The sequence below is a fragment of the Miniopterus natalensis genome, chromosome 8 (assembly GCF_054644295.1).
Source record: "Miniopterus natalensis isolate mMinNat1 chromosome 8, mMinNat1.hap1, whole genome shotgun sequence".
Lineage (NCBI taxonomy): Eukaryota > Metazoa > Chordata > Mammalia > Chiroptera > Miniopteridae > Miniopterus > Miniopterus natalensis.
The window spans coordinates 18,275,524-18,563,881 of record NC_142088.1 but is presented as its reverse complement, the minus strand read 5'-3'; the positions used below and the strand labels follow the sequence as shown (position 1 = coordinate 18,563,881).

At 43.0% G+C, this 288,358-nt stretch overlaps 4 protein-coding genes and 2 pseudogenes across 8 annotated transcripts; 3 read left to right on the top strand and 3 right to left on the bottom strand.

The window, feature by feature from the left end:
- Positions 1-1,421: 1,421 nt before the first annotated feature.
- Positions 1,422-8,392, bottom strand: METTL21A (methyltransferase 21A, HSPA lysine). Its single transcript, XM_016196712.2, has 3 exons — positions 7,977-8,392; positions 6,254-6,365; positions 1,422-1,961 (listed from the first exon to the last, which is right to left on the bottom strand). The coding sequence occupies exons 1-3, from the start codon at positions 8,118-8,120 to the stop codon at positions 1,564-1,566; spliced, it is 654 nt and encodes a 217-aa protein (XP_016052198.1). The 5' UTR covers positions 8,121-8,392; the 3' UTR covers positions 1,422-1,563.
- A 33,263-nt stretch (positions 8,393-41,655) lies between these two features.
- CCNYL1 (cyclin Y like 1) lies at positions 41,656-71,533 on the top strand. Of its 3 annotated transcripts, none has more exons than XM_016196714.2 (10): positions 41,656-41,917; positions 49,889-49,963; positions 51,516-51,550; positions 55,612-55,712; positions 58,887-58,922; positions 61,520-61,571; positions 62,365-62,484; positions 66,297-66,367; positions 69,654-69,816; positions 70,973-71,533. In XM_016196714.2, exons 1-10 carry the CDS (start codon positions 41,692-41,694, stop codon positions 71,081-71,083), a joined length of 990 nt encoding a protein of 329 aa, XP_016052200.2. In that variant the 5' UTR covers positions 41,656-41,691; the 3' UTR covers positions 71,084-71,533. The 3 variants fall into 3 exon arrangements, with proteins under 3 accessions (XP_016052200.2, XP_016052199.2, XP_016052201.2); XM_016196713.2 differs by having other exon boundaries at positions 41,659-41,917; positions 66,201-66,367; XM_016196715.2 differs by lacking the exons at positions 55,612-55,712; positions 61,520-61,571 and having other exon boundaries at positions 41,659-41,917; positions 66,201-66,367.
- An 11,540-nt stretch (positions 71,534-83,073) lies between these two features.
- Positions 83,074-86,184, bottom strand: FZD5 (frizzled class receptor 5). The gene is made up of 2 exons (XM_016196716.2): positions 85,792-86,184; positions 83,074-85,533 (listed from the first exon to the last, which is right to left on the bottom strand). Exon 2 carries the CDS (start codon positions 85,279-85,281, stop codon positions 83,521-83,523), a length of 1,761 nt encoding a protein of 586 aa, XP_016052202.2. The 5' UTR covers positions 85,282-85,533; positions 85,792-86,184; the 3' UTR covers positions 83,074-83,520.
- On the top strand, positions 85,935-86,689 carry LOC148092564 (uncharacterized; annotated as a pseudogene).
- A 43,899-nt stretch (positions 86,690-130,588) lies between these two features.
- Positions 130,589-287,334, bottom strand: PLEKHM3 (pleckstrin homology domain containing M3). 3 transcript variants are annotated; one of them, XM_087819620.1, is made up of 8 exons: positions 287,263-287,334; positions 267,198-268,061; positions 254,093-255,028; positions 226,690-226,835; positions 217,912-218,105; positions 205,140-205,203; positions 158,477-158,634; positions 130,589-136,557 (listed from the first exon to the last, which is right to left on the bottom strand). In XM_087819620.1, exons 2-8 carry the CDS (start codon positions 267,802-267,804, stop codon positions 136,380-136,382), a joined length of 2,283 nt encoding a protein of 760 aa, XP_087675746.1. In that variant the 5' UTR covers positions 267,805-268,061; positions 287,263-287,334; the 3' UTR covers positions 130,589-136,379. The 3 variants fall into 3 exon arrangements, with proteins under 3 accessions (XP_087675746.1, XP_016052204.2, XP_016052205.2); XM_016196718.2 differs by lacking the exon at positions 287,263-287,334 and adding an exon at positions 287,070-287,186; XM_016196719.2 differs by lacking the exon at positions 287,263-287,334 and adding an exon at positions 278,985-279,211.
- On the top strand, positions 172,044-173,268 carry LOC107524792 (large ribosomal subunit protein uL4 pseudogene; annotated as a pseudogene).
- Positions 287,335-288,358: the final 1,024 nt, after the last annotated feature.

The window sequence follows — 288,358 nt, the reverse complement described above, 5'->3', positions numbered from 1 at the left end:
GTGCTCTTGCTTTTGCTGTCACTCGCTCATTTACAACTTGAGCCTTAAGCTCCAGACTCAGTTTATCACCTCCACTCAGGTTGTAAAACATGGATCCAAAGCAAAACTTAACTTCTCCTCTACATCTGTCCTTCCTTTACCTGTTTTCCTCCTATCGATGACGCCACTGTCCACTACAGTGCTTAAGCCAGAAACCCAGGAGAGCACTGCCTTGATAGTGTTAGCCTTCGTCCCATTGTGCATTTTAATTTCTCTACATCTTTCTTACGCACATTGACCAAACTGGGACTTAGAATTCTAATGGCCTAACAAGTGAAGAGGAAAGGAAATTTCCAGGAGTTTGAGTGCTATTTTTTTGATTGAGGTACAATTCACATAACAAAATCCACCGTTTTAAAGTGAGCAACTCAGTGGCATTTAGTGCATTCACAATGTATCTAGTTCCAAAACATTTTCATCACTAAAATAAAACCCCATACCCATTAGAGTTACTCTTCATTTCCCCCTCCCTCCAGCCTCTGGCAACCAGCAGTCTCTGTTTCTATAGAAGTTACCTATTCTTTATAATTCATATAAGTAGAATGTTTCTTTCACTTAACATGTTTTTGAGGTCCCTCCACATTATAGCATTAATCAGGACTTCATTCCTGTTTATGACTGAATAGTATTCCATTATATATATGCCATTTTATTCACCTGTTGATGGATATTTGCATTATTTCCACTTTTTGCCGATTGTGAGTAGTGCTGCTAGGAACATTCATGTGCAAGTATTTGAGTCCCTGCTTTCAATTCTTTGGGGTATATACACCAGGAGTGGAATTGCTGGTTCATGTGGTAGTTATTTAACTTTTTGAGGAACTGCCAAACTTCCTCAGCAGCTGTACCATTTTACATTCTTAACAGTGAAGTACGAGGTTTCCAATTTCTCCATGTGCTGGCCAACACTTGGCATTTTACTTTTTAAAATATAACCATACTCATGGGTGTGAAGTATCATCATGGTTTTGATCTACAGTTCCTTAATGATTATGTTTAGCATCTTTTCATGTTTGTTGGCCATTTGTGTATCTTGTTTGGAGAAATGTCTGTTCAAGTCCTTTCCTAATTTTTAATGTTCTTTTTTTTCTGTTGAGTTTCATGAGTTTCTTATATATTCTGGATATTAGACCCTTCCCAGGTAAAATGGTTTGCAAATATTTTCTCCCATTCTCAGTTTTCTTTTCACTTTCATAATAATGTCATTCTTACTATTTTTTAACTCCATTTTTTTTAAGTGATATGTACATTTGGAAAAAAATAAACTACAAATGAACAAGCCACAAGAGGGAGCAGTATGGGATTCAGAAACAACATAAATCAAATCTCAGACTTCGCTTTAATGTTATTGAGTTCCAGAGAGTAAAATGTCTAAAAAGTCACAGCAGTGGGACAAAGTTTGTTCCTCAAGAACCTTTGGTTGGACTTTTTGTACAGTAAGCCATTTATTTCATTAAGCATGCTTAGCTTCCCTGGCTAAGACCTTAATTGACACATAATGACATTCTTATAAATGATAGCCAGCTACAAGCCCTCCCTCTGGTTTCTCTTCTGTGCTTTGTAAACATGTACATCTTTTTCAGGATCATAGTGAACCTTACTCACAGTAAATCGCCTCTCCAGCATCGCTAGGAAGTTGTTATCCCGCTCATAGCGAATTCGACAGGCTAAAAGAATCACGGAGTGGCTGCCACAGAGATGTGCCAACGTTTGAAGAAGGTCTGTGAACGTTTCTTCTAAATATATGATGTCAGCTCCAAGTATCAGGTCAAATTCTCCAGGTGAAAAACTCCCCAAATTCTGTCCCCAGGTCAGCTCCTTAACAACCGCTTTGGGTTGTATGTGGAGAGGTAGGTTGGCTTGAACGTTTGATTTAAGAAATTCTAGTGCTACTTTTCGATCCGTAATAGTCACGCGAGCACCTAGAGTGTGGGGCAGACAGAAAGTAATGGGCACATCAGTGCAACTAATAGGTAGCCAGGTCAAGTTAAATGGCAGGGTGTCTGTAAATATCCCACCTGATACCAGATCATGCCCTTCACGGGTGATTGCAGTTGATTAGAACAATGACCAGTAGCTCCTTCTGTACTGTGTACTAGTAAAAGTGAACCTTATAAAATGCAGGGTCCCCAAGTGACAATAAGCTGAGGTTTCTCAATTCTTTAGGCAGAGCTGGCCCACCCCCAAAAGGTATCTACCACTATGTTTCACTCATTAGATCACAGTCTTCAAGTCAGCAGCCTTCAGGGTAAAATGGAATCCAACAATGAAAAATCTGGGAGCACATGATTATGAAGATGACAAGACACCAAAATCAGGGAAGGGCTTTAAAGCTTTAAAAAGAATCAAGGCATGCTCAACCACCGTGGCTCAGCGGCTGAGCATCGACCTAGGATCCAGGAGATCACGGTTCCATTCCTGGTCAGGGCACATGCCCAGGTTGCGGGCTCCATCCCCACTAGGGGTGTGCAGGAGGCAGCCGATCAATGACTGATCATTGATGTTTCTCTCTCCCTGTCCCTCTCTCTGAAACCAATAAAGATATATTTTTAAAAAAAAGTTAACATGTATATATATATATTTTGAAGAAAAAGAATCGAGATTGGCTACTAAGAAACCCTAGTCTGCTTCTCCTTATGCTGTTATAAAGCAGCCAACCTATATGTATTTATGTTTATACATATAGAGAGGGAGAGAGAGAGAAATGGTAAACTTAGAAGTTACTAGATTGTAGTGTGTTCTCTCAGGAGCACGCCCATGCCTTTCCCTCTCCTCCCCCCCAAGCCTGTTACCTTTGCCTCTTTCTCCCCTAAGCTCCAATGGCCCGCCCTTTTGCCTCTGTTGAGCCTACGCAGCCCAGCTGCTCACTTCTACTACCTCTGTAACTTTCTAAATAAACTTTCTTATAATTTGAAAAAAAAAGAAATACCAGATTGTATTAAAGTACTGTAGGTTAAAATTGAAAGCATGTCCTCCACGTGCTATTTCTACATCGAGTATAAAATTAATGAGGCAATAGTTTATTAATCTCTTACGGGTTTTTACTGTGAGCAAAGGAGTCAATTTTTTGAACCAATATATCTGAGAGAGGCTGAACCCTTAAAATGAAGCAACCACACAAGGTCAGCCCTGAAACAACTTGTCTGCATTATTGTAACAATGTAACATGTATAGTCCCGTTTGATTTGGGCCCTGTAAATTCCAAAATTTAAAATTTCTGTTTCATTATTTCATAAAATTCCCATTCACATCCCCCTTCAGGTTGTGATCTTCCCGGGGAACCCCCACGGGACTCCAGAGGAGCTATGGGAAGCACCATTTCAGAAGCAGCTGACACTTGATGTCCCTTATTTTGACCTGTAACGCTAGGTTAGGGCAGTATGTAATTCAGTCTGACATTTACAGTCCTGACTGTGAGACGGTGAAAGCGTTCCAGTCGTCCGCTGTTACAAGCATGGGCCTACCACTCTGTTCATTGCTGGGCAGCGTGCTACCTGGCGCGGTGAACTCAGTGATCTTTTCATCTCCTGATAATGCAAATCACAGACAGCCTTTTCCTGGTTTGACTCAGAACTTTATCTCTGGATTTCTTAACAGTCACAGAGCACTATGGCAGTATGGAGCGATCTAGTCATTTGCATATCATCTCGGGGTTCGTTTTAATAGTTCATAGAGGTAGACCTCCTCTAATGCCTGTCTCAGACCTGCCCGGTGTTCCAGGAGTCTTACTAGGATGCTGATGTCAGCGGACCATTCCCCTGGGACATCTATCAATTCTACAGACTTATTCGAGTCGCTACAACCAGCCATGGGACAAAAACCCCCATCCTCAGAGACCTTACATTCAAGTGAGGAGACAGACGATCAGAGGTTTTTAAAAAGAATATCCATCCTGAATGTTAGAGATATGCACTAACGAAAGAGAGACATCAGGAGAGAGAGACATGAAATGTCAGAAAGTAAGGGAGGCAGGCGTGAAGCTTTAGACTGGGTAGAGGGGAGGGGAAGGCCCGAAGGGAGAGGGAGTAGTGGGGGGGCATGTGCCTGGGCGACAGGAGAGCGAGTGCAGAGGCCTCGAGGGAAGGGGAGCCTCGGGGGCTGGAATGAGCGCCTGAGGTGCAGATGGTCGGAGGTGAGCCCACAAAAGTAACAGAAAGGAAGCGGGTCATGGAGGGCCTCCTCGGACTTGTTTTGAAAAGGCTTTCTGGATGAAAGGATTAAGAAGCACAAATCGATAGTTACGAAACAGTCACAGGGATGTAAGAACATAGGAAATACAGTCAGTGATACTGTACTGTAGAGAGGAGGCCAACACCATGATCCAGGTGGAGGCTGTAACCACCCAACACCTCCAAACAGCCCAGCCCAAGTAAGCGCTCCCTGGCTCGCGGGAACCACCCCCCACCACTCACTGAGCTTGATCACCCAAATGTCCATGCCTGTGCTGCTGTTTTGGGCTTTTCTTTGTTGGTTTGGGGAGAGGGGTACAGAAGATATCTTAAGTGTCTTTTTTTTATATATGTTTTTATTGATTTCAGAAAGCGGAAGGGACAGGGAGAGATAAAAACATCAATGATAAAGAGTCATTGATCGGCTGCCTCCACCATGCCTCCTACTGGGGACTGAGCCTGAAACCGGGGTACGTGCCCTGACCAGGAATTGAACCGTGACCTCCTGGTTCATAGGCTGACGCTCAACCACTGAGCCATGCAGCCGGGCTGAGTATTTACTTTGTGCCAGTCAATGCACTAACAGATTTCCACACACTCCCATTGGCTCTTCAGTGTGCAATGAATGCAATGATTTATTTTGTAGGGAAACTGCAGTTCAGAAGTTAAGCGACTTACCCAAGGCCACACAGCTAGTAGAAGTTAAAAGACATGTCAAGCCCTGGCCTGTGTCGCTCCGTGGTTAGCGTCGGCCCACGCACCAAAGGGTTGAGGATTTGATTCCGGTCAAGGGCATACACATGGGTGGCAGGTTCAACCCCCCGGCCCTGGTTGGGGCGCGTGCAGCAGGCAACCAATCTGTGTCTCTCTCTCACACTGATGTTTCTCTCTCCCTCTGTCTCTCTCTGCCCCCTTCTCTCCCTCCCTTCCACTCTCTAAAAATCAATAGAAATTGTATCCTCAGTGAGGATTAACCAAAAAAAAAGACATGTCAAAACCAAATATAGCCCGACCGGGCGTGGCTCAGCGGTTGAGCCTCGACCTAGGATCCAGGCAATCAGGGTTTGAGTCCCGGTCAGGGCACATGCCCGGGTTGTGGGCTCGATCAATGACTCTCTCATCATTGATGTTTCTGTCTCTCTCTCTCTCCCTCTCCTTTCCTCTCTTGGAAATCAATAAAGATATATTTTAAAAAAAACAAAAAACAAATATAATTTTAAACCTACGCGCTTTACCACACTAACACGTTGCTGCGCCAGCCAGTGAAGTTTGCATGAAGCCCCTGTTTTCTGAAGAAAACAGAAGAAACCTCATGTCCCCTCCCAGTTAACTCCTCTCTTAACAGCAGAGAGAAGTTGGTGTCGTGGGAAGAAGACAACTTGGGTCGGCAGGGCATGGCTCAGCGGTTGAGCATCGACCTAGGATCCAGGCGACTGCAGTTCGATTCCCGGTCAGGGCACATGCCCCGGTTGCGGGCGTGCAGGAGGCAGCCGATCAACGACTCTCTCATCGTTGATGTTTCTATCTCCCTCCCTCCCTCTCCATTCCTCTTTCTGAAATCAATAAAAATATATTTTAAAAAAAAAAGATGTCAGTACAAACCATAGCAGGGCCAACCCTTCCTAAAAGACAAAAACCATTTTCCTTAGCAATGAAGGAAAAAGACTGCTCTACCTACGTCACAAGGTTAAATCCGATAGTGTATGGGACAGCACCTAAACTATAAAAATAAAACTATGTACCTGAATGAGATAGTTCTCTCTGAAATAAAGTCACCTTCAGGTCATATTATCAGCATCGTAAAATTGAAAGGGGCAAAGCAATCTCCCATGAGAAGTATAAATAACAGGATGAGAGAGAGAGAACTTAGCCTTGCTGGAGTTAAGAGCACCAGCAGCTGGCCCATAACTCATAATAAGTACAGGGGAAAGAAAAATAATCCAGTAGGGAAAACGAGCAATGGGTTTTACATCAAGAAAACAACAAATGCGCCTCTCGATGACCTCCACTCACAAAGGAGTGAGCTAATAATGTGTCACACTCACCCAGCAGGGCGGCCACTATGCCCACCAGCCCCGTGCCAGCACCCAGCTCCACAGCAGAGCAGCCCCGGAGCTCCACAGCTCCCATCTCCAGATACGTGGAAAGGACGACAGCCTGAGTCAAAACACAGTGTTAAGATGAAGGTCAACAAGTGCTCCAGGAGCTGAAGGGTTTCAAGTAGGCTCTGCGCTGGCAGAAGACATCGCACACCCCTCCGCCACTGCAAGGTTCAATTCCCAGGTGAGCAACATACAGAACTCAGCTGCCGCTGGGGTAACCTCCTAGAGCAAGCCTCACACCCTGGCCGAAGAAGAGCTGCCCCAGGCCCTAGCAAAAGCCCTACAGGCCCTAACAGTGGTCCACGACACTGCCCGCACAAGAGAGGGTCCTGCTGAATCTGAGAAGATTCCTTTCTTGTGTCACCGCTTTTCACTCAAGGCTTACAAAACTACTCTGGCAGAACTGACATGGACAGTCTCTGATTTTGCTTAAGGGACTGTCCAGTTTCTAAACCAAGCTCGTCAGCAAGGCCACAGCGTCCCCCAGAGGGAAAAAGCGGAGCAGCACCCAAGGCCCCAAGAGCTGCATTCCTCCCTGTGGCATCCCTGAAAGTCATCACCCCGAAGGAGCCCTCACCATACATTACTGGGCATCCAAAGGTAAGCTTTAACCAAATGTTGGATTCTTGATGCGTGAGTTAGCATTTGCATACAATTCTACAGAAGCACTGTATACTGCTAACGTAATCTTAAAATAGTTTGTTTTCATGGTCACATACTATTACTGTAATTAGCACTTCCTCTTCTTGGTGAGCATTTAGGAGGCTCACCCATTCCTCACTATTATGTATCTTTATTACCTGGTCTAGGAATACTTTTTATGTAGCTACCTTACACTAGATTCCCTGAAGTATAACTGGGTTAGAATACATTGATTTTTATTCCTGAATGTTCTTCCAACTTCCCTAATACAATGCAAAACTGTAAAATTGTATCCATGCAAAGCATTTATCCAACAAATGAGTTCCCACTGAATCCCGGGTGTGGGGCTAGATGCTGAGGGCAAGTCACTGTCACAAGCAGCAGACGACAGTGCTGGGAGAGGAAGAAGTAAAAAAGCAATTATGGTACATTTGGGGACCATTACAACTATGAAAAGAAAACACATGGCTGGCTGGCGTGGCTCAGTGGCTGAGCATCGACCTAGGATCCAGAAGATCAGGGTTCGATTCCCAGTCGGGGCACATGCCCTGGTTGCGGGCTGGATCCCCAGTCGGGGGTGTGCAGGAGGCAGCGGATCAAAACCCTCATCGTTGACGTTGCTCTCTCCCTCTCCCTTCCTCTCTTGGAAATCAATAAAGATGTATTTTAAAAACAAAACATGATCTTCACTTTGGGCATTGCCCTTTTATAATATTCTTTGTACGATATTTTAATTTCCCTCAACTTTCCTTTACTCGCCCTTAAAATGCCATCGACTTCCGGGAACACGAGCAGGAGAGTGACTCCAGTGGGAGGGGCTGGGGTAATGAAAATATTGTACAATTGAGCACGGCGATGGTTTCGCCACTCTGAATTTACTTTTTAAAAAAAAATCACTTGTACGCTTTAGGTGAGATGTACAGTATATGAATTATATCGCAATAAAGCTGTTCTTTTATTTCTGAAAACAGAGACCAGTCCCGCCCCCCTCGCGGGTGCCCCGGAGCCCGCGCGCCCGGCTCACCGCGTCCCAGACCACCGCGGCGACGCCCAGCTGCCGCCAGTCCTGCCGGATCCGGATCGTGTGGTTCGCGAAGCGGAAGGTGGCAAGAGGCCTGTGGAATTTCTGCAGCCCCACTCCGGCCTCCTCATAGGGCACCAGGGCCATTTCGGCTGTGCCAGCTGCCTGCTCCCACACCTGCTGGGCAAAACAATCCTCGCGCTCTGGCCGGAAACGCGCGCTCGTGTGGCCCCGAACGCTCGCTAAGGTCGTTTTATCGGTTTAAAAGCAGCAGCAGACGGGGACAGCGCCCGTCTAATTCCGTTTACGTGGCTCTTCGCCGTGTGGGAGTGAGCGCCGGCCCTGCATTCACGCCGAAGGCTGTCCTCGGGCGCAGCCGCGAGCGGCCCGGCGCCCGCGAGAGGCGCCCGCACTCCCTGAGGTGGGGGCGGCCGCTCCCCGACTCCCGGGCCCGCGGGGCTCGCAGCGCCCGCCCGGCGTCGGGTTGGTTCCGGTTTTGCCGCCACCCCTCCAAAGAGGGGCGCTCGCTGGCGACGGCCCTGGACCCTCGCCTGCGCCTCAACTGTTAACGGCGCGACGGGCCGACTCCGGAGGCCGCCGGATGTGTACGCAGGGCGCCCTGCATCCGAGGCGGCGTGAAAGGCTCCCGAGGCTTCCGCGTCGCTCGCAGGCCTCGCCGGGCCCCCACGCCTGCCGCCGCCCGCCCCTCCACAGCGCGCACCCCGGGGCTCCGGGAACCGGCGGCGTGGGGATGGGCGACGAGGGGGTCCACAGGGCACCTCGGGACCCCCGACCGAGCTGGACGCCCACCCACCCGAGTGCCGGGAGCCGCCTGCAGGAGGGCCGAGGGTGCGCCCGGGACGCCCCGGAGGGCGGCCCCGCCGCTACTTACAGCGCCGGAGGCGGACGCGTGGTGCGCGCCGCGCCTTCCCCGCCCCCGGGCCCGCGGCGGAAACCACCCGCCCCGAGGACTCGCGAGCGGGGCGGGCGGGGCGGCGCGGGGCGGCGCTTCCGGCTCCTCCTCGCAGCCTTGGGGACCGGTGCTGGGGGGGGGGAACCGGTGCTGGGCGGGGGGAACCGGTGCTTGGCTGGGGGGGGCGGCTGTGCCCACGCGCGTGCTACGGGCCCGGGCTGGGGGACGCTCGGGGCGGGCGGCCCTTACCCAGTGCGTCTCCAGGGTATTGGGGCTGCCAGGAGGGTTTCCCCGCGCCCAGGGCAGCGCTGGCGGGGGCACACGGGCCCTGGAGACGGGGTGAGAGAAGCCACCGACCTCCACTTTTCTGTCCACGTGCTCGCTCTCCGTGCTCTTGTTTTATTATTATTAAATATGTTTTTATTGATTTCAGAGAGAGGAAGGGAGAGGGAGAGAGAGAGAAACATCAATGATGAGTCACCGATAGGCTGCCACCTGCGCTGGGGATGGAACCTGAAACCCGGGCATGTCCCAGCGGGAATCCAGCCGCGCTCTCCAGGTCCCGGGTCATAGGTCCGCGCGCAACCACCGAGCCACGCGCCGGCGCTCTTGTTTTTTCGTTTGCGTGCCTGCTTGCTTTAGCTGTGTAGGTGGCGCGTTAGCTGGTGTAGGAGGAAGTGCGCTCCGAAGACTGCGTGGTCACCGGTTCATACGCGAGTCACGAAAGCGAGGTCCAAGGCGGTGGGGTAATGGCCACGCCCTTACCTGGCGCGCGAACGCGTGGCCCGCGCTTGGCGCCCGCGTGCCGGGTGGGGCGCCGCTGGGACCCCGCGCGAGGTCCGCCCCGACCCAGCCCGGCGGTGCCGGCAGACCCGGGCGCAGCGAGCGCCCAGAGTGCGGCCACGTGGGGCAGCGCCCTCCCGCCTTTCGCTTTGACCGGACCCAGCGCCCTCCCCGCCGCGCTGCCGCTCTCGGGGGTCTGCCCGGGCTCGCCCTGGAGGGAAGGGAGCTGAGCGCCCTTCCGCGCCGGACGCTCGGCTCCGGGAAGGCCTCAGTTGGTGTCAGTTGGGGCCCAGCATTGGTATTTTGAAGAGCTTTCCGGGTGATTCCCACGTGCCGCCGCCGTCCCTGGAGGCTCAGGCCAGGCCTGAAGCACCCCCTTTTCCACCCCGCAGGGGGCGTGCCAGGCCTGTCCCCCGACTTCCCCAACCGTCCAACCAAAGGCTGGGCCTGGGGCAGCAAAGGTGACCTGAAGTGAACTTTGAAGGTCTCCAGCCTTTTTTGTTTTGTTTTGTTTTGTGAACTTTACTTTTACTTATTTTTAATTTTTTATGTGATAGAATCTTTTTGAAAGCTGTTTTAAGTTCACAGCAAAATTGGAGAGAAGGCACAGAGATTTCTCACCCTCGCCCTGCTCCCACACATGCATAACCTCCCACGATCAGCATCCCCACCGGAGTGGTACATTTGCTACAAATGACGAACCTGCGCTGACACATCGTTACCACACAAAGGCCAGTTTACATTAGAGGTCATTCTTGGTGGTGTACCCTTAAATGAGTTTGGACAAATGTATGGGGACATGTCTCCGCCATTATGTTACCAGGCACAGCGGTTTCACAGCCCTGAAAATCCTCTGTGCTCCGCCTGTTCATGACTCCCTCCTCCATAACTCCTGGCAACCGCTGATCTTTTTACTCTTTCCATAGTTTTGCCTTTTCCAGAATGTCACACCGTATAGTTGTAATCATACAGTATGTAGCCTCTTCAAATTGTCTTCTTTAACGTAGTAGTATGCATTTAAGGTTCCCCTGTCTTTTCATGTTTGGTAGCTTATTTCTTTTTAGTGCTAAATAGCATTGCGTTGTGTGGATGTACCACACTTTATCTACTCACCTAATTCAGAGCATATTACTTCCAAGTTTTGTCAATTATGAATAAAGTTGCTATAAACATCCATGTGCAGGCTTTTGTGTGCACATAAGTTTTCTTTTGAAAAAAAAAATATATATATATATATTTATTGGTTTCAGGGAGAGGAAGGGAGAGAGAAAGAGAAACATCAATGATGAGAGTCATTGATCAGCTGCCTCCTGCACGCCCCCTGCTGGGAAGGAGGCGAAACCCGGGGAGAATGTGCCCTGACCGAGATCTGGTCAATGCTTGGCCCATTTTAAAATCTGATTGTTTTCATACTATTGGATTTTAAGAGTTCTTTATATATTTTGGATAACAGTCCTTTATCAGATGTGTATTTTGCAGCTATTTCCTCCCAGTCTGTGGAAGGTCTTTCGTCTGTTCTTTCTCCAACATCACACTTGGTTACTGTAGCCACCTAGTAAGCCTGAGGTCAGGCCGTGTCAGTCCTCCAGCTTTATTCTTCTCATTCAGTGTTATCTCTTTCTCTTTGTTGATATTTATTTCTCTTTCCTCCTCTATTTTCTCCTACCTCCCCCGCCCTTCTGTGCTGCTTACCCCTCTCAGCTTCTGTTCTCCTTCTTAGCCTCTCTTCTCCTCTCTGTCTTTTTCCTTTGGGGAGCCAGAGGATCTTAATTCTGCCTCTGGCTTTAATGGGGATGACCTCGACTAACTACTAAACCTTCCTAGATCCCAGGCCCCTCACCACAAAGCCTGGGACAGGGATTCTTCCCCTCCTTCATCCCTTCTCTCCATCTCCATTGCTTCGGTGGAAATCATCCATAGGACTTGACAAAACAAAGCCTTCCCAGCCTCTCCAGCACCCCACAAACACAGGACACTTGCCTCACTATATTTATTTACAGTTGATCTGCAAAGTTATCTACTTTTTCTCAACTGTAATCCTACCCATGTTCTAACTGGTACCAATTGGCTCAGGAAGCACCAAAAAGAATGTTTAGAAATGTATGCAGCTTGTATAGCAGTGTAGACATTCAGTGGAGCTCTGTTTTTACCAAGAGAAACCAAAAACAGCCAGTGGTTCTTTGCGAATACTTGAAAATAAAATTTTAATCCTCAAAAAAAGCTGGGTATGTGGTAGATTATATTATTTAAACACCCAGTCCACCTTCTACATGGGCCTGTCCTTGGTGTCCCTGCCTGAGGAAGGAGTGTCTCTCCATCCTGTTGAGGTCAGGCTTGGCCATATGATTTTCTTTGGGCAGTGGAATGTGAGTGGAAATGGCATTTGTCACCTCCGAGCAGGAACATGGGGTGTCTGGCACAGCTGTGTCATTGTTCCTTTTCCCTGTGCTCAAGAGCCACACGTCCCAGATTGGGGCGTTCCCTAACCCCGGGCCCCCAGCTGGAGCAGAGCCGCAGCTGACCTGTGGAATATGTAAACCATGAGTGACAAGTGAACCTTTGTCGAGGTAACCATTGAGATCTGGGTGTCATCACTACAGGATGACTCGGCAGGACCTGACAGAACACAGGTGTGAGAAATTCAGGGGCGGGGGCAGGAATGGGTGGAGGGGGTCAATGTGAGGAAGAGGGAGACATCTGTAATACTTTCAACAATAAAGATAAATTAATTTAAAAAATAAATTTCAAAAATCAGGTAGAAGTCTTTAAGATGGGTGGCTTCATTTAGCCTCTCAGTGGAGAAGACTCGGTTTTGGAGCTCGGCCTACTCATAATGACTCCTAACTGCCCTACACCTGGGCCCCCAGGGCCAGCGTCCCCCGAGACTACTGACCACCTTTATCCAACTGTGATTCTAAGGCTTGAAGACAGTGCCATTGGCAGTGCTGCTGGGATGTGGGGGGGGGGGGGAGGTATATTTACTCTGCATTATCTGTTATTCCAAAGTGCAGTTTAGTCATAACACCAGTCTATAAATTATGTGCTTTTCCTTCAGCAGGGGAACTGGGTTTCTCTGGTTCTCTCCGGGACCCAGACAACTGAAAAGGGGACATGCGTGGGCATCTCCTCCAGCCCAGTGGGTTCCCTGTGCACCTTCAGGCTGTTGGACTCTTCATACCCACTCAGCCCAGTGTGGGGAGCAGAATTTAGGGTAGGGGTAGGATGTAAATAAGGACACCCAGAACCTTGGTTCATAGCTTTCTATTTTTATCCCTGAGACTAAAATGGCTTTCCCCAATCATATGACACCTCTCCAGAGCATAGCGGTGGAAGGGCGAGAGTTCTCCACTCCCTCTTGGTTTCTGGAACCAGTCCACGTTTGAGGTCACAGGAGAAGCAGCCACCTTGGTACAAGGTGACCCCACCCTTGGCCAAGGGTGGATACGCAACCCAGGCCAGGTAAATAATTTTCTCTGCAGAGCGAGAATTCAGAGTGGCTATTGGACATCTGTTGTTATCTTTATTAGCACAGCATCTATTTCCCATTTGCTGGTAGCAGATCTTTTCTGCTAATGGTCAAGAGCTCAGTTTCTGGGGCCCGAGAGTCTAGGTCACATACTAGCTCTGCAACTTACTAGCTGTGAGGCCTTGTGGATAAGACATATTCACGTGTGCCTCCATGTCCCATCCATAGAAAGGGGGTAATGTGCTGATTACATGAGTAAACAGATAGTAAACTGGCATTAAAATGAGTTAACATAGCTGAAGTACTTAAAACAGTGCCAAGCGAACAGTCAACTTCACGTAGCATCAGCTCTTCCTGTTACGTGTTTAGGTGGGGCTGGCTGGCCTCAGCCTGGCCAATGAGTATTTTCTAGATCTGGCTATGGTGGGTTCAGAAGTGGGCAATGTGGCCAAAGCTGGGCTTACCCGCCATCCATCCTGAGACTCACAGGGGCTCTCAGAGCATCAGTGTTCGGAAAGGATAGGAGCCAGCGTTCCTGGAGGTCACCTTGTCCCAAGGGGGCTGAACCAGCAGAGAATGGAGCCGGCACAGGTGCTAGAGGAGGGAGAGGCGGCCTCCTGCTCTGCTCTGTGACCACCTGGACCCAGCTGGCAGGAAATTTTTAGTTATTTGAACCTTTAAATTCCCTAATTAGCTTAAGCCGGTTTGAGCTGCTTTTATTGTCCCTGCAAAAGAAAGACAATTCTGACTAATTCAATCTGGACTGGTCCCTTGAACGAAGGAGATCGGAAGTGGCACTGTGTGCTGAGTGTGATGGGGAGGCCAGGCTGCACAGAGGAGCTGGAGGCAGAGGGGCCAGGCTCCAGGTGGCTCTCCTGTCCTGAGCCTTTCTTGGCTGCACCTGGGCTCCCAGGACCTATGGGACAGCAGTGTAACCTGATCATAAATTTCGCTTTCTTGCTTAAGTTGGCTTGATGCATGCAACCAGAATTCTAATGGCGGTATGCTTTCTGTTTGTTTTTAGGAGGTAATGTAGACAGAATACAAGTATTCTATAAGGTCCTTATATATAATTTGGTGATGGCTAATTTTCTATCATATTTGCCAAACAACAAATATGATCCTAATAGATGGATGTGTTTGAAGGACAAAAGTCTCCTCTCTACTCTCATTGTCAGCAGATAACTTGAGTTAGCACAGACCTTGATAAATGTTGGCAAAATGAAAGCGTGATCTCTGGCTACACCTTTTCTGCCCGTTCTAGGATGAAGAAGCGGTTCCTCCTCACCACTCCACCCCCAGCACCACCACCCACCCACCCTGGGGGTTCTGTCCCCTCCCCAGTCCTGAAGAGGCTTGATCCCCAACCTGTCCCATCAATGACTTCTTTTTGCCTTCAAGCACGTCAAAGAGTCCTTGTGCAAGTCACTACAACTCCTTGACTATATCTGTTTCCTTATCTGTAAACTGGAGTCAAAGGACTGACTTCACTCCTTTCCTAGCTCTGTGACCTTCACTAATGAATTCATATTTCTGTGTCTCACTTTTGTCGTCTACAAAACAGGGATCTTACTGTCAATGTAAGAAATGTTCAAACCTTAAATAATTTTTTTAATATATCTTTATTAATTTCAGAGAAAAAGTGAGAGAGGGAGATAGAAACATAAATGATGAGAGAGTCGTCATTGATGGGCTATCTCCTGCGCGCCCCCGACTGGGGATCGAGCCCACAACCCGGGCACGTGCCCCGGGCAGGAATCGAACTGCAATCTCCTGGATCCTAGTTCGATGCTCAACCACTGAGTCACACCTGACCAGGCTAAACCTTAAAGAATTTTTATGAGCTTATTTGAGCCAAATTGACGATGATTACAAAGAAGCAAAATCTCAACGGTTTGAGAAAATGGTCTTGAGAATGACAGCCTGGCAGCTTATTTTATACACTAGAATCAAAGGAGGAGATGGAAGGAGGGTTACGTGAAATCTGCTGGTGGTAGATTAAGGAAGGCAGGAGAAAGCAAAAGGGGGGATTTCTGGGACAGGGTAAAGAGTAAAGTGCAGAGACACTTCCTTTGCATTGTGGGCACAGGGTAGTTAATAGCTGACATTTACAGCACACAGAGGTGGTGTTCAGGGAGCAAGGCAGCAATGAGGGTTCTGTGTGGTCTCGTGGTCTCGTGCAGTGGGCGTGGCCCTGACGGGCCTGGCAAAGGAGATGACTCTGACATTTCAAAGGTATATCTTAGATGCAAAAAGACAATAGACAGGTTCCCTTAAGGTAATGATGGCCCTTTGTGGGGGAAAAAAAGAGCTTGACCTTTGTCAAGGAAGCTACAGGCCTGGCACGTGACAGCCCTCCATGAGTCGTGTTTGGTTAGGGATTTTTATGTTCAGGCCGTCCTTTGTGGTTACCTCCGGCCTCTGAGTTTGTAAGGCCACCACGCAGGCCTCCCTGAGCTTGTCAGGTTTAGTAGGTGGCCCCTTCTTCGTCCACACCATGACCCTGGAGGCTCAGTGTCAGGAGGAAGGCGGTCATGGTGCGCTCCTTGCTTCGACCAGTGCCTGGCACGCAGGAAGCATTTACAAACTATTTGCTGTTACTTATTTCCTCATTGTTGTTGGCTGCTCCAGCTTTCTCCTTGTCAACGAGATTTGTAATCTTCCTGCCTTTCCATGCCCATATTTTTCTCTCTGTTTTTTTTATTTTATTATTTTCTAAAATCCTCACTCAAGGATATGTTTTTATTTATATGTTTTACTCAAGAGAGAGAAATGGATCAGTTGCCTTCCATACGTGCCCTGACAGGGATCAAACCCTCCACTAGGTATATGCCCTGACCGGGAATCGAACCTGCCACCTCACGGTTTTTTTTGGTGTATAGGATCCCGCTCCAACCAGTTGAGCCACCCAGCCAGGGCTCAGTGCCCATATTTTTCAATCTGTCCACTCATTGCTCAGGTGGCTGTGGTGACCAAAGTGTCTTCAAGGTTCTGGCCTTGGCGGTCCGTGCACTCCTGGGGAGAAGCCCAGATTTGCCCTCTGCTCAGCCTTCTCCTTGACCTCCTCCCAGCCCGGCTCCTCGCCCTGGGGCCCGCCTCAGACCAGAGGACGCTGTGAAGGACTTACACCGTTTGCCAGCCTTCAGTTTATTCGTCGGCCCATGAAGTCAGTGCATTTGTGTCCTGGGGCTGCCATTGCAAAGTACCACAAACTGGGTGGCCTGTCCGATACAGAAATGCGTTCTCTCACGGTTGTGGGAGCTAGGAGCCTGAAGTCATGGGGAAGGCAGGCCATCCTCCTGCAAACACTCCAGAAAAGAATCCCTCCTTGCCTCTTCCAGCCCTGGTTGTCCTTGGCACTCCTTGGCTTGTGGCAACATAACCCAGTCTCGGCCTCCGTCTTCACAGGGCAGTCTTCTCCCTGTGCGTCTGCGTCTCCAAATCTCCCACCCTTCATTAGAACACAAGTCACTGGGTGGATTTAGGGCTCCTCCTAATCCAGGATGACCTCTTCTCTCCTTGATTGCATCTGCAAAGACGCGATTTCCAGGTGAGGTCACCGTCACAGGTACCAGGTGTTAGGACTTTAACATATCTTTTGAGGGGACACAATTCAGCCCACAACAGTTAGCAACTGAAGCAGAAAGGACAAACAAATGAGGACAACATTTTAATGAAAATATCTTTAAGAAAAACAAACCTGTATGAATTTGCTTTAAATTGACAATTTTACAGTGGGAACCAGTGTAGGATAGTGGACGAGAGCATGGGCCACTGAATCATAGCATATGAGTTTAAATCCTGCGAAGATCAATTTCTTCCCTTTTGTAAAAATAATAGCAATGCCCATGCCACTGGCCAACTGGGGGTGGTGTTAAATGAGCAAGTAGGCAATGCAGAGCTTGTGTTCTGGATGCTGGCGCCCTAGGGTGGGTCACTAGGCCTCACTCGGCCAGTGTCCTATCTGTAAAATGAGCAGGCTCTTGGGATTTACCTCAGAGGCTTGCTGTGAGGATTCATCGAAACAATCTCTGTAAAGGATGACTCTTCCCAGCCCCCTTTCAGGTAACTCAGAGCCATGTGCCTGGGCTCTGGCCAGTGGGGTGGCAGCCATAATGCCCCTGCCCAAAAGCCCTCCACCCTGAGAGGTGGACAACTGGAGGCGCTGGGTCCCTGAGTCGCTGGATTGCGATGTGAGCAAGAAATAACCCTTTACTGGGTTAAAACACTGAGATTTGGAGCTTGTTCCCTGTGGCAGTGTGGCCTGGCCTCTCTCCCCAACACGCAGGGCAGGTCCTTTGAGTGGAGTGGAAGGAGGGGGCTCTAAAGGAGTGGCGCTGGAAAGATTAGAAGCGTAAAAGATGAACAGATTAGAAGTTGGGTAGGGTGGAGAGGGGGAGGCATTCCAAGCAAGGGCATAGAAAATGCAGATACCCGCAGGCAGAGGAGCGAGGCCATCCCGAGATCAGCGCCGAGCAAGGACAAGTGGCATGCAGAGTGAATGCAACCCAGGAGTGAAGCCCTGCAGCACCCGGACTCCACTAACAGCCTGCCTGCAGGAGGGGCGTTTCTGCAGCATCGCCACCAAGAGAATGGAAACCTAGGGGACTCCAGGGGTGAGGCCCGCTGCCCTTGACGACACTGAGTACAGCCAAAGAGTTACTGTCTTCGGGAAATGCAAGAGGCTGAAGGAATAAAACTCAAGCTGGTGCCACAGAAAGGTAACAGTGCACCGATCACATCCTGGCGTCATAACTATTCACCACCGTTTTCTTACCTTCTCCTCCAGCTGCTCAATGCCACAGTTTCCGTAAGACCTCGCTACATGGAGAAAGGGACAGAAGAGCCCCCCAGCACTGCACTGAGGGAATGTGCGGCATAAATAGCAACACTTGGACTTTCCATTTTGCCAGCACAGTCTGCTTGCACAGCTGCCCGGCAGCTGCAGCCGGAGTTTTCCTTCAACAACACAGCAGAAGCAGCAGCTGGGGCAGAAGTTTCCAGGCTCGGGCTCTGGCGGGGTTGCAGCCACAGCTGTGGTTTCCAGAGAAGTGCTGAATAAGTATTTGTTGATGAATATGTGGGGGTTTCGAACCAGTCACCCCAATATATGCTTCAGTGGTCTGCAAATTCCTCTGAGCTAAGGGCAATTGTAGCTTCAGAGGTAAGAGGAACTTCTGCCCTCACTTTAATCACCTGGGAGAAATTAGGCGCCTTGACCACAACAAGAGATTATCAGAGATAACTTTTTCTGACTTGTCTGTAGGGCAGGACAAACTTCTATTTACTAAGCATCTGGGCTTCTTATCAGCCTGCAATGAACCTTTGCAGCCCCCAAGGCACATTGCCTCATCCCTAGCTCAGGATCTCATATACCTCAATCCCCCTTTCTATCTCTGAACCTCTCCTGCATGTGGGGTCTCTGGCTCTCTCTGAATGTGGGGTTCTCATACATATGAATGTGTTAAATTTGGTTATTTGCTCTTGCTAATCTGTCTCATGTCTATTTGATTATCGGACCAGCCAAAAGAGCCTCAAGGGTAAATGAAAATTTGTTACTCCACAAATGCTACGATTCAGTATCATCACACCAAATGATTGCCACCTCACTGTACGAGTTTTAAGGTTCAAATTCCACATATTAGATGCCTTTGAGTCAATGATGCTGAAGAATTAGTGGTCACTTTCACTTTTTTGTATGTGTTTCATTAAGCTGGGCTTCAATAAAATTCACAAGTGTGCTACATATTTGGGTAAGAAGCTATTGGCTGTTCATCTTTTGATGATGCCCAAGAAAAGGGATGTTGCCAGTCCAAAGTCCATGCGCCCAACGCTTCAAAAGGCCAAAACTCAAGATGTCAAAGATTTGGAGTATGGAAAGGGTTATTGATTCTGAAGGCAGCAACCAAGAATATGGGAGCCCTAGTGGTACCTCAAATTCATCTTAAGGAAGCACAGAGTTCAGGCTTCTTTTATGTCAAGGGAAAGGGAAATGGGAGGGGCAAGAGATGTTGACCATAGCAGTCATCTGGGTGCCCCCAGGGTCTGAGGAAGATTGTGCTAATTGATGTGAGTCAGAACAAGGTCCTGTAAATCTTTGATAACCAGTATGTACTTCCTTTATCTCTTCAAGCAACAAGCAGGATTCCTCTAATGATTAGCATGTCTATATGCAAGACAAAGCAGGCTTGAACCAGATGGAGTCAGAGAGGCCAAGCATTTCACTGGTACAGAGCCATTTGCCTTTTCATACTCTGCATGTTAATTTGTGTGCAACTATAAAAGTGTGTTTCATTTTAAGTAAGTCAGACTAAAAGATATCAACAAAAAGAGAGCAGTAAATTATCAATTGAAAATGCTAGCTTTTAGTTCCAAAATAACTCATTTACCTACAGCAGTGGCCCTCAGATGACACGGGGCATTTGGAGTTCATCTTTTCCTGATGGGATGTAAGGACGTTTTCCTGATGGAATGATGGAAGTGGATTTCTATGTAGGTGTGACCTGGAAGGATGCAGCCCTGAGGATCCAGGCAGACAGCCTTGGCCTATAGATAGATTTTGTTTGTTCCACACCAGCTTGGCCCTAATGGTGTTTTGTTTGTTTATTTAGTTTTATTGTCAACCTTTAAAGGTAGGGAGATGTCAGAGAAAAATCAAAATCTCTGACTTTCCTTGAAATTTTGAAATAACTGGGAAGAGTGGGTCCAAATGCCCACAAGATAGCAATGAGCTAAAGCTGAGTTGGCCCTGTCCTCTTTGGATGGTGCACTCTCTCTTCAATTTGCCGGTCTCCTTATTACTTACCCTTAGCCAGCTTCATCCATTGACAATACCACGGGGGCCTTTGAGGAGGCCCCAATAAATGGCACCTCTCTTTTTCCTCTATGGGTTCTGAACAAGTTGAGGAATAAAACAATGAAAGCTGAAGGCAAAATATTCCCTCTTACTTACTAAGAGGGAAGAGGTCAGAGGCGTGGCTTCTATCTTCAGGCAAAACTAAAGGGATGTACCCAGCTGGGTTACGGGAGACTTTGGCTCAAGGCAGGCCTCCCATAGAATTCAACTGTTGCAGAGGAGCGGAGAGCACAGGCCTGCTCCCTGAAGGAAAGGGACAGATCTGAGCCACATGTCAGCAGTTCTGTCTTCCCAAAGTGTGTCAAAGGGCAGAGGGGCCTGGGGTGACAGTCATGGAGCACCCAGACAGCTGAAGGAGCACTCCTCCCCTGACCCTCAGAGGCATGGGGCTGACGAAGGCTGAAGGGAGATTTAACATGCCAAGCAAAGAATACAGGATTCCCTTCCAGGGTTGTGATGATTTTCTTCAAGAGGCTTTTTAGCCCAAGGTAAGTAAATACGGTAACATTTAACAACTATGGAAGCCAAGTTTCTTGAAAGAAAGGAGAATTCACCATCTACTGGGGTAAATTGACTGGAATGAAAAACACTGAAAACAGGCATAAGACTGAAGGACAGAGAACTGAAAGGGGACCTGGGATGTGCTGGTAGGAAACGTCCAAACCTGTAGAGACTTTTTATGAGTGTATTTGAGCCAAACTGAAGACAACTTCAAAGAAGTGAAATCTCAACGGATTGAGAAAATGCTCCAGAGAATGGCAGTTTTGCAGCTTATTTATTTTATTTTTTTAATCTTCACCTGAGGATATTTTTTCCATTGCTTTTCAGAGAGAGTGGAAGAGAGAGAGAGAGAGAGAGAGAGAGGGAGAGGGAAACATCGATGTGCGAGAGACACATCGATTGGTTGCTGCAGCTTATTTTACACATTAGAATCAAAGGAGGAGACGTAGAGACGGTTATGTGAAATCCATTGGTGGTAAGTTCAGGGGACGGGAGAAAGCAAAGCAGAGAAATCTCTAGGACGAGATAAAAAGTAAACGGAGAGACTCTTCTTTTACATACAGGGGTGCAGGGTAGTTAGTAACTAACATTTACAGCACATAGGGACGGTATGGAGGAAATGAGATAGCAACGAGGGGTCCTGTGTTCTGCTCCCGTGCAGGCAGTTGTGCCCTGCAGGGTCTGGAAAAGGAGATCCTCCGACATTTCAAAGGTATGTTATCTTAGATGCAAAAAGACAACAGACAGGCTCACTTGAGGTAAAGGTTGACCTTTGCCAAGGAAGCAGCAGGCCTAAGATACGACTACCTGCCATGACCTGCTTTTAGCTGGGAATTTTATTTGAGACCATCCTGTGTGGCCTCTGAGTTTGTAAGGCCACCATGCTGGCCTCCCCTGAGCTTGTCAGCTTTAGCATGGGGCCTCTTTTTTGTGCAGACTTCCCTGAGAGCAGGAGCACCCCGAGGCCTGTGAGGCGGACAAGGAAGGCCGCTCTTTAAAGAACTGCAGTCTGGAGTCGGGGCCTCTGCTGGGCTGGCAGCTCCTGCCTGTCCTGCCCCTGGGGGGCAGCATCTTGTCTCTTCCTGCCCATAAGTCAGTGGTGGTGTGACCCGACCTTTCCCATCTGGCTGTCCGCACCCGCTGCACAGAGCTGGAAGGACGGGGAAGGAGAGCTGAACTTGAACTCCAGACGCCAGGTTTGACCCTCTCTGGTCATCAGCAAGTTTTCCAGGAAAGTGGGAGAACTATGTAGCAGCAGTTTCTCCAAGGGCCTCCTTGATTCCTGGTTTAGTTGTGACACTACCAGTGGACAAATGTAGCCCAACCCTGCAAAGGGTCATATCACTCAGTACTTCTCTAAGAGACCAGCTATTGGAGACTCCTTAATAGGAAGTGTTTTTAGAAGGGCCTGTGGAGAATCAGGGGCTAAATATAAACCTGTATTTACAGAGCTGCCTAAGGAGCAAAGGAAACCTGAACAGAAAGCGCTGAATGGAGGAACTTTCCCCTAAAACAGTTTTTTTCCAGCAGGTGTGAATGTGCATTTTGCTGTATATGTGAATTTCTGGAACACTAAAGTTACCTGTAATTTTTTAAAAAATCAGCTAATGATGCTAAAAGCAATTCTGATGCCGTCGCATTATGGAAGAACCTGAGACTGTATCCGCTAACTTCCATAAAAGTGAACCCATTTGGCTGCCTCGTAGACTTAGAAATGACCAAATAGAACAGAGGCTTTTTGTAATACAAGTTTTCGATCTAAGACATTTTTTAGGTAGTTAAAACAACTGTGGGAAAACGTTCTACATCATTCACGCGGAAAGGAAAAGGAGGCAGACTTGGGAATTGAGACATAAGCAGGCAAGAAAGACGTTCCCATGGCCTAAAAAGATGGGGAAGGAACGAACAAACATTTCTTGAGCAACCGCCATATGGAAAATGGCTGTTGGGCATTCTCTAGTTTAATTTTCATAATATTGTAAGTAAGGAAATTATTATCCCTTTTTCATAAACCAAAAATCCCAGTATCAGAGGTCACACTGCTAGCACACGGCAAGCTTGGGGTCGAAAGCTGGTTCGAATCCAGGTGAGTGGCCCCAAAGCCCCTTCCCCTTTCAAATACAACAAGTTCCTTCAGGGGCCACCAGCAGGCCCTGGGCCTGACCTTCTCATTCCCCCTCAGGGTTTTCAACTAAACTATACTGAAGGATCTTTCTTCTTTCCTTAAAGAAGCTAATGAGTAAATTAACATATTAGTATAATGTTAGGAAAATGTGATAATTACCTTATGAATTATATGGATGCTTTAGAAAATAAGCTTCAAAGTTTTTCATTGTAAAAGGATTACTAAAGTTTGTATTCTATTTCTTTATTGAGGAATTGTCTCTTTCTTCATTTTACCTTAAGGAACAATGCTAGTTATTAAAATCTCGATCTTTCCCCTTTTCCTTCCTGAGAAACCCCAATAATAGGCAGCTAAGTTTTTAATGCAACAGTAACAAGAAAAGTATCTGCTAAATCAATGGGTTTCAAACGTTTTTACTTCAACCGACATTGAGATATATTTTATTTTGCCTCATAATGCATGCCAATATGTAAGTAACCTAAATAGAAGTTTCATGAATCAATATGTACCCACTACTATACTATGTATAATATTCTCTGATATACCTTTATTTATTCTATTTTATTTAATTTTTGAGAATGCTGGTTGTGACTCAGTAAATTGATTTTTATGAGCCACTAATGGGCCCCCAAAAGTGAGTCTAAATCATAGTCCATCTGCTACCAGAAAGTATGGGGTCAACTTTTTGTTTTAGGTAAAAACAAAAAATATTTGGAAAAATTATCAAAAACAAATGTATACATGTTCATTAACATTTCTGTGGGAAACAATCTGATGGTACGGTGTAGGCCAGCAGAGTAAGTCAAACAATCTAGACATAAAGATAAATAATAAGAAAATGTCCCTGAACGGGGGGAAGGGGGCTCCGTGGGGACCCTTGCTTATTGAGATGGAGGAGAAATAAAATGGGTGAAGGAGGGGAAAGAAGAAGCCCCCCGAGAGGAGATTAAAGAGCCATTCCAGGAAAAGCTGTGCGCCACATTTCTGGTAACCTTATCGCCTTCCTCTTGCTCTTGAGCTTTACACTCTGTCTTCATGCAACACCCAATCCCACTGAATCCCACCGAAGTCTGAGTTGGAGAGATGATGACCCAGCCTTATTTTGTCTTGATCACATTTGGGGAGGAGCTAAGTGTCTCCCTTTTGTATGACTTAGCTCAACCTAAGAAATAATACCAGCATTTTGCAATGAAAGTCTAAGTGGAATATGAACAAAAGTGCTATTGGCCAAGGGCCACTACTTAGGTCTTATTTGAAAATCTGACCCAATTACCTGACAGTCAAAGAGGAATATCTTTCATCTTGTCATTTTGTTCACAGTTATGCCACATGACTCACTTAACCAGAAGAAAACTTGGCACCCATATTCAACCAGAATGACTGTCGGTTCTCAAAACATCTTATTTTCTCTTTGCCAAGAAAAAAGTGACAACGGATTTCAAAGTATAAGTACTTATTAGGTAAAACAAATGACCTGGGGGTGGTATTTTTTTAAGAAAATAAGATTGGAAGAGCGTTTTGGTGTCATCAGATATCTCAAACTATGTTCTCAAGTATAACCTAATTTATGTTGCTTTGTGTCCGTCTCTGAATTTTCAACGTAATTTAACAAATACCCGTAGCGCTCCTGCTGTGTGAAATGGAATGAGTCAGGCACAAAATACTAAGATGCATTAATCAGGAAAATGGCTCGAACTCTGTAAGAAAGAAAATACCAAATTTCGGTATTTTCAATGGAAGTTAAGTTCATGCCTACTTATCAGCTCCACGATGCTGTTCCACCTGGCCATCCAGGGATTTGGGCTCCTTCCTTCTTGAGCTCCTGCCGTGCTCTTTTGCTCAGCGGTCTTCCTCAAGCTGCTGAAGAAGTGGAAGCGTGACGAAGGCAATTCATGCTTCTTAACACGCCCAGACCAAGAGTGACCGACGCCCATCGCTTCCACTTACACGCAGCCGGTAAGAACAGTCCCTCGGGCACACCTGGGTGTATGACATGCTGGCCAATGCCGTCCCCGGCAGGGCAGCGCTTTCCTGAACATCTTTACACCCAGGAAGGGAGGGAACGAACTTGAGGCCTCTGTCCTTTATAGTGTGTGAGGTACGTAGCTTCTGACTTCAAAGAACCTTTGTCACGACAGGAGAGAAAAAAGTTCACAGGAGAGAAATATTATGGAGGGGGCGGCATTCAAGATGATCCTCAACTGACAGAACTGCCAGGCAGGTGGGTAAGAAGGGCATTTCAGACGGCGTGAGGGCACTGACAGGGCAGGGAGGCGGGGGGGAAGGTTCAGTACCTAGCTTTTCTGGAACAAAGCTTTGCACGGGGGAGAGAGCGAGCTTGAAACGTCGGTTAGGTCACTGTTGTCTAAGGCCTTGACTGTCAGGAGAAGCGTTCGAACTCCATGCCTCCATTATCATGACTGTCAAGCATTCTGAGCACAAGGCCCCAGAACAATGACAGCATTAATCACTGACAAGTAACAGCCGAGACACGCAGTGTGAAGGGATTTCATCCTCAATGATGACAGCATCATATTGCGTTCACAGGCTGTAAGAGATCCCAACATTTGGCATTCGTTCCCATGCGTCTTGGTACAATCCAAACATTTCCACTCCAGTCCTTCTCCATCTCCCAGGCTCATCTCACACAGTTTTCTGGAGATGCCAGGGGGAGCCTTACACACTGACAGGAGCCAGCAGCGCTCCCCCGGGGAGGGGCAGGGGACCCCCCAGGGCTGTGACCTCTGAATGCCGACACCATGGGTGCCCATCCCGTGAATGTGGCCCCCCTTCTCCTGCAGCAGGCCTCGTGGTCACAGCATGAGGGTCAACAACGGAATGTGCTTCACACCAGAAACGGAACGGGCGCAAGCATTTGTTTAGAAATATTCAGGCACGAGGGGACGGGACGGGCATGTCCAGGTGCTTGGGGAGCCTCGGGAAGGCAGCGGCTGGCCTAGAAAGCGAACTTTTTCTGGAGGCGTTTAGGTTTCTAACTCCAGTGTCCTCTGACTCATGAATTTGACGCAGATCCCCCCAAATCAGTGGGCGTTTTAAAGCTGGGGGGATGTGGCCACGCCTGCGTTTCAGACCCCAGTCTCTGGGCCAGTATTCCGTGGACTGGCGGTGGGACAGGAGGGAGCCGGAGAGAGCAGCGGGAGGACCTTCGACGGCCAGCCCCGGGCTGCTGAGGGGTGACAGCTCGAGAAACAGGAGACGTGACAGCGCCTAGGAAAGCAGGCGTGGTTCTTTGTTCCTGAGGTGTCTAGCTGTGGACACCGTCCCCTGGGAACCCCGGGCATTTTCCAGCTTGGCTTGTGGTTGATGTTGCCCACGGGATCCTTTGACTCAAGAGGACTCCCCGTCGGGAATCACGTGGACTGCGCGTGATTGTTACTCCCTAGGACTCTGGGACACGGTTCTCTGCCCCTCTGCCCTTCCCTCCTGCTCTTTTATTTCTTTTTCTTTTTCTTCTTCTTCTTTTTTTTTTTTAACAGGAGCATTGATTCCCTTGAATACTGTCATTCATATTCAAAGTTGCAATTCTCCTAAAGCCAATTAGAGAAAGTCCCGACTCAGGGACTATCTCTAGAAACTCAGTATCTTTCTATCTCCATTCCATGAAATTTCCCAGCAATGATGTCATTCTCCTGAAATGCATCCTGGGTGGAACCTTTTTGAATCTCCACAGTTGAGAAAAACAGTTGCAGTGAATGCTTTCTTTGTCTAAATGCCGCTAGCATGTGGCTTCTGGAGAGCGTGTCATAACTGGGTGAAAAGGGCAGGGCTACCCTGAAATTCAGGTGTTGGGGTCAGACAGGGTCCTGTCCAGTGAGGAACTCTGTCAGGTATACCCTGCTCTCAGCAGCATTTCAAATTTTGACTCTACATAGTAACATAGTTCTTTGTGTCCTTGGTTTTAGGGATTGTTTGTGAAATGTGTGTGAAATTGTTTGTGGACATCACTGAATGCCAAAGGCCGAGAATAATTTCTTCTAAATCATGAGTGACCTTTGATAAAATAATGTTGCTTGTGAAAATCATCTTTCATATTATAATTTGCAAGCCACCAGATCCTTTATTTATGTCCTTGGATATTTCATTTACTGCTTCCAAGCTTAGATAAGGTATAAGTCCTCTAAAGATGTCATAACTGCTTGTTTCTGTTTTCTGCTACTTTGCTATGACTTGATTTATATGTTTAATTGTTAAATCTATCCAAAGGGTTTTATGTATAATGTAAACGAAATTGTTTTTCAATATTGCTAGCACCCAGAAATAAATCCAGAAGGGATTTTACTTCTCCATAAAGCAGGTAATTTGCATATTTTTAAAAGTGCTAAATACAGTGTAAATTTTGCTTTTTGGTATCACTTCCAAGTCTTTCTGAAAAACATACTACGTTTCCTTTCTTATTTATTTTTAAGTGACAGATGGTTAGGAAATATCTTCTCTTCTTATCATTATTTCCCAGTTTTTCTCCATTGAACAGCAATTACCCTTACGCATATCTTTCTAAGTAGTTTTCTAGCCCCTGAACGGAAGAATCACAATGAAGGCATTCATCTTACGCATTTCATGGTTTTTCTCAGCACGAAACTTCTGTTGAATATAATGTGTGCCACAGTAACTAAGAGACACTTAAAGGCACTTGGTAGTTAATTTTTTTTAAGTGGACCAAGTTTTCATATGAAACGCTCATCTGTTTTACAAAGGGTAGTTTTCCTGGAATCTATCCAAAAGTACCTTTAAAGAAAATTAGTTATGTGACTACTGTACTTGAAATATTTTCCAAGGCAGAGGTGGAATAAAAATTTTCTTTCCTCTGGCTTACATCGCCTCCCATTTACACTGTGTTTAGCACTTCAAAAATATGTAAATTACCTGCTTTATGGAGAAGTAAAATCCCTTCTGGATTTATTTCTGGGTGCTAGCAATATTGAAAAACAATTTCATTTACATTATACATAAAACCTTTTGGATATATTTAACAATTAAACATATAAATCAAGTCATAGCAAAGTAGCAGAAAACAGAAACAAGCAGTTATGACATCTTCAGAGGAATTATACCTTATCTAAGCTTGGAAGCGGTAAATGAAATATCCAAGGACAAAAACAAGGGATCTGGTGGCTGGCTTGTAAATTGTAATATGAAAGATGATTTTCACAAGCAACATTATTTTATCAAAGGTCACTCGTGATTAATTTAGAAGAAATTATTCTCGGCCTTTGGCATTCAGTGATGTCCACATTTCACAAACAATCCCCAAAACCAAGGCCATAAAGAACTATATTACTTTGTTGAGTCAAAAATAGCAGGGTATTCCAAAGGTGGGATGGGCGGTGTGGAGATAAAAATATTCGAAGTGATTCATGGTGTTATTGGAAAAAATGTGGTCTTTCTCCGTTGCCAAAGGGAGTGGGGTTCCTAGGGTACCACCGGAAGAAGCATCTCTGGAGAACCCCGCGGGAGGATGAGATGTGGCAGGAAGCGTTATTTTCGTGGCATTACATCGCGGTGTCTTTAAAGTCCCATTTCCCTTAATCCAGTCCTAGAAGATGTGCAGCTGGAACTACAAGCAAAGCCAGCGTCCTAAATTTTCATTCCACATTGGAATTGGGTCTGGTACAGCATCCGACTAGTTGCAGGCCATCAGTCCCTTGTGTGGGGTCCGCATCGCCGTGAGCCGCGTGGGCAAATGCAGGGGAGCCAAAAGAGCATGCCCCCTGCAGCAGGAGTCCCAAGAGTCCCCAGAGCACCGGAGCTCGAGCTTCTTCATTTAGGAGATTACAGTGGCCACGCCTACTCTGGCCAATGACATGTTCCCAGGTGTGACCAACAAACAAGTGCCTTCCCTTTGTCACCTAGACGTTACTGGGCCTATGTCCATTCTCCCCTGCCCAGTCCCTTCCCCCAGAGACCCATGGGGAACAGACTGGTAGCCCCCTGGGGAGTGTTAAACTGCAGCTTCCTGGCAAAGCTGCACAAATAACTATAATATTTGGCCTTCCCTTTTCTCCTTTCCAGTTATTTATAACTGGGTTATTTACAATGATATCATTGGGACATTACTGGGTGCGTGGGATAAAGATGGATTTGGATAAGGCCAGCAGTGAGTTGGGATGAGATTTTGGAGATCATGAATGTTAGGCTAAAGAATTTGGCATTTATATTCTGCAGGAAGTGAAACTCCAAGCTTCACATTTGTCCTTAAAAATCTCAGCTTCCGGAACATAGAGACACAATGTCATATTTGAGACTCACTATTTGTTCATTTCCTGTGAGACATTTTTGAATATAAAAGGGGAGGAAAGACTTGTATTTAAGTTCCTTCCTGGGTTTTTTCCCAATGGGAAGAGGGAAAGTTATACATTTATCTTCTACGATTAAACACAATTCCACATCTTTGCCCAACTGTAAAATACAGTCACGGAAACAGCACTGTAACTGTAAACCCAGAAAAAGTTTTATATTGCTAGGAGAGTAAATTTGCAAGCAGTAAAGGTTTTTTGTAATGTTATCTAAAATCTGAGAAGCCTGTAGTTCTGATTGTTCAGTAAGTTGAATGAACTTTTTTTTTTTTTTAAATCTTCGGTTTAGTTTTTCTTGGTCTAAGGCCTGATCCATTGCCAGCAGTGAATCAGAGATCTCTGAACTAGTCCCTGTGCAGTTATCTGTGCTCATGTCTTATCTTTCTTGGATGGCCAGGACTGTTTCTTATTACTTATTTCACAAGAGCCCAGCAAAGTGTTCCTATATAGAATGTCTGCTGAATTACATGAAAAGGTTTCAACTACCTATCAAAAAAGTGAGACAACAAATAGCATTTTGTGATGTGTACATGGACATGAACATTAGGCTGGTAGTTAGAATCACAAGGCCACAAGTAACCCAGGAGTTTCCTTCTCCCTTCTCCACGACTGGGAAGAGGTGTTCAATGGAAGCTATTAGCTGAAGGGGAAAGAAGTTCTGATAAAGATATTTTTTCAAAACAGTAATAGAAAAGTAAGAACATTTACTGACAGAAAGTGATTATCATTAACTAAAAAGACCGAATGACACAAGACATAGTCATACCCATCTTTGGAGGTAAGACTGAATGACAGGAGCAGGATCACTAAGCCCCCTCCCCAAAACCCCCCAAAAAATGGAAAAAAGGAAAGAAAACGAAGCTGGCCAGTAAATAATTTGCCAGCAGAGTGCAAACTGAGGAAGGCTACAGACACATTTTGAAGACTGTCATCCTGGAAGAGAAGGTTTCAGGAGCCTCTCGCTTTTCACTCCTTCCACACCCTCCACAGGCCGCCAGAGTGCTTCTCAGAGGTGCTCTAAGCATTTCTGGAAGCGTTTCTCTTGGCCATGCACATGGGTGCCCAGCAGAGAGAGCGTGACCAGTTGGGCAGGAAGGATCCTTCATGAAAGTTGTCATTGACAGCAGCCCAAAGGGAAGAAAGACCCCTTGTCCTAGGTAGGTTCTGGCCGGCGGTGAGCTGGTGTTGTTCTAAACCAAGAAAACAGCGGGGATTCTGGGAACTCTTCCTCTCTGGCCTGCTGCCCCTTCGTCTTTTCATCATTGTTATATATTCGCTAAACTGCTCTGCGGGGCTGGATTAGGAGGCGTCATAAGACATGGCTCTCAAAGTAGATGGGTGGTGGCCAGGGACTGGGGGGGGGGTTGGGGAGGTGCAGGTCACAGGGTATAAATTTCCTGTGACAAGGTGACCAAGTGCTGCAGGTTTAATGTACAGCATGGTGATTACAGTCAACAATACTGTATTGTATACTTGCCAAGAGAGTAGATATTAAATGTTCTCACCACACACACAAAAATGGTAAACTATTTTGTTTGTCTTTCAGGTTCTGCAACAGCAGAGAAAAGAATTTAAAAGTCATAATGTTAAAATCTGTAAATAAGGTGAAAGATTGTAGATAAATCTGTAGGGGGTGATCAAAGAATGGTAAATTCCTGCTAGTAAATTCTCAGCTCCAGCACTCAGTGCTGGCACCGGGCTCAAACTGCAAGGGCACTGCCCGGGGACGTGCATTTGTGCACTCAGTAATCCTGGGGGACACATTCACGGCGAGCCCTGGTGGAGGACTTGAGCACTGTAAGTCAACTTGTGATTGTATATGTAATACAACAGATTGAGGTGACTTCAGAAGGAAAAATGACAATAGTTTATTGTAAGAAGGGTCTCATTTCTGAAGAAACAGAAAAGTGACAATCGTGTACACAGTTCGGGAAAGTAAAACATCTCTTTGCAGGGGAAATGTCTTTTGCACCAGGCTGGGCTGGCACAACTGCCAAATCCTGTCAAAAGCTGAGGCGAGGAACGTATGTCAGAAAGTAATTGAAGGCGACAGAAGTTTAGGGCACGTAAATATCTAATCACTATGTTGTATCCCTGAAGCTAACATAATGTTGTATGTCAGCTATAAGTGAACAATAAATAACAATAAAGAGTATCCCACCGGAAAAAAAGAAAATAGAAATTACTGCCATTTAGGCCTTAAATAATGTTCTTTAAACAATGTTCAACCGCGAGGAAGAGGAAACTCAAAATGAATCACAGGAAAGTGACAAACAGGTTTTCATTCTGCAAGAATAGTTTCTCTTCTGTTTCCACTGCTGGCCTGTGACTTGAGCTTTCAAGCCACCGGCCTAAACAAATGACTCAAAAATCTACGAACCGGCTGGAATCGGGACCCACGAGGACAGATTCTGACCGTGTCCCGGAGCCTGGGCAGGCCCGCGCCACGTCAGCTGGCGGCAGGTGATGGACGCCTGCCAGGCTGATTCCCGAGGGTGGGAGCTTCTCCACCCCGTTCCGGGGGCCACCACCTGAAGGTGCGGGGGACAAACAGGGCGCATGCCGCCTCCGTCTTAGCGCCTCTGTCTCGTGTGTTTATGGGGCGTTTCCCCTCTCTCAAAACCTGATGAATTGGACTCTCAGTGCGTATACGTTTTCCTTGGAGTCTGTATGCACCTTTCGAACCCATACCCACTTTTACTGTGCAATGAAAGGAAAAGAATATGAGGTTGGGGGCACGCAAGGCCAGGTTTTCGGCCCTGAGCAAGTGGCCTGTGCCTCACTTTCCTCATGTGAAAAATGGCAAAACAGTGAGCTCCTCGAGGAGGGATAATTGCTCATGAAGATCATCTGACATGGTGCCTGGCACACAAAATCGAGCAGCTGCTTAGAAAGAAAGGGACTGAGCTTTGAGCCAGGCTGCCAGAGCCTGCGAGCTGGCTCTGTCACAGTTAGGTGACCTTGGGCAGGCCACTTCCACTCTGCACCTCAATTTCCTCATCCCTAAGATGGGAACAGGAGAGCACCTGCTTTGTGGGGAGTCGTGAAGAAGGAACGTGTCAATACATGTACAGCACTAAGGATGGCGCCTGGCACACAGTAGGTCCTCAATAAAAACCTTAGCCACTCCCCAGAATAGAAATTAGCAAATTATTTTTCCTCTCTCATGAGGTTGTTGGGAGATTTACACAAAATAATCTACAAAAGTACCTAGCAAAGCTTCTTGTTTACATTAAGTACTCAAAGTTAGATATTACTCTGGTGACTATTCTCACTATGATTATTGGTATTTTATTATACTGTATAGCTCTGTAGGATAAGATTGATTTTTTACATTTCTACCAACAATGTGTTATTAATAATTAATTAGATGCTATCATGAGTTGGTATAAACAGTATTTTCACATATTTCTGAGAGAAGATGTGAACTGGAAAGAGTTACAATAACACAAAACTTATTAGCTTTTCTTGAAATGTCCTATTTTACTGCTTCCCGACTCTGATACAGATTTTCCGAGTTTTCAATGTTTTGCCCTTTGCGTGAGTGAAAGATACTTGTTTCCTTCAGTGATTTGAATCAGCCCCTGGTATTCAGCTAAAGTGAGCTCTGGCACTTTGAAACAGCGTCTGTGGACAGAAATATATTTGGCATCACTGGGGAATTTCAAACTACATACAGACAGAGTCATGAGCCCTCAAGCGCAAGATGACAGCATTATTGTGGAGTAAAATATGGCTGGAAAGTTTTCTGCTGTCATTTCTATACTGAACTTAGGGTCATGTTAGTGTCTGGTTCACAGTCGCAGTCAGAAAGATTAAACAGTAGTTCTGCAAGCAGCTGAAAATCAGTCCCCTCCCTTCCTCATCCCAGAGGCACATCTGATTCTCGCTCATCCTGGAAGAAGTGGATTCACACGAGATTATCTTTTGGTCTTGCCTAGGTATTTCCATTGTAGAAAATTTCCTGATGGTAAAATTAAACTACAAATCTAAGAATTCAGAAACTGATTAGCCTGGGAGGAACGTTTGTGGCTCCGGGTCTTCTATAACAACACTTTATTTTTCTAAGTGAGGAAGTAACATGAGGAGGCCCTTAGTGCTGAATAGCTAGACTTTGTCACCTTGCCTGGGTTTCAGGTTTTGAGAGGGCCTTTCCGAGGTCAAGAGAAGCACAGGCCACTTCCATAATAAATCAAACCAATCCCAAAAAAAGAAAGAAAAAATGAGAGAGAAGAAGAAGAAGTCCCAAAATAGGGTTACAAAATTTGTGGTATATTTTTTATTTTTATAAGAGTTTATTTGAGCCAAACTGATGACATATGTTGGGGAGCAAATCTCAAATGCTCCTCTGCGGTATATTTTAAATGTCATTATCTAATAGCTAAACAATTCAACCCATACATGCACACACATACACATTTAGTTTAATGCAATTACACCAGTCCCAAGATAACTAAGGGAAGTTATTAGGGGATTTATTAAACATATTGGTCTATAGTTCATGACAGATGTGATCCAGTAATGAGATAATAAGTCATGAGTTAGGTTGGATGGTGATATTGTCTTTTTTATAAACTGCCAAACGTTCTTTGTAACTGTAGGTACAACCTGGTGCATTGAGGCTTTTTGTGACAGTGAGGACCCAGGCCAGTGGCCCTCCTGTTGTTCCCCTTCTAAGGCCCTGGACATTTGTGCCAGGGAGTATCCATCCAGCTTATAAAAGTACCACTGCCTGACTTGTTTTTTCAATCCTCACCTGAGGATATTTTTTCCAAAAACATCGATATTAGACAGACACATCGATTAGTTGTCTCCCACACGTCCCCTGACAGGGGCCGGGGATCCAGCCTGGAACCGAGGTATGTGCCCTTGGCTGGAATCGAACCTGGAACCCCCTTCTGTCCACAGGCCTATGCTCTAACCACTGAGCCAAACCAGCCAGGGCACTGCCTGACTTTTTAATCTCAACTCTCATCTGTGGTTGAGTGAGAGAGTCTGGGTTGAACTGGCACACTTACTTATGGCACCCATTTTTTTTGTTTCTGGTGTGCTTTTTAATGTTTTTTTTTTATTGATTGATTTTCTTAGAGAGGAAGGGGGGAGAGAGAGAGAAACAGAGAGAGAGAGAAACATCGATTTGTTGTTTCACTTGTTTATGCTTTCATTGCTCTAACTGGGGATCGAACCAGAAACCTTGGGTATGGGGAGGATGCTCTAACCAACTGAGCAACTGGGCCAGGGTCTTTTTTTGTCTGTTTTTATCAGTTTTGTGGGTTTGTTGCTGTTTGAGAAAGAGAACGTTTCGTCTCTGGTTCTCAATGACTGATAATGAAAATGCAGCCTATAGAATGGCGAGGAAATGTCAGCAGAGCCAACAGGTCTTGGGTAGGGAGCTGTGGAGAACGTGGACAAACTAAGTGGGAGGCAAAAATAAGTACATACGTTCTTAAGGGGAGCTACTGACGGGGGCTCTTTCCGTGAGAGGGGACCCCTCAGTCACACAAGAGGGGGTCGGAAACTAACAGAAGCCTCCTGGGAGGAGCATGCTGGTCAAGTTCTGCCCAGCACCGGGCTATGCTATGGCTCGTGCAGCATTACCTCTGACTTGATAGGAAGGCAGGAGGCTTCCAATTTGGGCAGGGTGGCCATTGACTTTGTTCCCATCCTTGACTAATGCTGATTATCCACTTCCCTGAATTTTTATTTGCAGATATCAGAGGAGGCTTTCATTTCTCCATTCCCCAGAGGTCAGGAATGAGGAAATGAGAGAGAAGAAGGGAGAGCAAGGTGGAGTTTGGCAGTTGGAACCAGTGAGTTAGGAAGGCTTCAGGTGCGTGGAGGAGCCTGAAGACTGGGAACTTGGGTCTAAGACGTAGGGAGAGGGAACAGACATGGGGGGGAGGGGCAGCAAGCAGCTGGCCCTAAAATGGGGGAAGAGAGGTCCTGCTGAATGACCCTGTGCAGGACTCATGGAAAATCTGAGGTTTGTTTAAAATGAAAATTGATCAGTTTATCAGATTGGGCAGCAGGATGGCCACGTGGAATGCCAGGGATACCAAGAGGGCTTAGGACTTGGAGCCGACGTCCCTGATGCCCCTCCCCCTCTTCTCACTACAAACTTTTAAGATGCACTACTAAATAATTTAGTTGATTAATAAGAGGGTTACAAATATTTTGATATATCTAGTCTAGGCTTCACACAGGAGCCAAGGACCTCTGTTAAAATGTCAGGTTTTATGGCTCTCCAGTGGTTTCCTGTTTCCCGGAGAATATAATCCGAAGTCCTTTCCAAGGCCTGCAGGGTGCTTTAGGACCCAGTGGTGCCCTGCTTCCTCTTCTGACCTCATCTCCTTCCATTTTCCTCTTAGATACCCTTCCAGAAATCTGGCTCTTCGCTTTCGTTTGTTGCAAAGAACCAAGCTCCATTTTCTGGCTTTTGCACTCACTGTTCTTCAGATACTGCAGGGTGTGCACCCTCTCACTTCGTTCAGACCTCTTTCTCTGCCCCTATATTAGTGTGTAGGGCTGCCTTACAAAGTACCAAATACTGGGTGGCTTAAAGAACAGAAATTAATTTTCTGACAATTCTGGTAGCTGGAAATCTAAGAGCAAGGTGCCAGCAGGATTGTTGTTCCTGAGGGCCATGAGGGAAGGACCTGTTCCAGGTCTCTCTCCTTTGCTTTTAGATGACCTGTCTTCCCTCCGTTGCCTGGGTCTAAACCTCTTCTTAAAAGCACACCAGTTATAATGGATTAGGGATCGCCCTGATGATCTCATTCTAGCTTATTACCACTGTAAAAATCCTATCTCCAAATATGGACACATTTGGAGGTACTGTGGGTTTGGACTTCAACATATGAACTTGGAAGGGAGGGAGTCACAGTTCAGCCCACAACAGCCTCTTATCAGAGAAGACTCCCTGATACATTCAAAATAGTGTTCCTATTAACATATATTCATTTATTTTTTTGAAGCCCCCCCCCTTTACTTAAATATCAACCCCAGAGGGCCCAATTCTTTGTTGTGTTAACTAATGTATCTCCAGTGCCTAGCTCACTGCCTGGAGAGTATTAGGCCTCAGTAAATATTAATGAGCAAATGAATACGTATTATGAAGCCAATATAAATTACTCTGCAAAAAACCAGTAACAGAGAAGGATATTCAAGGTGTATTGTGTTGTTTTTTTTTAAAAAAAAGCACAGTTTAAAAACACTGTGTATAGCATAGTTTCATTTTGAAATCATACACATGTAATTTATCTTTATTAAAATAAAGCTTGGAGAGATATGCAACAAAATGCTAATTGTGGGTGGCTCTTGGGGTAGGGATTTTGATTTAATTTGATTTCTCTCATTTATGTGTATTTTCTAATTTCTCTTCGGTGAATATATATTACTTCCATAAGAGGAAAAAGACAATACAACTTATTAAAAGTTATTAGAAGATATTTTGTCATAACTTTTAACTGGCTATTGAGAAAAAAAATACATGGCTCATCTTTTTCAATGAGGGAGGGTGGGGAACAGAGCAAGTGGGCAATTTCTCACAGCCCAGTGGTTGAGAGCATAACCTGTGGAGTCCACCAGGCTGGATTCAAGGTCTCACTTGCCACGTTCTAGATTTGTCATCTCGGACATATGTGTCATGCACACTGAACCTCAGTTTCTCATCTGTAGAATGGAGTAATAATGGTACACACAAAACTTGGGGCTGTCTCTCATCTCTAGAGCAGACTGTAGTTGGATTCTTTTGATCTCAATGATTTGGAAATTTCAGGACATGAAGAGTGAGAGAGCAGCCCAAGTATTTGGCTCTCCCTTTATTCTTCTTAAAGGGTAGGCCAAGCAATATCCAAACACCCCTTACATTGCTTCTGGGCACAAGCCCTGGACTGACGGGAGGGGAGTATGGCACTTGCTAAAGATGCCAAATTTGAGGGGGCACCAAAAACTCAGTAATCAAGATCAATTTTTTTAAAATAAAAATTATGTTAAAATCTATAATGAACAAAATATCAACTGTGTTAATAAAGACAGGCTAAGCATTACTGATTTCTCCTGTGCCTCGGGCTCCATTTCGGCTCAGCACAGCACCGCAGGCAGCCCACAGCCTGAAGGTAGGAAACCTTCAATTGCTCAAGTCATTATTAATTACTACTTAACTGTCACCAGTTATCCAATTATTCTGAGCCTCAGGACTGGCACGGCTCACTCTGTGACTGTGTGGCCTTCAGCCAAGGCCCTGGAAGGATACCAGTAGGGAATGTGTATTCTTCTAACCCTGTTCCTTCTTTCTCCTCTACAGATACCTAATGACAGTTGCTACCTAATCACAGCCTTCTTACCTTGTTGAGGACTCTGAGGGGCAAGCTTTTCCTGTTCCTTTATAGAAACATAAAATGCCAGCAAAGCATGATTTTTACCCAAAAGAGTGCTGAGCAGACTTTGCAGATGTTACAGTCTCCTCCACTGATACTTCTGGGGAAGGGCACACTGTCCTTGGCATGCCTTGCTTCAAAATCAGGCAACAGCAGACAGCGTGTTCATGTCACGTTCTTCCCAGGAGAAGGGCAAATCCTTATGTGATGAGGTCAGCTGGGTTCCGTGTGGAGCGTTTCCCTGTGGGGCTTTCATATTACTAGATCATGGGATTTTTTTGGTATTTGTTTATGCATGTAAAGCACTTCATGGGGCATGTTCACGTGGAAATTGCTCGTTAAAAGTAGCAAAGAGAACGTTTAAAGTGTGGTTTCGTGCAATGCTTTATTTGACAGGACAACTCATTTGCTGATAACATAGAATCTAAGTTGCTCTATTAAAGTCATCACTAGACAAATATAATGTTCCTAGCATGTAGATTTTAGAAAATTTTTGCCCTTTTCTCAGTTTGATGTAATGTAAATGTTATTTTCAAACATATAAATTGAGATACCATGAAATAAACGTAACCTATGTCAAGTTTGTTTCTGAACGCACCTGCAGAAATCTGTGTTCTTTCTAGCTACTAAAAAACTCAGAGACCAAGGGGGAAGGGAGATCATTTGGATGCCAGGTAGTGTATATGGCATAGATTTGGTTATGGTAAGTTTAGCATAATCCATCATAAGGTGACGTTCTTGATGGACTTCACAACAGTGAACAAACTGGCTTTGAGAGTTTCTTTTCTTTAATTGAAGGGATGTTGCTCACCATACTTTTCCCTGTTTAGATTCATGTGTTTACCAGAGAAGTGAAACACACTCAGATTGTATATCTTATCTGTTCCAGTAAGCAGTCTGACTACTCTGAGACCACCAGGCCGTAAGGGAGGTCCAGCCAGTACCACACGTTCCAGCTTTCATAGGTCGGGCACCTGACATGTGAGTGAAGAAGTCGTCATGGACTCAGGAGACACGACATGGAGAAGACTCGAGGAACCCAGCTGACATCCGGAACTGACACTCCAGATGTATGGCCCCAGGTGAGCCATCTGGGCCATGTCCAGTTGCTAGGTCCATTCTAGCTGAGGCCTCAGTCATCCTGGAGCAGGGATAAATGGTCCCCAGTGTGCCCTGCCTAACGTCTGATCCACAAAATTGTGAGCATTATAAAATAGCTGTTGTTTTTAAAAATGCTATAGGGGCATAGATACCAAAGCGGAGGCACAAACAAGTATAAAGAATACTGAAAAATAAGGAATAGTTATAACAGTTCTTCAATTCTGATTGTTGGTACTCTCAGTTCAACTTTTTATCTATCCATTCATTCAAGAAAAGTGTATTGAGACAGCTGCAAGGCAGACATTACTATACTTAGTGCTGGGGATACAACACACACACAAAACACACAAAACACACAAAACACACACAAAAGGATAAAATAGCTCTGTCCTTGGGGAGTGTCTAACTTAATGGGGGTGCCAAACAAGTAATCAGTTCCTATACAATATGATACAAGGCTGCTCTACTGTAAGGGTTTGCAGATGAACAAATTGCACTGAAGATGCAGAATCTCCCAGCCTTGAGGGACTCAGAGACATATTGCAGAGGAGGCTCTGCTTGAGATAAGCCTCACAGGACAAGTAGAAGTTTACCAGATGGCCAAGGTGCGGTGGCCCTAATGCTGTAGCATCAAAGAACAGGGCAGCATGGATCTGGACGCTACAGTCTCAGTTTTTCTTTGCTTTCCCTGGGCAAAGCATTGATTGCACAATTAATATTTTAGAGAAGTATTCTATCTATGTGGTAAGTACAACTGAGAAGAAACAACTCATGGGATGTGGAGGATTACTCAACAGAGGCTCATCAAATGAGCACCCTACAGAAGCCCGGCCCATTCCGCAGATGCGCCAAGGCCTTAGCTCCCCCACCCCAAGGCAACTAAGTTGTTGGTTTGTTTTTAAAAGCATGTTTTCTGTTCAAATGCGACCTTTTATTTTTCAATTAAAGTTTACATTCAATATTCTGTACTAGTTTCAGGTGTCAAATGTGACTTTTTAAAAAAAATCCTCACTGGAGGATATTTTTTTATTTTTCCATTGCTTTTCTGAGAGGGTGGGGGAGAGGAGAGAGACAGAGAGAGAGACACATTGATTGGTTGCCTCCAGCACATGCCCTGACCGGGCTGGGGGATTGAGCCTGCAACCCATGTACGTGCCCTTGACCAGAATTGAACCTGAGACTCTTCAGTCCTTGGGCCGATGCTCTAACCACTGAGAAACTGGCCAGGGCAAATATGGCTCTTAAGATAGCTTTCCTGGCCCCTACATCCATCCAGTTTACTGTCCTCATCTCTTTTTACAAAAAAATTCTAGGGGTACCTGAGGGTGGATGCTGTGCTCTGAGGATAAAAGCAGATGTCTCCACGGTAGGACAACAGTCATCATGAGGAAGATTGTGTCCTAAAATATATAGGCATTGTTTCTAGGGGACAAACTTGGTTAAAAAAACTTCAAACATTTCCTTGCTTTCAAGTTTAATGAAACTCCCGCAGCGTTTCTAACAACAGCTAGATTGAGGAGGCTTCTGTGAAAGAGGCTCCTAGAAGTAACAGGAGAACACGTCAAATCATTGCAAGAAAAATGGCTCTGACTTCAGTAAGGCAGGGAAGGGGGCGGGGGAAAGCGGGAGTGTCAACAACAAAAATAAAGCTAAACTTTCAAGAAAGTAGAGGATGGAAGGTAATGTTTTCTAGCGAGGGAGAACATTTGTGGAAATCTTATCCTTTGGAAACAATATGGAGCAAGAAGCAATTTGCAACTTACAATGTGTGCCTGGGGTGACACCCTGTAGTCAGGGTTCCCTGGTTCCTTCAGGATCTCTCTGCGGTAAAACTAGCAGCAGAACTTTGAATTACTGTGAGGCCTGGCAGCCCTGAGAGCTGATAAGGGCTAATTCTCCTTGTTGCCACTTACTGCCCATCATTATACAGCATTTATACCAATAATTGAGTTCAATTAGCCTGGGAATGCTCCAGAAACTGATGTCCTGTGAAACGACTAACTCTCAGCTTCATGCATTTACAATCACTTTCCCCCCCTGCTTTCTTTCAGAGGAAGACTGTCTTCAAAAATAGTCATTTCTCTCTGTTTTTAAGTTGTTTTGTGCAAGAATGGACAAATGTAAAAAAAATTATTTTTTTCATAATTCTCCGAGTAACAAGTTGGTTGATGGATTGGTGTTTGGCGTTTGCAGATTTTGTCAAAGAAAAGAGATAAATTGAAAATATTACAAAAAGAAAAGAAAATCTGGAAACTCCTGCCCTGGAAGGGAGAGCCAGAGGCGAGGAAAGCGAATAGGTGACTCCCCGGTGCCCCAGCTGGGAGGGACCAGCTGGGTCCCTATTTTCCTGATGAGGAAGTGGAAGGGCGACGTGTCCGCGAGTCTCTCAAGACACACAGCCATCGCTGTTCTCGGAGTTGGACCCGGGCTCCAGGGCTTGCTATGGCAAGCTGCAGGCGAAAACTATCACTTTTGGAAGGCAGAGTAGGAGCTTTTAGTTAAAAAAACTGTCAACAAATGAGGGTGAACTGAATTCACCCCCTGAGCAATGCATCAAGTTAGTCAGCTCTCAGACTCGGCGAACCCGAGTTGCGGACCCGCTCGCTCGCCGCTGACGGGGGCCCCCATAGAGCCCGGGGCCGCGGGACTTCCTACCGGCACGTGTCCGGGCGCTTCCGCGGGACCGGAGAGCTCCGCGCGGCGCGCGATGAATGGAAACCGCGGTGTGCGGCGCGCCGGCCGGGGGCGGGGCCGCTGAGGAGAGGGGGCGGGGCAGCGCATTGTGAGTCACCACCTTCCCAGTGAGGCGGGACGGGGGAGAGAACTCCGGGCGTGATTGGTCCCTCGTAACCAGGTGATCGCAGAGCGCGTTCCGGTTGGCTGGTGCCGTGCCGGACAACGGCTTTCAGTTGAGAGGCGGTTGCGGGCGGAGGAGGAGCTTCGGCTGCGCTCTCTTCTCGCAGTGGTTGTAGTTTTCAACGCCTGTCTGGTCCCCACCCCTTTTAAATAAGTCGGGCTGGGCGCAGCCCTCACAGACTAGGCAACTCGGGGAAGGCGGTAGCGGCGCGGCGGCGGGGGGTGCGGCCGGGCCCGGAGCCCTGCCCGGGGCCCGGCGGCCCTGCGGCCGGGCGAACAGCGGGCGAGGCCGAGCCTGCTTGCGCGGCGCAGCCCCGGGGCTGCCCGTGCCGGCCGCGCCATTGTTGGGGGAGGGGGGCTGCTGAGCGCGGCGGAGTGCGGGGTCGGACGGAGGCGGCGACCGCGGCGAGGAGTGTAGGCACCCCATGGGGAACACGTTGACCTGTTGCGTGAAGCCCAGTGCCAGCCCCAACATGGGCCGGCGCTCGGGGCCGGCAGAGCCGGACTACGAGTCTGAGGTCTATGAGGCGGCGGCTGGGGACACGGTGGCAGTTGCACCTTCGCCCGCTGCCCTGGAGCCCGCGGAGTTGGATTTCGGAACCGGCGAGGGCCACCACCTGCAGCACATCAGCGACCGGGAGATGCCGGACGGTAAGGAGGCGACAGACGGCGGGTGGTCTGGGGAGTACCTCTGGCCACCGCCGCCCCCCGCGTCCCCGGGGAGAGAGCCACCGCCTCGGGCTCCTTCCTGCCGGGAGCCGGCTTTCCCGGGGCCGGGCACCGGGGAGGAAGGCTGGCTCTGCCTGGCGTCCCCACCCCTTATTCTTTCCCCGTCCTATCGGCCAGTTTATTTCCCTCATCACTACCAAACGCACAGTTCCTTCTGTTCCCATGTCTCAGCCCCGCCTGAGACCCTCCAGCCCTCCGCCCTGCCTGTCTGTGGCTTTATTTAACGTCTGGTGGGACTTTATGAAGACTTTGGGGTAGATTTTCTCCCTTTGCTCAATGAAAACTTTACTACCACAATTCCGGAGTACTCATCCGATCTCCCTCTTTTTACCTATCCGGATGGCGCCCAGGTGAAGGGGCCAGGTAAGGAGGGGCCTGGTGGTACCCTTGCCGCCCCCTCAGTAAGGTAGTTGGTACTCGGGACGGTTGAGACGCAAACATTTTAGGGTTGGTTACTTAAGTTCGCAATAGAGACTGGCAGAGGAGAGTCTGTCTGTCTGTTCTTAAATAGGCAGTTATCAGTTGGATAGAAGCTGCTTTATTTCTTTCAACTATAATTTGAACGCAGAAGGCAAGAAAATGTGGGAGAGGGAACTTAAAATAACTGAAGGATGTGAAATGTTTCTGCCAGTGCTGCAGAGAGCAAGGTCCCCCCCACACACTTTGACACAAACATGCCTTGTCTTACTTCAGCGACTTTGCCTGTTCTAATGGAGAGGTGGGGTGGTTCCTGAGACTATTGGTCAAAAGTTCCAAATGAGAAAAAACAAACGTAAGTTTAGACTTTAATTGTAATATAAAGGTTTGGGAGTTAAAATGCCAGATCCTGCACAAGAATGTTTGTCTCCATGGCTCCCTCTCCTTCCTCTCCCCACCCACCCATAGGATCCTGTTCAACTTTAAGAATGTTGAATAAAAGTTATAAAGACCAAACAGCTGGTTGGGTGCAGGGAGGGTAGTGCGCGGGTGGGGAGGAGGAGAGAGGAAATGCCTGATTTAAAATAATTCTGGGAAGCAACCTGGCTAATGATGACTGTTCTTTGAAGTAGAAAACAATGTATTATGAAGATGTTAAAGGCCCATTTGTTTCGTTTAAATTCGAGAATATTTTATTTCTTAGAGAAAATGTCTTATAGTTCTTACTCTATTTAAACTTTAGTTGAGCTTTTAATTTCTTTAAAAGTTAGAATAATTAAGCCTGTGAATTCACCCAGATAGTGGATGTGGCTTTATAACTGGGAAGTACTCTCTTTTCATAATATTCAAATATTGTAAAAAAAAAAGGAACAAATTATGGGAATTAATTGTACCTTTAAACCCAAGACAAGTAAGTACTTGTGAAAACTTCTGCTGTAGTTTTAGGTGCTGTAGGGTAAGCCTCTCAGTGATTTTACAAACTGGTTATTAGATGGGTGGTGTTGGATGAGAGACCAGAATAGGACTTTTATATATTCTTTTAAGATTTACAATACATTTTCATGTATATCTCATTTGGCCCTAGTAACTACAAATAAGGCTCATGTATATATTCTCCCTATATTGCCAGTGAAGAAACTAAGAGAGACTGAAATGACTGTGTCACAGCTACTTAACAGAAAAGGCTGACACGGAGGTGATAGATATGCCAAATTCAGTTCTGGTGCTTAAAAACCTCTTTAGAATGCAGATTATATTTTATAATTTCTCCATAGAGTGGGCCTATCTTAACTTACTCCAGCCTTGATTATTCCCATCAAAATTATTGTACACAACTCAGAAGGAACACTTACCTCTCCATCCTATATTTCTTTTTTCTTAATGTATTGATTTGAGAGAGAGAAAGAGAGACAATGATTTGTTTTTCTACTTATTTATGCATTCATTGGTTGATTCCTGTATGTGCCCTGATGGGAGATCGAACCCTCAACCGTGGTGTATTTGGGACAACGCTCTAACCAACTGAGCTACCCAGCCAGGGCTCCATCCTATGTTTCTAAATTCCTTATGATGAATAAGAATAAAAGTAGAAGTCATGAAATAGCATGAATTTACCAGGTAAATAAGTTGATATATTTTAAAGAATTTGTTCTGGTGACTTCAGATTGAAGCTAAGAATGCCCTAGGCAGAGGGACTTTCAGAGAAGCTGAAGAGGGCAGGTAAGGTAACAAAGGTTAAGCATAGGACTGTGATCAGGAGTGTTAAATCAGAAGAGTTAAAAAAATAGAGTTCATGATAGAACTTCCTTTTTTATGTTTAACATGATCGTTAAATTTCATTTCAATTTGTTTTTAATTTTGGGAGGAGATTCAATAAAGTGATATAAGAAACCTCAATTTCAGCATTTGCTATATAAGTTTCCATAGAAACAAGGTCAGAACACCAAATATAAAGTACAAGTATATTAAAAGTTTGCTTCTAATGTCTTTATTTCAGACAGTTTTATACCCGTTTCCCTGGAAACTAAGAAATACCTACTTCGATGTAAAACATTTCAGCTTTTCTACAATGGAGAATTGAATTATTTGGTTACTTACACAAAATCATGCATGAATGGTGCTCTACGACACAAGAACATGATTTCTTCAAGCCATTTCAAAGAGATATCCCAAGGACCTAGGATAGATTGCAGAGAAACTTAAAATAATTTTCTACTACCTTGCCTTTATCTAACTATATCTAATGTAACTGATGGTAGTATCAGTAACACACACAAAACACTTAAGGTTCTATTATCCAATTTATTACTCATCAACTTTTTATACAGCCTTTTATGTTCTGACATTGTGAGCTTTGCTAATTTGCTGGCTAAAGGTGCTCTCTCAGGTGACCCCTTCCTCCCCTTCTCCCTAAGGAGTGAGTAGGGAAGGAATATTATGTGGAAAAACCTCTGAGCAACAGATCTTTCCTCTTTCCAGTAGCTATTTTAAACCCTCTTTTGTGTGTGTGTGAGAATATTAATAAGCATTTGATGTAAAAGATTTAGAAAATCCAGAAAAGTCACTTATGCTCCTAATAGCAAGAACATTTATTTATATTTTGGTGTTGATTCTTCTTGAGTCTTTTGTATGCATATAAACATAACATTTTGTTTGTTCTGTGAAAAGGAGGTCACTCTTTATGTGCTACTTTGTAACTTTTTGTTATAAAGAGAGGTTATGACACAAAGCTCCTGGAACTGCTTGACACCAGGAGAGCGCTCCAGGATGTATTTCCATGCAACTGCATGGAGCTCTACTGCAGGCCTTTTAATAACTGTTCAGTGTACCATCAAATGGTTGGAGCATTATTCATTTACTCACCCTTTGTGGTTAGCCATCTTTTAAAGTGAAACCATACACAATCCCATTATAATGCTTTATTCTGGGGACACATAAAAATGGATGCATTGTTGTACCTCCCTGTAGAATTCAGATAGTATACTTTCTTATAACTTAATTAGGATGTCATTTTGTAGTTAAGGTGTTTTAACATTAAATGTTCTTATTCCAAATTAAAGTAACCATTGGTTTTTCACTGCACATTAAAACTCCTTTTTTAGGTTTCTGTGGTTCTTTAATTCTGAATAAGTGCTACTCTAAGATCTGAAAGTAATGCTGATCTTAGATGACAAATCGAAAGATAGCATTTGATGAAAACTTAGAAGATATAGGAAAATTGGGACAAACTTTACTGGTTTGGGTTCACTGAAATGGTTAGATGTCTGTTGGGCACCACTCCAGATGTAGGACAAACAGTGATATATACAAGACAAGCCCCTAGCTTAACTCAGGTCCTTACATTTTAGAGGAGCGCAGGGGCAAACACATGAACAATCAAGGAAGTCGGTGGTGAAAGAGCTGCTCTCCTTAAGTGACACTGAGAGGGAGCCATGTGAGGATGGAGGAGAGGCTTCCATGCAGAATTCTTCAGGTGGCAGTATGCCAAGTGCAGGCAAAGAACTGAAGGACACGTGGATGACTGCAGCAGAGGGAAAATGATGCCAGGAGAATATGGTGGGTTAAGACCTTGTGTGCCTAATGGGCCTTGACAGAAAATATGACTTTTTGTCTAGTTGTAATGGGAAAGCATTGGACTATTATATATGCAGGGAAATGATGTTCTAGAGAGAGAGAAGCCACTGTGTGAGAATAGGGTGGAAGCAGGGAGACCAGGTAAGAGCTAACAGAGGCTTGAACAAAAAACAGGGCCGAAAGGCTGATTTAAAGAAATTGATCCCCAGTGGGGGACATGCAGGAGGCAGCCGATCAGTGACTATCTCTCATCATTGATGTTTCTATCACTCTTTCCCTCTCCTTCCTCTCTCTGAAATCAATAAAAATATTTTTTAAAATAAAATAAAAAAAAAATAGGAACAAAGATCTGAATGGACAAGTCACAGAAAAGAAATGCAGACTATTTCTTTCCTATTGGGAGAAGACCCATAAACTTGTCACTGCATTCTTTGGTAAGGCTGAAGAAACAGTTACCTTCATATGTTGCTGGGGAATGCAAAATGGGGTTTGACCCCATGAAGGTGACGTTGTAATCTCACAACAATGCAAATGCATTAATCAAGAAATCCTACTTCGAGGAATTTATCCTGAAGAGTACCCCACAAATATGAAACCATACATTCACAAAGTTTTTGTTGCATTATTTTCAAAAGAAAAATATTAGAAATAACTCATGTCTAAAAGGGTCTGGTAAAATAAACTAGTACGTCCACACAGGAGAGAACCATGGAGCTATAATAAAGAGTAAGAGCTTTCTTTACTGCTATGTGGTAATCTCTAGGATACGTTACATGAGAAAAAGGAAGGAGAAGATATAAGTAATCTATATGACAGAATCAGGGAAAGTATGTATTTGCTTATTTTGAAAAACCCACTGGGAGAAATTCTTGCTAATTGTGTGACTATATCATTCCTTTCCCTTTAGTGGGCAGCTAAAGCATGTATTTACTTAAGACGATGCTTGGGTATATTTAATGAGTGGACATTTCATACACTCTCCAATGTAATGCTAAACATTCTCATTTTGCTTTTGAGTTAATTTGTGAAAGATTTGTAATTTGTTGTGCTTTATGTGTTACATAGACTGCGCTTGCATTTCATTTGATTCTCACAATGGTTTGAGTATAGGAATTATATCTGTTTTACATATAAGAAGACAGGTTTTGAGTGGTATAAATTTGAGTTGCCCAAGGTTTGAAAAATGATGCTTGCAGGAGCAGGAATGTTAATTCCAGATTTATAGCACATAGGAATAGAGTTTATATAACGACACATCATGTGAGCAGCTTTGGGGATACTACCTTTTTTCCTCACCCCCTTTTTAAAGTGTATTAAAGTAATTAAATGTAGGTTAAAATAGTAACATTGCATAATGTGAAATGAAATTGAGGTAAATTGCAACTCAGAAATGTTCTTAAAGTCTGAGACACTAAGCAAAGTACTTGTGCACTTCTCTATGTGAAGTGTCACATCTTAGTCACAGTCACTAAAAGATGGATTGACAATTAAACCAAGCAAGACTGAGAACCAAGGTAGAGGCAGCTGCAGGAGTAGTTTGGAAGCCAGAGTTAGGATGGTCAGAGGCTAGGAAAGCAGAAGCAAGGCTCAGGAGCAGTAGACTGGGGGGAGCAGGCGCATGCCGTGTGCCCTCTGGTGAGGCAGGCCGGCTCAAGGCCATTGGGTAGGAATTTCCTGACGGGTGACAAATGCGTTCTGAAAGAGATAAAATCATCATTGTATATGGTAATTGTTAGACCCCAAATTTTGTGTTTGGGCCATGAGACTATTATAATGATTAATAAATGCAATGCATAGTATAGGGATGATAGAGCAGTTCAGTAAATGCAGGAAGCCTTGAGTAAACAGGTGCCCATCATTTGGCCAGAAACTGCTGACATTTCTATTTAATTGGAATATATTAACATCATTCTGTCAGATCATTTCTTGGTCACCATCCTCATATTTTGACAAGGAAAAATAATTTATTGACAGTTAACAATTGCATAACTTCAGTATACTTTTAGTCTTTAGTAATGCATTTTATTTATTTTAAGGTTATTTATATTTTCATATTTTTAACATCTGTGCAATTGAGATGGATCTTAGAATTGATAGAATCTTAGATTAGGGGAAAAGCAGTATTTGATGTCAGTGGGGTTTTACACATTTCTCCCTCTTGGGAATATTTACATTGAGACCTTAGTTTAATTTTTTAAAGTCATACTTTCCCTGCATCAACCTATCATGTCAAATTAAGTTGCAATTTAAATTAATAATATAAAAGTGGTAGGTCTTTAAAATGCAATTTTAATCACAACCCCTAAATAATTTTTTAAAACTTTATCATGCCATAGGCATTTATACATAATATGGCTACTTCTGCAAACATTTTTGCTTATTTTTTAGATTAAAAGGCAATATATTTGCTTTACTTTTGGTAGCAAATAGTCTTAAATCCTTTCAGAAGCCTGAGGTTAGAGGCAGCTGTAAAAGTTTCTGCCTGTCACTTTATGCACAACTGAATTAATTTATTTTTCTAAATAACTATCATTGTCTCATTTTTTAAAGTATGTGGGAAAAAACCCTTTAAAATAGTTTTATGGGCCTTTTACATAAGAATGTTGAATACAAGCTCCAAAAGCAGTTTAATGAACTTGAAATTCAGTAAAGGAATTTCCTTAAAAAACAAAGCATTTGGTTTAGCTGTATAAATTTCTAGTGCTGGCAGTTCAGGTTCCTGTTGAACCAGGAAGTCCCAAATTATGTTTGTGCAAGATTCTGTTACTTGGAGGAAAAAAGGATTCCAGGTGGACGAGTTTGTGAAAAGCTGTGAGACATCATTCATTACTGACTGATGAGTTTTTAACAGCAATGTGCATTTCGATTCTCTTAAGTAACGGGATATAGTGTATTTAGATTTGACCACCAAACACCCTTTTAAAAATAGAACCATTATTATGTGGTTTGCGAAATAGTGCCTTAACCATTCCTCTTTGAGGATCTCGGTTCACTTTCTTACAAGGTTGGTTAAGTGGTTTGAGTGGGACATTACTGAGGAGTACCATAGGGTTTTTGTTTGTTTGTTTGTTTGTTTTAATGACAACTTTATTTTGTATTCTTGCTGAAATAGACTATCCCACCTTGGTGCAAGGTGGACTGCAGGCAGACCTTCTGTTACATAGGTACAGAAAATTCTTTTACAAGCAGCCTATGATCAGCTGCAGAAAGAATTCTTATTGAAGCCCCAAAATAATTATGACATGGCAGGAAGAAGAAAGACTTTAGCTTTGGAAATTGAGGGCAAAAAGTTTAAAACTCACTTTTATGGAAGTATTAGAAATCATTATCCCTAAAGTATACCGGTAGATTAGAACATTGAGCTTTTATGCTATCCTTTTCAGTCTGCCACGATGAATAGCCCCCAAGTAAAACACAGCAAACTGAATAAGTTCATTTGTTGAATGGAGTTAAAATTAACCCAAATGTCTAAAGAATATTTGCCAGAAACCACTCATTTGATTTTGGCATATTTAATAAATTAGTTGGTATCTGACAGTAATTGGCCACAGTAGAACTTGCTTCTTGAGACTGTTCCTGGAATGTGCTAGTAGTATTAGCATAAAGGAGGGTGACTATGTATTTTTAATTGATAAATAGAAGGGGGAAAACACATATATTCATCTAAAATTTTCATAGATTATTTAGGTGCAAGTTTTTTAAAAAGCCTAAGACATAGCCTGGTTTTGCATTTTTCCAGCAGAATTTTTATATTGTTGGCTTTACTAAAATTGGCTTGTTATCATTACTAAAAACTCTTCCCAGCACTGTTAAACATGATCAGTATTGATGTATACCTTTTCTTAAAATCATGTTTTTCTACTCAACTAAATTATCACTCCTTTTTCTCTTCTTTTTATACAGAGTTAGCTTTGGAATCAAACCCTTCTGACCATCCAAGGGCAAGCACAATTTTTCTGAATAAATCTCAAACGGATGGTAAGACAATATTTTTTTTCCTCTGAAAAGAAGATTGAAAATTGTTTCTGTTTTATGTATTAGAGAAAGTATTCAGTGAGGAGAATAGGTAGACGATCTGTTTACACATTTTGCCACCTCTTTATGAACAGCCAGTTGGCCGTGTGATGTAGGTGTGGTCTGTTTCTTCACAGACAGCTGGGTCCTTTTCCCCTTGCTCCAAAGAGCACACGTTTTAAAGATGAGTGATAGGATTTAGGTCACAGGTTTTCATTTGAACAAATCAAAAAAATCAGTTTACGTATGAAGATGTAGCCCGCTTTACATAGTGCTCCACCAGATGATCCCATCTCACATCCAGATTGATGCTACTCAGAATTTTTAAGCAATTCAGAACTTTCTCATCTTAATGTGATGCTGTGCCAAAGGTACATCAGGGCAAACACGTCCCTGTGGGGTTGCCCAGGTTAGCCTCAGCGAGTGTAAATTTTCTGTGTTCTGTTCGTTCTAGGATAACAAGCAGAACTGCAGGATTTTAATACTCCTGCTTGCCTGCTTATTTGCCTTAATGTTATGTTAAATCTAGTTTACTTGCTTAAAAAGCCACACATGACCAAGTTTTCCAGTTGATTATGACAGTGGACATACAAGAAGTGAGGGTTCCATAATGTTTGAAGTATTGCAGCACAATAAACAATGGGCGTTTCTAACCTGCCTTTTCATGGTGTATGTGTATTGAGCAGATCATTTTTTGTTAGAATGGCTGTATTTCTCAGTTTCTTCCAGAGCCATGGACTGCTCACATGTAGGGAGAGCTCACATGCAGAAAGAGAGTTATCCCGTGGCTCTCTCCTCAGTTCTAAGGAATGTGTGCTTATGCTCGTCTCACACTGAAGGCGGCAGTGTGGGAAACAAAGTACAGCCCAAGACCCTCTTTGGACCTTTTCTTCTTCTGGCCTTTGTGAGAGCAAATCGATTTAGTGTGCTGTAGATTTTTTTAATTAGGTTAGCACAATCATTTTTAAATTTAAATAGTTACTTTCCAATTGAGTAAAGACATTTATTTTTTTAGTAAGGTATTTTAGTTGATTACCAGTGAGTGGTTCAGGATGCTTCCGGGGATGCTGGTGCATCTAGGGGTTAGTGCCTGGCCAGAAACTGGTTTTTAGAGCTGTCAACTGCTAGATGCTGGGGATTCAAGTGAGGTGGGTATAAATGTAGGATTAGACACTACTACTGGGTAGTCGTTCAGATATGTAACAGGTACAATTTATTAGCTAAGTTTCTCACCTGGCCTAATTTGTTCTGCCTTTTCTTCTGTACATGGAGAGTCTTTCATTTGTACTTAATATAGACTCTATTAGGTCAAAAAGTAAAACCAAATTTTTAGATTTACTTTATGGAGCCCATCCTACCAGGTGATTTAAATTACAAATTTTGTTGGAAATTATCTTTAAAAATGGAATGGAATTTTGTCTCATTTTGTATGTTGGTAATGTCAGATAATCAGCAACTTTTTATTTTTCTATGGCACTTGTATCAGAATTGATCAGTTAATTTTTTTTATTCTTAGTGCGAGAAAAGAGGAAGAACAACTATGTAAACCATGTAAGTAAACAGTTGAAAAGTTAAGAAACTAACAGTTTGAATTAAAAGTTGTCTGCAATGATTCCTAAAAAATATAATGGGTCCAGAACCATTAGCATGGACATCTTGTAGGTTTTCTAAATCTCTTTTGTTTTCCTAATTATCAAATGTGTAGTGAGGAAAGTCTTTGGCTTAGTAATGCCCATTTTTTTAAGGGTTCTGACATTTACGTTAAATTTCAATAACATGGTTGTGGTATAAAGATCTGCCTTATTTTTTTGCCTTAATTTTTAAATCTTATTTTTTAACAAAAGTAATGAAAGTCTAATAGCTAAGTTAATTTTTAGCACTGTTTATTGACCTCCTGTCATAGCAGGTGGAAAGTTTAGTTTTCTCACTCCACCATGACCTTACTTCCCTCCCTCCATTCCCCCAACATGTTACATGGTTTTTCATTAAATCAGAATCAGTGTTTACATTATTATGACTATACAAATATTTTCTACTGTTGAGCCATATATATAGTCCTCTGGCTGTGCCACTTCCTTGTATACCCTTCATTCTTTTTCTCAAGTGTAACTGAGATCTGAGCACTTCTACACTTTCCAGGATAATCTCACCCCCCTCTTCCTAGCCAAGATTTCACATCGTCAAATGCAGTAAGTAGGCTGGTCTCCCTGCTGTAAGAAACGCACGCGTGCACGCGCGCGCGCGCACACACACACACACTTTTTTGTACCTAACAAAACTAATAATTTGACAAATATGACTGTCAAACAGAGATACTACATTTATGCTACATTAACTTAATATCTGATAATTTTTCATTTTTGTGTGTATGGAATTAGTTTCCTGACTATATTTTCTTGCCTGTTCTTTAACAACAATTTCCCTCCAAAATGTTGTAACACTTGTCACATGCCTATCAAAAATATTTTCCATCTACTAAACACATCTGTTCCATTTTTTTCCTTGGAAACAACCTTCCTTAGCCTTTTATCATCCTACTCAAGTATAAACTGGTTTTCCCTAGACCTGCTCTGTGCTTATTTCCCTGGCATATCTCTCTGAAGTCATCTGAGATCTCACATAACTGCTCTCTTGTGTTGGATCCACTATATCCTAGATTCTCTGTTTCCCTCTGTCTTGTTATACTCCCTTGTTTTACTGGAGCACATTTCCCTGGGAAGTAGTACATGGGCAGAAGTTTTTAGAGATCTGGCCTCTCTGAAATGCCTCCTATTTGATCAAGCATAGAATTCTAGGTTGCAGCTAATTTTTGCAGTTCTAAAGACATTTCTACTGTTTTCCCATTTACAGTGTTGCTCTTAAGTCTGTTGATGTTGTGTGATACATTGTATATTACCAGTTTTAGTCATTTTCCCCCATCCCTTCCTTCCCTGGAAGCTTTTAGTATCTTCTCTATTCCTGGAATTCTGAAATTTAATAATATCATTTGGTATGTACCTTTTCATTTTTTTTTATTTTTATTTTTTGGTGGCCCTAAACCTGCAGATCTTCTCTTATTTCAGTGATTTATGTACCTTTGGTTCTGCTGGATAAACTGGCTTTTTTATTCTTGCCCCAGCCACTCTTTGTAGGCACCAAGTTTGTGCTTCTTTTGTTCTGTCATGTCAGTTATTGCTCCTTCGTCTGGTCTTCAGCTTTCTAACATTAACAATTACCTGATGTTTGTCCTATATTGTGTATAACCTTTTTTTATGCCTTTAAGTCCATTGAGATATCTCTATAAGGAAGGGGAAAGAAAGGAAACAGGTTTGTGGTCAATCCAACATGTTTAAGTTAGATTTACACTTCAAGTATAGGTTTAGTTTAAAGTTTTAATTCAGTATAATGATATTAATTTGGAGAATATTTTTGGCTATATCAGTAATTAGCATACTACACTTTTCTTAATTAAGAATTCTATTCAAAGTATGCACCCTGCCATATTGTCCCATTAATGTGCAACATAGATGGAGCAGTTTTCATTAATGCATAAAGTGTTAGAAATTTTTAACTTCATTAAAAGTCATTAATTCTTAATATTCAAAACTTGTAAAAAAGTAGAAAAAACTAAACTTCAGCTTTATTTTTTAATGGGTTAAGATGAGACACTGAGCATAATGGGTGGGGGCAGAATTTCAACAGGTACCTGACCTTTGATAGTAAGGTTTGGGTTGTGACTTACTAGACTTCTAGGTATGATTGTTTTTCTAGTCTTTGCCATTGAACCTTAAGTCTACTTAGCGTACCCCCTTCCCTTTCTTGTAAAGATTGTAAAAGTCCCATCTATTCTGTCATTAGTGCTGAATGAATGAAGATAAAGTGTGATTCTTTGTCCCTGTCTGTTCTAGTGACCAACTTTAATAATATCTGTGAACATTAAACTGTCAGTGGTGTTATGGCTGTTTAATTTTTTTTTTTGGTATTTGCATTTCTTTATGTTTGTCAGTATAGTTTATTGAGATTGTAAGCCAGCAATAGTAAGGCTTTAACCGTAAAGGACATGTGTCTTAAAATTTCAAGCAAGATGAGGAGAAAGTAACCCCCTGGCAGCCAAAATGTCCAGGCTGTGCTCAGAGGCACAATTCTGCCACACTCTAGTGAATACTAGTTACTTGATCCTGAAAGTTTGAACAGTTGGCAGGAGGCCTGGAGTGATGGGCAAGTGTTTATGTTTCTTTGGTTGGATCTATCCAGTAGATTGTAAGTTGCTGATTTACTAAATAAACCCCCATAGGTCTGTAAGCCCATGTCTAATTAAAAATTTTAAATGTTTTAGCACTAATATTTTCAAGACAAACCAATATACATTTATAATAGAAAAAAACTTAAATAGAGGAAAGGGGGAGCAAATATCATCCAAGCTTTACCAACTAGTCTGTATTTTGGTGCATTTTTCCCGTTTTTTTATACTCCCTCAATGTATAGGTTTTTAGTCATAATTAGACTTTATTATGGTGTATTATATGCCACATTACACCTCAATATTAGTGATCTTAAAAGTTAACCGTCCATTTAGAATGAAATTATTTGGATGAATTTTCATTTTTTATGCTCTATTTGTTTTTTGAGATCCCAAAAGTAAATTATACATTAACTACATAGCTTAAGTAACAGAGTTTTAATTATAGTTAAAACAGTTCTAGCTTGAAGGAGAATTTATTCCTCCAGATAGTGGTACTTTTCAAAAATATACTGTCTGGAACTTTTGGTTAATGGCTTTGCAGTAAAACATCTGAAACAAGTGAAATGGTGTTTTATATAATAACATATAGATGATGTTTCCGATTATTTGCTAACTGGCAGTTTTTAAATGCTCTGTATTTTAAAAGGCATCAACTAGCTTTTCTCCCTACCCCATATTTTGTGTACTTGTGGGGGATACTGATGGGGAAAGCATGACAGCATGATAAAAACTTTTATATTAATATGAGGAAGGAAGGCTCATCTGAATTAGTTTTTAAAAATACAGCAAAACCAAGCATAGTAAAATTATTGGTATTCTGTAATACTAAAGAATACTGCTATGACTTTCAATTACTTACAGTGACTGGGAATAGTTATTGGCCTTACTTTAAGGAAGAGAATTGTCCTAACATAGTTTAGGCTATTTCAGTATTTGATTATTGCTGTATTGTTGAGCTTTTTACAAATCAATGGATACTTCTAAAATAAATGGATACTTCTAAAGTGTTTTAAAGATAGTTTATTCTCTAGAGAGTCTCAAAAAGTTCATTGTCACCTCTCCAGTACCACTGCAGATAAATTCTAATTTGTATCTGTAGTAAGATTTACCTTTCCGTTGTGATTAATTTTAAATAATTTGTCAGGCACTAGTTGAACTCCTAATTTTTCCCAAATCTGTGTTCAGCAGTTGGAGGCAGGAGAAGAGTAGGAGTCCTCCCTGTCCATAGAGAAGCTTGCTTTGTTATGAGGAGGGGGATTCCCTGTAAGCAGCTCATGGAGTATAAGAAGAATCTTAATGCTTAATTGTTTGACATTTTAACCAAGGAAAAAACACACTTTTATAGGTTTAACTTACTGTGACATTTTCTTCTATTTCCCTTCCCCTTCAGGTATCTCCAGGGCACCTTACTAAAAAATATAGCTCATGCTCAACTATATTTCTAGATGACAGCACAGTCAGCCAGCCTAATCTTAGAACCACAGTACAATGGTGAGTACAACTAGGCTGCCAAGGGCTGAGTGACAGACCCCGTATGCTAAGAGCATCCTAGCCACACGGAATTGCAGCCATTTGATTGTCCTTTTTAGTGATCAAGTTAAGCAACTGATGCCAATTATATATTGATTTGAAGGACCTAAATATAAATATGAATTTTCAATTTCCGTTTTCACCTTAGAGTGGATGGAAGAAGGGAAGGCCAGTTAGCAAATAAGAAATCCCAGAAAAACCACTTACCTTTTTGATAACATTTCTGTTGTTAAGACATTGTTGAACTATTATAATAAAAAGGAGAGGTGCTTTTTGATTGGATGTTTCTAGAAAAAAAGTATTTCTTTATGAGATATAGACCTAAAACAATGTGTACTGCTTTGGAAGCTACTCTTGGAAGAAGGAACAGCTTGTCCCCTACTGGCACCAGAGTGTATGTGCATTAAATTTAATTGGATTTTGTCACATTTTCCCCATCATACATTTTTCCCCCTGCACTATTTCTGTATAAAATTTCACTTCTCCTTCCATCCCCCAGAGAGGGGGGAATGCATCAAGCCAGTCTTAAGGAACAATTTTTCAAGTTAAATTTCTTTGTAGATATAATTTGTTCAACTCACATTTTAATTTAATAGATACAGTAAATTTCATTTTATATATGCATAGAAACTTAGCTATAGTCAGGTTTATACTTAAGTAAACGTGAACAGTGAGTTGTGATGATGAAAACTATTCATTAATTTCTGGGAGCACCACATAGTCCACAATTGGAGATGCACTTTAAAAACACCCTAATATGAACCTTTCAAGTGCATTTAAAAGAGAAATAAAGCAAAACAGGAAATAGAGCTTCTAATTCCCACTGGGGCTGACAAGGAACATTATCAGTGTCTCCTTGGAGTATGAGTGTTTATTTTCCAGAACAGTGTGGGACATGCTATCTGGAAGTATTGATTTCCTCATCCCAAATTTTACTTTTCAGTCTTTAAAACATAATTACCTTATAAATTTAATTTTGTTTCTAATGTACCAGCTTTTTTGCTGATTAAATTATCAGTAACTTTTACTTTAATTAAAAACAGCAAGTTCACATCATACTAATGTAACTTTATTCTCTCACTTATAACAGTAGCTGAGATCAAATTGTGTTTCAACAAAAACAGCCTCCTCTTTCTCAAGTCCTGAGCTTTGGCACCTATTGAGTAATCACTGAATATTGTCATTCAGCCAAGACAAAAAATCCATGAGTAAAAAACCACTCGACTTTGCATTCTGTAAATTCTTTTGAATTCAAAAGATCCTGATGTGACAGCATATAATTCAAAAGTAGTTTTAAAGATTAACCTTGCTTAGACAAGTAGGTTTCATGCTTATTTCTCCAAATTAGTCTAATTTTTGGAAGTACAGTAAGTTTTAATTTGCTCTCATTAGGTTTTGAAAATGATCATTCAGTACATTCACTATTAGTGAAATAAAGGTTTACTGAGAAAATTAATAGAGCTAATTGGCTTTTAGAAATTATTTTGAAAAACTACTTATCATGGAGTAGTAGTACATTGTTCTCAATGGGGTGGGTGAGCCTTATTAGAATCACTTATGCAACTTTTTTCAAAATATGTGTCTCTGAACACATGCATTCCACCCCTCTCCCCCAACTACTCTCTCACTCTCACAAAGCTTTTGATAAGTTGAGGAAGGATGTGAGGCATGATTATATGGACAAAAGAATCCAGAGTGATTCTGATCTTTTTTAAAAATTTGATTTAATTTTTTCCATCACCATTTATCCCCTCTATGCCCTCTTCCACCTCCACCCACTCCCCTCACCCCTGCCATCAGAAGGATGTGAGGCATGATTATATGAACAAAAGCATCCAGGCGATTCTTATCTTAACCCTAATACATGTGCTCCCAAACTTTGCTGCACATTGTTATCACTAGGGGAGCTTTAAAAACAATCCCATGTCTTCCCAGTGCCATTTAAATCAGAACGTCTAGAGATGAAAGCCAGGCAGTTTCTACAGCTTCTCCGATGATCCCAATGTACAGAAGCTTAGAAACCACTGCCAGGTGAGAGTGTAGGAGAAAGAGAACTATTTCTCACTGTTGGCCGGACCTTAAGGCAGTTTTAAGCCTTGGTTGCCTTCTGTAAAATGGGTTGTTGAATTAAATGTAATCTAAGGTTCAGTGGTCATTTTCAGCTTGGAAATTTTATGCTTTGGATTCTGTGATTTTGAAATCAATTTGATGATGAAACTGTTTGAAGCACTATAGAAGTATCCATCTTTGATGCTAACAATGGTATAGGCCTTTTTACAAGAGCTAATATTCTGTAGACCTAAAAAATTATAAAATTCAGATTTGCCTTCCCTCAATTATTTTGAGCTTCATTTTAGACATTGAGGGCAAAGAGGAGAAGCATATAACTTAACCAAGAGAACCCCTTTGTTGCCTAGTACACAATATCTTTGAATAACTTAGGAATACAGTAACTTACACAGTATCTGAGGACACATCTGCTCATTAATATTTCATTTAGGCTAATTTGGAAGTAACTTATTAAATATTACACTGTGTAGTATTATGCTGCATTGTTAGCACTGCTTATTTAAGGATAGTTAGACCTATTGACTTTGTGGGTTCTTATATTTGCTATTAAATTTTCTGATAATTATATAAAAGTGATCTTAAATTATTTTATCTGGTATAGAGCACTTTATTTACCTTTAGGGAAATGATGGAAAATGGGTGGGTAGGTGGATAGTAAACTAAATCAACTGAAATGCAGGGCCTAACAATCTTTTTCAAAAAGCACAAAAACTACTGTATGGCTTAAATTTAAGCCTGGGTACAAATAAATATAACTTGTACAGGACAAAAAAGTCTGTGGGTGTGAGGGCAAATGACAGGGGAAATATGTAATAACATATAATAATCAACCAAAACATGTCTTCTAACAGCATATTACCTAGCATTTTGGTTCTCCTATTTTTGCTGTAAGTCAAAGAACTAAAACAAGGGGAAAAGTGTCCATATGATAGATACCGTTATGAATGATGATTTCAAGGACACTGGGCAGCTGGGAAGGTCTTCCCCCACCCTAACGCCTTTTTAAAAATGTGTTCAGACCTAACATATTAAAATCAATTGTTATAATTTTTTTTCCCTCTACAGTGTGACCTTAGCGATATATTACCACATAAAGAACAGGTGAGTTTAAAAACCTATCTTGTTGTTCTAGTTAATAAATTTACCAGCTGTCAAGTTTAGTGTTAGGTAATAACTGTAGCCATTATTGGAGTGAGCTGTGGAGTGCTTTTATTATGTTATTGAAGTGAATCATTTGTTTTGGGGTTTTTTTTTGGAGTTTTAATGCTTAAGTTATTGTGGATCCCAAAGAGTATTTGTATTAGAAATTAAAATTGGGAATTTAAAAATAAGACCAGTATGTTAAAACAGGATTTTTATAGCACTCTTGAAGTTTTGAGCTAGATAATTCTTGGTTATGGCGATTGTCTTGTGCATTAGAGGATATTTAGCAGGATCCCTGGCCTATGCTCCCTCTACTCACTAGATGCCAGTAGCACTCCCTCCCCACTTCACATTGTGACAACAAAAAATGTCTCCAACCATGACCAAATGTCCTCTGGGGGACAAAATCATCCCTGATTGAGAACCATACTACTAACATAATTTTTTATGAAAAATAATTGTTTTTCACAACAAAAAAGTTGAATGGAAAGTGTGTCATTTATTTACATTTTTGCAAATCTTCTTAATGTCTGGCTTAGTAGAAGATAGCTGATTTTCATGTATACTCTGTCTTAAGTCATTGGCAATTACATCAGTCATTTCAACCATTAGTTTTGAAAAACTAATATGAAGAAGATCCAGTCTCATGTAGCTATATGGTTAGAAAAAGGTGTATTTCTAAAGTCTTCAGATAATTGTGGATATTCTTTGATACTATACCAAAAGTCCACAAGTGCTGGATTCTTAAATTAGTTACAATGGAATTTTAAATCATATCCATAAACTTGAAGTAGGTAATTTGTTAAATTAATACCCATTGATCTGTCATGTATGCTAAATGGATCTTTTACTTGTACATGATTTTATAATATTATGTATTGGTCATTTGGAAAGTATTGGTTCACATTTCTTTATAAAGTGTCAAAAACTTACTTTTGTTTGTATCACCACCAATCTCATATAACTATTGAAAAGCCATCAAGCTCACTAAAGAAGGTACACATATTCCAAAATCCTGACACTTAGCTTGATAGCTTGAATCGTGTCATTGGCAACAAATATACAAGTTATTTTCCTTGAAATGACAGGCTCACTTTTTGTTTTTGAGAGAATGACAGTTGTACTATCAAATAAAGATGTTATTCTATGAAAAAAGTGGTTTCTTCAGCTCACAGCTAAGTCAGAAGTGCTTTTCCTTAACACAGCCACATATCAAAATACAGAAGTGCTTAGTGCATACTTTATGTTTATTCAGAATATAAGAAGGATCAAAGTTTAATAACGCTATCAGTTTTTACTGCTTTATCAAGGACTTTATTTTCTCTTTTTTTAATTTTAATTTTTTAAAAATATGTCTTTATTGATTTCAGAGAGAAGAAAGGAGAGGGAGAGAGAGAAATAGAAACATAAGTGATGAGAGAATCATTGATCGGCTGCCCCCTGCATGCCCCCAACTAGGGATCGAGCCCACAACTCAGGCATGTGCCCTGACCGGGAATCAAACCCCGATCGCCTGGATCCTAGGTCAGTGCTCAACCGCTGAGCCACACTGGCGGGGCAAGTCTGTTCTTAAGTAAAGCAGATTTCTTTTTTTCAGCTCAAGTGGCAGTGAAAAATAGAATGACTACTACTACAGTTTGGTACCACTGCCTTGATTCATGCTCAGAAATCAGTTTTACTCACTTTTGCTTTTATACAATCTTTGCAAATGTCAGTGTAAAAGCAGGCGCTGCCTTAATATTCCTATAAAAACAGTTTTGACCTCATGGGCCTCCTGAAATGGGTCTAGGGGAACCCCAGAGGCCCACAGAATATACTTGGAGAACCACTGTTTAAATGAGCAGAGTGCCTGGCCGGGCGTGGCTCAGCGGTCGAGCGTTGACCTAGGATCCAGGTGATTGGGGTTCGATTCCTGGTCAGGGCACATGCCCAGCCAGGTTGCGGGCTGCAGCTGATCAATGACTCTCTCTTCATTGATGTTTCTCTCTCTCTCTCCCTCTTCTTTCCTTTCTCTGAAATCAATAAAGATATATTTAAAAAATAAATAAATAAATAAGCAGAGTGTGTTAGTGTGGTGAACTTTTAAATCAAAAGACTGGCTGCTTTTAAAATAAAAACGCAAGTTGTTAACTCAAAACTATTTAAAAGAGAAGAAGAAATACACAATAACAATATAATATAGGAAACTAAGAGAAAAAAAACTCACATGAGCTAAAATTCTAAGGACATTAGTGCTTTATAAATGTTCGTGTGTATTCCAGTGTGCGGTTAGAGTTGAAGTGTATTTGGTTTACTAGCATTGCCTGTTAGGGGGGGTCAGTGCTTATAAAGGCAACTCTGGCTGCTCATCACAGAAAGGATTTAACAGAATTTGATGTGCTGACTAAAACGAGTTCAGGAAACCCTCTTACAGAATCCAAGAGAAGAATTTGTAAAACTGCTCTGTTGAAGGTTAAGCTGCTCCCTCCACTCGCATCTCTACTCCCAGCAGTTGTGTTCCTAAGATGTTAACAGTTTCTGAATTAGTTTTTTAAAAACACATTCTTATTTTTTAGAGATGCAAATAGATCCTTGGATATATTTGATGAGAGATCACATCCACTCACGGTAAGTCAGTTTTATTGAAGTTGTATTTTTCTCTCCTACGGTTATTTCATGTCAATTTGCTTTGAAATTAATTACTAAAAGAAAAGTACTCCTTCCAGCTTGAAGTCAAAATCATCTCCCTTTAAATCCTCTTCCCCACTCCATTTGTATCTAATTATTTACAGGTAATTAGGGTGTTGTATGAGGGATATGTCAGTAGGAACGGAGCTGCAGCTTTGTGTAAGTCGTGAGCTAAGTAAATGTACCCAAAAAACAGAAAATGTATCTTCGTAAAAGATAATTTTCAATAACATCAAACAGTATAAATATTAGAAAATTAAATGACTATTTAAATTTTAAATTAATTAAAATGACAAACATTTTCAAATTCACTTCTTCAGATGCTCTATAGCAATATGTGGCTGGTGGCTACTGTATAAGGCAGCGCAACCTTAGAGCCTCATGGTTGCAGGAAACCGAAAAATGTATTTTCAGAGTTGATTGCAGAGACGCATGACATGGTGATCAAGACTTTTGAGCCTAAAAATAATTTAAATGTACATAGAATTCTGTAGCAGGAAGGTGGAAAGGAACATATATAAATTTTCTGAAGTTGTGCCTATATTTTTCTTTAATGAATGGCGGTAAGTATTGAACCACTATTGTTTTTTAAGATCCCATTGATTTTAACATGTCACCCAATCAAAATTTTATTTTAAGGGGCATGTGAGCACAAGTAGAAACCTGCTATCATAAGAGCACTAAGTATTTTTCTTCACTGGATACTTATATTGCATTTTTTCTCTCCTTTCAGCGAGAAACGGTTCCAGAGGAATACTTTAAGCATGATCCCGAACACAAATTTATTTACAGATTTGTTCGGACTCTCTTCAGTGCCGCACAGCTAACAGCTGAATGTGCAATAGTGACTTTGGTAAGATAGGTCTTCTTTCAGAAAGCACTTTTTCTGTTTTGTACACAGCGTATGGTATTTTTGAAATAAAAGTAGGTTCCTGAAATGATCATCACAATTTTATTAAGAGAAACCTATCAAAGGTAGTAAAATATACAAATTCAAGCTAAATAATCATTATGATTTAAAATGTTGCCATTGCTTTCTCATCACAAGCAGTTGCTGTTAAAGGCAGCAGGAGAGATTTCTGGTTTCTTTCTGCACATCTCAGGAGACACACACACACGTGTAGTATACACACATACACACATACAAGGTGTGCTGGTCGGGTAGGATGGGGCAATAACAAACCATCTGGCCCCCAGGCAGAGACTGAGTCAGTGCAGGTCTAAGCTGACTCCCAGGCTGTATTCCCCACGCAGTTGAAATGTGTGTTCTGCTTGAGAACTATAGCTTTAACTTCTTTGTTCCTTGGATGATGGGTGTTAATCTAGTCCTCTTGTTCCTGTCTGTAAAGTTCCAGTAGTACCTGAAAGTCTTTGCTAGTTGCCTGCAAAGCTACAGCTGTGTAAGGACCTTTGTGTCATCCATACAGAATTCCTATGGTAAGATTTTATCATTTGGAATAAGTCCTAGTGAGAAGTGGCTAGGATTGTATTACCCCTGCCTACAGCAAACCTAAAGGGAAGAGTCAACGGCATAGTCTGGAGGGAAAGAATATTTAGGTCAGGGCCCCCTCCTTTAGTATCCAGTTAAAATTTTAGAGAGGCAGCTGGTGTTTATGAATTAGAGACCCCTCAACAGCACTGGATCAGACACAGGCCTTTTCATGGAGCTACCAGCCATTTGGAGTGCTTAGCATGTGCTGGAGAAAGGCAGGGTGGTACAGGAGGGAGAGCATCTGGGCTGGAAGAAGAAGGGGAGTTCTTTGTAGACATGTTAAGTTTGATGTACCTTTGAGACAGCAGGGTGGCAATGTCCAGTAATTATGTGAATATATGGAATTAAAAGGTGAGTCTGAGCTAAAAGTAGGGAATCGAGAGTAGCTGTTCAAATGCAAAGAAAGCATGTGAATAAAAAGTGGACAGAAGATAAGACTAGTGGCAAGGAGTAGAGGTATTCAGGGGATATTTATGGAATGATTGACTTCTGGGCAGCATTTGGCAATTGACCACACACTATTGAATCTCACTTATCTGGGCTTCTCTTTGATTATTCTCTCCTGGTTTCCCCACCACTCTAGCCCCTCCGGGGAACTTGTCCCTTAAGTGCTGATAGTACTTATAGATCTAAGTGCTGAGGAGAGAAACAAACACAATGTAAGAGAGAAACATCAATTGGTTGCCTCCCATACATGCCCCAACCAGGCATCGAACCCACAGCTTAAGTATGTGCTCCGACCAGGAATTGCACCCACAACCCTTTGGTGTACAGAATGATGTTCCAACCAACTGAGTCATCCCGCCAGGGCAGTATTTTTTTCAATGAGTGTTTTTAAAAAGAAGATAAAGCAGGGTAAAGTGATACAGTGATTAGAGGGGCTTGCTATTTTAGATAGAATGGTCAGGAAGAGCCTCTTTAAAGAGGTAATGTTTGAACCGTGACCCAACTGAACTGAGGAAGATGAGGAGCTCTGGTATTATAGGCAGAGGGGCAAGTGCAAGATTCTGAGACAGAAGCATGCTCTGTGTAGTCAAGGAACAGTGAGGTGTGGCCAGTGTAGTCAGAGTGTAGAATGAGGGAAAGAATTTAGAACATGAGGGCATAGAAGGGCAGTGTTCTATCTTACAGGGCCTTGTAGCTTGCGGCCCATGGGAATAAGTTAAATTTTTGTTGGGAAGTCTTTGGCAGATATTGAGCAGGGGAGTAAAGTGCTGTTAATTAAAGACTATCTTGATTGCTTTCGGGAGAATAGACTGTAGCTGGGAGTCCGAGTGGAGGCAGAGAAGTCAGGAGGCAGTAACAGTGATACAGGTGAGAAGTGACCAATAGAATAGAAAGCTGTCAGATCCCCAGTGATATGTAGAGATAACAAGAATTGTTAATAGGTTAGAGCAGGCTAAGGCAAATGGAGGTTTTTGGTCGCAGCAATTAGGCAAATGGCAGTGCCCTTTATGTTTTTGGGGAAGGCTTGGGGAGTGGAGAGTTGGGATGAAGAGCTCCGGTGTGCATGTGTGAAGGCACATGAGCAGTAGTGGTTTCAGAAGAGTGATAGTGGCAGGGGGAGACTAAAGTGGGTTAAGGAGAGAATGGGAGATGAGAAGCAGTATTAGGGCATTTACTGTGAGCAAAATGACAGGAAGCACTATAGGGGCTATGGAGGGTGGGTGAGGCAATATAAGCACATATTGGGGAAAATCTCTGGCAGACGGAAGATTCTACAAAAGGAGGTAATTGTGGGAATAGTGTTCTGCAGAAGTAGGATGGGATCGACTTCATTGATAGAACAGCTTCAATGAGAAGGGAAATGTCAATTCCACTGACGAAGGAGAGTGAGCGTTATGAATGAGTAATGGCACATACTAAATCTGCCAGTAAAGATGATAGGAAGTTGAGAAAATGCCGGTGTTGTGTAAATAATGCCAATTATTTCTATAAAGTAGAGTTGAACCTTGTAAGGAGATTTGTTCTTAGGATACCTGAAAGTGTTGAGTTTTGGGGATTAGGTGCAAAATTTCACTAAGAACATATAATGTTCAATAACTATTTGTTTTTGAAAACACAGTTGAGTTTGGAGAACATTGGCAAATCTGAGCTGTCAATCTAATAACTTTCAGAGTACACATACTCTTTAAAATTGAACTTACTTCTTTTTGTCAAATGGCATTATATACTCTTCTGCAAAGCATCCTTAGAGGTACTAACGAATCACAGCTTGCCTCTATAGTCTTCACTCAGCTGTTAACTTTACCCAGTTCTTTGTAGAATAGACAATACATGTAAAAGAAATCTTACAAGCCACCTGGCAGGTTTAGAGTACCAGGGGTAGAGACTGGCAGCTCTGTTACCACCTTGAAGCCAACAGAATTGACTGTTTCAGATTATGTAAGACAGATGAATTTCACAAAATGATAATGGAGATGTGAACATTAGGGGATATGAGAAGGACTGTCCTTTGTATGCATTTGTATTCCATACAAAAGCACTAAGACAGGAATACTGACAGTTACAGACCAGCCTCAAGCACACCTGCTTGTCCTGCTGCACCACACAGCAGCCACTGGGAGGCTCCATTGACCACCAGTTTTTACCTTCAGCATGTGCCACAAAAGGACTAGTTACTGTGAAAAGAAAGAAATGTGCTCAGTATTACCAGGAATTTATGTATCCAAGTATTTTGAAAATCACCATATAACTACCAGCCAGGTATGAAACATTGCATGTGGTAGGCACTCAAGTATTTATTGAACAACTCAAATCTATACTGGGCCTGTATATGCTGTCCTTTACAAGGGGAAAGGTAGTAACTGCATTTCTTCAGGATGACCTTTGCTAAGATGCACATTCATTCCTGTGACCAAAAATTGGGCTAGGAAATTTGCATGGGCCTTGTAAGCAACAAAAGTATCTGATTTGCAGCTGTGACTTGGCCTCTGGTTCTGTCTGGCCAAGCAGTGTCTGTAGAACCTAAGAATACAAGGCATGTTAAAAAATAGATGAAATCTGTCATTCCTAAGAGTCCTTATCACAGCACTTAAACTGATCTGAAATCAAAGGCCAGTGTTCTACTTTTGCAGGTTTACTTAGAAAGGCTTTTAACTTATGCGGAAATTGACATTTGTCCCACAAACTGGAAGAGAATTGTTTTGGGAGCCGTTCTTCTTGCCTCCAAGGTTTGGGACGACCAGGCTGTATGGAATGTGGACTACTGCCAGATCCTCAAGGACATTACTGTTGAGGACATGTGAGTTTATAAGGTCTTGGTGAACTTTCTAACCATTTTCCAGTACTTCAGTTGCCCCCATAAAGTTATATGTTAAGAAATGTTCGTAAAGGTTACTTTGTGTAGAGAACTGAAATAGGCATAAATTTAAATACTTCTTTCCATCCATTTCTTTGGTATAACAATTCATATTCCTCATCATTAATTAGGTCTTGATGTGTTGTAATAATCTGCTTCATAGTGATTTCTCTGGTGGTTTTTCACAAGCATTTTACAGGCTCACCACAGAACAACAGTACAGTACATATCTGTGGCTTTCTTAAAGCCACCTACCAGTTCTAGTCCATTTTTAAGGGGCATACATCTGGCCCTTGGAATAAATGTTTGGCCACTGTTACGGTCTTAGGGCTACTAGACTATTGAGAGGTTATTGCTTAAAACTGAGTCACACATTGTATATTTGCTTTTACTGGTCTTTCCCTCCTTTTTATCTCAAGTTCTATTGTTTAAAAAACCATGATAGAACAATGAGCGTCATATGAAGGTTTCATCCCTTTGCTCTCTCCTGCCCTTTTAAGAGGATTGCACGTGTTTAAAAATAGGTCTGATGAGTTAGGAAGCTCCTACCTCTTAGGCAGTTGGCAAAGTATCACTGGGCATCACCTAGTGCCCGTGCCATTTGAGAGTTCCCTGGGGCACTCAGCAACCACAGCAGTGCATTGTGGGGAGCTGTAGGTAACCAGAGGGTGCTCGTCATAGATGGCACTGTAACATGAGAGTGAAACACCAAGCTTAACAAGGGTGTTTGACTGCTGTGAAGGGCCCTGAAGGTGGGAGGCAGGATAAACCAAAAAGGTATTTCCAGCAGACACTCCAGCTGCCCCCCTGACAGTGAAAATGTCTTTGTTGGTGGCATTTAGGAAAATGTGAAAGAACACCCCTTGATAATATTGAACAACACAAGAAGAGCAAGATCATAGTAGGCAGTGGCAAGAGTTTGTTTTTGTTTCTTTTGCTCGTTACTCTAGATAAGACTCATTCAGAATTACCAGAGTGCGTATTTACAACTGAAGTAAAGATACTTGTGACCAAGAGAAGGGACCAGTGATTGTCAGTATCTGTCAAAGTGGCTTTTGGTGCAAATGCCCCCTTTGATAATAGTGTAAACTGAGTAGTCATGGTGATTTTGCTGGTAGCCATCTTAGCAAACAGTGTGACAGCAAATAATGAATTTGAAACAAATGGAAGTACTTTTGAAAGTTGCAGAAGCTAAAGTGACTTTGATCACCACTGTCAAGAGTCTTCAAACTGGTCCCTTGAAGGACAGAAAATTTGTAATCATGAACACTAGCCCTGCCATAATGGCAGCTGAAATTTTCTCAAAACCTGCAACTCAGCTGGCTGGGGCTCTGGTTCTAGTTACAACATCGGAGAACACACAGGGAAATGTGTGGGTTTTCATAGATGTGAGCCCCAGGGGCAATGGTAGCAGTGTCTAGCTACAGGATAACTAGCTGTAAACAGTGCTTTTTGCGCATGAACAGAGTAACTCCGGAGCTGTGTTTATAATAAGCTGCTTTTGTTTATGATCTTTGGAAATTGGAAGGCATTACAACAGTGTTTAGTATACATTAGTTTTATCCCCCTGCTGCTGACTACTATTTGTAATGGTCTCATTTTGAGTCTCAATTGAAAAATTGGCGTCTGTCAGCTTCTTAAAACTTCCCAACATCTATATGTCCGTTTAGAATATACTTCCCTTCAAAAGAATAAGTTAAACTGAACAGCTGCTATTCAGAAAATTTGCTGTGCCTGCAAATGGTATGCTATTCAGCCATCTAGCCATTGAAAAACAACAAAAAACCCAGAAGATGCATATTCTGTAGGCATAATGCTTTTCTTCCATGATTAAACCTCTATTAATAGACATGTTAATCCTATGAAGTACTGTATTTCTACACAATTAAAATGTATTAGTGGAGAAAATATAAAAGGGATAGTGAAGTGCATTTATTCCAGTAGTAAATTAAGTCCCGATTAGCTGATTATCAAAACATTATCTGATTTACATTTCTATAGACTTATGGCCATATGAATAGGAAATTAATTTTGGAATTAGGATCAGTTGGGTTAAAAGTTCAACAAATGAGAAAACCTCATCTCTGCTCATATTCTGACTGCTCTCCATACAGGAGAACATCAGGCTTTTGTTGACCTGTCCAATGAATAAAATAGTAAAGCTTTAAAACTAAAAACCAAATAAGAAAATAAGCCTCTTGTGCTTGTTAAGGTATTTTTTTCTTATATAATTAACTATCAAGGGATTACTGTGAATAATACGATTTACTCTAATTTTATATTTAAACGCTAGGCAGGTGACAGCAGTATGGTCACATAGCACGGAACTGCTCCCAACTTTCCTGTCCCACTTGATTGCATTCCCCCCCACCCCCCATGGCTAGGTTCCCATTTGTCTGGCAAGGGGGGTGGATGCTGGACATCTCGGGACTGCATTCCCAGCATGGGAGAAACGGAGTTTGAGTCTAGTGCTCTGTCAGAGGTCATAGCGTAAAGTGGGCTTAGTCTAGCCAAGACATGTATCTAATCTTTCTGCCTTCCGGTTTAAAAGTGTGCCCTGTCCTGTCATAGTGACAGTTTCTCACCCAGTAAGATGAAGGTGAACAGAAACTTGCTTTGTGCCCTCTGACATTAGCCCACGCACTGGGGCAGGGGAGGGGTTCCCTTTCCTATCGCATGTGGCTTATTTATTTATTTACTTATTTGAGATGAACCCTTGCTGCTTCAAGAGTTTTCCCCCCTCAGGGATAATAGCCTTGGCTCTCGATGCATCCATTTGTTGCCGTGGTGATGTGCCCACTCCTTTTGTTGGTGCGTCTCTACTTCAATAAGTCCCTTCCTGTTATCGGCCTGGTGAAAATGTCTGCAAGTTCTTCAGAGCTAATAGACAGCAGCATCGTTCCTTTCATCTGACACTACAGCGGGGCCTTGTGAGTGCGGAGGAGCAGGACTCGGACAGCTGCACTAATGGGATGCCGGAGCCGGGGCAGCAGCACCAGCGCACAGGGCGGCAACCTCTTCCCTTGTCCCACACTCCCGGCGCTGGGATGCAGGAAGGGCCAAAATAGCTGCACCTTGTTGGAACCTTAGAGTGTTAATACAGCTGGGTAGCCTTTATTTGTTTCAAAACAAAATTTAGAGCCATCCTAGTGGCTAGCCCAGAGTGATATTTTGAAGATAGCGCAGTTGACTAAAATTGTCCTGTTGGTTTTGTCTCCTTCTCCCCCAGGAATGAGATGGAAAGGCATTTTTTAGAGCTACTTCAGTTTAATATTAATGTTCCTGCCAGTGTTTATGCCAAATACTACTTTGACCTGCGTTCCTTGGCCGATGACAATGACCTGCCTTTTGTATTTGCTCCTCTTAGCAGAGAAAGAGCACAGAACCTAGAGGTAAGGCTGTGAAATCAGTAAGTGGGGTTTCTGTCTGTCACCAAAGCTAACATCTGTGGATAAATTGTATTGGAGCAGTGATTAGGAAAATGAAAAGCTTTTTTTAATTAACACATTGAGGAAGAGCTTATTAACCCTTTTGTATCATAAGTCTTTTATGGTTTCTCAAGGATCCCACATTAAAAAATATATAGGTCTCTTCTGTGACCATAATTGAGAATGTTTTAAGTGAATTTTAATCTGTAATGGTTTTCCATTTGAACCTCTACTCTTCGTTATACATGAATAATTTCTTACAACTGAATCACTAATCCTATCTATGTGCTTACCTACCACTCTCAGTTTGCAAATTCATGTCTTTTCTATGTATATCAAGGTTTGGTCCCATGAGTTTATTAGACAAAGTATTAATGGCTAACCTGAGAGACATACACTAAGAACGTATAATGTGTGTTTTAAATCCTGGGTGTAGACAGTACATGGGTTTTTCATGGAAATGGTAGAGTACATGGAGCAAACTATTATTTATGGTTTATGACTTTTGGTAAGTATAGAACAAAATTATTCACAACTGAAATGGATACTTTTAAAATGGACACTTTCTGAGGTACTTTGGTGGTACTTTAGAATAAGACGTTTTTCTACCATAATTAATGTGCAAGTGAAATAGTTCCTCATGGTGCTTCAGTCATTAGGCCTTTCCTACTGTCCAACAAAGTATAGCACACACCTGCCTCATTAAAGTTTGCTTAGAGTATATGATAACTAATGAAGATTGGATAGGATTTGAATAGATGACTAAACACCGGTTTTGCCCAAGTGTACATTATGTTTAAGGAACAGGTTTACAGGCAACAGATGATATTGCTGTTATGTCCTTGACATCTTTGAGAACCCAATTTTTAAATAATTCTAAGTTCCCCTTTGCTCTGACAATCTAACCATAGCCCCTAAAGGATTTACCTTAGTAAATTGGCAGGAAGTAGAAGTAGCATCCCTAGAACCTCGTAGTATAGACTTCAGCTATCCAAAGCAGCAGTAACTATGAACTACAGAAAAGAGTGTGAATGGGTGGCTTATTAGTGATGCTTTCGGTAAAGGTTGGAACCCTTGTTTTTTTAATTGTACCTATGTTCTATTTGATTGCCTTTCCTAGGCCATTTCCAGATTGTGTGAAGACAAAGACCTGTGCAGAGCTGCTCTGAGAAGGTCTCTCAGCGCCGATAACTTCATTGGTATTCAGCGTTCTAAAGCCATCCTCTCTTAAGGGAGAAGTGAGGGGTTGTAATATTATGAGCCCCTCATCTACAAGGACTGGAGAAATATCACCTCTCCTGCTCAAAAACCAGCAAAGTTGGTATTTTCACCTAAAAGACGGACATCAAGTTCTGAAGAGACTCGTGGACAGCAAGGACTGTGCTCGTAGGAAAGAATGGGACCTTGTCAATGCACACACTTTGTCCTTTACTAAACAGTTACAAAAGCCACTCCAAAGCTAACTCCCAACCCACACACAGGTATCTGCCTACGGTGTAGGCTGATAGCTGTGAACTATGAGGTTTTTTTAATTGAAGTTTAAATTTTGAGACTTGAAAGACACTTAAATATATAACTTATGTCTTTCCTATTTTCCTGAACTGCCCCCTCCAAAAAAGAAAGCAACCCTCCCAATACTGCTGCATATTCCCTCACAATCAACGCAGTTTTACCACTAAAACATGGGACTCCTAACAACTCATAAGGCCACAGGAACAGACTGTAGCATTGTTAAGTGTTGAAGGATTCTTCATACTACATCATGGAAGTGGCTAGTCATTATTGGCAATCAGTTTAAACCAAAAAGCTGCTGAAAACACTTCTCATTCACATTCTTTGCAAGCACTACTAATTAGCGTATTAGCATGTTTGGAATAAGGGAAAGTCGTCAATTATCTACTTATATTGGGTCCACACTGCATATATTAAGAACTATAATGGGATTTAAAAAACCTACAATGATGCTTCTCACTTTTCTGATGTTTCTTTGTTAAATAAATGTATCAAAAGATATTTTCATAATTCCAATCAACATGGTGGTCCAGCAGATAATGAAATAGGTGTTCCCCAAGTGCAATTTTAAGCTTAGATATAGTGTGCTTGGGCCCTCCGGGGTACTCCTGCAGATGTATAAATGCTACAGACTTACAAAACATCATTTGAAAGTTTAATTAAATTTCTCATTTGGTTTTTGGAATTTTTTCAACAAATAAGATTATTTTCATTTTTAAAGAAATACAGGAAGCAGAATTGTTATGGCTGTTCCATAAAATCAGCAGAGGCGTATGTTCTGTATTTCTGCTCCACCATCCTTAATACCCATTGTCAAAGTTCCCGTAAAACTGCCAGAGCTGCAGATTCAATGTCCACATTGTAGGCAGAGGGGGAAAAATAGAAAAGATTTTTTTCTTCAATGTCCTTCTCAATTTTAAGTTTGGATATAGTGTGCTTGGGCCCTCCGGGGAACTTAATTTTGTAAATTGTGAAATGACAAAAATTGGCTGAAACAAAAAAGTTTAATATTTAAATTTAATTTTTTTTGTCTCAGCCAATCTTTGCCATCTTCAAGAGGGGGTTGAAACAAAAAATTAAAACAAAAGCTTAATATTTAAAAACTACAAAACTAAGTTTAAGAGACATTTAAACTTTCAAAAGTTTTGTAAGTTCGTAGCATTTATACTACTACAAGTGCCAAAGCTTAAAATTGCCCTAAGACTCTAGGGGGATACCTTGTATCTTCATAGGAATACCCTCCTCTTAAAATAGTTCTTTGCAGGACTGAGATATATACCTGCTTTGACCACCAAAGTTTTTAGATTTGGGTAAAGGACGATTGTGAGGAGCAGTGTTAATTCACATGTAATAAATTGAAAGGAATTGGACCCTAATAGTAGTATTATGAAAGCAGGTGAATGAACCGGCTTTTCTGCCCTACATGTTGACTTGGTTGTAGGTGTCCCATTGAAGTCTTGCTATTTAAGAGGAAGCATACAAATCTTAGGAACCCTTACCTCAGGCTTCAAAGGGCAGGGAGTTAAGTAATCTTCTAGGAGATTGGTAAAATGTTACCTACACTTGAAATACTTTTAAAGATTAATGTTCTCAACTATGAAATCTTTCTCCTACCTTCTCAAATGTATTCCTAGAAATTTACCTATAAAAAAGCATTTCTGGGCCAAGGGACACTTCAGTATAGCAAGGCTTCACATTATATTGAGTGCTGCAGGTTCCATCGTTTTGAAAGGACAGAAACAAAAAATAATGGTATATATTACAATCTACCACCTCAAAAAAACATTGTTTATGGAGTTCAGAGCTTGGAGATTCAAGTATTGATTGCTGTTTTATTTTGAAAAGAATGCTACAACTTACGTGGTTTTTCTTCCTCATGTTTATATTAAAAGAAAAGCTAATAAACCCTATTTTAATTAAAACTTGGCTAGTATGTTTGTAACACTTCCCCCTGTTCACTAAGCATTGTGTCTCAGCCTAACTTACATGTTTTCAATCAGCTCTGAGAGTGAGGTCTTAGTGCATTTTTAAACTGACCATAAGTTGGTTTGACCCTTTGTCTTATGCTCTTTTTTTTTTTTTTTTTTTTTATTGATTTCAGAGAGAGGAAGGGAGAGGGAGAGATGGAAACAGTAATTAGAGAGAATCACTGATTGGCTGCCTCCTGCATGCCCTCCACTGGGGATCGAGCCTGCAACCTGGGCCTGTGCCCTGACCAGGAATCGAACTGTGATCTCCTGGTTCATAGGTCTACACTCAACCACTGAGCCATGCTGGCTGGGCTGTCTTATGCTCTTTCAACCTAAAGATAATTTATTACACTTAAAATATTGGCCACAGTACTCAGTGGCATGGTGCATTAGATGACATCTTTGAATAGTTCATTATTGTGCCAAGAGGAAAAAGTACATTGGAAGATAAAATTAGGTAAAACATACCAGAGAGAAAGGAATTACAGGGAAACTGTAGATCAGAATGTGAGTTATTTGAGGATTTCAAACAGTTTAACGGGTCAGAAAATGGAAGAACAGGAACTAGAACTGTGTCACTGTAAGGAGGGTGACTAAACAAACCACATACTTTGATTTTAACCCTGGCTGGGTGGCTCAGTTGGTTGGAACATTGTCCCATACATCAAAAGGTTGCAGGTTGATCTCAGGGCCCATACAGGAGGTAACCAATTGGTATTTCTCTTTCACGTAGATGTTCCTCTCTCTCGCTTCCATTCTCTTTAAAATCAGTGGACAGATCCTTGGGTCAGGATAAAATTTTTTGATTTAAAATGCTATTTTCAGACTTAAATTTCAGTTAGAAGTATACCAAATTATCTAAGATTTCTTTGCAACTAAGACCTTAGCCACTCAGCTTGAGCATTGAGCAATACTCAGTAAATCCTGATAGTTTTGCTATATTTCCATGCACCTTATTTCATTACCTAAGGTCAAATCTTATCACTTGTTCTTGATAAATTGCTGATTAGAATAAATAACCTGATTTAGTTTAGGACAAATAATATATCACTGTAAGCTAGTTTGCACCCCATAGTAATATGCTAGCTTCTAAGCAGAAATGCTGACATACACGAGTGGTCAAAGGTTAAAAAAAAACACGTTTGGAGAAGGGACATTGGACATGACTCTGGTTTGGGGAACAAGTTGATGGGATAACTAGAATCACTAAAAATTGCACGCTCCCCTTTGGCTTTAATTCTAGAAGGTAGTATGGCCATATTGATAACTGGGAAATGTAGTCCACTTAGGGTAAGAATGTAAACATCACTGAAAGTTAGTAGGTTCTCTAATAGATGTTATGGGGCATGGAAACTACTTACTAGTAGGGTGGTAAATGGCAGTTTTCTCAGGACTTTTTACCTGGGAAGAGTTTGTTCCCTAAAGTAATGACTATGAAAGAATATCTGACTACCCTGACTCAAATTTATTTTCATTCTTAGTTTTTTCCCTATTGGAATGCTGGACCTCAATGAAATTTTAACTCTAGTATATTGTGAACTGAACTTTTGACTTCATTACAAGGAAGAGACAAAGGTCTGAAATACGTTTAAGCCAAATAAAATTGTCATTTTTGTGTGTCAAAAATGGTTTCCTGTCAGCAATCTCATATGGTTCATCCTAAAACAACTTAAGGCCCAATGTTAAAGAGAAATTTCTTCCATGCTGTACCAGATTCCAGCATGGCCCTTCCTTTCATATTTACTCTTATTATATCTCGTGTGCCCACACATTATTAAAATCCAGCAGTACTGAATCCTGGTTTTGTAACAGCTCATCGTTCATTTCTTGGTTTAGTTTTCCTATGTCTATAAATACACTATTCCTTGATTTTTAAAAAAAATGCTGAAGCCAGTATTTACCAGAAAAGAATTCACTCTGTATTCAGGTTGTGCAGTGCTTTTGGAAATGTTTAGCTATGGCATGTAGGTTAGCTAAAATCTTTCATCACCCAAGCCTTCTCCGTGACCACATCTAAAATGACTAGCCTGTTCCCTCTCCCAGACGCTGCATTCTGGAGTACAGAGCTACTTGGAAAAGCACTTGACAGCTGGCAGAGAAATCTCCAGGTAAGTGTTCGTTTCAGTGAAGAACTTGCCGTTTATACCCAGCATCTACCAACAAGCTAAGGATTAGATTACCTAAAGTCTTCATTTAGCCACTCACCATCCTGGTCAGCCTGACACTGCCAGTAAGCAACACAAAACACCGTGCAGCCCTTCAGCACAGGCTCAGTCTGTTTGGTTTCTGAGGCAGTTTCCACTCAACTATTTCAAATGGGTTTGCCAGGTGAGAGACCATGTAATATGAAACAAATTCTAAGAATACCAGTTTGTGGCTTAGCATCTCTAGGGTGCAAAAAGAACTAGGAAAGTGAAATCGTTTAGAAATTAAGAGGAATCCGGAGTCGAATAAAAAAAGGTTAATCGTTTAAAAAGAACACGTTAGGTGATTATTGTAACTGCTGTGAAGGGAGCTAAGTAATTTGAATGGCTAGAGAAATTCTGTGAGAGCATCAGAAGTTATCAATAGTATTTACTTAAAGACCTCAAATGATTCTGCTGGCATTTTCTTGAAACATCTATTTATCTTACTCTTCTCAATTGTACTAACCTTCAGCGCTCTGTCCCCTCCCATCCCACTGCCGTTTAGGGCTCCCCCTCAACTAGATCATCTCAGCCTTTACCCTTTGACCTTCTGCTAATGTCCACTGGGCAACGCATCATGTTGGTTACTATGACCCATTTCCAAAGCATTATCATCAGGTTCCAGGAAATACAAGTTTCATACCGCTTGCAGGTTAACTTGCCCCTTGTAATCCCCTTTAATCCCCTATTTGAGCCCTCCAGGGTTCTCCAAAGCAGCTGTTCCCAGCTCACTGCACTTGCTGTCTCCCCTGACCTGCCCCCAACCCTAGATGCATCTCCTCAGTCTAGGCAGCATCCCCACGTTCCAAACCCCCAAATTCATTTCTACTGGCATTAGGAATAGATCTCGCTTCTTAAAGTGACCCCCTCAACTGACTGAGGGGATTCCATCCCAATTCTAAAATCAACCACCTATAGCCACCCGCTGCACCAACTTACCTCCTTCTGCCTCAAGACATCTCCCCAATGTCGGATGGGGCAATTTGACTTTGCTTAGTCCTTTGCACCTCCTAGTGTTTCTCAAGATGTCCCCAGACCACCTCTCATTACCTGCAAGAGCCTATGGAAAACAAAGTCTCTCTGAATGGAATGTAGAATCCTGGATTGGATCCCGGAACAGATAAAGAACAGTGGTGGAAATTGGTGAAATCCACATGAAGTCTGGGGTTAATAGTGATGAACCACTGTTGACTTGTTAGTTTTGACATACTATGCTAGGTTAACATGAGGAAGAATGGGTAAGGAAGGGCATACAGAAACTCTGAATTACCTTTGCAGCTCTTTTGTAAACCTAAAAAAACCCACAAAAACAAAATAACAAGCAGCAGTTTCTTGGGCTCCAGACCCATCAAATCTCCTCAATTCCTAAGAATAGGCTGCCTTTTCAATAGCCCTAAATATTCTTATGCAGACTCAGATTAGAAAACCTAGGCCCTGCTGGGCGTGGCTCAGTGGTTGTGCATTGACCTGGGATCCAGGTGATCGGGGTTCGATTCCCAGTCAGGGCACATGCCCAGGTTGCTGGCTCGATCAATGACTCTCATCATTGATGTTTCTATCTATCTCTCTCCCTCTCCTTTCCTCTCTCTGAAATCAATAAAGATATGTTAAAAAAAAAAGAAAAGAAAACCTAGTGTTTCAATTCCCTTTTTTTTTTTTTTTTGGTAATCCTCATCTGAGGAGGGCATTTTTTCCATTGATTTTTTAGAGTGGAAGGGTGGGGAGAGGGGAGAGAAACATGGATCTGAGAGACACATTGATTGGTTGCCTTCCACACAGCCTGACCGGGGCGGGGGATTGAACCTGCAACCCAGGTACGTACCCTTGACCAGGAATCAAACCCAAGACCCTTTTGTATGCTGGTCAATGCTCTAACCAATGAGTACACAGGCCAGGGCTCAATTCCTTCCACTCCATGCCTGAACAGCTGCTTCCTCCTCACTTTGCCCCACCTTGCCTCAGCATGATTTAATCCTTCAGATCCTCTGACTCCTAGGATATGAGTATTATTATTATCCCCCTTTCACAGATGAGAAAACTGAAGTACTAACAGGTTAAAGAATATGTCCAGGACCACACAGCCTTTAAATGGTGGAGCTGGGATTAGAATCCCTAGTCTAGCTCCCAAGTCTATGCACATGACGATGCTATTTCCTCTCAGTCATGTTTCCATCCACGACAAACTAAAGAGCTCTGTAATTAAATCACTAAGGGAAGCATTATTACCAGTAAAACTCTGGGCCCACCTGTTTCTCCAACTGCCTAAGTCCCACCATTCCCTTTGCTCCAGCTTGTGACGTTGCCCTTGCCTCCCTTCTCCACTGGGAGTTAATGAGCACTGAGAAAGCACTGGGAAGAGGTGCCAGCTAGAGTCCTGTACAGGTAAGGTACAGATGCTCTTCCGTTAGGATCCAGCTCAACTACTGCATTCACTCTTCTCCCAATTGCCCTCACTTATGAACCAATCTAATCATGTTCCCAGCACTTAGACATTGAATTATATACTCTCATTATTGGATTTGTCTTATCTCCCCCAAACAACATTGTCAGCTCCTAATTACCTGTTTTCTCCCATGCTTATGCCTCAGAGCACTGCTGGGGAACAGATAAACCAGGCATTCACATGGTGGTGGTTGGTAGACTGGTAGCTAACCTGCATCTTGCCAAAACAACGGACAGTAAGAAAGCACCCTGACAACAGCATCTCAGGTTCACTAAGCATCTGCCCACATTATCAGGTAGGTGCCAAATCTAAATCAACTTATATCCTCTTATCTGGGTTCCCTGACTTGTATTTACAGCTTAATATCAAATTGTGGGACTAACTGGTGAATGATGAATAGTTTGGAGTTCCTGTTCCCCAACCAGACACAGAACAACAGCACCGTCTACTCCAATAGGTTCAGTATACAGCAGCGACTCTCAACCAGTGACAACACCTGACCTGTTTAGTCAGGGGCACTAACCTCTTTTCCCTTAGATTGTCAAATAAAAAAATGACAACAGCCAACATAATAGCTGTCTGGTGTGAATGCCCTGTCTTGAGCCATAAATATATAGGTCATATTATAGAGTTGCATTTTATTGGTCACGCTGGATAATCAGGTTGTGTCTGATTGGTTAATTCTTGGTACCAGAAATCCTTCTACAGAAGCATAGGCATCTGATTTTTAAAGAAGTCACTTTGGAGCAAAAAGGGTAGGTTATTATTATTATTACTATTATTTTGGTAAAGCAATCACCGTTATACCTATTTTTTGGTCAGATTGGCAAAAAATATGTTTTTTGGTGCGCCACAGAACTTTAGTCATTTATGTGTGCCGTGAGATAAAAAAGGTTGAAAATTGCTGGCATACAGTCTAGATGGAGGGTTGATAAAACACAACAGTCTCAGGCAATGTCTCTGTTCTTACGTGTATTTCCCCTCAAGTCTTCAAGTCAATCATGAAACAATAAGAGGATCAGCAGGAGAAACCTATGAAGTATATTCAGGTAAAACAAGTTTTCATTAGTTCTGTTTCTGGTGATTGGAATTAGCTTGATTTTCCTATTAATAAAACATTACCATTTATATTTTAAGTACATCTGAGAAATCTGATTAAGAAGTCAGAATCCACGTATCTCCTCAGATACTCTTAGAAAGCAGTGTGTCTCCATAACAGCATGAGGAGAAAAAGACTTGTACAGCAGCTTATTTTCTTTACCATTGCTTTAATGCACTTTAAAATTTATCTACATTAGTTGGGAACAAAGAAACAAAAATAGACATTTCTTTGTTTTTCATAAATAACTACTCTCCATATTTGATAAAAATCTCAAAGCATTATTTTACCTTCCAGCAAATATAATACATACAAAATTTTTCTGAAATAATAAGGTCAGCAAATTATCATGAGACTAACATAACCACATACACAGCTGTTCTATTGAATTCCAGGAAAACAAAAAAACTCAAGATGCTCTGGGTTTCCATTTGTTAATGCTATGGACTCAGAATGATAATCATCTGCCAGTAATAACTTATAGATTCAAGTTGATTGTCTACAAATAAAATATCGCTGGCTCTGATTCGGGAGTTCTGGAGATGTCTTTGTGAAGCTACTGCATGGGGTAGGCACTATACATATATGGAAATCATAAAAAGTATTAAATGCCCTGGACTCGAACTACTGACTCGGTATGTGCCTCATTTGGCTCAGTAATAAATTCACCTGCACCAAACCCGTATCAAAAGTCACTAAATCTCTCATATATATATAATATATATTATGTATATACAGACCCACATCACATACATACTATACATACAGTTTGTAACAACATGAAGTAATATTGTTGTAAAATGATGTACCACAGGCATTATCCTGGCTGAAATCAATCCTGTAATTGTCATCAAGCTGCTAGAAGCTTTGTGAGTTGAGTCAGGTTACTTAGCGACTTACATCCTGCCTGCCCCTCACCCTGCTTTAATGTCTTGGTAGCTTTTTCTTTCAGAACCACCCTCCCCAACTCAGGCATATTTCTTTCCCAAGATCACTTGATTGGACTTAGGAAGCAAGAAAGGACATGCAGAGGGAGCAGGCAAATCTCAGCCACTCTACCTCACACCTGCCTAGATTTGTGATGTGCTCTGTCCTGTTTGCCACATTCGGTGTTAGAAAGCAGTTATTCAAAGCTTTGTCCCTTCTACCCCCCTTGGTCTTTCTGTAGAGCACAAAAGTGAAAGAAGCCTCTTTAGCAGGGGTAGCAGTTCATTAAAATATACAACTACATTTCCTAGCTCTGGGGGTCCCATTCTGTACTTGACAGTGCAGGTCACGGATGCTGTTATTAAGGTTCAGTGTGGGATCCATGAGGTTTTCTCCTGGCAGCCGGTGTCAGGATTAGTGCAGCCCTGGCCCAGGAGGAAACAGCCTAATGAATACCAGTTTGGAAACAGTGCTGTCGGCACATTATTTAAGCTTGTACATGCGCACAATTACACACAACACACACGCACAGGCCCGTCATTAGAAGTGGTCAGGTGAAAATATGACAAAGGTTTGCAAGGATAAATCAATAAGGCACCAAGAAAAATTTTTTCAGCCAATTTAGACAACTTCAAAATGTGAGGAAGAAATAATATAAATTAAAAGCACTTCCTAAGGTCATGGCAACTGATTCACTGAGAGATCACATTAGCTCCTTTAGACCACCTTCTAAATCTTCACCCCCTAATGTAGGAAGTAAGACAATGCTTAAAATTGAACTGTGAAAGGGACAGCCCCAAGGCTGTACATGTGAGACCAAACGGAGTCCCCAAACCCTCTCCCACTTCACAAGCTGGCTGTGAAGGTTGCTAACCGCCCCCCCAACCTTTCAGTTTATCATTGTTTCCATGAGTATGAATGGTTTGCATAATAAAAATGCAAATGGCTGGGGGGGGGTAGTGTTGGGATGGAAATAGGGGATGAGCATAAATAGCTCGGCTTCTCTCCCCTGGGTAGGGGGTGGGGTGGTAGATATTAGGGAGACTTCAGGGAAGCAGGTGGGCTTTATCCTGGAGGGAAAGGAGGAAAGCAGGGTGAAAACAGACTGAAAACAAAAAGGCAGCTCTGAAAGTAGACCCCAAAAAGCATTACCTGTATCACCTCTCCTGGGCCTTGTATCCTTTGTGTTAACTCTAAGTTTGGCATGTGGCCAAAATGAAAAAAATAATTTTAAGTGAAGAATTAAATTATTTTCATCCACTCATCCTACAACTTTTAGATACACTGTGCACCATTTCTAGATTCCTCCACAAAGGAAAAGACAAAGGGGGGGACAATCCAAATCAGGCACAGTGACTGAAGACAGCTGAACCATCTGTGTACTTTCAGGGAAGATATACTAAATGAGGGAAGGTCACGTTGATCAGGAAAGGGCATTTGAAAATAGGAGAGGAACTGCACCCAGACAGGAATCATTTCGAGGGTCTAAGACACTTCTGAGTAAGTAGGGGAGTAAGACACACAAAATGTTCTCTAGGCTGTGTGTACCAGGTTTTGTCAAAGCCACTGAACTTTTCATCGATTCAGAGGATGAATGTGTAAGAGCAGTGCGGTTTTAAAGCTGTGAACAGCTTCTGAGTCGTTAAAACTGTAATACCAGGCTTCCCACACCCCCAGCAAAGCGTTTAAATTCACTATGGGAACTATTCATTTGTTTACTTAATAACCATGAAGTAAAAATTGAACTGGGCTTTAATCTTACTTTTCCAACTTTGGTATAAATGAAGCACAAATTCCCTAGACTTGTTTCCCTAGGGAGGCATTCTCAAATTTTAATTGCTTTGGCCACTTTAGCTTCCTAAATTTAGTACCCACTCAACCCCCGTCACTGGTATTTTGCTGGCCAATGCACTGTCACCCCCTTCCCCAGTCATGGCCTCACACTCTTCATGAATGAATGGTTAAACAGATTAGGAAAGCAAACAGAAGTTTCTAATAGTAAAGAAATCTGTGTGTGTGTGTTCATCATATAGGCTTTCATGTATCAATGGGTTAGACAGGTAAGGAAAGCAAACAGAATCGTCTTACAGCAAAGTGTGTGTATGTGTGCGTGTTCATCAGTACATAGGCTTTCTCAGAAAAAGAGGGAAAGAACAATATACTGAGGTCAGGGTGGGGAAAACAGCTTTCCTCCTTGGTCCACATTTTAAAAAACTAACGCAAGTGTGCTATGGGCCTCATTTGTTTTCAGAGACTGCAGAGAGCAACGTCTTGCTGCTTTTGGAATATCTGGCCATACACTAGTCCAAAGTCCAGGGACACATTTTCTCTCATTGCTGCCAATGTTTGTTCACAGGTAGCCAGCTTCCCTCCCCCAGTTCAAGCACCTCACTGGAGGGTGGGTGTGGTTTCTAATCACAGCTCTCCAGGGGAGAGGAATAAGAAAACCAAAAAGACTGTTTAACATGATAAAGGAGGTGGGATGGGGGTGGAGCAAGTAAATGTTGGAAATTTACTTAATTACTGGAAGTATATCCATTTTAGCCCTTAAATCTACAAAGCAGCCCTCTTTAGCAACTATCACTAAGTAGTTCCAGAAGAAAGGAGTGGGTTTATACTTTTACCAAAATTATAACACAAGTTGTTTTGTAAAAAAAATAAATAAAAAATGGGATCACTGAAGCCTATTAAGAACCACCCACTCCTCTGGTACAGAGCTGCCATCTTATCAGTCTAGAATTCAAGCTCGACCAATTTCCATCCCTTAGGTCTTCACTACTCCAAATATTTATACCGGGCACTACAACGCTCCCTCTAACTTATTCAAAAAGCTGGCGCTGTTAAGAATGAGAATGATTACAAGTACTACAGAAAAGAAACGGAAGCTCACTAAACAAAGCTAGAATGAACACAAAATCGCTAAACACTCCCTAACCTTGTCATTTTGGGGAGGCCCTAACCACACTATGCAGTCCTTGGTATGACCTGGAATTTCATAAACAGGGTCAAGCAGCTCACCTTAAAACATCTTGGACACTTTAAGCAGTGGAAGGAGAAACAAGCTGAAAAAGCACACCCATTGGATTCTCAGTCATAGTAACCCAGACTTTCACTGTTCACATTTTTTTTAAAGACACAAATATAGGAAATATATTTTTCCAATTCAGAACACACAGTTCAAAGCAACCTGAACCAAGTGGAACTTCATTATAATGCCAACGTTAGGATTGTAAAGCCCCCAAAGCAAAGGTAAATTTTGTTGCCAAAATGCAACAAAGTTAAAAATTAAGAAAAATACATATTAAATTAAAAGGGTTCTCTTAAAGAAGGCAGTAAGAAACGCAAAATAGAATACACGTGAGCTGAGCCCCTCTGAGAAGTCCCGGGACAGCTACTCCCTGGGAAGGGCCCTTCCCCCTTCTCTCCAAGTTGCTCCAGGAGGGGGCATCAGCACCAGGAAGGTAAACGGAAGTGACCTTGGCAAAGCTTCCAAACAAAACACCCCTCCCCCTCACTCCGGGCAGAGGACTCCTACACGTGCGACAGGGACACTTGCTTGTGGTAGGCGGCTGCGGCGGGGCCCGGTGGCCCTGTCCTGCCCGTGAGCGCTGCGCTCGCCTCGCCATAGTCCCGGGCAGCAGTGGCGCCTCCACTCTTGTGGCCCCGGCGCCGGCGGCAGCAGCAGCGGCTGGTGAATCGCCGCCAGGACTCCACAGTCTTGCTGGACCAAATCCAGACGCCGGAGGTGATGCCCACCACGAGGCACATGAAGTACTTGAGCATGAGGACCCAGTACTCCGGCTTGGCGCGCGGCTGGCCCGTGTCCGGGCCCGGGCACGCGCAGGTGAGCGCAGCCTCCCAGCTCTCGCGATAGTGCTGCTCGTACAGGTAGCAGGCCACCACGATGCTGGCGGGCACCGTGTAGAGCAGCGTGAAGATGCCAATGCGGATCATGAGCTTCTCCAGCTTGTCCGTCTTGGTGCCGCCCTGCTTGATGACGCTACGGATGCGGAAGAGCGACACGAAGCCCGCCAAGAGGAAGAGCGTGCCCACCAGCAGGTAGAGCACCAGAGGGCCCAGCACGAAGCCGCGCAGCGAGTTCAGGTTCTGGTTGCCCACGTAGCAGATGCCAGCCACTGGATCCCCGTCCACGGAGCTCAGTGCCAGCGCAGTGATGGACTTGACGCTGGGGATGAGCCATGCGGCCAGGTGGAAGTACTGTGCATAGCCTGCGATGGCCTCATTGCCCCACTTCATACCGGCTGCCAAGAACCAGGTGAGCGACAGGATGACCCACCAGATGGAGCTGGCCATGCCGAAGAAGTAGACCAGCAGGAAGACGACAGTGCAGAGCGCAGGGCCCGTCGTCTCGTAGTGAATGTGGCTGTGCTCACGGCTGCAGGCGACACTGGCATGGCCCATGACCAGGCGCACAAGGAAGCCCAGAGACACGCACAAGTAGCAAGCTGACAGAAAGATGATGGGGCGCTCCGGGTAACGGAAGCGCTCCATGTCTATCAGGAAGGTGGCCACAGTGGTGGAGGTGGAGATAAAGCACAGCACGGACCACAGGCCGATCCAGAAGGTGGCGAACGTGCGCTCGTCGGGGCTGAAGGAGGGCTGGTAGCAGGGCACCGCGCAATTGGGTACCTGGCCTGTCCGCACCTTGTTGTAGAGCGGGTGCGACTCCTTCAGAATGGGCACGAAAGGTTCTCGGCACTTGCACACCGACGGGCCCCCAGCGGCGCACTCCCCTCCCGAGGGCAGAGCTCCTGGTGGGCCTGGGACAGTGGGTTTGACCGGGAAGATCCTAGGGGGCACCGTGGTGGCCTCACTACGATTGTAATCCATGCACAGGACCTCGGCGTCGCGCCCCAGCACCGGGAGGCGGTCGCAGCTCATGCGCTCCGGCCAGGCGAAGCCATACTGGCGCATGAGGGGCGAGCAGCCGGCTTTGGCGCGCTCGCACACCGAGCGGCAGGGCGGCAGGGGCTTGTGATAGTCCGGCAGGCAGATGGGCGTGTACATGGAGCACAGGAAGAAGAGCAGGTCCGGAGAGCAGTGGATCTCCACCAGCGGCCAGAATTGGTGCACCTCCAGGCCCGCCTCGTCCTGCGTGTCGTGGTTGAACTGGTTGGGCATGTGCGTCAGGTTGTAGCCTATGCCGCGGCACATGGGTACCGTGATTTCCTGGCACACCGGGGCCTTGGAGGCGGCCACCGCTCGGCCTGCCAGCTGCGCCAGGAGCAGCAGCAGCAGCGAGGGCGGCGCAGAAGGGTCAGGCCGAGCCATAGCCCCCTCCCTCCCCTCGCCTCGCACAGCCCGCGCGGGGCCCACGCCGGCAGGGGAAACCGGGACCGGGGCTTCCCTCTCCGCCGACTGGAGTGTGGCGCCGGGGCTGGCAACCTGTTGGTTCTTTTTCTCTTCAAGAAATCCGCCCCAAGATAAACTGTTTCGGGAAGGCGCTGCCTCCCTCCGCGCTAAGCTCTTCGCCGGATAGGGTTTGGGAGGGGCAGTTCGGGCTCCGATTCCAAGGAAAGTACTCTTTAAAAAAGAAGAAAAATTGCAACCACTCCCAATTAGAGGGGAGTCAACGGCTCAGTCCCCGCAAGCGGTCTCCAAATCTCTAGATTAAACTCTCCCTTCTCCCCCTTCCACCTCCTGAAACCGAACTTCTGACTCCCCGCCTCCCTTTCCACTTGGCCCTCCAGGCTGGACCCCGGGGTCAGAACGATCGGCCCCCTCCAGAAAAGGGCAGAGGGCCAGGGGCAATGGGGAGAAGGGGAAGGCGCGGGCGCTCACCTCCGTGGCTCCGGAGAGAAGCAGATATTCCACAACCAGGCTGGGTCCTCCGTCCCTGGGACAGTCCCCTCAGAAACGCGATTCAGAGCCAAGCTGGCACCTGGAAAGTTTGGCGATAGGCTGGGTGTACGAGGCGGCGGCACATGGCAGCAGGTGGGGGCGTCTCAGAGAGGGGGCTGCCCCCTGAACGCGATCGCCGCAGGCCCGTCACTCGCCCTCTCCTCCTCCGGGGCCCCCCGCATGATCCGGGCGGGGCAGGGGCAGGCCGTGCGTTCCACCGGGGTCCCGAAGCCGCACGAAGGGCGAACGCGCCTGCAGCACCTAGGCGAGAGGAAGGCGGTGTGTGGCGGCCGGGAGGACCCGCCGCCTCACGGCACCGCGAACAGCCGGCGCTGGCCCCGCGGGGACTGCATGGTGCGCGCCCGCCGCCGCGTCCCGCCCGCCGCTCGCCTCCTCCCCTGCAGGGGGCTCCTCGCTCCAGCCGACTCCTGGGGGCGGTGGCGGCGCTCCTGGGACGCGCCCGGCTCGGCTCCTCCCCCGCGCACTCGGACCCGTTCGCCCACCTCCGGCTGGCGCGGAACAGCGCGCGGCGGCCGCGGCGGCGGCGACTGCGGCGGAGGAGTCGCGGCCGCAGGCTGACTAGCCTCTCCCACTCCGCCCGGTCACCTGCTTCTAATGCCCGCCGGGAGGCCCCGCCCCGGCCCCGCCCCCTCGAGCTGGGGCTCGGTTGGTGGGCCGCCCCGCCACGCTCTCCGCGGGTCCCCGCCCCCTGTTCCTCGAGCGGGGCCTCCCCTCCCGCGCCCTGCGGCCCCGCCCAGAGCGGGCAGCCGAGCAGCGCGGGCCAATCGCCGGCCGGGAAGCGGCGGGGGCGGAGCGAATGCTAATCACGCCTTCTTGAGACCCGGGGCGGGAAACCCTAGCTCGAAGTTCCGAGGAGTGCTCGGCGCGGCGCGCGGCGCGGCTCCTTTCCTGGAATGCTCGAGCTTAGGCGCCTTGGCTCCGGGGCCCTGCCTGTCCCTCTGCGGCGGGGCCTTCGCGCAGAGGCCGGCGCGTGTAAAAGGGCCGCTCAGAGAACCGCTCTCCACCGCGGCGCCGGGCTCCCCTCTGCGCTGTCCTCGTGCCAGGTGAGCTCACGTCGAGAGAGCAGCGACTGAGCCCCTGCTGTGCCCGGGACAGCGCGTTCATCTTTTACATCTTAATGCAAGAGGCCAGATTCCTTGCAACAATTCTCTGGGGCACGTACTTCTTCCAGGTGAAGAAGCAGAGGTTTAGAAACTCAAGCAAGGCACTAACTTGGCCCATCTCGTTCCCTGCGGCATCCCGAGCGCCTGGCCCCTGGGAGACGCTCAAATGGCACACCCGAATTCGAACCCAGGTAGCTGGGCTGCGGCTTCCACGATTTTAACTACTCCCCTGTGTACAATAGGTAGCTGCATGCCTTCAACCTTGACTCTTCCATTTCGTAGCAAAATCTTACGGTTGCGACAAGACAGTGATTTTTTCTGTCTTTGCAAGACTCGAGAGACGTTAATCCTTCATTAGCCGAGGTCTGAAATCCCAGGCAGTTCCCCGCCGAGCGAAGTAACGCCGCCTCCCGGCTCTGCGACGCGCAGGGCGCTGGCCCCCTGGGGGCTGCGGCTGCTCAGCTGCCCGCTGCGGCCGCGGGCCGGGGGCGCCGGGGGCTGGGGCCCCCCGCGGGAAGACCTGCTGGGCGCCCCAACTGCGGGGCGCACAGCGGCGCTCTCTAGATGGGTTTTTATGCTACAAGTTTCAAATGTCCTAAAAATGCCTCTTTTTCTACGTGTTCTAATTAGGTTGGAAGACTGAGGTGTTTAGCATACTTGAAATTCATTCACACGCTTACAAAGAGGCCCTGAATTGTTTCCCACCCCCCCACTCCTTCCTCCTGGGAAGGGGGTGAAAAAAGACTGGAGGGCCCGGGGACGTGAAGGACGCAGGGCCGGACTGAAGGGGTGAGACAGGCCGCGGTTATTGTTCCTGTGTCCTGGATTCCATTTTGCACAGCTTGAGAGACTAACTGGCAGAATAACCCTCTCCCTTCCGTGTCTCAACAAGGCTTTTTGGGAAATAATGAAAAACGCGTGTATTAATCCCAGCCTTAGAGTTAAAAACAATAGATACCAATAGCTTCACAAACATCAGAACTATTAATAAGTATGTTTTACATGAACCTTACATCTCTTTCATTCCCTGGAATTCTACAGGTGCTCATATTTTATCTCTTTTGGTTTTTGGAAATACTTGGCACTCTCAGTGGGCAAATTTGCCAGGGTTGAAAATAGTGGGAGTTGAAAAACCGTGGAATACAGTCAAAAAGAAAGGGAAACCCTCATTGGAAAGTATGTGCAGACTGGGAACATGCCAGGGGAGGGCTGTCTCATTTGGTGCCCTTTGTGCAACGTGTGTATTATTGGGGATGGACAAGTGTTGGCTAATAATAAAAATTATTTGAAGTTGGAGAATGTTAATCACTCCCACTGGAATTTAGCCAGAATACTTGTGTTATTTCACATGGTTCTGACTCAAACGATATTATCTACTGGTTTGTAAACCTCTCTCTGCTTAATCAATAATAGCGAAATGTTATTTTTGCTTATAGATCTCTAATAATGGTAGTAATAACAGCAGAAAACGTTGCCAAAAGAGAATTATTTTGCATTGCATAGCTTCTTGTACCATTTGAATTTTTGCTTTTTTAAAAATCATTCTTCAATTTAAAATATGCTGACTGTTTAACATGTATTAGGCAGGGTGCTAAATAATTCATTTATGTTAGCTCATTTAATCCTTACAACAATCAGATAAAACTGGCACCATAATGACTTGCCTGAAGTTACTTATTCAGTCATTGGAAAGCATAGAAATCAAAATTTTCTCCTGAGTCATAATTTATTATTCAACAAGCTAGATAACACTAAATCATTTTTTAAAAGTATATCTTTATTGATTTCAGAGAGAAGAAGGGAGAGGGAAAGAAACAGAAACATCAATGACGAGAGAGTCATTGATCGGCTGCTGCCTGCACGCCCCCCACTGGGGGTCCAGCTGGCCACCTGGGCACGTGCACTGACCGGGAATCAAACCTCCATCTCCTGGATCATAGGTCTATGCTCAACCACTGAGCCACGCCGGCCAGGCAACATTAAATTATTTTTAAGATGCATTTGTAAGCACCCAGAACATTGTCAAACATTCTAGTCTATTAGTTTACTCATATACCTTCCATCCATCCATCTATCCAAAAAACACCAATTTCTGAGTCGAAGACACTACTGCTATATTAAACATGTTTCTACAAAGCCAAGTTCATGAAATTCAACTTAAATTATTGTCCATGGTGTGTTTATTAATTGATGAAAATGCAGACGATGATGCTAACTAACCATCCCATCTAGTAAGTGAGTGACATTCCAAAAGTTTTAAAGTGTTGGTTTTGGATTCTGTCATCAGGGAATAGTTACAGCATTTTTAATCTTACTAAACTTGTGTTGATTATACATGTATTATTCTGTTGAGACACTTGAGAGTTTAATGCTATAGGAATGAATAGACAGTAGTCTTAGTATACTCTTCAATATCTTGATAATCAAGCCAGGAACAGTCTTGATTAGATGCCTTCAATTAAGCTGTGAGACAAATGGATGAATTAATGACAACTGAAATTAACTCTTTAAACTTAAGCAACTGGCATTGAATCCTTGAATACAGCTTACCTTATGAGAGCTGTATCTAAGGTTGACCATGCCCTGTTAAATGCAGCATGAGTCAGGACCTTGGCTCTGCCTTTAATAGCTGTGCCACCTTGGACAAGTCACCTAACAGCTCCAGGTCCTCTTTCCTCTAAAATGGAGTAACAAATAGTTATCTACCTCATAGTGTTGTATTGAGGGGTAAATGAATCTATATGGTAAAAGGCTTAGAGCCTTGTCTAGCACCTGGTAAGTCTATACAGGTCTTGGTTGTTATTATCTACTATGGTTTATTCTATTTTTCTGTTTTCCCAATCTTGTATATTTCCTTTTGTATATTATTGTATTTTTGTGTGTTAATCTTCACCTGTGGATATTTTTTCCATCGACTTTTAGAGAGAGTGGAAGGGAGGGAGGGGGAGAGAGAGAGAGAGAAACATCGATGTGAGGGAGACACATCAGTTGGTTGCCTTCCACACTCCCCCTGACCAGGCCCGTGGATTGAACCTGCAACCCAGGTATGCGCCCTTGACCTGGAATCAAACCCGAGACCCTTGGGTTGGTGGACTGACACCCTAACCACTGAGCCAAACCGGCCAGGGCTCCTTTTGTATATTACTTTAATAATGAAAAAAAAATTTACATTTTTTTAGATGTACTTTGTGTCTGAGCACACTCTCAGCTGTCACCAGCTATCTCTAGCATTTAGATCCCAGCTAAATCTGATGCCAAAGCAGGGATCAGTTCACTTGCCATGGATCAAAGTGCAAACACCTGACATCAACCACCAGCCGAGAGCGTGCAGTGTTGGCACAGGATAGACACCTGTGAGCCAACACGAAGCCCTCACAGGTATTTTCACGCCAGCTCCTTACATGTCCTCGAGCATTTCTGATTAGTTCTCATCAAATCAAACACCTCTAGACAAGAAACCAAGACACTCACCAGAGGATTAACATAGTGAGTCATTTGTACAAGTTCATAATGAGAGTGTCTTACTCACGTTAGAAGCGGAGTAATTCAACTCTAATCTTCAGTCTTCTCCCTTCCTCCGTGGTGGTGGAGATTACAGAAACTCAAAGCCTGTGTCTTTTCCCTCGGAGTAATGAATGTACTAATCTTTCCCATATTGAGCAGTGGCTCCTGGCTGCACATTATAGTCACCTTGGGAACTTTAAGAAACGCTGGTGCTTGGGACCTGTTAAATCAGAATCTGGGGGTTTGGGCCCCAGACATTGTTTTTTCGTTTCGTTTGTTAGTTTGCTTTTGGTGCCGTTTTGTTTTTAACTGTCCTGGTGATGCTGATATTCAGCTAGTGCTGAGAACCACTGACATAGATTGTTTTATTGCCTCGGAATAGCCCCAAACTCGGGCCTGGCTGAATCTTCTGCAAAAAGGGTTAATCACGCCAATATATAATATGGAATACCTCAGGAGAAGGTGTTAGAAAAATGCATTCTAGTCTAATTGCATAGGAGTCTGGGCTGCAGAAAAAATTTTGTAGCAACAGAATTGTGGTACAGTGATGCTTAAGTTAACAACGACAACCACAATAACAGCAACTGATGTGTGTGAAGCATTTCCAATAATGCACATACTGTGCTAAGCATGTTACACATATAACCTCTTTTACCCCCAAGAATCCTGTAAGGTTGATGTGATTATCCCCATTTTATAGATGAATAAACTGAGGTTCAGACAAATTAAATAACTTGTTACCCAAGGTTACACACCTTCCGACTTGGGTTTTCCTGACTCCAAAACCTATGTTGTCATTGATTGCAAGTCTTATTGTAGTTCCAGCAAGTAGAGAGTCCTGAGAACCACCAGATAATAAATCTGAAGATAAACAACTTAGCATCCCTTTCCTGGGGTCCAGGGCAAATCTTCAATTCTAGTGTCTGTGGGGGATAATGTGTGGAAAAACTACAGGCTCTGGATTCATCTGGAATTCGGTAAGTCTAGAGCCAACTTATTCTTTGGGATTTGCAGACCAGGCATGAAGTAGGACGCTCCTTAGATTAGATTTCAGAACCTTCCTGGTATCTTGGCAGAGGAAGTTTCAGTTCAGTGAATATTGACACTGTACATACCATGAGCCAAGCGCTGGTGCCAAGGGTGCAAACATGATGAGGCATGGACTTACAGGGCAGGGCATCGTGGAGGTGCAGAGGAGGCACCTAGCCCAGCCTCTTGGCTCAGGGAGGACCCTGGCTGTGTTTCAAAGACTGAATATGAGTAGGTGATCTATCAGTCAGGGTTTAGTATAGGAAACAGAAACCACTCTAGGTATTTTAAGCAGAGAAAGATTTAATACTGAGGATCAAGCAGGTGCTTACAAAATTGTTGGACTAGCTGGAGGCACAAAAGTCATGAAGCTCTCCCTGGACTCTTGAGTTCAAGGGCCCACTGTAGGAGCTACGTTCCAGAAGCCAGGCTGCTGCCGCCTCTGCTCTTCATACCTATGAAACTGGTCATCAGACGCTGAGACAGGACACGGGGTCCAACAACATTAAATGCCTATTAACATTACTTCCCTAATCTGGCTTGCCAGTAACAATAACAACAGAATGGTGCCTCCTCCTTGCAAATCTTACAGGAGTGCACCTGGTTGACTGAATGTATTTCAGATTCAGACCATAGCTGCAAGGGAGTCTGAGAAATGTGGTTTTGAGGTTTCCGGTCTCTCCAACTAGATTACTAGGAGGATAGAACTGAGGCCTGGAGAGGCAATCCTCCGTATCTGCTACATGTGAAAAAACAGTGAGGACTTCCTGTACAGAGGAATAAGTACAAGTAAAAGGCAGAAGTCCATGAGAGAGCACAGTACAAGTGACAGACAGCTGGCCATGACTAGGCTATCAGGGAGCAGCAGAAGCATTGAATCAACGTTTTTACCGGAAAGTATACTCTGTCTAATCAATGTTTTTTTAGTTTTTGGGGGGATTGTGTCTTTTTAAAAAAAATTTATCTTTATTGTTGAAAGTATTACAAATATCCCCCCTTTTCCCCCACTGATCCTCTCCCCTGTACCCCTCCCTCCAAGCCTTCACCTCACTATTGTCTGTGTCCTTGGGTTATGCGTATATGCATATAAATTCTTATGTTAATCTCTCCCCACCCACCCACTCATTCCTGTCTTCCCTCTGAGATTTGTCAGTCTCTTTCATGTTTCTATGTCTCTGGATCTATTTTGTTCATCTGTTTATTTTGTTCATTAGATTCCGCATATGAGTAAGATCATGTGACACTTGTCTTTCTCTGACTGGCTTATTTCGCTTAGCATAATACTCTCCATGCTGTCTCAAAGGGTAAGGATCCTTCGTTTTTACAGCTGCATAGTATTCCATTGTGTAAATGTCTGAGAAGATGCTTGATATGATTTCAATTTTTTTGAACTTGGAGAGACTTGTTTTGTGTCCTAACATGTGGTATATCTTTGACAATGTCCCATGTGTACTTGAGGACAATGCCTATTCTGCAGCCTTGGAGTGGAATCTTCTGTAAATGTCAATTAAATCCATCTAATCTAGTGTATCATTTAGAGTCACTGTTTCCTTGTTGATTTTTTGTCTGGAAGATTTATCCAGTAATGTCAGTGGGGTGTTCAAGTCCCCTACTATAACTGTATTGCTGTCAATCTCTCTTTTAAAGTCCTCTAGAAGTTGTGGGGTTTTTTTCCAGCCTGTGTGAGTCTTTTGTTCTGAGGTGGGTCTCTTGTAGACAGCAGCCCCTTCAACATTTCCTGCAATGCTAGTTTTGTGGTGATAAACTCCTTTAGCTCTTTTTTGTCTGATAAGCTCTTTATTTCACCATCTATTTTGAATGATAGCCTTGCTGGATAGAGTAGTCTTGGTTTCAGATCCTTGTTTTGAATTACCTTGAATACTTTATTCCATTCCCTTCTGGCCTGTAGAGTTTCTGATGAGAAATCAGCTGACAGCCTTATGTGAGTTCCTTTGTAGGTAACAGCTTGCTTTACTCTTGCTGCCTTTAAGGTCCTCTCTTTGTCTTGAATTTTTGGCATTTTAATTATGATGTGTCTGGGTATGGACCTCTTTGGGTTCTTCTTGCTTGGGACTCTCTGTGCTTCCTGAACTTGTGTGACTCTTTTCTTCACCAGGTTAGGGAAGTTTTCTGCCATTATTTCTTCAAACAGATTCTCTAACCCTTGCTTACTTTCTACATCTTCTGGCACTCCTATGATGTGAATATTGTTACATTTCATGTTGTCTCACAGCTCCCTTAAACTGTTCTGTTTTTTAATTGTTTTTTCTTTTTGGATCTCTGATTGAGTGATTTTTTTTTCTACCCTCTCTTTTAATTCACTGAGCCGATCCTCAGCTTCCCTTAATCTGCTGGGTTTTTTTATTTCTACTGTCATTCTTAATTTCCTTCATAGTTTCTATATGCTTTTTCATGTTGTGCATCCTTATGATCAGTATTCTAAACTCTGTATCTGATAGATTGCTTATCTCCATTTCATTTAGCTCTTCTGGAGAATTCTTTTGTTCTTTCACTTAGGGCTTTTTGGTTGGTTTGTTTCCCCATTTTTGCTGCTTATTTGTATTTGTTTCTATTATATTAGGTAGATCTGCTAGAACTCTCAGTCTTTTGAATGGTCCCTGGTTCAGGCCAATGTCAGACACTGTTTATGACTGGCCTTAAGTACCCTGTTTGAAGTTTTCCGCACTCCACAGCTTGTGGTTTCCTCTGCTGGGGCTGTGTGTGTTTGGACAGGACCAAGATGTGCACTAAGGTCTGCTTTTCCAGGCCCTGGGTCCAGAAGCAAATCAGGCAGACTCAAAGCACCCAGAGGCTGTTATTTAGTCTCTTAATGAGCCTCAGGCTTTAGAAACTCCACAGGGTGGAGTGTCTGATTGTTATCAGTCTCTTAAGGAGCCTCAGGCTGTAGAAACCACACAGGGTGGGCCAGAGGTTTTCCAGCAGGGTGGGGCAATTGCTTTCCCCCCCAGGCAAAAACTGCTTGGAAGGTAAATGTCTGCCTGAGAAAATATGTTCTGTCATATGGAGGAATGACTCAGCACCAGAGTCCAGATGGGTGCTTTCTGAGATCTATTCTCCCAGCCATCCCCCCCCCCCCCCCCCCCCCGGATTCTCCTCGCACAGCTCTGATCCACTCTGTCTCCACTGGAGTCCAAGATGAGTGGCTGCATACTAATCTTTGTGTGTTGGCCCTTTAAGAGGGTGCCTGCATTTCCAGCCGTCTCTCCCTGGCAGACAGAAACCCTGCTGCTTTTCATAGCCAGATGTTAGGTGGGCACCTTTTTTTGTTCTGGTGCTCTGGGCTGGGGAGCCCAGCTTGGGGTTTAGGCCCTAGAGTTCTCAATGGGACCCCCAACAGCTGAGATCTCCCTCTGGACTTCAGCTGCTGCCTGTGGGAGCCCAGTCAGCCCTCTTGCTCCTCCCCACTTCCTGCCAGTCTCTATGCAGTCTCTGCTTTAGATCTTTGGTTATGAGGGTGCTCCCCAGCTGGTCTTCAGTTGCAGTTGATTATTCAGGGTGGTTTTTCTGTATTTTAGTTGTAATTACAGTTTGGTCCTGGGAGAATGTCAATGTAGTTTCTGCTCAAACTGACGCCATCTTGAACCTCGTAATCAATGTATTTTTTAATTAACTCGATTCAAACTACACTCCACATATCACACTTTTTCATTTATACAGTATTGGATTTATTCAACTAATAAATCTACTAAGGCAGAAGGAGAAAGGAAATGAGCAAAAAACACCAAAGTTAAGAGACAAAAGTGCTAGGTGATATTTATCTACAAAGAAAACAGAATACTAACCTTCTCCAAGCTTAATGTTATGAATATTGTTCATTACCTACCCAAGAGTCATCTCCCCTTTCTCCTTCCTAACAGAACTCAAGTTTTTTGTTTTGTTTGGGAATCTACTATTTTCTGTATAGCCATGTGCTTCAGGAGAGGCAGGAGCTATAGTCTAAGTCCCAAGAAGTAACACATGACTGCTCCCTATGATCACATTGCTCCCCTTCTTAACAGTATCTAGGTTACACATGTGCATGGGACACAGTTCTGGCCAATAAGAGGGTGGGCCAATGTGAGGTAAGTGTGTCAGGGGCTTATGGGAAAGATTTTACTCAAAAGGAAAAACAGTGGTCTTCCCTATTAGGTATTATTTTGTCTGCATGTGATGCCTACCACGTGCCATCTTGCAACCATAAAAGACCTAAGCTGACACTGAGAAAGGATGGCAAGAGGCTGCCTGATCTGCCTGCCTCCAGACTTCTTCTTGTATGATATAATACATTGCTTATTGAGAAGCCAATTGAGTCAGTGTTTTCTGTCACATCGTAACTACTATGTGCAATCTGTACACTTAGGGTGAGGATATGCCCACTTGAACTTAGCTAATGGAAGTCTCTGGAGGAGATTTAAGGACAAACATGTATTCCCCCTTTTTCACCAGAAATATTGTTATTCATCCTTCAGAATCATTCAAGACCCAGTTAAATATCACTTCTGTCAAGCTGTTATTTGTTACTGCCTGTATACTCCCACAGCCCTTCTGCCACTCCTCTATCACAGCATTTTACTCAGCCCCTCTTTCAGCAAATATTTATTGAGTACCTGTTGTGGGCTTGGTAGTATTTTAGGCACAAGGAACTAGACACAGAGAGATTCCAATCTAGTGAGAAGACAGAAAATAAATGAAAAAATTTAAATGTGTTGACTCTTATTAAAGGGCAAAAATTCTTATGAGAGCATTTAAAAGAGGGGAAAATAACTACTTCAAAATTTATTTTATTGTCATGTGATTTTCTGTTCATGTGTCATTGTGTTTTTCTCCCCACTAGATTGTGTGTTCATGCAATCTCACATCCCCCACCCCTTCCCTGGGAGACTGTATTTTCCAAAGATGGTTGCAAATGCTTCTCGCATCCCACGTGTTCTGCCACATGACCTTGCCATACCCCTTGGGGGAGAGAAGGTAGGAGGTCCTACGTCCCTTCCCTTTAAATCTCGGTGAGCTTGTGGTGCTTTTGACCAATAAAATATGTTGGAAGTGACGCTATGGGACTTCCACAGAGAGGTCACAAAAGACAAGGCAGCTTCCATCTGGTTCTCTTGCAACACTTGTTTTCTTGAAATGCTCCTTCCTGTGATACTCCTTGGAACCTACATGTAGATACTCCGGTTGATAGTCCCAGCAGAGTGAGCCTTCAAGTCATCCCAGACTAGGTGTCTGACATATGAGTATAAAAGCTTCCAGGTGATTCCAGTCCCTGGCCTCAAGTCACCCCCAGATATTCAAGTCTTCCCAGCTGAAGCTCCAGGCATCAGGAAGCAGAAACAAGCCATCCCTGCTGTGCCCTCTCCAAACTGCTGATCCACAGCATCCATGAGCACAACGTAATGCCTGGTGATTTACACCATTAGTTTAGAGTGGTTCGTTACATGGTAGTGATGACTGGAATATCCCAAATCTGCCTTCCTGTGAAATCTGAGATGACCAAGCAGAGAATTTTTTTTTCCTTTTTACCTGACCCAGTTGGTGATCAACTTAAGCACTGAAGCTTGAGAACTTTCATCCATCCTACTTTTATCCCATCGAGTTCTCGCTGTTGATGATATGCATGTGAAATGTCTAATCTTTTAAAACACAAATCTTCACCATTGATCTTAATATCCTGCTGCAGTGAGTTCCCCAGGTCAATTGTGTGTAGTGGGGAAAAAAGTACTTCCTTTCATCCATTTTAAACATGGTTCCTTTTTATCTCATCTTGTCCTCTTGTCCTTCCCCAAGTAAAATGATTTCCATTTTGTGGGTACCTAGACACAGAGAACTGAGTTGAGACAATAATCTTTCTGTGAGGTGGTCACCCAGAAGCCTTCTCGTGCTGGGACACAGAGCAGTGGGTTTTAGCTGGCGACTTACAGGTGATGAAGCACGGCATTCTAATTAGTCGTAAGTTTAGTTCCAAGCTTGTAAAAATAGTTTCTAAATTCTGCAAGAGGCAATGAATGTCTTCTTGTGATGCTGATACATGGAGCACAGTGTAGTGGAAAGAACACTGGCAAGTTCACGGATGGTCTGGATTCAAGTCTTATCTTGTGAGCCTGCTGTGTACCGTTGGGCATAACACTTAAACTCTCTGGACTTCGTTTTCCTCAATTGTAGAATGAGAAATTCAACCAGACGGTCCTGTGGTACCCATTTGCCTTTAACATTTTGTGAATTCTGTGTATTTGCCAGTTATTTTGAAACTTCTACTACATGAATTTATGGGAAGAAACAATTTGTATCTAAAGAGTGCCTTTAGCTCTAAAGGGGGGGCTGGAGAGAAAACACTCCCCCTAAAAAATGTTCTCTAGTTTTTAGAAAACAAATGTTATCTTTCCCCCCAAACAGAGTCCACATTAGGCTTTAATTACCAAAAATATATTCCTGCTGTAAATAACTGTTAACTCACATTTCTTGCAACCTGAGTCCTTTTTGTTTGGGGGTGCATTCCCAGAGCTCCATTCGGTCTTGCTTTCTATCAATTCTCAAAGCTGCATTGCTGAACACTGGTGCTGGGACAGTTTCATACCGAGATGAGACTGAATGGGTGGGGTGACAGCTTCTGCTGCAGGGCCACCTTGGGGAGGAAAAAGAATATTGTCACAGAGAGTAATGCAGTAGGAACTATTCAAAGTGAATCTCAACCTGAAATGTCTTCCTAACCCCTTTTCTCCATGCAGAAGGAAAAAGCAGTCATTATTTGGGGCTTAGGGAGAGCATTCAGTCTCTGTCAGCCTGGGCTCATTTCACTTGTTTTCTGGTCTGCTAAATATTTCCCCAACAGATGTGATTCTTAGAACTTTGTGGACTCAAACTCATTTTTTTCAGCTCTGCATCTTATTTTCTCCTGCTGAATTTTCACTTTCCAATCCCAAGTGGGAGAAATGCCTCTCATGTCTGATTTTAAAATTCAATACAGAAGCACCATTATTGAAAGGCTGCCATGTATCAGGGGGACAGGTTGCTTTTCACTGGTGGATTGACAAACTCTATCAATAGCAACAAGTAGCGCAACAGGGCCTGTTCAGCAGAACTTATTTGCAAGGTTAAAAAACAAGCACCACCCTTGAGGTCCATATACTTCATGGAAGGTATAAAATCTTAGACAAAATTTCAGGCAAGTAGGGGAATAAGAGCAGTGAAATTAATAAAATAGTATGTCTAATGCCTAGAAGAGCTTTTGAAAATAAGTATTCTAAAGAAAATGCCTCCCCCATCTTTCTTAATAACATGTCATAGACAATCCTGCACATCTTTCTAATAGTAAATGAGAATGTTTTGATGTCTTTGTTAAGGCTTTCAAGGAAACCTTGAAAACATCACAGCAACATTTATAAGAAATACTATGCTCAGTTATACCAGTGGGAAAACTGAAGCTCATGTAGGACAAATTACTTAGTTATTATTTAGGATAAATGGTTAAAACAGAGGAAAACAAATCTCCAGTGTGGTTTGTTTCTCAGAGCAGTGCTGCCCTCCCTGGGCTGGCTGCCTGGGCTCAGGGACCCCTTGGTTGTCGCTACAGAGGGGAGCCCAGTGCAGCAAACACCACGCCTGTTCCCCTCCATCACTCCTACTCGCGCTCTGGCTGGGGGATCACTTTGCTGCATCATTGCCTGTGCCCAAAGGGACTCTGCAGGGACAGGTTACTGTTTAAGTGTGTCATGAACCGGTCAAACAGTGGGCTGCACTTTTTTAATTCTTAGACTTTGTCCTTTAGAACAGTCTTAGGTTTTCAGAAAAGTGAGCAGATAGCACAGAGTCCCCATTGATCCCTTTGTCCTCCCACTCAGTTTCCTGTTATGAACATCTCACATCGGTGTGGTACGTTCGTTGCAATGGATGAACTGATATAAATGTTATTATTAACGAAAGTCCAAAGTTTACATTAGGATTCACTCTTTGTGTTGTACAGTCCTATAGGTTTTGACAGATATTGCCGTGCATCCGCGTTACCGTATCACACAGAATAGCTTCCTGCCCTAAAAACCCCCTGGGCTTCACCAAATCATCCGTTCCCCGCCCCCGCCCCCACCCCTGGCAATCCCTGGTCTTTTTATTCTGCAATTGTGCCTTTTCCAGAATGTTACATAGTCAGAATCATATAACTCGTGGCCTCTCAGACTGGCTTCTTTCACTTAGCAATATGCAGTTCAGGTTCCTTCGTGTCTTTTTGTGGCTTGGTACCACATTTTTTTCTTTTTTAATATAATTTATTTTTTAGTAAAATTTTAGGTTTATAGCAAAAATGAGCAGGAAGTACAGAGTCCCCACACCCCCCCGCCCCCCTGCACAGCTTTCCCCACACCACAATGGCACATTGGCTACATCCTTGATGACCTATGATGTACAGCATGTTTTCATACACTATTTGCCATCTGTGTATCTTCATTGGGGAGGTGTCTGTTCAGATCTTTTGACCATTTTTTAAGTGAGTTGGGTTTTTTATTGCTGTTATAAGAGCTCTCTGTATATTTGGATGTGTCTTTTATCGGATATGTGTTTTACAAATCTTTTCTCCAAGTTTTATTCTCTAACATTGTCTTTCACAGAGCAGACATTTCTAATTTTAATGAAGTCCAACTTACCAATTTTTCTTTCATGCATCATGCTTTTGGTATTGTATCTAAAAGGGTGTTTAAACATCTGGGAAGCAAGACTTGAAGAGATCATTGGACTCCAGAAAGAAGTTTGAAAAATCCTGGGGAGATGCCCTGAGTGGTACTTTTAGCATTTGAAGGTGACTGCTGGCTCTGTGTCAGCCCAAACCATCGGCACCAAATATCTGCAGACCTTTCCTGCCTCTCTATCAGTTCCCTTGGCATTACTTCCACCTTTGTGAGAAGAAAAGATTTAGATGTACTTTTTGGATATATCATTGCTTCTTAATCCTTGATGATATATTAAATAAGTGATTTTTTTAAGGCTAGCAAAGTATTCAAGTCTTTCTAACAAAATTATGCAACCAATCCAGTCTTTCTAACACAGAAGCAGAGATGAACAACTCTGGTTTATTTTTTAAAGATAGTAAATTATATACGTTTTTAAAAAGTTCTTTGACACTAACATAAGAAACTTCGAATTGGCAATGGCATTTGTAAGGAAGAATAAAAGAAAAACAAGTTATAACTGTTTGTGGACATGGAGATGATCCCAATTTCCCAGGTACCCTTTTCAACTAGGGACCCAGTTTTTTTATACCAAGCAACTCTGGTGATTTTCACTTACAGGAGTTACCTTCTTGACCTCATGCTGCCTTGGCTGGCTTGTTTGTAACTATATCACAGAACATCTGACAGCCCATCATGTGCTCACGTTATTTTTTAATCTACCTCAATGTGGGCTCCTTTAAGGCAAGAATCAATGGTTTCCATGACCCAGCCCAGAATCTTCTATGCAGCAAATCTCACTAAGTGCTGTTGAGTTCATTTGTTAAATCTTTATCCCATAATATTTACTGAGTGCTCAAGAGAAGTATGTTTCTGAGGAGCCACATTTATGAAAAGAATATAGGGAAATGAAGAATGTTCAGGGAAGCCATCCAAAATTCCTCAAATTTTGAAATGTGGGACAAAGGAGGAAAAAAGAAAGAGCATATTAATGATACTCAACTGTATGAAGGAGTTACACTGCGCAGGACTGTTCTTCATTTCCCCAAAGATTAAGAGAAGAAGGAAATGTAGGTAAAATAAAGATCTGGGAAGCATATAAGGAAGAATTTTTTTGACTTTAGGAATCTTGGTGGAGGTAAGCAGAAGGCAGGGACAAAAGAAACTGGTTTTCTCTGAAAGGGTGCAAAGCTAGGTTGACTTAATGAAGGCCCACCAAAGGGAACACCCAGATGCTGAAGACGGGGTAGCCACATGGTGGCCAGTTTTCCATCCACATACTCTTGGGTCAAATTAATGTGCAGTGAGCAAGTCATTGATTGCAAGAGAAACTCAAATCAGTGCCTCTTCCTTCCTTAGTGGTTTGGTGCAAGAGAGTGGTAGGTGCAATAGTGGTGAAAATGTCACAACACTGCCTAGCCTCTCTGCTGGAAATCAGAGGCAAGGACAAAAGGCTTTTTTGCAGGGGTCTCTTGAAAATTTGCAACATCTTATAATAATAGCTCACGTCTGGAGCCCCTGATATGTGGGAAGGGATATATGGGACCCAATGAGGAGCCGGTGTGAGCCCCAGTTAACAGTTGAGGAAGTAGCAGCTCTGTGAGGCTACCTACATGACTAGCCAGGTCTCTCAGCTGATGAGTGAGAGGCCCAAACACTGATCCCAGATTTCTATCCAGGTCCCGAGCTCTTGCCCCCACTATCTTGCCCAGGAGCCTTTGGACTTGAGCCCTGCCTAAACAAATCCTAGGTCAACCCCACTGACTCCTGGCTTTCTACGACTGGCTTGAAAGGCAATTCCAAGATCTGGGCTCACAGTGGCCTGAAGAACCTCGGCAGCTGCTCCCAATCTTGGCTGCACATGAAAATCACCTGGGAAGCTTTTCAAAAATGTTGACACCAGGGTCCCGCCCCTGAAGATTTTGATTGAATTGATTTTCAGTGCAACTTCAGCATAGACATTTGCGTTTAACTTTTTACTGAAGTATACTATGCATGTAGAAACGTGCTCATGATGTAAATATACATTGCAATGAATTTTTACAAACCAAAGGTACCTGTGTAACCACCACCCAGCTCAAGAATTAGAAATCACGAGCAGCCCAGAGGCACGCATCAGGCTCCCTTCCAGTCTCGCCTCCTCCCCCGCCCCCCCCCCCGTCCCCCCACTACCCAGACTTCTGACAGCAGAGACAGTTGGGGCATAGAGATTTTTAAAGCTCCCCAATGATTCCAATGTGCAGCTACCATTGACAGCAATTGTTTCACTGGTTGAAGGTATAATGAACTGAACCAGATGCGTAGAGATATAAGTAAACCAACACGAAAGCAAAGAAGAAACCCAAGCTACTCTTTCACATTAGCTAGCCAACAAGGATTAAAAAATAATAATAAAAAGGTGGTTGTTTTTTAAAACAAGATCTTTCATTTATTAACAGCTTTTCTCAGCACTCACCTCTCAGAAAAAACCTGCCATCCTCAGAATTGCCAAAATCACATTTGCAGATAATAATGATGAATAAACATATGGGATGCTTTCTAGGCACCCAGTCTCTGTTTAAATGCTTCACTCATTGTCTCATTCAATCCTCACAACACCCAATGATAACAGGTTCTCTTATTTCCCCATTTTACAGGTGAGAAACCTCGGCATAAAGAGATGAGGTAACTTGCCCAAGGGCACGCAGTTTGTACCTGGCAAAGCTCACCTTGCAGATTGAGATTCTTCTTGCTGTATCTCTGTTGTGCTTTGTATTTTAAATACCTATGCCAGCCAACCTCTGCTATGAAATACCTGAACAAAGATTAATGCCACCCTGATTTCCCTCGTTCCTCAGTGGGATGAGCTGGGAAAGTAGCAGAGAAAAAGTAGAGAATTACCTGTGTGAGCTGGAGTGGACCTTGATGACCATGCAGTTTTACTTCTTTCTTTTATAGATGAGAAAATGAGCCAAGAAAGAAAATTTTGGATGCCTTACTTAACAAGCTGGTTGAAGAAAATTAGAGAAAGTCCAAACCTGGGGGTGGTAAGGTCTTCACTTGGCAGGAAGGGGCTTTGGCCTATGACCTCCAAACCTCAGATGTACAAGTCTGTGGCCTTTCTTAGTACAACTTGCGGCCAGTGGTGTTACTATTATTACTTAATTTAACCTTCATAGCATATTCACATGTGAATGTGGTTATTCGTATAATTATAAAAGTCTCTGCAAGTACAGTGAGCTTCTAATCTAAAGCAGATAGAGAACTGACGGTCACGAAGTTATCTGAGTTGGAAACGGGGTCCTCTCGGGTTTCCCTGAGTTCGTTCAGTTGTTTGGATTTCATGTCATATGTGATCAGCCTTCTAGCATATTTATTCTGGCAATGGAAGGGGTAGGGTGTGAGAGAAATCTCTTGGAGAAGCCTTCATTGAAAACTTGGTGTAAGTCTTATTTCTTAAGCACTTTCAGAGAGCAAAGCGAATCTCGGAAAATGTGAGGCTTATTGCTGTTCCATTTCCCCCCCAAGATTATTTTGGAGTTTCTTGTTATTGTTCATTCCCCCCCCCCCCCATTTTTAGATCCCCCCCCCAGTTGATATCTATCTGCTTTCAGGCCCCCACGTCCTTTTACTTACTTCGTTCAGTCGCCCTGGCCTTTTGCTATGAAACTCCCTTCGAGCCAGAGTGTTGGGTCTTTTGCTCTCTAATTTTTTTCAGAGCAATTTTCCCAATATAAATTATACCCTCAATTACTTTTCTCTCCCTAGAGCAGTGAATCACATTCTAAGAAGCCGTTAGGGTGGGGGCAGCTGGATTCGGAGCCCGGAGGTTTGAGCCAGTGCCGGCTTGTCACCCTCCCTCTGTTTACCCTGCCAGGCAGCCCCAGCGCAGCCTTGGGCTGAAGTCACCAGCGAGGGGAGGCCCTGCGCGCTCCGGCTCACTTCAGCATGTGCTCTGGTACTTGTGCTTTAAGCACCGCCCGTGCTCGGAGGCGAGAAGACAAATTAGCTGAATCTAAGAAGGCTTGACGTGTGAACACCGGGTGGACTGCACAAGTGCCCCGGGTCTCATCCCTCCCTGCGTCGCTACCCTCTGCCATGTGACTCTGCAGTTCTTTCTGTATAGAGATGATCCACCCATTCTGACTGGGACGTCTGCAGATGTGATACAAGCAGAGGTTTGGAAGCATGCTTGCATCACTGGATTTCTTTTGCATCTCTACGGTTTTCATGAGAAGAGCACGCCTGGGCTGGCCCACGGTCCCAGGATGGGAACAAGAGATATGTAAGGCAGAGCTGCCCCAAGGAAGCTGCCCCAGCCCAGCCCAGCCCAGCCCAGCCCAGCCTAGAACAGAACCAGAGATGCACGAACAAACCCAGCCATGATGGGCAGGCCTGCCCAGCCAACCTTCACGTGAACTGCAGGGCCAGGAGCTGGAGTAGGAAGCGATGGTTGTTTTAAGCCTCTGAATTTTGAGGTGGTTTGCTCCCCAGCAACTGTGTTGAGGTCATGCCCTCTGAGAGTATTATGATTATATGAGCAACTAGAAACATAAGCACTTTGCAAATGTCAAATTGTGATGAGTGAGCATAGGGAATGGACTGCTGAACAAGCTCTGGACCTGGAACCTGAAGACCTGAGTTCAAATCCACTCATGCCCCTAATTACTCTCTAAATTTGGGCAGATAATTTCAAATTTCTGGGTCTTATCATAAAATTACAGAGCTGACTTACAAACTCAAAACCATGAGAGCTTGAGAGGATGTAGGAAAATTAATATGAGTCCTAGAACTTCATTGGTAAAGAGTTAAGAAAGAGATGGGAGAGAAGTCAGAGGATATTTTATTGGGTATAAATGAAATGTGATACCCATAAAAGGGACAGAAGCATGGAGTGAGGAATTGCATGATTTTGAAGAATATGTTTGATTGAGAGCTGAGAGGTAGACTTGGAGGCCAGATATAAAGTCTCATTTCTTCAGAGACCTGAAAGTGTGGGATCCATGGATAAGTAAGGGAGGGATAAAACCTCGAAGATGGATTACAGGAGACACCTCCCTGACATCCCTCCACTTGGAGTGAAGCAAAGCTGGAGACAATTACGAAGTGTTCGGTCAGATGGAGAGCAAATAGTTCAGACTGGCCGTTCAGTGCACCTGTCTGACCTCCCTCTTGGCTACCTTTAACTTTTCTTGGTTGTGTATTGCCTGGCCTTGGACAAGTCACCTATCCTGTGGACAAGTGGATGCAATATGATTCATCTCTTCATTACGTATTGGTTACACGCTGCATTCCAGGAACTATCTGGATACTGGGGCTGAAACAGTATGCAGACCTGGTTCCTGGGCTGGCTACCAACTGAGGTAGATGAATTTTTCATACATGTGTACTCATGTCAAAACATATACTACTAGATTCTTTTTCAGAGGGGAAAATTATAGCTCAGGGAGGTTAAGCGGTTTGTCCAAAGTCACACAGCTTATAAGAGAGTGATGAAAAATTATACCTTTTGACCCTTAAAATCTGTCTCGTTTCTACTGAACTATGCTGTGTCTTCTTGTTAGCTGTTTGTTTACATTTACAGAAATGTTATTTTTATACATTTTTTGGAGTGCATTCCTGTACATAGAGTTAGGTGCTTGAGTTTCTTTTGTTCCAGGGAGAAGCTGTGTGATTTATAAGTCAAAGGATCAAGTTCTCGGTTTCTAGAACTTTGGAAGTTGGTTTTTCTATTGAATGGGGACTGAGCTTAAATGTACAAAAATAAGGGAATGCTTTGACCAACATGGTTCTTCTGTTCAGTGGAATACTTTGAAAACATTAAATATAATGACTATCAAACTTTACAGGTGAGAGTGTAAATTGTTATAGCTCCTTGGGGAAGGCAACTTGAAAATACATATTAAAACTACAAATGAACATGCCTTTTGTTCTAACCATTTTAGCTTGAGGAACTTATCCTATGGAAATATTCACAGACATACAAAATTATTCAGAGCAGCATTTTTTTTTTCTGGTAGGGTATTGGCAATAACCCAAATGACCTTCCCTAGGGAAGAGTTGAATAAATTATGGCACCTCCTTAGGATGAAATAGCATGCAACTATGACAAAGCAAGAGAAGAAGTGGGGGGGGCGGGGCTTGAGCATTCACGTGGAGCATTTCCAAGTCCCTGTTAACTGAAGATGGTGTGATAGTGCCCAAGGGAGAAGGCAGATGGGGTCTGGGATTCCGGAAAGAGATCACCATGACGTACTGGATCACAGGTGTCAGGTTCTGCGCATTCTGTGCCAACACTTAACGACTAAGTATTATATGAAGGTGCTCAGGTGCGTTTTGTAGAATGCATAAAATGATACGAGAGAAGGTCCCTCTCGCTTTCTCCAGTCTAGCTGAGGCTGTAAAGAATCCTTATATGCAAAGATCACATCCAAACCATCACATGCTCAGGGGGTGAACGTGGAAACAACCTGATGCTGGGATGAAGGCCAAGTCTGAGCTTGAGGGAACCAGGAGTCTCCGGATGGATTTCACCTGAGGGAGGGAAGGATCTGAATGGGACAGAAGCCTGTGGGAGCCAGGAAGGGCCTGCCGGGCAGGGGCTCTCTTCAGAGGCTGGATTCAGAGTGAGCAAGGTGAGCTGGGGCAAATAGGGCCACTGTGGCTGGAGACGGGAGACGAGCCTATGGAGCAACTCAGCGATAAGGACAGGACGGTCGGCTGGAGCAGTGCTGAGGAGGACCTGGGACGCCCAGATAAAGATCTGGAATTTTGTTCAGGTATTTAAACCAGGGGCAACAGGCAGAAAACAATGATTTGGGAAGTGTAAGCTGGACAAGGCGTGGAGGCCCAAGCTAGGTCGGTGGCTGGAAAAGTGGAAAAAGAGAAACACACTAAGGCTTTCCTCCCCAGCCTGCCCTGCCTGGACACGACTTCACATTCTCCGGACAAGTCATAATTGCCTTGGGTTTTATTATCGTGGGTTTTACAGGTGCGTAACACTGCTGTTGAGCAAGTACATGGGGGCCAAAGACAACCTCGTCCAGGTGTGTCTCTGGCTGTTTGTCTGCAGACTGTTACAGACTGAGAGCTGGCGGGAAACATGCTCCCAGCACATCCAGAGCTGCACGCGGCCTGCTGCTGTGCCCACAGAGAAATCATTAATGCAAATCCACTTCCCGAAAGCAAAGCCGAAGGGGTAAAAGTGGTTCTTAAAAGTTATTTTTCTAGTATCGATCAGAACTTCAATTGATGTTTTCATTTTAAAAGGGAGGTTACTAAAATAATAACAGGCGGGTTATTTTAAACTCATTAAAAAATTAAGTAGATTGGGAGTGCTGTCACGTAGAGAAGTCTGTGCTCTGTTGTTAAGTGGTAAGAGTAAGTCTCCTGACAATAGCATCATGTGCTGCTTCTGCTAAAAGCATTACATGTGTTTTAGGTATGAAGTCGGGGAGGCCACCTTCCAGCTGGGGCACAGAGAGTGTGGGGGAAGGAAGGTGCAGAACGGGAAAGTGATTTTTTGCTTCTGAATGGTTGTAGTATTTTATGAGCAGGTTAATGCTCATAATGAAGAGAGTCTTAAAGGCATTTAATATATTCCAAAAAATAACAGCCCCACAGTATCTTCCTCAGGCTCAAGCCTATTACAGGAAAATAAGATGAAAATGCTAGCGAGGAAAACAGAGGCAGGGAGGTGATAGTAAAAGTCTTCCTCGATTCCACAAGCTGCTTCTCCAGGCTAAGTCCCCAGTAGAGCCTAGCGTGGTGAAGAGCTTGGACTCGTCTCGTTGGGCAAGTTACTTATGTCGCTGGCTCCAGTTTCCTCAATGGTAACGTGAGGATGCTATGGTAGAATGAAATAAGGTACAGAAAACACATCTTCGCACAGGGTGACCAACACCTAGTAGGCCTTCAGTTATTACTGGCTGCTATTATCAGTGTCTACCTGACATTTCTAAACACCTGCCAATGACCTTGTACTTTTCCTTGACACTTTAATCATTTACCAGCTTGATCCCCTGCTAGTATGTAAGACCCTTAAAAGCAGGTTTGTAACTTCTTTTAATTGTTTTTCTTCTTTGCTGACAAAAATAATACATCCTTACTCCCCTGCGCCCCCCCCCAAAAAAAGGAAAGCCAAAAAATCTGCTTTCATCTCAACCCCTAAAGATAATCTTTGTAGATTGTGGTTTCTATGGATTAGGAGTTGGGGCCACACTGTGGCCCCTTTTTTGTAAAGGGAAGGATAGTAAATATTTTTGGCTTTGCAGCTACTCAGCTTTGTCCTTACAGCAGGGAAGTGGTCGTACACATTACCTAAACTAATGGTATGGCCGTGGTCCAGTAACACTTTCTTTACAAAAACAGGCTTTAGCCCATTTTGGCTGCCTCCTGTTCTAGAACAGTACCAGCTGTTTAATAGAAATACAATGTGAACCACATATGTCATTTTATATTTTCTTCTAGACATACTAAAAAAAAAGGTTTTTCAAAAAGTGGAATCAATTGCAATAACATGTTTTATTTAACCTGATATATCCAAAATGTTATTTCAACATATAATCAAAAGAAATAATTATTGAAACATTTTACATTCTTGTTTTCCTACTAAGTCTTCAAAATTTGCTGTGAATTTTATACTTACGGTATGTCTCAATTCAGACCAGCTGCATTTCAGGTGTTCAGTAGCCACACATGGCTAGTGGCTACCACCTTGGACAGCTTATCTGTAGAAGCTAGAGAGTCTTTGTATGCATATAATTACGTACATATTTTAAAAACAAAAGTAATATACATGCTTTTTTTTTTCTTTGCATATTCTTTCTTGGAGATCTTTCCCTATCTTCCCATAAGGATCAAACATTTTCTGGACAGTGACAGTATTCACTGTTTAGATTTATCACAATCTATTGTATCAGCTTCCTATTGGTGGGCATTTGTATTGTTCCTAATTTTGAATTGTTATTTAAAATAGTTCAGGGATTGTCCTTCTACACATAAGTCTTGGCACCTGTGGGAGTATATATTTAGAATAAATTCTTGGGAGTTGAATTGCTGAGTCAAAGGCTGTGATGACATTGAACTTTGTAACAACTCCGGCCAAGCTGGAGCTAGAATTCTATCTTGTTTTTCTTTGCATCTCCAGCATATTTGCTCTCAATAGATAATTGTTAAATGAATGGATAGATAAAAATCTCCCACCATTGAGAGAGAAATATTATGGAATAAAGTGGGGACAGTTAACTGCATGTTAAGGAGACACAAACTGAAACACCCTGGGCTGGTATAAGTGGACACTGTTTGTTTAATATTCAGTTAAGCTCCTCTGGGCTTAGCCCAACCCCAATTTTCATTTTTCTCAGAAGGTCTCTGGGCCTCGGGTCTCGGGCTGTGGCATTTTGTGTTGCACTGGGAAACTGTTCTCGGAGTCTGAAGGCCAGCTGAGCCCCAGGCTCCCCTGTGGTGGGCAGGACAGAGTTTCTAGTTAAGGGTGGAGGGTAGGTGTTGGAGGTTGTTAAAGGGGCTGCCTTCCCCCAGGAGCAGTGGGAAAACCCCTGCTCCCCAGGGATCAGACAAACTCCGGGATTCCCGAGTCCCACCTGGGAGTGTCTCTGATGTGAAACCTGCTGCCCTTTTGGAATGAGAGGAAGCATCTTCCTCTGGGCCCTGCAACCTGTCACCACCACGGCAAAGAAGTTTCCACTCTCCAGTGGCCAAGCACACAGATAGGAAATCTGACTATAAAAACCTGAATTTATCTTAAGGCCTTCCCCATCCCCCTACCTGCTGAGAGTTATCCCCTGGCCTGTCTCTCACACCAGCGGCTCTGGCCACACTCCCAGCCCTGCCTGACACTCCTGCCACCAGCCTCCCTCATTGATCCTTCTCCCGCTCATCCAACCCTCCTGCCAGCTCAGCCCTACAAGCCAGCTTTTCTGCAGCTCTCTGAAAGGCAGGGCCGGGCTTCTTTACCCCCAGAGGTTGCCATAGTGCCTGGCACATAGTTGGCACTTAATAGATGAGTAATAGGACAAAATAATTGCCAGACTTTTTAGTTTGCCCTCTAAACTTCTCTATGGAATAACTCACTGGACAAGCATCGATCGAGTGCCAGTTATATGCCAGGCACTGTGTCAGGTAAACAGAACAGACAGGGTCCCTAAATTCATGGAGCTCATGATCTCAGATCATTTTCTGACAATATCTACACTTCATGGCTCCCCAGACACCGTGGATCATTCTGTACTTTTATTCACTCAAATATGTATTTGGGCACCTATCATGTGCTAGCATTAGCTAAACACATACTCTCTAATGTAGTCCTCCCAGCAACCCTCCAACAAAGGTAATGCGGGCCCCACTTTACACGTGGGGAAGTAGGATTAAGTAACTCACCAAATCCACATATGCCCAGGAGCGTGGGGCCAGGATGCCAGCTGCAGAGTTCCTGGAATTGCTTTTCTCTGTATCCTGAACCTTAGTTCTCAGCACCTCTCACTGTAACATCTAAATACCTCACTGCTTTACATGCGTTTCTGAATGGAAGCTCCCTGCGGTGCCCAGAAGTGGCTTGTCCAAGCTACCGTGGTTCGTGGTGGGCCAGGACTAGACTCTAAAGAATCTGGGCTTACTTGCCAGGTTACATTGCTTTTTATATTTGGAAATAAAGTAGAAGTCAGCGGTGTTATTGGTCCTTGGGTGCTATAATCCAAGGAGATTCTGCAGCATTCGTAAAGACAGCCTCCCTATTCGGGCCTTTGCCATAAATTCAAGCCCAGAGTCTCCACTTCCTCCCGCTCCTACGCTTCCCCCAGCTGCCAAACCCTCTCCCTCCCAAGGCCATGCCTCCGGGAGCAAGGAAAGAAAAACAGAAGTAAGTCGTTTTGATTAAATAAGAACTAATGGACCCAGGCAAAGTGATTGTAATCAGAGCCACAGACACTCTGCGGGCCAGGAGGGGAAATTCTGTGAAATAATAATGCTCACAGTCTCCTCTCTTTTTCTTCCCACTCTGAGCGGTGGGCTTTTCTGCCCTGACGATGTTTAAAATCCTGCCAGAGGCAGGAGCACAGAGGGAAAGTATTCCTGCCTATAAACAAGGAAAAGTTTCATGGAAGGGCCTTCGAAGTTTGAGCCTCTTATTGGAATTGGCAGCAGGAAAATCCAGCGCTCTGGAAAGAATGACCCAGCATTAGGTCACTTGGGCAGCACAGCCATCCACCCTGCGCAGGCTCAAAACCGTTGCCTCAGCCTCTTTCCTCCCCAGCTGAAGCCGCAAGGACGGTTCAGGCATTTATTCGCTATTCAGTGATCCTTACTAGTTACAGGGAATCGAAGAGATGCAGAGTGAGAACACAGTCTCTTCTAGATTACCGGGAATAACACCGGTGCCGGAGCAGCTGTGGGCCGCGTGCATGGTGATCGGTGACCCTCAGGGCCAGGCTGCTCTCTGCCCGGGCCCAGGCTGAAGTCTCACTGGCCAAGCCCCCCTCTACAGATGCTCAAGGGCCCCCCTGTGCCTTCTGTGAGCTTTCACATGGTTGGCTCCACTCCCACCAGTGAATTTTTAAAATTTTATTTTTCAATTACAGTTTACATTCCGTACTATTCTGTATTGGTTCAGGTGTACGGCACAGCGGGTAGACAGTCATGCACTTGGCAGAGTGATAGTTCCAGCACCTGCCTGGCCCCACGCAGACTTATTACCATGTTATTACCTATGTTCCCTGTGCTGTACTTCATGCCCGGGTCGCCTGGAGAATTTAAACAGCATCGTCACGTGAAAGTGGGACCTGGATCCCCTGCCCTGTTGGATCGTGGAGGGAGGAAGAATAGGTGCAGAAGATGGGAAACCGGCCCCAGTAAACTGTGAGCTGGAGACGACTCGGGGGAGCTTTCTGGGTCTAGACTAGTCACTTATTCATTCTTCCCTGGCCACACCCAGAAGGTCACGGTGAGCATCGTGTTTCCCTCATTTACGCTCAGTGATGGGGATGCTGACCATGTTTTCCCACCTCGGAGTCAGGGCAAGAGATCTGCCAATGAGCCGTGCACATTTTTGGTGTGTGTACCTGAAAATATCGGCTCCCACCGTCCTTGTCTCTGTCATCACAGGCACACCTCGGAGACAGTGCGGGTTCTAGGCCAGACCACTACAGTAAAGCCAATTACAGCAATCACACACAGGTTTTGGTTTCCCAGTGCACAAAAAAGTTATGTTTACACTATATTGCCATCTATTAAGTGTGCAATAGCCCCGTGGCTAAAAAACAATGGACACACCTTAATTGAAAAATACCTGATTGCTAAAAAATGCTAACCATCAGCTGAGTCTGTTGGGAAATGGCACTAATAAGGCTTGCTTGACACGGGGTTGCCACAAACCTTCAATTTGTAAAAAACACAGTATCTCTGGAGGGCAATAAAGCGAGGTGTGCCTGTATTGCTCCTCTTTTCCAGATGAAGAAGCTAGGGCCTGAGGGCTTGATTTACCCCAAACAAAGAGCCAGTGTGAGGAGAAGCCTGGGCTGGGCGAGGTCTTCCAAACCACAGCTCACGGCTTCTTCTGCCTTGAAATGCTGCCTCCTGCTCGATCCAGCTTTAATTTTTCCCCAGTTCTCTTTGCCTCCATTTCATCCTGCCAGTGGGTCATGAAGCCTTGAGCAAGAATGCAGAAAACAGTTCGTTTTAGCCCAGCAATTTCACTTCCAGATATTTACCGCAGGGAAAACATATGCCCTCAAAAAAGGCTTGGACATGGAATTTCCCCCCCATCTTTATTTATAAGAATGGAAAACCGAAGCCAGCCCAGGTGTCCATGGACAGATGGCTACACAAACTGGTAAGTCCATGCAATGGAATATTACTCATTAATAAAAAGGAACAAATGACTGACCCATGTGACAACATGGATGAATCTCACAGGTGCTATGCTGAGTGAAACAGGCCAGACGCAAGAATATGTATCCTGTGGTTGTGCTTATGTGATGTTCTAGAATAGGCAAAATAGAAACCAGATCAGCATTTGCCTGCGGGATGGGCAGGGTCCGGGGGAAGGGGCGGGAAGGAACGTGGGTGACAGAAATGTTCCGCTTCTTGATGGGGTGGGGTTACCGGGTGTATGCATTTGTTAGAACTGATCAGTCTGTGTGCTTAAGAGCTGTTCCTGTCAGTATTGTAAGTTACTCTAAATTTTAAAAACGGGAAAAAAGGTAGTACATGACTGTCGCAACACTCCATATACAGAGGTAATGAAGTGAGCAAAAGTTATTTTCCCACATCAAAATTTCACATCTCTGTGCTAACTGCTATTTGTTATTTTATGCAAATAGCCTCCCAGAGACTCTTCTGGGCACATACTTCCACATAAGTGGGCGCACGCTGCCCACTGGGCTGGAACCTGCCCCCCGATAACACGCAGAGCTAAGGGAAGGCTTTGCATGAGATAAGCAACCAGATGGAAATGGCTATTTCTGAGTGTCAACAATTTCCTATTTTCATGTTAAATATTGTTCTTCTGTGTTAGCTTGCTCAGAAAGATTTCTGGGGATGCCACTAAGAAGCAAAAGAATGTTCTGGTGACATCGTATTTTTCTAAATGGTTTTTCTTTTAAAGGATCCATATCCTCCCACCCACCTCACCCCAGGTTTCTTCTCCTCATTCCTGCCCCTCTCTTCTTGACACCTCAGGTGACGCTGTTCGATCCCCAGCATGCCTTTTCCCCACTTCAACTGTGCAAGACACTTCCATGGGCTTGGGCCCTCCTGAGGTGTGTGGAGAAAGTGCTGGTCTCTCATAGGCTAGATCAGTGGTTCCCCAAGAATGAGAACCCCTTCTTAAGGTCTAAACGCCCCATGGACATTCCCTATGACCCCTGTAATATCTGTGGATGAGAAAATGCATGGAAAGGAAAAGCTACTATTGATGAAATGTAATGTCTTTAACTGGATTGGCATTTTACTAACTATGACAGCATCTGCAGCATTAAAGTATTACGAAAATATTACTAACAACTACTATTATCATGTATTATTATATGCCAAATATTTTGCTAATCCTCTACACGCATTGTCCATAATTCACCCACAACCCTACAGGACGGGTGGAGACCTCTATTATCCCTATTGTACAGATGAGGAAACTGAGGCCCAGAGAGAGTAAGTAGCTTGCCCAAGCTCACAGGTGGGAAGAGGTGGCCTGAGACTTCTAAGTCTGACAGGCATAAAGGATTCAATGCCACTCGATCCTGCTTCCCTTATTTACTTACTCTGTGGACAGTGTTTGGCGTGCCTATGAATTCTCTGGCCCCTGGCTTAACCTCAGGGCCCCCTAGGAGTCTGAGACCACCAGGAGTTGAGCCAGGAGTTGAGCTTCAACTTGTTCACTAGCACAGGACCCTCCTAAATCCAGCCTCATGCTTGTGGCATCTTTCAAACCCCCGAGCTCCCGGTGTTTGAGTTTGCCTCTGCCTTGTCCACGTGTCCCCAGAGGCCGAAGGGATTAACAGTTGAGAACCTGTTTGCAGACCATTAGAAACAATAATCACCTTGCCCAGTAACCTGATCTACCTCAAAAGAAGGGTCTTGATTTTAGCAAACAGTTTAAGTGGCCTCTCTGTAAAGTGGAGGGGTGGAGCAGGACCGAGGCAGCTCGCTGAACTGGCGTTTCTTCTGGGAAGCTGGAATTTGTGTGGTGATCGAGCCAGGCCCAGTTTCTGGGCCTAGGGGTGCTGAGCTCACACCCTCCTGGCTGTTTCTTCCTCGGGAATTCTGAACCCCTTCCCCCTGTGTGTAGAGATCTGACACACACTCCCAGATGGCTGCTTTCCCTGCCCAGCCGGGGGGAGCAAGCAACTCTCCACTCAGTGTCCAGTTGGCCACGTACCATCATGGAATCTCTATTGTGTGCTCCAGCGCCTGGTCTTCCTTCCTTCTCACCAGGAAGTGTTATTCTATCATGCCCCCATTTCACAGGTGAGAAAGGTAAGGCTTAGACACGGCTGTGTGCAGAAGCTAGGGGTCAGACACAACCATTATTAAAAATTAGATTACATAAATGTATAACTACATAAAGTATATTAAAAGCAAAGGTAATAAATACTCAAAGCTCATCACTTCCGAATGACTTACCTGCATTTCACTGGTGTCTGTATTTCGGGGTAATTGACGCCCATCAGGCCTGAACGGTGGAAACACTGTCGGCATCTGCTGCTGAGCTTGTCTTCCCAGCTCTCCATTTTTGGCGTCACGTTGGCAGTTTGAAATCCGCCACGGTGGGAGTTTTTACGCCGCAGAAATTGATAAATGTACAAATCAGGGCTTGTGTTTTGTTTTCCCCCAGAGAGCCGGTGGTTAAACATTCACCAGTACCCCTGTGCTGAGAGAGGTGAACTCACGGAACAAGGTCACAAGGCCGGTGGTGGGGCCGGGCGTGCAGCTGGACTCTGGAGAGCTTGCCACTACGCTGGCCTACCTCTTAAAAATAATACAGGTTCTTCAACAGGTCAATTGCAAGGAAATAAAGGCATTGAAGGAGGGTTAAAGATTAAAAGAGACTTAAAGACATATTATGTGATCACAGTACGTACACTTTATTTGGATTCTGATTAAAATAAACTGTAAAAAATAACTTTCATGAGGCATGTGGAAATGTGAGCACTTACTAGCTATTTGATTATTTTAATGAATTATTATTTTTTAGGTGTAATCATGGTTTTTTATTTCAGATGAAATGATATGATGGCTAAGATTAGATTTAATAATAATGCCAGAAGGAAAAAGAGTGGGTGTGAAGATCAGGGGAGTTCTCAGAGTGGGGATGCCTGACCAGCAGCATCAGCATTACCTGGGAACTTGAAAGTGCAAAGTCTCAGGTCCCACCTCACACCTACTGAATCAGAAATTCTGAGGAGAGGCCCATTAATCTGTTTTAACCCCCCACTCCGCCCCCCGTGACTCTGACGCCCACTCAAGTTTCAGAATCATGGGGTTTAGATGAAACAAGATTCACCATGAGTTGACTGTTGAGGCTGGGGTGAAGGGGTTCATAAGTATGTTTGAAATTTTCTGTAATAGTTAAGAGAATAATTAAGCCCACTGGAGGAGGGGAGTGTAGGTGTGATGGGGGAGGGGTCATAGCTGGATGGCCTCTGGATCTAGAGGTGGACAAATGGATTCTCTTGAATGTGGTTCATGTGTCTTTATTGTCTTTTGAATAAAAAGTCCAGGCTAATGGGTGCATTAGCAACAGACTCTAACAGGCAGCTCTAACCCCTCTGGGCCAACCTCAACTCAAGTTTTTCTGATCAACTTCACTGCTTCCTTTGAGGCCCTAGTTTTAATAAGGTTCAATCCTGGAACCTCAGATCTCTTGGAGAAGCAACTATTTTAATTTTCAACTGCCAACTAAAGCTGTGAGACTTGAAAACAGCCACCCACTAGACCTGCTTTATCAGCTACAGACGTGACGCAATTAATTAACTGTACGCAGCCTCTTGCCACACAAGCTGCTTAACTTATAGCCCATTGTGGTTCTGGTTTACTTAGCAGATATGGCCTAAGAGCCTGTAACTGTTTACCTCCCTCTGGAGGGGCTGTCCTGGGCAGACGAATTCATTAGCTGGTGTTTGCAGAGAGGCAGGAATCCAAAGAAAGCATTAGGTAAGTTTTTATTTTTATTTATTTATTTATTTTGTGTAAAAGGTACTGCAAAAGGGGCCCTTTGTCTTGGCCTGAACTCCCATCCAAGTTATGTCGTTACATCCTGTGTGGGGTTGTCCGATTGCCTCCCTCTTTGTTCCCCACCTTCCTTTTCTCCAGCCCATTTCTCTCTCTCTCTCTCATTTCCGCTGTTTCTCCCAACTGGAAAACTCTTTGGGTTTCATCCCAGAGGATGGAAAAGTTCTGTGTGCCCATCACGAGGGACTCAAGGATTTTTCGTCTTTTTAGTTCAAACGCCAGACGCTTGGAAGCCCTCTGCCTGCCTAGTATCCTGCGCCCTCTCCAAGCAGCCGTCTTCCCTTTCTTCCTCCCCCCACTTCTCTCTTAAAAACAGTCCCATTGAGACTTTGTCCAGAAATAGCAAGGGCATCCTTTCTAGAAGCTGTACTTCCCAAAACTCTGGAGGAAGGAGGAGAAAAGGAGAGGTCATTTTCTTGTAGAGAAGGAAGGGAGAGCAGAGTAGGAAAAAGAACATTTGTTTTGGTGGGGGAGGACAGTTGAACTTGGCCCCCTCTTTTTCAAACGTTACTCCTAGGGCTCCTTCAGTGCCCTCCATACAGAGCTGGAGGTAAAATGCAGGTTTGGGGGCCACATTCCAACCCAACTGGATCCCAGTCTAGGGGCCAACTGGGAATCTGTATTTGTAACGAGCCCCTCAGATGATTTGGATGCCTCTAGGTCTTACTCAATTCCAGGGACTGCAAGGGAGAGAAATAGCTTTGGCTTTGGTTTGTGAAAAGCCTCACTTCCAGGTACCTTTTTAAGGAAACGAGACTTTATTTTATATTAGTGGTATTTGTTTGGTGTTTGGTGTTTGCCAGACATTTTATGATCCTCAGACTTCCCCACGCCCACCCAAAGCTGTATTCTTGTATGTCCATTTTACATGCATGTACCATGTTTTATTTGTCCATTCATCTGTTGATGGGCACTCGGGTTGTTTCCACCCTCTGGCTATTGTGACTACTGTTGCTGTGAACAGGGTTGCAAATGGGTTGCGACCTGCTTTCAGTTCTTTTGGGTATATACCCAGAAGTGGAATTGCTGGATCATATGGTAATTCTATGTTAACTCATTCTTTTTTAACTACTGCATAATATTCCATTGTATTTGTATGTGTTTATTGGCTAATTTCAGTTCTCTTTTCTGTGAATTGCTCATTGTCAGGTATGGCATGATTTTTAATGGGATTTTAGACGATCTTTATGTACTCTGGAAAGGTTTCTTTCTTTTTTTCTGTTATATACATGACAAATTATACACATTTAAAAATAAGTTTCTACATCATTCCAGATCCAAGTGCTGGTCATGATCTTTTTGATTATTTAAGGAATATTTCTTGATGAGAATTTTTATTATGCAAAGAGAACACACAAGCAGGCAGCCATCTGTGTTCAGTGCAGGACCTGCTTATAGTAGGCGCTTCATAAACGTTTACTGAATGACGAAGTTATTTTGGATAGCACATGTTTCATTAGTGTTTCCTTTTTAGGATTTACTGGGATGGGTCACATCCAGAAACTAATTAAATTTTCCCTAAGCTTAACCTGTTCTACCAGTCTCAGAAAAGAAAAAAAATTAAGCCAAACGGTTATGAAAATAATAGATAATCAAGTTTCTGCTGTTTGAAAAGCACTGTAGTGAACCTGTGCTGCAACGGGCATTGTCAAAATGAGAATAGTTAATGATTCAATAATCCACAGGTTAGAAAAGAGTGGACAAGGGACAGTGATTCTTAACTCAATCTTCCCACCTCTTCTCTGGGAAAGATAACATCAAGAGTAACAGCTACCACTTATTATGGGCTTTTATGTACCAAATAATTTGCTGAGTGCTGTACATGTGTTATCTGATCATATTTAATCTTCATAATCGTCCCGCAAGGGAACCATTATCCCCCTTTGGCAGATGTGGAGGGCCCAGGAAGGCTAAGTCACTCGCTGAAGGCCACACAGCTCATGGTAAATGGAACTGGGAATTCATCCCTGCCCCTGTGGGCGCAGTCACTGAAATCTTGCTGATCATGCTGTTCTGTGTCCTTGGTTCCCCAACACTGGACCAGGGTGACTAAGAGGGGCCAAGGCCAGGAGTGGGTGTCTTTGCCTGTGTATGTGGTGGGAGGGGAGCAGGATGGGAACCTCTGGCTTTGCTCTGGGCCCATGTTCGGCTGTGGGAACACAGGCTGGAGGAACTGTGTGTCCTTGACCCTCGGACGTCCACAGCCTCACTGGCCGAGTCCCTCCTCCTCCTGGATTGAGTCCCTGAGGCGGTGCGGGTTCCTGGGACTAGATGAGCCTCGTCATGCCAGGGTGGTGGCTCCAAGCTGCCCTCCCTGGGGAATGGCCCTGCTCACCTCCTCGGTGACACCACCTCTGGACTGTAGCCCACAGAGCTCTGTGCCTTCCCACTCTGACCGTGCAGGGAGTTGGCAGCTCAGAACCGCAGCCAGGCTCCGGGCTTCTCTTAGTTTTTGTATTGCTCTCTAAACTTTGTTCCTTGTCACACCAGACAAATAGTGACGCCTCCGGGGCCAAAGGCCTGGGCTACATTGTTTTGTACACCACACCTCTTAAAAATAGCACTGGACCCAAATATTGACTGATAAAGTATATTTTTAGTGGACAACCATTTCGGCACCTCTGTAAACTTAGAGTCAGCTGAGAATAATTAGTATGAACAGCTGTTCTCAGAGAGGGGAAGAAAGATTAATTGAATTGTATGATTCTGGAAGGAATGCTGTGTACCTGTTTTTAAATGCAATCAGAAATTGAAGGGAACCCCCCCCTAGTTTCAACTATCACTTCCCTCCTTCTCATCCTAACTTTCCAGTCTTAGACGGAGCTAATTTCCTAGAATATTCTGTTTCAGGACCTGTGAAAATGGAGTGCCCCTGGCTACCTGCAGGCCCTGGTGACGTGAGTGGTGGAGGCAAAGGTGAGGGGAAGGACCCACATTTTACTTGGGGGCCCGAAAATTAATCTATCCTTTTGATGATCATGATTTAAAATAGCATTTGAAATTATAATTCAAATCCTAGAGGGGTCTTCTCTTTTCTGCAAGTTTATGGATCATTTTAAATACAAAGGGCCCGAGGGGCTCATTCTTCCGATTCGCATGCGCAGTCCTGATTCCCCGCAATCTAGATTTGCTGTCATTCCTACTCACCCAGCTGCTCTCATCTTTGAAAGTGTCCCCAGGTGAGCTTCTGTTACCTGTATCAGTTACAGAAGTCCTTGCTGAAAGAAACAGTGCACCTTGAAAATAAAATCTCTCCTCTCTCCCTGTCTCCCTCTCTGTCTCTGCTTTACTCAACGTCTTTGACAACCCAGCACTGGATGACTCTCCACTGGTGTCATGCCCAGAACCAGGGTCCGGCCCCGCGGGCCCAGGGGAGCCACAGTGAACGTTAGTAGGGATCCTTTGACCACACTGGAGGAAAGGAATGTGCGCTGGTCTCACTGCCCTTGGTTACCATTATAGAAACACTTGACTCCAACAGGTATTTCCCTCCCAGGTGTAGAAGGCTTTTTCCCTCTCTCTCTCATTTCACAGGTAGGACCAAGTGTGTCCACACCAGGGAGCCCCAGACGGTGGTTGTCAGCAGAACCCGTGTAGAGAGGCTGCTGGTTTCAATCAAGACCGAAGAGATTGTTTTCTCTTTAATTGAAAATCTTTCTCCTCAGGAGGTGGTGAAAGGCTTGTGATTTGCATGGAAGTCTTTCTGAAGCAGGAAGGTTTGTGAGCAGAGCTGCCCCTGGCCCATGGCTAGGATCAGTAATGCCATGGAAGGCTGTGCTGTTAGCGTGGGGGCCTCTGGCCACGTGTGGCTATGAAATTTAAATTAATTAAAATAAAATTAAATCAACCATTCAGTTCCTTGGTTGCATTAGCTACAACTCTACAGGACACTTCTGCCATTGCAGGCAGTCCTATTGGGCAGCATTGTTTAAGGCTCACCATTGGCAGAGGCCACTGTACTGGTGCAGGTCACCATGGCCCCAGGGGACACACTGAGGCCAGAGTGAAGATACAGAGTTGTCATAAATCTGTACACATAGCATGGGCATGGGCATTGGAGTGAAACGTAATGAAAATTTCAGTAAGCACTTATTTCTTAAATAAAGCACTTGGTTCCATGTCACTCAGACAAGCATTTGAAATCCTGGTACTTGATTAACCACTACCCTGTATACACCTGAAATTAATACAAAATTATATTGAATGTAAACTGAAATTGAAAAACTTTTTAAGTATTTTTAACGTAAAGATAAAAAAGCAATCCTGGCTGTGCAAGACACAATTTCTGCTGTGCTGGAGTTCATGACCTATCCCTCGAGGCAGGGATTAACTAATAACAAGCCGTGGCAGCTGAAGAGTGGACGTTTGCAAAGGGGCCATGCATTACTTGGACGGGAATCGGGAGACTCTCAGAGAAGGCGACAGACATGAGGGCAAAGCTTTGATGGGTGATGAGAAGCTTAGCAAATAGGGAGAGCATTCAAAGTAGAAGGAGCTACAAAAAACTCTGGAGAACTGAACTGGGAGACATTTGGCGTTAGAGGAATGAGAAGTGGCAGGAGGGCTAGAAGCAAGACCAGTCACCACTTTGGGGGACCCCATTACATCAAGCACGGGGCCCTGGCACATGCACAGGTTGCATGCCCATGAGACCATCCTGCGGGCAGGAGAGGGAGTTAAAGATCAAGGTAGGGTCCTGGCATCGGGGGCTTTCCAGTCATGCTTTGGAGCAAGGACTCTGTCCTGAAGGTGACAGAGACAGGAGAGATTTTTAAGCTGGGGTGAGGCAAGATCAGGCTTGCATTTGACGAAGACCATGTTGGAGGCAGCACTGAAGGGCCTGGAAGGAAGCGATTGAAATGGACTGGAGAGAGGACAGGGGCAGGAGAAGTGACAGTGGGACAGAGAGGACGGGACTCTGAAAGCTAGGTAGGCGGTGAGCTTGGTGATAGGACACTGTTTGGACAGTGTATGGAGGTGGGGTGGGACTTGTGGGCGTGAACTCCAGGGCTCACTGCCTTCGGGCTTGAAGTCCTGCTTGCTGTGGGGGCTGTCAGCCAGGTCGGGCGTCCCCCACTGAGATAGAGCTCTGGCGTTTCCTCCTTTGCAGGCTCAGCCCAGAGCAAAAGGCTGAGGGCGGAGGGACAGTGGGAGGTGCCGACCTTGTACCTGACCAGCACCCCTAACCTAGATCTGGAACAGAATCAGTCCCGCTCGCCTTGTCCTAGAAACACTGCCTCCAAAGGAAGTCAGCCTTCAGTGTTTCAGTGCCTCCCTCGATTTGCATTTCCTGACGCGGGTATTTGTGACATTCCATGGCCCCGTTCAGAGGGTTTCACTTTTCATTTCCTGACTGAACCAGACTGCCCTTCTTTTGGGGGGGTGCTGGGGCGAGGGAGCCAGTGTGTGACAAGGGATCCAGCAAGAGCACAGAACAGTCCCACGGCGCAGCAGGGAGGGAATAAAAACCGACCGCAGAGGGGGCACCTCCAGAGCCCTCCTGACAGCAGCCAGAGGGAGGGGAACCGGTGTGTATGGGTGCCAGCAGGGGGGGTGCCAGCGAGGGGGGGGGTGCCAGGACGCCTCCCTTTTCACAGGATCTCTCTTGTGATCCTCGTGATAATGCCCAAGGGCGGCACAGTGACCCCCCCCCCCCCTTTGTACAAGAACACGGTGAACCTCACCGAAGTCTAGAGCCACCTGCCCATTGTCAGGCTGGCGGGATGTGGATCAGAACTCGGGTCTTCACATTCCTGGATGCCCCACCCCCAGCAAAGGCCAGGAAACAGCCCCCACTTTCCTTTGCTTATACGTTACAGTGAGACAGTCCTGGGTAAATTCTGGGGGCGATTTTATTTAAACTGTGCATGGACTGATGTTTCCATTTATTTGTTTAAAAAAAAATCAGGATTTGGTCTGAGCCAGAGAGAGGGAAAGGAGAGGCATATTTAATGCATTTGAAGGGAAATAAAAAAATACCAGCCAAGTAGTGAAGTAGGCACAAGTAATAAATGGGCTGCTGGGCTACATTGTTATAAGAAACATACCACTGTCCTTGTCTGGTGGTGTCTGACTTGGTGAGTCCGCACTTTCTAGAAACTGCAGGGTGCGGGGGGAGCCAGGTGGGAGAAGGGGGGCAGCCTGAGTTCCCAGGGGTGTTTGCCCAGAGCCCTTTCCTGGGCAGAGCTCTAACAGGCCCGGAGCACATCCGATGGTTCAGGAACGGGGGGGGGGGGGGGGGGGGGGGGGGGGGGGGGGGGGGAGCAGCACCAACCCGAGAGCTACCTGGCAGGTGCTCTGAATGAACAGCTCAGAAGCCCAGGCTGCCTTTTCAGGTCTGCCGTGCGTTTAAACTGGAATATTAAGTTTACAAGCAGAAAAAAGCTCTCCTGGACATAAAAGTTTTGCTGACAGAAAAAATCCACAGCCCATGGGCTCTGGATGAAAGGGCTGGGCCTCTGGGGGCATCTTCCGGGCTGCAAAAAGGGCCAGGCCGCTCGAAAGGTACTTGAAACAAATACAACAGTGACTCTAAAACGCACCCATATGTCACGTTCTTGCAGAAAAATACTCTCTGTAATTAGTTACAAGCTTTAGAGAATAAAATCCAATTTACCTGTCAAAGAAAAAGGCTGACCGGCCCCCACCCCAGACTGCTGCTGGGTGCAGGGGGGTAGGCGGGGAGATGTGGCTGGCAGGCCCCCCACCTCCCCAGCCCCGACCTTTCTCCTCCCACCCCTTTTATTTGTGAAGACTGAAAAAAAAATAGAAAAGTTGGAAAAACCCTCTAAAGACACACAGTGTTCCTAGCACAATCAGAGCACTAATTACTGTTAAGCTCGAGCCCTTTTTGTGTCCTGAGGGGGGACTTCAGCGAGCAGCGAGCCCTCGGCTCCTTTCATGGGTTCGGGGAACTCCTGAATAGCAGAGTTTTCCCTCTTCTTTCAACATGCGCCGCCTGCCTTTCTTTCCCTTCATCTTCATCTTCACCTTCTTTCTCCTTCTTTCTCTCTTTGTTTTTTTCTTTTTGCTTTTCTGATAGCGTTTTTCTCCTGGCCTTGTGTTTTAAGTCTCTAAATGAAACTTGACTGCCCCCACGGCCGGCTGGAGAAGCACAAAGGCCTCCCATTCCACTGGCTACAGTAACGCCATTGTGTGGCCTAACAATGCACTAATTGGCGGTGACAATTGTGGAGTTGGGGGGATGAGGGGGGCCGCTCTTTTCCAATCAGCGGGCCACTGAAATAAAAGAGGAGGGGACGGGGGAGGAGCTGGAGCGGAGGCCCAGGTTCCTGCTGGACAGAGGGGGCTAGGCCCTTGGAGGGGGTTTGTGCTGGGCTTTCTAAATGAATAATAAAAGTGAAGGAGAAAGTTATTTTGGAAAAAATACAGGGTGTCCACCCCATAATGTATACACACTTTAATAGCTGATAGCTCAACTTTGAAAATGAAATGTATTTTGATAAACACTGCCTTTATAGTTATTCGAAGAGTGTGTATGCATTTTGGGGGGACACCCTATATATAGACTTTGCTGCAGACAACTTCAGGGTCTTGGGGGTGGGGGTGAGCACCCCTCCAGGACGACTCTGTGGGCAGGGAAACTTGAGCCAACTTGCACCTCCATTTCTTGATTCTGTAAACCCCTGGGAACGTGGGAGAGGTGGTGAGAAGGCTCAGAGGAAAGGGAAGGTTGAAGGCCGGCACTGAGGTTCACGAGGCCCCATTTCAGCCACGTTTCCCAGCGAGGGGGCAAGGAAGTCAGGAAGGGAGAAGGTTAGCCTTTTTGTTACGTGGTGTATTAGACCTTCAGAAAGCCCCGGAGCCTCAGAAAGTGACTCTGACCTTTACAATGGCCTTGAAGGGGACTTGGGCAGGACATCGGACAAGAACAACATGGTAGCCAGCTAATGCTGGGCTCTCAGGGCCACTGGATGATGCCTGAGATGCCACTGGAGCCTGCAGGGAGCCCAGAGCTATCCCTTCCTTGTAGGGAGTAACCCACCTTCCCAGACCAACCCCAAATGAGCCCTTTCCCAGAAGCCTCTCCTGGCCAGGTGAGAGGGCCACCCCCTCTTTCATGTCTTCCCTCCGAACCCTGCAAACCGCAGGACCTGTCACCTGCTTCCTTCCTGTGGGCCCGGCCTGGTGCTCACTGCCCGGTGCACATCATTCCACTGAAGTCACACCAGTCCCATAACCTGCCGTCTATCACCATCCCCACAGAGAAAACAAAGGGGGAAACTGAGCCTCTTCACTTCCTGAGAGGTTCAGTAACTTGCCCAAGGTCACCCAGCATGAAGGGGGGAGTGGGGCAGGGGAGTCGGGAATTGGCGTTTGCAGCAGCGCTGGTTACATGGTCCTGTTTGTTCCCCTGCGCGCCTCTCCCTGTTCTTTCTGCATTTCTGGAGGGGCTGCGTCTTTGCACCCCCAGTGCCTGAGAGTACTTAGTGTACAGGAGGCCTCCAAAAACATTTGCTGACTAAAGGGGGAGTCAGGGAGGGCTGAACTACTGGCAGACCGCTCCTGTGACCATGGGACCCAGACTTCAGCCTGCATCTGAATTCCCTGGGGTGGGGGAGGGAGGAGTTGGTACGACACAGAACCCCTGGGCCCCTTCCCTGGGGTCTAGGTGGGACCCGAGAATGTGCGCCCAGCACCTTACCAGCTGCTGCTGGTGGTCCAGGGACCACAGTTTGAGAACAGCTGCTCTAGGGTAATGTTGACAGAGTGGCAGGGAATTAAGTCCATTCCTTCCATGATCTGTTTCTTTGTGCCCTGAGACCAGAAGTTTTATTAAGGAGAAATTAAAGTTGAAAAGTTTTGACCATAATGATAGATAATCTTAGGCTCCTGCCTGCATTAAATAACAGTCTTAATCAAACATTTAGATCTGATTAAAAAAAAGGGTGATCCACGATGTGCCCAGCTAACCGCACTGCAAACAATGGCATTTTCTAGAAACTCTCTAGACTCTTTCATTTGGAAGGACTTGTATGCAGAGCCCTTCTCTCTCACAGAATTTTGTGCTTTTAAGTTTTATTTTATAACTATCTTAGACTTTAAAGTAAAATAGTCATCCCATGAAAGAACTGAATCAAGATTTCTAGTCTTTGGTTAGAGCATCTCGGGGGATGGCTGAGGAATTGAGGAGTCTGCCCACAAGGATCAGGGTACCGGCTCAGGAACACGAATCCCCAGGGAACAGACAGGACCGTCTGCACCTTGGGGGCACCTGCTGTCCCTGCAGGAAGCAATTCTGTTTCTGGAGCAAGTTGTTTCAATTAGTCAAGTATTGAGCACCCTTTGGAAAGTCACCATCCTCGTGTCGGGTGTAGCAAGCTCCTGAAGAAGCATCTCTTCTCAGTTAAAGAAAACTTTCCTCCTGGCCGTGGTACAGCTTCCTGAGCGCAGAGGCCAGAGCGGTGCCCCCGGCAGGGCTCACACGTGTGTTCACGCTGCTGTGCCTGTTGGGTGCGTAGGTCAGGACGAAGTGGCAAATGTGGAGAAATCAGAGAAATTGTGGTGAGACACTGCATGGGAGAGACATGGTGTCAGAAAGCAGCTCTTAACTTAAAGAGAGAAGCCATTTGTTGCCCAGTTCATAGAATTTAAGCAACAAAAAAGCAGGGTTCAGGGCAGTTTCCAGGGAGAAAGCTCTGATGGACAGCCCCTTCAGATGCGGCCATCCCATGTGTGAGCTCCCCTCAAGATTCAAATTCCCGCTGGCCTAGCTTGGGCGGTGGGTCCAAAAAGAAAGGGGACTTCGATTGACAGCCTACCAGCACCACCTGGAATGGGGGGGTACTGACCTCTGAAGGAAAAGTGGGCACCTGTATATTAAAGATGGGGGTGGGGGCGGGGAGCTGGGGAGGCACCATAGTCCTCTACAATTTTAAAGCCTCACTGCGTGAACAAACAAACAAAAAAAATGTTTTTAAGACAATGAGATAAACTTAATTTGGAAATGAGCATCAGATGATAACAAGGAATGACTTAATTCTGTTAGGTCTGTAACGGCATTGTGACTATGTACAAAGAAGAAAACATACTTTTTAGCTGCATACTAAAGTGCGTGGGCATAAATGTCATTATGTCTGGGATTTGCTTTGCGATATTTCTTCAAAGTGAAAAAATGAAAAACAAGCGCCGGTGACACAAACCAGGCAAAATCGAATAATCCTCATTACAAGCGCCCTGGGGTGGACTGTATGAGCTGACGCATTCAGGTGGGGTGCTGGGGGGCAGGTCTGGGGGCAATCTGAGCAGGGCTGATGTCGAACCACATGACACGTGTTCCCTACAAGCACTGGCACTTAGCGAGGCCTATCGGCCAGTGCTGCCCACTGCTTTCCCCATTTCACCTGGCGTGACATTGAGCATGCACGAGTGGGAGTTTCTTCCAGACAGTCTCCCCTGGGCGCTGGGGCTGCGATGCTGCTTCCCCAGGTCCCTTACTCCTAGGCCGCAGTGAGAAAGCCCTTTGGGGAGGTTGACCCAGTTTAGAATTCAAATTCACTTCCCTGCCTGAGCAATTGGAATTTATTTCCTCTGCAAAAAGCTTGAATCTCAGAGCAAAATACCTCTGGCTGGGCTTGAGCACGCGTGTGGTGATCCTCGCAGAGAGGGCTGCTGGTTTATTTTCCTAACAGCGTGCACCTTGTGGTGTCCTCGGAACCTGACCTTATTAAGAGTGTGTCATCGCGATACAGCATGGAAGCTGAGGCAATTTGGATGTCCTTGGGCCCCAAATTAATGTGCTTTGTATAGTCTTGTAATTTGGAAGGCAATTTTCCATAACACAGTGAGAGATGTTCCTTTATACATTTGAGATAATTTAGCTCAATGTTCATTTGATAAAATTACTGTGCTAATAGCAGCTTTTCAGCTGCAGAACAACAGACCGCACTGGGAGAACATGGGAGTCGCTGAACGTGGCTCTTGTATCAGTCTGTCTTGGAGCCTCTGGACAAAAGCTGGAGGAATTTCCCCCGACCAACAGCTGCCTGAGGTTGTATGGCAGGATCTGAAATATTGCATGAACTCGTGAACTCTAGCTGATTTGCTTAAAACCGAAAGCCCTTAATGGAGGGATATGAAATAAAGGTGGAGGAACAGTGAATTTCCCTATTGTCCAGGTAAATTGGAAGTCAGTGCACATAAATCAGAATCTCTGGACACTCAGGTATGGGGACAGTGTGTTCTTCCTGCGAGACTTCCCTGCCCAGGCTCTGAAGCAATGGATGCAAGCAGGGCAGAATGAACGGTCTCTCTCTGCTGGATGTGCTGGCCTCAGGCTTCCTGGGTAGTACGGGCCAGGGATCTTTGTTCTTCTCAGGGAGGAACCTCTACCCCAGTCAGAATCCAGTGTAATAATAAAAATAAATGCACCCCCCCCCCCCAATCAGGAATGTCATTTCTGATGCTGCTGCTTTAGAACAAGTTCCAGGTGAGACCCTGGTTGATCCAAGTTCATTTCCAGTGCTTTCCTGCCCCTTAGCACTGCTAGCTTCCTACAGTGATTTTGAATAAATTCTTGGCTGCCGGGGGAGTTCCCATGCGGTGAGCATTGTGAGCATGGAGGAGATCACATCTTTTCTAAGACTCTGAACCTTTGGAAAAGTGTCCCATCAGCGAGGAATATTGTCATCCTTACAGTATTGACTTCACTAAGGGAGGTGAGGGTGAGAACCGACTTTCTCCATTTCCATTCACCTGTAACTGGCAATTGAGGTAGAAAATCATCAGTTCAATAGGTGCCTGAGTCTGGAATGACTCTGGTTCATTGTAAATTCATTTTTCTGCTGAACCGAAGCAAATCTGGACTCAGCTCAAGATTTCCTGAATTTCTCAGGCCTTTCTGGGCAAGAAGCACCTAGGGATTCTCCGTTTGAAACACCACTCTCCAGAGTGATGGGGTTCATGTTCACTGGTTGGGCCTGAACTAGGAGCGGACTCAGACTCACATGCATGCATTTGAGGACAATTGCAGCATAACCAGGAAGAATGAAAAAATGAAACGGAGCGTATAAGGCTCCATTCGTAGGCCAGCTCAGTCACCTGTGGCCGTGACCTGGCCATTTCTATTTACCAGGCTGTCTGGCGATGGTATATGCCGAATGAATGGAAGCTAACCACACCCTGGAAGAAAATAACAAGGGTATAAAAGTAAGGTTCTATGAAAACGATTGCAGTCTGTGAGCAGCAAGTTCCAAAGTACTGTTCTGCTGGGAGGCAGGGAAGCAAGAGCGTTAGCTGGGGGGAATCAGAGCCATTCATCCCTCCACATCCCTTTGACATCCTTCCCACCGTGGACCACCAGTACGCCGAACAAATGTTTATTTTAGAGCAACGCGCTTCATTTAATCTAGTGGTTCTTAACTTTCAGAGCACATGGGAATCACCCAGGGAGCTGTCAAGAAATGCAAATACTCAGGCCCCACCCAGAGAGATTCGGATACAATTCTCTGTGATGGGGTCCTGACATTTTGCTTTTTTTTCTTGTTTCTAATGTGGGAACCACTGGTTTAATCCACCATCTTGAGCCATCGCCGAAAGGACAGGTGTGGGGTGGGACAATGACGGGAGATTGAAATCACCACCTCTCAGGGTGGGGAGAGAGGATGGTGTCGCTTTCCACCCTCTGAGGACACCTCTGCGTGTCTTCTCTGTGACGATGCCCAGACTTGCTGGATGGCCCAGCCACTCCTTCCCCACAACCGGGGCAAAGCGGACTCGTCCTGTGAATCAGACGAGCTGGGCTCTGACTACGCCGAGTGTCTAGTTTGGTTCAGTGAAACATTAACTCACTTCTCTTTATTGTGGGTTAGGTCAGGTTTCTTGCGAGGATGAAGTCCAGTTGCTCCTTGGACAGCCCGGGTGTGAGCCCCGGGTGGTTTCCGGAGGCTGGAGGAGGGGAGCCGGGCATGAACTCGTTTAGGTGTGTCTTGGGGAGCGAGGCTCAGGGTTCACCTCTGGTAAATGGTTAACCAGAAGCACCTTTTCTAGCCTCTTCAGTGTCTTTCTTTGAGAAAGTGTGTTAGTTTAAAGGGTGCTTTTGCGGGAGTCCACGCGGACGGTTGTTGCACCTCATGGCCTTTTTGGTGGAAGGGTGAGGGCCAGTCTACGCAAGGGGGTGCGGACATTTCCAACCCCTTCTTGCCTCCCAGAGGGCTGCCACCTCTCAGTGAGCGCCCACCCTCTGCTCTTCACTCTGCTTCCCAAACAGGGTCTGCAGGAGGGACTAGGCTCTTGCCTAGCAGCCTCCTGCCCAGCACTTACCGGTCTAATTTGGAGAGTACAGAGCTGAGATGAAACCAGGGCAGGGAAGCTGGGGGACAAGCTTTGGCAGAAGGACATTCCATGCATGAGCTTTGGCAGGTGTGTCTCAGAGCTGAAAAAAATCATGCCCTGATTTGGCAAGTAAGGCCCATAGCACACTGTCTGCATTTAAACAAATGCTATGCTATGCTTTTCACAAACATTGAAAGGGCTGTTGAGAATAGTATAGATTGATGGATTTGGAAAAAAACAAAAATCTATCTATAGGATTAATATTAAGAGGTATTTTACAGTCCTAGTAGCTCACTTTCTATAAAACACAAATCTTGACTGAATTAACACCTAGGGCTCATCTTGGGCTTCCACGCCCCCAACACCCCTCCCCACCCCCCCAAAACAGTAACTTAATGAAGTCATGAGAAGAGAAAGTACTTTCTGCATTGTTTATTGAGGGCGAGATAACTTTATACATTAGGAACTGGTACGCTTAAATTATATAACCATAAAAATTAGGGGCCTCGTCAACAATACAACTTCATTTCATATTATTACAGTTTGCCGATATTTTAAAAATGATGTAAACAAAAATATGGATGAATGGTGCCAAAACAAAAGGCAATAAAATCCAGAAAACAGGAACAACACATATATAAGTTAGCACATCGGCTATTAAAAATCGCTCAACACAGAGCAATATAGTAGCCCAAACCCAAAATGTTAGTCAGTTCTGCAGTGCATGAGCAGAAATAAGGGAAATGACAGTGCCCTGACCCAGGAGCGGAAGGACAAGCTGTGCAGCGTCTTCGCAGCGCCGCGCTCAATGCTCTTCATCTGCAGCCTCAGCATTTCCCCTTTTTACCGTTCCTTAGACAGACTTTTTTTTCCTTAAATTTTCTGCAGTAGGTTACTGGCTGTTCACAATAGGATTCTGATAGATGACCAAAATCAGAACCTAGGCCTCCAGCGGTGAAAGCCTAATTTAACAATAGCTCAGTGGACTGACGGCCTAACCCACACAGACACATTTTTATCACAATTTACCCAAGAGGCTTCCCACTTCCCACTGGAAAACGGGTGGCAAAATACAAAACCTAAAGAAAAAAAAACCCCTTATGTTTATGTAACTTCTTAGCCTGAAAAAGGCTAAGTTCACTGACTTTACAGATTCAGATCAGGATAACTGGTTTAATCTCTCTACCCATTGGCCTTGGTGACATCATGACATTCCCCTGAGTTTGGTTAATGAGAGCAAACAAACAAACAGAAAGTGATTTAAGAAACGGCATAAAACAAAGTGAAAGCATTATGTGGTTTGCATCTTTTGTATATCCTGGTAAGAGTGCCAATGGAGCTAAGAAGCCAATGTTTCTGCATTCCCCTTCAATGTTTCCCAAAGGAATCCTTTTCACTCGTGAGCGTAAGGCACCGGGTTAAACGAGGGTGGAAGGCTGACATGCTATGGAGTACGCAGGCTCCGAGTGATCTGTGTAGAGCAGCCAGCAGGGCAGAAGCGAAGTGGCCCGTGTTCGGGCGAAGGGCCCTGCAGGCTTCGCGTGGGTCAGAGACTAGCTCTAGGCGGTACTATAAGGCACTCCTACGGGGAGAGACACAAGTGGCAGGGCCGGCGTGGAGGAGCCCCGGGCCCCAGCTGTCTGCTGGCCGGGCTACTAGCCACGGGCCCAGGGGAGGGGCTGGCGGGCAGCTCTGCGGCCCGGGAGGAGGGGAGCTTCGCTGTGCAGAGTTGCTGTGGGTGCCTGGATCTTCTACCTGCAACAACCCGCTTCACTCCAGACCTTTCTAACAAGGTGGCTTCTCTTTCCACAGGGAGGAACCAAAGCAGAACAGTTGTCGCCTCACTGAGTTCAACGGGAGTGTCACAGGGCCTTCCATCATACCGGAGGCCACGTTATGAGGAAAGTGCCACGAAACGTGGTCACTTGGAACCCATTTAAAAGAAAACCTGACAACTACAGGTGTGCTGAGGGGGTGATCCACATTTTTCTCTTGACTTTTACCTCGAGTTTAACGACGACTTGGATTTTACCTGCTAAGGTAGAGTCGCACTAACACACACTAAACCCCTCAAGTCAGAGGTTGTCGAATACAATGAAATTAGAATTGTTTACCAGTAAAAAGGCTGCTGGGTGCTGGGCTGAACTGTCCACGCTGGCCCACATGAGAGCATCATCACATGAACGGCTCAGCTTGTTCGCCCATCACTGGGTTCAGCCCGGGACAGTGAGTTCCCTGTGACTCGGGTGCGAATGGCGAGGCACACACACAAAGCTCCTAAGGCCCAGCAGTTACAAGGAAGGAAACAGTGCTGCCAAAGGCCCAACTCACGCCAAGGAGGGAGGTGTTCGTGTCTCTCAGTCTTGCCCCCAATTCTCCGAGTAAGAAAAGCAGTGAGACAGAAAACTCAAGAAATAAAGGGGGAAACTGCATGCATCTTTCTTTCCTGGGAGAAGTAAAAATATAAAATAAAAGAGCCTTTTGTGTTGACTCCAGGCAGCATTAGAATCAGGAGTTGAAGGTTTACTTCATAATCCAGTTATTTCAATAAAGTGCAGCAGCTCAGTGAGGATGAGTAATTCTGCCCAGACGTGAACAGCAGCACTGGCTTCACCCGAAATTAGGGGCAGAATGTACCTGGGCTTCCTCAGATAATGCTCCGCTGCGGTGGCCAGGGTGGCCTCACGGGGTTCCCGCCCTGACACAGTAACTCACACAGGGCCCTTTTGGCCAATGGGTAGAGAACACACCCATGGGTTTGGAAGCCAAGCCTTTTCCAGGAGGCACAGGAAGAACCTCTCCAGTGTCAACGTTCAGTGTGGAACCTATGTAGAGACAAAACCAGAGGCCGGGCCCCATCCAGGGGACTCCCTCCACTTAGCAAAGGCTGTCTGAGACAGCTAGTGATGTAAACACCTCGGCTCTCACTGCAGCAAGAGGAAATTGGGGCACAGTCCCTTTGCCGGAGGCTGAAGGATACCACTGAGTTGGTTGGAGCCACAAATCCCAAGTGCCAGCAATGTGCCCTTTTCGGTGGAGGCCTGGTCTAAAACAATCAAAGAGTATTGCCCTCTCAGCTAATCAAATATTACACCTCCTCAGATGATTAGCCTTCAGCACGACAGACATGAAAACGACTGTAATGCAGTCCCCCGAAAAGGCAGTGAAGCAAACGGGGAGACGGGTGTTTACATGGTTTTCATATAAAGAGGCTTTGAAATGTGGGAAAAAGCAGCCCTGGAAAGAACACGCGTCGCATTCCAGTTGACTGCTTTTTAAGTACTTTGTGGCCTTCCTGCAGCAGTGCAAAGTGAGGTCTATTTTAGGAACTGGCTTCTTTACTGCAGGGGTAGGTGCCAGGGCTTCACCAGGGCTGGACGGTCTCACACGCGTTCCTGGCGCTGAGTGGAGGGAGTTCCTCGGGCGATACGGCAGGAACAGGCCTTTCAAGTGAGAAGAGGTTCCCCTGGGTCGGCTGCCAGCTCTGGGAGAGTAATTGGCCATCTTCTCGTGGGCTTTATGTTGAATATGGGATGAGAAACGGAACATGAGGGAAAGCAGGCATTGGCTCGGTCTTACGGAGGTGGTAATCCACAGATCTGCTTTTGTTTCGACAGTTTCTAAGCAGTGGAACAATTACCTAACCATCCACCAAGTAATTTGTTAGAGTTGAAAACAGTAAGGGCGTTCATGAGCTCTAAGGCGTTCTGGGCTGAAAACAGCAATTTTGAATGTTCATGGCAGACCCAGCTCCCAGGCGGGCTCCGCTCCGTCCTATCGGGTTTTGGTGGTGGTGGCTGCGAGCGCGGTGTAGGCCTGCGGCTGGCACTGACCAGGCTGTCAGAAACGTACAGAAAGGAGAGAAAACAGAAGCCGCTGGGATACACTGCCAGTTCTGGGTGGCTGATGGGGAGAGCACATCTATTTTTTTCCCTTTTGAAAATAAGCAGAAAATGTGAGTGGAAAGCTCCCCTCAGGAGTTCACAGGGACTGCAGATATTTAGCAGGGCCCTCTGAACGGCCCGGGTGACAACAAAGGCCTTTGGAACAGGGATCCAGAATTTTACCCCCACTCCCCGCAGGTCTGACCCTGGGTGCCTGGGAGGTGGAACAGGAAATTCTGTACACAGGGCAAACATGCTAGGAGGGGAGGAGACGGCCCTGCACTCAGGTCTCCAAATGCAGTGTGCTGGGGACGGCCTCGCTGACAGTCGGAATCACAGATACATTAATTATAGCAAAGGCAGAAGTAAGCTGCAGTGACAGGGAGCCGGGCGTGAGGGAAAAGGCACTTTGCCATGGGAGCACATCTGTTTTATAATAAGCAGGTCCATAATTCTCTTGTGAAAGATCCTGTTCTATCTTCTTTGAGGCTGAAAAAATATAAATACTGTATTTCACGAAGGGGAGGAGAGAGGAGGTGATCAAATTTGTTTGCCTGTTTGCCAAGCGTTTGCTTGAGATTTTCCACCCTTTTTCTTTTGTGTGCAACATTCTCTGTAACTACAGTGGGGGTGAGTCAAGCTGTTTTTCCAAGAGTTAAAAGGCACCGTAAGGCGTCTGGTGAATGGGGCCCTGGCCTCTTAACAAGTCTTCATGCCTTGGATACAGCTACTGTATAATCAGAAAATAAATGCGTGCGTGATGCTGAGCTATTAAGTGGAAATGTGTGGTCTGGGGCCAAAGGACTGGCACGGCTGAGAGGTGAAATGCTTACACCTAACCGTCTGCACAAGAGTCTGAAACATCACGGCTCCAAATGGACAGAAGTATCGCGAGTTGGATCTGGAGGGAGCAAGGCGTGGGGAAAGGAGCAATGGGGTTAAATGTACCGTTGCTTCAATATAAGCTTAGTTTTTTGTTCTGGGGAGAGGTGAGTGAGGTGGAAGGAACGGGAGCCATGACTTCCAGTGCCATCGTACCTGCCACTCCGCCACAGCGATCCCTACAATGGCTCCCTAGAGGGCACTGCAGTGGGAGAACTCGTGGCTGAGCGATTTGTTATATTTCTTCTTCCTATGATTTTATTTTAGCATTTTTTGTTACCCTTTAAGGTGGCAATTATATACATGTATATATTTATTTAAACAATATTAGATGTCATTCATTAATTATATTTGTAAGTTTGGTATTTTCTTAATAGTCTAATGTTGGTATTCTGACGTTCCAGGTTACTCTGATTTTTTTAAAAAAGGTTTTAAAAATATGAAAGTAGAAGTAGTTAAACTGACAGAGGTCAAAATGAAAGTGCAATGAAGAACAATGAGAAATAAAGCATTTACAGTGGCCAGCCCGTTGGGATGTATGCCCTGACTACCTACCAGCCTACACACCGGTGTGGCTAACCACCACCCTCGGACATTTCCTCAGGCAGCACCATTAACATATCGTAAGTATCACCCACGAAGCCCCCGGAGAACTGCTCATAGGAGCAGTTTACAACCCGGCGGAGGTGGGGTTCACACCTGCAAACAGAGTGACAACATGCAGCAACTGGTCGCAGAGGTCTCTTCTTTGTCAAGAAAAAAACTTTTCTCACAGGGACCAGAACTGGCTCTCCTGATAAATTAGGGGTGCATGCTTTCTGTCGGGGGGAGCTCACACTCCTGATTTCCAAGCCACTGGGCTCAGCTTAGCTGATCCCCACCTCTGTGGGAGAAACTGAGGTGAGAGGGCCAGGGACACCGGATCCTGGAAGCATCCAAAAGTCACTCCCATGTTTGAAGATTTTCTTAGGAAACATGGTGATGGGTGCTTGCCTCAGTTATCTCATCAGTTATGAACCCTAAAAATAAATAACCCCAAAATAACCCAAAGCTGTTGTTCTGTTGGAAATGCTTCCTCCCGTGTCCTGTGTAATAAAGTGGCCCCTGAGAGCCAAAAAACAAACAAAAACAAAAAGCCTGAAGCATAAAGCATTGTGTGTAAACCACGTTTTGCTTGGGAGCAGGCGGCTGAAGTTCATGGCTAAGTGTAATCCAGCTATTGGTAGCTTTCGAGCCACAGAGGCTCCACGGACCTTTTAGACATGGACTCATACAGAACATACGTACAGCTATGTATGTGTACACATATGTGTATAAATATATATCTATGTCTAGCTGAGGATGAGACGCACTCTTCTCCCGAAGGGGGTGAACTGGCTGCCGAGGAAGCCGCTGGGGTGACGGGTCACTGGGAGGCCAGCGCCGGCTGGGCTCCCGCCCCGTCAGGTGTTGTGGTAGGACAGCTCGAACATGGTGCAAGCCTCCTCCAGGCTCTCGTCCACGTTCAGCCTCCGCCAGAAAGACTTCTGCTTCTTCTGCAGCTCCCGGCGGACACAGCGCGGGCAGGGGACAGACTTTTCTTTGCACTCGGAATGGAAGACGGCTCCACAACTTTCACACCTGTAAAAGCCAACCAGGGATGTGGTGAGCAAGGCAGAGACGAGCAAGACTCAGACGCCGGAAGGCCCGTGGCCTCTGCAACTTGGGACACCACGGCTAATTCCGGACGGCCCTGCCACCGGGAAGAGAAATGACTCATAGGAATGAGCGCTTCTGTTTTCCAAATGTTCAAGGTTGAACTGCACTTGAAAATTTTTATGTGCGATTAGAATTAGCTGGGGAAGAGGCTTCGGGCTTACTGGGGGAGCGCAGCCAGCAGTCAGCTAGCAACTCAGCGACCCTTGTGACAATGGACAGAGCTCTGGGAGCTCAGTGTTAGTTTCATCTCCGCAGAGAAGGAAGGGTGTTGTTAGTAACTCTTGGGCGAAGTGACAGAAAACGAGAGGAAAGGGCCTCCGCAACTGAAAACGTTCCCGACGTCAGTGACAACCCCAGTTACAGCTGTGGAAACGTAGCTTTCCACCTCGGTGACCATGAGCTGAGCGCTTCCCCACGGACCCCTCGCCTTTATTTGACAATAAGGGGAGGTAAAATGACACATTTTCTTTTTTTGAATGCTATCCTGTGGTCTGCTGTTCTTCTGAGGTTTTTTAAATTAGGAACCCTCCCCACCCTTTTAAAACTACCTACATAAAACAAGTGGGAACAGTCACACATGAGAGAGTGAGGGAGAGAATACAGTTTTCTCAGACGGCACACAGATACTGTGATTTGTAAGAGGAGACATTCCAGGTGGATGACTAGTTTGTTGTTTGGCTTGGTGTGGAAGCCTGTGCAGGAGTCTGAACGGCTTGTTTTTACTGCAAAGTCTTTAATAATGAGGAACTGACAAGCGCAACTAGAGCTGCTTCGGTGGGTGGCTTGCCAATGCGGATTAATTTCTCATCCCTCCACACATGAGCGACAAGCGACTATTACCTTGGCCCTGGAGCCCAGAGAATTGGGCCCACGAGATTTTTTTCAGCCAGCAACCTCAGGGAGGGGTTGGCACCGGGCCGGGTACAAAGCGGCTGTGGCTACAAAGGAACCAGTGCTCAGGGCTCAGCCTCACGCCGCTTTTGCTTTTCCTATAGTATCCTGAGTTTTGTTCCTGGGCTCAGGATGGTCTTTGGAGCACCATTCCCTAGCCTGCCACTGACTTACGCCTGACACCAATCAGGATTCAGAAAGTTTTGTTAAGGGCTTGTACCCAGGAGGGAAGGCAGTGCCTTGGAGGGAGGGACACTGGGGAGAGCTGGCGCTGGCGATAGCAAGAAGCTCCACCGCAGCCCGCAGTGTCTGCCCCAGCTCAGCTCTCCCGGCCCAGCGGCCGCAGCGGTTAGGAGAGGAAGCAATGAGGGAGGGGCTGACTTCAAACCCCACCTTTAAATCACTTGTTGACTATATGACTGCTATGGACTGACTTGTGTCTCCTCCCCCCATGCCTATGTTGATACCCTACCCCTCAATGTCACTGTGACTGGAGGTACGGCCTTTAGGAAGTAATTAAAGTTAAACAAGTCATAAGGGTGGGCCCTGAGCTGACAGGATTAGTGTCCTTACAGGAAGGGACAGGGAGCTCGGGGGACTGCAACGAGGTGGCCATCTACAAGCCAGGAACACAGCTCTACCAGAAACCAAGCCCTGCTGGACCCTGATCCGGGGCTCCCAGCCGCCAGATGGAGAGAAATAGATACTGTTGTTGAGCCGCCCATGACGCGGGTCTGTGTGTGACAGCGGAGCGGACGAGACAATGCCCGCGAGCCAGTTGTTTCACCTCTCTGAGCGGCACTGTTTCCCCATCTGCTGGGCCCAGTTCCCAAGACCATACACCTCCTAGAGGTGCTGCGAGGCTCAGCTGATTAATGAAGAAAGCACTGAGCACAGTTCCTGGCCTACAGTAAGTGCCTGATACTGCGAAGACTGCCCCTTTCCCGTAAGCAGCGGCCTGCTGCCTCGGCCCGAGGACATCTTAATCAACCCTTCCACCCCCAGTTCACAGATAAAACTAAGATTCTAAGAGGACAAGTGATTAGCTCCTGAGGACACAGTGGGTTAAAGAGAGTTGGCCCTGGAACCCAGGACCCCTGGTGGCTCGGCCATGACCCTTACTGAGGCCTGGCCATCTGAGCGAGAGCAGTGAGCCATCGGGCAGGGAAATGCAGCGCTTTGAGTCAGAATACACGCGTGCAAGTCGGAATCTTTCTCTGAGTGATTGCAGCAAGTGGTTTACTTCCTTGGTGCTCTGGCTTCCTCATTTGTAAAAGGCTGCTCGCCATGACCTCCTTCCTACCCGCTGGGGTCTGCGAGACTGAAAGGATGAAGGTGTGAGGAAGGACCGTTCAAACGGCAAGGGCTCTAAGGAGCAGCTGAGCATGACACCAGCCCTCACGGTGACTCCAGTCTTCTCGACACGGGTGCTATACCCACCAGGGCAGCCGACAAGCGGGGGCATCCCAGCATCTCCCTGCCCCAGGCCCTCCGTCCTTCCGGTGGGGATGAAGGTCAGGCCCAGGTCTGCCTAGAGCCTCTCCCGTCTGGGCCGGCTCCTCCCGTGGCAGTGGCTCTGTCCCCGCTGGGTTATACCTCTGTGTAACCTCCTATCAGTGAAGTGACACTAATGGTAGCTTTATCAAATAAATTTCCTCCTTCCTGCCCCCTTTGCCCTGCTGAGTTAGTCAGCAATTTATACACACAGGGATGTTGCCCCAGGGCAGTGATTGATAAGGAGAAGCCACTGGGTTCCTTCAGTGCCACCCCCTTATCTCTGCTGATACCAGTCCTCCGCCCCCACCCCTGGCAGAGGCTGAGTCTTATCGGATGTTTGTGGTGCAGCAAACACCCACGGGTGATGGAGGAACCGAGTGCACCTGCTCCTTCTAGCCAAAGGTCAGTAACCGAAAAAAAAAAAGTGAGATAAAAAATTAATGATTTCAAAATAGAACCAAGTCCTATTTTCTAACAATTTGTAACCCAGCAGGCATCTTTTGAACCGTCTAATGGAGAGACTGATCAATGACCTTCCTAAATTCAGAGACTCTATTGTTAATTTCCCCGATTTTTTTTTTCTTTAAAGGAAAAGATAAAGGCAGGAAAAGGGAGGAAGAAGAGAAGCTGTTCTCCATCCGCTTCATGGAGCTCTGCAACGGAAACGCGATGCACAGCAGAAAGAAGCATTTGCATTTAAGATGCGGAATAGAGCCATGCTCCTCTTCGAGAGCAGGACTTTACTAAAAATGGCCTTCACTTTGAAAAGTCACTGGCTCCTGAGTATTTACTGAATGTCCTGACTGTATTTAAAACATGATTTAACAAACACAACTTTTCAGGAACATGTCTTTCGGATAAGGCAAACCTACTAGTGTAATCATCTGTGCAGAAAATTGCCACAGATAATGAAAGAGAAATGTCCCTCTGGAGTCCTGAGTGATAAATCAAAGGGAAGCCAGCACCTTCGTGTCTGAGTCACCCGGTCCCAGCCGTCAGCTGTTTCCTTGCTGTCGCTTGTTGCTGTACAGCACAGAGAACAAAGACCCAGGTCCTCCCTCTCCAGTGCCACAGAGAATACCACTGCAGGGAGACATGCTGGCTGTGGACCACAGCCATCCAGTAGGTTTTTCCTGAAAGTATCCATTGCTTCACTTAATCTAAGATCTCGGCCTCAGCACTACTGACATTTTGGGCCAGATAGTTCTATGTTGCGGGGAGGCTGTTCTGTGCATAGTGGGATGTTTAGCAGCATCCCCGGCTTCTACCCACTGGATGCTAGTACCACCCCTCCTCCACTCCCTCCATTTGTGACAACCAGTAGTGTCTCCAGACACTGCCAATAGTCTAAATGTCTCCTGGGGTGGAGGTCATCCCAGCTGAGAACCACTGACCCAATCTATCTGGAGGGGGCGTCGCAGAGAAGTACCCAGGGGGTAAAACAGCCCTCCGCCAGGCTTATTCTCAGACTAATCAATAAGGCCCAGTGTAGTATATACTTACGTCACTTTCACAAATACACATTTTTAATACATCATCTGATTAAGATAGCTGAAGCTCACTGGCATCAACCATCTTGTGGTTTCTGAAAATAATTTAGAATATAGTTTAAGAAGTGAAGACCCACGACAATTCTCTGCGTTGCTCAGTCCCCCTTAGCTGTCTTTCAGCTCACTCTGATTTTTCAGTCCTCTCCGAAAGCCATCTTGGTGGCTGGCCCTCCGTCGCATTTGTTGGCTCTTTGGCCCAGAACCTTTGGGCGGTTTCTCTGCGGTATCCTTTGCTTCTTCAGGCCCTGTCTGGTCCATCTAGCGAATCAAAACCAAAAAGTTTTGCATTTGCTTCATAGAATGAGTTGCTTTTATGTAACCGAAGCAGTTAGGCTTTGGCAGCCACAGTGAAGAGGGACCGGTAAGTATCAGTGAGACCCCTGACTGCGGTGGGGAGAGCTTGGCTGGGGTGAGGAGCCCACAGCTCCTGGCCCAGGCTGGCCTACATCACTGGGATCTTGGGTAACTTACTTTGTCTCTGAACCTCGCTCTCCACAAAAGCAAAAGAGAAGGCTGGGTTAGAGACAGTCCAAGTTTCCCTCCGACTTGTAGATTTTGTGCAGGAGGGCAAAGGCTACTCTAGGCTGTGGCCTCTTCTTCCCAAATTTCCTTGCCCCAGAGTCTGGGGTGAATGAGTGGGAATGTGGCCTCACTGGCCGCTCCTGGGAGGGCCCCGAACCGACATGCTGGGACTGGATGCGATGAGCCTTCAAGCGAAAAGCATTACTTTAAATTTTACTTATTTGCATTGACTAAGCAAAAGCTATGAAATAGCTTATATAAATTAGCACATGCTGCTCTGACTATCAGGAATCTGGCCCCAAGGAGCTGACTCTGCCCCCATCTCATAAAATTACGATTAAATATTAAGGATTTCTTTCTAAGCCTTCTCCCACCCTCAACAGCACCAACTGTCTCCAAGAAAAATAAAAAAGAATGGAGGCTCTTACTTGAGAGTGAGGGCGGGAGCTGGCTAGAGGCAGCAGTCATTTACACCCTCTGTGGCAGCAGCTTTGTGTTTTAACCATTAGGGCAGCCCCAGCGGCGTGAACCGGGTGCACGTCAGCCCTGGATAACGCAGGGATGTGGGACAAGGAAGGAGGAACCTGAGTCGGCTTTGGGGGAAGCTCGGTGGGACAATGGCACCCATTATCCACACCAGTGCCTGGCACACCGGTCCCTTTTCTTGGGATAAGGGCAGAACGTCTCTACCATTCTGGGGCAACACAAATCTCATTCTATGTCTTAGTAGAGGCGCCATGGAATGAGACTCTATATGTTATGAACAGTCATTGACCTAAAAATTAGCTTAGTGACTGACCTATGGCAAGTGAGGGACAAGTTCATAACCTAGAAATCTACTAGTCAATTGCCAAGAGATGGGACAGACACTATGTTCTTATTATGGCTATCAAAACCAAGAAAAACAACCTGCTACGAACTAACAGAACTAGATATGTGCAGAGGGAAAGGTTTGCTATTCAAATATTATGGCAAAGAAGCAAGAATTCCCGGCTGCAGACAGTTTCCTGTTCTGGAATGCTGATGATGTGAGACCAATTAGAGACAGGCTCATGGCTTTGTCTGCGCCCTTGCGGATTCTAGCTGCACACAGGGAGGTCACAGGAAACTACTAAAGGCCCCAGCCCCAAGCTGAGGTCACTGAAATGCTTCTGCTCTGTGGATGTTGGGTCCTACTCCTGCTGCATTTTTATTTTTGGCTCAGGCAGTGAACTCAGATATTTCACTAGGATTCAGATTCAGGCTTGAGTTTGGTTGGATCTCCGACAAGTGAAAGGACAGGCCCATAGAGCAGGGTAGAGCTTTGGCTGATTTCCACACGGCAGAGCCCACAACGAGCAGGGCGGGGTGCAGAAGTCAGTGCACATTATTAGGAAAGCCAGTGTGGTTTGGTAGATAGCTACTATGTAAGGCGCCCCATAGGACCAACCACTACGCATTACTGGGTTTTCCAAGAAACCAAGATGATTATTTAAATCTCTTAGCTAAGCGAGGTAGTTATCAGGACCTGGTTATTTTAATGTTTGGGGTCAGTGTTTTCTTCTGTTACTGGGTAAGTAAATGAACATAAGCAAACAATTTATAATTTGCTCGACGAGGAAATCAGCCAATATTATCTACAGTATATACCTACAGTATCTACAGTGTGGGTGCGTATATGCTATATATGTGCTTACATATATATGTATGCTGTTTAGAAGAATACATAGACATATTACTAAATATTCTAAGATAAAATGAATTTGATATGATTTAAACCAACAGTATGATGTAACAGATTGGCTCTACTGGGGGAAATAGCAGGGTTAAAATAAAGAAAGGTTCACACACAATTTCAGTAAGAAACTAATTATGGTTGGTGCTGATGGCTAAGGAAAGTCCAAGTTTCACAGCCTCCCCCCTGGAGCACCACCTGCAGTCACGCCTCGGGCCAGGATGACTAGAAATTCACTCGGTCCACACTCTCCAGGCCCCTTTACTCTGATGCACAAGCAAGCGAGGTGGGGGAAAAGAGCAGAGTCCAGAAACCTTGGATTCCAGAACCATCGTGGCTCCTTGTAGAGTAAGAAATAGACTACATTTGGGCCTATCACGTTTAGGAGTGTTCATTGTAATTTCTTCTCTTTTTTTTGGCTGAGGATAGGGATATGGGGGCTAAAAAGGTATCCATCTGGTTTGACTAGAATTGTAAGAGACTGGAAAAGATCCAGCTCCTTTGGCCAAACGTCTGGCAGATTAAGTCGTATATGCGCTAGCTTACACAGCTCTTCCAATAGTTCTGCGTGGTAAATGCAAATACAGTGAGATCAAAATTAGACATCTAAATCAGGCAGCATCTGTATGGGCCCTTTGCCCCTGTTTTTAACTAATTATCCTTACATTAGCTCTCTGAGTGAGGTATTATTTGTTTTCCTATTTTAATAAGTTAGTCAGTAAACAGATAAAATAAAATGAAAGAATAAAATAATTGGTGGCTTATCTGGTCCCAGGACTAGTGAGTGATCAACTGTGGACTTGATTCCAGTCTTCTGACTTGAAACCTGGCCCTTTTCCTGTTACTGGCCACATGTTCCTTTAAGTTATTCAAAACATCCCTAAATACCTGCTAAGACTCAAATCTGGGAAGAACAATTGGTATGTCCTGCAATGATCTTTTTATTTACCTCTTAATCCCCGGAGTTAATTAAGGAAGGCTTTTCCCCTGATTGCACCCCACAAAGCATCTGGCTTTCACAGGTCTTGCACTTTTAGTTTGTAAACCAAGCTCAGCTAATACCTTTGACAAAAGCTTTACTTAAAATCTTGGCTTTGGAATAGAATGTAAACAAGGGTTAATTAATTCATTTGTTAATGTTGCTACCCTACTGGGGGCAGTAACTCCTTGTTACCTTTAGTGCAAATGCCTGATAAATGCTTCTTGATGAAATGTAGATGGTGACAGAACTCAGCAACAGTCTCTGTGGCTGTATAAAACCATAATAGATTTGACCTGAATGAAATAGTTTTTTGGGGACAGGGAAAAACTGGTATTTCTGACACTTCTAAGTTTTTTTTTATGATTCACTTGGCAGTTACTACAATTCTCAATAATCAAATGTCCATCTCTTTTGGGATTACTTTAGGAAAAGCTTATTTAATATTAGAAAAGTAAAGAAACTGCAGGAGGACTAAAAAATGTTCTACAATTTCTGGAAAAAAACTAGACTATATTATAATTGTAGCCATAGAGAACCACAAATAAGAACAATGGCTTTCTGTAGGAATTTCTTAGGTAGCTCAAAACACCTAAGAGCCCAAGAGGTGTTCAGAAATGTCTTGCTACATCTAAGACAAAGGAAGTGAATATGAGAGTATTATTAGGCTAATGTAGATTAAAAAAACAATAATCTTGAATAATCTTGGCTTATATATGGATTCCATTGATTCACCAGTCTACCTTTTACCTTTTTTATGTAAAAATGAAAAATTTAACTGTCAAATTTTGAAGTAAGCCTCCTTAAAAGAAATAATAATATATATGAATGATAGGCATCTAAGACTCTGAATAAGATTTACTTCTATTTAACATATTACATTTCAATTCCTCAAAGTATTAAGACACTTAATGGAGCCAAAATGAGATTTTTAAGCATGGGTACATTGGAAAAATGAAAAAAGTTGAGAACCATCTCTAACTTTATGAGTAGCATGGTTAGTTGCTCAGGAATAAGTTAGTGATGTAAATTTAGAAGGAGAAATGCTTTCACAGAAATGACCCAAAGTGTTTTGTCATAATTTCACACTAATCTCCTGTTTGTCTCTTCTCACCAATGCAATTCTCTTAACAAGACAGTATTATATAACTTCCTAACACTCAATGTGTTCTAAGCCAGTGACTCTCAAAGTGTGGTCCCTGGACCAGCCAAACCAGCATCACCAGGGAATTTGTTAGAAATGCAAAATATTGGGTCCCAATCCAGACTTACTGAATCATAAACTCTAGGGTGGGGCCCAGCAGTCTGTTTTAACAAGCCCTCCAGAGAATTTTATGAACGTGAAAGTTTGAAAACCACCGTTCTAGGCCAATCATTTCCAAAGACAGCAGGCTAATATTAGACAGGGCTGTTCTAAATATTTAAAACAAAAATATGGACTTTACAAAGCGAAATTAGGAAGTTATTATTAATGTTTTTATAATAGGGCTTTATATGTTGTATCTATTATTTTCTCAAAGCTAATAGGTAAATATCATTTTACTTAATTCCAAATAATACGTAGTGGTTCATGTATTTATTGGCTACTTGCACATTTTTTCCAGAATTAGTTTATGCTCCGTGCCTGTTTTTTTAAAAAAAAAAATCTTTATTGATTTCAGGGAAAGGAAGGGAGAGGAAGGGAGAGGGAGAGCTGGAAACATCAATGATGAGAGTCATTGATTGGCTGCCTCCTGCACGCCCCCTACTGGGGATCGAGCCTGCAACCCGGGCGTGTGCCCTGACCAGGAATCGAGCCTCGATCTCCTGGATCCTAGGCCAATGCTCAATCGCCAAGCCACGAAGGCTGGGCCCCCTTGCCTGTTTTATATTGACTTTTACAGATTTTTTATATTCAGGACATTAGTACTTTGTCACATGTGTTGAAAATATTTCTCCAACTTTACTGTTTAGCTTTGTCTTTATAGAATTTAATATTTTTTATGTTTTTAAAAGTGTTCTGCTTTCATGGCTTCTGGGTTTGTGTTAGGCTTAGAAAGACCTCCCCGCTTTAAGATTATAAAAATATCACCCATCTTTTATTTTAGGACTTCGTGAATTTAACTTTTTTTCATTGAATCATTTGATCCATCTAGAATTTATCTTGATGTAAGGAGCATGGTAAAACCCAGCACTGCTTTTCTTTCTACAGAAGGCTACCTGGTTCCCAGCTCCTTTTATGGGATGATGCATATTTTGTTTCACTAATTTGCTGTGACACCTTTATCATGCACTGAATTCCCATATTACTTGGGTCTGTTTCTGTACTTCTGAAGTCAAGTTCCATTGATCTGTGTGTTCCTAGGCCAGCATTATGCTGTGTATTTTATGATATATTTTTGTATCTGGTAAAAACGGTCTCCTTTTATGTAAACAACTTTAGAGGTCAAATTCTATACTGAATATAACAGGAAAGTTTACTGCTGCCCATGTTTACATTAAGTGAAAATAAATTTGGAATGTATATAATCAATCAACTATTTAAAAATTATATTATAGTTTTATTTATAAGGTTTATTTATACAAGATGCAGATGCACTTGTATAAACATCTCAGGTGGTCCAGGACTAATCCTCGCTTAGATATTTGACCTTTTTGAACATCATATATTTTTTTCATCTTTATACAGTGATAAAGGTATTGTGCAAATTTGGTGAGTTCAATTAATAGACTGTTTACATGTTTATGAAATTAAGAAACATGATTCTATTGTGTAATGTATACATGTTCAGTAGTTAACATTATCCCACTTTGCATGAACCAAGCATGCATTATCTTGGAAAAATATTGCTATAATGCTTAAACCTGGTATATACTAACACTGAGTGAGGGAAGTAGACGTGAACCACAACGCTTGCTCTAGCAGTCCCTTTCACTAGTGAGAACATTCTTTGGAACTTTTGTTTCTGCTCTGCATATTAGAAGTTGGATGGAAGTGATAAACACAGTAACAAAAATAGTTATGCCATAGAAAGCAATAAACAGAGGTAATTTTCTTTCTTTCCACACTGCATTTCTTCATAAGACAGGAATAGGGTGGAGAAGGCTGGATGCTAGTATATCAGCAAAGGAAAGTCCAAAGCAACATCACAGTCACTCACGGAGGGAATCCAAAGGGAGCCCTCAGCTTAGGCCTGGTCAGCAATGTGCTGTGCTAACAGTAACTCAGCCTTTTCTCTTTCATGGTCTCTGGGTGGCAGCTGGGCAAACTCTCTAGATCTTTCGGTGAAAAATACTGAGGTAAGAAGCTTTCGGGTGGAGTCAGGCGTGCGGAAGAAGGGCTAAGGACTGCTCGTGGGTGCCTTCTCAGTACTAAGGCTCGTCTGAGCAGGGCTTGCTTTTAAACAGTGCACCTCACGCATGCTCTCAGGGAAGCCAGAGGAAGGGGAAAGCCATCTTTCTTGCTTGCTGCGTCGACATTCGCATCATTCCTGCCCCTAGATCCTATTTCAGGCGTTGCATGAGCCCCCTCCCCACACAGTTCGCTTAGGCCTCGCTGCCCGCCTCCCCCCTGCCCAATCCTCCCCCGTCTGCCCTACGCCCAGTGAAATTTTGCTTCTCATTCTCGATTCTGAATTTTTTCTTTCAGATCATTGATGTGTGCTGCTTTCTGGCTACGTCTTTTAATTTAAACTTTCTTTCCCTCCATCATCAAGGATTCTCTTTCTAGCAAAAAAGTGTTAACACCCCTTTTGAAGAAAGGCTCTAAGATCCTTCAGCCTCCTGACTGTCAAGGCCAAACCGGTCTTTCAGTTTAAGTTAAATCAGTTCCAGTTAGTGGCTGCCAGCGTTTCCAATGCAGTCTTTGGAAACCTTCAACTGTCACCAGAAGTACCCGAGGCTCGTGAAGGGTAGGTGGTGGAGTCTTTTGCCCTCCTAAGATGGTTCGTAGGACCCTGAAATGTCAGGCTAGTGTTCTGACAAAGAGAGTGAGGCAGAAAGGGTACTGCACTGGATTCAACAGCCCCAGTCTTCCTCTAGCTCTGGCTGTGGTTTGGGGTGGGGACGCTGATCTCGATGGGAGTTAGGGGGTTAAGAGGTTGCAGGTAGGGTTGGCAGGTAGGATTGCTAAGTTCCCTCTGACTCTACAAAGGTTCTCTGCTCTGATATAAATTCAGTCCAAATGGAAACTTTCATACAGAGCGTGGACATCTATGGGCTCTCTCAAGTGTTTTGAAGGCATCCCGACCTGCACAGCTGATTATTAATGGTAGCTGTAGACAGCACATGCAGATGCTTCCTGAAGCAGCATTGAGTAGTTTAATATTCAGAATGCTAAAGGGGTTTAATAAAATTATGATAATGCACATTAGATACTGAAATAAAACCAAAAAGGATTTAAAAAAACAACTTTAACAACATATTATTACCTGTACTCCCATGATTAGTTGGATGAAACCAAGACAAAACCAAGATACTATTGTACCTTTTGTAATTTTAAAGCATAAAACAGTTCATTTCAGAACATACTGCTTAGTCTGAAAAGTCAACATTTTTTGTATGGAAAAGTAAATACTCCTTCTCTTGCCTATTGTGTATTTCAGGTTACTTATTTACAGTCCCAAAGGGAAGGAGAAAGCACACACTAAAAAATGACCCAAGAGATGTTCTGAAAATTAAATTATCTGAGTAGCTTAGCAAAGCTCATATTTTTGACATTAAAGTTTCCATTGGGCCAGTAAAACATACCTGTCCCTAACATGTTATCACTCATTCAATAAAGTCACATTACCTTGGTAATGTCTACGCTGAAGTAGACAATTTCCTTGGAACAAGTTTAAAAGCTATTTAAAATAATATAAAACATGTTAAGGACAGATTTGAAAAACTAAAATGAAGCAAATTCTTCATTTGTTCATGGATTGTTTATTGAGCATTTACTGTGTGGCGTTCTAGATGAAAAGGATGGGGCAGCGAGCAAAGCAGAAAAAGTCCATTTCCTCATGAAGCGGACATGATTTCCAAAAGGTGGACTGAATCACAATTTGAATGTGTATCTTAATCCCTCTGGGTGAATTCTGGCAAAATCAATCAACTTTATTGAAAATATCATGACAAACTACCAAGGAGGCTAATACAAAATGCTAAGCAATAAAGCTGAAGGAAAGCTCTTACTTCTTTTGTCAATAAGAGCTTAAATCAGTGCCATGTACCTGGAATGTAGATCCAGAGAGGGGCGGTGGTTTGTCAAAGGTCACACAGCAAATTAGTGGCAGTTAGGAATGACACATAGACCTTTTTATTCCGAGGCCAGTGATCTTTCTGTGGTCTAGCCCACCTCTATTTATTAAAAGGATCTTAATAATTATAGAGACAATTAAATTTATTTTTTCCTGTACCCATCAATAAGAGTTTATAAATTAAATGTGATTATTTTCCTGGATCTGATATGATGTAACAAAAAAGCTGGATGTACAATTATGTACTCAAAACAATCTCGTTTACTAAAAAATACATATATGCATATGTATGTTAGAGAAACTTTCTTTATTCTCTTGTGTACTTTTCAAATTTTCTATAATGAACATCAATCAATTTTAGAGTTAGAAAGTTAAAATATGAGTTAAACAATGATGAACATTTCCCCCTCCAGTCAACAAAAAATTCAGCTGTCTAAAATGTTTAGAGGTAAGATGATTAGCACAATATTAAGCAGACACCTAATTAGAAGCTTGGTAAGAAATGTGTCTAGGTGGAGATGACAGCCATCTATTCAAGTGACCAAATGGCTTCAAAAAACAATGGTGGCCTCACCAGCTAAGACTGTGTTTATAATGCACCGTATTTATCAAGGGGCTTAATGGCATAAAGGGTCAGGTCAGTCCTGAGGATTTCACAAAAGTCTTGTCTGGGTTAGACATTCTGAGACATTTTGACATGTGAATATGGGAGCCACCAGGCCAGGGTGAAATGTTATTTACCAAGTTACTCTTTGACCAAAGTTTAAAAAGCCAAAAAAACTAGCATTGTGCTACAGTGGTTTTTTTTGTAATCAAAGAAAACCTTCACCAACACAAGTCCACTCAAGAGAGGGCAGTCGTAGAGCCTGAGAGTAGAATTCCATCTTGGTAAGTCACCCCCTTCTGCCACTCACACCCTCTGTGAGCTCTCTGGGCTTCAGTGTTTCTCCTCCCCCAATGTCTGCACGCTCTCCACACTCCTCTCCATCTCTGTTAGTTTCTGATTCTAGAACACAGGCAGGAGTCTTGTCTTCTACCATTGGTGATAGACGACCATGGAGAAATTTCCTCAATGTGTCAGAGTGAGGAAAGCGCAAGGAGATAGAAACTCATGGTTCCTCCGCAAAGGTACCTATGAAGAGGGGTCCAAATTTCCTCAAGCTGTTTCGAGGATCCCACACCTCATTACGATACTCACTGAGTGGCTGCTTCCCAAGAAAAGCCACAGAAAGGAAATATCATTAAAAAAGTGTATATGCTTAAGGGAAGCTGCTCCCTCCCTCAAGCCAACCTCGCCAAGGCGGCTGTTCTCTATTGTTGAACAGGATGTAACAGGACTGCCAAGCACTGCCCACAAACCTGCTAATTAGATGCACTGACAGTGTTTGCTTTGGAACCTTTCCCAACAAAGGAATGTGTCAGGCTGATTAGTGAGAAAAGGGTATGTAATGTATGTGTATTCTTGTCCAGATGAGGGCATAATCCAGGTATTCAGCCTGTTTGTGCAAGGACTCACAAAAAAGGAAGGCTGAGCAAATAGGAAGCCGCAAGGAAAGGCCGGCTTCTGGGCAATGCTTCTCTCTCCTCCTCTGGAGTTTTGTTTGACTCCCCTTGCCCCCACCAAAAAAATTCCTGCCTAAACATGAAACTTTTCAAAAAATGACAAAACATAACTGGCTCCCCCGAAAAATGGAAGAACCTTTGTAAGGTGCTGGCAAATCTGGGGTTTGATGATTTTCTAGGCACGTAAATAAGGGACTTTAGGCAAAGCCATCTCCACATTTACCTTCCATGGACAAATCAAAAGGAACTAGGGCAACAGAAAACAACTCTTAATGGACTGTTCAAGTTGTGCTGAGAAAAACTGTGCACCTCAGCATCTTCTACGGGGAGAAGTAATTCTATACTTTATAATAAAGCATTTCTTTCTCTTTTTAAACAAACCTTTACAAGGTTTCACTACAATGAGCTGTCGGAAGCTTCATGTGTACATGAAGCTTAAAGAAGTGCAGAAAGTGCCAAGGCAAAGAACGAAGTCTGTGCCCCAACAAGTTTAGGTCCTTAAGGGCAGGAGGTATGGATTGCAATGAAATGCAAAATGACAAAGACCAATTCATAAGGTCAAGTGTGTTGGGAGGAGTCCCCACGTTCTTCAGTACAAGGTGGACGTTTCTGGACTTGGCCAGATGGATGACAGCAAGTTCTTTGGGAGGCCTTCTTTTTCTGTAAAGCTAACTTGACAACAAAGGTTTTAAAAATAAAAAACAGGATAAGTCCTGTTAGAAACTCACTTGCTATGGACTTTTCCAAGAGGCCAATGTTCGTGCTCACTAGAGAGGTGTAGGAAATGTTCTTGAACTGTGTGCAGATTTGATGTGGTGTCATGTTAACTCGACTGGGAAGAGTTTGGTGTCAATAAGTTCAAGGTCCTGTGAGTAATCGCTATTTCTTGGAGGAAGGGAGGGCGTGGTGAAATACTGGGCACAAAGAAAAACTGGCAAGTAATGCTCCATCTGCTCTCTAAAACCCAGTGCTTCAAAAACTACACAATCCTTTTAGAAGAGCAACCTCTGGGCTGAAGGTGTCTCCCCCCAGCGCAGGAAGAACACCTCCCTGGATGCTTTCCCTGGGCAGCTGATGCTCATGCCAGAGAAATACGTTAATGGTAGATTAGTTATATTGAGAAAAAATTGCCATATAGCATTGTACTAGTTTCAGGTATACAACGTGATGATTGGATATATGCATATATTTTGAAATGATCACAATAAGTTTAGTTAACATCCATCACCTCACATAGCTACAAATTTTTCTTTCTTATGATGAGAACTTTTAAAACCTACTCTCTTAGCAACTTTCAAATATCTGGTACAATACTGTTATCTGTAGTCACCATGCTGTACCTTACATCCCCGGCACTTACTTATCTTACAACTGGAAGTTTGTGCCTTTTGACCACCTACACCCATTTTGCCCACCCCCTACCTCTGGCAACCACCAATCTTTTTTCTATATCTGAGTTCTGGGGCGTTGTTGGTTTTTTTTTTTTAGATTTCACATATAAGCAAGATCCTACAATATTTGTCTTTCTCTGTCTGATTTACTTCACTTAGTGCAAGCATTTTAAATGCTAACTAATCAGTTTATTTAAAAAGTTTTGCCAATGTTCTTAATGAATGCTCATAATATATTTGGGAGAGCTGAATCAAACAGTAAATATCTATGGAACACCTACCATATATGTAACACACCAGTCAGTGTTAAGGATACCCACATCCAAATACAGCCAACAGTGGCACAGGGCTCAGAAAGTGTTGAAGGGTAGTGTTGTCCATACTGGAAAACCCGGGGGGATGATTTATATGTCACATGAAAAAATCAGCAAAGCCAATGGGTCAGGGAGAAAGGATGGCGCCGATTCACGGTAGCTGGCGCATTCTGTAAGTCCCGTGTTAAAATGCACGCTGTTTTTAGGTTGAAGTCTATGTACTTGGGATCTGCAAGCATTTCAAGATTCAGGAAAGGCATCTTCACAGAAATGTGTGAAGCAGGATGGTCTCCTTAGCAGCGTTATGTTCCTAATAACAAGAGAGGATTGGTGATCTGTAAGATGTCAGAAAGAAAGCTGCTGGACGGGAGGCAATTTAAGGATTAAAAAAAAAATCTATGTTCTGGGTCATTTTTGGGGATTTATGTGACTTTTTTTGCTTTTCATTGTTTCCCTTAAATCTTAGAGCAGTATCAGTCTAACCTTCTGATTCAGAATTCTGAAAAGTTAGAGGCCTGATTTCTTATCCTCAGTCAAGGAGGGTACCTGTTGTCATTTCCGTTTCTTTAGGACGTGGAATTTTCTGTGTGAACAATGTTTCTCTCTCCTAATCCTGGACTTTTGGTTTGTTCTCAAGGAGCTTAAATGCTGTATCAGTCTGAAGTAAAGCAGTCTTGCCACTCTGGATCTTCCTATTGTATTTAAAACCTTGCAATTTGGATTAGAGATTTCCTCTTTAAATCGAGAGAGGTGTGCATTTAACTTAGACTTGAGAAGACCTGGTATCTCACGGTAAAACTGTCAACATTATCTTCTGAGCGGGGGGGGGGGGGGGGGGGGGGGGAGGGTGGTAGCACTGATTAAGGCAGCTCTACCGCTCACAGGTTCACCTTCACCGACAGAGCTGCCCAGGGATGCGGGGAGGTGGGTGCTCCGCTGTGATCTCTTTCCCCAGTCCCCTTACAACGGCTCCCCTGGCCCCCCAATCTTATTCTGGCTCATGGCCCTAAGTGTAAAAACGTCCACAGTGGCAAATAAAAGGGAAAATTCAAAATAACAGTTTGGGGGAGGCTTCTTTAATGACAGAGGTACACGATTTTTTCCAATTTCTTTAGGGGGTATGCTTGCAAAAATGGGTTGAAGATGACAGGCACAGCAGAAACGGTGATGTGCAATGAAAAGAGCCCGGATTTTAAAGTTAGATATGTTTGGGTTCAAGTTTTGGTCTTATCTCTTGGGCTAAGGTAATTTCCTTCTCTGAACCTGCGTTTCCTGATTATTAAATGAGGGTAACAAACCTCCCTCAGACGACTGGCATAAAATTGAGTGACGAGATATGTAAATCGCTAGCATTAGTCCTAGTAAATACTAGTGCCATTCCCCCTACAATCCCAGAACATTCTTTGTTTGCCAGAGATGGTGTTCTAAAAATTAATACTAAGGCTATATTTTTAAATTACACATTTATGAAGCTCCCTCCTGTATAACAATTAATTTAACAAGGAAAAAAAGTCTGAAGAGTTGACCAGTGTTTGATATGTGGCCTTCATCGAACAGGCATATTAACGCCAAGTACAGTCTAATACTAAATGAGCTAAGTCAGCGCTTTAGGGTCCAATACAGAGCTCTCTAACAGTTTCAGAATCTGTGGGCCTCCTTTTTCATCTGCAACATATATCACTCTATGGATGACACACCTTGTTGGAGCTTCAGGTTCACACCCTTTACCATGGCTTCTCTCACAATTAATACAACCTCCTACTGGCTCGGTGAGCGTCTCTTTTACCAGAGACTGCCAACTGTTTGTGAGCGAGGAGCATGCCATGTGCTCTGTGTCTACAGAATCTGGCCCACTGCACAAACACACTTTAAGTCATTTACTGAAAGAATCAAATAGTTCTAATGTCATTCAATGATATTTGGATCTCAAAGGATGTTAAGTATATTTCTGAGGACACAGAGGGGCTGAATTTAGCAAGCTGGTCAAGGATATGAGGTAACAAATTCCCTGAATACTTCATTTATAAGATTTTTACATATAGACGTTTAACTATGTTTTATTATGGAGAATTTCAAACATACTCAGAAGTAGAGAGAAGAGAATAATAAACCTTTGTGTACCTACCACTGAGCTTCAACAAGGATCGATCTTTCATCTATATCTGTCCCCTCTCTCCCACTGTCAGATTATTATGAAGCAAATCCCAGATATCATACTGTTTCATCCATAAAGATTTCAGTCACATGTAGATTTAAAATTTTACCCCCCTCTCAAATTTATTTTTATTTATCACATTTATTAACTCAGCACATCTTTATGGACATGTTTTATATCTGCAACTCTATTTCTGGTTAAAGTTTCTTTTATTAAATCTTTTATTAGTGTTTCTTTTTGTCCTTTCCTATAGACTTATATAAGTCACTCCCAGTGTTTAACTGGAAATGGAACATCAAGAAACAGCTCAACAGGTTCCTGAAAGGCGTTATTGTCCTGGATGTCCAGGAAGGCTGATCAGGGCTCCTCTGGACTCAGACAATTGTGTAACTGCATCTGAGAACTGCATGTGAGTAAGGGAGAAACAGAGGATCCCAAACAGCTATGAATTCTTTCCCCCTGAGTAAAGGCCCTCATGAGCCCACAGGGGTAGTTAATGTCATTTGGGTTGTGAGAAACCAACAATCCTATGACCACAGCTATCTTAGAGGAGTGAAGGCTGTGCTGCAGAATCACCTGAGAGCCTTTGAAGGTCTAGGTTCTCAGGGTAAAAAAGCCCAAAAGTCTCACAGGAGATTCTGAAGTGCAGCCAGAGGGGCTCACCTCTGCCCCAATCAAGGGCTGAGTCCTCGGACTGAGGGCTTTAAGAATGTGTGTGCCACCCAGTGCTCTGATCTTGGTTCCTAATATTCTCCAATAAAAGGACTGGGACTCTTCTAGGATTAAAGCAGGAAATATTAAAGCCTGGAACATCTGGTAGTGCCAGAAAGTAAGGAAATGTTCAAAAACAAAACCCCCACCATGATGGGGGTTTGCCAAAGGGACAGAGGAGCCACATGAAAGAGCTGAATGGGCAAAGGTAGAGCAGTTTGAGCAACAGAATAAAGTAGTATTGGATTATAACCGAAGGTATAAACTAAATACGAACTATTTATTCATGCTGACATGAATAAATAAATGGGGAGGAAAAGACAGATCCTTCGTGCAGAAGAATTCCAGGGTAAAGGGAGTCAAATATATGATGACAGGAGATTTGACTTTGGGTGGTAAATACACAATGCAGCATACAGATGATATATTATACATACAGATGATGTATTCCTGAAACCTATATAATTTTATTAACCAACGTCACCCCAATAAAAATCAATAAAAAAGGAAAAACAGTGGGGGTATATATATACACACACACATATATATGATTGGTATATGTCTCCTCGCAGTTCTATCAGTTTTTGACTCATTTGTTTTGATTCTCTGTCCATACACGTTAAGGATTGTTACGTCTTTTTGGAAAACTGTCCCCTTTATCATTATGTAACGTCCCTCTTTATGTTTGTATGAGGGATTAATATTCTTTCTTTAAATCTTCAACAAAATTCACCGGTAAAACCATTTGCCTTTTTTACGGGAAGATTTAAAAATTACTAATTCAATTTGTTTACTTGTTATAGGTCTATAACATATTTCTAATTTTTCTTGAGTCACTTTTGGTAATTTGTCTTTTTAGAAATTTATCCATTTGATCTAAGTTGTACAACTTATTGGTATGAAGTTGTTTATATAGTACCTCCTTATAATTCTTCTAATTTCTGTACCCTTTTTAATTCCTGATTTTGGCAATTTGTGTTTTTTTCTTTTAATTTCTTGGTCATTCTACCTAAAAGGTTGTCAATTTTATTGAACTTTTCAAAGAGCCAACTTGTAGTTTCACTGATCTATTGTTTTTCTGTTTTCTATTTCACTAATATCTGCTCTAATCTTTATTCTTTCCTTCCTTCTGCTTGCTTTGGATTTAGTTTCCTCATTAATATCTAGTTTCTCATGGTGAAATTTTAGGTTATTAATTTGAGACCTTCTTTTTTCTTTTCTGATATACCTGTTTACAGTTATAAATTTCACTCTAAGCATTGCTTTAGCTGTATTCCATACATTTTGAAACTTTGTATTTCATTTTTATTCACTTAAAAATATTTTAAAATTTCTCTTGTGATTGAGATCTTCTTTGACACATGAGTTCTTATTTATTTATTTATTTTTCTAATCCTCACCTGAGGGCATGCTTTTAATGATTTGAGAGAGAGGAAGGAAGAAACAGATGTGGGGAGAAAGAGAAACATTGATGTGAGAAACACCTATCACACACCCTGACTGGGGATCGAACCTGCAACCTGGGTATGTGTCCTGACCAGGAATCGAACCCATCACCTCTTGGTGTATAGACGATGCTCCAACCAACTGAGCCACACTGTCCAGGGCTGACACATAAGTTTTTAGACACATGTATTGTTTAATTTCCAAATATTGTGGAGTTTCTCAGGTGTTTTTTTTTAACTGGGGATCTTAATTCTGTCAGAGAACATACTTGGTATGATTTCAGTCTTTTAAAATCTCCTGAGACTTGTTTAGTGGCCCAGCAATGGTTTATTCAGTTTAAAGCATTTTTTAATTTAATTTTTATTTTTATTAAACATTTCTTATTGTTATATAATTCACATAACATAAAATTCACTCTTTTAAAGTATACAATTCACTGATTTTTAGTGTATTCACAAGACCATGTAACTATCACCATAATCTAACTGCAAAACATTTTCATCATCTCCCAAAATATCTGTATCCACTGGTAGTCCCTAGACCCCTTGCCCCAAGCTCTATCAGCCACCAACCTAATTTGTCTCTACGGATTGCTTATTTGGGATATTTCATATAATTAGAACATAAAATATATGGTCTTCTGTATCTGGCTTCTTTCACTTAGACGATGTTTTCAAGGTTCATCCCCAAGGCAGCAGGTATCAGTACTTCATTCCCTTTTAGGCTGAATAATATTCCATTATGCGGACATACCACATTTTGTTTATCCCCTCATCAGTTGATGGACATTTATGTTGCTTCCACTTTTTGGCTATTATGAACATTTGTGTATAAGTTTTGGTCTGGTGCACCTTTTTAATTAGTTTGTAATCTCTAGGATATGAGCTTAAGTACCTGTCCACTCAAGAAACTAGAGGCTGGAGAGTGTTTTTGTCTGTGTGTTTATGTGTCTGTCTTTCTATGTGCAGGAACAACCAAAGTTCCTGGATGTTTACAAAGAGTCTTCAGGTTTAAGAAGAAGCCAGAGGGCTGAGTCAACTCTTAATATTTCAACTCTCCCTGCGTTCATGCCTTACCTTCTGTTCTGAACCACAGTGTAAGTGAGTCCTGAAGAGTAGGAAATGGGCCACGACATTCATGCCCCCAAAAGCCACTGTACACACACACACACACACACACACACACACACACACACACACACACAATGTATATTCTATCATGCTTTTCATATAAATGGAAAAGTGATATGTATCATTTTGTGATTCAAGAAAAGCAATGTTAAAAACCCTGCTCTCAAGTTAGTGGCGGGGAAAAAAATCATCCATCAATCTATGGATGTGATGATGCCCAACTATTACTTTGGTTAGAAAAATAATTCCACATTAACTCTCACTTTTCTCTCCTTTGGTCCTAAAACTTTCATCGCTACACTGCAGTGCATCTGTGGACAAAAGCCTGTGGTGAGCCAGACAGCTGTTCACCAGTGTCCTCTAGCTTTATTCCTTAGTAATCCATCCAGTTTTGGCCTTCCTCCGAGACTCTGATTTCCCATCGTCTATCACTTGTCCCTGAAATGGTTGTGAGGATTCTTCCTCCCCAGTCTTCAATTCTAAAAATGAATCTGAACACTCTTTGTTACCTAATAAGGCAGAGCTAGGCAATGTTTCCTTGCAACTCTGTTATCTCATTCTGGATAGAGGTAGTGAGGTGGGTTGCAAATAAATATAGAAAAGCAAAGAGTAAACAATGTTCTCCAAGAATAAGGGAAAATCTGATACAAGGTAAGAGAGAGATACAGTACTTGACTAAAAGTTGGCCTGATCTGGCCAAATAAAACCGCATGTGACACATTCAGGTGTACGTTTATAAAACAAGAGAGTCTTCTGTACCTGCTTGTTGAAATATCCTCAAAAGGATAGAGGATCTCTCCATTGTTGCAGATTTCACAGATGAACCCCTTCTGGCTGCAGAGACTGCAGCTGTACACGTGTGAGCTGGCAAATTTAATGACCTTGCCCAGGAATGGAGCCAGCTTTCCCTCTATTACCTGCAGAAAGAGAAGTGGGACAGGGAAGCAAGTCATTGCAAACAGAAATCTTGCAGATGAGGAGAACTGGAATTCCTTTCCTTTACACAACAGGAAAACCTCTAATTATAATTTCTCAGCAACTCTGAGAAAGAAAAGACAGTATTTTTGCTCCAAAAGAACCCTCTGGTTTAAACCACTGGGGGTTGGAAAATGAAGACGTTGAAACTTCTTCTGTATCTTTCTTTCTCTGTAGTGTGGTGCAGGGGACTGAAGACCAACAAGTGGGGAGCCCTGCTTCCACAGACTGCTATGGCGTGGTCAGTAAGGGGCATGTGGCGGCGTTCCCAAAACAGACAGAAACACACCGGGTAAGGACGAATGCCGAACTTCATACTTTATGTTGTCGACTCAATAATCCCCTTTCTCTGGTGAGTTAATAGGATAGTCTTTTACTATCTTCCCCAATAACACATAACAAATGTGGAAAAATAGGGTGTTTTTCCTGCTGACAAGTATATTAACATAAAGAAGTTGTAAATTTGGCAGTCTGAGTGCTATATTCAGCCTGAAGAGCTAAAAAAAAAAAATATCTTAGTGTTTCAAAAAATGAGCCATTTTAATAATTGGGAGATGTCACATAAAAATGCAGGTTTGGTGGCTTCTTTTGAAAATCATTAGATCTAGCATAACTGGGCCTGAATTCTAGCATGATGATAGGGGGTGCTTGCTCCCACCAGGGCAAGTGTCTTCTGTTGATAGCTGTCCCCACCAGGCCCTCGGGTCTTGTGCCTGCCTCCCCGTTACCGCACCTGTTGGCCTGCAAATATCCAGGCATTTGGAACCAATGGTTAGTCCCATCCCTCCTCACTTAACTAAAATGCATGAGCTTCAAAGAGTTCAGCAGTTCATGCACTAACAAGACAAAATCTGCCTTTATTTCTCTCTATTAGTACAAATGTATATACATGCTGATTTTGATAGAAGAGAAAAATAAAAATAAAATTCAATTGGAAAGTAATTGAAAATAGCTGAATAATTTCAAATGAATACATAGTTTAAATGACAGTTTTACATAAAAATAACATTTGAGGGCGATATAAATCATACCTAAAGAGAAATTGCAATGCGAAGCTGAATAAATTAGTAGTAACTAGCATTACAGAAATAAAATACTACAAGGAATGTAATAATGTGTTTTGCAAAAAATGAAGCTATGCATAATACTGGAGATAAAAACTAAAGTGGTTTTAAAGATCACAGTATAATCTCATGATGCTTTAAAAATTAATATAAAAATAATAAAATAAAAATGAATATAATAGTGAACTCTAGAGAAGGGAACAAGTGGGAAAAGCAAGTCTTTCACTTTGTATACAGTTGACTTTTTGCATTTTTTAAAACAATGTTGATTATTTTTGCATCAAGATGCAGAAAGTGAATTTAAAAAATCAGGTTTACTACTTTATAAGAGTGGGGTTTTTTCCTTAATAAAGAGGGTACAAATTATGCTGGCTGTTTTTTGAGTCAAGCAAGTCTGTTTCCCACCATTCTTTAACTTATTTTCCTCTCCATTATCTTTAGAAAGCTATAGATAGAGCTATTTTTATTTTCTTGAGGACCATTAACTTCGATAAACCCCAGTAGAGCATACTCCTAATACTAACACAGGATACACTTTCTAAGAAATAACCACTACCAAATCATATACCCAACCACTAGTAAACACTTTCCAATGTGTCATAGGGTTATTTCTAAATTGTGGTAACAATACTTCAGCTCTATTTGGCTTTACTTACATTACTCTTTCCTAAACAACCAATGTTAATGACACATTTAAAGAGAGGCACAAACTATAGTCCATTCAGGGGAAAACATCAGGATATAGAACAGTTCTGGAAACCAGGTGAGTAAAGGTTGCACGAAGGAACTGAGGATGAGAAGAGAAGACCTTGAGGAAAGCCTGACAGTTATCATCTAGGACCTAAGGGAGCAGATCGGGCATCTTGTGCATAAAGTTTTCCCCATTCTAGATGATTTCCTTGAGACAAAGGGTATGAACATTTAGAAGGCTTTTGCAATATTTCACCAAACTTATTTAATAAGCTTTAAAAAATTAATTTGGGGACTGATATCTTTATAATATTTAGCCCCCCTATCAAATAATCTGATCTATACCTCCATTTTATTAAATCTTCACTTATTATAGCTTAAATTTTTTTTCACTTGTATAAACCACTCACATTTATTATATTTAGGTTATTTCAAAGTTGAATGTTTATGTACTATTTTTTTCTTATTAGCTATTGCTGGTATATTAGAATATATTGACATTTGTGTACATCTTATATGTGGCTATATATTACTGAATTTTCAGGAATGCAAATCATTTCGAGGTGATTCTTTTGAGTTTTCTGAAAGTAATAACCTTGTCCCTTCCTTTCTAATATTATACCTCTCATTTATGTTTCATGTCTTATTGCATCACCCAGCACTCCTAAAACAATGTTAAGTAATAATGATGTTAGAATCAAACTGGAAATTATGGAGTCTAGTGAGTGGCTGATTTTCTCCATCAGAAGCGTATATATTGTCATGCATCACATTTTATTGATTCCCTCTCTTTAAATTACAGCTTTACTGAGATATAATTCACATACCATGTAATTCACCTATTTAAAGTCTGCAATTAAATAGCTTTTAGTTTATTCGCAGAGTTGTATACCATCACCACCATCAATTTTTGAACATTTCTTTAACTGTTCCAAAAAACCTTATACCCATTTGCAATTACTCCCTTACCCCCTCTAAACAGCTCCTCAAGCTCTAAGCAACCAATAATCTAATTTCTGTCTCTATAGATTTACCTATTTTGGACATTTTGCATAAATGGAATCATACAATATGTGGTCTTTAGTGGCTGGCTTCTTTCACTTAGCTTAAAGTTTTCAAGGTTGATGTTGATTCTCTCTCTTTTTTTTTTAAAATATGTATAATTTTTATTTTTGTTTAAAGTATTACAGATGTCCCTTTTTCTCCCCAATGACCCGTTCCCCCCCGTTCCTTCCCCCTCCCCAGACACTCTCTCCAACACTGTCCGTGTCCTTGGGTTGATTCTCTTTTAAATATCTCTAGTGTAAGTCTTCTTTTTCCATCTTGCCCCACACTCTTATCACTCCTTTCAATTTTCTAGTTTTATTTCCATATGCCAGTCTTTTTCCTTTGATCCAACCAACTAATCAGTTTTAGATACCATTTTCATCATGTATCATCTCCTCCCTCAAACCTTAGTGAATTCTTATTTTATCATTAATAAAGACTCTTCACTCATTCATTTCATAGAATTATATTAAATTACTCTGTGCCATATACTTGATACAAGAGTAAACTTGGCAAAACTGGAGCTTACATTTTGCCTGGTGTGCAGGTGTCTCCATAAGCTGATTCCACACTATCTATCCAAACTCATTTCCCATTTCTTAATATGTATCTTCTGTTGTGAGCAAACTTTTCCTTATGTAGAGATGCTTACTCTTGCTCTTATGCCTTTACCCATGTCATTTCCTCTATTTGAAGTTTTGTTTCTTTTCTTAAACACTTATTTAAATTTCACCTAGGCTTCATGGCTCAGATCTATTCTAGCTTGATCTGGAAAGCCATCTTTGGCAACTTCACTGTTTGGATCTCTTTTACTTCACATAAATTACTTTTACATCATGTACACCATGTAATTTAATATAAAACTTGATGCTGTTTTGTACTCTTTGCTAATGTTTAACATGTGATTGTTTTGCTTATCCAACTGTTGATTGAATATATCGAAATGGTGATACTAACTATAAAATGGTGATTTTACTTAAAAAAATGGCAATTTTATATGGAGCAACCTAAAAGAATGTAAATTGCTTGGAGACAAAGGCTGAATCTCATACTTGTCTTAAATATCCCCTCTCTGCGAGGCACCTAAATTCTTGTTGACTGACCAAGGATGCTTTCTCGTCTTTTTCCTTGGCTGCAGCAGAAATATCTTAGTGTCATAAACATTTTTAATCATTCTGCTGTGTGATTTAGGGAGGAGCATAAAAAGTGCAAGGCCCTGGTGGCAGCTCAGCTATTCAGGGACTCTTTTGGCTTCTTTACACTTGATTAATTGCTCTTCCTATTTGTCAGCTTAGGTTCATGGCCATGTTCCAAAGGGCTAAAGCTGCTGAAAGTTTTCCCTCCAGAAAATGAGGTAATAGTCTGTGAGTATATTTTAGAATTTACAAACATTTCTTTAATATTTCAGAAAGGAAAACTTTATACTTATAATTTTCCAGGGATAAAGATATATTTAGAAGGTTTAAATCATATCTTTGACTACAACTACTTGCAGCACTGGGAACAGGATCTAACTATTCTGGCTTCTGGTCTAGAGGTTTCATCACTACAAAGAAGTAGGCTCCAAGTGTGACATCTCCTAGGGTTCTTTAAAAAAAAATCAGATACATTAATTAAAGAATAAATAATCAATAAAAATCAGATATATCTTTACTTTGGATAATTGCTTAAAAACAAATCAAGTATCCTGCCTCCCTCCACCTCCTCCTGCCCCCAAGAGTTACAACTTCCACTTCCTAGCCATCTTGGTGGGGGCTTAAGGTTAGGGCCATATTCCACCTCCACAAGCGACACACTCAAGGGGTAGACTCAGTGGGCACCAGAGCCCTGCTGAAGTATGTCCTGCTCTGTGGGGTGGGCCCCTGCACAGCTGATCCTCCACAGAGGTCAGAGGTTGGTGGTTGCAGCCAATTCTTACAGCTGATAAACTGGGGTTAAATCCCTCCTATTGACGTGCCAATAGCAAATGAGGTTCAACTACAAGAGGAGGGTGTACAGAGCCCACATGGTGGGGAGGGGGGTGCACCTCAAGTGCACAGCTTGGGTGATTGGGGAGGCTGTGTCACTATACCCTACAGAACCCTACTACATTAGGCCACTCACCAAACCTAGGAGAGGTAGCAGCTCTACCAAATACATAAAACAAACACAGGGAGGATGCCAAAATGAGGAGACATAGAAACATGTACCAAATGAAAGAACAGAACAAAACTCCAGAAAAAGAACTGAACAAAATGGTGACAAGCAATCTACTAGATGCAGAGTTCAAAACACTGGTTATAAGGATGCTCAATTAACTTAGTGAGAACTTCAATGGCATAAAAAAAGGACCAGTCAGAAATGAAGAGTACACCAACTGAAATGAAGAATAATTTACAGGGCATCAACAGTAGAGTAGATGAAGGTGAGAATCAAATCAGCAATTTGGAACATAAGGAAGCAAAAACCACCCAATCAGAACAGCAAAAAGAAAAAGAAATCCAAAAGAAATTAGGATAGTGTAAGGAGCCTCTGGAACAACTTCAAGTATACCAACATTTGTATCATGGGGGAACCAGAAGGAGAAGAGAGCAAGAAGTTGAAAATCTATTTGAAAAAATAATGAGAGAAAACTTCCCTAACTTGTTGAAGGAAATAGATGTACAAGTCCAGGAAGTACAGAGAGTCCCAAACAAGATGAATCCAAAGAGGCCCACACCAAGACACAACATAATTAAAATGCAAAAGGTTAAAGACAAAGAGAAAGTCTTAGAAGCAGTATGAGAAAAGCAGTTAGTGACCTACAAGGGAGCTCCCATAAGACTGTCAACTGATTTCTCAACAGAAACTTTGCAGACCAGAAGGGATTGGCAAGAAATATTTAAAGTGATGAAAAGCAATGACCTACAACTAAGATTACTCTACCCAGCAAAGCTATCATTTAGAATGGAAGGACAGATAAAGAGCTTTCCAGATAAGAAAAAGCTAAAGGAGTTTATCACCACCAAACCAATATTATATGAAATGTTAAAGGGTCTTCTTTAAAAAAAAGATAAAAAAAAATAGGAACAATAAAATGGCAATAGATACATATGCATCAACAATTGAATCTAAAAAACAAAATAGCCCTGCAGGTGTGGCTCAGTTGGTTGGAGCGTCATCCTGTACACTGAGAAGTTGTGAGTTTGATCCCCAGTCAGGGCACGTGCAGGAGGCAACCAGCTGATGTTTCTCACACCAATGTCTCTCTCTCTCTCTCTCCCCGTTCCTCTCTCTCTAAAATCAATAAAAACATATATATCCTCCAGTGAGGATTTAAAAACATGATAAAATAAAAAAAACAAAATAAACAAACAAGCAGAACAGAAAAAGACTCAGATACAGAGAACATTTTAGTTATCCCTCTATTTTTCCCCCCAAAGTGCCTGCCTATGTGACCAAAATCATGACAGAGTAGTTAGAAGAAAGCATATGTAGTACTCCCTCCATCTCCTCAACCCCCTGCACTCAACCTTCACTTTCTCCGTATACCAAATTGCCCCATCTTCTTGAGAAAAGGCAGATGTCTGAAACAGGGTAAAAGAGTTAGCCTGTTTTCCATTCAACTTAATTTCTTGTACTAAGTAAGGTACTAGTCTGATTTCATTTACTTGGAGAGCATGCATATATGACTATTTCAGAGGCATTTTACTCACTGGGTAGTCAGAGAACACACACTTCCATTTGTAACTTAAAATGATGTGTCGTCTCATCTTACTGCAAGTGGGATAAGGACAGATTGCAGCACCACGCTGCTCTCCTCTTCCTGATTTTGCTACTTTTTCACGTTTGTGGTCTCTCCACAAATTCTTTTCACTCTATCATTTCAGGTACTTCTACAACTCAAGGAGCCATCAAATATTACTTTCCATGATCCGGCTAGCTGACCAATACACCAAATATGCTTACGCCACGAAAGCTGCCTGGTTGAACTTCCAGTTCAGGGATACACACATATCCCCCCCCCCCCCTTCTATTCTGGTCGAGATGGTCAGCATTGGAATTTGAGGCCTATGGCTTTCTTGCAGACTAAGACAACAGACTTTATTTGATTTACTTTCTTGCAGACCAATCAAAAATTACAATTAAGTTAAAAAATAACCTAGTGCTGCCTTCTCCAAACCACAGTTTCAGAAACAGCTGCTTATTACTCATGTGTGGCACCAGGAAATTGCAGTGTCATGTTCAAGGTCTGCAGCCAATAGAGATCTGTGGGATTGGGAAATGGGCACAAATGATTCTTTTATGTCCGTTACCTTCACTCCCTTGGCACCACCACAAAATTCAAAATCTACAGGGGGAGAGGGACAGAGCACTAGTAACTTGGACAAGGGAAAACAAAAAAAAAGCTCTTTCTCATTGCATTTCTGTATGCATCGGCTAACTCCTTCCCCCTGATTTGTCAAGTTACCTTCCATTCGAAAACAAGCATTCCTCAGCCATTGTGCAGCGTTTAGTTTCTCGACAACTGTTGGGAATACTTTGATGAAGAGGGCTGCTGCACTTGACAAATGGCCCCTCCTCTAAAAGTCTAACCAAAAGACCCCATTCACAATAAACAAAGCCACCTGCCACTCACTAGTAACAAGCTAGCTTGATGAAATGGAAGAATCAAAATTGTCACACATTGTAAAATGATTTCCAATATAATTTAGTTTGCATTTGCTTGGCCAAAAGTCCGTGAAAGTTGGCACTCACTATTTTCTCTGAGTGCCATTTCTTCGCATTAACAGGTGGGTACAGTGAAATCTAGGCCGTCTGAGTTCGTAGAAAGTTAAGAAAAAACAGCCTGTGAATTCTACTCAAGTTTGAAAACCCTAACACACAGTGAGAATATTCTGACTTATTCAATTCTGAATTTCACTCATCTTAATCATAAGGCCTTAAAATTGGAAACTAAAAAACATAGGGGATTTTCCTATTTCAAAAGTTTGCTAAAACCTCATTTTCCCATAATTAACCTTTGAGCTCCTTATCTTGGCTCAATGCTGGGATGTTTGTATATAAACAGAAAACTGTGTCTTCTCTAATTAGCTGCTCCCCACCCCTCTTTACCCAGTATGGAACTGCTCTAACACCAGTGGGCTTTTGGCTAATCGAGCACTTCTCTGAGGGTGGATTATGATGTCACCAATTAGCTCTTATCTGATCCTTTCCGAAAGGTGACAATTTCTACTTAGACTTAGGAAACTATGTGATAATTGAATCTGAGTTGATGTAATTGGGTATATTTGTGAGCGGTCATCATTGTTCCTATCAAATTACATTTCACCTCCTGCTGAAAACTAAGTCTTAGGGAATAAAAGATAAAGGAATTTCAATTTCCATTTTCTTCAGTTGTTGAATGGCAAAGATGAACCCAAGACCATAAATTTCTTGTTTTAAAGCCTCACCCAAGGATGTTTATTGAGTTTAGAGAGAAAGGAAGGAAGGGGGAAGGGGGAGAGAGAAACACTGATGCAAGAGAGAAACACCAATTGGTTGCCTCCCATATGCCCCTGACCAGGGATCGAACCTGTAACCCAGGTATGTGCCCTGACCAGTAACTGAATTCTCAACCTTTTGGAGTATGGGACGACACTCCAACCAACTGAGCCACCCTGTGAGGGTGAACATAAATTTCTAATTCAGAAAAATATATGGGATGGAGGCTACTTCAGGCAGTTTTTCTGTACTATAGAAAGTGCCTCAAGGGGTATGGCCTTGTCAAGACACAGCCTCATGGAACTTTGGTGGAAGCATTTGCAAAGAGGTCCACATGGTCTGAGCCCCAAAGCAGGCCACATAGTCTGATATAAGTAAAAATGGATTATTTGTGAAGAAAAATGATTAAAACATTTTAAATTGAGACAGTTCCAGAAAATTCTCATGGTATGGTTAGCAGAATTTTACTTCTCTGTTGAGTTAATTGGTTATATGCTTGAAATGTCTGATTTAGATCTCTACTATTCGTTTTGGTCCTAGTTATTACATTACTGACTCATTAAATAGTAAACAAGGAAAGGCCCTGAGTGGTCTTTTAAACTCAGCTTCCTTACTTAATACGTGTATGAGAAATCTGAGGCCCAGAGAGGTAATGTGAGCTGCCTAAGGTCACTCAGTGGATTAGACCCTGACTCCCCTCTTAAACATCCTTCACTACTCCAGGAAAAGGACTTTCTGAGGGCACCTGGGGTCAGAGGCAGCCTTAGGATTTGGTTCAGCCTGAGAATTCTGAGGTCACTGGGTTCCTATTGACCCACCATGTAGAAATGAAAGATTCCTAAAATGGACTCAGTCCCTGCATGGAAGCAAAGTGCACAGTCTAGATTGATCCAGGTTTAACCCACAGTTTCTATCTGAAACAGATCTGCCTTTGGCTTACAGGAAGACTTATTGTCCAACCTCTTTACTTGTACAAAAATTCACTTAAATGGTCACATCTTGTGTAAATTTCTGAGTATAGAGTGTGCTTTTGAATAGCATCTTATTATTGGTCAAACTACTGGGAAATTCATAAAGTAACAAAAAACTCTGCAACAAAAATGGACTTAACATCAATATGAACCCTATTCACCCAAGCTAGAGAAATTATTTTATTAAAGGGAAAAGCAACTACAACTAAAAACAACAACAACAAAGCAAAATAAACAATTCCCTGTATGTGTGTTCGTGGGAGAAATGGAAGAAATATGGCTTTTCAGAGAGGGCCTGAGTAGAGGCCAATGTAAGACACCTTAACAGAAAAACAACAAAGACCTCATGCTTAAAGGGACAAAGAAATAGAAGAGAAATAAAAGCAACATTCCCTGATCATGTCAGATGACCTATTAGGAGTTAGGAGAGACATAAAGTGCAGAAAGCAAAGAAGGGAAGGAGAAGTACAAAAAAGATGGAAGTAAAACAGAACCAAAAGGTTAAGAAAAATGAGAAAGGCAAGTCAGAAGCTCACAAAGAGGAAAAGGCCAGGATGAAGCTGACTGAGTCTGAAACGGCAGTTAGAAACCTAGGGTTCTATCTAGTTATGTTCCCTGAAAGCTGTATGACCATTCTGTAAGTCACTTAACTTCTCCAGGCCTCAGTTTCCTCATCTATGAAGTAAAGTGATTGTACTAGGTCATTCAGAACTACATGATCAGTAAGGATTCCTCTCAGTTAGAAGTGTCTATGTATGATTTTGTGATTAACGAACAGGGGAAACATCAAAAGTAGCTTGTTGGATACCCCCAGGCATGCAGAAAGGGAATATCTGGGGAGACAGATAAATGGTGAGTTTAGCCAGACTAATTAGAAGATACCCAAGGAAATTTTCAAAAGAAGTGAAATAATGTCACCAGCTTTTTATTCCTCTGCTTGCTGAGCGCCATTCAAAGGGGAATAAATGCTTTTTAGGAATCATCTCCTCACAGGTGTGCAACCATATAACAGTCTTCCTGACGAAGGCTGGAAATCCCTCCTTTCACCAATGCATTTAATCAGTTATAATGTTTAGATAGCACTTGGGGATGAAAAGAACAATATAAGTGCTCAACATTATTATTACTTAATAGCTTTTATGAGACTAGCAATGCCTAAGATTAAATGAGAAAACAAAATAAGTCCCCGGCTAGAATGCTGTGATCTAATAAAGAGCTGGGTCACTGATGTGAGAAAAAAAGGAATCCTGCATATAAATGGAAATAGGTGCTCTTTATTAGCTTGCATGTCATTGTGTTAAGATTGTCGGTAATTTTTATTCTTTGCCTCTAGGTATCAACAAGTAGTAAACCGCCGCTCATACACAGCAATGATTATGATTTCACACGCCCTGTTTTTCAAGAATATCACCTGCTGTCTATGCTGGGCATCTGTATACCCAGGAGACGAACTGAAACACACGTGGGAATTTAGTACTGTATACAATGAAAGTGGGAGGGAATAAGTTATTTAATAAGTAATGGTGGGGCAGCTGGTTTGCCATCAGGGATAGAAAATAAAGCTGAATCTCCAACTCATTTCATAAAAAATGTAATTCCAGATAAATCAAAGATTTAAATATAGAAAGAAAACCACTTAAGAAGTATTTTTAAAACTATAAAAAGTCTTAGAGAAAAATGTTAGAAAAATATTTACATGGGAGTAAATATTTTATAATCCTAGAAACCATAAAAGAGTGATAAATCTCAATATTTAAAATTTAAAAATTAGTACAGTACAAAATACCATTTACAAAGTCATATGACAGAAAACTAGGAAAAATATTTCCTATTTATATGAAAAAGTGCTAACTTCCTTAATATAGAGAGAGCTCTTTCAAATTAATAAGAAAAAGGCCAACAATATAATTTTAAGACCGGTTAATCAAATTAACAGGCAATTCGCAAAAACTACAAATGGCCAATAACATATAAAAAAGATGCTCAACCTTATTTACAATGGAAAAAATACAAATGAAAGTAACTGTGAGGTTATATTTTATTTTTTAGATGGTCTAGGATTAAAAATATTGTTAACATGGAAAGTTAATGTGGGTGTAGGAAAACAGGCATTCTCAAGACACTAACTGGACACTAAATTGGTTCCACCGTTTTGGAAGGCAAGTGGCAATAGTTACCAAACTACAAAGCATGCATGCCCTTTGACCTGGCATTCTCATGGTAATGATTTTACACTACAGATAAACTTACACAAGTAGACAGGGAAATGTTTGAGGGTATTCACTGCAAGACTGGTTCTAATAGAGAAAACTGCACAGGTTAAACATTAAGGGAACTCTCAACTCTGCAGCTGATAAAAGAAAGAAGTCTTTATGTGTACTGAACATGCACATATGCCCAGATGTCCACAGTATACTGTTGTTCACTGGAAAAGGCATGATGCAGAAAGATAGTATAGTTTGATCCTATCTGCAAAGAAAAAATAAAAAAGTAAAAAAAAATAACATTTGTAAATGTGTAGAAATGTATGGAAGAAGACAGCAGACTGACTAGTTAACAGAAGCTACCTCTGCAGAGTGGAATGTGAGGGAGAGAAGGGCAGACTCTAAAAATAGAATTCTGTAATGAACTATCAGAATAAGAAATTAAGAAAACAATTCAATTTACAATTGCATAAAAAAAATTCCTAGGAATAAATTTAACCAAGGAGGTTAAAGACCTATACACTGAAAACTCTAAGACATTAATGAATAAAACTGAAGACTACACAAATAAATGGAAAAGATATTCCATGCTCATGGACTGGAAGAATTAATATTATTAAAATGTCCATAGTATGCAAAGCAATCTACAGATTTTTTTTTCTTTATTTTTTTTTATATATCTTTATTGATTTCAGAGAGAGGAAAGGAGAGGGAGAGAGAGATAGAAACATCAATGATGAGAGAGTCATTGATCGGCAGCCCGCAACCCAGGCATGTGCCCTGACCGAGAATCGAACCCCGATCGCCTGGATCCTAGGTCGATGCTTAACCGCTGAGCCACGCCCGGCTGGGCGCAATCTATAGGTTTAATGTAATCCCTATCAAAATAGCAAAACCAACAAATAAAAATAACCAAAACAAACCCTAAAAGCAATTCAATTAAAAAATACGCAAAGGATCTAGATAGACATTTTTCCCAAAAAAGACATACAGATGGCCAACAGGTACATAAAAAGGGGCTCAACATCACCAAGCATCAGGGAGATGCAAATCAAAACCACAATGAGCTATCACCTTGCACCTGTTGGAATGGCAATTATCAAAAAGATAAGAAATAAGTGTTGGTGAGGGTGTGGAGAAAAGGAAACCCTGTGCACTGTTGGTGGGAATGTAAACTTGCTATGAAAAACAGTAGCAAGTTTCCGCAAAATATCAAAAATAGAACTACCATATGGTCCAGCAATTCCACTTCTGGGTATTTATCTGAAGAAAATGAAAACACTAACTCAAAAAGACTTATGCATCCCCATGTCCATTACAGTATTATTTACAGCATCCAAGATATGGGAACAATCTAATGTCCATCGTCGGATAATGGATGGAGACAATGTGGTATATATACACAGTGGAATATTATTCAGCCATAAAAAGAAGAAAATCTTGCCATTTGTGACAACATACGGATCTTGAGGGCATGATGCTAAGTGGAATAAATCAGACCGAGAAAGACAAATACTGCATGCTCTCGCTTATATGTGGAATTTAAACACACACACACACACACACCCCACCAAGCTCATACATACAAGAGAACAGATTGGTGGCTGCCAGAGGTGGGCGGTGGGGGAGAAAGGGTTTGAATTGGGTGAGGGTGATCAAAAGATGTAAACTTCCAGCTATAAAATAGATAAGTCATAGGGATATAATATACAGCATGGTGGCTATAGTTAATATTGTACTGCATATTTAAAAATTCCTAAGGGAGCTCTTAAAAGTTCTCATCATAAGAAAAAAAATTCTTGTAGCTATGTATGGTGATGGATGTTAACAAGACATGGTGGTGATCATTTTGCAATATATACAAATACTGAATCAGCTTATTCCTGTGGGAGCCACAGGGTTGAAAGGAGTGTGGCCTTCTCCTCTCCACGCCATGGAATGTGCTCATCCACTGACATCAGTGTACTCCAAAAGGGGGAGTCACCTGGCAAAATGTGACTTTGCCTGCTGTGTTCAAGGCTCCCTTTCAACCAGATATTGGGAACTTTGTTCACACCAACTTGCACAAAAAACAATAGGCAGCCTTGTGCTGTCAGTGAATTGGCAGGTCATCACACCAGAGCTGAGTTGTGGGGTGCTGGTAGAGCTGTGTCTCAAATTCCCAGAGTTCGAGGTGGTGGGACTCACCATTCTCGCCAGGGTGCTTCTGGAAATACGTGTCTTGGGGGCAACATGTTTGAACCAACCAAAACCTGGCGCCATTGGCACTGCCGAGTGAGCACAACACAGCAGCGATATGCCATCGGCTCTGCCCTGGCTGCCTCAGCCTCACCAGTGTGATCATGTCTAAAGTCATTGCATTGAAGAAGTTCCTGAACTTCCTTTGGTGGATGAAGACAAAGTTGAAGGCTACAAGGATACCAATGCCGTTTTGCTTCTTAAGAAACTTAAGGCCTGGAATGATAGCAAAAAGACCTATGCCTCTCAGCCAATGAGAGATGGCAAGGGCAAAATGAGAAACTGTCACTGTATCCAGCACAGGAACCTTGCATCATCTATAATGAGGACACCGGTATCATCAAAGCCTTCAGAAACATCCCTGGAATTACTCAGCTCCTGGTGGGCATGCGGGCCGTGTCTGCACTTGGACTGAAGGTGCCTTCCCCAAGTTAGATGATCTGTATGGCACTTGGCATAAAGCTACCTCCCTCAAGAGTAACTATAGCCTTCCCATGCACAATATGCTCAATACAGACCCGAGAAGAATCTTGAAAAGCCCAGAGAACAAAGAGCCCTCTGAGCACAGCACAAGAAGATTCATGGCAGAGACCTGAAGAAGAATCCACTGAGAAACCCGAGAATCATGTTGAAACTAAACCCGTATGTGAAGACCATGCGCCGGAGCACAGTCCTCCTCCAGGCCGAGAACCACCAGCTCCGAGTGGATAAAGCTGCTGCAGCGCCAGAAGCCAAATCAGATGAGAAGGGGGCTCCAGGCAAGGAGCCCGTGGTAGGGATGGAAGGAAAGAAGGCTGTTGGCATTACGAAGCAGAAGCCTCCGTGGGAAAAAAGGCTGCCGCTACCAAGAACCCAGCAGCTGAGAAGAAGCCCACAGGGGAAAAAAATCCACCACAGAAGAAAAGAAGCCTGCAGTATAAACTTAAATTTGTTTATTCAATAAAGGTCAAATCACTTTGGACAGCTAATTTTAAATAAAAACCTGATCAAAGGCAGTGAGAAACATAAAAAAATATATTGAATCAGGATGTTGTACACCTGAAACTAATATAATGTTATATGTCAATTTCACCTCAATTTAAAAAAAAATCATTCACAGGGATTCAAAGATGATAAGTTCTTAAATGAAAACGGGATAGCGAGAGTGGAGAGGGAAGAAAAATTGGGGTGGTAACACTGGAAGAACACGTTGGTGATTGTGTGGATAATGTTTGTAATAGAGTTAAACTCTATTTTGATGTCTGACTGCGAACAGCTTTGAAGGCTCATACCTGCCTCTCCCTCCCCCACTCCTGGGCAAGCTGATAGGAAGCCCAAGTGTTCCCCCTTTAGCACTTCAAGGAGATTCAAACCACCCAGTCCCCTGTCCACCTGTGGGAATCCTCACTCAGAAACCCCGCGACAACCACATAAAGGCCCAAGCCAGTCTGCTTTCCTCGCTCTCTCCAGCCATTTTGGACCTCCTGGGAAGCTCAACTCATCCCAGAGACCTCAATTATGTTAGCAATAAACTTCTTGTACCTTCAAAAAATTCTGTACTTTTGGATGTTTAAATAATGAATACAAATTGCCCATTTTATAATAAACGTTTAAATTGTTTTTAAAAAACCAATGACAGCTCTATAAAGAATGGCTTTAGAAATATATACATTAATTTGCATGTGTATATATGTAAGCATTATAAAAATATAGAAGAACTTCATTTTTTGGTTTAATATGACTTGTGCTTTCACTTGTCCCCGATATGTTTATTTTCACAAAAGTTCTTGAAAGTTGCCTATCAGTGAACATATCGTGACTGCATCAGCCTCAATGTTTATATCCAAAGAGACCTGTCTGTCTAATCAGAATGTTTCCTGACTTATGGGTTTTTCAGGTTTGGGAAGGTAACATTGCCCCAATTAGAATGACTTATAAGATATGCAGAGTGTCAACAGCCATATCTAATACCAGGCAACTTAAGGTGGTTTTTGTTTACATAATTATCACTGAATTCTAGACATTTAATCTTATCTCTTTAAATACCTAACTGGGAGTTAGTAAGTAAGCAATCAGTCAGAATGCACATTTCATTCTCTAGAATCTCACCTAAATGTTTTCAATGCCTCCTTTGCAGCCAGGGCTTTCTCCTTCCTGCCCTATCAGAAGTGACCTACCCTCACCCGCTTCATCCCCAGAGGCACATTACTTGATCTCCATCACCTGATTGGTCTAGAAATTCCAAGTTTTAGACTGTGTTTTGTAGTCAACAGGAGGAGAAAGGTACTAGTATCAGATTTGTAAAAATCCCTTCCCCTCTATTCAAAGGTCACGATAATTTCACATCACCCCAGGCACTGCGCAGAGGAAGTATGTTACCCAACCCGAATGTTTTTAACCACTTAGTTTGGTGTCAGTCCAAAGAAAAGTCAATGAACTGACTGACCTGCCTTAGACTTGGCCTTAAGAAAGAAATGAAAGCTGTGGTTTTAAATAGGACATTCAAATATAATCAGAGAAAAGCATTGTGAATATTATGTCCACCTGTGTGTGACATGTTCAGAGGTTTTGTAAAATCTAAATGGAAAAGTGCCCTAAGAAAGGAAGCCCAGTAAACAGCTTCCAGAGGGCTGAGGACAGAGGGTGTGGGATCTGGTCCAACATCTAACATCCTTCTCTGTGCCACCCCGACAGTCTGCCTTTCTCAGTTCTAGCGTGTCTGTACCACGAGGCCAGAAGAAGAGACTCCTCTACATTCATTCACCACTCCTGGGAGCTCTAGGCAAAGGGAAAGCTTTCAAACAGGTCAGAGTTTTGTATAAGTTGTAGAGATTTCAGTTGTCTTTGGGCTCCCTGTCCTTCAGGAGTATGGTTAACTGAAAAGGACTTTACTCAGTCCCTCACAGTCCTCTCTCCCTCTCCCTCTCTCTCTCTCTCTCTCTCTCTGTGTGTAGAAAGAGAGAGCTCAGCTAACTGAAACTCCAAGTAGGTGTAGAGTAGCTTACGAAAACTGGGAGAAGAGGTTTCATTGGTTATCTCTTTTATTATATTTCCTTAAATTGCGGTATAACATAGGGTAAGATACATAGGGTAAAGTGCACAGATTTTAAGTACACAACTCAATGAATTTTTAAACATGTATGTGAAACGACTATTATCCTATCTGTTCTCTTGGGCTCCAGCTCCAACCACTCCAACCCATTCTCTGTGTTACTGCCAAAGGACCTTATAAAACAGATTTGACCAAACAATAAGAATAACGACTTCAGCTGTTGCACCACCCGCACAGCAGTGACTGACTGTTTAATACATGCCAGTTGCTGCCCTGAGCTCTTTAATTCATTATCTCCTTTAAGATAATACAAGTCAAGCACTTAGAACATTGTCAGCCACAGTGGGCATTAAATAATTATTACTATTATTATTTATAAGAGCCTTAAAAGGTCAGTATTTTTATCATTACCAATTTATAGGTGATAAAACAGGCTTAGAAGGCTTAAGTTATTTGTCCAAGGTTGCTCTGCTTAAATGTGTAGAGTAGGGAGCTGGACTCCCACAGCCCAGGGCTAACGATTATGCTTTAGTGCCTTCTCTGAGCTGGCATTTCTTTAATGAAACCCCCTGAAGCCTCTTCAGCTGCTACAGGAGAAGGTCTCAACTTGTGAGTGTGCCCTGCCCTACAAGGGCTTCCCCCAAGCCTGGCTTTCCACACTTGCTTCTAGGTTTTATCTACCATCCCTTCACCTCCTGCTCTCGTGATGCCTGTCTACTCATTATTCCCTGAAAAACTTTTGATCCTAGTAAATACCATTTGTTGTCATCATCATGTATGAGTTTTGGAAGCTTTCTGTATTCATTTCCAATTCTTACTGCAATTACCCAAAATAAGTAGTACATAGTCATTTTACAGATAAATAAACTGAGACACAGAAAGATGAAAGTCTTGCTTATGGTCAGAGAGCCAATACACATAGAAGCTGGAGTTTGGACCCAGGACATCTGATTCCAGGGCTCGGTCCTTCTCACTCCACCACAATTCCTCTCATATCACATGCTCTCACTCCTGCCTCAAATGCCACTTAGTTTCAAAGGCATTTTTGACTTGGCCACCAATTTGTCCCCTCTTGCTCTGCTGCCTTCCACAGGTATAAACAGGTCACTAATTAAGGAGGAATGGCTCTTGCTCCATTTCTACTGCAGGCCCTAGAACCAAACACTTAAACTGCAACTTGGTCCAAGCAAAATGGCAAATCTTTGACTAGATGGGGTTATGGTCTAATGACAAGAACACAGAGGGCAAATGGAGAAGTTGCTGCCGGTTAAACACCACATGTACTTGAGCAGACCCTCTAGGGGATGTGTGATCCATGAGCTCCTGGGACATGAGCAATTGCTAAGGATGAGCCAGACAGCTCTCCAAACATGAGGACAATGGAGGATGACTTCTGTGGGCAGCCAGAAAGGCTATACTGGGCAATTTTTGAACAGATCTTGCAAAGCATTTTATTATTGGAATAGCTAACATTCTTGTTGATGATGTAGAATTAAAAAAACACACCAAAGCATCTGAACATTTGGTACATGTTCAGCTCATCTGTACCTCAAAAGTGAATATTAATGTGCAATCTGTAAAGTCTCACAACTCGACAGGAAGTGGCTGGCTCGGCAATGGCCTCCTGACAGGAGCTGGCAGCCTTGGTTGTGATTACTCAATCATACTTGTATTTAAGATGGTTAAATAAGTTACTTAATTCTCTAGCTTATTATTTTTGCATACATCTAAACTACATATGTATATTTTCAAGTCCCAAGCTAAAAAGTCTCATTGTTGAGAAAAAAGTACAAATATCCAACTTGGAATGGCACAATTATTAAAATAATTTAAAAAGTAAATTGGGTTGACAAGGTGATTCCAAAGTCGATCTGAAGGAATAAAAGAGCAGGCATAAGTAAGACAATTTTGTAAAACAATAATATGAGGATGTATTTGTGCTACCAGACATCAAAATGTACCATAAAATTTAAATAAGTGGAACTGGCACTGGGATTGGGACTGAGGAAATAGAAGTGATTGCTCAGAAACAGACTCCAGGACACACATGTAATTAGATTATGATGAATTTGAAATCAGAAGTCAACACAGAAAGAATGGATTATTAAAAAGTGGAGGGGCCCTGGCCAGTGTGGCTCAGTTGGTTGGAGCATTGACCCGTACACCAAAGGGTGGCAGGTTCGATTCCTGGTCAGGGCACATATCCAAATTGTGGGTTCAATCCCCAGTTGGGGTGTGTGCGAGAGGCAACTGATCGATGTTTCTCTCTCTCTCTCTCTCTCTCTTTCTGAAATTAGTTTTAAAAAATAACGAAAAATAACTCAGCTCACTTAAAAAAAAAAGTGGAGCAAAAATGACTGCTTAACCATTTGGGGGATAAAAATCAAGCTATATCCTCACTTTATACTACAAAGTAAAATAAATCCCAGAAATTTATTACATGTATAAAATAAACTTTTTAAAAAGACAAGAAAGTGCAAAATATCATTTATCTGATCTGAGTGAGTGGAAAGGCTTTGCAGGTTTTAAAGCCACAGGAAAAAAATCACACAGGGAAAAAGTGAACAGATCTGAAATTCTGTTTATCAAAAAACGTCATATATAAAATCCAAGGGCAAACAACAAAACTAGGGAAAATATCACATAAAGTGTTGATAGCCTAATACGTAAGGAACTCATATAAATCTACTGAAAAGACAGCCTGCCCTCAAATCAGCAAAAGATGTGATCAAATAATTTAGTAACAAAATTGAAGTAGTAAAACATATAAACAATGAGAAATCCTTTTTTTGCCTCTAAAATTACCAAAACTTTGTGTTTTTGTAAATGACGATGGCCAAAGGCCCAAGTGACATGAGGGAGAACATGCTTATACTGTTGGTGGGTATAAATATAGTAAATTGTACCCAGAGTTTTTAAAAAATTCAAATCCTGACTACAGCAGTTCCTCTTCTGAATTTATCTTAATCAGAAACTAAATTTTGTACAAGGATGTATATTATCATAGTATTTCTAATACAAAATCGAAAACCCCTAAATGTCCAACAAAAAGAAAGTATTTAACTATAGCCGATGAGATCTTATACAGTAATTCAAAATAGCTAGTGCTTCTGAAGATTACTTAATACGTTAAAATAAAGCAAGATAAAAATTTATATATTGTGAAGGAGCCACATTTTATACCTGTACATGCACAGAAAAGAGCTGTCGATGTGCATCCAAACGTTAGCTGTGGTGGGCTAGTAACACTGATCGCAGCAGCAGCAGCGGCAGCTAACGTGAGCCGGGGATTCGACCTCACTCAGTCCTCCTGTCATCATGATAAGGATCTTCCTACCCTCGCTCTGCAGACAGCACTCTGGGAAGCAGAGCTGGGACTCAGGCTCGGGTCCACCACAGGTTGGGATCTGAACCTCTCTGCCACGCTGCCTGATGACTATTTTCTCTTTAGCAATTGTCTGTGCTTTCCCAATTCCCTGCAATGAGTATACATTTATAAAAACACAAAACTTTAAAAGTGATTTGGGGCCAAGAGGCCTGTGACAGCCTGTGGTAGGGCCCTCTCATTCTGCCCCTTGGAAGCGGGTGGCTCTTTAATTTTCTTGCCCATTCTCCTCCTCTCTCCAGTGTAAACCAGGAGTCAGTCGGCCTGGTGAGGGGGAAGCCTCTGGTGCATGGCGGCGCCATCCGATGGCCAAGGGCCGGTCAGGCCTACTCATTTTTCTTTCCTCTGCCTCCCTCTTTTCCTTCCCTCCCACCGACCCCTAGGCTTTCTAGCAACCCCTGGGAATAAGCCTGGTTCAAGGTTCTGGTTTAACAAAACAAAACAGGGCATCCTGGGGTTAACTCTGGGCTGGCCTTTCACAGTTCTATGATTAAATTGCATTTTTCAGTGGTTCTGCCTTTAAACTCAAACCCTTTTAAAGAGAAATTTAAGGAGAGCAAAACATAGGAAATGGTGCCAAATGCCAATAACATATTTTAGTCGTTTGGGGAATGGGCAGCTTTAGAAACCACAAATTCCCACTTATGCAAGGGCGACTCGAGCTTTTTGCTTTATTGCTTAGTGACAGAAGCCTGGCTTTAGACCATGGTCAGAGTTGTTCTATCTTGTTTTCCTTCTCTGTCTCAGAAAACAGTTATAAAAGGTCTGAGTTATCACAGTAAGAGTTAGCTAATCAAATAACAAAAATCATTTTCTACTGATGATGTGGTTAGTTCAGGCTAAAAGGAAGATCCAAGTCTGTCTGGGTACCTGTTATACCTGCTCAACAAGCTCAGTTATGCTGAACCATGTGCTGTAAACCTGGGAGGCTCCGCACATGTGACTTCACCACCAGCTGGCAAGGCTTTGGGACCATGTGCTCAACTAGGTATTCTGTGTCCTTTCTCTCAAAGAAAGTGACTGAAAGGGGAAGATAAGATGTGAGTACTGTTTCGTGAGTATGCTTTCCAAAACCATGGCTGACACAATAGAAAATGGAAAGAATCCCAGAGAGCTCTTTTCTGTAGCCTTAGATCTATTCTATCAGGGATTATAAACCCAAATACCAGAGTCCAATGATGACATTCTTCTCAGTTCCTCACCATCAGAGTTAGATTAAAGTGTGGCCCAAGCAGACCCAGGGCATGAATTAATAAACTATATTACATTATAACCAAATAAACTGGAAATAAGGTGCCAGTAAGCTCAGGTTTCCACAGCCACTCCTGAAATTACTGGCAAGTGAACTAGTCCCACTTGAGAATAAGTAGATAGCAGTGAAAAATTTTTTAAAGGCCAACTTATTTACATAGCATTTTGGTGGTAAGCATGTGTAAGGTGTATACAACAACTCCAGGCCAGGGAAATAGTCCTGGAATGAAGCAGCCGACAATCATCAGAGTTAGCAATCAACTAACACTGGGGCAGGAGATTAATTTTATTGTGTAAAGGTTAAAGTTAACTGATTTGGTAAAAATTGCAAATAAAAAAGCTAGAGAAAATAAGAACTATAGAAAACCTGGAAAAAGACACAAATATCCTCAACAAAATACTAGCAAGCTGAATCCAGAAACCTATAAAAGAATTATACACTATGACCAATTGGGATTTATCCCAGGAATGCAAGGTTGGTTTAACATCTGAAAATCAGTGTAATAGACCATATGAATAGAATAAAGGTCAGAAACCACACGATCATCTCGATAAATGCATAAAAAGCGTTTGATGAAATTCAATACCTCTTTGTGATAAAAACATTCAGACTATGAAAAGAAGGTAACTTCCTGAACCTATATGGGCTTTCTATGAAAAACTCAGTTAACATCATACTTAATGGTGAAAGACTAAATGTTTTCCCCACTAATATTAGGGATAAACTAGGTGTCTGTCCTCACCACTTGTATTTAACATTGTGCTAGAGATTCAGGGCAATCAGGCAAAAAAAAAGAAAAGAAAAACTCCAGACTCGAAAAGAAGTAGTAAAACCACCTCTGCTCTCAGATGACAAGATCTGGTATATAGGAAAGCTGGAAACATTCTGCTGACATGAAAGTCTGAAAACAACCACCCCTTTTAAATATATCTTCGAACAAGACTTTGTAACTATATCCTTGTAAGTTGCTTGGAAAGTCTGACTAACAATATCCAGTTCAGAGTTACGGAAACACTTATTAGGAATCTCGTTCCAACTAAGCTAAAAAGGTGGTATTACTGCTAAAGCATGTAATACATTCCTAATTTTCAACACCAAGAAAGAGGTATATGTATTTTTATTAATAGATAGTTTCCCTTCCCCTATCTACTAAACCTATTACAAACCATTTGAGTACATATTGAAAATATGTTTAAAGAGTGTCAGTAAGTAGGATGCCAATTAGCCTGCCTGGTGTCCACGTATTTTATCTGGCCCTGCCTCCTGCAAGTACTCTGGGTCATGGCTACTCCCAAAAAAAACAAAGATGACATTAGTCTGATAAGCCTGTTCCAGGTCCCCCTTGTACTGAGTCATGATAGACCCCATGTGGACATGGGACTTAGAGTTAGACCAGAAGTAAGTCATTGCCATCTGCTATTGAAACTGAGGTCACTGGGTAGAAGGAGATGAGAACTTTTACGGTACAAAGGAAAGCCATGTAAAAGACAAGGCTGCTCAATGTCCTAGGGTTAGTAAAATAAAAGCTCCATGCAAACCAGTAATATCCACTGAAACTACAGAGTGACCCAGGTGCTTGGGAATGTCTCGGTCTGAGAGCTCTTTAACTAGTGTCTACTTTCTTCTGTAGAGCAGTGACTATGGCTCTGGGTTTGCTGGCCTTGAACTTGCCAGATCTTTTATAGCTAACTCAGACATATCCTGACAAACCACCTTAAAACTTGCTGGAGTCTTTGAACTTTGCTTCTTGTTTGTGTTTTGGCCCTACAGTTAACCCTTCCAACTTTAGTTTCCTTGACATTGGGCATTGGGGCCTCCTGCTCTCCCTTTTATAAATCTTTTTACATCTCCAAATGGCCTCTTTCTAGACCAACTCTGAAATCTTATGTAAAATAATGCTAGTCAAAGCAATGAAGAACAGAAAAATGACCTCCTACAATCTTTTAAAATATGTCCAAGATTTTTAGCTTCTCTATTCTCCAGAGTCCCAGTAACAACAGCAGCAACGTTAAAAGGGGAGAGGGGAGTGACTATTTAAGTATTTCTAAATTGTGCTCTGAACTTTCCATATTGGAAGTGAACATGAAATAAACATATCTTAGCAAGTGTAAGTAGGTATTCCAATGGATCGGTTGCAATACCTAGGTATTTCAGAGATACTTCATCTTTCAAAAATTATTTCACTAATAATTAGCATTGCAGTCCTGATAGGAAAACTATAAACACAGAGAACAGACATAAGAGAATTTCACAAGCAGGAACTATTTAATAACTTCCCTGAAGAAAATGCTTGAATGCACTTTAGAAAGAAAGATTGGCGTGGTTCCATATCACCCTTCCTGAAGTACTCAGGACTGCTAGGCAACTGAAAGGCCTCATACCATGAGCAGGGAGTGACTGAGCAATGGCACCCAAACTTCACATTTTCTGGGTCAGTACAACTTTTTTAAAGTTTACAGTTTTTAACTTTGTCAAACCAGGACACTAAAAACAAAATCTATCATCCTCATTTCACAAGAAAAGGAGACTTTAACACCAAAAAAGTAGAAACGATATGCTTTCAGAAAAAAAAAAATATTTTAAACTGAATATATGTGGTGTTACTGAAAATTCAGCACATTATATTATTTTTCTCCCTTCCGTATGACCTGGAGAAAACCCCATCCCGGATGAGCCTTCAGCCCACGGAGGGAAGCTGGGAACGTTTATGATAAGAGGACAAGGGATCTTACTATTCGCCTAAACCACGGCTTTAAAGTGAATGTCAGAAGAGAAGAGTGAGGACAGTGTTTCCTGAACCTCAGTCATGTGAAAACACCTTCACAAGTGTCAGAGCTGCATTCCAGCGGTGTCATTATTTACTTAACTTCAATGGAGTCATTTGTTTACCTAAATAAGTTTATTTAAAAATGAAAGTCTTAACGACTACCGTAAGTGGAAAGCCAGTCTCTCTTGCCATAGTATCAAGATAACACAACTGTGGGGAGGCGCCGAGCCTGTAGCCAACTCTCCCTTGGAAAGGAAGATTAGCAGGTTTTCGGGGCTCAAGTCATACCAGCAGCAGGATGAAACTTTCTGTTTGATTTAACCTGAAGGGCAGAAAGAGGGCTGAAGGGAATAACTTGCTCATTATGTAATTAAATGTTATTTAGTGCCATGACCAGGTACTGCCTCAAAGCATCTCTTGTACAAACTAATATCATTTTGGTAGACATTTATGGAATGAGGGGTGTCCTCGAATAGTAATTAAGAGCCCTGGCTAAATCAGCCTTCCTGAGTTCACCTTCTGAGACTTCTCCATGTATCAGAGGGTGACTGTTAGCACGTTATTTACCTTCTCTGCCTAAGGTTTTCATCTATGAAACGGGCATAACTAATACCCACTGCACGGGCTGGCTGTGAGGACCAAATGAGTGGATACACGTAAAGCTCTTAGAACAGTAAGCGACACCTTAAGAGCTCAACAATGTTAGTTATGCTTATTGTATCATACTTTGAGGAACACCAAAAGGTCTAGGCTTATGTTCAGACTATAACAGGCATATAGTAAGATAGTAATGCATTTCTGGAAAGAACATACAGCTCGGGGATAAGAGTGACAATTCCTTTGCTCATTTGAATTAAAATAATTTGGTCCACGTGCATCTAAGGCAATTTACTGTTCATTTGGTTTAAGTTTCCTTCCATGCCCCATTTCCTTGGTCAAGGGCAAATCTGAATGATATGTTTTTGTTTTTATGGCACAGTAAACAATGCGTTTGACACAAAAAGGTCATACTGTGGAGAACAGCTTTCAGAATCTTAACTGCAAATCCCTCTTTAGGTAAGCAAGGCGGTCCAAATACATTAGGTTTTTAATCATGAAATCAATGTTCCCTCTATTTAGTGTAAACAGTAGAATCAATGTCAGATTTAACCCTCAGAGTTGCTACACATGTTAGGATTTAATTCATGTTATGAAATACAGTAAGGGAGGACTTATCACTAAACCATCAAATAAATAAGCTAACATCAAAAAGCAGTAGTTCTAGGGGCTCCTGAGATGGATTAGTTGGTCTTGAACAAGAAAGACGCATATTAACATATCCTAAGCTGCTGCCTTTCATGTGTCTCATCCCTTTTGTCCCTGGAACTATATTTAGTACAGAGAACGACAGTGCTGCCAGGGCAGTCAAGTAGAAAGAGAGGGTATTCATTTAGTAGGTCTTGGTCAAGGTTAGGGCAAGGGAGAGTGGACAAGTACATATTTCGTTTATTAAAATACAAGATAAAGTCATACTGGAAACAATCTCTAGAGCCAGCACTGAGTTTTCCTTGAGGGTGGCCTGATCCACAAGGATCTGCAGTTTGAGTATCTGTCCCCTTCAGCCCCTGTCCATTTACTGTAGGACAGGACAGTCCCCCCTCCTTACAACATGCTTCTTGCTAACACCTTCATCGCCTTCCTTTCCTTTCGGTCAACTTTGGTTGTCTCTTCCCCCAGCGCATCAGGTTGAGCACTTCAGCTTCTCACTTTTGCTGTCAAGAATACCCCGTTTGTACCTTGCCTCCCTTTTCTCTACCGACCTCGTCATTGCCAGGCATCTTCTCTTCTGATTAGGCCAAGCTCTCATCCTCATTTGCTTTGCTCTTTCAGGTGGGTCTCTCAGCTTTTCTATTGGATTCTGCATCAAACGTTATTCTTTCTTAAAAATGGCACCTGTCCTTTCCTACTTCTCTTCTCCCTCCTACACTGTCAAGGACATCAAAAAAAATTCCTTCACTCTACTCTTATTATGTCTATAAGCAATAGAATGTTCCAGATCCTGAAAGTAGAATTAGGTCACATCTTTCAGTTTTCCTCTGCACCTTTTCCCCAGGACCTACTTCTTTTAAAAGGCTTGCTTGAGTACTTTAAGAGACCAAAAAGAGCATGTAAGAGCAGATGCAATGCAGTAAAAACTCCTTTCCCCTTCCTTTACTAAGTTTGCATCTGGCCTGGGTATCTAATCAAAAAGAGTACCCAAGGTTGGTGTTCAATAAATCTTAACTTCTAGCAGTGGCTCTAGCTCCTAGTGAGTTCTACACCCTACCTATAAATGGCCTGTATGTTTTGGGGTAAATGAACTCTTCTGCATCTGTCTGATTACTTTACAATGATCTGAACGGGTCATTTACGAAGGTATAATAGTGTCCTAAAAATGTCACTTTACCACCAGAATAAGGAAAAAAATCTCATACAGTCACGGGGTCTGCAGTATGTGTGGCACTGTTCCAGGTGCTGGGGATATGGGCGGACCACTCAGGCGAGGCCCCCCTCTCCTGGAGCGATGACTCCTGAGAGTTTTTAAAGGCCAAGGAAAATGATCCCAGTCATGCTGGTCAAGGAAACCAAGTTAAAGCCATCCTAGTAAGGAAGGGGGGGATCAATTTGTTGGTGGATGGGGCGCTACGCTAACCAATGCTCCACCTCCCTGAACTAGGATACACATTTAAGAGTGGGCAGGAGGTTTAAAAAAATAATCCTAACCCAACCCAAAAGATAATGGGAATCATCTGTGCTGCTCTCATGTGCAAACCTATAATTTATGGGAAGATGGGAAAGAGAAAGTCCCTGAGGAGGCCTAGCCAAGTTTTGTGGTGAAAACTCAACTGTACTCCAAGCTCAGACTGGAAGAGGTGGGGGTGGAGGAGAGCAAGAAGCCACAGCAAAAATAACACATCTTGAGGCAGCCAGCTCCCTCTCTCCTCCCCAGTTCCAATGCCATTCCCAGGCCAGTGCCGCCCTCCCTTCCTCCTGCCACCCCAGCCCTCCCCCACTCACAGATTACAGCTTTTCCCTCTTTGTTTTTCATTCATTATTCAAGAATCTCAAACGGGCTGAGGTCCTCATAATCCCTGCCACAAGGTAGTGGCCACAGTATAAATTATAAGGCACCCTAGGAAGCAGGTAATTAGGATCAAGTGAGAATGTGTGCTTAATAAAATAAAACGGAGTTACTGGGAATTTTCAAATTATGGAAAGGAGACAATTGTCTTAAATATATGACTACAAATAACATATATTTGCATTGCTCGTGCACACTTACATACAATTTAATACTAGGAATATGCTATGAGACCTGATAATAGAAAAGACCATCATTCTTAAATGCAGTGTTACTTAGCAATATCAACCCCACCAGATTCTGATTTTTGGGTTTCAGCTTTATCTCATGATGACTACATATGACTACATATTGTCTTTTTTGTTTCTCCTACTGGGCTATTGTCACTTAACTTTATAATATGGCTTTTAAAGGGTATGGTTACTAACAAGTCAACTATTGTTTTCAAAGTATTTTTTAAAATTTCCAGTATCAGTGATTGCTGGGCCACTTCTGTTACACACTTTAATCATTTGCTAACATACTTCAATAAAACTTCAGTATGGATTTTATTCATTTCCTTACTAGTTATATAAAGTGAATGTCAGAGATAGAGAAGTTGAGGCTATCTACACTAGAAGAGATCGGTGGTAATGGCAGAAATAGAATATGAAATAAATGTCAAACTGTCCAGGCAGGGAATCCCCTTTGTAACATTTCTGAATTTCTAACGTCAGTTAAGGTATTCTTGCTATTCATGGGTAGCTTTAATTGCTAGTCAGTAAAAAGATAAAGAAAAAGGAAGCACCTGTGATCATAGGGTGTGTGATAAGGCCACACTATAGTGTCATAAATCAGCTGCACCTTGTTGATATGACCGTGAGGGGCTTTCAACCACAGCACTCACAGAGCATTCACTGTGTGCCTGGCATTCTTCTAAGCACTTCACATATTTCTAACAGCCTCACAACCTTGTGGGATATGTGCTTTATCCTCATTTCACAGATAAGGAAACTGAGGCACAACAAGTGTAAGTAACCTGCTCAAGGTCAAGAGGGCTGCGGCTAATATGCAAACCCAGGCTGCCTGGCTCTAGACACTCTGCCCTCAACCATTACGCTCGCCTGCCTTTCAGAGGGCATGCCATAGCTAAGCAACAGGCTGCGGTTAATTAGAGGGTTACTGGAAAGGTGGTTGTTTGAACTAGGGACCCAACAGGCCTACAGAGGAAACGAGATAAACGTTGGTGAAGTCTTCAGTTCACAAATGCTCACCTACACAGTAACAGCATCTTCTGAGTTCATTCCTCACCCTTACTTTCCTCTTCCTATAACTGACACACCCACTGACCTCACACTTCCTCTGGCCCAGGCCCTGTTCTCAGCAGGGACCCGGATGGATAAGATAAAGACTTGCATTCAAGGTTGAATCTCTCACTTACGGGCTATTTTAAAGGGCTCTTGGGGGCAGACCTAAGTAACACAGGTGACATTTTATTTTGGGAATGTGTAACACAGTCCTGGCAAGGACCATGAAATCGTCCCCCTTCTGCTCCCAGCCTGGGAACTGAGGACAGCCCACTAGGAGGGCTTTTGCAGCACAATGCCCACCTAGGATATGCGTCTTGTCTTACACACATTTGGAATTCACAGCATCACAGTGCGGGATACCTAGCACTTAACAAGTACTTAAAAGGCTGTAAAATACAGTCCGTAGGTCAAGGAGTGCCGGTAATTTCCTGAGGTGCTCATAACCATTTTTTAAGGTGATACTGCCTTTTTTACTGTGGCAAATATACATAAAATTTACTATTTTTACCATTTTTAGGTATATCTCATAATCACTTTTGGTTACACTTCATTGATTACTTTTCTAAATACTACAGCTTCTTCTCCACTTCTAACCACTTCATGGGTAATAAAAGTGTAATTCAAACAATAAGTTGGTTTTCCCAACTAGCACGCCTGGCCGTATTAGTATCTCAGAGAGGCCAGCTTCTCTCCTAGACTGGGATGACTTCAATCCTGTGGTGCCCCTTCCCTCCTCACCCTTGATACATTCAGAAGCTACCCAGAGGTCTAAGGTTTCTTTGCCTCCCTCATCCTAAGCAGCTGAATCAACTTCTCTCTCCACCTCTTTCATTATCCCATTCCACCCACCCCATTGCCATCAGTGGGGTGGAGACTCATTGCTTATAAGTGTGCTGAAGAAAACCCCAGAAGCAAGAAACTAGAATAACTTGCTCCTGCTAACAAAACAAACCAGAAAACACAGTAGGGGCCAAGACCTCACAGTAGCTGAGTTCCAAATCCTTCCTTATCCCAAGGAGACAGACTGCCTGCCTCTCTATTCTGAGCTCAGGCACTGTGGCTTAAGCAAACTCATAGAAGGAATTCAAGCCTCAAGATCCATTTTCAGCTTTCCCCAGATCCCATGTGCTTTTTGCCCATACTCCATCCTGCCTGGCCAAATGTGAAAGCCCACGCAAAGACCATTACATCTCCCTTTGAAAGGACTCGAATGTCCTTATGAACTAACTCCTGGCTGAAAATTCTGGACCCGTGGAGACAGAGAAAGTGGCAGCCAGTTGGAAAACAAAAAAAGAGTTGTTATCTCTATGTTAAATTAAACTCAGATCTGCTTAATATCTTGGCCAACTTATGCCACAACTATTTTGGCTCTCTCCACCACCCCACAGACTTTTGTGGCCAGCATGTACCGCTGTGCTGCTGTTTGACACTGTGTGCCAGCAGGCCTCTGTGCCAGAGCCAAGTGACACCCTTCCTCCTTTGGGTTGTGGGGTAGCAGGGGAGGACTGCTAATTCCTTTTGTGACCACTGCCTAAGAGCTGAGTGGCCAACAGTTTGGTAAATTATATACACACCTAAAATGTCAGCTGCATCAGAGATTTTTGCCCTGTCCAGCCAGGAGCTGAGGAGAACCTTCAGGCTGAATGCAGTTCCAGAAGAGTTGGGTTTGCTAACTACATTCTGTGGGCGGGATGCTAGCAGAACTCCAGGCATGCAGGATGCTAGGCACAAAGAATCATCTCTGATAAGTGCATATGCCAGTGATTGGAGCCAATGGAAAAGGGGGAGAATTAAAAATAGTCACAGTTATGAACACAGACACGTGCGCACACGAGCACACACACAAGGAGGGAGAGAGAAACTCTACTGTAAAGGTCCGCTTGGGACTCAGATTAGCTATAAATACACAGACACATGGACACAGGTCAGCCTTAGCTATGAACAGAGAATGTGCTCACTCTAAACTTTTGAAAACAAAACAAAAAGCAAACTCATGGTATCATAAGTCCATATGCCATAGCTTGCTTTTCCATTTGGACTATAAATTAACATATTCTATGGGGCATCTAGTTCTTTCTTCTAGGATTCTGCTGTTGTTGACGACTATAGGGCACTCACTGGGTTGGGCAGAATGGAACTACTCTGCCCGCCGTGGCAGTGGTTATAACTGACCGGTAAAATTTTAGAGCTATGGTCTACTCAGGAGAAGGTGGCCCTGGTCACATCTGCGCCGAGTCTCCTGGGCACTGAGACTTCTGCCACATGTGGTGCTGACACTCTGGGGCTGGTGATGGGGGCATTTACCTGGTTCTCTTCCCCACTTTAGCTTCAATTCCCTCCTCCCACCCAGTGCAAAGATTTGTTGGGACTTTAGCAATAGTAGGGCCTGGCCCTGCTGCTTCCTGGATCTTGGTACCAGTTTGCTTCTAGAAATGGGGAATGTTGGTGCTGGAAGGAAATGGTGCAAGGTAGCGGGTTCAGACCATGTGCCCCTGGAGAAGGGGACCCTTTAACCACTGGGGGACTGTGCAGGTGGCTGTATCCCTTATTCTTTATGTCTCAAGTCTGAAACATTTAATACTAACTTGAAACGAAACAAAACAGGGTGTGTGTAGAACAAGATAGCCTGGGTTGAAATACCAGCTCCTCCACTGCTAGCTAGCTAGATGACTTTGGGCAAGTTCATCTCATTTGTAAAGATGGATAATAATAGTATCTATCTCAGAGGGCTATTGTCAGGATTAAATGAGGTCATCTGTGTCCATTTCAAACAGGATCTGGCCTAAAGTTAAGCACTCAATAATAAAAGTAGCTAACACTTTGGAGGCATATAATAAAAAGCAGGCATTGATAATCTAATAATTTAGTACACTTTTCTATTTTACAAAGATTTTAAGCACCAGAGAGATTATGTAACTTGCTAAAGGATAAATTATTGTTGTCACCTGGGGTAGTGGGTTTTCTAAATGTCCCTTTCTCTCTCTTTCCTTGACTAAGTGATATGAAATGACAGCGAAATGAGCAAGCCCCTTGCCTTCAGCGAGACTGTGCCTTAACTCGGGGACTGAAGAAAACAGACTGAAAACCCTGGCCCTTTTTAGCTCCTGCCTGTCAGATGCTCAGTCCCTGCCCCCAGCAGGCAGTAAGCAGAGAAAGGAAAAAAAGATGAAACTCAAATCGGTAGTTTTATTACCTGCGATTGCCTAGCCTACTTTCTCTCTGCACCCTTGACCTCTGCTCCAGCCAAGAATCCATTCACAATACCCTTCCCCTGACTCCCTTTTTTCCTCAGCTCTAAACCTTCCCTTATAATGCCCCATCCTTTTATTGTCCCTTAAGCACACCTGCGCTGCAAACGGGCTCTCGCTGTTAGCCCAATACAAACACCAGCGCCTAGTTCACCAGATAGCCTGATAGCTGTGGCGAACCCACTAGATGGCATATTATCTTCTGCACATTTTTATGGGCCAGCTTGTCTGTGCTGGGTATTATTCTAACTGCCACTGGGTAATAAGATATTAAGGAGATAATTTATCTATCTTTAAGGAATATGTAAAATAAAAATATTTAACTTGTTTATATGAGCTGCCCTTCACATCATATTTGTGAAAATGCTTGAAATAGCTATTTAATGACAAAAAAGCAAATCACCAGTTGACCTTCGGCAAATGAAAACCTTCACATTTGTCACTTGGAACTGAAGGGACTGAGATCTGGCTCTAGCTCCAAGTTCCTTGTTGTGCCCACAGCCTGGCTGCTTTATGCAAACTGGCTGGGGAACCCCAGAAAGTAGATATAAGTAGAGTGGCTTCCGCGATTTAATTGCTTCTCAAGTATCATAAAGTCATGGAACCCAGGTCCTAAAGCTGGAAGGGGCTGTAAAAATTGCCAATTCAACCTTTCACCTCACAAAGGAGGAAACTCAAGACTCAAGAGGTAAAGTGATGAAGGTGGTTTCTGTCCAAATGTGACTTTTGGGAACAGATACAGTACAAAGCGAAAGCCTAAAAAAAAAAAAAAAAAAAACTGGCCCAAATTTGGATGTACTGTATAAAATTGTCATTTAAAGATGCCATATGTCTTTAACACACTGGTTAACAGGGCTGAGAATAATCCCTATGAGGGTTAAGTTAAAATCTGTTTGAAAAGGAAAGAAACTCAGTTTTATAAAGCCCTGAGAAGTGACAGGGATGGGGATATTTTCAGAGGCAAGCCTTGTTTCCACTCCTGAGTAAGACTTGCTGGAACACATACATTCGGAGAGATGCGTGGAATTTAAACACAATTCAACATCGCATCGGTTAATTCTAAGAGTAAAGGCCCTCCAGTCCAAGCTGCCCTCTGCCTCAGCCTTAAAGGAAGCTAGAAAGCCAATTACACTCACAGCAGGGCCTCTCCCCTACTGCAAGGAAAGAATGTACTGCAAATTCCGTGTGTGCTTTACAAGCTAGTAAAACTGTAATTGCAGGTGGGAAGAAACATGGATTCTCTTTGTTTCTGCCAACATTTCAGGTCTGGGAAGCTCCTCCCTTCTCTACCTGCAGAAACAGGGTGGGCTCAATATTTTTTTAAGCACAGAAAATAGTCTATGATTCTACAAAATTGAAAAGGTATTTGTGCACAACCCACCAAAAGGGTATGCACTCTTCAAAGAGACAGGTGCTAAAGGTGCCTACCGTTTTGAGGAAGCCAAAACCAACCTCTGGTTCAAATTCTGAAGGCCTCTCAGCAAGACCAAAGAAAGGTGGTGAGGCTCAGGGGGCTCTGCCTGACTGCTCTAGCATAACCTTAGGGATATCTCATTGCCTGGAGGTGGGCTCTCCAGGTGCAATTCCTCTGGGGGAAGGCTAGCCTAGGACTGCCCTGGAGGGAGGGGAAGCTTTCCCTACCAAGGTGCTGGTCTATATGGCAACTGCATAGCTCCTGCTACAGCAAAATCCTGTGGCCTGGACACCCCTGCAGAATCTGAGGGGCAAAACTGGGTGTAGAAAACATTCCTTCTGTGGTGACAGCTGGAGCCTAGTGTCTACAGATGCAGTCTTGGTAATGTTGAAGAAAGCTACAGGGAGCCATTTATGAAAGGTCCATGTCTCACAACAATACTAATACCAGTAGTTATACCACTAGAAAAGCTCCTATCTCCTCAGCCCTGTGTCAAGCAGTTTTTTTTCAATGATCTCTGAACTTTTTATTGGCCTCCTGCCCCCCCACGGGTGCCCCAGTTCTGCTGCCTTAATGCCTCAGAACTTTGGTGTCATTGACCTCAGACACCACTTTGCCATCCACAATCCTGCAGGTGGTGGTCTTTTGGATGGGTTGTATGGAGTGGCTGTTGTCCAGGGCATCACCAAGATTGAAGTCCTCCCCTTTTTCCAAAAGGCAGTGGTGGTTTCTGTCTCTAGCTTGACCTTGATATTCAGCAGGGCTTCATACTCCTGGGCCTGGTAATACCCCTCTGTTTGGGTCTGGGCTGGCTCTGACTCCAGGTGCAGCAGGATCCCATGAGCTATTCCATCTACACGGCACAGAGCATCTCCACCTCCCTCAGGCTGTTCTCCAAGATGGCTTTCAGATTTTTCATTGAGTCTAGGTCTATCTCCAAGAACTTGATCGTACATCTCAGCTCTGTGTCATTTCAGCACCTCCTATCTAAGTGGTCTGTGAGGTGACCACTGTGGTGTTCTCAATCTGCTGGGACCAGTACTTATCTAGCTCCTCTTGGTTTTTCTGAGCCAGCTAGTCAGACTGGGTCTAGATGTTCCCCGAGGTCCTGAGATTTGGGGGCATCCAACTCCACAGTCAAGCCAGAGCTGGCAGTCTGGCTTTGTAGGCCATTTACTTCCTCCTCACAGTCTTTCTTCATGAAGAACAGCTCCTCCTTGAGAGCCTCCCTCTCTGTCTCCAGCTGCAGATGAGTGATATTGGTGTCATCAATGACCTTTTGGAGACCACTGATGTCGCTCTCCACAGACTGACATGGCCAGCTCCATCTCATACTTGACTCTGAAGTCAGCAGCAGCAAGATGGGCATTGTCAATCTGCAGAATGATGCAGGCATTGTCCACAGAACTTGCAAATATCTGAGTCCTCAGGTCCTTGATGGTCTTGAAATAATGTCCCTAGTCTCTAACCTGGGATCCCTTCTTCTCCAGGTGTCGCCGGATTTTGCTCTCCAGTCTCTGATATCCACCTCCAGGCTCCTCAACCTCTCAAGGTAGGAGGTCAACTGGTCATTCAGGCATTGCATAGTTTCCCTCTTGCTCTGGATACTCCCTATGCCCACCAGACCCCCCACCATCCCCACACTCTGGTGGAGTGGGACACAGAGATCCAGTAGCCCAAGCCCTCAATGCCTGCATAAACACTGGACATGCTACTGGCCAGTTGCATGGAGCCCAGGGCTGCTGGGAAGCTGGAGTGGGTGCTAAAGTTCATGTTGTTCGGGGAAGAAGGTGAGAGGCCAAGGCTCAGGTTCAAGCCCCTCAACAAAGTTCTAAGTGCCTGATACATAATAGCTCCTCTAAACCTCACAAAAACCTTTTGGGGAAAGTACTATTATTCCCCACTTCAGAGATGAAGTGCCTCTTGAGGTAAGGAAGAAAAGTGACTTGCCCAAGGTCACTTAGTGAGTGTGGCATGAGCTGGCATTCAAGTGTGGGCAGTCAGGCTCCAAGGCCCCAGCGCATAATCACTGTACCATCTGGCCTCTCTAGGATGCCCAAGGGCAGGTATCATTACCCCTTTGGAGACCTTTGCTCCAGGCAGAAACTCCATCCCATGTTGGCCTCACACTGGCCCGCTGGTCTCCTGACAGCCATCTTAATTTTGATTTCTATTTAATTTTCCACCTCACAAAGCAGTGCCAGGGAGAGGGAACCTGGTGATACCGTTTGAATATGATTTATTAACCGACAGCTCGAGGAAGTGGAGGGCTTCCTTGCTGCCACCTGACCTTTGTCTTGGGCCTTCCGAATGTTTGCACTGCTGCCCTGACCTTGCAGAGTGACCTGGAATAGCTTGCCTGCTTCCTTGTGCGTGTCCACTTTCAGAGCCCAGCTGTCAGCCTGCGCACGTCTGTCAATTAGGACCTCAAGGGTTTGGGATGGGGTCTGCAGGCTTTAGAGGAGCACAATCTAACCCTAACCTCCACATTCCTTCTCGTAATTGAGCATTCATTAGTTTGACGGAACAAAAGCAGGCATTCTCTAGTATAAAGCAGAGGTCAGAACCAGTGGCTGTGTTTTGTTTGGCCTTCAGAGTGTTTAAATATTGAGAAATTTCACATAAAAATACGGATTTCCGGCTTCTCTTGAAAAACGGGAAGGGATGACAACTCTGGGGCTACTGAGTAACAGCTGTTCCCTGCAGAGGGGGGCGCTCTCTCTGGTTTCTTACCACGGCTATAAGTCTCACCGTGGCCCTGCTTCGGGCACAGATGCCACCTGCATGGCCTCTGTAGGAATCTAAGTCAACTAAACCGTGTTCTAAAGCTCTATTTCCCCCTTTAAAATGAGAACTGCAGTGGTTAGGCAGCCCCGCCCGACGTTCCTGGCACACCAGTACAGTTGTACCTTTCTATCCTGTCCCCAGCACCTGACACAAAAAGTGGCCCATAAGAGATGTTTATCACTTTCTTATCTTGGTGAATAAATGAATGACTAGCTCTCAGGAAGAAAGTGAGTTTGAGTGACAAGAAACCTGTTCGACAGCTACTGAAGCCCAGGCTTCTTAATGCTCTGGCAGCCTTCTGAGTGCCCGAGGCTGCTGCCTACGCCTCTTCTTTATTCGCCGTGCTATAAAGATCTTCCCTGCTGTCACAGAGGATTCTGAATCTTGTTTAACATTCCAGGAGCAAATGTGTTGATGGTTTGATAGGATGTAGCCAGAAATGAAAAAAACAAAACACACCCACAAATAATAATAGGAAGAGCTGCCCCAGTTAATCTGTTTTTCCCTCAGAAAGATGAGGGTGATGTTGCTGGAAAGTAGCAAGTTCCAAATGTAGATGGAATTGCAGGCTACTACCACAGCCAGCAGCTTTAGCTAAGACACATGTGCTAATGCTCTCTTATGAGGCAGCCACACTTCCTAGTTCCATTTCTGGAGCATCATCAAGTGAATGGACTTTGTGAAAGTGCTAGAACCTCCTAAGCCCTCAACGCCTAACTAGACAGAGACTTCTCATGATCCCTCTGGCCGCCTGAGGACCAGCAGCAAGTGTAGGAGAATGGTTGACATGAGGCACCAAGGGGTAAATTCCCACTGGAAGTCACTAGGTTGAGCAGAATCATGGGCAGCCTCATACTAGAAGTTCTCGGCACACAGGCAGAGTATAGGAGTTTGACCACAATCAGTAAGCATCACCAGCTCTTTTCTGAGAAAATGAGCTCTCTCAGCTTCAAGGTCACCATGGCTCTGGGCACACAGTATGTGCATAATAAACGTTTGCTAAATGAATGACTGAACAGGGAGAAAACACCCAGCGGGGGGTTGGTGACAGAAAACTGGGTTCATGTTTCAGGTACACAGGTGGGATGGAAAGGTTATAAACTCTACACTCTGCAGCTCTAGGCTGGAGACTCTGCAACGAACTTTCATTTCTGAGGAAAGTGAAGTGATCCCATCATACTCATTCCATGGATATTTGTTGAGACAATTTATCAAAATAATCCTGAAGCATGCAGACAAAATGTTCTTCAGAAATGTCAAAGTCAGTGATGATGATTTTCCTACTCCCCTCCGCCTGGCTCACATCTACAGGCCCTCACATCTCAATTTAGGATCACAGCTTCTGGGAAGCCTTCCCTCATGGCTGAGTTACCTGGTGTTCTGGTTACTATTGCTGAAAACAAATTACCCCAACACCTAGTGTTGTAAGACAATAGTTTTATTATGCTTAGATTCTGTAGGTCAGAGTTCAGGCAGAACACCGTGGAGATGGCTTGTCTGTGCTCCATGTCTGTAGCCTTGTCTGTAGCCTCCTTGAAAGTGAGGGGTGAGAATCATTTGGAAGCATTTTCACTCACACATTTGGTGGTTGATAATGGTTGTCAGCCAGGACTCCTCACGGCCTAGTTAACACAGTGGCTGGTTAACAAGTGAGCGTCCCCATAGAGCACCAGGCTGAAGCTGTATCATTCTATGACCTAGCCCTGGAAGTCACACAGCATCACCTCCATGGTCCCAGGCCCATCCAAAGCCAGGGAAAGGGAACACAGACCCTGCCCCCTCACCTCTTGATGGGAGGCACGTCAAAGCCACAGTATACAAAGGGCGTGTGGGATAAAAGATACTGTCATGGCCATCTTCATAAAATATAATCAGCCACACTTGGTTAGATACGTTTCCCTGGTACTTGTGTTCAAATCCATTGACTTAAACAATGCATGCCTGCCTCTTTCATTAGACTGCAAACTCAGTGAGGAAAGGGACTGTGACTTACTCACCTCTGTGTCCTCTGTTCGCAGCACCGTGCCTGGCACACAGAAGGCATTCAACATATATTTGTTGAATTGAACCAAACAGAAAGGAAGAACTAGAAGGGCTCTTGGGGCCCCCTTTCATGTTGGCTGTTGGTGGCATTAGGGAAGTTTGACCAGGGAAACAGAGTGTGAGGGGGAAGTACTTAAACGCCTTTCTGGGGCTAAGGCTGTTCTCTGTGAATATATTATACATGAGAAGGGAGCCCTTGCTTCCTAGGAAGTAACTATTAGAATCATAACTGACTTCAGATTTCTCTTTTCTTGAGCTTTTTGAAAATATTTTTCCCCTTTGTATCTCTGTGCCACAAAGCATGGCAAGTATGAGATTACCCAAGAGGCTGCCTGTTTTTCACACTCAGACACTCACTCATGTCATACAGAGACGGAACTCTGGACAAGGAGTCCGAAAACCTCAGCTTTGGTCTTGGTTCAGTCACTTAGTAGAAGCTGTGTAGTTTTGGCCAGACGGCTAACTTTTCCAAGTCTTGGTTTTCTTGCCTATAAATGGGATGTAAAGAAGGCAGACCTGCCTCTCTCACAGAGTTGTTTGGAAAAATGCTTTTTAAATGGTAAAGCAAAATACAAATACAAAATGTGATCATTACAGGATATGGTGGTTTTAAAACAGTCACATATTCTTTGACAAGCCTCCTTTTAGAAGGTGGAGCCTGATTCTCTTTTCCATAAATGCAGGCCCAACTTTGTGGTTTATTTCAAGTGGATAGAATGTGGCAGAAGTGATGCTATCTGACTTCTGAAGCAAGGTCCTGAGAATGGAAAGCTTCACCTGCTTCCATGCTCCAGGTTGCCCTCCAGCCAGCCGTCACATCATGAGGACATGGAGCAGAGGCTCCATGGGAGGAGCCGAGGCTCCTCACCAGTAACCAGCACCAACTAGCCAGCTGTGGAAGTCGCCCACCTTGGAAGGCAAAGGCTTCTTCAGGTGACTGCAGTCCTGACAAACATCTGGACTGCAACCTCCTAACAGACTCCACACCCAAACTGCCTAACTAAACTGATCTGAATTCCTTACCCACAGGAACTGCGGGAGACAATGAAGGTTGATTTTTAAGTTACTAAGTTTCGGGGTAATTTGTTATGGGGCAATCGATAACTAGTGCTAACTAACCAGTGGCATGGCGGGCATTTCTGTTTCTCTGACCATGTGATGGGTTAGTTATGATCCAAATCCTTCCATGCCTGTTCCTAGTGACACATAACATTCATGTGTGAAGCACAGGCCAAGGGCTCAGGCAGGGGAGAGTCCAATTCCACCTCGGGTTTGAGCCAGATGGTTGGATGCCAAAGTAGAAATGGGGACCGTGAAACTGGACCCCCCGGAGAGCGATTTCAGCAATGACTAAACACTACTCAATTCTGTGGTTGTACCCTCATCTACTACAATGTTGTTTATACTTGAAGGGCTCTGGGTGGGCTTTTGGAATCTTGATCTCAACCGAGCTCCTTCTGACCTGGAGGACAAGGCTCTCTATCCAACGCTCACAATGCAGTCATCTTTCCGACCAGGTTTCCCCAAAGAGCAGCCACATTCTCTGCCACAGCTCTTGCCCGCCTTCCCCAGTGCTTCACTGCTTTGTGGACCATGTGTGTGGACATAGTTGGGTGTGGTGCCTGGCTCTGCAGACAAAGTTTTCTCTGGGCAAAGACTAACCAGCTGGTATAAGAATCTATCTGTATCACCACCTTGTTAACTACTTTAACTCATCCAGCGAATTGGTCCCATCACCAAATCACCAAAAACCATAGTCATGATCAGCAGGATTCCAAAGACTGAAGGCCTCAGGGAGCAGTCAGGAGACCCAGGCTCCAGCCCTGGCACTGAGCAGCGGCTGTCACTCCTCCCTCCACCCAAGATCTGAAACTCCCTGGGAGACCGAACATGAGGCATGAACTGCTCAGCACCTACCTGCTCTCCTGAGAAACAGTGACTTTCTATTTGCTCTTCTGCCAACCTGCCCATCCTTCCAAGAATAACATTCAATCTCTTCCTTCCCTCTTGAAAGATCTTCAAGGGAAACACACACATTCACTTGCTAAAGATCCACTTTAACAGGATTGGTTAGGACAATCCTGGCTAAAGTAGCTAAAAGAGATTTAGTGATGTTTTTTACTGGAAGTCTTATTCCTGTCTCACCCAGGTTATGCTTGGGGGGGGGCGGGGGGGGCGGGGTTGAAGGCAGTGACACAGGCCTGGCCACAAAACATAGGCGAGCTGTCATGCTTTGTTTTTCTGCTCATTAAATCCAAATGCTCCTAATTAGTTATCCTGCCCGCTGGGTGGACAATGGTGTGGGGACCAGGGGTGCTGTGAGGCTATGAATACAAGTTCCTTGGGCTCCTGAGGCTTGGGGACTGGTGACTTGGTTGTGGTACTGAGGTGCTGTGTTCCTGTGGGCTGTGAACTCAAAGACATCAGCCCCCATGTGAATAAAGGTCATCACCTGTTACTTCTCCGGTGAAAGGGCAGCTGCGCTGGGTGCCCACGTGGGCTCGGATCTTTGTCTGCTGACTCTGAATAGCGCCCACAGACAGTAACATTCTCTGAGCCTGTGTCTGCCTGGCGGGGCAGGGCCATGCAAAATAACTCGCATAACTTCCTTGGAGAAGAATTTGGTAAAGTATGTTTTTAAGAAGTGGCTTTGAAATGCCTTTAGCATCGCCTTTTGGTGATCATACTCACTAGCTAGAAAACGCTAGAAAATCTTCAAGGGAGGACCGCTGTTTGCATTCTGGGGCCAATTCTGACAAATGTTCAGGTCATACAGATAACAGTTTCTAAGCTCCATGGGTATGGAAGACTAGCAAAAAACTTAACTGAAAAAGTAGCTAGCTGTTCAGGAATGTTTAATGTTTAGGAAGTTCGCCACATTGAACAACTCACCATGATTCTGACATAAAAAGCAAGAGATTTTTATTTGGTTTTAGAATTCTGTGTAGTTATTTTATAGATTAGCATTTCTAATATTGTTTTGTTTAGGGGCTAACATAATTAGTTTGGTTTTCTTCTGAGAAGAGAGCTAGTGAGTTTAGGATAGAGTGTGTGTGTGTGTGTGTGTGTGTGTAGCCATCCATCCATCCATCCATCCATCCATTGAAAGCATATGCCCAGCTGCTCAGTATAAGTGTTTATTGTGTTAGCATAAAACAAACAGTTCAGACATTGTAGGCAACTCCAGAAAGGTACTCTGCACTTCATTTACTCCCCTCTCTTTTCATGGCTCTTGAGAACTATGGGTCCCCCTCTCTGGCATTCTGCCCACTTCACATCTCTTTAGTAAGTACTCCAAATTCCAGACTTCTCCATCTTTTTTTTTTCATCATTAAAGCTTATCTGTTGAAATCTCTCTCCCCTCAAATATCATGCTATGTTTTCAACTTATTTATAAGACAAATGAATTGGTGCCAAAATAATAATTTAGTCATCTCATGTAATATACTTTATATTAATTAGAATCTAAACTGCCTTAATCTGCAGGTACAGTCTAGTTTAGAAATTTAGGGAAGGTGAACAAGGGGGAAGTCAGTTCTTCAGATTGTCCCACAAGAGGAGTGTGTGTGTTGGGAGGTGAAGTGGTAGGCGGTGCAGGGAATGGGTGGGGAGGGGCTACTCTAACTGGCTGCCTCACCCATGGGATCATCCAGTATCCTTTCTCATGAATCACGTACAAACAGAATCATTCAGTGCTTAACTTACATATGCCCCAAAGGTGAGTAACACCAGAAGCGTTAGTCATTAATATACATTTTAGGTTTTTGTCACAAGAGAATGAGTAGCCAAAATTTAGACGTTAAATCTGACCTTTCCTTTTAGCAAGTAGCAGGAACTTTAGATGAATTCTCCTATCACTTACACAGTCCGAGGAATGACATATTAAACCAGGGTTCTGATTTGCTCCTTACGAGCAACTACAATCTCTTGAACATTAACTTACATATACTAATGTATTCTACTGGTAAAGTGTGGAACTTTCTCATCAGTGCTGAAACAGCTAAGGGGACGCGAGTAAGGAGAAGGCTTGTCCCGCAGTTTGCAGGGAAGGAGAGCTATGCATGGGAGTTAGGGCGCCTCTTCCTGCTTCTCTCACAGGGCTTCTCTCTTTCTGCACTCCCACCTTAAAGCTTTTCCATGGATTGGGATAACGGTGGAGAGACTGAAAATAACAAAACACAAATTCTATTCTGCTTTCTATCCCCTAAGTATTAAACCAGGAGAAAGCCCTTAAAAAGTAGTACCTCAGTTTCAAAACATGCAACCACAGTACTGGAAATATTGGGGGAACACATTATAAAGTAACCACTATGCAGTACACCTGAAGCGAATACAAAATAATACTGAAAGTAAACAGTAATTGAAATATACAAATAAAAATAAAAATAAAAATAAATCTTGAGATTTATAGATTAAAAAATGCATCAATACATGTCCATTTGCTCACATATACTTAGTCATTGCCTGCCAAATCCTTTATAAGAACCACCTGTCAGTTCCAAAACCCACTATGCATCGTCACCTCCTGAAAGGAAATTTCTGTTTATGAGATTTTATTTTCTGTAGATTTACATTCAAAGAGCGCAGATTTAATAGGATTTTCTAGCAGTTTTTACTTTGCTGAACAGGAATTCATCTGAAATTCCAAACTTAAGATACAAATAACTTAAGCTGGTAGACCCCCAAGCTCCTGGGATTTGAAGCCTCTGCCCTCATCTTTCACTCCCTCCCTTAGCCCTGCCACTAGACCAGGAGGAGCCCTTGGCTCTTATCTCATATGTCACCACGTTGCCATCGATTACAGCTGGGTAATGACTTGTGTTGTTCAACTGTTGCTTCCATGTGTGCTAGTAAAATCCAGTGAGCAACTTAATCACTGGGGAAATACATAGACAATTAGGGACTCAGTACTAGCATAAGCTATAAATTTGGCCAATAACTGGCACTCATTGGCGAGTGGGCAGGTGACTCCTGCTCCCAGAACAACTTGAGGGAGTTTCCTTTGTTAAGCAGGGTCAGTCTGTGCTATTTATTTTCTAACGTCCAAGTGTCTGATCATAAGGGAGAATACATGCAAAGAGGCCAGAAAATTCAAATAACGAGAAGGGGAAAACTGTCTTGAATGTAACATCAGAAGCATTAAGGTAGCTTAAAATCTTCAGCCAAATTGTTGAACTGAGTCTACTGGCTAAAACTTAAGGGATTGCTATTTATAAAAATGAAAACAGAAAGAGAGATAAGAAGATAGTAAATGTTTTTGTGCCAGAATTCTTTCAGCATCTTTATTGTAAGTGTTACTAGTGTGTTGTGTACTGTATTATTTTTATTTCTTTGTGTATTGTATTTTTTTTATTGTTCAAAATATTACAGATGTCCTTTTTCTCCCCATTGTGTATACTGTATTATTTTAAGATTGTATATACTTAAATTATAAATACTCCTTTATGATGTTTATTAAATTCTTAACTTTGTTTTTCTTTTTGGAGAGGAAGATGTCTGTGTCTTATGTTTTTAAAATAAAAACTAATAAGAAAAATCAAATTCACTGAAGAGAAATTTGGAGAAAGAAATCTGCCTTTAGGGAGGATATTTATATTATTACTGAGATCTATAACTCTTTAGCTACTCGTTTTAGTTCCTCTCCCCTGCAAAATTTATAAACTGAAATGCATGTTTCTATAGCTGTTCTATATGAGAGAAAGACCTGCTTTTATAGAGAACTTTACTTTAGGAGTGAGGAGAGACATGAAGTGGGGAGAAATGGCTGAGCTGATGTGAAACAATAAGACAAAGCAGCCAGACAGAGGCCAAAATGGTGCTGGACAACGGGCAGCTGGCAAGCTGGGCCGGTTACGTTGGGTCACTGGCTACCACTGATACGCTCTGTCACAAAGCAATAGCACTTTTTTCCCTACGTGTGTTCCCTTCCCTTACCCATTTATTTGCAAGAACTGTTCAGATCCAGAAAACATGGCTGAAATGTACTCAGAAGTCAAGGTTAGATGGGATGGAGGTGCCCTTCAGTACTAATAGCCTAGATGTAGACAGATCAAAAGCTAAATCCAATTTAACCCACCCCAGGCAGGAAAGGTAATTGAATTAAACCTCCTCTAAATATGATAAGTTTGGGGGGTTTAAAGCCAGGCACAAAGAGCCAGGTTAGACTAAATGGATGCAGGGAGCTCTAGCTGCCCCACCCACAGGGAGTTGGATGAGCTGGGGCTTTGCCTCTATCACTTTACTACTGAGGCTGAAAGCTGATTAAGCTGCTTATGGGGCTTCTGGGGCCAATGGTCTGGCCCACCAAGATTTAAGTAAGCTGCTTGGCATGGATGGTGTGATTATAGCAAGGAAAAGAAAAGGGGGGAAAAAGACAGCGGGGTATAGGAAAGCTTTTTAAAAAGCAGATTTTGTTGTGTCAAATAGATATGCTACTTTGACACTCTAAAATGAATATGGATTACTTTCTCTCATCTGGTATCAACACTCATTTATAAAAAGCTTCCTCAAAGAGAACTCACTATGAATTCCACCCATTTTATTTTCAACCTCCTTTACGATAATACATTGGTGCCTTTAAACACACTTCTCAAGTGATAGTCTGGTCCTCAGATACTATGATCAGGTAGAGTCCTAGAAAATAGATAAATGCATCATGGGTGTTTTCATCAATGCTTTCCCTTGAACACCACTGGGCAATCATAATTAAAAATAGATCCCTGCCCTGTCTGGTATGGCTCGGTTGCAGGTTCAATTCCTGGTGAGGGCAATATCGAGATTTCAGGTTCGATTCCCCATCAGAGCACATGTAGGAGGCAACCGATCAAGGTTTCTCTCTCACATTGATGTTTCTCTCTCTCCCTCTTTCTCTAAAATCATTAAAAACATATCCTTGGGTGAGAATTTAAAAAATAATAATAAATAAATAAAGATAAAAATAGATCCCCTTCCACCTAGGCCAGCAAATCGTTGCAGCTTGATCATGTAGTGATGGGCAGGCAGGACCAAAGGAGGGGAGGGAGCTGATATTCAGAAAGAGGTTTAAACTCGATGCACAAGTGGAAATTAAAACTAGTATTCCCTCAGATCTCTCCAGCTAAATGCTCTAAAACTATTTTTACCATTTAAAACAAATTTCCTGCCTCTAACAGACAAAAGTCTTAAGTTTGAACTACTTTTAAGATTTTTTTTTTTCAGTCTTGAAAAATGACTGATGGATCTGTACAGTTTCCTAACTGACCTCATTTCTTCTGGGCAAAACAACAAACAAAGGAACAAAATCACAGCAGTTGGAGATGTTCTGGAAGTTGTCATAATTATTATTTTTTTAAATTAACTCTTGAAAGAATCAATAGATATGCCTTCATTTAGTGTCTTCTTAGGGAAGGAGTTGCTGATTTAAATGATTAACCAAAGCTTAACATACTCAGAACTTTGGGTTGAACAGACAAATGTCAGTTTTCTTCCTGGCTGCTAACCTGTCAATCATTAAATGGCCAAACACTAATAATAAAAGTATAAAAAGATGATTTTGACTCTTATGTGCTTTGTGATGTTTTATTAAAATTTAAAGTCATCCAACTGTTTGGCTTGAGCACAAAGGACTGAATATTCGCTGTTTTTATATCTTTTTTCCTTTTACAGTTTTTTTACTGAGATATAATTCACATACCATAAGACTTACTCTTTTACAGTATACAATTCAGCGGTCTTTAGCATATTCACAGTTGTGCAACCATCACCACTATGTAATTCTAGAACATTTTCAACATTCCCAAAGGAAACCCCAGACCATTAGCAGTCACTCGTCATTCCCCTATTCTTCCCAGGCCTGGCAACCACTCGTCTACTTTCTATCTCCATGGATTTGCCTGTTTTGGACATTTCATTTAAGTAGATAATAAAATATGTATTGTTTTCTGTCTGGTTTCTTTCAGCATGAAGTTTTCTAGGCACATTCATGTTGTGGCATGTATCAGTACTGTACTCCTTTTTATAGCCAAATAATATTCCACTGTATGATATAAAACATTATGTTTATTCATCAGTTGATGAATATATGGGTTGTTTCCACTGTTTGGTTATTATGAATATGCATGGACAAGTGTTAAAGTGAACATATGTTTTCAATTCTGTTGGTCATATCTAGGAATGAATTACTGGGTCATATGGTAGCTGTTCAATTGTTTGAGGGGCTGCCCGACTGTTTCCACAGGGGCTGTGCCATCTTACGCTCCCATCAGCAGTGTATGAGAGCTCCACTTTCTCTATGTCCTTGCCAACATTTGTTATTGTCCTGGAATATCTTTTAATACTAAGTTTATTTTTTTCCATTATGAATAGAAATTAATCGATTATCAGGGCTTACAAAGAAAACTACCCCAGTGATGGTGGAATTCTGTGCCAAGACCAGAATCAACAAAGGCACTTCCCCAGGGAGAAAACAGAAATGCAATGGCCCTTCTGAGTACTTACCTGCTGCAGATCGGCGAGGGAATACAGGTGGATCTGTTGAAAGAGGTATTCTCTGGGGAAAATTCTGAAAACAAGGACAGAAATACACATGAACTGTGGTGCTGCCACAAAATGCACTTTTTCTGATAAGTTTCAAAGTCTCATTTAAGATCCCTCTTGTCTGCCTTCTCCCCTTTCCACCTATACTCCTCCTCGCACCTTCTGAGAAATCTGTAGTGATCCTTTTTTCAGATATTTTTCTTCCTAACAGATAGCAAGATGGAAGTAAATGTTTGGTCTTGCATTTCTAACATAATCCGAGGTCCTGTGAGTACCATGTAGTGATCCAGGCCTGAGGGCCAGTGCACCAGGTTTCCTGTACCAGCTGTGTCCCTAACGAGCTGTGTCATCTCAGGCAAATCAAAAAACCTTCTTAGGCTTTTTTACTGTTGAGTGAAGTAGACTGAACTCCATTTATATATCTAAATATCTTTCCAGCTCCATTATTCTATGTCTGAATTAATAGATTTTGAAGTTGAGAAAATCATTGGAGTGGCAACCTGTGTGTCTTTTGTCTAGAGGCTCCTATGGGTTTCATTAGGAGGGACTATAGTGCTCAATATATCACATCAATGAACTATCCTCTTACATGTATAGTAATGATAAGTTTTAGAACCAGGCACAAATGGGAATAATGGGATAAAATAGTTCAAACTGGGACTCCCTGACGAAGTCCCATATCTTTGGCTGCTGTCAGTTCATAGCATCTGGATTAATGACAATGAGTGAACTTAAAAAAAAAACACACCAATAGGTTATGGATAAGGTACCAAAGTGTATATTGTTAGAAAACATCATCACCATCACCCCCTCTCCCCACACACATACATACATACACCTAAAATAAAATGCATGGTTCTAGCATTTTCTGTCTTATATGATACTATGCAATTTTCTTGTGTCCTAAATGAAAGAAACCACCACTTTACTCAACTAACATTTATGACTGTCCACTGTGTGCCAATCGCTAGGAGACAGTTATGAATAAAACAATCGTAGTGTCTGAGTTCAGGAAACATAAAGTCAAATGATATGTACAACCCAAGGTCACGGACAATGGTGGGGAGAGGGACTGGGAAGGGGGAAGGGACAGGGTGGAGCAGGTCATTGGGGAGAAAAAGGGACATTTGTAATATTTTAAACAAAAATAAAATTTAAATAAATAAAGTCAAATGAGGGAAAGGTACCTAAACTGGTAACTATAATACAATGTGGTTATTGAAAAGAGAGTTATACAGGGGGCATTTTTTCTGGAATCGCCTAACATGATAGATCCTAACCCTGGCTATTAGAATCACTTGGGGAGCTTTTAGAAAATAACAGGGCATAAGCCTGCCACAAATCAATGTTAAACAAAACAAACTCCCCTGATATTAGTGCAGCCAAAGTTTACAACCACTGACCTAATATCCATCCAGCTCACTGAGAAATTCACTATTCAGTCTTTCAATTAAGTGTGAATTACTTGACAAATCCTAGAGATTAAATCATTCACCCTCCCTTCACCCAGCTTCCCCTAATATTAATGTTTTACACAACCATGGTACATTGATCAAAACTAAAATAGGAACTGTGATGTAAATTACAGGCTTTGCCATGCCAGGCGTGGCTCAGCGGTTGAGCATCGACCTGGGATCCAGGCGATTGGGGTTCAATTCCTGGTCAGGGCACATGCCCGGGCTGCGGGCTCGATCAATGACTCTCTCATCATTGATGTTTCTATCTCTCTCTCTCCCTCTCCTTTCCTCTCTTTGAAATCAATAAAGATATATTTTTAAAAGAATAAATAAATAATTACAGGCTTTATTCAGATATCACCGATTATTTCACCAAAGTCCTTTCCTGTTCAAAGATCCAATCCAGGATACAACATTGCATTCATAGATTTTTTTAAAAATACAGTAGCTCCCCCCACCCTTGTCCGTGGTTTGGCTTCCTACTATTTAAGTTCCCTGCTGTCTGAAAATGTTAAATGGAACATTACAGAAATCATTCATAAGGTTTAAATTGTGCACTGTTCTAGGCAGTATGGTGAAATCTCACACTGTCCTGCTCCGTCCCACCTGGGATGTAAATCATCCCTCTGTCCAGTGTATCCATGCTGCATATGCTAACTACCTTTTCGCAGCCGTCTTGATTATCAGATCGACTGTGGCAGTATAGCGGTGCTTGTGTTCAAGTACCCTCATTTTATTATTATTATTGTTCTATTTTACTATTGGCTATTGTTGTTAATCTCTTATTATGCCTAACTTTTAAGTTAAACTATCATAGGTATGTATGTATGTATGTATGTATGTATGTATGTATTGGAAAAAACAGTATATAGGGTTCGGTACTATCTGTGGTTTCAGGCATCCACTTGGGGATCTTGGAACATATCCCCCATGAATAAGGGGGGACTATTGTATTTGCAAAAAGACTGGAGACCCAAACATATGTGCAAAAAAGGAAACATAGGGCACAGTCTTTCAGTGGGACTACAAGGATAGCAATGTACCATAATCTAATACAGGGACAGAGGATGTTTGAGCATGGTTGAATGGAAGGCGTATCTTTTTCAAAGGTGACTGCTTATTAATGAAATCCCTTAAATAAGGTAAAATGAAAACAAAATAAGGTAAAATGAAAACAACATGGCAGCAGGGCTGATAAATAGAGACAGAGTGAACCAAGTGAGTAGGATGGAAAATCATTTCAAAATTAACTTATGCCTCTTTCGTTGTTTGTACAAACGTGGGTCAGCTAAAGAGTTAGAGGAAGGAAGGCAATTGAAATGAACTGTAGCAGGGACAAATACAGGGCAGCATATCTATAATGTCTTGCTACTTAAAGTTCTTTTTGCTCCGAAACCCATGAATTCTATGGCAGAGTATACAGGATAGAAGAATTATTTATAAATTTACAAACAAAATCATCCTGGTATTCCCTTACTAGAGTACTACAGCCAGTTATCTCATCAACAAACACTTACTGAGTGCCAAAAATAAGCCAGGTGTTGTGCTAACTGCTGGCAGATATGTCAATGAACACTTTGATGAGCAATAAAGACAATATTCAGTTTAACAAAAAGAAAATTATTAAGGTATAATTGACATATACCATTACATTATACAGGGTGGGGCAAGAGTAGGGTTACAGTTCATATGGAAAATAACACAATAGTTAATAAATAATAATACAAGAATGAACTCTGTGTTTCGAGTACTCACAACTGTAACCTTACTTTTACTCCACCCTTTGGTCGTAAGTTAATTTACCATATGGGTGTGGGTTTATTTCTGAGCTTTTCCTTACCAGCCTCGCTCCTTCTTGCTTCCAAACAGTTCACCTTCTTCTCACAATAACTAACCAGCTTTGGGCACAGTCATCTCTAATACCCTTTCAAATACTTTCTTTTGTACAGCTGAAGTTAGCTGTGCATTTATGTAGTGCTGCTATGAATGTAAATACATTTCACAAGTGTTTATTTTCCCTCTCCCTTTAGAAGAGATGCTAAGCCCCTCCGGCAGCACCTTATCTACTGTCTCCTCTCTATTACTCTTCGGAGTCTAACACTACAGTTGACATGAGGTCAGTCATAACAGACATAAAGAATTAGAAAGTGCAATATATGCAGACAAGATAAAGGAACTGAGCTTATTATGTCTGGAGAAGATGTTGTGTCCAGATTTAGCGGTGGCCATAAAAAAAGAGACTTTTAGTGCAGATAACGCCCATCAGCTCTTTTTCCCTGGAGGGCGGACGGCTATGGTAGCACAAAACCCTGAAGTCAAACATGAGGAGAGAGCTCCTGAGAGGGAAGCCTGAGAGGGTCACAGAGATGCTTTGTAACGTAAGTAAAATCAGAAAAAGACATTTTGCAGCTGTTTAGAGGTAGGCACACACTCCGGCTTATAGGAGGCTGGGTTCGGAAGCAGGGTAGGATGACTTGGGGCTTACTCCTGCTGGCCGTTCCTTCCTCGCTCCCATGCCTCGTCTTCTAGGCAGACTGAATTCGCAAGACATTCTCTGAATATCTCCCTTAGGCTGACCACCCACAGGGGATACACAGAGTAAATGACATAAAAGCCAAGCCCAGAAAAGCCTCGGCAACTTCCCACCTGGGGAACGCCAAGGGATTTTTCCCTGCTGTGGCTTAGAGGTACAAGTTGGCCCTTCTGACAGGAGCTCTTTAGAAAATGGATGCAACAAGCAGGGACTCCCAGGGGCCAGCTCCCCTTAACCTCTGAGCGGTGGGAGGGGTTGTGGAGAACCCGCAGGCCCAAGGCATGCTCAGGTAGCATTCAGCTCCTTAGGCAGATCTGACTAGGAGAGGACGAGTCTCTGCAGGAGATGCAGAGATAAATTTGTAGCCACTTCGGGGACTGCTTGGGGAGCTGTTCATGTGCGGGAGGCAAAGATCGGCATCCCCTTAGGAAAGTCAGCACGGCATTAATTTTTATTGTTAATGTTGTCAAGAAAGAATGGATGATTATTTGCACCGGTGGCAGAAAACATGATGTGTGATCATATCACCCATGAATTTAATGCTAATAAAGTCCAGCCTTATGACCTCTGTGACTTGTCACTATGGTGAAAGCCTAAAATCAGGACCTAAAATCAGTATGTACGTATTTCGTTGCAGTAAGTAGATGCTCGGTACATGACATGTGACAAGCACTGTTCTTTTAATATCAGAGAATATGCAGACCCGTGGGGTAAATAGACCAGCAAGCAAACAGTCCCAGTTCACAGCGTGGAGCTGAGCTCTGCTGTCATGCCTGCAGGGGTGGGGGACGCCTGCAGAATACCTGGTCAGGAAAGGCCTCAGAGAACTGACAAGTCTCCACTTGTTCACACTAACTCAGAGAACAGAGTCAGTCTGAACCGGTGGAGGGATGGGCATTCCAGATAGAGGGAGTAGGTGGGTAAGAGCAGAGAGGCCAGAGGGAATATAATACTCTCAGAGAACCGCCATGTGTGAAGATGAAGGAGCTGTCCATGTGTCCATGTTGGGGTGGGGAAACTGCAGGGAATGGGCTTAGAGACAGGATGTAGCCAGCCACGAGAGGTCTTGAATGCCCTAGAATAGATGGGGTGCCAGAGCAGTGCCTCAAGCAGGAGAAAGGCATGGTTAGATTTGTGCCTCTAAAAGACCACTGACAGCAGAGTGGGATGGGGGAGGAGAGTGAAGCGCTGGATAACTTTTTTTGTAAATTAGATAAGAAATGATGGGGGCTGAACAGAACTTACGTGGTTGCCTGGGGTCCGAGAGAAATCTGCAGAAAGATAGGTTTCTGTAGCAGAGCCCACAGGTCATTAGGATTAACGGGAAGCAAAGGCCAGGAGGAGGTTTGGGATTCAGTTTTCCAGTGAGGTCCAATAGGTAAACGGCAGTTCCACTTACTGACGTGGGAACAAGGAAGGGGAGCTGTGTTTGGGGAGAAAGGGCAGCTCAGCTGTTAGGGCAGGGGACTGGAACAGGCTGTGAAATGGCCAAGTCGAGTTGTCTAGGAGTCAGGTAGGAGATCTGTGTGCTCCCAGCCCACAGGTGTTAGGTGAAGCCATGAGAATGAATGACAGCCCAGGACAGCACATATTAGGGAAACAGAAAAGACTGGACCCTGGCAAAACCGAACTGTTTAAGGAGTGGCTGCAGGAAGAAGACTGGGAAGGAGCAGCTCCACAGGGAGCAGAAAGCAGAAGCCCGGCGTGACGGAGGTCAAAGAGGGAGAGAATTTCAGGAAGAAAGAAGGTCAAAGGCAGCAGAGAGGTCGAATAATATGAGGAAGACTCACAAGGCCTGAAGAACGCCTGCTGGGTTTGGCAAATGGGGATTCACGAGTGACCTCAGACAGAATGGCTTCATGGGAGGAAGAGGGAAGCCAGACTGCAGAAGGGTAAAGGGCTGGGTTACCCTTGTCAGAAGCTACCTTTAAAGGGAAGGAGGGAAATTGGGCCAGAGCTAAAGAAGGGTGTAGGACTAAGAAAGGATTCTTTTCTTAAAGATGGGAGATGTGGGCATATTTATATGATAAAATGAAGCTAGTGCAAAAGCAGAGGCTGCAGATACAAAAGTTGGGGTAACTGATAGAGCCTGGCCCTGGAAAGGCCTAAAGGAAATGGGATATAGATCCAGCTGGAAGCTCTTTCAAATACACACGTTTGTACATACACATCCTGCATTTTCTTAATTGAAATGCTTCAAGTTTTTACTAAAATGTCAAAAGGTAATTACTAATTTCTCAGATGTTCCCTCCAAACTTCAATGTATTAGGAACCAAAAGCTATAAAGGGACTGAAGGTTATCTGACTTAGCAATCAGCTGGTAAACAGGTAAACAGGACTGTTGCTGCAGTATGGTGCTGCCTTTTATTTTCTGATGAGCCTGCTGTGTTTCAGGTTTTCTGTCCATTAAGTGACCTCACTGCACCGCAGGCCTATTAGTCATCAGGTCTGACAGCATTTCTCCAGCAGGCCAACTCCAAGGACAGCCCTGCTCATGCCAGTGCAAGTTCATCTGGTTGTTCCTGACACCAGAGCCAAAGGACAAACATGAGAAGGAGAGTCAGCTCCACACTTCACTCACCCATCACTGGCTGGTGGCATTGTCAAGTCCTCTGACACCAAAGAACAATGAAGAAAGCTGCTAAAGGATCATGGAAACCAACTAGCCCAATCATTTCTAGTGCCAGGTTTTCTATTTTATCATCTTTAGATCTGCCTGACACACCGAGAAGGTAACATAGGCTTCATTATAGATTGCTCTAATGAGAAAGGTGAGAGCAGATGAAAATTAAGGAAAAAGATCACATGTGATTCAGAGCCCTTCTATTATGCAGCTGGTACTTGAGGTTAAAAAATGCAGAGATAATTGCCTATGAAATCAAAGCCAGGAGTCTTTACAAACGAGGTAGGGGGTTCCTCATTCCATTTGTACCAGGACACCGAGTCAAACACATCAAGACTCATTTAACCTGACTAATTTCTGAGGACTTCAACTCAGCTCCCACCAAGCAAGCCCTGATGCTCCTGAGAGAAAAGGAACTAAGTTGGGCTCTGAAGTAGGCAGACCCTTTGCAGGATTTTGATAGATTTAATGACATCGCCATTTCCCTGAAGCTCAGTTCTTAGAGTTGCACAACTGGCATGTAAAAACCCAATGATAACCTGGAGAGCATTATGCTAAGTGAAAGAAGCCAGCCGGAGAAAGACAAGTACCATATGATTTCACTTATATGTGGAATCTAATGAACAAAATGGACTAACAAAGCGGACACAGACTCATGGATACAGAGAACAGACTGAAAGCTGTCAGAGGGGAGGTGGTTAGGGGCTGGGTGAGAAGGGTGAAGGGATTAAGCAAAAAAAAAAAAAAGAAGAAGAAAGGCTCGTGGACACAGACAACAGTATGGTGACTGCCAGAGAGAAAGGGGTGGGGGAGGTAAATGCTGATGGGAAGAGACTTGACTCGGGGTGGTCAATATACAGATACAATACAATGCAATATACAGATGATGCATTATAGAATTGTACACCTGAAACCTATATAATTTTATTAACCAATGTGCCCCCAATACATTCAATAAAAAATTTTAAAAACTTTAAAAACCCAATGATGAAAACAAAAACAAAAAAAGTTTGTAAAGGAAATATCACAACACATATAATAGGCTTTAAAGAAAAGACCTCTCTCTCTCTTTCTCTCTCTCTCTCACACACACACACAGACACATGAAATCAAACGGATAACACAACATCAAAGGAAAATCTCCAGGGAGAATCTATAGGGAAAATATGGATAGAGGTGCATAAGGAATAATATGAAAAGGAAAATCATTTATTCATGTATTATTACTGTGTTTTCCAAGAAGATATGCTCCACGGTAGGTAATTTGTACTGAGTTGAGAGCCTGGGTATCTATCCTTTGGAGGGTACATGCACCCACACCAAAATCAGCAAAAAGCACTGTGAAGCATCCCCAGGGAGATGCAATTTGGTGTTCTTGATATGAGCTGTAAATTCTCCCTGAAATAGTTACATTAGGCTGGATGTGTACAGGACTCATATGTCCAGCCACACTCCCAGCTAATGGAAAAACAATTTGAAATCAAAGGCAGATATTTCGCTAGCAACCCATGTGGAGGAAACAAACTTCAATCATTTTTTTCTAGATAACTCATTTTGCTAATCTCATTGGCTGAAAAAGTGACAAAATCACATCAGATATTATATCTTGGTAGATGATTATGGAAAATAAGGGTCTCTTTTACCCGCTCATTCAGAAATTGTGCTTAAGTCTCTTAGCAACAATCTCCCTGGAGCAGAAGTAATGTTGGTTGGGATTATTCTGGGGTCTGATTATAAAAGTGGCAGATTATAGGAGTTATTATAGATCCTAGCTCAAATTCTTATGGTACTTTTTAATAGTTCCAAGAATATAACACTTTTCCTGCAATAAGTTTTATTTTTGTATTGTCCCTTAGAAAACAATTTTAGATAATTTATGTATCTTTCATTTCATCCCAGAATAAGATAAAATCACTTTCTAACTTTCTGAAAGATTTCTCAGTAAATAAAAAGCTATATGTATATTAGAGTAAAATTAATATGTAACTTGCCAGAGTTCTTTTTTCAAAGTTTATTTATCTGTTTAGTTTTGAATGACATGGTCTTTGTTAGAGAGTCTGTAGGTCCCTTTTAGAGTGTTAATATTGGTGTATATATATAATTTGCTGAATGAGCCTCTAGAAAAAAATGAAGGGAGAAGAGCTATTAGGAGATCAGGAGGTCGGATGACTTGAAAACGGTAGTTCTAGAAGTCATCCAAGGGAAAAGGAATTCTTGATGTAGAGTGAGAATGGCTGCTTTCAAGACTATAAAAAAGACATCCTGTGTTTTAGTAGTTTGAGTCCTGGTAGGTTCATGCAGCTAATCTGTTGAGACTAAAGCCCCAACTGCAGCTAATGAAACTTTTAATTAGCTAACTTGAAAACTAGCCACAAAGTCTGGCTGATATTAAATGTTACAGAGAATATAAAGAGTTGTATTCATTTATTGAACTTAAAGAAGGGTTTTCTATACACTTGGAAGTGCTAATAATTACTGGACATTAATGAGACTAATTTAGTGATAATATTATTGCTAAAATGGATTTATTCTTCTAAAATTCAATGTTAACCAGACTTTGTTGGCTAATAACAGCGCTTTGTATGTTCATGGAAACTGATTATTTAAATGTTAGCAACTATTTCAAAAATTTAAAAACCTGGTGGAGGCCATCCCTGAAAGGCCAAACAAAATGTGTCTGAGGGCCAAACTTGGCCCTGAGGTGCCCATTTGTGACTTCTTATTTACCATATATCCTACTGTTTCTGTGTTCAGTGGGCTACTTAGGGCAGGGGCTGCTCTTCTTAGGGACCTTCCTAGAGACTCCCCTAATGGCTGCTGCTCCGGATGTGTCCTGACAGTGCTACGATTTTCCAGAGAGTTCTTTGTGCACCTTCACGTGTGGACACTGTAAATAATTTTTCTCATGAAAAGTTAACTAGGCCTTGAACCAGTCCAGCAGGGTCGCCATCTGGGAGTCCTCAGAAACTGACTTGTCAGCTCTGTAAACATTTTAGGCTTCATGGAAGACACTGATTTTTCTTAACTAATTACCTCTGCCAGTCAAGATCCATAGTATGAGTTCAAGAACAAGGCGTTCATTTAACAACAATAACAAAAACAGTGAGGATGAAAACTGCATGGCCATCATAATGAAAGGCCTAAAAGCAAACCGGGACTTCCCTAATAAGGCGACGACCAAAGTTGGCTCCCTGGCGGTCGAGAGCCAATACAATTAATCAGTCTGTTTTCAGTTTTCTCACGACAGCAATATTAACAGTTTGCTTTATTCTGTTTATATGGTGCTGACAAGTCTTCAGCATGTTGGGCCTACTTGCTAGAGATTAATGGCTCCTCTTCTACCGAGGTAAAAACCAGGCAAGGAGAGAATGCCTTTTACGACCAGATAAGAACTGGATTTTCTTTGCTCTTTTCTGTTCCCCTACTGCCTATCAACTCCTCTCTCTTTTAATTTCTATCAAGGATATGTAAGATCAATAGTGTCCAGAGGTTCTTCTCACTGCTTATTTAAACTCCTCCACTCTTGCTGTATCCCCAGGTAGAACAAAAGGGATTTTGCTTTTGGGGAAGCCGATCATCTCTAAAGGTACTGCTGGCTAATTTTGTTTTCAAAAGTCAGATTCCATATAAAAGTGAAAGATAGGTAAGATATGACCTCTGGCAACAAAATGTTAGCATATTAGGTGGGCAATGGTCTCCTTTGTATCTATGGTTATTTTTGTAGACACTGAGTAAGCAGAATTGATAGTAAGTAGGGCCCAGCTGCAAGAAGTACAGACATTCCAGAAAATCTCTTAGACATCTTTCATTAAATAGTCATAGTTCAAAATAAACAAAAAATATCTTAAATAATTCAAAGAGACCATCCCTGGCCTAAATCCTCCCCCCTCCCCCCCCCCCACAAAAAAAAAGGCTGCAGAAAGAATGCCTGTTACTGGTATATTTTGCTCTGTGCCAGGTTGGAAAGACATGGTAGCCTCAAGCATATAAGTACAGAGAAACTAAAATAACAAAATTATTTGTGTGTGAAGTGCAAGATATTTGAGAGCAGAGCAACATAATGAACTAGATTTAGGCAGATCTTGAATTCCATACTTGGTCTTTAATAATCTATCTCGTACGAGGCTCTACTGGGAAGAAACTGGGACAGACTGGACAGGAGGACACTGCAATACCCCGAGACTCCAAGTACCAGGCTGCTGGACTGGAAGTGAGAAGGAGAGGAAAGGTTTGAGACTTATCCCACAAACAGGACCAACTACATCATTTTTGACTGATGAGCTCTGTTCTTTGGTTCATTCTACAACTATTTTTAAGGGTTTCAGATGGGTCAGACACTGTGCTAAGGAACATACAGGGAAGTGAGAAAAAGAAGAGTCTGAAGATGACTCCTTCTTCAAAACGGGGCTACCAGCCACCGTTCAGTGGTCTAAAGTGACCCTCTAACAGCCACTCATCCTCTCTCCTCCCTTCTGCCTACCCATTCAACACTTACTAAGCACGTACCTTGTGCCAGGCACTGTGCTGCATAATGGTCATGAACGAGCCCAGAGAAGAAAAATCAAGGGAGATTTTCATTCATTCTCACGGCCTTGGGAGTGCCCTTTTTCTAGAACCTCCTTTCCTTTCCTGGTGGTCTGGCCATAGGCGCAGTACAGGGTGGTAAACCACCAGACTGTGGGCCAGCATAGGTATTCTTAGCCACCCATATGAAGGGAGGACCTCCTATTTAATTTCTAAATGTGTGCCCTGATTTGGCATATTTAACCAAAGTAAAACATTATATCAGAAAGGTATCTAACATAATTTCCATGTGCAGATTTTAATATTGCCTAAATATATAGGCACAAGAAAAACCAGCTTTGAGGAAAGCCAAAAGGTACTGAAAATAATAGAACAAATATACTTTGAATGTTAAAAATCTTGTATATAGTTTAGTTGGTAAATTAGTTTGAGACATATAATTCTACTGCCTTTCAGGGAAAGCCCTGATATTTTAAAATTAAGATGTGCCTACACTTTGTAAGAACAAATCCTGACCACTTACTTTCTAGTGCTTTCTAAAAAACAACTAGGTAACAGAATGACTACCACTGAGAAGTATTTTGCTTTATGGAAGCTGCCTTTTCATTATTATTTTATGAGAGCTTGTCTAGATATTATGTATTCTTCACTATCTACACCTAGTTCTTTTAAAAATGTCTTCTTCAGATGCCTAGGGTTATGTCAGTGTCTTTGGATCTAATTAGATCTCAAATAGCAAACTCTTTCACTTTTAATACTTTCCAAAGGTTCTTATGCACATAGGCATACCTCCAAAATCCATGACTAATGTATGCTTTTGGTCATTTCTATTAAAACAAAAAAATTAAAAGGTAGTTTTAGAGGCTTATGAACACCATCAACAATTATGTCAAGTATAAGCTAGCCTATATATGCCAAGAGTGAGAATTTAAATGCCAATAAAATCTAACTGTAAAAGAAGGAATCTGATGAGAGCAGGCACATTCTCACTTCAGTTTGATCAAGGGTCTGAGCCTGGTATGGACTTGTGTGTTCTATGGACTCTGAGACAACCAGCTGGAAAGAACAGCCTGCACCACTGGGAGCCTGAAAAGGCCAACTCCTGGGCCTGCTCATTTTAATCCCCACTCTACAGCCTGCATCACTTACCCAGTTTTTTCTTTAAGGAAAATAAGATTTGAATAACCACCTACTTATTTCCCACTGAAAGATGTTTTTAAGTTAAGAAATATTTCACACCTGCTTATTTTTACTGATGATAAATGGGAACTGAGAGAAGTGTAAAACACCACAGAAGCGATCAGTGAAGACACTGCCACAATCATTATCTCACGTTAACCCATAGGTAAGAGCAGTCTTCACCGTCTTGGGAACTTGACTGGGTTAAAAGCCTGAAGTTATGCTGAGATATTATTTTCATTTTGCTTGGCTCAACCTGATAGAGGACCTCGGAGAAAAAGTCAAAGATGAGCCCAGAGGGAGAACCACAGAATTCGAGCCAGTCTGTGTTGGAAAGGCCCTTGGAGATCATCTAACCACCCTCCCAGGGCAGGAAAGAAAAACAAACTGGAGCCATCTGACATTTATGACTCTTACCTGCGGCGCAGATCCTCGGCCACTGCTGCCCGGCAGCTGAACAAATAGGCTCGCAGCGACCGGAGCCGCTGCCGCAGACGCGCCACGGCGGCCAGCGGCTCGGCGTGCAGGTACAGCATGGGGTTCTCCTGCTGGATGTCGATCAGGGGCTCTTCGTACACATACTCCAGAAACTCTTTGGCCTGCTTAGACACCTACAAAATCAACGTCCTCAATCAGTTCTGGTGAGTCATCTGGCTTCCCACAGCGCCCCAAACTAAGAACCACAGCTTAAATAGCCCAGCCAAATGAAAAAGCCCGTTTCACTAAATATAAATTTTGGCTTCTCTTTCTCTCTTCCAGAAACTCAACTGGTAAAAGTAACGTTGGCATTGAAAGGAATTCATCAATTCTGTTTCCTGATTACATGATTACATGAATCTACACATGATAAAATGACACAGAACTATATCCCTAGTATACCAATGTCAGTTTTCTGATGTGTGTTTTTTTAAATATTATATTTTAGTTATTTAAGATGTAACCAATGGGGAAAACTAGGTAAAAGGGATACAGGATCACTCTGTATTATCTGTGCAACTTTCTGAGACTCTATAATTATTTCAAAATAAAAAGTAAAAAAATATATATGTATATGCATATATATATATATATATATATATATATATGTAGTCACTTTCAAAAAATACATAAGCCATGCACATATTAGAAAATTCAAGAGAAATAAAAGAAAATTTCAAAAAAGAAAAAATATTAAATGCAGAATAATTTCAATGCATAGAGAATAGGCTCAAACACACACTTTAGTGAGCAAAAAGGAGTTTTTCTTATTAGAACAACTTTGAACTTGGACTGCCTCTAGCATATTCATCCAACCCTATATCTACCTCTGGTAGTAAATGATGAAAGTTGACCGTCATCAGCAGAAATAAATAGTAGAAACATAATGCATCCGAGAGAGAGAGGGAGTTGCTTAAATAGTGCACAATACACGGGTAACCTGGGGGAACCTGTACATTCTAATTCACTGACACTGAGACATGGACTCACTAGTGATGCATATAGAGTTGGCTTAGTTTCTATTTATGGGAGGTAAGACCTCTTCACCAAATTTCCTCCAAAACCTCTCCAGTACTGGGAGTAAGGCTGGAATTCATCATAAAAACAAAACAAACACCTTTGCTTATTAAAAAGAAAATGAAAAATCCACTATGTTTCACACTACGGGCTAGAAGCTTATTAATGAAGTTAAATAGGACACAGTCCGGACTCTACCTTCAAGGGACTTACTGTTTGGTACATTAGACAAGTATTTAAAACAAAATATACATGTAGCACATAGCCTGTCATCTAGCACAAAAAAAATATGGTTGAGGTTCACTGATAGCTGAAAGGAAGGAGAAATCAACTGTGCTGGAGGAAGGAAGCTAGAAGCCAGGACAGGCCTGGCAAAACAGGTGACACTGGCTTGAGGTCTAGAAAGATAAACAGAAATTCACTTGGTAGTCAAGGAGGAGACAGAGCAGAGTACAACAAGCAGACAGCCATTAAAACCCATCAATATGCATATGTGATAACTAGATGTATGGCTACTGCATGTTGATTAAAAACACATTTATGAAATTCAATATTATCATTTTCTTTTATTGTAAAACTCATATAAAAGTGTATGCTCCTTACAGAGATGCAAAATATGCATCAATTTTTTTCTAATAAAAGTATCCTTTTTTTTTTCCTTAACAGCAATTATTTCTGAGGTACCTGCTGTGCTGTGTAATCCTCTGGGGTCCTGCAGAGTTAAAGTTAATGAAGTTTACAGTCTCTGTAACTCCAGCTCACAAAGAAGCACCTAGAATTCGCAAAACGTCTGACTATTTTACCAGACTGGAAATGACAGCTGGCAGAACTAAGTAATGCCTCCCTCTGAGGCAGAGTCCCAGGTACATGCCAGGCACTGTAGTAAGCTTAGGCATTCGGTGGAGAATAAACCAGGCGTGGCCCTGTCCTCATGTAGCTCCCAGTTCAGTGGGGAAAGGCAGAACTGGGTTCAAACAGATTCTATTTATCATAGTTAAACATTTGCAATATTTAAATATTTTAAACGAGGGAAAAACGAATGGTGTTCTGGAAGATGAAGTACAATCCACTTGAAACTGTTGCTGAAAAATGATGTATTGTACAATTCAATTAGTCTTTCTGGCTCTATTGAGCAGTGTTTATACTGAGTCGGGGCCCTGCTGAACGAGGTTAACAATGCTACCTTTTAGTAGGTGAACAGCAGGACAAAGGGCACTGGCCAGTCTCCCAGGCCTTAAAAGGCTTCTCTCTTCAGGTGGCACTTAAGCTCGAAAAGAGGGAAAAAAGTCTTTTACAGAGACAGTAAAAGCAGTAAGACAAATGGGACAGCAGCTACTGACATCAGCATTCATAAACTGAAATTACTAAAAACAAAAACAGAGCTAGTTTCAGTCATGTCTGAGGCACTGCTTCTCGGGGTTATTAACGAGTGTTAGGAATACAGAGCGTGTTGTGACCACGGCTGCCTGAGCGTGTGAACGAATCCCTGTAGGCTGAGCTAGGTTCAGCAGTGGGGCCGAGCACATGTTTGCTTTTCAGAATCAATCATTTACACCAGTGAGGAAATTTCTGAGAGGACTCAGAATTCGGCAGGAAATGCTATTTTTGCAACATAGAGCACTTTTCCCCTAGGTTCTAAATGGCCCTCCATGCTGGTATGAGGATTCCACTTTCAAACTCAACTGCAATTTAAAAGCTTTTTAAAAAAGAAACTGTTTAAAAACATAGTTACTTAGGGAAGGAAGCCAATGGCATTCTTAGGTGAGTAAGTTTACATGACAGAAAGTTTCTTTCTTGTTAATATAAATATTGCATGAGTTATATGTGAACGCCAAATATATTCTCCCTAAAAGCTAAAAGCTACTGTCCTACTTCTTGCCAACCAAATTTATGAAAAATGTGAAAAGCCAGAGTGCTGTGTCTGATGTACATGAGAACTCAGCTTACAGGTGCAAACGGATGAACCCAATACTCTTTCTTTTAAAACACTGAATGGTTTTGCCTAGCATTCTTTCCAGGATCCCACTCCATTCACATTAGAAACAATTTTTACAGGGTCAATAGTTCATTGACCTATTAGTATTTTACTAAATAATGTTTAATATTCATTAAAATAAATGGAATTCTTTCCATAGCTCCTTTACCTTAGAACAGAATAGTTTAAGCTATAAGAGCTGGCTCTTCCTTCACAGCCCTGCGTCTACATGATTCAAGAGAGCTAAGGAGAAACTCCAGGTGGAAATAGGTCACCTCCCCACCTCACTGTTATGGGGCATTGCAGAAAACAGAACAGTCAGGTTATAATTAGCTCTAAATTAATAATGACCACATCTACTACATACGCATACGTATTTATAAATAATCACACTTGTCATTTAATTTGAACATTAAGCATCCTTGGTACATAGATTTATTATGCTGGTGACAGCTATCTCTTAAAAACAAAGTCCCTGCCCTGGCCAGTTTGGCTCTGTGGTCAGAGAGTCGGCCTGCAGAGAGTCGGGTCTAGGGTTCCATTCCAGTCAAGGGCACGTACCTCAGCTGCAGGCTAGATCCCCTGCCCTGGTCGGGGCGTGTGTGGGAAGCAACCAAATGATGTGCTCTCTCACATCGATGTTTCTCTCTCTCTCTCTCTCTCTTTCTCTCTCTTTTCCCTTTCCACTGTCTCTGAAAAGCAACAGAGAAAATATCCTCGGGCAAGGATTAAAAAAAACAAAAAACCAAGTTCCTGAAAGAGGGGTCCTAGAAGAGTGGACCAGTTTTTCATGCCCCACTCCCCAAAGTAGCGCTGGGGAACAGAGCAACGGGCAAAGGGAATGTTTGACCACAGACAGCAAGTTGGAGGCGAGGTGGTGGTGGTGAGGACTTTGGTTTTTGTTGAAGGAGAAAAATGTGTCAAAATGAAATAGACGAGAACACGATCTTAGGGTAACAAGGACAGGCACGGACAACCTAGTTCAGTTTTCCTCAACCTGTGTTCCCAGGAATACTGATCCTACAAAACAGAGGTCCTGACGTCCAACAAGAAACATGCCACACGTCACATTCTTCTCTTGGTGATTCCAAGTACAGCCTGTCAGCATAGTAAAGCTCTGGACATCTCGTACTAGGAAAACCTGCTTACCCCAAACCTATCTGACTACAGACAAGGCAGCTGCTTAATGTTGTGCAGGCTGTATGAGGTGGGGGTGCCATGGGAGATGAAGTCCAGCCTGGGCTCCACTCACCAGCCCGAGGAAGGGGTGTCTTTCTCTGACTCGTTGTGAGCTCCCAGGGCTGGGCTCTCCTAGAGGCCCTGTTCCAATGAGAAGACCGGCCTCCACGTGGCCCACCTACAGAACCCTGAGTAACAGCTATTAATGTGCACAGAGCTTGTTAATGCTTCATGGAACATGCTTTGAGAAGCGCTGAACTACTATTATCTGTATTTAATAGAGAGAAAATTGAGTCCAGAGAGCTTAAGTGATTTGTGGCAGAATTAGAACCAAAATTCAGATCTCTGGATACTCTGTGCTTTTTAGTACTGCTTACATTCACAGGTCTTTAATTAATTAATTTATTTATATATCCCTCACCCGAGGGTATGTTTTTATTCATTTTTTGAGAGAGGAAGGGAGGAGGAGAGAGAGAGAAAAGAGAGAGAAACATCGATCGGTTGCCTCCTGTATGTGCCCCGACCAGGGCTCAAACCCACAACCTAAGCAGTTGCCCTGATGGAAATCAAACCCACAACCTTTTGGTGTACAGGCTGATGTGCCGACCAACGGAGCCACCCAGCCAGGGCTTCTTTCTATTTCTTAATAACTCTACCACAAACTGTTTGCTCACTACTCTTTGGAAGAGGTGATCCCCATCCTTCCCTCCTCCCAGCCAAATAGCAAGCAAGTGGGTACAAATGGAGACTGATCTGTAATACAATTAGGCAGCATACTGGCATGTAGGTTCCCATTTTATTCTAACTCTAAAATAAAAACTAAAGTTTAGTAACACTTCAATCTATCTAGAAGTCTTATTTGCATATTCGTTGTCTGTCAGGAGAAATTCTCTCTCTCTCCCTCTCCCTTCCTCTCTCTAAAATCAATAAAGATATATTTTTTTTAAAAAATTAAAAAAAAAAAAGCCCATGGAATAGTTTTGTGAGCTAAATGGAAAGCTCTCCAAGAGCAGCTTGTACACTGTACTGCCCACTGCCATTCTGTGTAAACACGTGTATGAGAAATGATCTCTGGGGGGTACGTGAGGAAGGAGTGATTTGCTTGCCTGAGGGAAGAAGAACAGGGTGGGTGGGAGGGAGATTATCTGTTTACATATGCCCTTTGTACTTTCTGAATCCTGTAACTTGTGGAAGTATCTTCAAAAAAGAATAAAAGTATAGCAGCAGAGGCAATTTCTTTATGTAAAAATAGCCTCCCACACCACATTAAACCACACTACAGTTTTCTATCGCAGGACAGAACAATCATAATTCTAATTCTGAAGCATTAGAAAAGGTTAATTTCTAATATGTATTTTCTTAAACAGAATATATGGAGCTCAGTGACAGTTAAAATTTATAAAATAATAAAAATAATATAGTCACATTTCTGAAAATTTGGAGAAAATTGAAAAAGAAAAAAACACAAAAAAATCTACCACCTGTAATTTTACCACTGTCAAATAACCACTCTTTGCTTTGGTATAAGGTTTTCTTCCAGCACATTTCTCCATCTTATTGAAATCAATCCCAGCCATACTACTTATTGGTCCTGTTAAAACAGACACTATGGGCTAACAGGAGGAATCAGGAGATCTTAAGTTTAATTACAATTTGTTCTCAAAATCTCTAAATGACTTTGAACAAGTGGTTTTTCCCATCAGCGAACTACTCTCCAGCTCTGCAAGGGCAATAGAGCCTGCCTCGAATGCCTCTCAAAATAACAGAGATAGGAAATGGTTTGTGTAACACGGAAAACCCCCGGCTAAATGGAATGTGAATATTCAGGCTAGGGTGCAAAAATAAGCAGCACAGCAGAGGGGAACTGTTAGGAAGAGCTGAGGCTAAGTCTGAGTTCCTTACCACCTCTTTGTCATGCTGGTATTTTTGAATGGTGGTGAGGGGGTGTTGGGGCAAAGTATTATCAAAGAGAATTTCATTAGAAAATGGCTATAGAATCTGAGGATAGGGCTTAGCCACTGCGTAATCCTGGAGCTCAATTCAATTTGCAGGATGTACACCGGAAAATAGATGAAATCCTGCTTTAAAAATAATTAGGATTATTATTTCTCCAGAGGGCAGACAAGGAAACACTTAAGATGACAGGCTTCATCCTGCTCTGCGAAACCATTTTTTCACTTGTTTAAATGGATAGTCAAGCCAGTCACGTACTTGCTATTAGAGGGAGCAGGCAGATCTCACAGAAAGATGTCTGGTTTTGGAAACTGATAGGTCTGAATTGATCCTCACAATTAGGAACATTAAGTTAAATCCTGCATCTGAGCAAAGACAGGCAGACACTGCGCTAAATGGAATATAGTTACTTAATGCCTGTGAGAGATGATCCAGATAAAACCAACCAGCTCTGTTCTTGCTTTAAAATCTTCCCTTGTTCACTGACAAGGAACAGTCTGACAGAGGAGGTTTTCCTCACGTGCAACGTGGAGGGAGGGAGGGTACCTGATATCTTCAATTAGTTACCTATCCTCTCAGAATCACACCTTGTCATTTGAATGACCACCATGGCAAAAGTCTGCTGCATAGAAAGGCTGCAAGTGTCAGCGATGGCTAAGTTGATGGTTTGATGACATGGGTGGCCTTCACAGCTCACTGCAAACAGACCTAGATTTCCTCCTTCATTTCATGTCTCATAAACTGTGCCTGAGTCGTTCATTTTCCTCATTCAGTGACACCTTTTCTGCTTTAACTCCACTGACTGGCATATATTCCCCTGGCAGGTGCCACCAGCCTAAGGCCTCAGTGATCACGGGGCTAGGACTGCCTCACTCACTCACTCACTCACTCACTCTTTACACACCTCTCTTAGCTGTCAAAGCCCTGCTCCAGGCAGATTAATCTAAACTGTCTAAACCAAATTCAACTAGTGTTCTTTCCCTCTAAATAAGTTTTTATCTAATACACACATGGCAAATATATTTATAGCCTATATCAGAGTGTCAAGTACAAGATGCAGAGGAGAGAACGATAACTCTGTCTGGTAGAGGGGAAGGAAAGAATCAGGAGAGGAAATGAGGGTTAAGCTGGGTTTAGGATTTGCTGTGCTGAGTGAGGGCAAGAGGAGACGGGGTGTGAAACGGCAGGATGGGCAACAGGAAGGAGTGTGATCTTACTGAATAGAAGCGTGGAGGTGGGGAGGTAGTGGATGAAGGTCTCTATGTCAAGCTAAGAGATCTGTATTTACCTTATGTACAAACATGGTAAAAGCTGCCATTAATTGAGCACTTATTATGTACCAGGCACTGCACTAGGTGCTTTCTGTGAATCATTTAAGGAAAGAACCACCTTATGAAATAGGTACTATTATTATCTCCACTCTGAATGTGAAGAAACTGAGACTGATGAGGGTACCAAATTTACCCAAGGTGAGATTAGGACTTTTTTTGAAATATTGTTGGGGCAAATTAGAACTTTTTTTGGAATACTGCTGGAGCAAGAGTTGAAGGCAGGAAGCACAGTCAGGAAGGTCCTGGGTTCCTTCACACGAGTGATGCTGAGGGTTGAAGCCAGTGTAGTGGAGTCATGGGTGCAATGGAGAGCGGGATCTCAAGAGCTAACATGCCGAGGCTGATTTCTGCTAACTGAGTAGGCAGGGCAGCGATGCCAAGGGAAGAGTCCAGCATGTCTCCCAGCACAAGCAGTGGTGACTGGTGGAGCCATGTGTATTTGGGGGGACATTTAGGAGGGTGATGAAGCCCACTTGGGGTGTACCGAGATTGAGGACCCCACAGGGCAGGCTAGTCAGACCAGACAACAGAATTCTCTGCTATGTGGCGGGCACAGTGCCATAAAAGAATCCTAAGCCTAAAGTACCACTCCAGTGCAGAGTTGGATTCCTCACCTTGCCAAATTGTAGTACCTGGTTTATGCAAGGGCGAAGATGCTGTACCAGGTAGCTAACCAGTCCGCGTAGTTCGCAGACAACTAGGTTGAAAACTAAAGTTGAGACGTCCATTAGGAAATTAATTCCAAGATCTCACTTTCAGTAGCAAAACTGGAGCTGGAGATGAAAGTGGGAATCATAAGCGTGTGAGTTCTGGTGGTTAAAACCACAGAAAGGAGGGAGATAACACAACAGGATAGAAAGTGGGAAAAGGGCCCTGACGGGTTTGGCTCAGTGGTTAGAGTATCGGCCTGCAAACTGAAGGATCCTGGGTTCGATTCCAGCCAAGGGTATGGACCTTGGTTGCAGGCTCAATCCCCAGATCCCCAGCCCTGGTCGGGGCTTGTGCAGGAGGCAGCCAATTGATATGCCTCTCTCACATCGATGTCTCTCTCTCCCCCTCCCCCCCTTCCACTCTCTCTAAAAAGCAATGGAAAAAATATCCTCAGGTTAGGATTTAAAAAAACAAAAGTGCGAAAAGATCTGGTAACTTTTATGAGACTACCTAATAAAGTGTGCTTCAAATTCTTATGTCATTGTCTTTACAACCCAGGTGACAACATATGAACAAATTGCTGTCATGAAGTGCACCCAGCTTTGTGCCTACCTTATATTTTGAAGTATCCCAGTTGTGGACCACGCGTGCTGGGATGAGGAAACTGTCATCTACATGGCAGCTGCTGCAGTAATACCACCCACTGTAGTTGCACACCTTGGCTTTCCCATTGGAAAGGCCTATGGATCGCTGGCATCCTGTTCCAAACAAAAGCAAAAGTCTCTGATTATTGCACTGTTAACAGCACACAGCACAAGGCTACACAACCCTCAACTCAAGTTAAACAAAATCCCACAACAGGACAAAAGTTGCAGAGAATCCATGTATATCCATGAGTCCTCCTTCCCAGCCTGACAGCTCAGCCCCCTTGCCTTCTGGGGATCACTGACACTGGTCCATTTCTGGTCTCTTCTGGTTCCATCTCTTTGGCATGCAGCTGCCAGCGATCAGCCTCCCTACAACCCCACTTGAATCTCCTTGCTTCCCTCCTCAGAAATTCTATTTTCATGTGGCACTTTGCTGGGGCTTCTCATACAGCATTTTATATAAGCCACACATCTCTGTGAGAGAGACGTTACCAGCTCTGTTTTACAGATGAGTAAACTAAGGCTTTAGCCAGGTTAAGTCTTTTGTCTTGAGGTCACTCAGCCAATAAGAGGTGGAGCTGGATTTGGCTCTAAGCTTGTCTGACTCTAAAATGATCCTAAAAACTGATATGAAGCCTTTCTTTGTTTCCAAAATCAATGAAAGGAATCTGTCCTTTGGCCCCCATCTCACCTTTCCAACTACCTGCTCTGACTACTCTCCAGTGGGAGTGTAACCTCTTTACTCCAGTCAGAGAACTCTCCACACTGTTCCCCAAATAAAAACAGTGTGCTAACTCCACCCTCTATATCTTGGTGCATATTAGTTGTCCTTACACAAGACCCTCTTCTATGATCTCTACTTTGCCAAATCCTGCCTATTATTCAAGGCCATTGGTTGCCTGCAAGTGACAGCTAAGGCCCTTTTTGTGTCCAAGGAAGTCTGTGGCTCTGTGAGCACTGTCCTGGTCCTGTCAGGGGACCTGGTAATAATCATGGCTCTGCCACAAAGAAGCCATTCATTTTCCTTAGATGGGAGGAAACACCTTCTGCTGATGAGTACAGAAACTCTGTCACAGTCAATCCAATGGACCAAATCCAGAACAGGTGGATTATATAAATAACAACATATAATAACCATGATTATATAAATAACATTTTCCTGAAATTTTTTATTTACAGCTTTCATTTTATTTTATTTATATGTCTTTATTGATTTCAGGGACGGAAGGAAGAGGGAGAGAGAGAGAAACATCAGTGATGAGAGAGTCATTGATTGGCTGCCTCCTGCATGCCCCCCACTGGGGATTGAGCCCGCACCCTGGGCATGTGCCCTGACCGGGAATCGAACCCCAATCGCCTGAATCACGGCTGGGCTGAAACACATCTAACAACAAGTCCCCAGCCTACGAAGATAGTGATTCACATGAACAGCAAGAATAAAAGGATCACAGAGCTTACAGAACTTTCATTTTCATCACCAATAAAATGGCATCAGCAATCAAGCAGTTCCACGGTGCACCTGCCAGGAAGCGTGAGATCTACTGTTTTTAAATAGGAGAGGTCGTGAAAGACAGAGAGTCGACGTGCTGGTGCAATGCTTTAAGAGCTCAATACTCTTCCTCCCTAGAACAGCAGTTCCTTTACTAGTGAGCTGCAACACAGTCTTGGGGAGCTCCTGGGGAGTGAGGTACGTGTGAAAGATAAGGAAGCACCCAGCACCCATGCTGCTTCTGTCGGGCGCGCAGGAGGTGCCGCCCCAGTGGCGGGCTCTGAGCGTGGGAATGCTGTCTGCGCGCTCCCCGACGGCGCTGCCTGAAGCCTGCACGCCTTGTTATGTGTCTGTACAGCCAGAGCCACACCATAAACTTCTCAGATCTATTTTTCATCCTCAGCACTTAACACACAGCTTTGCACATAGCAGACCATCAATAAACGTTTATGTCGAAGGGATGATACACGGAATGTTACTTAACACTCATTCAGCACATGCACATAGAGAGATTTTCATTTCTGTAGCTATTCTAGAACCGGTCCTCCTAACCCAGGCATCATCTGCCGCTTGAAATAGCCTACTTTTGTTAATTTCCCTATGAAAATATGATGCCTATTCTAAGAAATTCTGCATTACACACACGCTTATATATGAACTGTGGAACAAAGGTGAGGGAACCTTGACATATTCTAGACACTGGGATATCGCAGTTTCCAAAAATTAACTTGCAGACAAACTGACTTCATGCTGCAATGACACTGAATAGAACTCAGTCTTTCCTCATGATTGAGAAAGTGATCACGGTTTTATAGAAACCCAGGATCATCACCATAGTTGAAACTCTCAGCACAGAAGACTACAAAGACAAACTTAGGTTACTTTCGCTTTTCTGGTTATTTGAATTTTGGATATAATAAACATCAGTAAGCATTTGCTGGATATTTATATATGCTTCAGTAGGTATTACTGGGTTTATCAGTCTATACTTTTATCATAATTTTCTAGATGAAACATACACGAGAAATATTAAAATACACAAATATGCATTTTAAGAAAGTATATAGCCTAAAGTATATCAACCAGGCACACATGTCCAAAGCCTAACATAATGGGGGTTCAACTCTGTGAGCTAACAAATGAGCTGAACATCCTTGCCTGTTTGCATAGGTCTCCAGGCTCACAGAGGAGAGAAAGGCTGAGACAACATGGCTCAGGTTCATTCAGGTTTTAGTTTAGACAGAAGCCCCAGCACAAAAACTCCAACCTCTAAGTCTTTGGGTGTCTTTACCTGCATACCTTATTTAGAACCATGCTCTCCTACTCTCAGTGATGAAATCACCCCTAATAACAGAAGTAGGTTTCAACCTACCCACATGCTTAGGACTGTTTTGGATACATGGTGTATACACAAGCACAAGTCTAGAGTCAGAAAGCTTGTTCTTGCCTCGGGCACAATATGAGTCTGACTCATCCACTCTCTAGGCCTGCTTTCCTCACTGCAGAATTTGTGGGCTAGCCCAAATCTGTGGTTTGCCAAGTTCACTGACCATCAGAATTTTCTAGAGATGTCTATGAAAAATGTATACCCCCAGCCCAGAGAATTTGATTCTGTAGACGGGGGTAGAGCCCTGGAAGTTGCATTTCTACCCAACCACCACCAGGAGCTGAGGATTGCTCCCTGGTTTCCAGGGGACTGCCAAAGTCCCTCCAAGCTCACTCATTCTAATTCTATTCAAAAAGTGCAGAGGGTGTACGAATTATAAGTTCAGTAGAAAGCTCATAATTTGTCACACAGTTTACTTTCTAGGCTTCCAAAATCAACATTTCAGGTTCTCAGTTTATTTCCAAAAATCTGGTATGTAGAAACAACCTGAGTTCATTATACTCGTGTTTTTCCAGAGCACCCATTGTCCCCACTGAGAAGAATCTTATTGACTTAGAATTAAAACTTTTAATCTTCAAATCCAATGTATTTGTCACTGAAAGAATATAGGGTGGTTGGGAAAGAAGATAAGAGGCTAATTGGTGGCCTGATGTAGATTCATTTTCTAAAAACAACATATACCATTTATTTGAAGAAGGAAACACCCGTTCTTTCAATTAACTGCACGATTTCCTTCTTTAATGTTATACTAGCAAATCATAGACTAAAAATGTCTGAAACAATTCCTTATAAAGATACAGAATCTGGGATTTCACTATCATTATAAAGTTTTCAACAGAGAGGAAAATGTGTTTTCTTAATAGTTACTGTTAGAAAAACACATTTTTTGGAGGGTACCAAAGATTGACTGCAACAAGCAATGTTATGGGGAGAAAAATAGAGCTGCAAAGCAGAAACAAAAAATAATTAATTGAAATAACTAATTAGTGCTTATTTACATATTATATTTGTATGTACTTTCAAATAGACTTTTCAACAATGTTTCTAAATTAAAGGGCATTTGTAGTAGGGAACACTCCACATGTTGGATGAAAGCAAATACATTCCTTCCAGTCTCTTTTTGAAACTTTTCAGAAAGTGTATTCAATTCATAGGAACAAAAAACTATCTCACAAGAGAACCCACTGGCCTTTTTTTTATTTTATTGCTTCCCACCCCACTTCAAATCTTTAATGAACACATGCTCTGAAGAGCTTAGCTTCCCTCTGATACACTTGGGGAAACAAATGTAACCATTTAACCGAAAACCTATTTGCTGCATGTAAGTCCATTTCCCAAATGGCCTTTTAAGACACCCCAAAGAATCCGTTGCTGGGGGTTGACACAGAAATTTTGGCATAATTCTCCACAAAGGCACACTCTTTCTTCTAACAAGTGTACCCAGTTAGCTCAGTTGGCTGCAACGCGGTGTTACTGAAGCTGAGATCTGAAGAGGAGCCAACCACCTTCTCTGTATTTCACGGCTACCAGCTCAGCCCTCGGGCCAGACCAGCAGTTGGAAAACCCCCGGGCAGGAGAGAAAAGTAACAAGGGCTGTGGCCGGGTCCGGTGCACCTGTCTCACGGAGGAAAGAGCATGCACGACGCTGCCTCAGTGTGGTCAGCCGTGCTGCCTTCCCCTAATTTGATAAGGTAAATGCAGAATTTTGTATTTGGAAGGTAAAAAAGCTCTAAGAAGAGAACAGGGGCAAATAAGAAAAAGGAGAAGGTGCCTCTATAAGAGGGAGGGGGAAAGATAAAAAGAGGGAGAAGACAAATTTGCTCCGTTAAAGTAGAAAAAAAAACGAGCAAGTTGCATAACCCCCTTTTAACTGTATGCACACAGGGTGGGGAGAGGTGGCCACAGGAGAGGAAGGAGACAGCCCTGTCCTTCCCTCCTCCACTCTGTCCAGCGCCCTGTCATGGGACGGTGAGCTGTGGTAAACATTCTCCAAAATGTGGCTTGCAGGCCTGGACTTGGGTCATGTGCTTTAGAGGCCAGAATTGCCCAAATGAAGAAAATCAGAAACGGGGGTTCAATGACTTGCTATTTTACAAGAATTAGGGAAGAAAATCATAAAGAACTTAGCTTTCCTAGCTTACAATCTGTAACCACTGGCTCATTACGTAGTAAGTGTTGAACATGTACTTTTTAAAATAAGGTGTCACATTTAAAATAAGGTGTTCAGCCTGGCCGGGTGTGGCTCAGGAGATCACAGTTCGATTCCCGGTCAGGGCACAGGCCCGGGTTGCGGGCTCAATCCCCAGTCCGGGGCGTGTAGGAGGCAGCCGATCAATGACTCTCTCATCATTGATGTTTCTATCCCTCTCTTCCTCTCTCTGAAATCAATAAAGATATATTTTTTTAAATTAAAAATAAAATAAAATAAGGTGTTCAATTGCAAATTCTGTTTAATGAGCCTGGCATTAGCACAAAGCCGGGCACAGGGTCTAGGCAAAGGATTGTTGGAGGGAGGGCAGAAGCGATTTTTGCAATGCAGTTTTGGTGTCTATTAAAGGAAGTGGAGACAAAGCAAAGCTGGGCCTGGCTTTCATTCTCTAGGGCAGGAAGGGGCCGGCTGGGATGTAAGATTGACCACATGTGTGTTCTCAAGGTAACATAGGTGGAACTGAGGCTACGGAATTCTACATAATGTAATGAAAAGAGCCAAGGGTGAGGGGCATCAAGAAACACCTCGTACACCAGTACCCCCTCATCTGTGAGGGATACCATCCAAGAACCCCAGTGGATGCCTGAAACTAGAGAGAGTATTAAACCATATACATACACTATGTTTTTTCCTATACAGACATACCTATGATAAAGTTTAATTTATAAGTTAGGCACAGTAAGAAATTAACCACCACCTAATGAGGAAACAGAGCCATTACAACAATAAGATAAGGGTTACCTGAACACAAGCACTGCAGTACCTCTACGGTCCATCTGATAATCCAGGCAGCCACTTAAGTGACTAATGGGGGGAAGGGTAGAATGTACTGCAAGGATACACGGGACAAAGGGATGATTCATGTCCCCGAGTGATGGAGCAGGACAGTGTGAAATTTCACTATGCTACTAAGAGCAGCAGGCAATTTAAAACTTATGAATTGTTTATTTCTGAAATTTTCCATTTAATATTTTCTGACCAAGGCTGACCATGAATAACTGATACCCCAAAAAGCAAAATTGTGGCTATTGTAAGTGATCTACACCTTTTCCCGTCTCAAATGACTAGATTATTCTGTCTGTGGGACAAGGTGGTGACCCACAAAATAGAAGGCACCTACCTAGTCATAAAATCTATTATGACATGAAATATCTGGATGGAGAATCAGGCACATGAAAACCAAATGCCTCATTCTGTCACAGGGCAAATGGCACCCACGGCATCTCACAGGGCACTAACAGGACAAAAGGGGAAATCAGGAAAAATCCATCTCATGCTGCCTAGACGGCTACCGTGAATACAGCAGTGGGCAAAGGGAGGTTTACAGCGGTTTGTATGGAAGTAATACAAACAAATAACACACTAATGAATAAATAATAATACATTTCACATACTCACAACTGTAAACCTACTTTTGCCCACCCTGTAGTAGGGCCGACAGTGGGCAGTCCCTTTGTTTACTTTGTAGGCTCACTTTCAGCAGCAACATCTCAGAGCTATCTTCTCCAATAGGTTTTAAGTTTTTTGACAGTGAATTATTTTCCCAGGGGATGAAAATTCATGGTTGAGAGGGAATACACATATAGGCATACCTCAGAAATATTGTGGGTCTGGTTCCAGACCACCGCAATAAATAGAGTATCGCAATGAAGTGAGTAATAATCTTTTTGCTGGTGGAAGGTCTTGCCTTCAATGTTTTAAACGCAACATCTTTCGTGAAACACAATAAAGCAAAGCGTGATCTTGAAATGTACTTTCTGGTTCTTTCCAAAGCTATACTGAGATTCATTTCGGTTCATCAGGAAAAAAAAAAACTTTTCTGATGGGCTTCATTTTATGTTTGTCTATAAATGGCCTTTATAACAGTGAGAGATTATAAAAAGGAATTGTCACTTATTGTTGGCCAAAACTTTTACTCAAAAAGTTGGGCTGCATAGTCAAAGGGCTGACACATGAAAAAAGCATAAATAAGTAACACTTGGAAGGACACTTCTCATTGTGGCTGACACACATGTAGGATAACTTAAGCTGGCACTTGTAGATGGACTGCAGCTGTTGCTAGGACAGCTATGTCCTTAAGAATATAAGAGAAATAAGTAACTCCTATTAGACAAAATGGAAGCCCCTCACTAAAGGATTTTCATTTCAGCACAGCAATATGGCGCATGTTATGCTTGTCAAGTTTTAGCCCTGCCCCTGGACACGCTGTGTGGTCAATCCTTATTATATCTAGAGAGACATACAGGCTGAGGCTGAGACCAACAGATATCAACTGTCCAAGACAGAGGCCCTCTAACAAGTATAATCACGTGTTACTTGATTTTACTTGCAGGACTAAGGCAACCAAAAAAAAAGATACCTTTAAAAATCCAATCTGAATACTAATTGGTTTAAAATTTATTAGTATTCTGCAAGTCTCAGGCAAGGGTTTTGTTTTGTTTTTTTGTAATGGTTATTTAAATAGGTAAGTTAGCTTGGATTTGAATGCCATACTAAATATAGAAGTACTATGCTTAAGTAAGAAATGAGGTGAAAATCATGTTATGTAATTACTGCAGGTTGAAAATACAAGGCAGCATGTCAGTGGTCCCCCAAATCTGTCTCTTGCTTCAACAGTGTTTGGAAGGAACAGACCTGGAGTGTCCCCCTTCTTCTAGCCTCCAACCACCCTCCAACCTCCTTTCCAGCCACCACCACCAAAACTATCTTCTTGGCTATCTGCCTCCAGGACCATCCAAAACAGATTTTTGTGGTTAGCTCCTTATTGTTGACCAACCATGAGCTCCCAGATTCATCAGAATTATTCCACTGAGGTGGAGGCCTCCTTCAACCACCTGGTCAGCCTGCATCTATGGGCTTCCTAGACCTACCTCTCTCTGGGCTTCTATTTCCACTATGACAATGTGGCTCTGGAGAGCGTGGGCCACTTCTGTAAGTTGGCCAAAGAGAAGCACGAGAGCACCCAGCTTCTTGTAAAAATGTGAAGCGGTGGCCACACCCTCTTCCAGGATGTACAGAAGCCACCTGGGGTGAGTGGGGTAAAGCCATGAACGCCATGAAGCCGCCATGGCCCTAGAGAGAAACCTGAGCCAGGTCCTTTGGGATCTGCACATCCTGGTTCTGCCCATACAGACCCTCATCTCTGTGACTTCCTAGGAGACACTTCCTAGGTGAGGGGGTGAAACTCGTCACGAAGATGGGCACCACCTGACTGACCTGGGCTGGGCAGGGTGGGGAGAGTCTCTCTCGGAAAGGCCCACCCGCAAGCAGGACTAGGAGCCTCCAAAGCCCAGTAGGCTTTGAGGGGCCCCTCTGCATCCCCTTGGTGTCAGGGCTCCTGCCCCCTGCAGCCACTAGGCAGTGTTTAACCACCCTTGAGCCCTCTCCCAAGCCGTGCACCAACTGAAAACAATAAAGCTTTTTGCAGCAAAAAAAAAAAGAAGAGAGAAAAAGAAGACAAAATATATAAACTAAAGACTTTCTACTCTTGCTAAACTCTATAATGTTTGTTTTTTCAAGCTCACGGAATGTTAAGATTATAAATCTTATTAAATAAATTAATAAATACCAAGTCGACTCCAACTCAAGTTGAGAAGTGTCAAGATTTATTGGTCTTTCAGGCAAACAATGATTGAGCACCTAAAGTCAATATTTAGTCAAAATTTATCTTGAAAGGCAATAAATCTCGATTTTTGCTAAGGCAAGTAAGTAAATATGTTCACTGTTCAAGAGATTCTGACTTCTTTTCTATCTACTAAATAGTTACCTTGATTTATAAATATAACAATCTGTGACACATTTTCACTTCCAAAGAAATTATTTAAGTTGTTTAATTACCTTTAATTTTTCTTATGATAAGATGCTTCAATACTAGTATTTATTGTAGAGTAAGATAAGTTTAATCATGAAATGCTATAAATTCAGCATCTATCAGTCTAAATTTAGTATCTTTTCATACTTGCTTTCCTCTTAGACCTTCTCATTAACTTCTGCCCCTGCCTGCTTTCCCCAAAGACTTTCAAGAAAATGGTAAGCAATTTAAAATGGGAATAATAAATAAATAGGCAAATGGAAAATAAATGCATACATAGTGCTTACTATATGCCAGGCACTGTTATACACACACACATACACAATCCTCTTATCAATTCTATGAGGTGGGTACTACCCCCTTTTCATAAATGACAGAACTGAAACAGAGGGTAATAAACAAATTCTGTCCAGGGTTGTAGAGCTGGTAAAAAAGGCAGTGCCTAAGTGAAGCGGCTGCTGTGTGGCACTTTATGAATAACACCGATGAACTGTAACAGGTGAATTTCCACGTAGCTATCTCCTTGTGGAGGGTACTATAAAAATTGTCTCCTATGGATGGCAATAGGACAAGCACAGAAAATATGAATCAACTATTCAAAAATACATAATTCAGTTCATCAGTGAATTCAGCCTAAGACCTCACAAGCAGTATCATCACCTCTGAATATGAAGGGGGGGGGGCAAGAATACAAATCTATGAGGTGGAAAGCAGAAGAGAAGAGACAAGCAAAGCAGGAAGCAATCATTCTAATTGTGGTGACCAAGGAAGGCTGTGTAGACACAGGGGCATTTGAGCTGGGCCTTAAGGAAAAGAGATTTTGGCAGAGGAAAGTTTAAGTCAGAAAAATGGGAGCACGTTTGGAAAACACTGACTACTTTAGTTGTCTGAAGCTCACTGTAGCTAGAGGGATGTTGGGAGAGCTTTGAATGATAAACTGACACTAGAACCTAAGAATCGGGAATGCTCACGGGAAGGAGTCCGAATTAACTCATGAGATACAGGAATAGCTGGAGTTGTTTGAAGAGGAACAGTACTCAGCTTTGGAAAGACTAACTGGCAAGAAGACACTGGCCCAGCAAGGCGTGGCTCAGCGGTCGAGCATTGCGACCTAGGATCCAGGAGATGGTGGTTCCATTCCCGGTCAGGGCATATGCCCAGGTTGCGGGCTGATTGGGGGGCATGCAGGAGGCAGCCGATCAATGACAACTCTCTCATCATTAATGTTTCTATCTCTGTCTCTTCCCCTCTCTGAAATCAATAAAGATATATTTTTAAAAAAAGAAAAAGACACTGGAAGGGGGGAGATTAACAGTTGGTAAGTTAGGGCACCAGTCTGAGCTTGAGCAGTGAGGGGAAAAAAGGAGATACTATGGACATAAAATGCAAACGATCTGGCAGCTGACTGATGGGAAGAACATGGCAAGGAGCTCCTCAAAGATGCTCATGACGTTTTGAGTTTGTGACTATTACATGAGCAATCGATCCATCAGAAGAAGCAGCTTTGCCTGGCTGGTGTGGCCTAATGGTTGGGTGTCGACCCACGAACCAGGAGGTCACCGGTTAGATTCCTGGGCACATGCAGGCTCGATCTTGCAGGTCGATGTTTCTATCTCTCTATCCCTCTCCCTTCCTCTCTCTAAAATAAATAAAAACATACTTTAAAAGAAGAAGAAGAGGCAGCTTTGGGGGAGAAAATGCTGTTTGTTTGAAACATTAATTTTTAAAAAACAAGAGCTCAGAAATTTGAGCTGGCAGATCATCTGATGCCTAAAGCTCCACCAGTACAATAATCCCCTTCTATTGTACAAATCAGCTTGAACTTGGTTTGCTGGTACCTGTAACTGAAAACATCTCAGAGATTTATACTGAGTGATGGCTGGTGAGGGTTCTATTTCTATAACCTTCTACTTTTACTTAAATCTACCCATTAAGATGCTGGGTCCTCTTATAAGCCATTCAGATGGTCTGAAATCGTCTACATGCATTTCAGTAGAAGATCCTTATTACTTTATACAGAAGTGGGGGAGAGTAGCACGAGGAAGTGAAGACATAGTTAGTAGGTGTTATTTCTTGAGAGCACAGTGGTTCACAACCAGAGGAGATTTCTGTCCCAATAGGGGACATTTGCAACATCTAGAGACATTTTTGGTTGTCACAAAATGGTGACTCGGGGTAGCTACTGGCATCTAATGGGTAGAGGCCAGAGATGTTGCTAAACATCCCTCAATGCATAGGACCTCCTCCCACCACAAATAATTATCAGACGAGAGATGGTACAGACGAGAGAGCAACATAAGAGATCCGTGTACTGACCTTACTTAATCACTTTTCTCTACACTCAAGGGATATACCACCTATTATGGGGAGGGGGGAAATCCCTTACACTAGCTCTACTTTCTTATCTAAAGAAAACAAGCCATGCTGCTAGGCTGGAGCAAAGACATGCCATCAAAGGGAGGCCTTGTCCGCAATGTACCATCGTTCACTAGACTACCTGCCAGTAACACCTGCTCCAAGCTTGGGGCTCTTTCCTTCACAAGTTAATCCTTCTCGTGAGACACTTGCCTACAAGTAACTCTTGAAAGACAACTGCAGAAACAGAAGGGGTCAAACTAAGCTGATTATTTTAGACCTGAGAGCCGCCTGTGGTGGGAGTAACGTTACTGTCACTGTTTCCATCTGCTCTCTGTCAGTTCTGCCTTGAACGTGGGAGTCCCAGGATTCCCCATGTGGAACCCCTGCAATCCTGGACAGGAATGGAAGGTCAACCTCACCATCCTTCTAACCAGACAGATGCTGGGCTGGGCTACTTGGAACTTACACTGAAAGCTTTGGGGGAAGATGTCTTACTAAATAATCTGTCTTCCTGGATGTTCCTCTGAACCACATCAGAGCCTGAGGCCAAAGGAAAAATCAGTCCTACTAGTCTTATCTCTATTTAAAATTCTATATTTTGTTCTTCGTGGATTTTTTTGGTATTATTTTTTATTGATGAACAATATTACATTAAAAGATTATTTAGTTGATTATTGAGGGTTTTTTGGCATTCCCTTAAATTTTGTGCCCAAAGCAAGTGCTTCATTCCCCTCACCCTAGTCCCAGCCCCGCTCTGAATCCTGCTGAGAATCCATTGTCAGCCCCGATTATGTTCTTGCTACAGTGATTTTCCCTGGAATTTAACATTATATTAAACCACCACTAACTCTTTTTGTGATTCCCCAGTTACATCTCTATCATGACTGCTTCAAAGGTCAATAACCTCTCATTGGCCTAGAAATTCAGATGATCTTTTTGGTTTACCTGAAAAGCAACCTGTCTTTCCTTACTGTTTCTGGAATTTATGTTTCCTTCCAGCTTGCAGTATACAGAAGTCGCTACAGACATCAGCCTCCTTCAGTCTGTAGTTTCTGTCACATACATTGTCCCACCAGGATCCCCTCTCATGTCTCTTTCAGTCCCCATTTTTAATGCTTGTTTCTCTTTCCTTCTATTTTTCAAGTCTCATCTCTTTGAACTTTACAGTATCTTTAAAACACAACCTTTCCTCTTCTTTGCTAAAACCTCCTAAAAAACCATGACAGCATCTCTTAGAGTAATTTCTACTTGAGCTATTTTAGTAATGACAACAATTTGATAAAATTAAAGTCATGAGAGTGGATGTGAGTAGTGCTAGAAACAGTCTCAAAGTGAAAAAGACCACTTTCATCAGCTTCCTTTAAATCCACGCTTGAATGTCTTTTCACCCCAAACCGAATTCTTCATGTTCTAGAATTCTTGGGGACTGTATTCCTTTTTCTTTTCCCTGGTGCCTTCTTTGGCGTGCTTTCCAAGCTTTTCTGTCTCTCCTAAAAACACAGGTTGTAACCACCTACAAAGCTAATCTTTTAACCATATGTATAGGATTTGAAGATAGGCTGTTTATATCGAGATACTTAGAAGTGGTAGGTGGGAAACTCCCATTTCCTGGTGCTCATATTGCCACTTGAAAGGAATTTCCTAGAGTAATAATATCCCCAGCTTCTCTCCCCATCACTTATCCAGCCTTCCTCACAGATGGAAAAATAAGGTATCTGACTGGTGAGTGGAGAAGGACCCCAGCATGCTCAGCTTGGCCTGCAGGAAGCATGGCCCTAGGGACTGCCTCCAGCTGTGAATAAGACTATTGAATGTAAGGGTCCATTATATAATAATGCATGTGATCTATAAACAATGCATGAGGCTATTGTGATCTCCATCTTTCTGACCCCTGGGAACAAAATGAAGAGGTAAGATTTTTAACCCTGTAAAGCCCCTGTAAGGACAATGGCTCAGACAGATAGCATCCAATAATGGAAGTGGGGAATAAAGGGAAAGGCAATAGGGCAACCAGAATATAGGTGTTAGTGGGTGAAGATCACTGAGATGAGGATCGTACTCGAAAGTTAGGCTCAAGGGGTTACCAGGACACCCTCTGCATTATGGAGCACCTTCCACTCAGTTAAAATTCCTCATCCTACCATGATGAGAAACAACATTTTCCTAAAGTTTTCCCACCCATTGTTAGACCACAATTAGACTTCTGACCATCTAGGAAATCACTTGGGGGAACCTAAGTCATATTTTCTGGGGGGGGGGGGGAATGCAGTGATGTACAATATTACTAAATTAAGATTGTGCACTTTTGGTTCTGCTGATATTTTTAACATCTGAATGGTACAGAGTCAAGAGTCAAGGCAGCTTAATCTTCCCTCAAGTTACAATGTTAAAGATGCTGACCTGCAAGGCTGGGAAAAGGCTGGCTTGAGGCTGTATAACAAATCAGAGAGGCAGGGCTATAAATGGAAGACCAAGCTTGTGCTCCTAATGTATTATTTATCCCACTGAGTGTGAATGCTTCCCAGCCACCAAATCATGTGTGTCTACTATTCTGCCTGCTCTCTAAAAGTCTGGGGGCCGAAAAGAGCATCTTTATTGGTAAAGATGGAGAAAGAGACCAAGACTTTCCAACTAAGTGTATCCCCCATCAAAGGTCCAGGTCTGGCCATTTGAAGGGGAAGTGATTTTCAGCAAGGCCTTTGATTCAGCCCCTATGTGATTTGCTTTACCGAAAAAAATGAGCAAGACACAACCTTGGAATATTGCTCATACCTTGCTAGAATGTGATTTTCAGCATGGTGACTACAGTCAACAATGTTGTATTGTATACTTGAAAGTTTCTAAGAGGGTAGATCTTAAAAATTCTCACCACACACATGCACACACACACACTAACTCTTTTCAGCCCCCAGACTTTTAGAGAGCAGGCAGAATAGTAGACACACATGATTTGGTGGCTGGGAAGCATTCACACTCAGTGGGATAAGTAATGCATTAGGAGCACAAGCTTGGTCTTCCATTTATAGCCCTGCCTCTCTGATTTGTTATGGATGTGTTAACTAACCTTATTGTGCTAATCATTTTTCAGGATCTACGTTTAGCAAATCATCACACTGTACACCTTAAAAGTACACAATGTTATATCAGTTATATCTCAGTAAAACTGGGGAAAAGATGGATTAAGTTTTGGGGATCTAATGTACAGCATGGTGACTACAGTTAACAATAATGTACTGTATACTTAACAGTTGATAATAGAATAAATCTTAAGTGTTCTTACAAGAACCAAAAAAATGTTAACCATGTGAGGTGATGTCTTAGCCAACTTTACCATAGCAACCGTTTCACAATATATACATACATCAAATCACGACACTGTATACCTTAGCATGTACACAATGTTATTTATCAACTACAACTCAATAAGGATGGGGGAAAATAAAAGAATTTCAATCTTTTGAAAATTGATACAAGCCTACATGTCTTTGGTTTTGGAATCCTAGTGCCCTTCTAGAAGTGGTGTATAGCACACACTAAATTATTTTCAATGAAAACTACCACATAAAATTCACTTTGTTGGTCACCTTTATAGTATCCTTTAAAAAAGAAAACACTCTCTATTTTAAGCCAAGATTTGAGAGCAGTGTCTGGGTTAGAGCAGGGGGTCACAAAGTCACGGATGTGCACATCACCCCACCACCCAAGCCGGGCCCTGGGAGGCTGCAGCCAGGCCGGGCAGCCCAGAGCCAGCCAGTTTCTCGGCTGCTTCTGAAGCTGGTTAGTCCCAGGAAGACCCAAGAAGATACCACCAGAAATCTTCCTCCCCAGGTGCGTGCAGTCAGTGCTGGAAGGCACACACCAGTGGCTGGCTGGAAAGGAGGGAGCTGGATGAGCAGGCCGAGGCCGCCTCACCCTCTGGGAGCAGCTACATATGCCACTTACACTCCTATCATCCAGGTTCTGTGTGTTGCTGTGGAAAAGGCCCACTCAGTGTCCCAAGCTGTAAAGAATTATCTGGTCTTTCTCCCTGGTTCCTGGCAGGGAGCTTCTAAAACCCTTGTAATTTCCTGAGTGATACAAGTGTCATTATTCATGAGCTTCTTGAATCACAACTGAGTTTCTGCTAATGAGGTGGCGCACGGTGGGCCACTATATAGCTTCAGGATGGGGGTGGCCACCAGAAGGACCACCACATGATTAGAGGGCTGGGACTTTGAGCCAGCCTGACCTTAAGCACGCATTCCTATATAATGAAACCCCAATAAAAGTTCTGGATGCTGAGAATCTGTGACTTCCTGGTTGAGGAACACATCAATGTGCTGGGAGGGTTACGTGCCCGGGTCCCATGGGAAGAGGGTGCAGAGCTTTGCATCTCGAGTCCTCTCAGGCTTTGCCTTCTGGGGCTCTTCGTTTGGCTATTCTCAATTTGTATCCTTTCTAATAAAACTATGATTGTGAGTATAGTGCTTTCCTGATTTATGAGTCGTTCCAGCAAATTAGCAACCTGAGGGGGTTGTGGGAACACCAAAATTTGTAGCTAGTCACCCCAACAGATTCAATTTAAAAAAAATAATTAATAAATAACTTGTTTTTCAAAAGGGTAATTTTGGGCTCCATCACTTATTAGTATTTTCAAACAACGTAGATGATGGCGTAGAGAACATGTTAATTATATCTGCAGATGACTCCAGCCTAGGACTCCTAGACATGATGGTAAAACCAGGAAATCCAATGGTGGGAGTGGGAAGGGAGGGTTCAAACAGAGGATGATCAGAAATATTCAGTGTCCCAGATGCAGAGCTAGGGAGACAGCAATGTACAAGACAACAGCCCTTGCCAAAATGGCATGTGGAGGAGGCAGGCATTAAACAATTACACAAATGACCATCTAATCTCAATTATGACAAGTACTAGAGTAAGAGGTACTAAACCAGCATCACAGCGGAGGAAATTAAACAAGTCCTAAGTCAGTCTGAGGAATTGGTTGGAAAAGGTATTCCTGAGAATGTGATATTTAAGTAGTGACCTGAAGAATGAGCTGGGTGTAGTGGAGAGGGTGGCAATAGTCCAGGGAGAGGCAACTGACACGAGAAGGCTCTGAGGCAGCTGGGAAGGAAGTGGTGCATTTGAGGAACAGAGTGAAGTCAGTGTGGCTGGAACTCCACGGGTGGGAGAGAGTGACAAGCAGGCAAGAGGCGAACATGAGTAGGGACAGGAGTCAAATCATGCAAGGTCACTGTAAGGATGCTCATCTTCTTGCCAAAAGATGTGGGAAGCCACTGGAGGACTGTACAGAGAGGTCTCCCAGGGTCAATCTGAATTTTAATAAGATCACATGCCCTGTAGTTGAGACTTGGGAAAGGTTAGAATGGAAGCAGGAAGACTGGTTAGAAGACCATGTAGTCATCTAGGTAAAAGATGACCCAACTGGTAGCAAAGAGAGTGAGAGAGGTAAAGGCTATTTCAAAATTCAAATACTAAATATGCTTATCAAGTATAAAATAAAAACCAGGCATAGCAGGGTATATTAAAAAGAAAGCCAGAATGTGGGTAAGGTCTGGAACTAATCTATTCTTTTGTCTGTACTCACCGCGGGGTAGAACCCTATTAGAACATCATTTTAGTTTGCAGAATGTAGGGAGATATGGAAACCTGGAGATTATCAGCAAATCCTGGACATACGTAGGAGAAACAGCTGAAGGAAATGTGCTTAATAACCCAGAGACAACTGAAGTATGGCTGACTTATTCACTAAGAACATTCTATGGGACAGGCAGGTGGTTTCTCAAACTCTGTATGCAATCACATCAGCTGAAAAGTTTGTCAAAATCTCTAGGCCCAATCCCAGAGATCCTGACTTAACAAGGAAGAGTCCAACCAGTGCTCCCTACATCACCCTGATGGTGCTGAAGCAAATGGTGCTCTGACCACACTATGAAAGGTTCTGGGGTCCTGCCCTCAAAAGTCACACACAAGTCATAGGCCCACAACAGGAGTCGGGGGGGGGGGGGAGGGTGTCATGTGGTCATGTAGGAGGAATGCTCAATTCTACCTGTGGGATTAGAATAGGGTGGGGGGTAGGTAGTCAAGGAAGGCTTGGAAAGAAGTCTTTAAGGGTAGAAAGAATTGTTCACACCCAGAAGTCTTCGACAAAGCATAATACAAAACTATACCCAGAAGACTGCCTGTCACCCCTGATCTCAGGGCTCATTGCTTTGTAGGCCTGCTCCATTTTTCATCTGAAACATGCAAAGGAGTTTCATGCTCTTCAGTTTTTATTAATGTGATTTAATTAAAACATTTTTTTATGTTAACATATTTCAAAGTATAAAGATCTGCATACAGTCATTTTTTCTACTGTTAAAATTAACTTTTAGTTTACGCCAATACCTAAATTTCTGGGACTACATGTGGCCCATGTTTGGTGACTGAATGAATGACAATGAAAATATTAATGCAAGAAATAAATTGGTATTACTATAGTATTAGATTTTCTTATTTAGAACTGTATTTAAAAATTGCAAGTTTTTACTTAAGTATGTTTCTGCTTTTAGGCAGAAATGGATTTTAGAAAACCTCTCAAGCAGCTCTTACTCTTAGAGGAGCCTGTGAAAGCTTAGTTTTTCAAGGGACTTAGCTAGAAATTAAGGAGGCTATTGACATATCCCCAGATAGGATACCCCCAGTCTATCCTAAAACCACACCTAGATCAATTTCTCTCCTAATGAAAGGTCAATAAATAGAAATTTTTAACTCAATGTAGAGTCCAATAGTACATTAACACTTCCTTCAGAAGTTCAGCCGGAAATGAACACATGATGGGAACGATGTTAACCATAAAGGAACCTACAAAAAGGGACAAGAACTTTCCAGACCAAAGTATATAGCAACAAAGACTGGGAGAAATGAACAGCTTAAAAAAAAAAAAATGATAGCACAGCTATGGCCTATGAAGTTGAGGAAGGTCTATCAAAAGATCCATATCTTCTGAAATTCAAAATGATTTTATTCTTCTGAAACATATCAAAGACCAACATGTGACTTCTGTGATGAGAACACCAGGGATAAATCAAAAGGCAAATTTATACCCTATTAAATCAAACGGCCTCCTTACATAATGTGACCAGATCTCTAGGAATTGTAGAAAGTGAACTGGTTCAAAACCCAAATTATATAACATTCTTCTTCCCCCATAGAGTCACATCATTATTTCAGTGTGTATTCATATTCTTCATATGCATTTATTTTGATTTAAAATGATTTTCTGGGCCTAGAAACTTAAGACTGAGAAAAGGAAGTAAAAAGGAAAGTAGTTTAACCAGTAATAGACATCAGAACCAGGGAAAGAGTCCCGTCTCCAGTCTTCTTACTCAAGTGATCCTTCTCTGGGTTTAAAATCTCTTCCCCAAAGGAAAAGGGTATTACTTATTAAATGAGGTTTAAATGGAGGACCACATTAATCTAATTTCCTCTAATCTTCTATAGACATTCAAAGAATTACAGAATGAGAGATAAAAGGGCCCATATAGTACAAGGCCATTCCCTCTAAAACATCCCAGAGAGACACAAGTATTGGAAGGAACTCAAAAACCTTCAAGTTCAACTGTGTGCTATAATTACTTATTTAATTGTCTGGCTTCCAATTTTCAATTTCCATGAGAACACATAATGGGATTATCTTGATCGCTGTGCGTCAAGCACAGTGCTTAGAACATAGTAGGGCTCCAATGAACATTTGCAGAAGGGCTAAATTAATAAATCTTTTCTTCCTACAGATGAGAAAACTGTAGCTCGGACAAGTTAAGTGACCTGCCTTGAGGTCAAAATTCAAGGTCTTCCAGCCTCCTGCCACTCTACTCATTTTCATCCATGAGCATCAAATCTTAAATAAGAAAAAATCCATCCCACTCTGGACATTTCTATTGCCTTGTTCCAAGAAAGCCTATTTTCTAAGTGGCAGCCTTCAAAGAAGAGGAGACAACCCTTGTGTTCTCCCTATTCTAGGTCCTATTTGCATGGCATAGTCTTTGGTACCTTTACAACCCTGTCACATATCAACAGATGTGGCAGTTTGCTCTACAGGAGCAGCATCCGTAACTGAAATGTCCAGGTCTGGCCATGGCAGAGCACAATGAAAATGTGATCTCTCTCACTACACCTGTGGTGCATGCTCTTGATTGTAACCACTGCACAGATTCTGGCTTCCCCATTGCCTCATCTGTATGCTCACATGAACTGCTGTTAGATGAAGTGCCCCCTACCTTCTGTCTTTCCAGTTAATTTTCTGAATATAAGTATAGGACTATCTATCGATTTACCCCTACTAAACCACATCTCGTCTGGTCCATTCCTCTTGCTTGTGTTCCAGAATCTGGATTCTGTCATTGAGCATATTAGTTGTCCAACCTAGCTCTGGTAGTGCTACAAATTTGATAAGTACACCTATGACACCTTTAACAAGGTAATTACTGTCCTATCGGGGCAAATTATAAAAACAGCTAATCCTTATATAGTACTTACTATGTGCCAGGCACAGTTCCAAGCCCTGTTAACTCATTTTATTCTCACTACAAACTTATGAGGTAGATGTGATTATTTTCTCACGTCTGTGATTTAAAAATGGAGATACAGAGAGGGTCAGTAATTCACCCAGGGTCACACAGTTAGTGAGCAGCAGGTCTGGAAACCCAGCCAGTCGGACTCCAGAGGCCTTGATCTTCATTACTAAGTTACGCTGCTCCCCATTATCATCATGTACCTTCACTGACAGCCTTCTAGGCTGAACCGGATCCATTCATCAACAATCCTTGGATGAAGCTGCCAATCATTCACAAAACTATATAACTGTAATTTCTGATAACCCAAGTTTCTCTGTCTTGAGGTTTTTGCCAAATGCTTTTCTGAAAACTAAGTGCTATATAGCAGCGATTTTCAACCTTTTTCATCTCATGGCACACATAAACTAATTACTAAAATTCTGCGGCGACACCTAAACATATATTTTTTCCTGATCTGACAAAAAAAAAAAAAGGTATGATTTTGATTCATTCACACCAGGCAGCTATTGTTGTGCTGGCTGTTGTCATTTTTTTATTTGACAATCTAAGGTTAAAGAGGTCAGTGCCCCTGACTAGAGTCAGGTACTGCATGTTTTAAAAATTCTTGCGGAACACCGGTTGAGAATCGCTGCTGTACAGTATAAACCTGACCTGTCTAGCCATCCCTCCTTTTCCTTTGTGCACCCTCAACCAGACGACAATGTCCTGGGGATCCAGCCCCTAACTATGCTGCTCTTATATCTCCCATAGCACCTACAACAGGAGCACACAACAGAAATTTAAGTTTTATCCTTGACAGATAGGGAGTAAAAGCCAAGCAGATTTTTCTCTGAGCTTAATTCTGTAAGAAATATAAGGATGCCATTTAAAATGGGGAGGTGGGAAGGGACACCACTTTAGCTCTTCAGCTTTCAAAATCTCTACAACAGGGATTCTCTGACATAAACTGAGGCAGGATGTAACAATCTCCAAGCCAGTGGCCATAAAAGCTTAACCCCTTATCTCCCAGTCCCATTCTCCTGCTCACCCCTTTCAAGCCCCTCAGACCCTCTTGGAGGGGTTAAATAAATCTTTGAAAAGTACAGCCTGAACCTCACCCTGCTTGCATATCCCAAGGTGCGTGGTAGAGCATATGTGTGGCACCCATGAGGAGCTTACTAAATGCTTGTTGAAATGAACCTTCCACCAAACTCCACGTAAGGATTTTACTATTGGCAACCCCTCCGTGGTCTTATTCAAGGTTGGGGAAATAAAACTTAGCCTTTCAGGATAAACATATATGCACAAACTAGAGATTTCTCCTCTGGAATACAGAAATCCAATACGCTAACAAACAAAATGACTTAGACAATACAAGGTGAGAAGACAACAATGGACTAAGCAATTCTAAGCTGTTTATATGAGGTTGGGGGGGGTGCATCTAAGTTTTCCTTCATTATCTTTTTCTCCTCCAACTGGCTACTTGTCTATTCCTTAACTCAAATAAATCTTCATCTCACTGCCATTCCTAGCAAGTGGGAGACAAATTTGAAAATAGTAGTAAACATAAGAATTGGAGATACCAAGGAAAGTCCATTTCTTTTTATTTCTTTCTCTCATTTCCTTAGGAGATCTGGCACTTTTGCTGCTATAGGATCTTCTAATTTTTCACATGGAAATCAAAACAGATTTTGGCTACATTAGTACTTTTTTTTAAGAGCATAATATACAACTTCCCTTCTTGACACTTAGAAACCTACAGATCTTTCTTTGTCTAGACTCACATGCATAATCAGCTCCCACATTTAATTTCTCTTTTTCTTAGGAACTGCTATTCTGCATGATTTACTCCCAGGGCAATAAGTAACTAACTATGCCCAACTCAAAAATATTGCTTACTTCCAGACTGGCAGCTATTTAATGAATAATTAACCACTCCGTACTTTCTATCAGGGATGCTTGTATTACCAGGGTAAAGGTATCCTTTATGTCTAAACAATGTCATAAAACAGGCCTTTGCCAGAAAGACACCCTCATTTATCACATGAAATGCCATGAGGTATTAACAAGGTCGATACTGTTTGTTTAATATATTTTGCTTTCATAGGGGCTTGAAATGATTTGTTTTTGCAGCTGTAACAGAGTTAAATTAGGGATTTAGCTCCGGTTTAGCTAGTTGAGCATATAGAACAACCAGGGGCTATTAATTATCTGCCTGGAGGGCTTTGGTCATCTTCCCACAATTTACAGCATCCTTGGAGTACTGAGTTCCACCACAAGCAACCAGATTCTATCCTCAAATAATCAATCCCCACTTCTCAGGAACTAAGGGGAGACTAAATAATTCGAATTTCTATTTCTTACTCTACAACACTTCTCTCAACATGTAAATGTTATTAGTGCACAGATTTTTATTTTAAAGTGACTAATGAATTTAAGAGAAAATCTTAGTTAAAGACTAGTTTCAGACATCCGTTCTCACAAATGAGAAACTTAAAAAAACACTTTTTTGACCTTAAAGCACCAATAATCAGCCTCCTTCCTCTTTCTCTCCTCTCACAGGGCTGTTTTGCCTTAAATGGAGCAGGGGGAAGAGGAGGAAGTTGGCTCCAAAGATAAACTTGTCAAAAGCCTGCACTACAATACTAATTCCTCTCTACCTGTTTGTGAATGTCAGCTGGGAGCAAGCACTGAAAAGATTTGGAGGAAAAAAGCAAAGGGGAGAAGGGGGGAGGGAAAAGGGGGGGCGAAGAAAAACTAGAGAGCAATTCAAACAAAAATGAAATCACACACACACACACACACACACACACACACACTCTCGGACACACAAAGAGAGGGAAAAAACGTTCCCCCCAACTCAGGTCCTAACAACATACTTCTTTATCAGAGGTTCATTGTCAATCAATTAGCCGAGGCAGCGGGGGTCTGTGAGGTGGGGGCGTCCGGGGGAACAATGGGCAGCCCTGTTGTATTACTATTTAATCACTTTTGCTAAATAAATAGAGCAGCCCCGAGGTGCTGTCATGTCAAGGGAATTTATAACAAAAAAAAACTTCATTTTTCATTGGTCATTCCTTTTTCTCCCTCAGGACAAGAGAGGGTTATTACAGTAGCCTAAAGTCCCATCTTTGTGTTTCTTGCCTTTGATTCCCACTCGGACCCTGCCACTTTCTGGCACTAATTTGTCAGGCTGAACAAAGAGAGGATTTGTACCTCCTGTAAGGTCTCAATTAGGAATGGCTTCTGCTATATTATGTGCCATTCAGAGAGGACACAATGCCGGTAATTACAGGAATTTGCACTAAATGGCTGAAGAATTCACAGCAAAACTTCCCCCACCCTCCCCACCTTGGGCTTACCCCTCCCAAGGGCTGGGGGGAAAAAAAGGAAAGCAAAAAGCTCTTAAAGCCAGAGAGACGTAATTACCAACAGCAGCCCCAAGAGGTTAAACAGCAGCTGAAGGAGTAAAACCACAAAAACTGACAGTGTGGAAATGGTGGCGGGATCCGCGAGGCTCACTCTCTTTCTTGCTGTCTCTCCGGTGTGACTTCAGTTCAGAATCCGGAACATGGTTCCACAGTGGGCCATCCAATTTCACTTCCAGATTACAAAGCAGTCACAGAAGGAATGCTTTAAAAGGCGAGCTTTGCATCTCCCTGTTACAACTGTAAACAAGGCCCTGGGCCCTTTTACCATAGTACTGGACTCAATTGCTAGGTTTCTTGATTGCCGGAAAATTACAGGAAAAATATCTGTGTGTACTAGTGCCAAGAAAACCATGTTATCTGTTGAGGGGAAATAGGTATGTATACATGTCGAATTCCTGAAGAAAACAGGGCTGCTGCCTTATAGCCTAATTTATGCAGCTATCTGTGAACAACCTAACTTAGGACCACTTACAGGTGCATACTTGATAAATATTTTAATAAGCCGCATAATCATTTGTTTTAACATTAATATTTTAATAGCACAGATTCCCCATGGCCAAACAATTCTGAATCCCAACCAGTAACTGCACTAAAGACACGGACCTCATCTCCTGCTACAAGGATGCTTCTGAAAAGCTGTACGGAAGCGCCACCAAATTAATTATTCTTCAACACCACATTCATCACGTGCTCCTCTGCTCAGGAACCTCTGCAGCTCTAGGGTCAAGCATTAAGTTCAACCCTTCCAAACTGCCCCATTTCTGTAGGTCAACAATGACTCAATATCTGCAGTGTCCTACAGTTCCGCCTGGTACACCTTTGACAGTTCTCTAACCCCATGGGTGGGCCTGCCTTCTACAGACCTTGTCACAGTTGCCATTTGGCATTCAGGATGTGATCATCTGATTGATGTCTGTCTTCCCTAGTGGACTGCAGGTTCCAAGAGTGCGGGGACCATGTCTACTTGTAGCATTGACTTGCCCAGGTGCACCCAAGTTTCAGGTGCGTGGTCAGAAACATGGCACACAACAAATGGTAGAATGAATGGAAGAAATTAATTTTCAAAGGCATATATTCAGGGAGAGGAAATAGCAGGTGTAAAGGCTGTGGAGGCAGGACTGACCAAGGTAGGTTCCAGAACAGTGAGAAGACCACCATGGCTGGGCTTCCCAAGCATAGGGCAGCCGTGGAGCTGAGAGGAAGTCATGGAACAAACCACACATAATCAAATACAACTATAAAAAGTTCAAACACATGCTAAGAAATATACAGTTATCCATAAGCATGCATTTTCAAAACCATAACCTCAGACATTTTTGGATGGCTGTGGTCCATTCTCTCTGCAGGGGCACTTTAAGTTTCAAAGGAGACTATAGAAGATTCTTCACCTACAGAAAGAATTTGGTGCAATAAGGCCAACTGCACTATTTTGTAGGTTTAAAAGCCAACATTTGTGGCTCCCCTGAATAGCAACTGAATGATATCATTAATAAAGAGCTACTCAGTGCAATCTTCCACTGTTAAGGTTTATCCATCGAAAATATTCAAAGGGGGAGATGACTAAGTGGACATAAAAACTTACAGTCTAAAGAGGCTCACTAAAACCATGAAATATTGTGAATTAGCTTCTCCTTAAAATAACAGATATAGCCAAGATTCAACTCAAAACAATTTACTGGACTTTCTGGCCTTCTGGAAGGTAAACATGCTATGTAACCAGCTTTTTCACCAAATGAGTGTTTTTATGAGGATGCAAAGCTAGGGAACACAAGTACTACACGAAGAAGCAGCTGGTTTAGATTAACTGTGTTTTGTAAGAAACATAGATCAATTTTTAAAGTTCCATCTGCTATAATAATCCTTGATATAATGAAGAGCCTCCCAAGTAATTTAAAAAACATTCAGAGCTTTGCTTAACAAGTTTCTGCCTTTTTCTTTTGAGACTCTGCCCCCTACAGGAGATGAAGTATTCCTACCTGAGGTAGGAAGCAAGTATTCCATGCACGGGCAATTAAGGAAAATGAAAAGCAACCGGGTAAAACCACATGTTTCGCAAAAGCCACCAAATGCAGCAGTGTTTCCAATGGAAGAGAGAGCAATGAAATGAAATGAAATTTTCGACTTTGGAATTGGCCACACTACACAAATTAGGATTGATCTCTCCCCACGCCAAATTAAAAACCTGCCTGTGCCCTATTAAATCTCCAAACTGAAACATGAAGGTAAAAGCTGAGTAGAGCAAATGAGTTTTAGACTATATTACCCCTGTCTCCTGGACTCCCTACTACCATCCATCCCAACCTCTGCTCCAACCAGCCAAATTTACTGAACACCGCAGAGGGAGGCACCCTAAAAAATGGAACCCAAAGCAGCTGCCCAAAAGCTCTATCACTGCCCATTATCTAACCATTTTCCTAGTCTTTTCCACTTAGCAACCTTCTCCTGCCTCTTCTACTCATTTTCTCTTGTCTTTTTCCTGATTTCATTTCTCCACTGCAAGAGGCAGGGGCCTGCTGAATGGTATCCTCTACCCTCGTCTCTCCTTCCTGTCTGAGAGCTAGGAATGCTGCTAATGCAGCAAGAGCAGCGCACACCTCCCCGGAGGCAAACTAGGCGACAACCAGGTGACAATCCTTATGTTACACCAGAGGGTTTTCTTCCTTTTACTAGATTTCCCAATTCAGCTGCTCCCACCCCTACCTTGAGAACTAAGCTGAGCTGTTCTCCGATTCCAATAACGCAACAGATTTGTTGACCCTGTCAGCAATCTAAAACCAGAGAAGTGTACCATAATTCCAGAATGTCCACAAAGCAAGCTCCCAATAAATTACTGTTGAATGTCTGGACTTTGAAATATGCTCTACTAATATAATTAGATACCGAAAGATCAACCATTTCTAAAGAACTGAACTAAAACCAGTGTCTCCTTATTTCAAAGCCATTTTCCAAAAGTAGATGGCTGACTGAAGACGAGGACTTCCTGGCCTGCAGATACATATACACACGTACAGCTTCCTCGCTGGCTGGGTGTCTCCAGTCTCTTCAACCCCACCCTGCAAACTTCTGCTTCCTGGCCACTGAGGCCCTCCAGGCAAAGCAGGGACAATTCACTTACCCCTCCCCAGGACTCTCCTTAGGTAAATTATCTTTCAATAGAAAAGGCCACCATCATAACTAACCTAAATTCAAAGCGAAGGTTTTCAGTGGGCCACCATTATTTGGCTTTGCAATACGGGAGCAAGCACAAAATTTAACATTTAAAATTTGATCTTGGTTGGTGGTGAGCTTCTTGTACATTTTAAAACAACATACTTAAATCTCCTATATTTGAATTGAAATATTCCAAATCAGGCTTCCAATTAAAGCTGCCTTTGTGGTACATTTCTTATCACAGATAGGGGGGTTTAGCAAAAGTGAAATAATTTTATTTCGTTAATAGTAGGTTTGTAAATTTGGCTTAGTGAGTTTTTTTTCTTTCTAGTTTATTATTGGAGAAGGTGAGAGGAATGGGGAGAACAAAAGAGAAGCAGTAACAGGGTTTTAAGAAATAAGAGATGATTGGCCTTGAACTCCACTTTGTCTCTCTCCCTTGTACAGCGGTTCCAGAAGCCCGAGCTTCCCCAGGCTGCGACACAGGCCCATGGCGACTAGAGGTCATCTGCTTACTCATCCCCTCCCTGCTCTTACCCTCTTCCACATTTTTATCAAGGCTGACTCCGGAGATTCCACCTTAACAGGATCTGACAAGGTCATGAGCAATGGCAGTAACTGGCCACGGGACCTTTTCCTTGCCTAAGAATGTGAGTTGTCAGCTTTGGGCCTGAATGTCTCTTATGAGATAGACTGTGGCCTCCACATTCGCAGTGACCTTTACCTAAGGAGGCAGAGGGAGCAGAATCACAGCAGACGCAGGAAGCCTAGTCTAGTTAGGCAATGCTCTGGCTCAGTCACTTTGATGCAATGGGGTCTGTCACCTCTGCTTCCATACTTACTTCACCAGCACAGCGTGAGGACAAACAGAGGTTCTAATACAGCTTCTTAAACAAGAAGGAGTTGTGACTGGCCTACTGGGGGGGGCTTTAACTGAATTCCAATTGTGAGAGTCAGACTGTTTAATGAGCTGTAGGCTGAAAATCTGCTTCTTACCTGCACATTTGAAACTCTGAGCGGTGAGTCCTCGTTCCAAAGACAAAGTCGTCAGAATGCTGAGGAAGCTGGTGGTCACGGACTGACGTTTGTTCTTCCTGAGTTCATGCCCCCCCACCTGGTCCTGGGGCTTGCTCCTCAGTGTGACTTGCAGGTTTTGCTCTGAACTCCTCGCCACGTTGGCAGCTGTTTTCAGGGCCTCCATCCACTCCTGAGCCCTCTGCCGCGTCTCAGCACGAAGGCGGAGGACATCCTGGGGGAAAATGACTTGAAAGCAAGAGTCACAGTCGTCCAGGTTGTCCATCTGGACAGCCAGACACACATCCACATTGTAGCTTAGCAGGGGATCCTCATCTAGCTTGCCGGGCTGAAAAGCCATGAGGTAGGCCCTGCTCAGAACAAACGTAAACGCCTTCCAGTTGTTCTGCACAGTCAGCCTGTATAGAGTCCCGGACTTGAGGATGTTCTGGTACTGTCTGGGGCTGTCCGAGACGGGGGACCGCATGAGCAGCTCACTGGATTTCTTCTGTAAACAATGACTCTGTGTACAGTCAAAATGATAACCAAGCGCCGGTGAGTTCGCCAGCTCATCCTGCCGTCCCACGTAGCCAGGCACCACAGCATGCACCACCTCCCAGAGCTTCTGCCCCCAGTCCAAAGCCTCCCACGGGGACTCTGCCTTTAGCTGCAGCTGAGTGTTGTCATACAGAACAGTGTCCACCAGCCTGGCCTCAAGGTTGCCTAGGACAGATATGCTCTGGAAGTGTGAGAGCTGGTACGTGGCATCCAGGTTCTGATTCCCGCTGCTGTCGTGGCTGTAGAAGTTCAAGTTGTAAGGTGAGAGTTCTGCGTAATAGCTCTGCCAGTAGCTGTCATGGTCCTTCCTAACCTCCAGGTAACCCTTCTTCAGAATGTTTGGGAATGCCTGCTTGTGATCTAGAAAGAAAAAAAAACAAAAGAGCAGTGTATTAATTCATTAATATGAACAAATCAAATGGGATGAAAGGCAGGTCCAAACCCAGCTGGTGTGGCTCAGGATCCAGGAGATCGCAGTTCGATTCCTGGTCAGGGCATATGCCCAGGTTGCAGGCTCGATCCCCAGCAGGGGGCGTGCAGGCGGCAGCCAATCAATGACTCTCTCATCACTGATGTTTCTCTCTCTCTCCCTCTCCCTTCCTCTCTCTGAAATCAATAAAGATATATTTTTTAAAAATAAAAATAAAACGCAGGTTCAAGAAACCAAATGGATCAGGAGTCGACACCTTTCTGGTTCAAATTAAACACACGGCAGGTGATAAAATTCCAAGAGAGTACCTAATTGACAAGATGTGATTGGGGAAAATCCCAGGTCTAAAAAATGTAACTAAGGTGGAATAATGAGTACAAGAGTAAGTACTGGGGAGAAAAGCAACGTCCATATGACGGGCAGAGGTCTGTGTAGAAAGCAGAAATACTGGGAAAATCTGACTACCTCTGCCCTGTGGACCCATGAAACAATTACTCTTTGCCAGGATTTCTCGTTTTCTAGGTAACATTCTACAAAGTACCAAATACACGAGACAGAACGTTCCTCCTGCCACCTGGCCTAACTCCCTGCCGATACTCACCGTTCTTTAGGGTGCTGGAGCCACGAAGAGTGGATGGAAAGGGCAGAGCAGGAGTGTGCCGCTCACAGACTCCTGTTTCTCAAACACTCACATTAATCTTCAAGGCCAGTTTATGAGCCTTCAGTCTTACAGCCAGTCTCCAGACTTGACTCAACTAGTTCTCTCTAGGTCTCTGCTTAGACAGCAATTCTCATCTCTGAGCCTGATTGTGTTTATGCTGTTCCCTCCATATGCAATGCCCCTTCCCACCACTTCCACCAGCTCCCACCAGCTTCTGCTCACCCTTCACTAAGCTATCCCTTCTTCCAGCAGGAGGTTTGTCCTGACTTCCCCACCCCACCCCCTTGCCTGCACACACACACCCCTTGGTCAGTATCAGGTACCCCACTATATTACCCCTCTTCGGTGGGCTCTTATTAAGCTGTATTATAATCATTTATTAAAATTTAAATATCAAAACAAATAAAATATATTTTGGAGGGGTTTTTTTTAGTCTTTCCTCCCTACTAAGGGCAGAGGTGAGGTCTGTCTTTTCATCTTTATATCATAGCACAGAATGCAATGCCCAGTAAACAGTAGGTACTTTAAAATAACTTGTTGAATTAGAAATAGAGCTTCTAGCACAATGCCCAGCATATAATAGGCCTAATTCCCTTCCTTTCCATGCTGTTTCACAAGTTTATCTGGTCATGCCATCTTTATCAATGACTAGCTGCTATATATACACAAGTTTGATACTTTGGTAAAAGGGGACATCACTTGGGAGACTTCCTGATACGTTAATCAGGCATGACAATGACAACCCTGCAAGAGGAAGCAGTCCTCCCTGGCAGAGACTTTTATTTCTGAGATGTTTCTCAACCTCTTCGCTGACACACATTGGAGACAGTCAGAAGCTGAGTCATTCCCTAAAGAAAACAAATCACACTCCCAAAGGGTATGACTTCTGATCTTGGCTGAAGAAAAAGAGAGTAACACAGATCTAGATCTAAAATAGCAAACCAGAAGAGAAAAGGAAAGAAGTGAGGGGGAGAAAAGCCTATTTTACCTGCTTTACATCTCTGGTCCTGACAGTCATTAGTATTTCTGTGGTAACGCAAAAGCCACTAATTTCTTACAACCCACACTAATCCCTTTGTAGAAAGAGATAATGGATGCCTATTCTCAGGTTATCTTTCTGCTCTGATAATGCAATCAGGGAGGCAGAGCTGTTAGACCCTGCTGCCGCCTCTCCACTCTCACTGCCATCGAGTGCTGATGACAGTCCCACCTTTTCCATAGTAAGACTCCTAACCAGGGCCCCTCCATCCCCACCCCTCTGTGACCCAGCGGTTCAGCCATGCAGCCCTGAGTAAAATAAAAACCGCCTCTCTAGCTTTTAGCTGGGAATTCTCCTCTTCTTTTCTTTCCTCCCTGAGAGCTTTTCACAACAGCTACCATGAATTAGAAATTCTACTTTAACTGGGCCGAAAGCGGCAGCAAACCTGACTAAAACCTCACTTCTTTCTAGCTGTGCCAGCTAGGGTGGTAGATGAGAGGTCCTTGGGTGAACTGAACAAGAAGTCCTCTTAGGGAGTCTCAAAAGTTCCCTCACCTTCCTGATGCAGAAGGATTAAAAAATGCACTGTGTTTCAATATTTTTCCCTACCTCCGCTCAGCCCTCTCTCAACAAGAATGTCAAGTGGAGACAGAGAGGGGTGTTAGTCATAGGAAATGGCCCATACTTAAAGGCTGAGCTTGTAATGTAATTTCTTGAAAGAGAAGAATCCAGAAGAAAGCAAATGTGATCAGAAAACTATTCCCCGGGGTGTGTATTTCCCTCTGGAGTGCCTGTTTAGAGCAGACCTTATTAATATTTTGGGTGTGAAGTATTAATTATCTGTGACTGTAGAGAACCGGAGAACTACCATTTCTCTTCAGTCTCTAACAACTGGTACTTCCTATTGGATCTAAAGTTTATTTTTAATATTTTTCTCTATTGACAAAGCAGAAGCTCTATATTTAAACCTAAGCTTCACTAATTTACTATAGTTCAACTTCTGTTTCCCCAGACCACATCATTTCAACTTATTTAATTAACCCACGCACATTACTGTAGAGTGTTCAGTTTTACAAATTAATATAATATCTGTCTTAAATAATATCATAAGTGATTCAGAGGGGACTACTGACAAAGATGATAGTGACTGCCTCAATCAAATAAAGAGGATCAAAATGAACTGCTGTGCCTGTAAACTTCATACTGCAACCACAAGGCACTGCAACCACACTCTTTGACTCCCACTGCTTTCCACTTTCTAGCACGAAGGCCTGGCTCGGTTCCCCCTCAGTGAAGACTCTTCTCCTCTCTGGCTTGCCCTGCGGTAGCCCGCGCAGCGCTTTAAGGACAACACTTACTACCAAGGGAAGGGAAAGAGAGCATGTTCCCCATCACGCACCTGAACCACTTCTGTACTGCCACTCACCAGAGTTCCCCTTTGGCCATGATTTCCTCTATCTGTTCTCAAAAGTTCCCATTCTCATGGCCACCACCCTCATCAAAAGCTTACACAGCTCCCACTTCCAGTCCTCCTCCTTCCTGGCCAGTTCACACAGCTACCAGGTTAACCTTTCTCAGGTCACTCGACATGCCAGAACCCTTCACAGCTTCCCTGCTGCTACACAGTGAAGTCCAAACTCCTTAGCTTGGCCTTACAAGATTTTATTATGGAAAATTTCAAACACATTCAAGAGCATGTAAAATGAACATCCCATGGCATCATCCCTCAGCTTCAAAAACCATCCAGTTTCTGCTATTCTTGTTTCATCTCTCCAACCCACTCCAACTCTTACTATTATTATTATTATTATTACTGCAGACATTTTATCATCTGTATTATAAATACTTCAGGGTGTATCTCTACCAAATTAGAATTTAAAAATATATATATGATACCATTTTCACTCCCAACAACATAATTCCTTACCTAATACCCAGTGTGTGTCCAATTTCCCCAGATTACCTCAAAAATTTCTTGAATACAGATGGTTCATTCAAATTAGGAAATTAGGTTCACATGTTGATTTGGTTGCTATGTCTTTTAAGTCTCTTTAAATCTGTAACAGTGTGGTGAATTGGGGGGGCAGGCAGGGTGAAGGGGATCGATAGAGAAAACAAGGGGATATCTGTAATACTTTCAACGATAAAGATAATTTTTTTTTTTAATAGAGAAAAGGTAATTACACATCCTCAGAGGCACAAGGTCTCCTGAGAACTGGCCATCCACCTGCCAGCTCCATTCCATCTTCCATTGTAAAGTGCTGGCCACAGTGGTACTCACAGGTATTTGTTAAACTTATTCTGGTAGAAATGAACTAGTCTCAAGTACTATCTTTCCTGTGAGCTACTTTGGATGCCTTTCTTTACGGATAAAAAAAAATATCCCATTAGCTCTCCCTTCATAATAAACCTAGGGAAAAAGACATATTATCTGTGTAGGCTCTAATAGAAATAGGCCTGTACTACACCTGCTACATATTAGCTACATACATCGACAGGGATCTTTTCCATCTAAGTTCTTTGCTATGGGCAGCAGGAATAGAGCATAAGTCAATACAGTCCCAGACAATTTTACTTCTCAAGTGCGAACCTGACCAGGAGATCACACACCCAACCAGCTTTATAAAAGAGGCTTTCTGCTTTCTGTGACAAGGGTAATCTCTCATCTTAATAGAACTTTTGACTCAGAAAATTCCAAATATCAACTTTCAAACTATGCTCAGTCATTGTCATGGTAAGCTTTCTACTCCTCTAATCTATAGAAATTAAGTATAAAAGAATCTCCTATACTTAGGCCAACAGACTTTAATATAAATGGCATGTCATTACTATGTCTTGGGTAACATACAGAATCACAGAAACTTAGAAATTTCTTTAGCGCATCCCCCTCAGAGGCAGGACCTGTCAGTTGCTTATCCCATTGGATAGTTCTCTGCCCCTCTTCCTTCCTTCTTTTCCAACAGAGCCCTATTTTGTTCAGGTATGGTGGCATATGCTTAAAGGAGATGGCCTCTCCCCAGCCCCATGGAAACAATCATGATTTGTTTAATCCAAATCATAGTAATTCTATTTTCCTTTGCCAGAGATTGCTTTAGGGGTGTGCATGTGACCCAATCTGGCTGCTGAGAGGGAGTTTTGGAAAGAGATGCAGAGGAGGTGCCCTGCTTTCCCTTCCTGAGTTTGGCTGTTGATATATAAGAAAATAATCTTTTGGACTGCTATAGCCATCTTGTACCTATGAGGGGGAGAGAAGAGACATCACCAATACACTGAGGACAGCAGAGCAAAAAGATGGAAAGTGCCTGGATCCTTGATGACCCTGAGACAACCTACACATGAAATTCTTAAGTGTTTATTGCATATAGTGCTTGACATTCACTAAGTATTCAATAGCCATCTGTTAGATAAATGAAAATGTAATAGGGTAAATGGCCTTACTATTTCTACTTTTAGTTGAGTATGCTATTACTTGCTTCTGAAAACATTCTAAATGATTTAACAGGTTTGGAAAGAGATTTCAGGAAGAAAAATGACTTGGCCAAGGTTATACCACAAAGTGCGCAAGTTGAGAGTAGAATTCTAAAATCCATACATTTAATCTGGATCAAACTGTGTTTTATTTGTGGTGGAAGAAATAAGTCCTAAACTTCCTCAGGCTTGAGAGATGGTATTTTTGAGTGGTTATGTGTGGCCTCCAATGTCCAGCCTGGCTTGGGATGCTAGCCCCACCACATACTAGCTGTATGGCCTGGCATGAGGTCAACTTCTCTAAGGCTCAGCTTCCTCATTTGTAAAACCAGAACAATATCATCTATCATATTAAACTATTATAAATATTAAATAAGATAAATGATGAACAAGTTTTAGCACAGAACTGGGCATAAAGTTAACTTTCATTAAATGATAGTATTAATAATAACAAACTTCATTTAACTTGACTCAAGCTATAGGTAAGGAAAATAGAGAGGCAATTTCCATTTTGGAAAAAAAAAAACACACTGTAATGTTCTGATTTTCTAAGCACCTATACATAAAATTCAACCAAACACATTGCAGATGCTCATGTTGGTACAATACAATGTTTTCTATAATATGGTTCCTATCACCAAAGACCTTCCAACCTAATGAGGGAGATGGAGGTATAAGCAATTACTTACAATGAAAGCAGCATGAAATGTGCTATAGAAACATAAGGTGGAAAAAGAATTTTAATTGAGAAAAATATGGAAAGGTCTCAGGGAGGATGTGGCATTTGAATTGGTCCTTGAAAGATAATGGAGGGTTTTGAAAAGTGAAACAGGCAGGGAAAGTATTCTGGGATGAAGAGACAGCATGAGCAAAGGCCCGGGAGCTTGAAAGCACATGGCGCATTAAAAAATGGCACAAAGATGGGCTGGAAAAAGGTGTGGGTGATAAGGTTAGAAATAAATCTGGATGCTTTATAAAATTTATACTTGATTTTGTAAAAAATGGGGAACCATGATTCATTTTTGAGAACAGAATAGCATGGAAGATTTGTGTTTTAAGAAGGTAACTTTAGCAGTTTGTCAAATTAGTAACTATAGTTCTTCTTAGCCAAGAAAGATAAAATACATTAACAGGGCAGCCACAAAAACGCCAGACACTTCATTTTCAGAGTTCCCATATAGAAACGTTAGGAATCAGAATGCAGGCTGTCCATGAGGCACGTCAGGTTTCCCAACAGCTGCCACCAGCCAACTTTCAATAATGTAACCGATGGAAACTATACAACCATATAAAAATCAACTTTCTTTGACCTATTTTAGCAACTTCTTTGTACTGACTAATCTTGCTGAAGGGTGAATCATAAATTCAGCAAGAGACCATGTCCTGGTGACCTCACTTGTTCTAAGCCTGCAGGAATATTCCCACCTCTACTGGCTCCAAGGCTTTTGAGAAACATCATAATTGAAAAAGCAGTCATTTTAGTATAAGTTCCAAATTTGGCTTTTTTTTTTTTTTCAAGTGAAAGATGGGGGAAAAGGGATTCGAAACAGTGTAACATAAAACTCAGGATAAAGAAACCATACTGCCATGGTTTTTCTAGCCCTAAAGAAAATCTCTGCTTGAGACCTTCTCCTAAAGTACTGAGAACAAGAAAACACAGGCATAGGAATGGTACCAGGTCACCAGAGAGTGAAACCGACTGAAACAAAAGCCCAGCTGACCACTGCCCTTGCCAAGCAGATGAAAATGTGAACGCAGTCAGGGAGGGAAAGTAAGTCAGGTTCTAGCGTTCGGCTGAGTTTCAGAGCTTCAGAGCTAATGCAAAGCATTTCTTTAAAAATGTTTGATTTTAAAAAGTACAACAGCAGTTCATCTAGAAGTAGAGTTACCAGGCACACAGAAATCTCTCTGTGTTGAATAATTTCAAGCATACCTATATTTCCATCAACGGTCTGACTAAAGTAATTAGCTCCCACACAACCGTGAGTCAGGGTCAGTTTGAGTACATCCTAGAATGATGTCATTTTAGAGTTGGGAAGGACTGTAGAAATCATTTACCCTGCTTCACTAGGTTTATAAACCGACAGCAACAGCCAAGTGATTTTTCCAAGCCTACATGGTGAGTTAGGATACGATACGTCTGAGCCCTAGCTGAGTGTTCTTCCTGTGGAGCCTCACCTTCCTCTACATGTGCACACACTTACAGGAATAAGTGTGTTTGTATGTGCACATAATCTATTTTTTCATAATGATAAAACTAATGTCCACATGTCCATATGCCCTCCTATGTTCCTACCTTCACATATGTTTACACTGGGTCTGTAATTCTGTAATGTCAGCACCCTGCCTTCTTGGTCCTATGGGAAATTCCCTGGTGCATATGGCTGAACCACTAGTCAGGGAACGAGACAAGATGGCAGTGATGCAAAGGGGTAAAGGGCTAAGTATATATACTTGTCAAGAGCATGTTTGTATAGAACTAAGATTAGTGCCAGGACTGAAAATGAACCATTCTTGCTGTGGAAGCAGGCCCCTCCCTCAGGGCTAGTTCCCAGGCATACCTCACTCCAGCTGCCCGGGGCATGGCAGACGGGGATGGCAGGAAGGAAAGGAAGCTTTGGTCTCCACCACTGCCTTGGATTCTTTAGAAATAACTGTCTCTGTTGCCATCTTAACTTAGATCTATTCCTTCCTATCAAGCTATGAGCTAATCCTTTTGACATTACTATCCAATTCCCAGGTAGCACAGATAGTGTTAACCAGGTTGGATTCAAGCCACACATCATCAGCCTAGAAGGACCCACTAGCAGTACCCTTTATCCATTAGCACAGGCAACATTCCATCTTAAGAAGTCTGTCCTAGGTCTGTCTCTGCCTGAGGTAATGCAATCTCTAGAATGTATTTGCATGCTTCTAAGTAAGACCGAAAAAAGCAGCCAAGATGGGGCAAAACCCCAAGCCATCTTTCCATGGTTACAAACCCAAGGGAGTCAGTTCACTTAAGCTCTCTGCATAGCTAACATTCAAGAATGTGAAAGGCAAGGTTACAGTCTTCCATTTGCGGATTCATTGGTCTGAAGAACTGTGACCAGCTCTGCTCTGTCCATGTATTTTAGCAAATACGTTAAATGCAGAAAACAATCCTTGCTTTTAGCTAGACTGCTCTGGCGTGTCTCAGTTTTTCCTAACCAGTGATCTAATTTTAGTTTGAGGAACATTATCCAGGTCTGTTTCTTCCACATTACTTCCCACCCTCTACCCCTACAGAGATTGATTGCCAATGAGGCTCTCAGAGTGGAGGGTTCCAGAGACCGAGGATTACTGGTTTCCAAAGTAAGGATACAGCCTAGCTTAGTGGTCAAAAGCATGGACTCTGGAGGAAGACTACCTGAGTTCAAATCAAGGTGCCCCTGTTTACTAGCTGTGGGACTAAAAGCATGTTTGAGCGATACTATTTTCAGAGCACTATTTTAGGTACTGAGGATGAAACAATGAGTAACAGTCAATCTCTTCCTCAGTGACTACACACTCTGGTGTGGAAGACAGCAAATGGTGATCATAAGTCAGTATGAGAAAGGGAATGAATGGTCTATTTCCCATTAACAAACCAGTTAACAGCTGTGAGGAGGTACACTTCAAGAAGGCCAATTCAAGAAATATTTATTGTGAGGACATTTTATGAAACAGACTATGCCAGGGAAAAGTAGGAGTGATTGGTAAAGTCACCTTGATTCTCACTGATGAGTTTCAAATTTGATTAATAATAGCAAAATCAATATTATTAAACATTTAAAACATTAACTGTTTACTGTGCCAAACATGGTCCTAAGAAGAAGTGCTTTTAGATGTTTTAACCCACTTAATGCTCACAAGAAACTGAGGTGAATACTACTACTTTTCTACACTTTATGATGAAAAATAATTATTATCATAAAGACAGAGATATTAAGAAACCTGCCCTATGTTACAGAGGTAGTAAGTACTGGAACAAGGATTGAAACTCTAACAGGGTAGGTTTAGAGTCAGTGTTTTTAACCAATCCACTATCTTGTTTGACCAGAAGGTCTTCTTCAGACAGGCTTGCCCATTAACAAAACAGCTGGTATTACAGCCAGCTACCCACAGCCCTCAGTATCCCAAAACCTGATCTGCTTTATAAAAGCAGCATTTATCTTCAGGAAGGTTCAGAAGCAGTTATTCGTCACTAAATGAGGCAGAAGAGGCAGCAGTCCTACCTGATGGAGATCCTTGGGCTTGTTGTTACGATGGAAAAAGAGCGGATGGGGGGAAGAGAAGGCAGGGGGACAAGGAGAGTCACTCCGGGTGAGCCTTCAGCTACTACAGGTGGGCTCAGAATAAGAGCCAGAAAAAATCAACTGGAGGAAACATGAAAGTCTGCAGTAACAAACCCCATAGGTAAGAGAGTGACAGAGCTAGGCACAAAATCAAGTTGACCTCCTCAAAGGAAACCAATCTGACTAAATTTTATTTCTTCTGAGGAGCCCCAGCCTTGTGATAACCCTGGTTAATTGTCAGTACAGCAGAAGTAGGAGATGGGAGGATGCTGGGTCACTTTTGGTCACTTTGAATTTAATGTGCCAGTGAGACATTCCAACAGACGTGTTCAACAGTCAGCCGGATATGCAAGTCTGGAGCTCAGGGAAGAGGTCTGGCGCGACCCCAAATGTCCAGCTCTAGCCAAGATCTACACCGCCTCCCTCTCCTCCTGGCATATTCTTTCAGGAGAAACAGTAAGCCTTTCTTCAGTTTGGATCACTAATTTTCAAAGGTTTTAAAGTAAACAACTCAAAGATCATGGGTGATTTCGACCAGAATGCACCTGAATGTTGGTACACACCCTCTCCCCGCCCCCCTCCCCAAGGTTTTGAGAATTGCAGTTGGCAGAGTGGGTGACCAGCCGTGTATCCAGAACTCCTTTCTGTCCCAGAAAGCTGGCCAGTGGGCACTTGCTGCTTGCCCTGCCCTTCACCTGGTTAGTAATAAAAACATGACTTATCCTGCCTGCTCTCCAGAACATGCTAGAAGGAAAAAAAGTCAGAAATTGCCCAACTTTGCTAATTCCTACTAAGATATGTATCTCATGACGACCAAAAGGTGGCCAGGTTAAATCAAAATCTGCAAAGGCCATTTGTTACAGTTTATTTTTCAGAACACCATTCAGTATTTACATGTCAACATCATTTAATATTCAAGTTTTTTAAAATTGAGAATTAAAAAATCATAATCATAATCATAAAATACTAAAGACAGAACCTAAAGGTCTGGTTCTTGCATCTACAATCCAAACAAGATAGAAAAAATAAAACTGGAAATATGACTCCCTCTTAACTCTGGTTGTACCAAGGATTTAGAATGGTTATGAAGGTGTAGTCATAAAAATCTATGTGAATGCTAAGAAACCAAAAAACAGCAGAGGTTAACTGCTAATCAAGGCGCACACCTGTCTGTACTCGGGTCAAGGCAGAGCTCTCATTCTCTAGGCACTGGGGTCACAGAAACTTATTTATACTCAAATATCTAATCAATTATCAAGTCCTGTGCTTTACAGTGTCCTTTTCTTTTTACTCTTATGGTCACCACCCTTGGCTAGATGTTATAGAGGGCTGGTGAAAGTGTAAGAGAAAAAAACAAGTCATAAATTTGAGTGGAAAATAAACTATTTTAAAAGGATGGATTTGGATATGAAAATAACACAGGACTTTGTAGACAGGAACGCTGTCTTTCCTTCACAGACATACTAAATTATACCCTTGCCTCAAGTTATACTTATAAACTAAGTTTTAATAAGTAAAATGTTAAATGTACCAATGGAATACCAAGCAATGGTAGAGACTGAAGAAACACTAAAATAGTAGTTAAGTACATAAGTTAGTCTCCCCAGTTAATTGAGCAGAAGCCATCTAAATTAAGAGTTAAACAGGGTGGTTGAAGAATCATCAGTAAAAAAATGGATAGCCTGTACAAAAGAGGTTATCTTGAGGGAAAATGCTGAGGGAAACAGAGATGGTGTGTCATGTCTCACAGAAGAGAAAGTTCATGTGTGAGTACATGAGTATAATTACATACAGTACACAGTATATGAGTATGTGTATGTGTACAAAGTATGAGGAAAAAAGAAATTCAAAGTCCTACACCATGAGGTCCTAACAAACCTCTCCAGCCTTTTCCTCCCACTACCCGCCCTGGGATCCTTTGCTCCTCTCACAAGGGTTAACTTGCTCTCCTCTGCACCTCCCATCGCTTCACCTTTGTTCAGATCATAATCCTGACCAGGTGTCCTCTACTGACTCTGCATCTTAGTGTTCTTCAAGGTCCAGCTCAAGTTCCATGACCTCTCACAACAGTAAGCCTTTCTTCAATTTGGATTACTAATTTTCAAAGGCCCTTCCTGACAAGCCCAGCCCAGGGTGTCTTCTCCTTCCTCTGTGCTGTTACAGTCAGTCACTCACTCATCAAAAAAAAAAATCCCAACAATACAGAGTAAAATGGAAGTTCCTTCATAAACATTTCAGCTGACCATCTACTTTCTCTGACTGAGCCACTGTGACTGTCTGATGCCCTCTGCTAAATGAGAAGTTCTTTAGGGCCGGGATTGTGTCTTCACATGCCTTTAACTCCTTCATAGCACAAGGTACACCCCATGTGTGATCTGATGAACATCTCCTGATGTGAATAAGCAGTATTATACAATATTCAAAGGGAAAATGCTACATTAATTATGAGTATTCTGATTCTAACATCCAAGGCTAGACGGGAAAAATTAACCAGAGTTGTCTTTTCACTCAGTACCTCCTATGAAGATAAGACTGTAGACCTGAGGTAAGGTCGAGTGTGAAAGTGAATGGAAGAAGCAGCTTCAGTAAACACAGCCAGACACGGGTTCTGGAGCATAAGGTTCTCATGAGGCAAATGCAAAAGACACAAAGCAAAATCAGCAGTTGATCAACAGCAACTAGATATAAAAACCTACCAGTATTTCCTTGAGCATCTTCTATCTTATTTGCTGAGGGTGACAGAAACGACGGCCTGGTGAAGTGAGGGCCCTGAAGAGATGGTTGTTGTGGCTGCTGTTGCAAAGGTGTGGTCTTGAGGATGACCCTCCAGTCCATCTGGGTAATATCTGACCTTGATCGAGCATGCCCTGGCTTGAACGTAGAGGTCTCATCCAATAAGTCATTCACAGAGCGAGGTCTGTCCCTCCGACGCTGACAGATGTTGAAAAAATTAAAGGTTGATGCTTCCTTTTGTTCCATCCAGGAAAGATTATCTGGGGCTGTCCCTTTCTGGACCATAAACTGTTCTTTGGCAGGGAAGACATTTTGCACTTTGGTTTCTAAGAGCCTGGTCTTACAGTGGTCCCAAATCATGCCCCCCTGGCCCATGGAGGCAACATTTCTGATAGCACCATTGTCTGTTATGTTACTGAGTACCTCGTGCCCCACCAGTTCAGGGACTTCCTGAATCCCATAAACCTCAGCGTGCTGCACAGCCTTTTCTAGCTTACTATCAAAAGTACTAAAGAAATCCTCAGTGACTTCCAAGGCTGGGCTGATGTCATCCACTTCTAAAGCTTCCATGTCGCAGGCTCTAAGGCCTATGCCTCCTAGGCTGGCTCAGGAAACGGTGTCATGGGCATTCACCCAACGGAGAGATGCTTCGGGCAGTAGAGTTCTGGGGACAACTGGAAGGAACCTCATTCGCTGCCTGCGGCAGGCCAAACACAAGGGTGGCTGATGTCTTCCCAGTCACTAAAAGCATTTGCTAGCTGAGAATGGCCATTAACAAAGGTATCCGGAGACAAAGATTCCGTTGAGATTATTCTTCCGTGGGATCTCTGTAAAGACAAGAAGTGATTGTCAAAGCAATGCCATGGCAATCCTTAATTTCCTAGGAGAAAATAAAAAGGAGAGCCTTGACACACAGTTCGTGGTAGTCCATAGTACACAAATCTGCCCAGTTACTTCCCCATCTTTCTGTCTCTTCTCTGGCAGCCCTGCCCAAAGGTGGACAACACCTACACAGAAGTTCCACTGTCACGAGCACACATCACTGCCTGCTTTGTATTAGAACTTACAGAGAGCAGAGTGGAACACTTGATAAGGGGAATTAAGGTCAATAGCTTTTACTCACACAGAGAAGCCTTTGAGAGCAATTGTGAAAAGACTGCCCTGCCAAATCTCTGTGATATGGTGACCTAAAATAGTAAGCAAAAGAGACTAGGAATTCCGTGACTGGGCATCTATGGTAATCAGTCTGAAAGTCATAAATGCATGAGTTCTTTCATAAATCTTGAAAGCACTGATAAATTGTGAGTCTTAAGAGTACAAGGGGGAAGTAGAGAGGGAGAGCCTATCCTTTCACTAAACCTGAATGTACCTGCGCTTGTGCTTCCTAGGTTTAGGTTATGTAATAATGACGACTCCAGACTTCAGAATTCCTCCAATCCTCCTGGAAAGAAGCTCTGAGGATTGGCCTAGAAGGACAGGTCCAGCCTTTGGGCTGAGCAGAAAGAATCCTAGCACTAACCCACTGTCTCTGGGAAATGGTATATCTCCAAGGTCAGGTCAAATTAGAGCAGACTTTGACAGTGAGGCTGTCCAATCCAATACAGTAAACACTAGCCATACATGGCTATTTAAATTTAAATGTATTAAAATCAACTACAGTTCCTCAATCACACTAGCCACATTTCATGTACTCAACAGCCATATATACCTTTGTATTTTTGCCAAAAGCAGCAACTAGGCAAGGGCTGTTTTCTCCCTCAACTACTTGCAAATAGGTAAAACTAGGCAATCAGGAACACATTTGCAAGCTGCTGCAAAAATACACAGATGTGCTTTCTTTTTAAAAACTGCACAATTTTTATGGTTAATTAAAATCACTTTTAGCACTTAGGTCATTAAACCATTACATTTCAATCAACAGCACCAATCTACATTGCTTAATGTTTGTAAATAAAACTAGTATTACAGCCCTTTATTTTAAATGTATCAAGGAGGTTTAGAGTTCACAGGAACTCTGTGGTTAACCTCTCATAAAGCGATAATGACTGTGAATTTGTCTACTTTTATATTTTGATATTTATTATGTCAGCACTCATGAAGCAAGGCTTATATTGAATGTTTGGAGATAAAATCATTTATAATATTTTTCTGGCTGCAAACAGGGTTTTGCTTCCTGTGTCTTTAGGAGGACTTGAGGCTCCTGAATTGTGCAACAGGGTTTCACTACTTCTGTAATTTTGAAACTTGGGAATTTTCCCCCCACTTTATCTTGTATGCAAGAGGCTGAAAAAAGATATACATAATAAACCGTAAAGCTTTTAGTTCTGTCTTTAGTATAATTTCAAATGAACATAATATACAAAATATAAGTTTCCCATGTTATAGAAGAGGCACCAAGGTGCAGAGAGCACTAAGTTTTTCATCCAAGATTATATTATGGATACTCCTTTTCTTACCCAGTGCTTAAAATTCAGTGTCAAATTCTTTAATCATACTAGAGCATAAATACCTTCAAAGTGATTCTTTCTCTTCTTTCCTTTTTTTTAAAAAAATAATCAAAATATATAGGAGTACACTCTTTGTGCTCTCTGCTTGGGCTGCTGAGAAGTAAAGAGCCACTGACAGCCAGCATCCCTAGGTCCTGGAACATTCTATCCCACACGTTCTAGAACCATAGACATCTGAGATCATCCTTTCAACCCCAACCTTTCACAGAAGGAGACACTGAGGTCCAGAGAGAGTAGGAAGTCTCATGGACACTTTCATATGCATGCCTCATTTAACCCTCAGTAAAGGGGAGTAACAGTTCAATTTAAAACCACGTGAATGCTGTTTAACAAGGCATTCTGGAAGTCACTCATCTATTCATCCTTTCATCATTTAATAAGGTCACACCATAAACAAGACACTAAAGATGGAAAGATGAATAAGACACAGCTCTCACCCTAAAGAGGCCCACAGTCGATGGTGAGGTACGTAAGAAAATAAGTCATAAAACTGCCTGGACAGAGGATGGAAACAGATATTAGAAACAGGCCACGAATTAGAGCACAGAGGCACCAGACATGTGTGTGAAGAAGCCGTCTTGGATGAGAGCCCAGCTGAGTTTTCCAAATTCCAGCACCAGTCAGTATCTAACTGCAACTCATAAGAGATCCCAAGTGAGACTTTTCCAGCTGAGCCCAGTTAACCCAGAACCGTGAGGGATAATAAATTGTTTTAAGACACAAGGTTTGGGAGTAGTTTGTCACACAGCAACCAATAATCAGGACGCATCACTTCCTCAGGGAAGCCTTCTCTGGTGTCCTGGACTAGGTGAAATGTCCTTGTTTAGGTTTCCATGGCACCTGTACTTCTGTACGTTACACACATCACATTTGTAATGACAAGTTTCAATGTCAATATCCCCTCAGGCAGCAACTGTCTATGTTGCTCACCCTTGGGCCCCCAGTACACAACCGCAGCCCAAAAAATATGCGTTGAACAAATGAATGAGTTCTTTTTTGAGCGGCTATCTTTAGAATCATGACACTGTTTTCTTTTTCTCCTTTTTCCTTTGTTGTCAGTCCCTCTGATTTGCAGCCCTCTTGCCACAGCACGATTATCTCTTGCAATAAACAATAAAGACAGCTGCTGTTTTAATAACAGCCCCCCCCACCAAAGAATATCACTGCTTAGTGTAATAAGTAAATGAACAGACCAGTGTAAGAAACTCAGTCTTTGCCTGCATTTGCACAGTACAAATTAAATAGCTAAAAAGAGTTACTGAGAGTAGCAGTGGTTTATTCATTCCATAAATGTTTTCTGAAGCAGCTACTGTGTTCTAGGCACTGGAGATACAACAGTAAACAAGAGATTAAATTCCTGCCCTCGTGGAACTTGCATCCTAGTGGAGCACTTCCTGTACGTGACACAGCTCTAAGTGCTTCCGCTGTCCTGCCTCATTTAAGGTTTGGTGAGAAGGCTGAAGCAGCTCTCCACACCCTGCACTGACCCCACCCATCTCATCCCAAATCCCAATCCTCTATGAAGTCTTTCCTGAGGAATCAATCCCTTTGGGTCTCCCCCTTCCATGAATGTTTAAAGCATCACTAAACAACTCAACTTTGTAAACTGTCTTTTCCACTTCAATTAGACTATAAGGGCAAGTTCCATATCCATGTCTGTGTCCCCCCACAAAGCCAGCAAGTCTTCCTCCTCTAATGCAGCCCCCACATCACTTCTCTGAACCCTTCAGACTTTCCCCAATAGAACAGGAGTTGGCAAACATTTTCTGTAAAGAGCTAGAGAATATAATAAATAGTTTGGGCTTTGTGGGCCATACAATCACTTCTGCAATTATTCAGCTCCATGGCTATAGTGGGAAAAGTAGCCATAGATCTGGAGATCTGCTTCACAGCAATGTGAATATATTTTACACTATCAAGAGGGCAAATTTTACATGTGTTTTTTATCCCAACTTAAAAAACAAAACAAAACCAAGCAGAGGGCCAGCTTTTCCAATGGGCCGCAGTTTGCCAACTCCTGGCCTAGAGAATATAGTGCAGCCTCCTAAAAAGAAGAGGCAGAGGTCAGCAGAGACAACTTTGGGGCTCAGAAGGAAGGAAGAAATTACCATCAGGACTTCAATAAGTTACTTTACCTTTCTAATCTCAGTTTTTTCATTTGCGAAATCAGCAAATTAATAATCCCTCTCTCTCCAAGGATAGTTGAGAGAATTAACTAAAATTGATACCTGGCATGATTCTTGGCACACGATACATGAATAACAAGCCTAAAAGCCCCTCCCTACCTGATCTGCACCATCACCTTTCCTCTGTGACCTCACACACCCTCTGCCCTCCACCTTCCCTTCTATCTGCTGGTTCTCAAACTTGCCCACACATCTCACCTCAGGGTCTTTGCAACTGGCTGCTCCCCAGATAGCAACATGGCCAAGTCTTTCATTAAATAATTGTTCATGTCACCTTTACAATGAAGCCTGCCCTACCACCCTATTTAAAATTATAACACATATCTCTGCCCTAGATTTCTGATTCCCTTTACTCTGCTTTTTAAAAAACTAAACTTTTCATTTTAAAACAGTTTTAGATTTACAGAATCATTGCAAAGATAGTACAGTGCATTCCCATATACCTCACACCCAGTTTCCTCCATGTAAAATCTTACGTTAGTGTGGTACACCTGTCACAATGAATGAACTGATATTGATATGCTATTGTTAACTAAAGTTCATACTTTGTCGCGATTTCCTTCATCTTTCCCTAGTATCTTCTGTTCCAGGATCCCACACAGGATGCCACATGACTAGCTGTCATGTTTCTTTGGCATCCTCTTGGCTGTGACAGTCTCAGACCTCCTCGTTTTTGACGAACACTAGTCAGGTATCTGATAGCTTGTCCCTCAGTGGGGATTTCCTCATTAGACTCGGGCTATGTGCTTTGAGCGTAAAACCATGTTCATCATATCCTAGCAAGGGCAGCTACTGTCAACAGGACTTACTGCCACTCTTTGTGTTAATCACCTGGCTCGACCCCTTTCCCTCATACTTACTGTCCTTGCACACCACTTAACTTATTACTTAATGTCCAGTGTTTCTCTCCTCCAACTAAAATGTAAGCTCCTCGAGGGTCGGAATTTATGTGCATTTTATTCACTGAAGTGTTGCAAGTGCACAGAAGAGCGTCCGACACACAAAAAGGCGCCCAGCAGACGTGTGCTGAATGAACGCATGGTCATTCCTCCACAGGACGTTCCCAGCCCTTCATGACCTCTCCACCTCTCCAGCTGGTAGTTCCTGACCAACCTGCACCCTGTGGTTTTACTCCTCCATGCTTTGGTTCGAGTTGGGAGCCTTCCAAATTGCCCAGGCTCTCCAAGCACCCTAGGCTCGCTGCACTGTACTCGAATAATAGACCACCTCTCTGGCTGCCACTCTACATTCTGAGCTACTTGACAGCAGGCACAATGCCCTCTTTACCCTCCTATAGACACTCTACTCCTTCATCCTCTTGGGCTACACCTGCCAACCTTATTTGTTTTGGAATTTCATCTTTTCCATATTTGTCAGTATTTTATTATGCTATATTAGGATGGATAGCCCTCAGATTTGCTACAAGGGTCTGATGCCAATCTCTATGAGTAAACACCTCTTACTAGTTTGCCTCGTTTGGTTTTGAAATTAATTAATTAAAAATTAATAACAACAGCCCGGCCGGGCGTGGCTCAGCGGTTGAACATCGGCCTAGGATCCAGGCGATTGGGGTTCGATTCCTGGTCAGGGCACGTGCCCGGGTTGCAGGCTCGATCCCAAATCGGGAGCATGCAGGAGGCAGCCGATCAATGACTCTCTCATCATTGACGTTTCTCTCTCTCTCTCTCCCCCTCTCCCTTCCTCTCTCTGAAATCAATAAAAATATATTTTAAAAAAAATTAATAACAACATATTCAGACAAGGCAAAATGTGAAGAGTACCTCCCTCTGACAGAGGGAATTGAGTAAAGCTAGTGTGTGAGCACAGTGTGCTGTGCCTCGGCACAAAACTGGAAATCAGGAGCTAATTAGGACTGTTCTATATCTGGCCCAACCAACCACACATGGGCTGGGTGGCCTCTGGCAAAACATTAACCTCTGGGTGCCTCACTCAGCTACCTGTATCCAATAAAGTTGCTAATATCAAATTGCTTCGCCTGTGGATCATTCACTAGGTAGCTGTTCCAGCGTGCCTTTAAAAAATGTATGCTGATGTATAATTACGAACACACCACTGGACCTCACCCATTCGACAACCACGTGCTCCTGGTCTCTCCCTCCCTGGAAAGATTTGTCATCCCAACAAAGGCAAGTCAGCAACCAACTATTTATGATACACTAGTTTTCAGCCAAACTCAATGATCTCTAGATATTTTATCTTATTTTTGTATAGCATATCCTTTCTGTAAAAAGGGTCATTTCCTCTATTTAACAGATTGAGAAGCTGGGTCCCTTGGTTAGAGTGGTAATCAAAGCTCAACACCAAGAATCCTGTGCAAGGATGGAGGATCAGTGTATTGCTATTTTCTAACAAGGAAATTTGCTGTTTACATGCTCATTGGGCAAGGCTAATTAACAAGATGAATCCAGCAGTCCTCCCATACAGAGAGAGGCAGAAGCAGAGATGAGCAATAAGGCCAGCCCAGCCCACAGAGAGATGCCATGCTCTCCGAAGCTGTTTGGTAAAGGTACCGACTCCCCACCCCCTACCCCCAACTTGACTAAATGGCTTGTAATCAGAATTTAATGGGTGCTGAGAGGGTGTCTGGGACCACGTAATTTTAGAAGCAGCTGGACTATGGAGCAAAGTGCAATGCCAAGGACACCTAGGATAAGCTATTTCTGCCAGTCCTTTTCACATCGAGGGTGGCTGCTGGGATGGTCAGCACATGTGGCTCTCACATGTTCTCCACTTTGGTTAAGGCTGTGGCTCACTGAGAATTTTCTAAGACTTACATAATGCGACAGATCCACCACAAAAGGGTCTGACCCCAGTAACATGACACTTCTGGACTATGAGGCTACAAGAGGTTATGATTGTTCATGGTGCTTTTTGTCATAAAGGCAAAGTAAGCATGTTGGTGAAATACGGATAAGCCACAAGCAGCAGGTGAGGAAATAGTGCCAATGGAGACCTCATAAGACATGTTCAGGGGTCTTTCAGAGAAGGACAGCTAGAAACAGGTAGAATCCCATTTTCACAGGCCTAGAGGGAACATTAAATGGCTACATTGTATACAAATTTCAATAATTTTAGAAGCAGCTAGAATAGTTTTATAAGTTTATTGCCATGCAATACATAAGGAGTATAACATTTAAAAAAATAATTTGTATAGTGTTTTTTCCAGTTCTAAAAGTAATTAATACTCATAGAAACTCTGGAAAATACTGACAAATATGGAAAAGAAAAATCAGTCATGATCTCGTAACTCAGAGAGAGTAAATCAATAGCTGTGTTTTTGTCCAATATTTAATTGGAATCAGATTATATACACAGTTTGGGCACATGGTTTAAATGTACGTTCATAAAGCAAATACTGGTAAATACTAACCTTGAAAAAAAAAGAAATAAATGTCCCAGAGTGTGCTGTGCCACTTTCACCTTACAACCTGACACAGGGCCCCCCACTCGACTGGAGGTTTCTTCTCCAACTACCCCCGACCTCCTCCTTACACATCCACAGTCCTTCAAAGTCCTGACCCTCCTTCATGCAATTAATCTGCCCCCTTCAAACATTTCCTCCTGTGTTTCAGAGGCACCACACTCCCTCAGTTTCCCTCTCATTCTCAGTCTCTATCTTCCTCCTGTCCTTATAGGTCTCATCAATGGGGGCACTGCCTAAGCTCTCCTCTCTGACTAGAGCTACATGTGCTTCTTGGGTCAATTTATCCATACTTATGACTTTGATAATACCTCTATGTTCAAGCCTCCCAAATTTCCACCTTCAGTCTCAATCTCAGGCCGAGCTCTGTTCCTATGATCCCAACTATTGTACGACATTTCTACTTGGCGTATCTCATGGCAAATTAAGCTCAATTTGTCTAAAATCATACCCAGTTATCCATTCAATTAATAGTTGCTGAGGGCTCTCGATGGGCTGGACACAGTTCTAGGCCCTGGGAGATGGTAGCAAATAAAATCCTACAACGACACTTCCATTGACCACAACATCCACCTCTTTAACCTGCTGCTCTAGGCCCTTCGCAGTCTTGGCCTAGCTTGCCTGTACAACTTCCCACTTCTCTTCCATCAAATACACTCTTTTCCTCCAAATTGGAATGTGTTGCTCAAATGCCATGTTTTCTCAACTCCAAGACTTTGCTTACAGTTATCTCTGCGGTACCCTCTCCCCCCTCCACCTACTGAAATTCTATCCACTCTTCAAGCTCTAATGCTGCATCTTCCACAAGCATTCTTTGATCCCTGATCCTAAAATGGCCTGCTCTCTCTTTAAACATCCACATAATGTCTTTGGTTCTGCCCCCAGAACATATAGCACATGCTGCCTGTTCTTTCTGAAATGATGATAACAATTACTGTATAATTTATCAAAAGCCTATTTTGTGCCAGTTACATTGCTTGGTACTTTATATCTCTAACTCTCACGATGTGCAACGTGGGTACTATTATCCTACTTTACAGATGAGGAAACTAAGGCTCAAAGATATATAACTTGTTGCCCAGCTGGCATGGCTCAGCAGTTGAGCATCAACCTATGATCCAGGAGATCTTAGTTCGATTCCCTGCCAGGGCACATGCCCAGGTTTCAGTCTCAATCCCCAGTCAGGGGAGTGCGGGAGGCAGCCGATCAATGACTCTTTCATCCCTGATGTTTCTCTTTCTCCCTTCTCTCTCTGAAATTAATAAAGACATTTAAAAAAAAAACAAGAAAACAAAGATATATAACTTGTCTAAAGTCACACACCTACCCTACTGGACTTACATCAACTTGAGAAGTGATTCTACCCTATTTCATTTTTATAACCCCCAATGGGCCTAGAAGTATGGCCAGTACACAAGGGGTGCTCAGTAAACATTTGTTGAATGAAAACTGCATAAAGAGTGTTTGCGAAGCACTGACACCTGTAGATATAAATACCACTCTGGTTTTCTGGAAAAAGTATATGTGAATTCATTATTAGCTTATTGAAGTAAAATTTGGCATGCTTTCCAAAATATGTTGATTTGAGCTTTTAAATGTTTTCTTGGTAGAGAGAGCTTGTAAGCTATTGCAACCAGGTTTAAAAATAATATGGCAAAGATCAGGTAGCAAAAGACCTCATTCAGACCTTTTACAGAAACAAAAGTACCTATGCAGCAGTCAGGTATTATTTTGTGAACCACTCCAAATCAGTAGCTTAGCTGGTCTCATTTTCCAGTGACTTCAAGTTCAAGCTCTTTCCAATACCAGTAAGGAGATGTTCCTCTGAAATACTCCTAGGCAATCCATTTAAAGCATTTTTCAGTACATCTCTGTGCTTGTTTATTGTTTGCCACTTGCAAAATCATTGAGACATTTGATGCCCCAAAGATGTTTTCCCAGAAACCAAACTAAATATAAGCCTGGCACTTCAAATCTCAGATTGCTTTGTTATTGAAGGCAGTAATGTTATTATGCCCCTAGGTCAACCACGGATTGAAGAGCCAAGGCTTTTGATTGGGAAGCCCATTTCATAAAACCACCAGAGTTCCAATGTCCAGCTTTTAGAAACAAGACAGACGCAAACTTCAGTTATGTAAGTGTCCAAAAATGCCGACTCCATGTTTTCCACTTCCCTTTACCTCCATGGCAAGGAATAGTGATTTAAAAACAAACCAAAGAGCTATTCAAATTATCTTCATCCTAGGACTGAGATGAAGAAAGAGAAAATTTCCATCATAACAACTGCATGTTGCTGGAATCAGCCTCCAACTGCAGCAGGGAGTAACTGACCAGTGTCCATGCAGGTGGCACCTAAGCAAAGCCAGCTGGCCTGGGCTAAACATGTGACAGACTGCAACAACAAAGATAATGACCCCCCCCCCCCCAAGGAGGTACACTGAGACCCAGATATGCAAGACACCCCAAAAGAACTAAGGAAGTAGCTTTAGATTCAAAGATGTCATTAGCTAGTCATACTATTTAGAATCTTGAGCCTGAGTAATTGTGGCGATGCTTCCAAACCCAATACAGGATGGAATTTCATCCAATTTTCTCACATAACTCCTCAAATTCAGTTAACCTGAGCAAAAATCACTTGGCTTTACTGAGAATAACCATCTTCACATGCATGGCTTAGAGTATAGTTTATAAAGTGCTTGATAAACCTCTTGATAAATACATGTAGTCATCTCACCAGAGAGAGGTGAATAAAGTAGCAGAACTATTTTAAAGATTATGAAAGAGAAACCAAGATGACTCATCTATTGTCAGCTGAAGTCCCCATGGGGAAAAAAAAAGTTCCTGGAACCCCTGTCTAATTACTGATTCCAGTAAGCCACCCACGTTCAATTACCTTTTGAATCACTTTAAATTGCTCAGGGGCCCTGGTATTAGAAGGACCATAAACAAGGAGTAAGTTTGAATCTAACGGAGGAGCTACCCAGTTTTGAGTTTCTTCAGTGGGACAGAGGTATAGTGATGGGAAGAACACTTAACAGTGATTTCCGACCCAGAAAAGGGCTCATGTTCTAGCACTGCCTTCCAAGCTGAGTGACTTCAGGCAAGTCAGGCTGACTCAGCACTTCTGGGCCCTGTGTATCTGCAAAATGAAAATCTGCCAGTGCTTGCCCCCATCTATCTTAGAGAGCTATGAAGCACAAATGTGGATAATGTAAGCGAAAGTTCTTTGTAAAATCTACAGCAATTACTATTCCTATTACAAGCTAGCTGATTCCTAACCACACAATCATTTACACTCAATAAGTATTGACAAGAGGATGGGCCAAGTACCCAAACACTGTTAGATGCGAGGGACACAGAATGCAGCTCCTCCCCTCGAGGATAGAGTTAGCTAATGGGGAAACTCAAAACAATGTGTAAAAAGGTGCCTTAACAGAAGTAAACAAAATGTGTTATGGGAGAATAAATAAGGAATCATTACTAATCAAGTGACAATAAAGGGTCTTAAGTGACAGAACACAAGTAAGTGACATAATAATGTATATACATATAGATGAGTTCAGTTGAAAGAAACCAAAGGCAAAGGAAACAAACATACAAACAAACCAACTGTACCTGCTCTAGAAATGGCGCTTCCGTCATGAAGCTGTCAGTATAGTAACAGCTCCAGAGGCCCCGCCCAAGAGTGAGCTGAAGTGAACTAAGAGCCACATAGATGGGAGGCAAGAGTGCAGAGGGCTTCTTCCCAAACCATCCAAGGCTTTCTGACCCACAGCAACACCTGCTCAACGGAAGGCCTTTGCTGGGTGGCTTCGACGTTACAGGAAATGAATAATCGCCTCACTTCCTGTTGACTTTAATTCCTTAGGTCAACGCAGCTGATTAGCAGAAGGGAGACTACTCACCACTTTAACCTTCAAAACAACAACCAGCATATAGGTTAGCACATATTTACAAAACTGGTTCCTATAGGTATTTAGGGTGAATGTACATGAGAGGTAATTAAGTGACTTTTTCTTTCTCTACTATACTTGAACCTGCTAAAACACTCCTACAGTGTGTAACCATTCTGGAGTTGCATTCTGGAACTCTGATTGGCCTGTTTTTCTTTGTTTTAATCTGACATTAGAATGATAGGATATGATAGCTGGGACTCAAATAGCTGCCCAGCATCAGACACTACCTCTATACTAAGCCCTAAAAATGTCCTGCAAGGGACTCCTTCAGTGTGTACAGACACATTAAATGTGGAATGATGCACTTAATAAAATATTTTAAACAGTAAAGATAGTTCTTATAATTCCTAAGCCAAGGTCAAGAGTCATAGCTAATATTTACTGAGTACCTACTAAAGGGCAGTCATTGTGTTAAGCCCTTTATCTGCATTATATTGTTAAATCCTCACAACAACCCTATCAGAGAGCTACTATTATTATTACCACTTTACAGATAAGGAAATTGAGATTTAAGAAATGAAGTACCTTGTCCAAAGTAATACGGCCAGTGAGTGAGTGGAAAAATGACTCTAAAATGCACATACAGTCTTATGTGACAATTCATAGTAAATTAATTGCTTTGAGATAATGCAGCTAAAATTTTATACACAATGCTTTGAATTTTAGTGTCAAATACCAGCAGCTTTAACTAATATTTACTTTAAAATCTTGCTGTTTGTTAATCCCACAATTTAGAAAGTTAATTGCTAAATATCATCTTTATACCCAGGGAAATAGTTTATACTTAATTTGCTGAAAAATCACCTCTGTAATACTTGTGTGTCATTGTAAGTTCTCTGAGGGAATGGTGGATGAGAGGTCCCTGAACAAACAGAATAAAAGGCTGTTCTCTTAACTAAATAGCTAACCTCAATTCTCTTAGTGACCTTGGACACAATACTTGGAATGCCTGCAAGGATATAATAACTGTGACTTCAGTTAGGCCAAACAAGTGCTTTTGTAAATGTTTGCATAGTCCTAATTGCACAACCCTTTTACTAATGTTTCCCTAAGACATCATTTTTCATTTAAGCAATAAATACAAACACTTGTAAAAATGTTTGCTTTTTAAAAACCTGGAAATAAGTGTTTGTGTCAAGAGAATTAAAAGAAATAGTTTCAAATTAGATGTGACTACAGATAATTCAAACACATTTTAAGAATTAAGCATGTCCAAATAAACTGCCTCCTTCTCAAACCAACTTAACTTTTGGGAGAGTGGGTCGGTGGGGGGTCAAATATCAGTGTATAAACAAAGTAACAAAGTTGACCCACAACTTTCAGTCTTATTTCTTAAATGTACTAAAAGACAATATGCCCAGGGTTTCATATGATCACACTACAGTGAAGATATAAATATCATATCTAACCTTTCAGTGAAAGGCAATTACTTTCGGATCAGAAGATCTGGAATTAGGACACCTGAGTTTGAACCTGCCTGCACTACTACCAGATGTAGAATACGGGGCAAGTCATTTGAACCTGAATTTCAGATGTAGGTCAAATAAGGATACCTGTCCTGCCTTCTTCACACGCTGTTTTGGAGTGTAAATCAAATGATATGATGTAGTGTTTTGTGAGCTCCAAAGCAGGGTACAGGGTGGCAAGAGGGGTTGTCTGGTCCCAGGGGAAGGGCCAACACATTCTTTCATGCCCTCCCATTATATAAACCACCGAACTGGTGGAGGCAGTGGAGAAGCAGGGAGCTCAGGGAGCTCTGAGAGAGGCTTTAACCTACGCCAGGGTTGCCCCTGCACTGTTCAAGGCAGCAGGAGTTGTTACGCACGGGCTTTTCTCGTGGTCCCGGAGTGAAGGGATCCCATGGTGCAAGATGCCGGATCATTCAAAAGGAAAGTCTCTTCTCAAAGAAGAAAAAACAAGTAGCACCCTCCCTTGTCCCCTGCATTCCCCTACAGCGAGGACACTTCTCCCTCCTCCCTTTTTCCTCCAAGTTTCTTGAAGTTTGTTCTTTATACCTTCTGACTCCACCTCTCACCGCCCACTCATTCTCCCCAACCTGGTTCTGCCTCAGCTGAATCTGCACAGGCAGAGGTTAACAATTTCCTTGTCGCTAAACCCAGGAGACCTTTCCCTCCCCATCTGACTGACCTCTCAGCAGTATCTGACCTACTGAACACCCACTCTTTGCATTGCTCTCGTGACCTCACTGACACAGTCTCTTTGGTATTTCTCCTTTATCTCTGGGCTCTCCTTTCAGCCCCTCTATGAGTTCCTTCCTCTGCCCATATCAAAACTGTAGCTATTCCTCCATTTCCCCCATAACCCTCTTAATAAGTTCCTCTTCTGCCTGAATGATCTCCATTCCCGTGGCTTCTGCGACAATCCACGTGATAGATGAGGAACAGACCGTTCTGAACATTAGACTCACATATGCAACTGCCTTTGGTTGTCCCCTAACTCCTAATATGCACAAAACTGAACTCCTCATCTCACCCTCAACCTGCCCCACCCCTGGCATTCTCCATACAGTGAAGGACAGCACCATCCACTCCAGAAAGATGAACATCACCCTTGACCCTTCCTTCCCTCACCCACCACAGTCACTCCAAATCAGCGGGTCATACTGATTCTGCCTCTACAAGACCTGCCAAATCTACCTATTTCTCTCCTTCGTTACTGCCTTACTTCAGACACCACCATCCAGTCTTCTGCCCACCAGTCTTGCCCTCCACTAATCCTCTCACCACGAGGCAGCCAGAGTGGGCTTTCTAAAATTAAAACCTGTTATCATCTGAATGAACCACACTCCTTAACATTGCCTGTGAGAGCTCGTGGCCACTTACTTTCCTGGGCTTATCTGTTTAATCTCCCTCTCCACAACCCATCCTGCAACACTCGGGCATACAGCTTGACTAATTTTAATTGTCTTCAGGTCTTTGCTTAGTTTTCACATCTTCCCTGACCTCCCACGTCCACTTTGGACGTCCCTCTTACGTGCTCCCCTAGCACCCTGATTTCCTCAATTATCACACTTCTCATCCTGTGACAAAAGGCCTGGTTACTTGCCTGTCTCCCCCACTAGACTATAAGCTTCATGAAGGAAAAGTGTGCCTATCTTGTTTAAGATTGTATTCCCAGCTCCAAGTACAAGAGCTCTGTGCCATGGCACAAAACAAGTGCTCAAGTCTTACTTGTTTAGTCAATGAGTCAGTGAATCCCTAAGGCTGGAAGAGAAATTGTTCTGGATAAGTTAAAGTGCTAATAAAAATGGATCAATAATTTCCTGGAGCATAAAAACTGCTGGTCACATTTCTGATGTTTTCTAACCTACAATACATGATTTCCCTGTTCTGTGACTGAAAATCTACATTTATAATCACATCTACAGACCACAAGGTGAAGTAGATAGTTAGCAAATTTCCAGTTAGATAAATGGCCAAAAGTAAACCAGATAAGGCAGAACAGGGCAGCTTTAGTTTGTACTGAATTATAAATTGGTTACACTAATCAAGATAACCGAACAAATAAATCTCTACCACACTCATGTGGCATGTAACAGGGGAATCCAATTTGAAACACATAGCTCAAATGAACAGTTAATGAGTATCTGAAAAACAAACAAAATGTTAATGAAAATAGCAAGCCTGACATCTCAATGCAATACAGCCTCTGTATTTTGACTTTGATTTCTGCTCATAACTCATGTTGCCATCAAGATTAATTACACTCATGGACCAAATAAAGTTCTTACCTTATTGTCAGTATGAAAATAAATTATGTGGGCCTTTTATTGTCTGTCTGGTAATATCTACAGTAGCCAATGAAATAGAGCAAAGGTAATGCATGGAATTTACTATTGGGGGGGCATTCACTCAGTCCTCAGTCCTCTGAATTATTTAGTCTACACCAGAAGCACCAAACTAGCATATAGTTTGGCTATTTATGAACCAAATACAAAGTTGACTCTAAAAGAAAAAGCAATCCCTTGCTAGATATCCCTCCAAATAGTTTCTTTTAAGGGGTTAACTTTCCCCATGCAGAAAATCAGCATTTGGCCAGAAGCCAGTGGGGCAACAGATACTTTCTGTATTTCCAAAAGGTGTGAGAAGATTGGGTAAAGTGAAAATAGGAAAGGGAGCCAGTGGGAAAAATGACGAAGGAGTAGCTGTGGTCTGGTGCTCCTGGAAAGCGTCTAGATATGGAGTATCCTAAACAACCTGCCCAAGGTTTCTATTAAAATCAGGTGTTCTGGAGCTAGTAATTAAAGTAACACCCACCCACCTACCTGCTTCTTAACGTGTAAATGGAAGACGACTTCAAGTACTAGTCTACGCACCTGATTAAATTAGAACAGAGTATATCAAGTATCTGATATACAGCTTTGGATGTTTTTTAATGCAGATGTTACTGGTCTATGTCCAGCTTGGTTTCCTAATCATAAATGCAGGGGGGTTGGGGTTTTTTTGTTTTGCAAACGGTTACATACACATCACAGTTCTTTATTTTCCATTTGTATAGGTAACTGAGGTCCATAGCCCAAAGCTTAAAATCCATGAATCTATTAAAACACTAACACTTTTAATAAAAATTCAACCAGGTACCTTCTCTTCCTATATTTCAGCGATCCTTCTACCACAGAGCCTTCACTGATTACCCTATTGAGAAATAAGCTAGCCAACTTCAATTCCAACCTTTCCAATATTTATTATTTCCTATCTCATAGTTTTTCTTTAAAATAATCACTTTTTGCCACATATTTCAGTTACTTAATGGACTTTTATTCTCTCCATTAGACTGGACAATGTTTTAGATTCATTGTATTCCTCACAGCACAGACTTACCAGCTTTCAAAATAATGTTTATGCACTATTGTGATTATAAACAACTACTACAAGTTCATTGTTCGACATCTGAAAATACAGAAAAATATAAAAGAGAAAATAAACAATGCCTGTTCACCCTTCAAAGCTCTGCCACATTTTAGCCCCTTTTGGCCCCTTCCCTATATAGGTAGATCTTTCCGGTGTGTTTTTTTAAAAACATAATTTAGAGCATACTGTAGATACGGTTCTCTATCCCATCTGTTCCCCATTTAACAATAATTGGTTAACACCTTTCCATAGTTAAAATTCTTCATAAATACCCCTTTAAATGTCTGTAAAACTCCATATCTTTTGATGATACCATAATTTATTTCAACTGTTCCCCTGTTGTTGGGCATTTAGACTCTTGCCAATATCTGACTTTTCTAACCAAAACCATTTAAAACACTTGTGAACATTAATTTTTAAAATATTTCTCCTAAGTCTCTTTGGATAGATTGCTAGAAATGGAATTACTGGATCAAAGGGTAGGAACATTAGTGAGGTTTTTCATACACCAAGCCAACAAGCTTTTCAGAAAGGTTATGAACCCCTCACAGCATCTGAGAGTGTCTGCTCCACTGCACGCTTACTAGTGTGGAGGGTTATCATTTTTAAAAATTTATGTAAATGTAAAATCTGGAAAAAAATGTACCTTGCTATTGTTTCACTTTCATTTTTTCTGATTAATGGCAATAGAATGCATTTTCATACATCTATTGGCCATTTCATTTTCTCCTCTTTGGAAGGTCTGTTCCTATTTTTTGTCTATTTTTCTGCTGGAATCTGTAGTTTTCTACTGCTACCTAACACATTTCCACAAACTTAGCAGCTTACAACAACACCCATTTTGTATTTCATAATTCTGAAGGTCTAAGTCTAGGTGGGCATGGCTGCATTCTCTTCTCAGGGTCTCTTTCACAGGCTGAAACCAACATGTTGGCCAGGAGGCCCTCCTAACTAAAGGCTCTGCAACAGAATCTGGTTCTAAGCTCATTCAGTTTGTTGGCAGACTCCAGTTACCTGTGGCCCTAGGTCTGAGGTTCCAGATTCCATGCTGGGCCATCCACAGCAACTCTAGGCCTCCCACATTTTTTAAGGTAGCCCGTTTCTTCTCAAGTGTCCCCTCCATCTTCAAAACAGCAACAGCATGTTCCGTCCTTCTCAGGCTTCAAATATCTCTGATTTCCCCAGGCAGAGAAAACTCTCCACTTTTATGGGCTCCTGTGATTACATTAGGCCAACCCAGATAACTTCCCTGTCCTAAATTTAACTGTTCCATATAAAACATAATCAAGAAATATTTCATCATATTTACAGGATCCAGGGATTAGGGCACACAATCTTGGTATAGGGGCATTTTTAGAACTGTGCCTGCCATAGGCTTTTAGGTATCATTTTTTTAAATAATTTGTTTGTGCTCTTCATGATTTCTTAATTGCACGAATTTACCAAATAAATGAATCTTACTGATGACTGAGGGAGTTGCATGTTCACAAAGGGGCTGCTGTGCGCTAATAAAGATTCTGAATACATACCTTTGCTAACACTGGTACTTTTTAAAAATTTTTAATTGTGGGAAACTTTTTATAATACACATTATATAACATTGGCCTTCTAAATCATTTTTAAGCATACAGTTCAGTACCGTTAAGTACCTTCACACTGTTGTGCAACCAATCTTTAGAACTCTCCATCTTACAAAACTGAAACTCTCTACCCATTTAACAATTCTCCATATTGCTCCCCGCCCCCCAGCTCCTGGTAACCACCTGGTAACCACTTTCAACATGTATATTTTTAATTTATGTATTTACTAACAGCAATTACTACATGCACTCTCTAAGCACTTTAAAAATACTAACACATTTAATCCTCATGACAATCCTATGAGAGATCAGTACTGTTATTATTCTCATTCTACAGATTAAAAAACATAGTAAGTAAAGGGCCCAAGGTTACAAAATAGGAAAGTGGCCAAGAAGGAATTCAAACCCAGTCTAGCTTTACAGTTCCTGCTAAAACCACTAAATTGTGAAAATATTCATTGTAAATACAAACTCATCAGGCATCAATAGTATTTCCTTGATGTGCACAATTTAAAAACACTTCTCCGTGTGCAATTTTACCTAATATTTTTCTACTAACTAGAAGTTACATTATTTGACCAAGGTGCCACATGTCTACTGACCTTTTTAGCCCAATGATGGTTAAGGCATTTTCATGAAGTTAATGACACACAAACTGCCTTATATTTATTTCAGGTACTGCAGTTATAACTTCCATGTGGTATTTACAATAATATATCTTATGAATGAATACAAATTACAATTCACTGTGAGTACTGAAATTAAAATAGTAAAGAAAAAACCCCAGGTGTTTCTCCTTCCCAAGGTGGAAAAATGAAAAGAAGGAAAAAACTTCCAAATAAGTTTACAACCGCACATAGCTCAATCTCAGCTGAACCGGGGAAATCCAAAAACGTCCTGCTTTGCAAGCTACAAATGTGGACCAGTCTTAATTTGCCATTCATTTGTCTACCTCAGTAGTAACTTATTTCATCTGAGGCGTGGGTCTTCAATTTCCTCACGCCGATTTTTTTAGCTTAGTAATTCTCTGAGAGAAGGCCAAATCATGCTTGTCATCGGTGACACAGTTTCATTTACTATACATTAAAAACGAGCGCAGTCCACAGAAGGAGCAATACTTGTTTCCCTGGGACCCCCAGCCTGATGGTTTGGCTTCTTGGGGGGAGGGGGGGAGGGGGGCGTCCCGGGCACTCTAAACAACGCACAGGGCGGGACCGGCTATTTCCCTGCTTTCTACTCATATAACTAATTCATAAAAACAAACAGACAAGGCATCAGGTCATCGCCCCTCACCCACGGTCCACTGCCTTTCAGCGCCGTCTCCAGAATGAAATCAAAAGCAGAGCGTGGAAGCGGCGCAGCCGCCGCTCCCGCAGGAGGCTCCCGGGCGGTGCGGTCCCGTCATCCCCACGCCCGCCCGCGGGGGTCGGCCGGGCGGCACGGAGGCGGCGGGTGCTCACCGGCCCCGCCGCCGCTTCGCGCTCACCTGCTGGGCCCGCAGCCTCCTCCGGCCGGGGCTGGGCGCCGAGAAGCCGCGGGCGGGCGGGCGGTGCCGGCGGCGGCCGCGAACCATCCCCGCCCGGCCGTGTTTACAGGCGCCGCTCTCGGTCCCGCCCTGAAATGCTTCCCCGCGGCCGCCCGGGAAGCGAGACCCGCACCACCAGGTTCCAGGCCGCGAAGACGCCCCCGCCTGCCCGCGGACCTAGCGGCCGGGCAGGACTCCCGCCCGCACCCGCCAGCCTCCCGCCTCTTTGTTTTCCCGCACAGTTGTCATCGCGCACTTTTTGAAGACAATGGCATGTGCCGCGGAGTCTCCTCGGTGCTCCTCCCAGCACCCAATGGGTGTGTGCAATTGGAAAATTTCCCTTGGAGCAGATCAGGGCCGGGACCCTTTTCAGCAACTCTCCTGTCTAAGAGAATTACTCAGATACGTTTTCTGAAAACAAGACTGTTAGAACCTGGAGACTGGTTCTTATTTCAGGTTTGGAGTTGCAATGAAAATCAAGTTTCGCCGCCCTTTCATGTCGCAGTCGGAGGCTGGAAGGGGATGGTTTTTGAGGGGAGGCCTCCACCCCGCTCAGATTCCCAGCCAGAGGGCAACCCTGGGGCGACCCGAGGCTCCGCAGAGACTCCCCCGCCCCTGCCACAGAGCTTGGTCGCCTGGCAAGAGGGCCTAGTGGTCTTTCGGGAAGACCTTACTTGAAGTTTCTTGCCTTTTTCAACAATATAACACACTTCTTAGCCACTTTCTCAATTTATAATTACACATTTATTTGCTTAACTGTTTTACTGGCTTCTCCAGCCTCACCCATAAACTCCCTGAGGACAGGAACTATTTCGGTTTCACTCACCACCACATAATAGGCACAAAGCACAATGCCCAATCTGTACATGTTTGGATGGATGGATGGATGGATGGATGGATGGATGGATGGATGGATGGATGGATGGATGGATGGATGAAAAAACTGTCAAAGGAGGCCAGAGAAAGCAGCCAGTTAGGAATGGAAAAATCTGATTACCTTTCCCCTTACAGAAAATAAGAAAATCTTTAACCATTGAATTTTTAAAAATTATCATCT

Coding starts and splice junctions, on each gene's coding strand:
- FZD5 (XM_016196716.2), bottom strand. CDS start 85,281: ATGGCTCGGCCTGACCCTTCTGCGCCGCCCTCGCTGCTGCTGCTGCTC.
- CCNYL1 (XM_016196713.2), top strand. CDS start 41,692: ATGGGGAACACGTTGACCTGTTGCGTGAAGCCCAGTGCCAGCCCCAAC. Junction 41,918..49,888: donor CGACCGGGAGATGCCGGACG/GTAAGGAGGCGA, acceptor CTTTTTATACAG/AGTTAGCTTTGGAATCAAAC. Junction 69,817..70,972: donor AAAGAGCACAGAACCTAGAG/GTAAGGCTGTGA, acceptor TGCCTTTCCTAG/GCCATTTCCAGATTGTGTGA.
- METTL21A (XM_016196712.2), bottom strand. CDS start 8,120: ATGGCCCTGGTGCCCTATGAGGAGGCCGGAGTGGGGCTGCAGAAATTC. Junction 6,366..7,976: donor CCGCGGTGGTCTGGGACGCG/GTGAGCCGGGCG, acceptor GTTTTGACTCAG/GCTGTCGTCCTTTCCACGTA. Junction 1,962..6,253: donor CATAGTGGCCGCCCTGCTGG/GTGAGTGTGACA, acceptor CCCACACTCTAG/GTGCTCGCGTGACTATTACG.
- PLEKHM3 (XM_087819620.1), bottom strand. CDS start 267,804: ATGGAAGCTTTAGAAGTGGATGACATCAGCCCAGCCTTGGAAGTCACT. Junction 218,106..226,689: donor GGGATACTTCAAAATATAAG/GTAGGCACAAAG, acceptor TTGATTTTGTAG/GTGTCTAAGCAGGCCAAAGA. Junction 158,635..205,139: donor CCCTCGCCGATCTGCAGCAG/GTAAGTACTCAG, acceptor CTCTTTCTGCAG/GTAATAGAGGGAAAGCTGGC.